The 252,762-nt window shown below is 40.0% G+C and overlaps 4 protein-coding genes, 1 long non-coding RNA gene and 2 pseudogenes across 46 annotated transcripts; 3 read left to right on the top strand and 4 right to left on the bottom strand.

The window, feature by feature from the left end:
* Positions 1–10,265: 10,265 nt before the first annotated feature.
* LOC100728470 (small ribosomal subunit protein eS6-like) lies at positions 10,266–12,887 on the bottom strand (annotated as a pseudogene).
* Positions 12,888–12,910: 23 nt separating this feature from the next.
* On the top strand, positions 12,911–30,344 carry Tuba8 (tubulin alpha 8). 2 transcript variants are annotated; one of them, XM_013156461.3, is made up of 6 exons: positions 12,965–13,071; positions 15,904–15,969; positions 23,613–23,835; positions 25,393–25,541; positions 26,838–27,518; positions 30,032–30,344. In XM_013156461.3, exons 1-6 carry the CDS (start codon positions 13,069–13,071, stop codon positions 30,323–30,325), a joined length of 1,416 nt encoding a protein of 471 aa, XP_013011915.1. In that variant the 5' UTR covers positions 12,965–13,068; the 3' UTR covers positions 30,326–30,344. The 2 variants fall into 2 exon arrangements, with proteins under 2 accessions (XP_003461817.2, XP_013011915.1); XM_003461769.5 differs by lacking the exon at positions 15,904–15,969 and having other exon boundaries at positions 12,911–13,071.
* Positions 30,345–56,147: 25,803 nt separating this feature from the next.
* On the bottom strand, positions 56,148–57,176 carry LOC100729024 (pleckstrin homology domain-containing family A member 3-like; annotated as a pseudogene).
* A 2,601-nt stretch (positions 57,177–59,777) lies between these two features.
* Positions 59,778–83,199, top strand: Usp18 (ubiquitin specific peptidase 18). The gene is made up of 11 exons (XM_063258623.1): positions 59,778–59,970; positions 70,255–70,494; positions 71,728–71,824; positions 72,632–72,774; positions 76,079–76,158; positions 76,420–76,566; positions 77,297–77,392; positions 77,915–78,082; positions 81,012–81,143; positions 81,599–81,648; positions 82,792–83,199. Exons 1-11 carry the CDS (start codon positions 59,793–59,795, stop codon positions 82,835–82,837), a joined length of 1,377 nt encoding a protein of 458 aa, XP_063114693.1. The 5' UTR covers positions 59,778–59,792; the 3' UTR covers positions 82,838–83,199.
* LOC106028464 (uncharacterized) lies at positions 68,902–89,717 on the bottom strand. 4 transcript variants are annotated; one of them, XR_010050656.1, is made up of 4 exons: positions 89,530–89,717; positions 72,510–89,437; positions 70,848–71,008; positions 68,902–70,576 (listed from the first exon to the last, which is right to left on the bottom strand). It is a non-coding gene; the product is annotated as an uncharacterized LOC106028464 (long non-coding RNA). The 4 variants fall into 4 exon arrangements; XR_010050655.1 differs by lacking the exon at positions 70,848–71,008 and having other exon boundaries at positions 71,417–89,437; XR_010050657.1 differs by lacking the exon at positions 70,848–71,008.
* A 50-nt stretch (positions 89,718–89,767) lies between these two features.
* Positions 89,768–112,579, top strand: Rad52 (RAD52 homolog, DNA repair protein). Of its 14 annotated transcripts, none has more exons than XM_063258614.1 (14): positions 89,771–89,908; positions 92,311–92,346; positions 96,182–96,289; positions 97,365–97,473; positions 98,388–98,489; positions 99,152–99,245; positions 99,384–99,451; positions 101,580–101,698; positions 102,777–102,852; positions 109,338–109,531; positions 109,705–109,853; positions 110,939–111,022; positions 111,579–111,782; positions 112,214–112,579. In XM_063258614.1, exons 4-14 carry the CDS (start codon positions 97,390–97,392, stop codon positions 112,273–112,275), a joined length of 1,236 nt encoding a protein of 411 aa, XP_063114684.1. In that variant the 5' UTR covers positions 89,771–89,908; positions 92,311–92,346; positions 96,182–96,289; positions 97,365–97,389; the 3' UTR covers positions 112,276–112,579. The 14 variants fall into 14 exon arrangements, with proteins under 14 accessions (XP_004999900.2, XP_063114684.1, XP_003461819.3 ...); XM_063258621.1 differs by having other exon boundaries at positions 89,777–89,908; positions 97,365–97,447; XM_063258619.1 differs by having other exon boundaries at positions 89,890–89,908; positions 92,314–92,346.
* Wnk1 (WNK lysine deficient protein kinase 1) lies at positions 105,917–241,505 on the bottom strand. Of its 25 annotated transcripts, none has more exons than XM_063258600.1 (31): positions 240,113–241,504; positions 191,187–191,359; positions 184,553–184,773; positions 182,528–182,685; positions 162,029–162,117; positions 159,915–160,134; positions 158,368–158,701; positions 157,357–157,544; positions 151,389–152,630; positions 149,036–149,119; positions 144,233–144,382; positions 142,440–142,898; positions 140,996–141,274; positions 140,181–140,278; positions 139,911–140,073; positions 138,962–139,078; positions 138,447–138,620; positions 138,195–138,252; positions 137,938–138,060; positions 136,027–137,456; positions 132,231–132,314; positions 131,465–131,522; positions 128,537–128,598; positions 126,899–127,560; positions 125,733–125,935; positions 123,983–124,177; positions 123,019–123,111; positions 120,567–120,608; positions 118,471–118,497; positions 117,396–117,583; positions 105,917–111,015 (listed from the first exon to the last, which is right to left on the bottom strand). In XM_063258600.1, the coding sequence occupies exons 1-31, from the start codon at positions 240,878–240,880 to the stop codon at positions 110,989–110,991; spliced, it is 8,169 nt and encodes a 2,722-aa protein (XP_063114670.1). In that variant the 5' UTR covers positions 240,881–241,504; the 3' UTR covers positions 105,917–110,988. The 25 variants fall into 25 exon arrangements, with proteins under 25 accessions (XP_063114670.1, XP_063114656.1, XP_063114657.1 ...); XM_063258586.1 differs by lacking the exon at positions 105,917–111,015 and adding an exon at positions 114,013–116,918; XM_063258587.1 differs by lacking the exon at positions 105,917–111,015 and adding an exon at positions 114,013–116,903.
* Positions 241,506–252,762: the final 11,257 nt, after the last annotated feature.

Here is a 252,762-nt window from a genome sequence, read left to right as displayed (position 1 = left end):
TACTCCCAGAGCCTGTGTAAGACATGGGCCTCTGGTCTCTGAGGTCTTGTGCTCTTTTGCTCCCAAGATCCTCACTGTCACTCTGGGGTGACATTCACTGCAGAAGGCACAACAGGGGAACCATGGCACAGAACACCCATTTTTTTAATCCTGTTTGTTACCAGCCCCCCATCCCTGCCCAGAGGCAACCATTGCTGTGAATCTGTTTCCCCTTCAAGATGTTCTCTGAAATTTTTTCTTTCCCTTACACAAATGATAGAATGCCATACTTTTGTTTAATAATGATCAGTTTGAGGTCTTTGCTTCCTATGACACATGGAGAACTCCTTAGGTCTTCATTGCTGTGCATGATTCCATTGTGTGATAAAATCACAAAGTGTATACTTTTTTCTAAAAGATTTTTGAGACAAGGTCTTGTCATATAGTTCAGGCTGGCCATGAACTCACCATGTAGCCCAGGCTGGCCTTGAACTTGTGGCAATCTTCCTGCCTCAGCCTCTCAAGTGCTAAGATTACAGGCATGTGCCACCATGCCCAGCTGCACGGTGCATACTTTTTATACCTTTTTTTTGAAGTTTTGAGATAGGGTCTTGCTAGGTGGGTCATGCTGATCTTGAACTCCTGGGGTCCTGATCCTCCCACCTCAGCCTCCTGAGTAGCTGGGGCTAACGGCTAATACCATGCCCTCTCTAAGCCTGTACCGTGACATTTCTCCACCCTTCCCCTGGGCACCTTAGGCAACAGTCATCTCATCTTTATTGTCACTTCCCCGCAAACACAGAGCAGCTACTCAGCCTGCCCAGTAACTACCCCAGCCACATGGCGGGGTCCTCATGTTCTGGACTGCAGGTTTCCCCTGAGTCTGCGTGTTAGTGGTTCCTGCCATCTGAGTGAAACAGCCAGAAAACACGGCAGAAAGGAAGGCACCGCTGTGGGCCTGCCTGTGGAGTGAGAAAGCGGCTGGTTAATGGATTTTGACCTCTGCCTCACGGGCGGGTGGTGGTGTTGTTATTGCGCGTTTACCTCTGCCTCAGTTAGGCAAGCTGGCTGCCTCCCGGCCAAGGTCTGCCTCTGCCTCTGCCCTGGCACCTGCCTGGAGCATCATACATGGAGTGTTTACCAGAAAAACACAGAGCCCTTTTCTTCTTTTCCTCTGGAAACCATGGCGTGCTGGAGTGGAAAAGAAGCCAGGTCAGAGGGAGTGGGCACGGAGCCTGTAGGGGCTCGTCAAACCCCTTGTTTCTCCAGTGATGAACTAGGAAGAAGACAGAGACCCAGATGTTATTTGCCAGCCTCAGGCCTCTTTTTTTTTTTTCCTTGTCCTTTTGAGACGGTCTCTCTATGCGGTTCAGTTGGCCTCGGACTCACTTTGTAGCCTAGGCTGGTCTTGAATCTGCAATGATCCTCCTGCCTCAGCCTCCGGAGTGCTGGGATTACAGGCGTGAGCCACCATGCCCAGCACACAGGCCTCTTGATAAAACAACTATTTTCTTTTTTCTTTTCTTCTCTTTTTTTTTTGTAGTGCTCAAATGGAAGCCAAGTCCTCACACATGTTAGATAAGTACTCTACTCAAGAGCTACAGCCCCAGCCCTGCTTTTTTTAAAAAAAAAAAAAAAAATCTTTTTATTTATTTATTTGCTTTTTAATTTTCTTGAGACAGGGTCTTGGTGTATAGTCCAGGTTGGCCTTGAACTCACTACGTGGCCCAGGCTGGCCTCAAACTCACAGTGATCCTCCTGCCTCAACCTCCTGAGTGCTGGGATTATAGGCGTTTTCTATTTGTGTATTTTAGAAAATATTTAATGTTGTGTAGAAGAAACACAGACTCAAATGTAATCGCCATCAATTGTGGTAGATTTTCTATCCATTTAAAAAAAAATGTGGGGCCAGGGATTCAGCTAAGCACCCTGCCTGACTAACACAAGGTCCTGAGTTCAATCCCTGGTACCAAAAAAAATTTTTAAAAAATAAGAATTTTTAAAAAATGGGAGCTGGGGATTTAGCTCAGCGGCATAAGTGCCTGCCTTACAAGCACGCAGTCGTGAGTTTGATTCCTGGTACCAAAAAAAAAAAAAAAAAAAAAAAAAAAAAAAAAAAAAAAATTAAAATAAATAAACAATAAAAATTTTAAAAATGGAAACACCTAACCTCTTGGCAGCCCTTGAGAATCTGTGGAGGTAATGGTAGTTTGTAGACAGAATAGTTTGTGCCTGAGAGGGGCCAACAGGGAACTGGTGTCCTCTGCTCTGCCCAGGCAACATGATCTGTGAAAGGCAGGTAGGGGACAAGTGGCCATGCAAGCTGAATAGCTGGGGATGCACATGGGATTGTGGTGTGCCTGAGTGTGCCCGCTCTCACTGCGGGACCAGGCTCCCACACACAGCCAAGCCCTTGCGGCCCACTTCTAATTGTGATGCTGTTGACCCAGGCTCATATTTAGCTGTTTCCCAGCTCCTATTTGGCAGTAGTGTCTTTGAAATTTCTAACATCCAGCCATGTGTGGTGGCTCACACCTGTAATCCCAGCACTCAGGAGGCTGAGGCAGGAGGATTGTTGCGAGTTCGAGAGCAGCCTGGGCTACAAAGTGAGCTGAAGGTCAGCCTGAGCTGCATAGAGACCCTGTCTCCAAAACACACACACACACACACACACACACACACACACACACACACACACACAAACAAAAAAAAAAAAAAAGAGAGAGAAAGAGAAATTTCTAACATCGCTTATCACTTTTGTATCATCTGAGGTGGGAGCATTAGATCAGATGAAAACTGACAAAATATTTGAAGAGTTGGTTGAAAATCAAAAGAATTTTTGCTGAAGTGTGTCAGTTTGGTTTAAAAAAAGCCACACCACTTTATGGAGATATGTCTTAGGCAGAAAACCGACTTGTATGGTTCATAGACTCTTGCCAATAGACTCTTGCCCTCAGAGACTTTCAGTTCTGAAAGAAATTCATGCTTTGTCTTTCTCTGCCTCTGCCTCTCTGTTGTAGTCAGGGTTTGGAAGGGAAAGAATTAATATAGGTCTGTCTTACTTTTCTCTCATTGCTGGGACAAAATACCTGGCACCCAAAATTAAGGGAGGAAAGGTTCATTTAGCTCACAGCTTATGGAGGTTTGAGTCCATGATGAGCTAGCTGGCTCCAAGGCAGGGTGCACGATGAGGGGTAACAGTGCAAAGTGGCAGCAGAGAACGAAGGGCTGGCGGGGAGCAGGCCTCTTCTGTTGTATGCAGGCTGCCCACCCCAGGGTGGGTCCCCTGTACCCACACCTTCTCCCTGCCCTCCTCTTGCACAGGCTCAGGATGTTTACAAAGTGAGGATCTGGGCCCCTGTTGAGTCACTTAGTTAAGCTTCTAACCTTCTCAGCTTGGTACAATGTACCAACCATGACAAGGAGACGTCATTTATAGAATTATTTCATAATATTCACTAGAAGAGTAAAATGTAAAAGAGTGCAGGAAATCTGTCCACACACTAGAGACCCAAGAATCCAGCTGCGGGCCTGGATCCCATGGCAACGTCTCACACAAGTCAGTATCAGGGTCTGCACTGGGAAGGCCGACATGTCAGTGGTGGCAGCTGGAAAGTCTGTGCCAGCGGGGTGAAGGATCTGAGCCAGCAGCTGAGGGATCTGCACTGGAGCCAGGAAGGGATGCCTAAGGTAAGAGCCAGAGGTCTCTGAAGAGGACTGCAGCCATGCTCAGTGACAGTGAGGGCCTGAGCTCCTCCAACAATGAGAACAGCTGAGTTTATACCGGAAGAGCCAGAGTGATAAGCTTCTTTGCGAGAATCAACAGCACACCATCTTCCCCTCCAGTTCCCCTTTTATGCTATTGGCAACCATCCTTCTCTGCTGATTCGGACTGGCCGGGTGTTACACACTGACTATGAGTTAATCCACCTCTCCTGCTCTCCTCCCTCCTCTTCCACCTCCCATCTCACTTTGGGCCTTCAAGCCTGCAGTCAGTGCATCTGCAAGCTCTGCCTGGAGCACTTTCCTCTCTATTCCTCCTCTGCCTTAGGAAGTTGCTGTATTTCCGTGGATTGAATATCACCTGCATCCCAGTGTCTTCCAGTCTCAGCTCCACCCCTTACCACTCAGGATTTGTGTAATTTCATATCTAACCACAGAGTAACAATATCTTGGGTCAGCAGTCTCCCTGCCATGTCCCCCAGCCAGACTCTTGGCCTCTGTTCTGATTGGCTGTCAGTGTTACCCCAAACTCACCGGGAGCCCAGTACTCTTCCCTGTACTTCATCTCCCCAGAGTCTACTTAACCTCATTACTCAGCTGGGTTTCTCCTGGGAGGCCTTTGCTGGCCACCCTCACTATTATAATGTTTACCTTTTAGCCATTCTCTTGTACTTCATGGTCAAACCACTCATTTCACTAGGTCGGCGGGCATTTGCTTTGTTCTTTCATGGTCTTAAGGCCTTTGTCTTGCTTCTCCAACTGGCAGAAAGGCTTTGTGTGGGGTGGGACCTTGTCTTTCCTAATGTTAATAGCAATAGGTAATGTTTGCAAGGTGTTCTCCACGTGGCAGGCACCTTTCTAAGCACGTGTGTAAACAAATTGACTCTTACAGCAAACCAGTCGGGTGGGTATTACTAGCTCCATTTTAGAGGTGACAGAACAGACAGAGAGGCTCAGGAACGGACCTGGTGTCCCAACACTGGTAAGTGGGAGAGCTGGTGTTTGCAGCCAAGGTGACCAGCGCCACAGACCACATTGTGGTCTCCCTTTCTCCCCAGAGCACCTAGGCTGAGGCCATGTGTGGAAGAGCCCGTACAGAAAAGATGTGCTGGGATTATAGAAGTGTGCCACCTTGCCCCGCTCAAAACAATCTTTTCTAATATTAAAAAATCTTGTATTCTTGAATAAATTCAGCTGCAATTTAATCCACTAATTATATACATAGCCGTGGGGTTTTCTTCCTATTACTATGTTGTCTATTTCAGCTCTTCCCAACTTCTTGCTAATGTGAAGAACCTAACTCTAAAGAGATGGCATAAAGGGGGCTGGGGATTTAGCTCAGTGGCATAAGCGCCTGCTTTGCAAGTGCTTGGTCGTGAGTTCGATCCCTGATACCAATAAAAAAAAAAAAAGATCGCATATGAAAATACTTTAAATCATTTAGGGCTGAGTACCCAGTTGAGAAGGTATTTTCTTGGGATAAAAACCATCCAAAGGTGAACTTACAACATTAGCTAGGAGAGCAGTTTTTCACCTCCTGTGACACTGCTTGGATGTGGTTGAGAAAGAGAGGATCATTCTGTGATGCTACTTTATAATGGCAATAAGTGAAATACCTGATGAAAGGCTGGGGATTTAGCTCAGTGGCATAAGCACCTGCTTGGCAAGTGTGAGGTCGTAGATTCGATCCCTGGTACAAAAAAAAAAGAAAGAAATATCTGAAGAAAAGCGAGACAATTGGACCAATCATTTCAATGTCTGATAGGAAGGGAATACTAAGAAAGGCAAAAAATGACATACACACATACACCACGGCCTCAGAGAGGAGGCAACGATGGCCTGCCTTCCTCATCTCTCTGGTGGTGTCGCTTTGTCCCACACAGACCTCCTGGTGCTGCTTTCAGGGCCGGCAGCTGGCAGAGGCGGTCACCTGAGCTGTCATGGAACTTTAGCTGCAGTGATGTGAGGGCTTAGGCACTGGCTTCTAGTCTGCTTGAACAGTTTCTGAGGGAGACAAGTTTTTTCTCAGCCCCTCAGTTTTTGGGGCTTCCATTCTTACTTGTCTGCTCTGGACTCTCAGCTCCACGTGCTCACACTCATGTTCTCTGCTGAGATCCGTATCCTTTTATAGCTCTTCCCCCTTCAAGGCAGGTGGGTTGAATCTGGAGTAAAAGTTAAAGCTAGAGCCAGAGCCAGAGCCAGAGCCAGAGCCAGAGCCAGAGCGACAGGGCGCACAGAGTTGCTGTTTCTGATGTGACCCTGGTGGGCGGAGTGCAAGCAGGAAAGATCGGGGCCTTCCCCAACCTTCAGCAAAACAATGCAGGACTCCAAGTTGATTTTGGAACAAGAATTGCCTGGGAGAAGGCCAGCCAGACTGTGGGGTCCCAAAGTTGTCCTGAGAGAGACCTCTTGCTCACAGCTGCTGAACTGTGTAGACTTTGGGGAGCCACTTGGAGATACTGTGTCCAGACAGAATACTCTGCCACACATGAAACCGTGAGATGCAAGACTGGAATACTTGTTTTTTTTTTTTTTTTAAGTGGGGTCTTAAAAATAGTTTCTTTCTGGGATATTTCATTTAATATTTTCAGACCTGTGATTGAAACCAGGGGAAGCAAAGCTACAGAGAAGGGGAAACCACTGTACATGATGCTAAGAGTGAAATACACCACATGGCACTGCGAAGCCAAAGTTCAGGGTAGTTACAGTGATTGTTTCTCAGTCCTCGCCGGGCTTGACCTCTTTGTAGCATTTGACCTCGCTGACCAAATCAGCAAGACTGGAATATTAACATTCAAATTTGAATTTGCACAAGGGGCGGGGGATAATCATAGTTAATTATGTGTGGGAAGTACTTCAGGCTGGACACTCTGCTGACAACATAGGGCTCCTCTGTGGATTCACAGGCTCATCAGGCAGCGCGGGTGCCAGGAAACTGACGGACCGTCCTGGGTCTCTTCCTCTGGGGTCCCAGCTCCCTGTCCAGGGCGAACCCCATCTTTGCCGCCCTGCAGCACCATCCTAGGTGTTTGAACATCAAGGTCTAAGCTAAAGGAACAAGAATGAGCCCACTAAGTCTGCCCTCCTAGTTTCTGGATTAAATGTTCGGGTTCAGACTCTTGTGTCAGACTTCTGGGGTGCACATTCTGGCTCTGCTTCTTGCCACTTGTGTTATGAGAAGAATTCGCATTTCTAAGTCTCAGATGCTTTGTCTTTCAAAGGCAGACAATAAAAATTTAATTTTGAAAGCTTGTTGAGAGGAGCAAAGGAGGTAATACACAGAGAGGCTGACAGATAGAAGTGCTCACTGTCAGGAGATATGTAAGTAAAAAATATATAAGTGTATTAGTCAGTTTTCCCCAAATGCCCACAATTTAAAGGAGAAGTTATTTGACTCAGTGTTTTAGAGGGTTCAGCCCTGGTCAGCTGGGAATGAAACCCGAGAGGAAGGGGTGAGAGACCAGGTGTAGTTCCCAAGGTGACACGTCTACTACCCACCCCCACACACAGTCTCCTGTACTAACACCCTGCCTAGCTTCCAAACCAAGCCAGTTGACAGTTAGCTTACCTGTCATAATAGATGTCACAAAGACTAAGTCTTTTCTTGGTTGATTCGTAGTATCTTATCTCCTCTTCAGATGAATATGGCTCAACTTTTTAGATCACCAGTGGATTGGATGATATAACCCCACTGCACAAAAATTCGTATGTGAAGAAATATTGATCTGTACTAACTGGAACTTGGAAGAGGTGGGGTAATTGCTTCCTTCCATTGGTACTGGAAATTGAACTCGTGACCTCATACTTGCCAGGCAATGCTTGTGCCACTGAGCTAAATCCCCAGCCCAGTGGTGGGGTAATGTCTTTAAAGGTCTTTATTCTGTAATCTGAGCACTCAGGAGGTTGAAGTAGGCAGATTGTTGCAAGTTTGAGACCAGCCTGGTCTATAAAGTGAGCCCAAGGCCAGCCTGAACCCCATAGTGAGACCCTGTATCAAAAAGACAAAACAAAACCACCAAAACAAAACCCAGGTCTTTTAAAATCTATCTATCTTTCTTTCTTTCTTTCTTTCTTTCTTTCTTTCTTTCTTTCTTTCTTTCTTTCTTTCTTCTTTTTTTAGAGACAGAGTCTCTCTATACAATTCAGGCTGGCCTTGAACTCACTGGGTAGCCCAGGCTGGCCTTGAATTTGTGGATATCTGCTTACCTCAGTCTTCCAAGTGCTAGAATTATAGGCATGTGTCACAATGTCTGGCAAAGACCTTCAAAACAGTACAGGTGGCTGCTTTTTCATAAACTGCCTGAATCTGACTTCAGTTTTCCATCTGCAAAAAGCGTTTTCCAGGGGCTGGGGGTTTAGCTCAGTGGCATAAGCGCCTGCCTTGAAAGCAGGCAATCATGAATTCGATCCCCGGTACCGATAAAAAGGAAAAGGACAAAAAAAAAAAAAAAAAAAAAAAAAAGCGTTTTCCAGAGAAGCATAGCTAATAGGAGATATCTTTCTCTTATCTATTTATTATTTTGCCCAAAAATAAGACCTAGCCAGAAAACAAGACCTAGCATGATTTTTTTTTTTAGATGCTCATAATATAAGCCCTACAAAATAAGCCTCAGTTAAGATGGTCGGCCAGATGGACATAGTTAGTACGTCTGTTGCTATATACAACAGATGTGGGGACCACCTGGACAAGACTCCTTGAACACCGAGCAGTTATCTCCATTTTGACTAAACCTGGTCCCATATCCACGTACTGGTATGTACAGAGCTGGATAAGCCATTTCCTGTTTGTTCCCTTCAGCTGGCTCTAAGCAATGTAAACAGAGCTGGCCGAGGTGCAGATGCATAATCTTTGAAGCCAGGTGACAGCTGCTGTTTCCCTGCCCTGCCCCATGTGACTCCCATCAAACCAGGGCTGTGGGGTGGAGGTGGGGGTACGTAGAGCCACTGCTCAGGGCTGTCAGCTGGGTTCTAGCCTCAAGATAAAAGGCTATAACTTCCCAGGGCAGAAAAGTTTGCACATGAGAGCTGAAGCACCACCCCTAAACAGTAGGCGCCACCTCAGCTGTGTTATGCAGCTTGGTCTTTCTGCTCAGCCTTCTCTCTGCATGTTGCACAGGTGCCTTCAGGCTCACAGTGCGCACCTGTCTCCGGCCATCCTCACAGTCACTCATTCTTAGCCACTCCCTTCTTCACAAATTAATAAAATCCGGCTGTGTTCTGGGTCCAGGCCTTTGTTCTGATGAATCTTCATCCTGGCCAAACGTAGGACTCCTGGTCCCCTCATAGTCACAGATATGCCTTAGTGTCTTTATTCTCACCGTGGGTTGCTCTGGAAATGGTAGACTGTAATGAACTTGCTAGGATTCTAATTACTTTTCCACGGGATGGCAAATGTAAACTTCCTGAACTACAAAGAGGATGGGAAGGGGCTCTCTATAGACAGACATATTGAATTGTAAAATAATATTAATTATAATTAAATATAAATAATACTATTGGCATTAAAACTTAAATGACAATATGTTAAAGTCAAGTATTGCTGGGGATTTAGCTCAGTGGCATAAGCACCTGCCTGGCAAGTGTGAGATCGTCAGTTCAATCCCCGGTACCAAAAAAAATAAATAAAAATAAAATCAAGTATTTATAAATACCCAAGCCTTTGGATGTGAGGTAAACACCTATGTAAACAGGTGAACTTGTATGAATCTTTGTAATTCCTTATACTGTGTGTTGTAAGGACATACTTAATGCACTTGAGGGAAATAAACATCATCTGAATTTTGGTGCCTGTGAGTTTCCCTCACTTTTCTGTGGACTATCATTTTTTTTTTGCCTTTGAGACAGGGTGTCTCTATGCAGTCCAGGTTGACCTTGAGCTCACTTTGTGGCCCAGGCTGGTCTTGAACTCACAACGATCCTCCTGCCTCAGCCTCCTGAGTGCTGGGATGACATGCATGAGCCACCATATCCAGCAGGGCCATCATTATTAACAGGATCATTTTTGTTGCCCTCCTGTCTTGTAAGTCTTCAATGAACACTTGATTTAATGGGCACTTTTTGAAGCACACCCTGCGAGAGGTGGTGACTTGGGTGAAGAACTCATGATATGAAACCACCAAGGCTGTGTCGCCAACACACTACCAGTGGGCCAGACAAGAAGTGCCCATTCAAGAACAGCTCTGCTGCTTGACATGAGAGATTGGGGCCAGTGGCAGGAAGTGGAATCAAAAGAAATTTAGACTGGAATTCAGTGTTTGGAGAGTTACAGTGACGTTGTAGAAGAAGATGAGCCAGGTGTGGTGGTACACACCTGTAACCCAGCACTTGGGAGACTGAGACAGGAGGATCACCACAAGACTGAGACCAACCTTGGCTACATAGTGAGTTCAAGGCCAGCCTGAACTATATAGCAAGACCCTGTCTCAAAACAAAACAAAACAAAAAGGCTGGGGAGTTAGCTCAGCAGAGTAAGCACTTTTTGGCAAGTGTGAGGTCATGAGTTCGATCCCCGGCGCAAAGAAGAAAAGGAGATGACTATCTTTGAATAAGTGTGGATTTTTATATGTGAATAGATGTAGACTGCTATCCATAAAAGAATAAGACAGCCCTTGAAAATAAGGCTTAGCCTCTTTTGGAGCAAAAATTAACATAAAACCCAGTCTTTTTTGGGGGGGAAGTACACGTAGATCAAAATAAATTTATTTTTATTTTTACAGTTTTGAAGATTGAACCCAGGGCCTTGCACATGCTAGGGAAGTGCAGTAGCACTGAGCTACACTGCCAGCCATAAAAAGATTTATTATGAGGAATTGGCTCATGTAATTATGGGAACTGAGAAGTCCAAAGATTTGCAGCTGGAAGAAAGGAGATTCAGGAGAGCTGATGGTGTAAATTCCCACCCAAATGCAGGAGACAGGAGTCCTGGCTTAGACAGCCAGGCAGGCAGAGGTCCCTAATTTTTTTTTAGGTCAGATCTAATTTATTTCTCACGTAAGCACTTCATTTTTGACTGGACTCAGACTTGGAAGAGGCAGCTCTCAGAGAGGAAAGCCTGCATCTCCAGGCAATTTGTTCCTGGTGTTTTTCTTTGGCTTCCTTCGTTCTCTCAGCCAGAAGTGCAGCGTATTCTGTAGCTTCTTCCTTGTTTTACGTGTGTGCTTTTTCAGCGCAGTAAGACCGCGGTATTTGTGTTGAAGGACGCGTCGAGTAGCGAGGCACTGAGTCTTGAGGCTTTAGTCCTGCGTTTGTTACCTTCCTTGTTTAAGGGCTTTCTACAAACTCACTGGCAGACACCATAAAAGTGTATGGATTCTGTTTTTTGGGCCCCAGGCGCCGAGGCACAGTAGTATCAGTCAACCCAGGAATATCTCTTTTTCCTTTTTTCATAATAAAGTTGAGAACGCTCAGATTGGCAGTGCAACTTCAGACAGATTTACGCTTTCTCTCTGAGGTTCTCCTTGGTCTGTAACAGGAATGCCCCTTGCTGAGCAGCAAGCAAACTTAGCCATGAGTCAAGGAAGCCCTGCTTCATAGGGAAACCTTGTTTGTAGTTCTCACCACGGAATCAGACCCACACCAGCCTTCCCTTCTTCACCCAGAGAGTCAGCAGCAATTTATGTGGCTATACGCTTCGCAGAACGCGAATGAAACTTCCGTTCATCCTGCTCTCAGTGAGTTTCTCACAGCCAGCACCTGAGGAGACCCTGAGCTTCGTCTTGGAACTACTGATCGCGCTCTATTAATCAAACTTTTTGTTTTGTTCGGTTCTTCACTTGATTGGATGAGACTCGTTCACATTGAGGGCAGTGATCTATGAATGCTGTTTCCTGATTCAAATGTTAGTCCCATTCAGCAACTCCTTTGCAGACACACCCACAAAAAATGTTTGACCAATGTACAGACACCCTGTTGCCCACATCATAGGGAATAAAATAATCCTTTTGTCTTTCTAAAGTTCTACTCAGGAGGAAAGCGTAGGGTGGTGGGTGGGGGAAGTATCAATAGATCTGCAGTATCCCAAGTCAAGTAATTTCAAGATATATGCTATAACTAAAAAGAACTGCACAGTTTTTCTAAGGTCACTGTCTTAGTCTGCTATGCTTTCCATAGCTAAATACCATGGACTGGGCAATGTAAACAACACACATTTATTTTCTCATGGTTCTGGAGGTTAAAAGTCTAAGACCGAGCTTCAGGCAGGGCTTTGCTCAATGGGATCACACTCCTGGTGTCTACAAGTTCACTAGTTCTGTTGGATCGAGGCCCCACCCTTATGACCTCATTTAACCCCAATGTCTTTCTTAATACCAGTCCACGATCCTTTATGGAGTCACCACATCTGGTTTGAGCAGCTGGTGGTTGATGATCAGTAGCCTGAGAAAAATGAGAGAGGAGAGGAGCTGGGTTACACCCTTTATCATGGTGGAGAAATTGGAGGCCTGATAATATGACCAGCATCTAAAAGTGTGTAAAGTGTTCTTACAGATGCCTCGCCTACTTCTCCCCACTCCTCTCAAACCAGAGGCCCATTAAAGGATTTCCTGGCCTTTCACCACCGTCTGTAAAAAAGGAGGTCCAGCTACTGTGCACAGAGGCCGCTGGAACTGTGCAAAGGGGAGATGACATGGGCACCTTTGAGACTTAACAGAGAAAGGTGTCCAGTAGGGATGCAGCTAAGAGAGAGATCTGGAAGTAGTGGAGGGGGAGGTACTGTGGTAGAGTAGTAAAAACAGGAACAGATACACATTTAGCACCTGCTGGGTACCTGCTTTCTGTATGTCCCTCACTGGAATCTCCAGCAACAGTGGGCACTGGGAGGAGTGAGGCCGGCTTCCAGCAGAAGTGCAGGGATCTCTCCCAGCACACACTCAATAGGAGCAGCCTCCCACTGAGCCCTCTGAGCCCGTGTCCTGCAGGAAAGGAAGAGAGTGACCGTTCAGAGTGTGTGTGTGTGTGGGGGGGGAGTGCTTCCTAGAATGTTTGCCCCGTGGAAGTTTTTAGCTGGTCTTAGCAGAAAGCACGCTTTGCATCTTGTTAATAGGACTGGTTTCCCCTCAGGGCGCCAGGGAACCGCAACTGTGCAATTCTCAGCTTGCATGGGACTCGGGGAGCAGGTCCAGTCCGCGGAGCCGGGCAGGCGGCAGCTGGCCCCCAGTGCCAGCGCTGGTGGGCGGGGGAAGTGCCATTGTGACTCGGCCAGGTCCCTCCCCTCCTGGGCACTGTGATGCAGCCGGGCAGCCGCTGGCCAGGCGTGTGTGTCCCCAGCCCCCTCCCGCCCCGGCGAGTCACAGTAGCGCAAGAGGCGGTGTCTGGAGCAGTCGGGGAGACAGGCCCAGGAGCGGGCAGCGGGCGAGGGCAGCGGCAGGGATGGTGAGCCTTGGGGGCCGCGCGGTGGGGCCGGTCAATGCTTTAGACTGCAGCGCTGGAAGCTCGCGGGGTGTCGGGGCAGGGGCAGGGGTGCGCCTGGGTGGAGACGCTGGGTACCAAGTACGCTTTATCGCATGGGAAAAGTGGAGTCCAAGAGCAAGTCGCCCCTTAAAGGGACCTAAGGGAGAAATAAACGCACAGATGAGGGGAGGAGAGACGCGGGAACCCGGTGCAGGAGTAACATTCTGGGGAACCTCCAGATGGGCAGCTTGGGGACCAGAGTGGGGCGGGAGAGGGAACACAGGGATTCCGGACAGGTGGTCTGGGCTGGGGCTCCTGGGGGGCTGAGGCTTCTGGGGGGCTGGGTGTAGTCAAGTCCCCAAACGCAATCAGTGTAACAAGGGATTTAGGGTCTCACGGTCGCCCCCACGTTGGGGTTGCTCTCTGTTCGGTCCGAGTCCATCGTTTGGATTCTCTGCACCCTCAACTCCAGCTTGGCTGTGCTCTCCGGGTGCCCTCACTTCCAGACGCCTGCACCCGACCAGCTTCCCGCTTTGTCAGTGGTCAAAGCCAGGCGGTCAGGAGGTCTCTGGCACTCAGAAGCGTCCCTGTCCCTCCCGCAGGCCGGGGACCTCCGCTCCCGGTGGCCCCTCCGCGTGCGTCTGCGCTGGCAGCCGCGCTGCTTGCTCGGGGCCCCTCAAAGCGGTTTCTTCTGCGAAACTCCTCCTCCCGCGGAGCCCAGGGTGGCTCAAATTCAGCTCCATCCCCTTCCCTGGATACCCCGAAACCGAGGACCCTCTCCCGAGTGGGCCGGAAAGGTGAAGGGTGGAGAGGGGTCGGGATAAGCGCGTCCGTGGACCGAGCTCGGCTTCTCCCAGAGCCCGGGCTCCGAGTGTCAGGGACAGGGCGCGCCGGTGAGCGCCTCCCCCCCCCCCCCCCGGGCTTTGGGAACCCGCCCAGGCCCTCCTGGCTCTGTCCCCAGCTCCCCCACTTCAGCGTCCGGTCTGTTCAACGCCCTCCCCCCCTGCAGCGCTCCCCAGCTCCCGGGAAACTTGAAGATTTGGGGAATGTGGGGAGCAGTGGAGGGGGTTGAGAGGTGGGGGGTGGGAGAGACTCGTTCCCACCGAGGCCCTGCTCTGGGGCATGGAAGGTGCCCAGAGATAAGAGTGCAGAGTTTTGGCTCCTAGCTCTGTCTGTAGCTAGTTGTTTGACTTTAAGAACTCTCTGGACTGGTTCTGTTCTGCAAAGTGAAGAGAGATTACACTTCACAGTCCAAGGCTTCACATAGACTTTATTATTTTTGACTTATTATATAGAAATTTCAAACGTGTACAAGAACAAATGGGATTTAGCTCAGCAGCATAAGCACCTGCCTGGCAAGCATGAGGTCATGAGTTCGATACTCTGTACAAAAAAAAAAGAACAAATGGTACAAATATTATATACACCTCATCCAATTTCAAGAACTACCAAAAGAAACCAGCCTCGCTCCATTTATCCTCCTTCCATTATTTTGAGACAAATCCTAAACTATTTGCACTAAAATTTAGTATTTATACTATCAGGTACCATGGCACACACTTGTAATTCCGGTTGCTTGGGAGGCCGAAGCAAGAGAACTGAAAATTTGAGACCAAGTCTTGGGAGGAGGAGGACGGTAGAGGCATGGAAGAGGCCCTAAAACATTAATATATGTTATGTACAAGTACCAACTTCCCACGATGAGTGCAATCACTATGGAGTGCAAACACGTGCTAGTGAAAATTTTTTTTTTAAAAAATGGAAAGCTCAAGAATAGCTCAGGCAACTTAGGAAGATCCTGTTTCAAAATAAAAATGTCTTAATGTGCAACTCAGTGCTCCTCGGGCCCAGTCTCAGGGAGCTCTCCATAAATAAATTAATGTACACATATATGTTTATAGCTATTAGCTAATAATTTATAATTGTTATAAGTCATAGTTTTCAAAAGGCTTCCCTTTGCATGTTTCAACTTTGATCCAAACATCACAGTGATTCTCAGGGTGAAGCCTAAGGAAACTAACAGTTTGGAGGCAGACAGGATCTGTCACTTTCACAAACGTCAGTGTGTGTTCAGGTGGCTAGTTGTTGAAAATACCTGATAAGTCGAAAACCTAAACAGTGATACCTTACCCTAAGCATGCTTAAGAACTTTGAAATGGGGACTGGGGATTTAGCTCAGCGGCATAAGCACCTGCCTTGCAAGCAGGTAGTCATGAGTTTGATCCCTGGTACCGATGAAAAGAACTTTGAAGTGTACTTAAGAATTTTGAAAACTCAATGGTTGAATATTTTGAAAATGAAATATCTTTATTTTAAACACTGACTTTTGTACAGTAGACTTTATTGAGAAAATTTTCTTATGGGCACAGAACTGTTTTAATTAGTAAATACTTCCCACTCATAGAAAACAAAATTTAAAACTCCTTTGTTTCATTTCTTATCGTTTGATGCTAGAGATAGAACTTAGGGCCTCAGGAATGCTAGGCAAGTGCCCTACCACTGAACTACCATGCCAGCCCCAACCTGGTTCCTAAAAGGCTAAAAGTGCATCTGTAAAGGTTGAACCCAAGAATCCCACCCCGCGTCCCAGAAAGTCATTACTTCCTCCATGGTTAGAGTTCAAGCAGCTGTCCCCAGACTCCCCTTTCCCTGTGGGAATGGGAAGCCTCCTTGATGGTAAGGAGAATTAGATTTGGCATTTCTGTAGGCTTTGGGTAAGGAATATATCTCTAATCCCCATGCACATTTGAAATGCAGTCCTCTGGTTCCTGAGCAGCTAGTGATTGCCTGTGTGAATTGTCTTTCACCTCCCAGGTGACTTGTTACATGCCACCAGCACCCTTCAGCGTGTCCAGACTGGAGCCTCAAGTTACACGGCTTGTAAGAAGGTTTACTTAAACTCCCTCATTCCAAGCCCTCTTCTCAGTGATCAGATCAGCTGGCTATTTCTGTAACTAGCATCCCATCTACTTCCCTGTGTCCCTCTAGTAAGCAGCTCTCCTGGGAAGCATGGCACCTTTTTGGGAAAATATCCTGGAGAATCCAGGCCAGGTCAATGATGCTTGGGCACAGAGGGAGTTTCTGTGGTCTGTAGGAGGTAGGAGCGTCTACAACTCAGCTTGCTTAATTCCATTGCTTTGTGCCAGGGAGTACCAGGTGAGTTCTTATGGAGACTGGCACCAAATGGCAATACAGATTCTGTCTTCCAGCAAAAATGGGTGGTTGGAGGGCAGGGGTGCTGGGGGGTGGAGTAGGCACTGCCCTGTGGTCCTCTACCACAGGTGCCCTGTGGGTAGGCCTGACTGGACACAGCATAGTCTGACCTCAGACTCCTGTATCCTTCCTTCACATCATCCAGAGGTCTCCCCCGAGGTCCTTGGATCCTACTTCTGAGTACAGGAGCCCTGATTAACAGGCACTGGCTCTGGGCAAAGCTTCGGGGTAGCTGAGAAGCAACTGGGGATGTTTGATAGGAAGTTTCTAGGCTGGGGTCAATTCTCTGCCAGGCTGGAGGGTGGGCGTTTGAGTGCCACATCTGTGTCTCTTCTGAGGGTGCTCTTGAGTGACCTTGGGAAAAGGCGAAGAGTTAAAAATTAAATTGGAGGAGAAATTAGCTGGTGCCTGGAAGGCCAAGGACAGGCGGTAGGCGGGAGGAAGTGGCATCTCAGTGGGATGAAGTGGACTGACTGCTCCTCCTCCCTTGGGTCACCAAGGGCCGGACAGCAGTATCTGTGGCTTTTGCCCTGTTGTGATTGTCGTTTCCCATGTCAGTGTCTCCCTTTTAACACTACTCCCAGACAGTGAGGCATGGAAAGGAATGGGAAAATGTAGCGGGCAGAGTGTGCATCATTATAAAACTGGACTGTTGCCTGCACTAGTCCCCAAGGTCAAAGAAAGCGCAGGAGCCTTTTGACATCATCAGGTCAATTGTGCTGTCAGACACCCACCCTGTCACTCCTAAAGCCATTGCAAGTCAGCCCTATGCTGTCCTGACTGCGGTGCTGCCTCCCCCAGCCACCAAGGATGTTAATTTAGGTCGCTTCTGCTTTGCTCTCTATTCTTTGTTCTGAGCGCTTCCAAATACACTGTCGTTGGGGAGGTTGTGAGCAGAGATAATTCAGTCCTTCATGAATCACATTTGTCCTTACTTTAATTAGCCTCCGGAACATTGTGGGTCTGCTTTTCGCTTGCCATCCCTGACCTACATCCTAAAATATATGTGATGTATTATTCCAGCTTGACATCTAGAAATGATTCAGTGTAATAATGGGCTTCCGGAGAGCAGCTGTATGGAGGTTGAGCACACACGTGCTCAGGCCTGTGAGCTGGGCTCGGGCTTTCACATACTGCCAGCCTGTGTCTGTTCCTTTCCTAGATAACCTGCCAGTCTTGCTGTCTTGTGATACTTTGAAATGATTTTTAAAGCCTCAAAGCCTCCATCTACTGAGGATAGTGATTAGTTCAGTTTAGCCCTCTAAGAATAAAGCGAAAGGAAATAAAACATTAAAGCAGAAAGAAATATTTTAAGTAGGGTTGGCATAAGGCGTTCTTGAAGTAGAATTCTAAAAGTCTTGCAATTCGACGGTTTTCTTTTTAGCTTAGGCTCCAGAATATCTGGTCTCCCCTCCATCGGGTTAGTCCTAGGGAGCACAGGTGTCCCATCCACTCTGTCCTGCGTGGGACCATTTTCCAGACAAGCTTAGGACCTGCCCTCAAGTCTCCTGCCTCTGTTCCATGGCTCCTTTTCCTGCCTACAGTGCCCCTGCCCCCGGTCATCCTGGCATGTCCAAATTCTTCAGGGTCCCTGTGAATATTCCTTTTTGAGGAAACCAGGCCAGGAGTTACCTTTTCCATCTTTGCACTCACTTACACTTGGTCTGTGCATTGCCCAGGCACTGGCTGCTCTCCTGGCTAACGGGCTGTGAGGCAGGCAAGAGCTTTATTCTAACTTCTCATGCTACTGAGCCCTGGCAGCATCCACACAGTGCTGGGTGCTGAGGACTCAGCTACTCTTCCACGGACGATTCCAACTACAATATGGTATGGGGAACACGGTGGTGGTGAGGAAGAGCACAGAGCAGGGAACTTATGCTGGTCTGCAAATGTCCAGACTTCCTGCCTAGAGAAGTGAAATTTAACTCAGGACTTGGAGGAGTAGGGGTCAGCCCTCCCCCCTCTTTTTTTTTTTTTGTCTTTTTTATGGGTACCAAGGGACTCACGACCACACACTTGCAAGGCAGGTGCTCATGCCGCTGAGCTAAATCCCCAGTCCCCGCCCCCACCCTCCCCCTTTCAATGCCTTCTTCCATGTAGTGCCACAGGAAACTCGTTGCTAGGACGTTGCTGTTGCTAGGACGAAGAGAGCAAGTGGTGTCCCAGCACCAGGTACGTTGAGGGGTTGCCGCACTTTTCTGGAAGAGGACTCCTAGGTCTCTCCATCTCACTGCCTCTACTCCTTGGATTGTTGAGCAGAGATACTGCCCAACTGCTTAGGAACCCAAGAGAACAGGAGACTCAAGGGTATCTCTGTAAGCCCAGATTCAAAATAGAACTGCATATGCAAGTGAGAGAGAAATAGTTTGGAAGATAAAGCAAGTGCTCTGATTGGCTAAAGAGGGGAACCTGAAATCCGAGTTCAGAGCAAACATATGACTTAAATATCCTCTGCTGGGTCAGTTTACCCTGCTCCCCCCACACTGGTTCTGAGAAATAGATGCCTGGTTCTACCAGAGAAGGATGACCCATTTTCAAAGAGGCTGCCCTGATCTGTTCTTTTTCTCTCCAACCTGGAACTCTTGTCTGTAATCTTGGTCTTGCTGCCGGTTCTCAGGCTTGATGTGGACGTGGGCAACCCCAGGGCCTGGGAATTCAGAGTGCAGGTGAGGCAGGAGTCAAGGAAGGCAAAGGAAAGAATTCAGAATGGGTTTGAAGCCAGGCCGGATCCAGGCTCTTCTGCTGCAGAGCTGTAAACTCTGGCAAGTTTCCTTTACCTCCCTGAGCCTTAGGCATTTTCATTTATAAAACAATGAAGAGCCCTGTGGAAACAGTCCTTCATCCCAAATATTCTGAGCTAACATATCTCAATGACAATAGATGGGTGAACTCTCTTGGGCCTGAGGATTGGTCTCCCAGTGGCACCAGTCTGCTCACAGTTATCTTGTAGACCTTGCAGGCAGGAGGAGCAGACCACAGCTGGAGCAGGTTGCCCAGTGCCTGAGCCAGAGGAGCTCCGTGGAGGAGCTTTGGGCTGCTTGTGTACTGGTCAGCTTTCTGTTATTGGAACAAAACCTGAGATAGTCTGCTAGTCAAGTGGAAAGATTTATTGGGCCTCATGGGTTTGGAGATTTCCGTCTCTGTTCAGTGGACCCTGTTGCTTTTGGGCCTGGGCTTCACCACTGGGCAGTAAGGAAGCACATCATGGTGGGACTGTGTAGCAGTGCAGAGCCCCTCTCATCCAGGGAGCAGGGGAGAGGAGGAGGAGGAGGAGGAGGAGGAGGAGGAGGAGGAGGAGGAGGAGGAGGAGGAGGAGGAGGAGACCTGCACCCCACAGCCTCTGGGCTGGGGGAGTGCGCATGCTTATGAGAGACCTCCTGCCAGATCCCACATTTTGAAAGTCCCACCACTTTCCAATTGTGCCACCTTTAAAAGGACCAAGCCTTTAGCACATGGGCCTTTGGGGAACGTTCCAGAGCTGAGCTATGGCACCCTACCAGGAGGTGTATTTTGCTTTTTAGTATTAAAACTTTCAAGTCTCCAGGAAAACAAATATAATTCCACATCTAGCTGTAATACATTTTTGTGGGCCATATTTACTTACCTATTGTATTTGTTATTTTAAGTAGGGTAGGGGATATATTTAATGGTAGAGCATTTGCCTATGTGTGCAAGGCCCTGGATTCTATCCTTATCCATGCAAAAAAGCATAAGCAAAGTATAGATATTGTATTTTGACTCCTAAATATTTTAGATACAAATCTAAAATACAAGTACATTCTCATACTTTATCATGCTTAACAAAATTAATCCATTTCTGTATATGTCCTTCAAATTATTCAAACTAGAATTCAAAGCCCACATAATATATACAGTTGTTATCCATTTTAAGTTTTCATTATGGGGCAATCCCTCCTATTTTATTTTTCATGGATTAAAAGATTGGATCAGTTGTCCTGTAGAATGTCTCATTTGGTTTATTGTGCTTTTTCATGTCACATAATTTGTACCCACCCCATCCCTGCCCCTGTGTTTTCTGTGAAACAGAAGTAAAAATCTGAAGCATTTAGTGGATTAAGGTTTTGTAGGTAGCATTCTGTGTGTCACACTGCAGCACATCAGGAGCGCTTTAATGACTGATTGTGTCACTCTTAGTGGTATTAAGTTCTCCTCTTCCTTCTCCTCTTTCTTCTCCTCCTCCTTCCCCCTCCTCCTCCTGGTCCCTGATGGGACCCAGGGCCTTGCACATGTAGGGAAGTAATTTACCATCTCGCTGCCTCCTAGGCTGCTCCTCCCCCTCCTCCTTCTCCTGCCTTTGTATTGCTGGGATTGAACCCAAGCCTTTGCCTAGAGCTGTATCGCTAACCCTTTTTAATTTCTGTGACAGAGACTGCTAAATTGGTAAGTTGGCCAGGCTGGGAGCGAACTTAAGATCCTCCTGCCTCAGCCCCCCAGAGCACTGGGGTTACAGTTACTGTTTCTTATTGATCTTCATGTTTGGCAGTGAAAGCCTCTTGAAATTGACTTACTCGTTGTCTGACACTGTGCCATGTTCTAGGCTTATCTGTAAGTTCCTTGTACCACATCTGGAGACCTACATATCTCCAAAGAGAACAGAGTGGGAATGTTACTGAGAGACCATCCTTTTCTCCTGATTGGCTAATGGGAGAACCTATGAACCAATCAGTCATTTCTGAGTTTTAAATTTAAATATCTCCAAATACTCTTATGAATTAGTTTAACAGGAAAGACAGTTCTTCCTTAAATGTGTGTATGTATGTGAGAGAGACAGAGACAGAAATTTTGAAGGCACATGATTGTGAAGATGGGTATTTTTTAGTATGAGATTAAAGGAGGCATAAAAAGGGCTGAAAAACATTGCTATCATTTGTTGGTGGTTTCAGTTCGTGATATTCTTTACTTTTTTGCTTACGATCTTTGATCTTCCTGAAGTAACTCTGAATCATCTCTGGAAAGACCCCGGGTGTCCAACAGGGAGGTCAGACCGGGGACCAGCAGTGCCCTAGATGGGGCTGGAGGGTGGTGAGGAGCCCAGGGCTCAGCAGATGGAGGGTCCGGGCCACAAAGGACATTGTCACTGAGGAAGAGGACACATGGGATCAAGCTTCCAGGCCCGCCTAGTGTCCCCCGAATTTTAGATGTCTCTCTGGGAAGCCTCACCTGCTTGCTGGCTAGGGGATGTGGTCTCAACAGACACCCTCTTCTTTGTGGTTGGCTACTGGATGTAGAATGCACTTTTCTTAGTTCTGAGTTGAGTCCTTAGATGGGGTAGAAAACCAGCCCCGCAACAACACAGTAAGTGCATGGCATGGGAACCTTTTACCCGTGCTTGTTACAGGTGGAAAAAGGAGCTGCAAGGTAGTATCAAAATGACAATGATGACAAATTAGGATGACAAATTATGGTCAACTGGTTGTTCTCAGATGAGGGGAGGGGAGGTAACTCAGTCAGGTTCACACAGCACAGGAAGTGAGAGAGTGGAGAAGGCAGATTGGCCCTGGGGCAGGGGCTGCCTTGTGAGCACAGCTTTCCCTGGGTCCAGGCAGCTCAACAAGCGGAGAGAAGACTAACCTGGCAAACTGAACAGTTAAGCGGTGGGTCCCGATGTCTCGGATCCCTGGAGATGTGTGCTCAGCATGCTTGCTGTGCTCCCTATGCCCAAAGACTCGGACTCGGGCTCTGTGTGGGCTTCATGCCCAGCCCTGCTCTCTGGAGGCTCTGTTGCTGGCTTGGAGAACCCAGAGCTGGAAGATGCCAAGTCAGGTCATGGGTAAGAATAGAAACCCACAGGCTGGGCACATGCTTCCCTGCCGGGCTCTGGCAGGCATAGGGCACCTTATGTGGGCTGCTGTTTCCCCACAGTCAAGGTGTGGGTGTGGGGCGTGTCCAGCAGAACTTCACGGTAGGTTTCTATTCACACAGCACACGTGCACACACACACATGTGCACGCATGCGCATGCACACACATGCATGCACATCTAAAGGTATTAGTACTGGGACCAATCAGGTAATGTTGCTTCCCATGAGAGTAACACAGAGATAAGGACACTCTAAAGGTTAACTTTATTTAACATTTGGCTGACAAAGGCAGGAAGCAGAGAGCAGCAGCTCTGGAAAGAATCTTCCAGTTTCTCTGCACTGGGGAAGGGCATAACTTATACCCCAGCCTTTCCTTAACCCTGGTGTGGTGGTTCCTTCTTACAGCGGTAATGACACCTGTGATACCTGCCTCCACAGCATATTCTCCCCTGAATGTTGTTCTGCTCAGTGATGTTCTGAGTACGTGTGTGTGTGTGTGGTGTCTCAGTCACCGAATGGGTGTGAATGAGAGTGTTGTCCCTGTGTGTGTGTCTGTAGTGGATTTTTGTTTGTTTTTCGAGACAGGGGTCTTACTGTATAGTTTAAGCTACCACTGAACTCACTACGTCACCAGGCTGGTCTCAAACTTTCAGCAATTCTCTTGCCTCAACCTCCTGAGTACTAGCATGACAGCCGTATACACCCCGCCCAGCACTGTAGATTTAAGGATAGTTTCTTTTCTTTTCTTTTACCTCTTGTATTGTTAAGGATAGTTTCTGATGTTATCTTTTTTAAATTTTAAAATGGAATTTATTTTTACAACAGTGCTAAATATATAGAAAATTTCTAAAAATAATGAAGAGGATTTCCATATAGCCAACAACTGTTATTCTTATTACTGTCTTCCAATATTTTTTTCATTTGTTACAGTTAATGAGTTGAGGTTAATACATTATGATTAACTAAAGCCCTTTATTTACTCATGCATTCTATTTTTGGTAGGAGGGTACCGGAGATCAAACTCACAACCTCATGCTTGCCAGGCAGGCACTTGTGCCGTTTACTTGAACATTCGTAGTTGTTATCTGATGGCCTCTCTTTTTTGATGTCATCTTTGACTCTTCCTTGTATACTCTTCATTGTATAAAGGTCCAGTGGTGCAGTAAGAGCCCCTCCTTGGTCTCTGTAGTTGCCCTTTCCTTTCTTTTGTGGTGCAAAGAATTAGTCCTGGAAAGCAACCTTTAGAGCAAGCCACAGGACAGCTGTGCAATTTGGAGCCAAGTCTTGGTCCATTTGCAGTGTGAAACCTCAAATGCCTCTGGTGTGGGACGCCAGGGCTGGAGGGGTGGTATCCTGCAAGTGTGGGTGTGGGGTGAGTCCAACTTCCCAACAGAACTTCCCAACAGAACAGGAAGAGACAAGTCCTCCAATGGGAGCTCCTAGTGTTGGGGCCAAGGGCTCTGATCTTGACTCTGCACTCTCCCCACAGCGGGAATGTATTTCAGTGCATGTGGGTCAAGCTGGAGTCCAGATTGGCAATGCCTGCTGGGAGCTCTTCTGCCTGGAGCATGGCATCCAGGCGGATGGCACCTTTGGCCCTCAGGCGGGCAAGATCAAGGACGATGACTCCTTCACCACCTTCTTCAGTGAGACAAGCAATGGGAAGCATGTGCCCCGAGCTGTCATGGTAGACCTGGAACCTTCAGTTGTAGGTGAGTATGTGCTAAGAGCCACTCCTCAGAAAACGATAGAACACTGCAGAAGCTTTGGCTGTGGAACCTAAAGAAACTGACCATGGCATGTGACTTTGGTGTCAGTTCTTTCTGGTCTCCAGAGCAGTTTTTGTTTTCTTCATACAGAGTATTAATGCTGGAAAGCAAACATAACCTTGGGGAAAGCCTGTAATTTGCTGCTAATCCAAGCAGCAAATAGGCTGCTGAGATAGACCGATGCTGCCAAGTTTGTTACTAAATACAAAGGATTTCAAAACCCACGTAATAGAAATTACAAGAAGCCCTGATATCACCAGTTCACAAAGTAGAGGTTTCCGATTCTATAGCTGCAGTCTGTCCTCATGGATCTGGTCTAACTTGAAGTAAATTACCCTGGAAATGGTGAGATGGCAGGAACAGTCACAGCCAGGGTCGCTGCAGTTAGCTCCAGATTGAACCTCTTTTGGAACAAGGAAAAAACAGGAATTCTGACTTGTCTTAGGGAAGGTACAGGGGCAACAGATGACAGGCACCCCATCCTTTGGTTGCTTTATACAAATGTAAACAGTGCAGGTCACCCTCCCATGCTGGATGGCCTCCTGGAGGGGAGGAGAACCATGAAGGGAAGAGGTGATGTGGTTGGGGGCTGATGGTTCTTGGTCTGCCCTATGCAGGTCTCCAGAGGAGGGTGGACCCTGCACCTCCACTGAAACCCTCTCTAAGGCTTGCACTCCTCTAAGACTAGAGTGTAGCTTTGCTTAAAGTAATTCTAAAATAGGCCTAAAGGCTGAGGGTGGAACTCAGTGGTAGAGTATGTGCTTAGCTCGTATAGATCCTGGGTTCTATCCCCAGCCCCACACACATGTACACATGTACACCGGTGTGTGTGTGTGTGTGTGTGTGTGTGTGTGTGTGTGTGTCTAATGCCTGACACACGCTATTGCTGCCTTGAGATGGGGGTGGGGGATGAGACAGTTCCTGGGAGGGCCTGAGATCTGGGCAAATCGCTCTGAATCTTTTGCTGTGTTCTTAGGTCACTTGACAGAAAATTAAATTGGGTTAAATCATTTGTATTAAGCTAAACTTACACACGAAAGAAAAAACAAAACAACCCTTGAGTGGTCAAGATGGAAGGAAAGAGAGATAGTGGACCTTTTTTTTGACCAGTGGGGTTTAAACTAGGATTTTGCCCTGAGCCACAGTTCTGTTCCTTTTTATTTTGAGATAGGATCTTGTTAAATTGGGCTCAAACTCGGACTCTTCCTTCCACCTCAGCCTCTCACAGAATGCTGGGATTACAGATTTGTGCCACCACGTCTGGCTAATCTAAGACTTTTAAAACTAAACCAGCATCTGGTTTTTCACTGTTTACCTAAGACCCAGGGTCTGGCTTGGTTAGTTGTACCTATGTTACTGAATTCTAGGGTTGTGTGCGTCACTTCTGTGGAGTTTCACAAGCATGGAGAAACAGAAGTTTATCACACAGTAACCTAATGGGGAGTGAGGCTTCTCTCCAGAAACCAGGTGTTAGGATCTAATGGCCTCTTCTCTTGCTAGACGAGGTTCGAGCAGGCACCTACCGCCAGCTCTTCCACCCAGAGCAACTGATCACAGGAAAGGAGGATGCAGCTAACAACTATGCCCGGGGTCACTACACGGTGGGCAAGGAGAGCATTGATCTGGTGCTGGACCGCATACGGAAGCTGGTGAGCATCAACAAGGGCAGGGGAACAGTGAGTCAGGCTAGCAAGCCGCCTGGGAAGAGTCACGTGACCCCGGCTATAGAACATAGTTCTTAAGGATTAAACCCAGGGCCTTGTTCCTGTTAGGCACGTGCTTCACCACTAAGCTACCCACACCCAGCTCTTGGACCCTGTTTTATAAAAAACATTCAAGGAAAATGCCCTTTCCCTTGCCTGGGCACCACGGACTATCCTAGATATAAATACCTATTGATAGTCTATGTAGTATCAGCGAAAGACCCCAGGTATAAGGAAGGCTAAGGTCTTTGCTTTTTGGAAGTATGGATAACAAAGCATTTAACTTGAAAAAGGAGAGGAAGAGATTGCTCATATGTTTGAGCACTCACAAATACCATTGCAAATGTCAAATGCGTACATGCTTTCATCTAATCCTTAAAGTCACACAAAGGAGGCCTCTTCTCTGTACTTTACAGATAAAGAAATTGAGGGCCGTTGTGGCTCAGTAACTTAATCACACAGTGGGTCACACAGCTACGGAGTGGCAAAGTTAAGATTTGAATGAACCAGGTTGCTTTGCTGTGAGCGACGTCACTTTGCTTAAATTCCCAATTCCTCACTCATAGGAAGAAAAAGTGGGCTTGACCAGGAGTTCTTTACTTGAGAGCTAAGGATGCCAAAATTTTGCATAAGTTTCCTTTTTCTGTTTAGAGGGGGGTCACAGGGGCCATTAGTCTCAAAGCAATCTTGTAGTGCCCCAAAAGTTCAGAACCATGATAAATCATACCCAATGGGAAAATTTTGTAATTCTATGGATCTCTTGGTTATGATGGGTGCTTTTGGGTTGTGATGGGTGATTTTATTGTAAAATAAAAAAAAAAAACATCAACCCTCAGATTCCCTGAGTTTGCTTACATTTCTGAAATTGGTACCCATAGGCACCTTCCAAGGTTAGACTGAGATGTGTAGCTGACAAAGACGGGGATACCGGGCAAGGTTGGGACTCCCAAGGACAAAGTGATGGGCCACTGTGGCTCTGAAGCTGCTGGTTTAACCAAGCTCCTGGGCTGAAAGCTTCACGTGCCTTGGACCTTCTGCAGTTGGCCATCCCATATTTTAGGTTCCCAAGAGTAAAACAACTACTTTGTTGTTTCCTTCTTCCTTTGGGGCTGCTTGATTTCACTCTCATAAAAATGTTGAGGGTTGGGCCAGGGCAGACTGAGTGGGCTGGCTGGTTTGTCCCATTGCGGGACTCTGGGAAACTTGTCTTCCTCACTTCTTCTCATGTCCTGCTCTTCCCAGACGGATGCTTGCTCTGGCTTGCAAGGCTTCCTGATCTTCCACAGTTTCGGCGGTGGCACTGGCTCAGGCTTTACGTCTCTGCTGATGGAGCGCCTCTCCCTCGATTATGGCAAGAAGTCCAAGCTGGAGTTTGCTATCTACCCAGCACCCCAGGTCTCCACTGCAGTGGTGGAGCCCTACAACTCCATCCTGACCACCCACACCACCCTCGAACACTCAGATTGTGCTTTTATGGTGGACAACGAGGCCATCTATGACATCTGCCGCCGGAACCTGGACATCGAGCGCCCCACCTACACCAACCTCAACCGCCTCATCAGCCAGATCGTGTCCTCCATCACCGCCTCGCTCCGCTTTGATGGCGCCCTCAATGTGGACCTCACTGAGTTCCAGACCAACCTGGTGCCCTACCCCCGCATCCACTTCCCACTGGTCACCTACGCACCCATCATCTCTTCGGAGAAGGCTTACCACGAGCAGCTCTCCGTGGCAGAGATCACTAGCTCCTGCTTTGAGCCCAACAGCCAGATGGTGAAGTGTGACCCAAGACATGGCAAATACATGGCCTGCTGCATGCTCTACCGGGGGGACGTGGTGCCCAAGGATGTCAACGTTGCTATTGCTGCCATCAAGACCAAGAGGACCATCCAGTTTGTTGACTGGTGTCCCACAGGCTTCAAGGTGAGAGTTGAGGACAGAAGGTTGCACAAGTAGAGAGAATCTGGGTGTAGATGCTGGCCTACAACCCCAGCACTCTGGGAGGCTGAGGCCAGAACTCATATGGCCAGCCCGGGGAACTCAGCAATTTAGTGAGTCTCAAAAACACAAAAATTAAAAGGGCTGGGGATGTAGTTCAGTGGGAAGATCCTGTGAAAATGGGGGGCAAGGGATTTAAACCACGTATAACATCGACTTCATTCAGCTGTGGTTGAGACACAACTGCTGAAGTCTGTTTAAGCCATTTTAGGAAATGAATGAACTTGGTGCTATTTTAAATTGGTTAACATCTTGAATTAAAAAGTAATTGTTGTATTGAAGGGACCTGACTTACAATGTTTGGGGGTGGGTAGGTTGTTTATGATTCAGTTCAATTTGCTGAAGGTAGTTTTAGTGGATGTTTTCTACTTCCACGTGTATTTTACTTTTAACGTTAACCAGGCTATTAAAGTTACTGGAGAGGTATGATTCCTTCCTCTAACAGAAGATGTATTCTTTCAATTTATTGTGAATAAATAACTATGTTTTAATCAATTTGGGGTTAACAATAAAATTTTTGTGGCAGTTATAGGATTGTAAATCACGGGGGTCATGAAGCCCTGACATTTTCCATTCCCATTACCCAGAATGCAGCTGTTCTCTGAGGAAAAAGAACGCAGCTTTCTCATGTCACCTCTCCACCCAGCAACTAACACAACTTCTCTCTCTCTTCCACCACACCGATTTTACATGACAGTTCTAGTAATTTTTATAAAAACAGTCAGGAGCTGTTTCCAAACAATGAAGTTCTTTTTTTCTTTTCCAAATAGAAGTTTTAAAAAGCTAGTAGGAAAATAAATGAGAAAAAAAAGAAAACAGAGAGATGTGGGGAAGGTGGAGAAACTGACATACAGGGATTCTCCCTCATCCTGTGGCCCCCATTGTAAGCTGATGGTCTGAAGTCACATCCAGAAGGATCAACAATGTGGTATTGCCCTCTTGGCTTGCGTTTCAGAAAAGCACACACGGGGGAGTGCATGCTGTTAAACTCCCTCCTCTGCCATGCTCCCCGGGGCAGTTGGTCTTAACTTGACTCAGATCAAGGGACATTAAATGTTGAGAAAAGTGGAGCACTGGCTCTGAACTCAAGCCTTACGGTGGCCAGGCCACACGTAGCAAATACAAGACGTGGCAAACTTTCTACTCATCGCATTTTCCCCTCTCCCTTGCCCATCTCAGTTTCATCTCCACCATCAGGATGCCCTTTGTTTCTGAGAGGAGATAGTATGTCACAAACCCAGGGTCATTATGCTGAACAGCTTGTGACCACGCCCACTTCCAATGCATGGCCACACCCACTCCCTCAGCAGGAAAGCGTGTGCAAACCATGAGTTCAAGAAGATAGGAATTGTCTTGCAAGAGCGTGGTTGTGAGTTCGATCCCTGATACCGGTAAAAAAAAGAAAAAGGAATTAAGATGTGATGGTCTGGGATGGAGTGATAGTTTGGGACAGCACTGTAGTTCCTCAGGGTCTATAAATTGTGAGTTTGTCATCTTAGACTTCTTTTACTTACCTGATTCTCGGGATTGTCTTTGATTTGTGCTGTGTCAGGAGAGAATCGGAGTTCTAGGACAGCAGCCTCATGGTGAGTTTGGTGGTGGACGGAGCAGGTCCCTGGCCTGCTGTCAGAACTTGGGAGGTTGGCTTGTCCAGGCAAGGCCTTTAACTGACTGTCCTTGAAAGACTCTTGCTTTTCTTCTGAGAAAGTTTCTGATTAACAGTAACACCATCCCCGAGAGTCTTCTTTTTATTTATTGCTCTGGAATATCCCTGTGACCTTTTAAATTTTCCCTACATTTATTTGCAATGTAACTATGAGGAACCTCAGATGACAACCTGGGAATGAATAAACTTCACGATAACTTCAGTTATAGAAACTGATTTGTCTCCAAATGAGAAGGTATTTCCCTTTTAGAGATAAACACGTACTGGAAAGCTCTCATGTACCAAGCCCATTTTCATGGGTGCTTTTGCTACTTTCCGCTGACATTTCTGTTACAGGCCCTGCTCTCCTTTTCCTCTCCAGCTTTTAGATGCCCCACCCCTTGCCCTTGAATCTGTATGCTAACCTCATTCACTTTTCTCTCCAGCACTCCCCTACCCTCCCTCACACTTTCCCAATCTCCTAATTCCTCCGGTTCACGTGGTACCTTGGTGTCCCTCCTCCACATCCATGGCTGTATCTTGCTGCCACACCTTTGTTAGCAAGCCACACTGGCCTGGCATAGTGGCACATACTTATGATCTACTCAGGAGGCTGAGACAGGAGGGTTACCATGAGTTTGAGGCCAACCGAGGCTACAGAGTGAGTTCAAAGCCAACCTGAACTTCATAGCAAGACCCTGTCTAAAAACCAAAACCAAAACATGCCGTCTTCAGTTCTCCTTTGGCTGACTTGCATATTCTTCTGTTGTTCTTCCTCCTTCCTGTTCCCCAGGTGGGTATCAATTACCAGCCACCCACTGTGGTGCCAGGAGGGGATCTGGCCAAAGTCCAGAGGGCCGTCTGCATGCTGAGCAACACCACTGCGATCGCGGAGGCCTGGGCCCGCCTCGACCATAAGTTTGACCTGATGTATGCCAAGCGAGCCTTCGTGCACTGGTACGTTGGAGAAGGCATGGAAGAAGGAGAATTTTCCGAGGCCAGGGAGGACCTGGCTGCCCTGGAGAAGGATTACGAAGAAGTGGGGACTGATACATTTGAAGAGGAAAATGAGGGGGAGGAATTTTAAATACACACATTCTCCTCGATAGGTTCTCTTTATTTATGCTGCTCCACTTAAAGCACGTTGAACTTAGATTTCACAAAACTCTGCCTCAAAAAAAAAAAAGAACAGTTTGGGGGTGCAGCACAGAGCAAAGGCCTTGAGTTCAGTCCCCACTATCAAGAGAGAAAGAACAAGGAGTCAGACCGTTCTCCCAACCTCAGCCTATTCCTGTCTTGTGCAGGTGGAGGGTACCTGCCTCTAGTACCCACAGGTGACAGGAATGGGCACAAATGGATGCCTCCCTTAAGTAAATACTTTGTCACTAAAGAAAATGAAGGTCACTGTCTCTGGGTGAGGGAGAAAGCGGGGTGCATGGGAGAAGGCCTAATCAAGAGCTTTAAGTTCTCATGGGCTGCAGCCTAAGGAATGAACAGACACAACCTGGGAGTCTAGAAGATTCTCGGGGGGGGGGAGCAGAATCACAGCAGTGAGTCTATAGCACGGCCTGGGTCTGGACTGACACGATCACTCACCTGTCAGATATTTGGGGACAGTTGTCTCCTCCTCTTCACGGGAGCACATTCCAAGACACCCCGCACCAGAGGCCTGAAGCCACGGAGAGCACCAAACCCTATAACATTATGTGTGCATACCGATGCTGAGGGTTAGTTTTTAAGCAAAGAGACGAACAACCATAACTGTTAACGAAACAGGAAAATTATAACAAAATACTGTAAAAGTTACGCTGGGATGTAGCTCATTGGTAGCTTAGCAGGTGTGAGGGCCTGGGTTTGTTCCCCAGCACCACACACACAGAGTTACGCGGTTATGGTCTCTCTCTCTTTCCCTCCCCACCTCATATACTGTACTCACCCTTCCCTGCATGGGAAACCAAATCCACAGGACTGGAAACAACAGAGAAGAGGGGCAGCTACACAGAAGGTCCTAGGCACCCAGCCTAGGAGCTGGAGGGCACTGACAAGACAAACGCATTTCCTGCCTTCCTAACCTTTAAGTGACTGAGCTCACAGCAGATGGGGTGAGGTGATGTGCAGTCAGACGGCCAAGGAGAGATGGTGTCTGGGGAGCGCCCTGTGCGTGGTTCTAGGAAAGGTCCGGAGGATTATAAGGAAAATTAAGTGTGAAAACAAAGATCCAGGAACAATTTTGGAGGTCACAGGTTCTCGGGAGATGCTGGAACGTGAAGAGGTGAAAAGGTAGGGCCCGAGAGCCAGATGCTAGCACAAGCCCCGCCTTAGCATGGTGAAGAGTTTGGAATTTTTCTAAGTGAAACACAGACATCTAGAAGGTTTTTGTGTTTTTGAATTAAAAAAATATTTTCTGGAAGGTTTTTAACAGCATTTACTATGGCTTATCTTTATAGGCCTTATCTCCTCTAGCTGTGTGGCAATCTCAGACACCCTGCTGATTGGCAGAGGAAGCAAGCCAGACAGAGATGTTGCAGGAGGCGGCAGGGAGCAGGTCCATCCTGTGTCAGCCTCACAGTCTCTGTCCCTGGTGTCTCTTCCAGATTACAGATGCTGCTCCTAAAGCGAGGAGTGGACAGAAACAAGTCCTGGTCCCTTCCAAAGGAGAGGATGAGTAGATGGGTCTCTTCCCTGAAGTCGGTGGCTCCAATGGGATTTTAGGAACAGATAAAAGGCCGCTCTCAGGAAGGCACTAAGTGCTGACTTTCCTGAAAGGTTTCTACTCCCCGTTCCTTGGCAGGACCAAGACTATGCATAGCATCTAATGTCCAAGCAGGGAAGACTAGGTAAGAAGCAGTGCCAGTCTCTCCCCAGGACTGTGTGCAGGGGGTGCACGTCCTCTGTGGGAGGTCACGGTGTTGAAAAAGCAAATCTAGGCCCCCTGTCTACTGGGAGCATCCCTGCCTGCAGTCCGCCTCCACCCTGCTCCCCAGGTGTCTGCATGGGGTCTGTGGTAGAAAATTAGGATCAGCACCTGTCGGGCCCTGTCAGCGTGTTATGCTCTTTCCAAATGGAGGTGAGATCTTGTGTAGTTTCAGAGAAGCCTCCAGGGGCTTCCCAGGTGCCACCAGGACCTGGTTAGGGAGACTGTAACATCCCCAGGCCAGGGTCCTGGATGCAGGCAGGTTACATATGTGTGTTCCTTTCCTCTCGAGTCATGGAAATAAAAAGTAAACATGGATGAAACAGAAGTGATGTCTGAGAAGTACGCAGAAAGGAAGCAAGGTGCAGGACGTTTGGGGAATGGTGTGGGCATCTTGGGGGTGTTCCCACTGCCTGCCCATTTTCTTCCATTTCCCCTCCCGAGGCTGTCATTGCTCAGTCGAGGCTTGGGTGCCTCCAGCCCTGTTCAGCTGTCATGGTTCCGTTCAGGAATTAGGAGGACTGAATTTCAGAAGGGATAAGGGTCCTGGCAAGAGGGTATAGGGGAAGTGGCTGACTCTGCCAGTCCCCTACCATCTGTCCCTTGCATGGGATTGCCTTGCGGCTTCTCAAGACAGCAGAGTAAGTTTGGCAAAACCTACATAAAAAACCACTTTGAAAAGAGAATTGGGCAACCACTTTTGGTAGGCTGCTTGTTTAGTTTACTGGGCTAATCAACTAGATAAGTAAATCTCTTGAATCCACCTCTGTTTGGCATGCTGACAGTCGTAATATCAAGAAAAAGTTGTTTTTAAAAATACTTCTCTTAAGCTGGGCATGGTGGCCCATACCTATAATCCTAGTATTTGGGAGGCTGAGGCAGGAGAATTCCTGTGAGTGTGAGGTCAGCTTGGGCTACAAAATGAGTTCAAGACTATTCTGAACTACATAGTAAAATCTTGTCCCAAAAAGAAAAAAGGGGCCTGGGGATTTAGCTCAGTGGCATAAGCGCTTGCCTTGCAAGTGTGTGGTCGTGAGTTCGATCCCTGGTACCGATGAAAAAGAAAAAGATTAAAAAAAAAAAAAAAAAGAAAGAAAGAAAGAAAAAAATCTTGTCCTAGTGAGATAGCTCAGACCCTGGAATAAAATCCAAGGAAGCAAGAAATTAAGAAATTTGGAGCAAAGGCTTTATTCCCAGGCCTGGTGATGCAGCCTCCAGTAGCCAATATGGAAGACTGTGTGCCTAACAGATTAAGGGCGGGTTTTTAAAGCTAAAAAACTGCAAAGCTGTTGACCTATTAACATCTGGGATTCTTGGTACATTCCATTGCTCTCTGCAGTTAAACATTTTCCCAGAAACAGCACACCTTGCAGAAACATATGGAAGTGGGGTTGGGGGGGGATTTACAAAAGCTGAAACTTAAGTCTTTTCTGGAAATGGAAACTTAATCCTATTGAAAACGGCGCATACAGAAAAGGATGGAGGTGCACTGGTTAGAGCTAGCCCATAACATTCTCCTCTGAAGTTGTGACTGAGGCCAAACCTTTGGCCTAATGTTATGGATCTTGGGAAATAAGCTCATAGGCTTGTGGATGGATCATCATCAGTTTTATGCTCTGCATTTGCTGTCTAATATAAGCAGTCAGCTTATTGATTACACAGGGGCCTAGGGTGACTAGTGGTAGGATCATGACAAGGGGGCCAGCTAGGGTCACTACTAAACTAGTTACCCATGGCGAGGAGAACATTTGTTCCATCCATCCTGAAGTTCCCTGTCTTAGCTTTTCCCTTTCTTCAAGGCCCCTCTGGAGTTTGGCTAAGTTTTGTCTTACTATTCCAGACTTGTTAGCATATAGGCAGCATTGTTCCCCCAAAGCTAAGAATAATCCTCCTTTTTCAGCTAATAGGAAGTCTAGCCCTCGGATGTTTTGAAGGGCCACTTCTGCTAGGGGAGTCAATTGGGCTTTCTAAAGCTTTGATAGCATCATGAATTTGTTTCATCCCCTTGCCTACCTGCTTGGATAACAAGTTGTACTGATACGTACCGACTCCCAGGGAGGTGGCCCCCAGCCCAAGGGCCACAAATATACTAATTCCAGCTACAATAGGAAGGACTGGGCTTCTCTTGCTTACCCGTTGGTTGGTAGAAATGAGGATCCTATTTCCTTCTTCCTCTGGATGCCAATAAATTCTAGGTAAAATTTGGGTCAATACACAAACTTCATCTTGGTCAATAACGAACTTTTTTGAGGTGACGCAGGGTGACCATCCTGAAGTACAGGCCCACCAATGGCTTGTTGGGGCTACTATGAGGATATGAATACCAGGCCCAGTGATGCCATGAGAACTTGTGGGATCACAGTATTCAGGGGCCGTGTTGCTGGAATGATATATGCAAGTACCACTTACTCCTTCTAATTTGGTGTTTCTCTATAAGATCTGAGGGAGTGCCATGTCGCACCTAGCCTTGTTAGGTGATGACTCATTAGTGACTTTAATGAATCCCTCAAAAAGGGGCGGGGGGTCATAGGACAAACACAGCCAGCATGGGGTTGACAGACTACTCTCAAAGGAGGTGTTGAGTAGTTTGGTCACTATTTCCAAAGGTTGAAATACATCGATCATAGAGGATATAGAAGACATTGGGGAGGGTGTCAAGGAGAGGTTGGGGACAGTTGTAAATACCATAACCCCTGTTGAAGCTTTAAGTGGAGGCACAGGGGTCTGATCTGGTCTTTGAAGCGTGACTGTAGGGGCTTTTCTAGGGGGTTTATATAGGATGTTAATATTGTTTCCTGGATCATATCCAACTTTGTAAACCTTAATGGTATAAGTGAGTCCATCTCCTTGCCACTTTGGCTCTAATGGATTTAGGAAAGTTAACAGAACAGGATTACAGGTATGAGTGGTCTGATAATTAATAATAAAATATTTTTCAGAGTGGTAATATCCATCGAGGCCTCCAGTAACACACGACTACACATGACAGTATTGTTCATTCAGGTCTGAGGCACAGTAAGCATTATAACTAGGGTCTGGTTGGCTTTTAAGACATACATATATATACCATTGATGCCATTTCTAAAATGGTCCCAGAGAATGCGGGCTTGTCGGAGGTCATCACAGTAATTGAATTTGGTCGATAGCCATTTCTCTCAAGTAGTTTACCATTAAAGAGTGTACATGGGTCAAGAGTAATTTGGTTTAAGTCATTCTTAGTCCTTTCCAACTCCTTTTTTGTCTTTTCATCTGAAATAACCCAATCCCTATTTCCGGGGAGTACAACCATAAATAAGCAACAAACTATAGACCACAAAAAAGGCATGATTAGCATAATCAAGAGTCCTTAAAAAACTTCAACTTTAGTGTGTTACCAGTTCAGTGCACTTTCCATTGGGTGAGGTCCTCATCAGCCGCAGTTTCTAGTGGCCTCATGTGAGTATGGTGAATCCGCAGTCTTTCCAGCAACCTTGACTGCAATGGGGGTACTGAGCACCATGGTGAAAGGTCCTTCCCAGTGGGGTTCAAGGGAGTCTCGATGATGGCATCGCACCAAGACTGAAGTTCCCGGCTTGATGGGTGTCTTTAATGGTGTCTCTGAAGGGGGGTCCAGTCTAAACTAACTGGTGGGTGTTTTTGTCTAAACAGCTGGTGGATGGAGGTCAGCACAGGCTGGAGCGCCTGCAGGGACTTAATGAGATCTTGGTTAGTTATTTCAATTAATTTGTCCTCAGAGAGCCTCAAGACCAGTGGAGGGTCTCCCAAACATAGCTTCAAATGGGGAAACTCCAGAAACATATGGGGTACATCTAGCTCGCAGCAGAGCAAAGGGAAGAAGGCTCACCCAATTATCGTTAGTTTCCAAAGACAGCTTAGCTAAAGTGTCCTTGAGAGTTTGGTTCATGTGTTTTACTTGCCCTGAGCTTTGTGGCCAATGGGCACAGTGAGTTTCCAATTAATTTTTAATGCCTGGGCTATCTTTTGGGTGATTGGGGCTATGAAAGCCAGGCCATTATCGGACCCCATTGATAATGGAAGGCCAAATCAAGGTATGATCTCATGCAATAGCTTTCTGGCTACCACTAAGGCTGACTTGGACTTGGTAGGAAAAGCCTCTACCCAGCCAGTAAAGGTGTCTATTAATATCAAGAGATAGTGGTGTCCCTGTAAACCAGGCTTTACCATGTCTGTAAAGTCTATTTCCCAGTGTTCTCCTGGGACAGTTCCTTGATGCTGGGTGGTCTCCAGTGGAGAGCCTTTGGTCGGGTTTACTAACAAACACTGCAGGCATCTGGAGCTCAAAGAGGCGGTCAGTTTGGAGAGTCTTGGAATGAAAAACCGAGTTCTGAACAATTCAGCAAGTTTAGTTGCCCCTAAATGGTTTGGTGAGCCTGGTGTAGCAGCTTACGTCCTAGTGTCTCTTGCTTGTCTGGTAATTGGTACCAACCTCCTGGGGTGAGGGGCTCTACCTCAAGTTGAAATGCTAATTGTAAGTCTTTCTTTGTGTAAACTGGTTCTGATAAGATGGGAGGAATCAACATCAGAGCAGTTACTTCCTCGGTTGGCCTCTCTGATGTGGTTGCTATTTTTCCGAGAGGTCTGGTCTGCTAAATTGTTTTCCTAGGGTGATAAGGTCATCTCCTGTCTGATGAGCCTTGCAATGAACAATAGCAACCCCCTGAGGTAGCCAGACAGTTGCCAGTAAGTCTAGAATCTGTGGAGCATTTTTTATCTTAGTCCCGGCTGAGGTTAAGAGACCTCACTCTTGATAGATAGCTCCATGCACATGTACAGTAGCAAAAGCATATCTACTGTCAGTATAGATATTTACCCTCTTCCTGGTGGCTAACTTTAATGCTTTGGTCAAAGCAATGAGCTCAGCCTTTTGGGCTGAGGTGCCAGACTCTAACCGCTTAACCCAGAGTACCTCTTTTTCAGTGGTCACTGTCACTCCGGCCACTCATTTGCCATCCTGGATGAAACTGCTCCCGTTGGTGAAGTAGTTATCAGCATTCCCCAAAGGCTGGTCAGTAAGATCAGCCCGTAGATTCTGTTGCATTTTGAGGAGATCAGCACACTCATGAAGAGGCACACTCTGAACTTCAGGGTTGTCATCAGGCATAAGGGTGGCCGGGTTTAAGGCTGAAGAGGTCTTGAAAACCATTGACTCTGGGTCTAGGAGCAGAGCCTGACAGTGTAGAATTCTAGTGTTCGAGAGCCACTTTTCAGGAGGGGTTTTGATAAGAGTCTCTAAACTATGGGAGGTCATCACAGAAATCTTCTGTCCAAAAGTGAGTTTCTTAGCCTCTTTAACATTGCCACAGCAGCTAGCATTCTCAGGCAGGGAGCCATCATTCTGCCACCGGATCAACTCTTTTGGAGAGGTGGGCTACAGGCCTCTTCCAAGGGCCAATGTCCTGAGTTAGGACTCCTTTGGCAATGCCCCTGAGTTCATCTATGAACAAGGTGAACAGCTTGGTAACGTCAGGGAGTCCCAGGGCTGGGGCCTCTGTCAAGGCCTGCTTGAGCTGCTGGAAGACCTGTTCACATTCATCAGTCCAGTTCAGTGAATTTTGAGTTTCTCCCTTAAGGGAGTCATACAGGGGGCGAGCTATCTCAGTAAAATTTAGAATCCATAGCCTACAGTATCCAACCCCAGAAATTCCTGTACTTGTATTTTTTTAGTTTCTCTCTCACAGAGCAATTCTAACACCTTGGTCATCTTCTTGTAAATTCTCTCTCTTCTCAAAGACCTTTTGTGTTATCTCTATTAACTGGCTGAGGGGCATTCCCTCAAATTCTTCAAGCTTCTGTAATTTTCTCCTAACATGGGGGGGGGCAACTGGGTCACAAAAGCAATATTAATTGCTCATTTGTTTCAGGTGCCATTGGATTAATTGGTTTATGCAATCTATATGCCTCTAGGAGGCAATCTAAGAACATAGCAGGAGATTCATCAGCTAATTGTCTTACCTCAGTCACTCGAGATAAATTGGTGGGCTTCTTGGTGGCAGCACGGAGCCCATCTAGAAGCCCTAGGCGATAATCATGGAGAGCCCTCTTACCTCCGTCTGTATTGGGATCCCAGTCAGGCTGAGAGAAAGGGAACAGGCATTGGATTCTCTGCCGATAGGTGGATGTAGATCCATCTGGGTCTCAGATTCCTTTTTGCCCAAGAGTGCAAACGCGCAGTCTCTCTTCAGCCTGAAGAGAATGTGCAGGATCTGTTGGCAGTCGTCCCAAGTGGGGCGATTCGGGGAGAATACAGAGTCTAAAAGGTTAATCAGAGTTTTAGGATCCTTAGAAAATGGAGGGTTTGGGGCTTTCCAATTATAGAGGTGTGGAAACGAGAAAGGGGTATACACAAACACTGAGCTCCCGTCCAGCCGAGGGACCTCCTGTAACGGACAAAGTGGAGCTGCCTCAGAGCTTTGCTCTGAAGACACCTTGGCCTTGGGTGTCAGCAGGTGCGAACGGGACACAGCAGGGACGGAGCAGTGGAATCAGGTTGGGGTCAGAGGTGGGATACGGGGGAGGCAGCGAGAGTGCCTCCAGCAGGTCGAGCGGGTCTTCTTCAGAGGGCAGGACCGGAGGCGCGGTAGGTTCAGAAGGTGGCTTTTCAGGTTTACTTTCCATTTGAGGGCCGCAATGACTCTTGTGAGAAGGCCAGCGGATGGCTTGTGCTGTCTCCATATTAAAAGGCCCAAAGAGGGGCCAGACCCCCTGGGTCCCTAAGGGCCATTCCTGTGTGACAAAACTTGTTAATCTGGTTTTATAAACCTTTTTTTCCATATCCCTCAGCTTGCCGCTTGAATTATTTGAAGTGATCAAGCACAAGGCTAAAGGGTGTGCTGGATTTAGATTCAATTTCCCCATGGCTGGCAAAGATGTCAGTTCTCCTCTCCTGTGGGAGAATCTAAGAGACAGAGATAAGATTAGGAGGAAGAGACAAAACAACAATAAGATGAAAATAATGGTCAAAATCCCTTTGTCCGTTTTGGGCTTGTAGAAGGAGTTCCTAGGAGAAAATGTTGTGTTAGAGTTGGGTAACCAATGTAAAACTGTTTAAGAGAATGACAGTATTACAGGGTATTTAGAATCAACTAACAGACATACAAGACAAGACAAGCTGCAGCAAAAATGGCCTTTGCTCAAGAAATTGGTCAAATTTTTGAGATCTGGCGGAATTAACAAATTAACCAACAGAGTGGTTCCCCACCTGGGGCAGAGTCATAAATGGATAAAATTCATCCCAAAGAACACAAATGGATGAAATTCATCCTGAAAAACACAAATGGATAAAATTCATCCCAAAAAACACAAATGGATAAAATTCATCCCAAAAAACACAAATGGATGAAATTCATCCCAAAAAACACAAATGGATGAAATTCATCCCAAAAAACACAAATGGATGAAATTCATCCCCAAAACCAATCGACTCTGTCCTCGGGAGGTCCTCGCTCTCCAAACTGAGGGCGTCCCCTCCAAAAGTATGAACTGACCACGGTCCAAAAAAACCCTCCAGAGTACTTACTTTTAGGTGTTCAGAATTGCGTCAAGGGTCTTGCTTCCATCCCAGATGAGCCCCCAAATCTTTGTTTTTATTGTTTTTTTTTTTTTAATTTTATTTAAGGAGAAAAAAAGAAAAAAAAAACAGAAAAAGTTATACAGAATTTCAGAAAAAATAAACAGTAGGAAATCACTAGTTAATTACATATTGTCATCTTAGAAATAGTTGTTCAAGTTACAAAATTAAAGCATATAGAGGGGGCTTCCAAACAGTTTTGCAAACAGTTTTGTTCAATGATCCAACACAACTCAGTAATATGGTTATCTATCTTATATACTTAAATATATATGCAGTTATATTCTTTAGAGCACTTTCTTTTCTTTTGTACAATGACAATTACACATTTTGGGTTTTATTACCCCCACAGTTCTTATTACTTTTTATTTTGAAGAAAGTAAAACCAAATGTGACATAACAGGACAGAGTCAGTCAAATCAAAAGGATGGACATAATACATAATGTAAAAACAAAATACAAGGAGCAACAATGCCTCTTGTTATCTTAAAAAGAATTGCCTATATCATCAGTTATAATAAAATTGAACAAAACAGTAAAGAATAAGACCAATAAAACCAAAACATTAGAGACATTAGAGGACTTCAAAAGAAGATAATAGTCAAACCAGAATGGGCATCACAAAGAATCTTATTGTCTTCACAGTTGTTGCCTATACTTTCAAACTTGGTACTATCTAGCATAACAGAATAGAGGAAAATCAGTCAAAAAATGATGGTGAGAGCAATACAGGGTTTCAAATCAAGTTAATAGGAAATCAAAGTGGGTTACTATAATATATCCTGCTATTTTTTATTTATTTTCCCCTTAATTAAAAGGATAAAAATGAAAAAGTAGATAATAAAAAGGAGATTGAGATTTAAAAAAGAGGTCATAACAACAAAACAGCGCAGGTCAAAACATAGTCGTTTAAGCAAAGTGGTGTTTCACCACAAGATAATCTCGACATAATAGTAGTTACCATAGTGTCTCTTCCCTTAAAATCTTTGGGTATAACTTCGTATACTGTAGCATCAAACATATCAAGACAATGTAAAACTGTTCAAGAGAATGACAGTATTACAGGGTATTTAGAATCAACTAATAGAAAATGAACAATGGTTTCTGTATAATATCTTTGTCTATAAAAGTTTTTGTTTATATTATCACATATAATAAAATCCAATAAGATACAACCTGTTAAGACTGATGGAGACAGAAGAATAAAAGCTTGATGGGACTTCAAAACAAGAGGATATTAAATCAGCACTACCTATTATGATGTCTTGTTTTCTCCAAAATGGCTGTTCCTACCATCCAACCTTCTCTGCCTCATTTCTGTTGAGCTCTTTTTCTGTCGTTAGTTGTCAGTTTGTCTTCTGTATTTCGCTTTCTGCTCCGTTTATTGTGGCCGCTCTGCCACTGTTTCTGGTATCTTGGTATTTTTCATTTTTAGAATATCCTGCAGTAATCTCTGTAGAGTTGAATTGGTGGTTGCAAATTCCCCTAGTCCCTCTTTATCCTGGAAGCACCTTGTTTTTCCATCAATTTCTAGGGACAGTTGTGCAGGATATATCAATCTTGGCTGGAGGTTATTATCTTGCAAAGCTTGAATTATTTCCCCTCACGCTCTTCGTGATTTGATGGTTTGTGCTGAGAAGTCTGCTGTAATTCTGATGGGTGTTCCCTTGTAAGTGATCTGTTTCTTGTCTCTGATGGCTTTTAATATTCTGTTCTTATATTGGATTTCTGGAATTTTGATTATTATATGCCTGGGTGTAGCTCTGTTTGGGTTGTAGGTGGCTGGGGTCCTGTATGCCTCATACATCTGAATATCTTTACCTTTTGCTAAATTAGGGAAATTCTCCTGGATTATTTCTGTGAATAGCTTTTGTAGTTCATTTGTTTGTGTCCCTACTTCTTCTTTTATGTTCTTGATTCTTAAGTTATAGATCCTCTTATCATCTTCTAGCCTTTGTATTATTGCTGTTTGTTTTCTTGTTATTTTTAAGAAGTTTTTCATTTCATGCTCCCACCTTACAAATCTGCCCTCCAGTTCTGATAATCTATCCTTAGTTTCTTTCAAGCTGCTATGCCAGCTTTCAATAGAGTTTTTAGTTTCCTGGTAATCTCTTTGAACATGCTTCACGTATTCTATATTTTCTCTATTTTCTCCATCAAACAATTCTCCCCTTTTTTTCTGTTCTTCCATTCCACCATCTGTTTTTTCTTGGGCGGTGCTTAGCATTTCTCTAACTATTCTACTTATTTCTTGCTTTATTTCATTAAATACTCCATTTTTGAACTCATCTATGAGGCTCCGGACATACCGCTTTATGTCATTGGTGCCGTGTCTGATATTGCATGTTTTCTGTCCTCATTCTCTTTGCATTTACCTTTCCTGGATCAGTGTTCTCAGGATTGGGGACTGAGGACCCTTTCTTGTTGCCCCCTTTTCCCATACTTTTTGTTCCTTCCATACAAGCATATGTAGGAGGCCCAGTTTTTGTTTTTTTTTTTTTTTCTGTTGGTTACAGTTTGTTTGAATCTGCCGGCTAGGTATTCCTGCCCACTGCAGTGTACTAGGGAGACACAGACTTGGACAGCCTCTGCTGTGAGACCCCAAATCTTGTAATCCACAAAAGAGCCCCCAAGCTCGAGTTCAAAAAATGAGGCAAAAACATATTTTAATAAGCAGTGCTGATTTATTTTATCCTGGGCCCAGTGACACAGTGCAGTTTGAGACTGCAAAAGGTGTGTGTGTCATTCCTCTATACTTGCCGCCCTTCAGTACATATCACAGCTCACAAAGTAAAGGTCATGGGCGTGGATCAGGAAATGTGAAAATCCTTGATCTGCCAAGGAATGAGGAAGACCTTTGTTTCCCTTAGGAGAGGACAGAGAAGTCTCACAGGAATTTACAATTCTTTACAGAGGAGAGCATTGATTAACATATCAATTAGGTCACCCACAGGAAAAGAAACATGCATATAGAACAGTAGGCCACATTACAGGTATTTTGGTATAATACAAATATAATGAAGCTTTTTGCTAGTGTACAACATTCCCCACTGATTTTTAGTTAGTGAGTGAAATCATTGACTCATAGGTATCTGTTTATAACCTTGCATGCATCTTTAAAATCATAAGCTTTTAAGATCTTTGACATAGTTTATCCACTTGTTTACAATACAAGGCCCAATAGGAGGAGTAACAAAGGTCTTGCAGCTGTCATTATTAAAGCTGTTAACCAAAAGGAGAAAGAAAACCAACATTTAAATTTACTCTGTTCCATCATACAAGTAACAATTCTTTTTCCTAAGGTCAGACAGAGGCCTCCTTGTGGTCTCTACAAGGGAGAACACAAGATTATCAGTTACATTTGGCAATCTTAAGCTTTAAAGAGTCCTTGGAGGGAATGACAGACTACTTATCTGTAGATTGATCACCTTCGGAAGCTGGGATCTGCTTGGAAACACAAACACAAAATTCATCCCAAAAACCAATTGACTGTGTCCTTGGGAGGTCCTCGCTCCCCAAATTGAGGGCATCCCCTCCAAAAGTACGAACTGACCACAGTCCAAACAAACCCTCCAGAGTACTTACATTTAGGTGTTCAGAATTGAGTCAGAGGTCTTGTTTCCATCCCGGATGAGCCCCCCAAATGTGATAGCTCGGACCCCAGAATAAAATCCAAGGAAGCAAGAAATCAAGAAATTTGGAGCAAAGGCTTTATTCCCAGGCCTGGCGACGCAGCCTCCAGTAGCCAATATGGAAGACTGCATGCCTAACAGATTAAGGGCGGGGTTTTTAAAGCTAAAAAAACCCCGCAAAGCTGTTGACCTATTAACATCTGGGATTCTTGGTACATTCCATTGCTCTCTGCAGTTAAACATTTTCCCAGAAACAGCACACCTTGCAGAAACATACGGAAGAGGAGTTGGGGGGGATTTACAAGGAGCTGAAACTGAAGTCTTTTCTAAAAGTGGAAATTTAATCCTATTGAAAATGTCGCATACAGAACAGGACAGAGGCGCATTGGTTAGAGCTAGCCCATAACACTAGGAGTTAAAAGAATCCATAATTAATGTAAAGTCCATTTTCTATCCGAGCAAGTGTATTTCTAGCTCCTCTCTGACTTGGGAATACAGCCATTACATGTTTCTCCACTTGATATTTGCAGTCCTGAATTGCAACAAGAGACACAGCTCTTGTGGAACAGCTCCTTTGTACAGAAATTGGACTAGGTTCAAAAATGAACCAACTAAGGATGGTGGCAGCATGGTTGTTTTTTCTGGATGCCAATAGTTCTTTTTTTGTTTTTGAGACAGGGTCTCACCGTATAGTGCAGGCTGGCCTTGAACTCATGGCGATCCTTCTGCTCAGCCTCCTGAGTGCTGGGATTACAGGCTCATGCCACCATATCTACCTGGCTGCCATTAGTTTTATCAGCAACTTGATCTAGTCCTGCCATTCTGAGTTGACACCAATGGAGCTGCCTTTCCTACTACATCACATAGCTGTGAGTGGGATCAAAATCTTCCCTTTTTTGTGTTTTTCCAGGACAAATAGTTCATATTTCATAACAATACAATAGTGCCATAATTGGCTGTTTTTTTGAAAGATCTTTTGGAAAATTTATGTTGGCCAGGTTAGGGTTGAAGCAAGTGAGAGCAGAGTAGTTGAAAGGAGTGGACATCAATCCTGGTACTAGCTAAATTTTGTAGCACTTAGGAAATCTTTTTGCCTTTTGAAGCATTCTTCTAGGGTAAAAGGCAGTCTTCACTGCCCACTTCTTTTCCCCATGAATTTGCAGTGTGGAATCTCTGAGGGACCTCTGTGAATACGGTGCTTGGCGTGGACACAAAGATGTGAAACTGCTTGTTAGGCTCTTGGCTGGCAGAACGTGGCCCCTTTAAGCAACTCCATTATCTCCCAGTGGGAGGAAATAAAAATATACAAAATGTTCTTCCTTATACAAGTCAGACAAAAGTCATCCATAAAACATTAGCAAAAAAAGCCCTACCACACTGAAAAAAGCACAGCATGGTCAAGAAGGGTTTGTCCCAGGAGTTACAGGCCTTGTTTAGCTCACTGGGCTAATCATATATGAACCAGCTGTGGTTCAGTATGAGAAATTCACCTGCTTTAAAGTTAGCATGGCACAGAAACACTGGAGACACTCAGAAAGGCCGGGGAAAAGGTGCTGATGCTGGGTGCCTTGAACCTCTACTACTATTTAGAAAGGAATGGTCAGAAGAAGAGCAGTGATAAGTGAAGATGAAAAACTGTCTTTCTATGGATGATATTATGGCTTGTGTTTAGATGGTTCCCCAAACCTCACGGGGTCATAGGTGGGGCTTTTCAGAGGTTAGGGTTAGGGATCTAGAGTGTGTGTGGTGTCAGCTTGGCACAGTTCCGGGCAGGATCAAAGGTACCCCAGCCTAGGGGTGGGTACCCTGAGTGGAATATAAGGGTCAGAAAGAGGCTGCTGTGGTTGCTTTGCTGCCTTCTGCCCACCATGGACTGTTTCTCCTCTGCAATGCATCCCTGCCTTGGAGCCAGCAGACTATGAACTTAACTCTCTAGATTGCGAGCTGTCATAAATCTTTCCTCCTTTAACTCTGAGTATTGGGTGTTTTGCCTCAACAACAAGAAAAGTAACAAAAACAAGACTGTTTTGAAAGTTGTATTGAAACAGTGATAAAACTAACTCAAAATCTAGCCTTTATTTTGTAAAGAATTATCCAGGGAAGATAGTGCAAGAGAAAAGCTCCAATAACAACAGCACACCACATACAAATTTCCTTGGGGACAATGACTTAGGAAAAGTTAGAAATCCTTATCTGAAAAACTTCAGATTTGAAGATAAAAAAGTAGATAAAAAAATTTAAACACTGGGGGCTGGGGATTTAGCTCAGTGGCATAAATACCTGCCTTGCAAGCAGGTGTTGTGAGTTCGATCCCCGGTACCGATAAAAATGAAAAACACACACACACAAAATTTAAACACCGTATTTATTATTAGATGGTTTATTTATTTATTTATTTATTTGTCTTTTTCATTTTTATCGGTACCAGGGATCGAACTCATGACTGCCTGCTTGCAAGGCAGGCGCTTATGCCGCTGAGCTAAATCCCCAGCCCCTAGATGGTATATTTTAACAAAATAAATGTTATTCTCCACAAGTTACTTAATAAATGTGATACAACAAAGCAAAAATGTCCATGGCTTTTTAAAAGAGAAAAATCCTTCTACTGTAAATAATTATAATGCATAGGAAGCTACAAAAATAGTAGGAAGAGAGTCAGGTGTGGTGGCACTTGCTATAATCACACCACTCATGAGGCTGAGACAGGAGGATCATTGCAAGTTCGAGACCAGCCTGGGCTACAAAGTGAGCTCAAGGACAGCCTGAACTGCATAGCGAGACCCCGTCTCAAAGAGATAAAAAAAAAAACAAAACCACAAATCCACAAGGGTAATAAAATGTCATAAATACAATATGCCAAACATTGTATCAGTTTTCCTTTCTTGATTTTGATATTATGTAAAAGTATAAACACTTAAATTTTTTTCTTTTCTTTTCTCTCTCTCTCTTTCTTTTTTAAAACCAGGAATCAGACTCAAGAGCTCGAGCTTGCCAGGCAGGTGCTGTGCTGCTGAGCTATACCCCCAACCCAAGAGTTGAATTTCTTCTTAGTTATACTGTTATTCAAATTATTATTTTACATTGGTAAACTGTGGTAGTTTGTGCTTTTTAAAGAACTGATACAATTAAAATGAGTTAACACATTTAGAGTTGTCAGTAGTATCCATCCTGTAGGGAGACACTGAAGCTGGAAACTGAACACTGTGCAGGGCTGTGGCATGGCTGGAGCATGGCCAACCCGAGAGCAAAGAGACGCCTCAAAGGGCCACAGCTGAAGACACCTGGCTCCAAATCCATTTACCAAGATGGGGATTGTAGCTGCAGGCATTTCACTGCTGTAGTGAAAATCAGCCTGGAGACTTCCTCCTAAAATACTTAATTAACATAAAATAATTCTGCTGAATTAACATAGTCTGTTACTTGGAAAAGTCCCTGCACCACTCCCAAGGGCCTGCTCAGTTTCCTGCATTTTCCACTCTAACACCTTCCTTGTTTGAAAACCGAATAAATATGGGCCACCCTGAGAAACCCTTGTTTCAGCTCCCAGAGTCTCGAACTCTGCAGAGGGTTTTGATCCTCCTGGAGCCCTAAAATCATACCACTTATTTCATTTATTTATTTTTTTAAAAATCAGTATCAGGGATCAAACTCATGACTGTGCGCTTGCAAGGCAGGCGCTTATGCTGCTGAGCTAAATCCCTAGCCCCTGTTTGTCTCATTTATTAAGATCTTCACCTTTGGGAGATTGGGGATCCTGGTCGGGTCCCCTATACCATTCCTTGATTGTGTTTTGTGTCTGCAGGGTCTGGGATAGGATCTTAATTCAATCCTGATACTGGTAATTTGTATCTTTTCTTTCCTTGCTAGTCTTGCTGTGTAGAGATTTGTCAGTTCTTTTGGTCTCTTTAAAGAATAAACTTTTCTTTCATTAATTTTTCACTGTGTATCTGTTGTCAATTTCATTGCAATGCTCATAGATTCAATAATTCCTTCCTTCCACTTGCTTGTAGTTTTCTAGTTTCTTATGGTGGGAGCTTAAATAATTCAGATATTTGCTTTTAATATACACATTTAGTGCTATGAATTTATGCATTGCTTTAGATTTGCTCAAAAATTTTGTTATGTTGGATCTGTGATCCAATAATGTCACCCTGGTCATTGCTCCATGCATGGTTGAAAAGAAGCATTGTATTAGCATTGGATAAAGAGTTCTGTAACTATGGATTAGTTGGAGTTGTTGAATTATTCCATCATCCTCGCAGATTTTGTGTTCAGCTAGTCTATCAATTATTGATACTCTCTAGGTATACCTCTCTTATTCTAAGGCTTTTTGCTTCACATACTTGGATTCTGCTTTTTTGTGTGACAGGGTCTCACTGTGCAGTTCAGGCTGATCTTGAACTCACTGTGTAGTCTGGATTGGCCTCAAATTCGCAGTAAACCTCTTACCTGAGCCTCCCAACTGCTGGGATTACAGGTGTTTGCCACCACACCTGGCAGAACTTGCTATTATAAACATTTATGATATCATGAACAGTTATGGTATCATGACATTTATGATGCATTTAAGATTTCTATGTCTCTGTGGTGGATTGGCCCCTTTATTGCTGTATTGTGTCCCTTTTATGCTTGCAGTTTCCTTTGCTGTGAATTCTACTCTGCTCTACTACAGACCCTGCTTGCTTTGCCCGATTCGCTGTTATTATGGTGTTGGGATTGTGCACGCTAGGCGAGCACCTTGCTGAGTACACACTCAGCCCGCTGCCTGCTTCCTGTTTGGAAGGGTGTGTGCTTGTCCCTGCTCTCTCTGGCTCACACCTGTCTGTATGTCTCTCTGTCTTTGTCTCTCTCATTCTGTCATCACTCGTGTCCTGGCTGCCGTGGGCCGAGCAGTGTCCCTCTGCCAGCTTCTTTCCACTACGACCTTTTCACCTTGGAGCCAAATCGCCACAGACCAAGTCCTCCGAGAACTGAGAGCCAAACCTCCCCTCTTTTTCGGCAGTAGGTATTGGGTATTGGATGTTGGGTATTTTGCCTCAGTGACAGGAAATTGACTAATGCATCTTTGTTCCCTGTTTTCCATTTCTGTTTTCATTTTTCTTGGCTTTCTGTGGATTACTGATATCTTCTTTAATATTGTGTTATAGCTTACGGTGATATAAAGTTATCTCTATAAACTCTTTAGTGGTTGCTCTACTACACTACTTATTACATTATGCTGAACTGGGTGTGGTGGTGCATGTCTGGAATCCCAGCGCTCGGGAGGCTGAGGCAGGAGGATTGTTGTAAGTTTAAGGCCAGCCTGGGCTACCAAGTGAGTTCAAAACCAGTCTGAACTGCATAATGAAACCTTGTCTCAAAAAGACAAAAAGACAATAATAAATATAAATAAGCAAATAAATAAAAAAAATATATATATATTTTGAGACAGAGTCTTGCTATATAGCTCAGCATGGCCTTGATGGCAATCCTCCTGCCTCAGCTTCTTGAATGCTGAAATTACAAGATGCACCACCATATCTAGCTAGTGTAGACATTTTATGAGCTTGAAAGAAGTGTAGAAACTTTACTGTTTAGGTATTTTTACTCTTCCTCACTTACAACTTTCCTTTTTTTCTCCTGGTACTGGGGATCGAACTCATGACCTTGCTCTTGCCAGGCAGACGCTGTGCCACTGAGCTACATCCCTGGCCCCTAACTATTTCTTATACATACTTTGAGAACCACATTAGATGTTATAGGTTTTGGTTCAACATTAAAGAGACTCTAGAAAACTCAAGAAAAGGAAAGCCTTTGTGTTTACCTACATCGTCACACTTTCTGTCCCTCTGTGTTCCTCTTATGTTCTAAGATCATTTCTTTAATCACATTCATCCTATTTAAAGGTCTTCTTTTACTCATTCTTTTGGTGCATATCTTAGTTTTCATTCATCTGAAATTGTCTTGATACTCTTCTTTCTTCTTTTCTTTTCTTTCTCCAGAGTCTCACTATGTAGCCCAGGCTGGCCTTGAACTTGCAGTGATCCTCCTGCCTCAGTCTCCTGAGTGCTGGGGTCAGGTGTGCACCACCATGCCTGGCAGCCACTGTTATCTTTGAAAACTCTTCAATTTTGAGCCGGGCACGGTAGCCTGTAATCCCAGCATTTGGGAGGCTGAGGTGGGAGGGAGGATCGTTGTGAGTTCGAGACCAGCCTGGGCTACAAAGTGAGCTCAAGGCCAGCCTGGACTGCATAGCGAGACCCCATCTCAAAAAAAAAAAAAAAAAAAAAAGAAAAGAAAAGAAAAAAAAGAAAAAAAAAGAAAAAGAAAAAGAAAAAGAAAACTCTTCAGCCTTATGCATTTTTCCTCTTTATGGGGGGACTCTGACGATATGATACTAGATCTTTTATTATAGTGCCACAGACCACTGGCACTCTGATATTTTTCAGTCTATTTAGCTCTGATGCCAATATTGAGTAATTTGTATTGTTCAGTTTTCAAGTTCAGTGATTCTTCTGTTATCTCCCATCCAGGGAGCCTACCCAGTGATATTTTTTTCTCCTTGAAATTCTGGCTTGACCTAACACTTTTATTCCCCTTTCAAATCCACTTTATTTTAAGGAGAAAAAGAAAAAAATTTCAAAATATGTCAATCAGGGAGCCACTTTTTTAAAATAAGATTTTTTGTGCTGATTTTTAAAGTATAACTCTTATCTAATGCATTGCCAATAAAGGATGATACTGTCTTCCTTCCTTGTGCACATATTGTATATCAGGTAATGCAAATGTCCAGTGTAGTACTAGCTCACTTTCAGACTGCCACTGATTTTAAATTAGGGCCCTTGAACTTTTTACTGTGGAGCAGTGCTAAGGTGCCTATGCTCAGGCTGGCTTAGCCTCTTTTATGATGAGTCAGGGAAGGGAGAAGCTCTGTTACCAACACTGCTTAGTAATCATGGGTTACCGATTGTCGCTAGCTCTCTGCTGATGTTCAACCCTTCCCTCTCAGCAGTCTGGTTCTTAGAGGGACGCTTGGTGGTCTCATCACATTTGTCAAGAATATTCCATTAATTAAAAAAATAAAGAAGCTGGGGGTGTAGCTCACTGGTACTATACGTGGAATCTATAGACACTGATTTCACTGGGGATTTAGCTCGGTGGCACAGGCACCTGCTTGGCAAGCACGAGGTGTTAAGTTCGATTCCAGGTACAAAAAAAAATAAAAATAGAAGAAGTAGAAGCACAAGAAGTTGACTTCATGTAAATAGAGAGTAGGATGGTAGTTACAAGGGCCTGAGTTGTCGGGGAAGGGGAACTGGGAAGATGTGGATCCAGTTGGACAGGGGTAAGACAAAATAGTGCCTGTGGTTAACAACATGTTCCATCCTCAGAAAGAGCCGTGAGAGTGGGCCATGAATGGTAACACCGAGGTAATCAGTACACCAGTGCCTAGAGTAGCATTTCACAGTGCAGGTGTGCTTCAGACCAATACAGTGCGTGTAGTCAATACACACGGTTGTATCTGTAAGGCTTTAAAGATTGCCTGCTCTGCCTCACTGCTGCCCTTGCCGGGCACCTCCTCCCCTTCAGTTCTTGCCTTCCTGTGGAATGGATGTGACGGAAGCAATCCTGTTCCTCGCCCCTCATCTCCAGCGCTGAGACCCCCGGCTTCCCCGAGTGCCCACCCTGTCTCTGGCTCTCGTTTCCTCTCTGCACGGTCATCACCTTCTCCCTTCCTGTACTCTTGTCCACAGCAGAGGTGTGATGGGTGCCGCTGGCATCCCCGTCAAAGGTGGCATCTGTCAGAGGTGCGGAAGGTGCCACAGAGTTCACACTCGCCCAGCCATTTGTGACCCTGCAGCGCCTTCACAGAGCTAGGCGAGCGTGCAAAGCCTCCTGTGGGAAGAAGCCTTGAAGGTCTAGGTCTGCCTGAAGAAGGCGGGAAAGAAAGAGTAGAGACCTCAGTGACAATGGACCAGCACTGGGTCATTAATTGTGACAGATGCAGTAACATAATAGGGAAGCTGGGGAGTTGCTCAGCATAAGCACCTGCTTGGCAAGAGTGAGGTTGTGAGTTCGATTCCTGGTATTAAAAAAGAGGATAGGAAAATCCCAGAGTGAGGAGTATGAACACTCTTGTCTATATTCATGATAATTTTGTAAATTGAATGTATTCTAGATGTTTTTTTTAGAGAGGGTCTCACTATAGTTCAGGCTGGCCTTGAAGTCACTGTAGAGCCCAGGATGGCCTTGAACTCACAGCAATTTTCATGCCTCAGCTGCCTGAGTGCGGGGATTACAGACCTGCACCACCACATCTGGCTAAATCTGAATCTACTGAGATGGAAAATATTGTTTTGTCCTTTTGACCATCCTTTTATCCTTCTGCTAGCTGAGCCTGCCTTCTACTAAGCAGCCGTGTCTAAGCCGTGTCTATCAGCTGCACTGATCACAGGGCTTCTTATTCTCACATGAGTCCTCCACTGCGTGGAGGAGGAGCAATAATTACCACGGTGACCAGTTACGTCCCCTTTGCTGGTAATGAATGACTGGTTGGTGACATTTCCAGGAATCAAGTTGCTATGAACTCCTCAGCAGTTTTTTTTTTTAAACACCCATTTGTTTTATTTTGTTTTGTTTGGTACCAGAGATCAAATTGATGACCTCATGCTTGCCAGGCAGGTGCTTACACTGTTGAGCTAAATCTCTGGCCCCAGCGTTTTTATTTTTATCTTTTTAAAATGTGTTCTCTCAGCGACCCTACTGCCTCAGCCTCCTGAGTGCTGTGGATTAGAAGTGTGCACCACCATGCCCAGCTCGCCATAGTGTCTGACTCGGCTGAACGTCTAAACTGGACATAGATTAGAGGCTGTTCTTCTCTCGTGGGGGCAGTGATAGCGCTGTGCCCTGTGGGCACTCATATCTGAAAGGCACCAAAAAAGAGTTACTGCTTCCTTCAGTAAGTGCTGTAGGAAAGAGAGGTCAGGGCCTGCCTCAGGAGTTGGTTGGATGCACATATATTCTTTTGCAACCCTGAATTTTCCAGGCGGGTTCTCAGAAAGGGCCTTGGTTGTCCCGCAGTTGCATCCTTAGGCTGCTGGAAGCTACGTTAAAAGCAGATTGTCTCTTAGTCAGTGGTTCGAATGGACTGTTTCTCTTTTTTGCAGTTCTTAAGGGTTGAAAAATATTTACTCAGTCTCACAGTATAGGATCTCCCTTCAGATTACTTATTAATCTGTTAAAAATGTACTTTCATAATGGAGAAGCCTGGCCAGCACCACCTTAGCCAAACAATGAAAGCTACCATCACCAGTCAGACAAACGGAAATAAAGTGGTTCTGGATGTGACAGGGAGAGGCCCCAACATCACATCTCAAAAGTGCACCCCGGAAGCAAACCACAGGGAAACAAGCTAAACCCAAGTTAAGGATAATTGGGAAATGCCAGCGTGCAGGGGGGAAGCTGAGGAATTGTCCCAGGGGAGGGAGACAATACAGCTCAACGAATAACCAAAACAACGTATCATTGTGCACATAGAATGGTTAAAACAAGCAAGGGTCACCCAATCTGGGAAGGGTATGGACAACTGGGTCAGTATTCAGTGCTAGCAAACACATAAAACTGTTCTATCATTCCAAAGAAGAATCTGGAACTTTTAAAAAGAATTAAACATGCTACCACCTACCATCCAGCAACTTTATCCCATTAAAATAAAAGCATATCTACATAGAGAAGCTACACCATTTCAAAGAACAGTTTTATTTGTCATGAACAAAAAATGGAAATAGCTCATATAACTCTTCAATGGTTGAATCGTTAAACTATGGTACATTTGCCCTGTGGAATATTACCTAGCAATAAAAAGGAACAACCTATTGATATACAGCAGTACCCTGGTTCACAAACTTAATTCTTTCTGTGATTCTGGTCACAAACCAAATTGGTCACAAATGAAATCAAATTTAATGATTAGGTTCAAGGTTGACCATATGGGGAAATTTGATTCAGTTCACAACCAATTTAAGTTTGTAACCAGAATTGTGGAAAGAATCAGTTCATGGACTGAGGCACCACTGTTCAACAATCTTGATAAATTTCCAGGGAGTTATGGTAAGTGGAAGCAAAAACAAACAAACCCAAAGATTAATACTGTGGGCTTTATTTATGTAACACTGTTTGAAGTGACGAAATTACAGAAATAGAGATCAAGTGAGTGTCTGTCAGGGGTTAAGGAAGAGGCAGGAGCACAGAGGAGACAGGTACGGCTATCAAAGGCACTAAGAGGGCGTCTTGTAGTAGAGGAAAAAAATTTGGCTGCAATAACATCAGTATCTTGGTTGTGGCATGTACCGTAGGTCATCTTACTATTGAGCAAACAGTCCCCAGTTGTATTTCTTACAACTGCCTGTATAACTCTGCAGTGATCTTAAAATATATTAAAACCCTGATGGAATAGATTATGGAGTGGATCCTACATGGAGGGAAAAAGCTGCTGTGAAACAGTGCTGGGGACAAATGGTAACATTTCTTTTATGTTTTGGGTATCGAGGATTGAACTCACTCACAACCTTGCGCTTGCCAGGCAGGCGCTTGTGCCGCTGAGCTACACCCCCAGCTGGTGGCAACATTTAAACGTCGATTTTATAGTCTAGAACACTGTATTGTGTCAACCTCAAATTTCCTGAGTTTGGTGATAACTACCCTCGAGTTATGTAAGAAACTATATTTGATTCTAGGAGATATGCACCCTGATTTGCTTAGGGCTGAAGAATCTTGACCTCTCCAATTTACTCTGAAGTAGTCCAGCAAAATGAAACAAGAAAAGGGATGTATAGTAGTGTGTGTGTGTGTGTGTGTGTGTGTGTACGGAGATGTGTGTACGAGACGTGTGTGTGTGCCAAAATGTTAATACTGAGTGAAATATACATGGGGTCATCATAGTGTTTTTTAAACAATTTTCCATGTGTCAAGTTTATTTTTTAAGATAAACTACTTAATAATAATTTAAAGAATTCCTCCAATCAGACAGCAAAGTGCCAGAGAACAGGGAATGGCTGGAAAAGGTGAGAGAGCACAGCTTGGTCTGTTTTTTGTCCCCTGAAACCTGCACTGGGAAAGTGAAACTTAAGCCTGCTTGGGCTGGACTCCACCTCTCCCTCCCTCGTGGGGCACTGATGCATTTCCCTGCATGAACGCTCTAATAAACTTATTATTTATTCTTAGAACCATGCACAGTATGCTAAAATTTAAACAACAAAATTTAAACTAAGGCAAAACGAAGAAAAGAAAAGAAAACCGTGCGGAGGGAATGAGCAAGTTCCAGGAGGCCACGTGTGTTGGTAAGAAACAGGTTTTGTAAGAAAACCCTAAAATTATCAAGCACTAATTGTTTCATTTCTGTTTTTTAACCCATGAAGCACTCCTGTGCTATGCAACAAGCCGCACCCTTCTCACTTTTTCTGCCTCGGGCACACAGTTTTTCTGGAAGCAGCTTTCCACCTTAATGAGAAAGTAGATTTATTTAGCCAGCATTTTCCTCTGTGGGCTAGTTTTTGGGAATTCTCAAGTGAAGGGGTTGGGCTTGGCCTTTTTTCTCCTACCTCAAATTTCAAAAAAAGGAGTAAGAACTGCAGCTGATGAGAATTTCAGTGACACTAAAAAATATCTAAAATAGACAAAAACGTGTTACAAGGTGCAGAAAATGCTTCTCAGGGCTCAAATTTTCCTTTAAAATAAGCATTATGCACTCTCAAGTTAAAATCTTGCCTAGTATTGAGAAATCTTTTAATCAGTGTTTTCTAAAACCATTTTTATTTTTATTTTTTTGGTACCAGGGATCAAACTCATGACCTAGCACTTCCAGGCAGGCGCTTGTGCTGCTGAACTAAATCAACTTATGATATTTATTTTTTACATTTTAAACTTTGGAATATTATTAAGCCTGCAGGAAAACTGCAAGTATAGCTGGAGAACTTCTTTCTTGAACTGTCTAAGGAGAAGTTTGCCGTGAGACGTCTCATTTTGCCTGTTGTTTCAGTGTGAAAGTACTGAGTCCTAATGGTCACACCAGTTATCTCAATATTATCTTTCACAGCAGAGGATCCAGGTGGGGATCTCCTGTCACTATAGTGATTTCTGTGGTCTCTGCCAGCGAGCAATAGTTCTTGAAATTTTTGTTCGATTTTCATGACTCTGCCACTTTTTAAATTTTATTTTATTTTTTTGTCTTTTTGAGACAGGGTCTCTCTATGCGGTTCAGGCTGGCCTTGGGTTCACTTTGTAGCCCGGTTGGTCTTGAACTTGCCATGATCTGCCTGCCTCAGCCTCCCAAGTGCTGGGATTGCAGGAATGTGCCACCACACTTGGCTCAACTCTGCCACTTTTGAAGATTGCTGGCTGGCTGTTTTGCAGAATGTCTCTCGGTTTGGAGTCACTCTACTGCCTCCTCATGAAAAGGTGCAGGTGAGCATGTATGACGGAAATATCACTGAAGAGAGGCTGTGTCCCTTTCCTTTCACCCCATCAGATGGCTTACAATGGCAATTGTCCCATCATAGATGACAGTTCCTACTGCTTCCCACAGCTACTGCGTAGATATTTCTTTCCTCCTTTGCCACTGGTATTTACATTAATTACATTATTGAGGTATAATGTAATATTATATACGTAGAAAAATACTCTTGCAAATAAGCTACATAAAGGTAAAATACACTTCAAAAGTATGTGAGTTGTTTTGTTTGCCTGTAAAGAGGAAGAAGTTCTAAGTAAAAGGAAAAACTGACTCCCTAGGATAAGTTTAACTACAGCAGCGTTTGCATAGCAAAACACACAGGAAGTCGGACACTTCAGTTTCCTCGGGGAGAGGATCTTTGGGTTCAGGTTTCTTTCTGGCCATAAATCTGCCTTCTGCTGATGCTGAATCTCCATGAAGGGTATTTCTGGAACAGTGAGCGGGTCTGTCTGGGTCTTGGAGGGGAAAGCCGTCACAACAGTCTGTATCTGAGTGGGTTCTTTGGCATTGCTGGGACCGTGCGGGGTGCACATGCTGGGTTTTTTTATAGAGCAGCTGCTCCTCGCAGAACCTCAAGACCCAGGGTGACTGACAGAATGCGTCATCCTTGAACAGGAGGAGGTGACACAGAAGAAACCAGATGGGGCCACTGAAACATCTGAGGCTTAAACTCAGCACGGGCTGTCTTTGCACAACTCTTGAGTGTCGCCTTGAATGTATCACGCGTGGCATTAAGTAGGGAGGGGCTCTGTTCATGTCCTCTATCCCGGGCAATGAATGTTTCTCACCACGGTGGGCAAATTTTTGGGTTCTATGAACCTGCTGCATTAGCAGGTCACTGTACAGGCGAAGTACAGCCATTTGGCTTTCAGAGATTCACTGGTTTCACTTACTTCTTCTCCTTTTTTAATCCTAGGATCAGTCAAACACGCTTTGGTGCTGCCCAGGGCAAACAGCCCTGCTGTCTTTCAGCCATATTACTGCCTTCATGTAGAAGTGCTGCTCTCCTGGAATGATTAATTCCGTTCTTGTGTGGTCTGCTGGGTGAACTTCAGTCTCACAGATGGCCACCTCTGCTCCCTTTGCAAACCTCACCCTTCTTGCCCCAGGCTCCCTGCTTATCTTTTTAACTCTGAGGTTCCTTTCTCTTCCTGGATAAAAGAGGCTGCAGCAATATTACATATCTAATATTTAGTAATATTTTCTGTTTTGTTGGAAAGCCTTTTGAAATGATATAAATATACTATTCCTCACCAGACCTCCAGGCTGTTCAGCTTTTTCCTTAATGAGTTGCAATGTTGTTACCCCGTTCATTTTTGATGCTCAGAGCATTTTTGCACGGCCCGCGGGAGCTCCTTCACACAGGCTTCTCGCCCTCTGATGGCACCCTCATTGCTGCTGGAGCATCTCCTTGCTTTCGGGCAGGCTAGACTCACTTTGTGCTTCCTTTGCTCTCACGCTGGAAACGGTCACTTCTCCCAGCAACTCTAGTTCCTTTCATTGGAGAATCGCAATGGGAAATGAAGGTCTGAGGCCGGACCTGCTTGTGGGTGTCACTGATCCCAAAGCCTCCTTGCTGGATAGAGTCAGGGGACACATGCAGGGCATGAAAGCCTGTATCTCTACAGTGCACGCCCTCATTATCGTCATGAAGATCAAGGTCCGCATGACCTCTCTCCTTCCAATTTCATACTTCAGTGCTCACCCATTGTTCATTTGCCACTCTTTTTTCTGACAATGTTAAAGCTGGTGTCAGGTTTAAACCTTCATATTTTACTCATTTTATCACACCCTGCGTATAACCAGCCTCTCGTCTCTACCAGCATCCTTGAAGGTGGACATGCTCCGAGGTCTATGCTCAGACATCCCTCACCATGCCACCGATCACCACTTCACACGGTCACCTGGGCTCTACTCCCAGGCCGGCTATGCCTGCTCCATGTGAGTTCTGACACCAGTGCCAGGCAGCCCTTTCATGTGGACACCTCTGTCATCCTGCTTGGGGTCCAGCACTCAGCCCTGAGTCACTGAGTCATTGGGAAATTGTGCCCACCTGTGTGGTTTGGCACTGACTTGTTCAGGAGGGCAAGAGAAGGAAGGGGAAGGGGCAGAGAAGGAGGTGGCGAGACAATTGTCATGGACCATTTTATTACGTAGCTCAGTCCCTGTTCCCACGGTTGATCTTTGTAATGCCACTTACCTCATTCCACTGAACTACAGAGCTTCAAATGGAATTAATCAAGTTGTCCTTTAATAATCACTGGGAGAAGGTAAAATTTGTTTCCTAGAAATATTTAGCAAACTGTATCAAATTTGGCAACATCCTCTCTTTGTTCCTTGAATCCCAGAACTTTTGAGCTTCTTTTTTCATGGACAAGCACTAGATGAAGTTAGTTATGTGGTTGACTGGTCAGCAGCTGTACTGAGGGGTCTCCCTGTGCTCACCATCACAGGCCATGTGAACAGCATGTATACCCTCAACCAGAGTTTCAGAGACAAAATGCTGTGTGTGCACGACTGCCCTCAATTTCCACAGAAGGAAAGTAGACTCTTAAGTCACGGGCATCCATGTTCATGCTGCCTACTGTTACAGGGAGCTGAGTTAGTTAGAAATATTATAGGCAGTCAGACAGGGCTGGACCCTCAAAAGGGCCAGAGCAGAACTTTAGATACCTCACAGCCTTGGAAGAGACCATCACCTCCTGCTGTGGGCCAGATCTCAAGACAAAAGGCAAAGCAAACACAACCACATCCTAAGGATCCACAGTCCAAATACTTCTCTGTTACCCTGAGGAAGTCTGGAGTCAGTCTCCCACCCCTACAGGAAGAGTCGCTGCTGTGAAGCACACCTGCTTACTACGTGACTCTCCCCATTTGCTCCTATTTAATCAATTTTACCTGAGCAATTAATCTTGTTGATCACAGTTCTGTCCCCCCTCATGCTCACCTTGAAAATTCCCATTTCCCCCCACTTTTAACCCATTTAACCTCATGATTCCCTGGAAAAGACAAGAGTCCCAGGTAATCCTCTTGGGACCCCTTCTTTCTCTCTGACAGAAGCTTTCTTTCTCTCAATAAATATATTCTGCTCTTAACCTCTGTTGTTCCTAAAATTCATTCTTTGATTTTAGAGAACACGAACTCATACCGGACATAGTAGGTTGGGAGTTTCATTCCCCTGTGTCACTACCTGCACACTGTGAGCATAATCTGTGGACACACAGGTGTATCTCTACTTTGCGATGTTCTGAACAGAATACACACCTTGACAGCAGACCTTACTGGCACTTGGAAAAGTCCTGGTCACTGACTCTGGAGGTGTCTCAGTCTCACACTTATATGCAGGGCTGAGCCCATGGCTGCCAGAAATTGTGTAATATGCAGTTGGGAAGAGACTGCATTTGGATTTCCTGCACAAACTTACAGCAGCTGGCATCTGAGGACCCTGGCAAACTCCCATTCCCCTCCATGAAATGCATGTACATGGACTCGGCAAGAGTTCCGTGTGTGCAGGTTGGGGGTTCTTTAACCTTACCTATACCTTCATGCCCACGGAGGGGGACTCTTAATAACAATGATGTAGGGGCTGGGGATTTAGCTCAGCGGCATGAGTGCCTGCCTTGCAAGCAGGCAGTCGTGAGTTCGATCCCTGGTACCAATAAAAACGAAAAAAGACCAAAAAAAATTTTTTTAAAAAAAATAACAATGATGTATTGTTTTACACGAAGGAATGAAACTGAAGTCAGGGTTGGTGGCAGGAGGGTTAAAATGAGATCCTCTCTAGAATTTTGTATTTCTCACTTACAATCTTGTCACGTTGGGCTGGTCATTTAACCTGTTCGAAATCTAATATTTTTTCCTACAAATCTGGAACTAAAGACAGAGCCTTAAGAGGCTGTCCTATGGGTTAGAAATGCAGGTGGCCGGCCAATGGCAGGGACGCGTTTAATGCTGGACCTGAGCGGCAGATCTCACCGGGATAAAACACACAGGAGCGCCCTGGGTTCACTTTCCTTTTCCTGCAGCGGCTCCCACGTGGCCCGCTTACTCACTGTGTCCCACGGGTGTTCACACACACGACTTAAGAAATTACAGAGGAAGGAGGAAGGTAAGACAGACGAGACGAAAGAGAGGAGAGGGAGGAAAAGTCAGTGGGGGAGGAAAGAAAAGCGCCACCCGCGTAACTCGAAAGGTCAAACGACTGTGATTTCTTTGCAGAGCGCTTCAAATGCCCAACAGAAAGCAGTGTGCTCCCGCGATCACGGAGCAAGGGCACAGGCGGAGAGCGCGGCGCGGCCTCCTAAACAGACACGCGCGCCGCAGACTGCGCAGCCCCGCGCCCGCATCCGGGGTACCAGGCCCCGGCCCGCCCCGCCCCCCGAGCCGCAGCGCTGGGTTTCACTTTCCTTTCCGAGGGAAACGAAAGCTCCGCGCAGCCCGGGCGGGAAGGGGGCGGGCCAGGGGCGGGGCCAGTGCGGGGCGGGGCGGGGCCGGGGCGGGGCCGGGCGGGGCCTGAGGACCTAGGCGGAACAGGCAGGCTGTGCGGGCTCACACTTTCTGCCCCGGGTTGCGCTCTCCGCACGAGCTGGTCTGGAACCCCATTTAGCGGTGGAAGCTTGGCGCCTGCGAGGCTCATGAGGCGAGTTTGGTGCTAATTCTGGAAATTTTCTTTCCAGGACAGACCGCCAGCGGAGCTCTGCTCAGGTGTCCCCTGGATAATTGAGGAATTTATTTGGACTCTGCAAATGACGTGGTGATCTGTGTTCATTGCATGCATTTGTTGGGCTAGTGAGAGTTTTTCTCCAACCAGATATACTTATTTGGGCTTTTTGGCTTGACTTTATATAAAAGAAAAGGCTGAAGTGTTGCAAGCTCATAAAAAATTTAAAGCAGTGCACACTAGTTAGTAAAGTAGAAGCAGGCTTTCTCTTAAGCTTCAACTGTATAATTTTTATGTATACTTTATCAATCATTTTTCTGCATGAAAATCTTTAACATCGTTTGTAACTTGCTTTTCCTACTTAGCTGATTATGAATATCTTCACGATGGGTCATAGATACGTGAATGACATTTTGAAGAAAAACCTGATGTTTAATATTGGAAGCCCTTGATTTAAACAGAGCATGAATATGTAGGTTGTTTCCCAAGTTTTTGCTGGTAGAGATGACCTAACAATGAATATTAGTTTATGTACATATTCGTGCAAATATATGAATATATTCGTGGAAAATTCTTAGAAGTGGAATTGCGATCAGTGGGCATATGTATTGAGAAATTGAAATATGAGTTGAAAATTTTGTCAAACGTGCACATTTGTATATATATATATATATTTTGTATTTTAGTCTTTAATCTTCTCTTTCCCCTCCCCCTTTTATTTTCCTGGAAGAAAGCTAAATTTAGACCTTTAAACATAAAAACTTGAGAAAGTCTGAGTTCCAAGTGTTTGGGAATTAAGGCTTTAACTTTGTACCTAGGGGCTGGGGATTTAGCTCAGCGGCATAAGTGCGTGCCTTGCAAGCAGGCAGTCGTGAGTTTGATCCCCGGTACCGATAAAAAGGAAAAAGACAAAAAAAAAAAAAAAAAAGGAAAAAGACAAAAAAAAATAACTTTGTACTTAACAGCACTAAAGTAGTTACACCTGCGAATCATTGTAGACAAGGCAAGTATTTTAAAACACTTGAAAGTATTTCATAAGAAGTTGTCTTGTGGGTGTTAGATGGTGCACAGTTAGGTGGAGGGTTGGCTCTAGATAACATAATGTGTCCAGAGACATGGGGTGGGGGGTACCAAAGGTGTTCACTCCATGTTGACTTAAAGAAGTAAAAAAAAACCCACTTTTTTTCGGGTTTTCTTTTTTACTATTAATAAATATGTTGCACAGTTTTGGCACTTTTACATAATGTCGAGCTTAATGAAGGAAGCAGGTAAGTCCTAATCATCCCACACGGACTGTTTCTCTTGGGAAGAATAGTTTCAAGCTTCTCTATTATTTTTGGTCTTATATGGAGTGCTCTAATCTGTGTGTCCAGCATGTTACAATAACTCCTGAAAAGCAAACATATGAACAAGCCTTTGAGAGTGAGGTCTGTCCTGGGCAGGATGGGGATTCTTTCCTCCTGGAGTTACTCAGGAGCTTAAGGCAGGAGAATCATTTTGAGTCCAGAAGTCAGCCTGGGCTGTATCAAAAAAGTAAAAACAAAACAACAAACAAAAGAAAGAGAGAAGGAAAGAAAGAGAGAACGGGGGAGGAGAGAGAGGGAACAGGCTTGGGTGGGGTGGGGAGGAGCAGCAGGAGGAGGAGGAGGAGGAGGAGAAAAGTGGTATCTTGGGGCATCCGCACCCTAAGTCTGTGGTCATTGCGCGAGGAGCTAGTTGAGTGAGCTAGAGAAACCCAGCTCTCTTGCATCAGTCTCCTTCCAGTGCTTTCGGTACTTGTCTAAAGACCCTGTTGCCATCCTTCTGATCTTCCTCTCATTTTAAGGATGAACATTTGGTTAGGTAGTTTGGAGGCAAGTTTTTCGAATACGGGGTTCGGTTTGGACATTGAACTTCCTAGAAATATGTTCAACCCGTTTTCTCTCGTGGATGTTCCTTGCCCCTGCTGGTTCAGCAGCACCCTCTCTGCCATACCCCCCACCCTTCCCCACCCATCTCAGGTCTTTAAGTTTCAGTTTCGTTTGTTGCCCTTGACACCTGCCTCCCTGTTGCCTTGTGACCAGCCCTGGAATGTTTCACACTTTTCTCTGGCTTCCGCCTGTCCGCCTCACATGTCCGTTGCAGGACATTGTCCCTGGAGTATGCAGGCTGGTCCTTTTCTAGTTTTTTTGAGAGTGCCCTCAACGGTGACCTCAAACACCCACTTCCAGCTAATGGAGTCTTCTGGTGTCATGGCTTTTTCTTCAGCTTGGCTCCTCTAGGCTGAACTCATGAGAGGAGCAACTGTTTTTAACCATCTGTCTAAATGTTTAAAAATTTTAATTGGCATAATTTATATGTATTTATGGAGCACAGAGTGATATTTCAATTCTTAGATACAATGCATGATGATCAGATCAGGGTAATTGGGACATCTACCACCTTGAGCAATTATTTCATTGTATTGGGAAAGTTCAAAATCCTCTGTACTCTTTTGAAATGTACAATTAATTAATTAATTAATTATTTTTTGGGTACCGGTGATCGAACTCAGGACCTCGGGCTTGCCAGGCAGGTGCTTACACCACTAAGCTAAATCCCTGGCCCCACAATTTATTTAAACTGTAGGTCTGCAGAACAGTCAAAGGTATTCCTTTTTATCTAACTGCACCATGTATCCACTAATTGTTTTTTTTTTCCCCCTGCTTGGTCCTTCCAGGCTCAGGTAACCATTAGTCTACTCTTTTCTTCTATGAGATCAACTTTTGAAGCTTCCACATACAAGAGACAATATTTGTCATTCTGTGCCTAACATATTTCACTGAATATTCTTCAGGCTATCTTATTGTGGTTGTGATTTGTATACCCTAATGATTAGTGATATGGAACATTTTTACATATACTTGCTGGTCATTTGTACATCTTCTTTGGAGAAATGCAATTTTGGTCATCTGTCCATTTTTAAATTGGATTATTATTATTATTTGCTGTTGAATTAAGTTTGTTATATTCTGGATAGTGAATCCTTTCTCTTTATTTTTTAAGGCAAGTACCATATAGCTTTTTGCTTTTGGGCTATCATGAGGTTTATATAAAACATTGTAAAGTTAAAATAGACTATTTTTTTTTTTTTTGTCTTTTTCGTTTTTATCGGTACCAGGGATCGAACTCACGACTGCCTGCTTGCAAGGCAGGCGCTTATGCCGCTGAGCTAAATCCCCAGCCCCCTAAATCCCCAGCCCCCTATTTTTTTTTGTCTTTTTCATTTTTATCGGTACCAGGGATTGAACTCACGACCGCCCGCTTGCAAGGCAGGTGCTTATGCCGCTGAGCTAAATCCCCAGCTCCAAAATAGACTTTTAAGCTTAAAGCAAGCTTAATTGCAGAAAAGATTTACATTGCATAGCCCATAAAAATTTGTAGCTATATTTTATTTGTAAATAGTTATTTTTAGTCTCACAGTAGTGATAAAATTGCCCTGCCTACCACCACTATGGGAGAATACTCTGAATACGGCTATGTATTACTTATACTGTTATTTTTGAAATTTTTCTTGTGCTTTTATTTTCTTAACCAGTGATGATCTGTTTTAATTTAAAAAGAACTTCCTGTAGGGTGGGACCTAGTGGTGGTGGTATTTTTCAGGAAAATTTTTCATTTTTAAATATCACTTCATTTTTATAGACAGGGTCTTGCTATGTACTATAGACTGGCTTTGAACTACGTAGCCCAGGCTGATTTCAAACTCAGCAATTCAACTGCCTCAGCCTCCGAGGTGCTGGTATTACAGGCCTGTGCCTCCACACCCTGCTGGAGGTGGTGTATTTCCCTGATGTTTCATGTCCTGTGTTCTTGCTTGCACGTTTCCAAATTCCAATGTGTTCTTCACTATTTTGTCTGGGTTGGAAGTTGCCAAGGCAGTTGGTGGCAGCTGTGGGCAGGGAGACCTGGCTCTCCTGTTCTCTCCTTGCTCTGGGCTATTTGTTGACTGCTCTGGAGCCACGTGAAACCACCAGTTGTGCTCCAGTCACATGAGACCACCAGCTGGATTCTGCAGTCGGGCAGAGCCATGCTGAGGCTGTAGTCATCTCTGATAGGAGAGGTGAGGGCATTTTTCCTGGCTGGCCAGTACTACAATTTAGGATCTGCAGCTGGCCAGGATTGTATGCTGGGCTCTGAGGCTGATCAAGATCTCTTAGATCAGTACCCAGCGGTTGGAACTGGGTGGGGCCATCTGCTGTGCTGCTGCACAGCTTTGGGTGGACACAGCTTTGCCTCTCGTCTAGGGGAGCCTTAAGCGAGTCGGTGTACACTCAGCCCAGGAACTGGTTGGGGCCAAATGATCCCGCTGCAGATAATCACTGACCTGCCCACTGTCTTCCAGCCTGGGAAAGTTGAAAGGGAGCACTGAGCTAGCCGTGGAAGCCCATCAGGGATTTGAGCCTGGAAGTCCAGCTGACTATTTGTGTTCTTTTTGCAGAGTGTAGCTGTCAACTGTCGTCTGTGGTCTGGGGCTCCATTAGCCAAAGCAGCCACCAAGATCCCTATCCTAGCTGCCACACTTGGCAGCTCTCTGTGCAAACCATGAGATCAGGAAATGCCATGTGTGGCCCTGCAAGGGGAGGGGGCACAGTCAGAGTGCTGCTGCTCTGCTCACCCTTCATGTGCAACAGGTCTCAGTTCTAGGGTCTGCTTCTGCAGTGTCCACAAGGTGTTCCCATCTGTGAATAGCTGGATTTCTGTAGAGGACAACACAGCTAGAGCATTCTAGCACCACCACCTCACTGTCAGTCTTTTCTCCAGAGACCCTTAACTGGAGGAACACAAAGATCTTTAAGAACATTTTTATGTATTTTATATATACTGGAATGATTTCACCACAACCTCTTAGTTGCTGCCTTTTTAAAAATTATTATGCCATTTACTTTATTTGTAAAACATAATAAAGGAAGTTGGACATAAAACATATTTTGGTAAAGAATCTCTTATAGATCTCTGTGTGTATCTTTCATCATTTCCTGACAGTGGAGTCCTTTCATTAGGATCAGTATTTGTCAGTATTCTTCCAGCTACAAATGATAGGAGTTTGTTTCAAACTCTTGTTTTTGTTTATTTGTTTTTGTTTTTCCCTGTAGTGGTAATTGAACTCAGGACCTTGCACTTGCCAGGCAGGCATTAATGCCACTGAGCTGTACCTCTAGCCCATTGTGTCAAAATTTGAATGGAGAGGTTTGGTGGGCAGGCAACTTGAGGCCAGGCCTGACCTGGGCTTTAAGCTGGTGGCCTGCAAATCCTCCTTTTCTTGATCTGCCTGTCTTCCTTAACTTCTGTGGTTTCAATCTTGCCATCCTTTTCAAAGAACCTTCTTTAGTGTGTTGTGGGGATCCAGGAACCCTGTCTAGTGTTGCGTCCACCAGCAAGTCACAGTGGTGTCTAATGTTTCTAACATGTGCCCAGGAAATGCTAATTTGCCTCCCTAGTTAGCAAGATATTAGATTAGTGGTTCCTAATCTTTTTTTAAATTTAAATTTTGGGGGGAGATTGGAAATCAAACTCAGGAGCCCATAGTTCCTAATCTTCAAGCATGATGAAACATTGCCTTCAGATCACCATCCAAACAAAAAGCAGCGTCTCTCAGGTTGGGAAGCCCCTGGTGTCTCCGTGACCCCCAGGAATTTCCCTAGCGGGAAGCCTATATTTCTGTTACCAGAAACTTCATTTTCAGCGAGTGCTGGCTGCAGGCGTGTCATTGTCATCCAAGCTCACATCTGGGAGATGTTTAAAACAAAACGAACAGCTGGGCATGGCGGTACACATCTGTAATCTTAGCACTCAGTAAGCTACACTCAGTAAGCTAAAAACAGGAGGATGGCAGGATTGTCTGAGGCCAACCTGGGCTACAGAATTCAAAACCAGCCTGTGCTGGGTGTGGTGGCACACACCTGTAATCACAGCACTCAGGAGACTGAGGCAGGCAGATTGTTGCAAATTTGAGACCTTGAGCTGCAAAGTGAGCTCAAGGCCAGCCTGAACTGCATAGTGAGACCCTATCTCAAAAAGATAAAAAAGAGACCAAAAAAACAGACCAACCTGAACTACTAGTGAAATCCCATCTCAAAAAAAAAAAAAAAAAAAAAAAAAACAAACCCAACAAACAAACAAAAACACCCCTATATTCCCAGGAATAATATCCCTAGTATTTGCAGTATGGGCAACTCTCAAAAACTGGGAGTTTAAGCACCAACCATTAGAAAACAGATTAAAGCAGTCACTTGAGTATCAGTTTTTTAGTCTCTGTATGGCTGCGTATAACAGAGCAGTATGCTTGGTTCATTCTGTACTCTGATGTTTGAAGTTCGATCAGTGAGAACAGATGGTTAAGTATTTGTATTTCTTTAAAATCTGTTTTTTGAGGCTGGAGATTTAGCTCAGCAGCTCAAGCACTGGCCTGGTAAATGTAAGGTTGTGAGTTCGATCCCCGTACTAAAAAAAAAAAAAAAAAGAATTAAAATCTGTTTTTTTTTTTTTTTTTTGGGCAGTCTTAGTATTATTTGTTCTGTCTGGACTGAATGATGATTTATTGTTAAGCTTGTACCATGTAGATTTGGAGTTTCTTCTCCTCATGACAATTTCAGGTGGAAAAGCTGACATTGTGCTTTTAATTCATCTTAAGATGTAAAGAATTTTAAAAATGAGGTTTTTCCTTACAGATTCATGACTTATTTGGAACTAAGTAGTTAAAACTTCAATATAGTTCTTAAAGCCTTAGTTTAATATTTGAATGCTGATGTACCAATTTTTATACAACATAGAAGTGATAGAGGTCCTGCAAACATGTACTAGTAAAATTTTTAAAATGTTTTAAATTTTAAGAAACGAATCTTACTTTTTCCTTGAATTATTTTTGATTGAATAGTTGTTAATTCCAAAAGGATATAACATTCTTCATAAAATACTTAGCAAATTTAAACTGTCTGATGTATTAATATTCAACTTTTAAGATTTTAAAATAGTATCTATTATTAGAATTATTAGAATAAAATTATTACAAACCACTGACTTCAGTATTTTTTTTCGAGACAGGGTCTCACTATGCAATTCAGGCTGGCCTTGGGCTCACTGGTCTTGAACTCGTAATGATCCTCCTGCCTCAGCCTCCCAAGTGCTGCAATTACAGGAGTGTCCATCACACCCGGCTCACCATATTATTTTTGCAGTAAAATTTATGCTTTTGTACCATAAAATGTAACATATATGAGACTTGCAACTCCAAGTTATGTGTGGAATATTTGCAGCTGGCTATTCGGCTATTAACTGTCCCAATGACACCCCTTTTCTTTACACTGCATGGCTATGATGGTAATTAAAGGGACTGTCCGCTCTTGCATGAGTGGTGCCCACCAGATGCATGGATGTGGCATGAGCTGTTTGTCCTCTTAAGGGTTGAGGCCAGCACCGATGCCAACGAGCAGATCTTGACTGAATAACAATGCTGAAACCACACACTTAGGTCTTCAGGCAATGTGTAAAATGAATTTGAATACAGTTCCACTTCAGCACACACCCTGGCCACATACGGGGCCAGCTGAGCTACCCGTATCACTGTGGCTTCACATTCTATCTTATTATTTATTGTTTAACTTTTGGTACCTTACTAGGCAAGCTTTCTGCTGACTGCCACCTGGGTATTCCTCACCTCTTTCGCTAGGGGGCGGTGTTCAAAAATCCCTGCCTGTTTTGGTTTCTGCTTTCCTCCACCAGCTTGGTGAAGGGATGTGTGATTCCGACTTAGGTCGTCTGCTGTGTGGGTGCTGCCTGCCCTGTAGAGCGGCTGTGTGCTCTGCGCACTGAAAAGAGCTCCTCAGGCCTGTGCCAAACCTTGTCCATGTTCCTGGATCGTGAGCCTTAACCCCGAAGCTCCAGCTCATTAACTACTTACAATAAAATAAATATTTAAGAAACTCCTTCCTACTACACTAGAAAGTGACGGGCAGCGGTACTGTGTGATCGCCCTGCCCTGCCTTATTGCCTGGACTTTGTGATTTTCCTGATATACTTAATAAGTTTTATCACACACATTTATTGATCCAAACCCATGTAACACCCTCTTGACTTTGAATTTGAACTGTTACTATGTATTTTTATTCTGAGGCAATGTTGTGTTTCTGAGATGCTGTGATACCTGCTATAGCTCATATTCATTAATGAATGAAGAGTAGCAGTTTTCTCATTATGAAAACAGTGATGCTATGAATATTGTCAAATATCTCAAAGGACATGTGTGAAAATTTGTCTTGGGGGCTGGCAGAGTAGTTCAGTGGCAGAGCACTTACCTGGCATGAGGGAGGCCCGGAGTTTAACCCCCAGTACTTAAAAAAAAGAAAAGAATTTCTCTTGGGGTTTAACAGGTGAAGTTAAGTGTTTATTTAATTTTACACAATGAACCAAATTATTTGCCCAAGTGCTTAGACCATATTATACCCATCACCTAGTGGAATATAAAAATCCTGTCTATCCACATTCCCCGAACACTTGATTTAATCGGAATTCTTTTATACGTACAGTATGATTTAAATTGACATATAAAAGTTATGCACAGTTATAGGTTACAGTGTGGCACTTCAGTAGGTGTATGAGGTGTAATGAACAGATTCTACTAGAATTCCTGGTTGTTCTCAGATGAGTAGTGTACAATGGTACCTCATTATGGTCTTAATTTGAGCTTCCAGGACTATTTGTTAACCAGTTTATTTTTTATAAAGTTAAAATTCTGAAACATTTATACAGTCATTGGTTTTTAGTTCAGCTTTTCTTATTCAAATCTGCTTAGTCTTTTGCATGTACTTTCTCCACATCCTCTTTCCCCAACATGGGATCTGCCGAGCATCAGCTGCTGTGTCTCAGGACACCCCCTATTTCAATTTGTGCCCTTTCCTCTTTAGCAAACTCAGTTTCCCACTGTCTTGTCCATGGGACACCCCTTCCTTGGTTTGCAAAATATGTCGGGAGGATTTACGGGTGGCAAAGGTCTGCATCGTCAGGAGGGAGTGAGAAACAGGGGACTCGAGCACTGGGTTTTTCTGCATCCTCCTTTATAGCTAAGATTTTGTTATGCGTGTGGACCTCTGGTTGTGTAAGAGGCTGGAATGCTGTCAGCCAACCTTGCTGCTCTCAGCCTGGGTCCTAGGTGTCTGAATGAGTGGAGAACTGGCACATCCATGGCAGACAGATGCTCCTTGAAGTAGGCACAGGGAGCCATTACTCAAACAAGCTGTGTGTACCAGGTGCGTGGCAGGATGGGAAACACCCCGGCCCCTGGAGGGCAGAGAACGGGCTCCCAGGGAGCAGGAGTGATTTGTTGGGGCTGGGATGTCTGTAGGTATAAAACTGAAGTCACGGGTGTGGGTAGCCAGGAACTTGCTTATGAATGGCCCTTAAGCAGAGGAATCGATAGTCATGGCGTCTGAAGGAGCAGTGAAGAGCTGACACTCAGCTCTGTGGTCTGGGCCCCTTGGTGGATGCCACGCCATTTACCAGAGGGGAGAATCTGGGGGGAGGAAGGTGGCTTTGGCTACTCTGAAGAAGAGCAGTGCAATTTCGGTGTGATTTCCAGCCATAAAGCGTTTTATGATCCAGTCTCCCCAGACCGTCACCACCTGGAGGCCTTGGCTCTTTGAACTCAGAGCCGCCACCATAAATACACTTTGTCCCTGTCATATCCTTATCGACCTGCCCTGCCATGTGTCTTCAAAGGGTTCCATCGCATCCGGACCCGTGAGCTCCTCCTGGACAGGCCAGGCAGCCTTGCCCTGGGAGCTTTGGAGCAATTCCAGATGGGCATGACGTTTGGGTTCCTGGGAGACACCTGCCAGTCAACCTTGGCTGAGTCCCAGCAGTGTTCAGGAGAATCCTTGGAGAAGAAGGGCGAGGACAGCGACATGAAGAGGAAGAGAGAGCAGCCGGGACCACTCAGTACCTGGGACCACCATCATGGTCAGTAGCGCCTGTCGGTCTCCTTCCCATCTCACAGCTTTCCGGTTAATGGACCCTGACCACTGCGCCTCCATTTCTGCACCTGTGAAATAGTGATAGTAACAGAGCTAAGCATAGGGGTGCTGGCAAGGCAGACGAGCTAATCCTTGGAAGCTGCTTGGTGCATGGTGGCAGTCAGGGTTGCCTGGTGTCTGTCAAGTCCGATCGGAAGCAAGGTGCTGCTGCTGATTGGGGAACAGATGTCTGCAATAGGCTGTTACCCTTGCTTTATATTCTTACTGCCCTCTCGTACAGCAAAGCCTTTTCCCTGGGAACTCTGAGATTGGCAGGGGTCCTTCCTTTTGGGGACTCACCTTTGTGGAGTCAGCTAGGAGAAGGGAGGCTGCCTGCTGGTGGGCCAGGGAAATCCTGTCTTTGAGTTTCCCATGTCCTTGAAAGTTCTTTCTGGGGGCTGGGGATTTAGCTCAGTGGCAGAAGCGCCTGCCTTGCAAGCAGGCAGTCGTGAGTTCGATCCCTGGTACCGATAAAAACGAAAAAGACAAAAAAAAAAAAAAAAAAAAAAAAAAATATATATATATATATATATATATATATATATATAAAAGTAAGTTCTTTCTTGGCCTTCAGCCCATTTTGAATTGAGAGTCAGTGCATCTCCTCCAAAGCTCTCTTCCGGTTTCCTCCACTCTCTGTTTGCATCTGGCAGAGATCAGCACACCCCGAGCCCCATAGACACCCGCTCTGACTCAGCTGCAGAGGCGTTTGAGGGGAGGGAACCCGGGATTCCCCCAGCTACATTTACACAAGTTGTTTTTTCCTTCTGCTCTTCCAGCAACTGCTTGTCCTGTGCATTTGTCAGTGAACAATACACCTTTTGTGACACTTCTTTTTCCTAGTGGATTGTTACACTTATCTTGTTTACCTTTGCACAGGTTTTTGCTTGATATTTCCTCCCCAGTTTGTTTGCAAGTTCCCTTTGTAGGATTTCATGGCTTTAGTAGACTCTAGAAAAGCATCCGATTTTTGTCAAGTTCTTTAGCCCTTGCCCTCAGAATTTTTTTTTTTAAACCAAGGTTTCACTATGCAGTTTAGGCTAGTTTTAAGCTCACTATGTATCCCAGGCTGGCCTTGAACTCTCAGCAATCCTCCTGCCTCGGCCTCCCAAGTGCAGGGATTACAGGTATGTGTCACCATGCCTGGCCTAGCCCTCAGGACATTTCTCTCCTGTTATAGGCCTGGTTGGTTTACACAACATTGGACAGACCTGTTGCCTTAACTCCTTGATCCAGGTGTTCATAATGAACACGGACTTTACCAAGATACTGAAGAGGTAAGCCTGCTATTGGGACTGAGAAGCATGTGTACTATTTCATGTTTTTAAATATTCAGGTTTTCACTGTGACTTTAGAAGTCTTCTTTCTCAAGTTGCCAGAGAAAAGATCCTTTTCTGCACATTCTGGACTACTCCTTAGATTCATGCAAGTTTTAAAATAACCTCCAGTTGTTTGGTGTCAGTTGGTCTGGGTGGGTAATCAGGCCTTGATACTTTGTAAAAGGCTCCTCCCCGAGTGACTTTAAAGTACAGGAGAAATAGAGGGCCACTGGTTTTGTTAAAAAGGATTTGGGATTAGATGAAAGTCAGGAGCAAAAACACTGGGATTGAAAGCGTGTACACACACTGTCTCTCTCTTCTTGACCTGTGCTTCCTTCTTTCCCCCATCATTGGCAGGAGTGATCAAGAGATTCCTACAATTAAATGAATCATTGCTAAAACACTCCTCATCCCCGCACTACCATTCGTAACTCATTTTTTGCTGTTCAGTGCTCCCGGTGAGACCTTTATCCACCCGCCCGCATGCAGATCCGGAGCCTGGGGCATCTGCCCGGGTTGCAGTGTGGCTGGGCATGTAGGGCACAGGGCAGCAGTTGTTTCAAATCCCCCTCTTGAGAGAGTACTTTGCACAGCTGTTTCATTGACTTAGTGGTTCTGAGCTGTGGTTCCCCATTTAAGTCACCTGGTTTCATCCCCAGAATTCAGATTTTCTTCCTGAGTGGCCAGGACATGGAGGTTTTTAAGGTTTTCCAGGTGACCCAGTGTGTCTCTGATCAGGATGTCCCTGCTGTTCTTGCTTGGCAGGATAACAGTGCCGAAGGTCTCAGAAGAGCAGAGAAGTGTCCCCTTCCAGATGCTGCTGCTGCTGGAGAAGATGCAGGACAGCCGGCAGAAGGCGGTACGGCCCACGGAGCTGGCCTACTGCCTGCAGAAGAACAACGTGCCACGTGAGACCTGGCTGCCGCCTGCTGAGCTAAGGGGTGGGGGGGCGGGCAAGCTCATGGGCGAACAGGAAGGAAACAAGTGGACGCTAGACTACTTGGGGTGGGCGTAGTGGGTGGGGTCTGAGGTAGTTTTTATTTTTATTTTTACTTTTAAAAGAAAGAGGCTTAGTCAGGTGTGGTGGCTCATACATGTAACCTCAGCATTGGAGAGGCTGAGGCAGGAGGATCACAGTGAGTTTGGGGCCAGCCTGGTCTACATAGCGAGTTCAAAGCCAGTCTGAACAACATAGACTCAAAAAAAAAAAAATGCAAAAGAAGAGGAAAGAAAAAAGCCTATTTTAATAGGCATTTTTGTGAATATTTTGAATATTACTAGTTTTTTTAATATTACTAGTTTTTAAAGTAGTTTTCTTTTTTTCATTTTTATTTATTTATTTATTATCGGTACCGGGGATTGAACTCACGACCGCCTGCTTGGTGCTTGCAAGGCAGGTGCTTATGCCGCTGAGCTAAATCCTCAGCAAAGTAGTTTTCTTTTAAAAGAAGCATAACTGCACATATTTAAAGGGTTTAGGGTGACCATGTGATATATTTACCCAGCATGTAATGGTCAAATCACAATAATCAGTGTTTTCCTTTGTTAGGTGCTTTCTTTGTGTTAGGAAACTTTGAATTCATTTGTATTTATTATATAAAATATATACAGTAATGGTTATGACCTGTGGTTTCCTTACTGCGCTGAGCCCATTAGACCTTTTTCTTTCTACCTAATTGATAGGTAGAATACCTATAATACCATCTCCCTCCGTTCCCCTTCATTCTTCCTTTCCTGTTCTCCATTGACCACTATTCTATTTTCTCATGTTATGAAGTCAACTGTGTAGTTTCTTCATATAATTGATTACATGTGGTACTTGTCTTCCGATGCCTGATTTATGTCACCTAATGTTCTCCAGTTCCATCCATGTTGCTGCATATGGCAGTATTTCATCTTTTTCATTGTTGGATAATTTCCTGTTGTATATGTACACATTTTAAAAATTCATTCATCCTTACATGGACATTTAGATTGTTTACATTTTTAGCTATTATAAAGAGTGTTGCAAGCCGGGCATGGTGGCTCATGCCTTTAATCCCAGCACTTGGGAGGCTGAGGCAGGAGGATCACTGCGAGTTCGAGACCAGCCTAAGCTACAAAGTGAGCCCAAGGCCAGCCTGCACCACATAGAAAGACCCTGTCTCAAAAAGACAGTTTTATGAAGACTGTCACTTCTACTTCAGTTGTATCCCCACCTTCCTTTAGCTCCCTACAGTAAGTTTTCTTCTCTTTGTTTGACTCACAATTATTTCAATGCTGTCCCCCATTAGAATACCATACAGGACACTCGGGGACAGGAGCTGTCTTCGCCTTGTGTGATGCCGGGCGTGGGACACAGTGGGATAGGTGCGGGTCCTTGTCTTCCTTAGGTGACTGGGGCTCTTGGTTCTGGGAGGGCCAGGGAGGACACACTGTCTCTATGGCAACATGATCTGATCCCCTGCATTGAGCGGCAGCTCTGCGGCAGGAACCCTCTGTACCAGGCGGCATCAGCGGAATCCTGTTAGACTGTCTTTGAGCTTCAGGTTCACTGTGTTGGAGAGCAGATTGATTAATCTTCTCAGCTGCTAGACGGTGGTCCTCTGTTGAGTGCCAGGCATTGTGGTGTTGCAGGGCAAAAGGAAACAAGGTGGGCAGAGTCTGCCTCCCCGGAGCTGTCAGTTAGAGGCAATGAGGCCAAAAGCAAAAGTGAAACAAAGTCAGCTAAAAAATGTCAGGGAGAAGAGCTGGTATTATTAAGGAAGGAAAATGGGGTGGAGATGCCAGATATAGCACATTTTTAGTGACCACCTTTTCTTGCAGTGTCTTTGCGTTTTGACACTTATCTATCCCTTTGGAAAATAGTCTTCAGTGTGTCTTTCATGTCCTGAAACTTCTTAGTCCTCCTTATAACAATACTGGTAAATTCACATCAGTTGCAACCTGACATTTACCTGTGACAGGCGCGGAATTCACGGCCAGGTTCTGGCTCCCTCTAAGCCTGCGTCGTATGAGACCAAGACGGGCCCTCCCTCCTTGTCTTCTTGTGCCCATTTGGGGAAACCGGAGTCAGATGCAAGAACTGGGCAACTGCTCAGGTTTTAATGCAGTGGGTAGAAAGTACATCAAGGGCCAGAGAAATGCTTGGTCACAGTGGTAACATAGGAGGGCGTTCCTGGTGCTGTCAGGCTGGGCCCTTGTAGGGGCCAGGAGAGCTGGCTGGAGAATGACAGAGTGGGAAACTGTCACATAATGGGACTGTGGCTTCAGTTTTTTTTTTTTTGTCTTTTTCCTTTTTATCGGTACCGGGAATCGAACTCAAGACTGCCTGCTTGCAAAGGCAGGCGCTTATGCTGCTGAGCTAAATCCCCAGCCTGTGGCTTCAGTTTTAAGATGCGCTCTCACAAATCCACACCATCAGTTCAGCGAAATTTACCTATGAAATCATTCTGCCTCAGAGATTTTTTTTTTGTATTTGTTTTTTATATGAACATTTGTCTCCTTTGCTGTTCTGTTTTTAGTGGGTAATTTTTGGTAAATTGTTGCTTAGAAAAATCATTGATCTTATCTAGACTTTCAATTTTATCACATAAAATGCTGTATTTTTTTTTTTGTCTTTTTCCTTTTTATTGGTACCAGGGATCGAACTCACGACTGCCTGCTTGCAAAGGCAGGCGCTTATGCCGCTGAGCCCAGCCCCAAAATGCTGTATTTTTGTTTCAGATTTCCTCTTTCATGAAATAGTGATGAGAAGAACAGTTTTTATATACTTGATTATAGATTTATGTGGTGTGGAGCCCTTCGGATTGAAGACTCAGAGACCTATGGTGAATTGTCCATCATTATGCTTAAATTGTTGACGCATGGAGAGCTACGTAGATGTAACTGGACATGAAGGTCCTCTGATACAGACAGCAGGAGTAGGCATCTCTGTTTCCCTTTTTGGCTTCTGTGCTTGAATATTCTGTAATTTTTCTTTATACAGATACTTGCTGTGCTCTTTGGTACATTTGTTTAACAGTTACATCTGCGGTAAAATTTGTGATTTTGGCACTATAAAAAAATCCGTACCAAACTTACTTTTCATTTATCGGGCACCTCACATTTGGTGAAAAAACTTACCCTTTTCTGGAGCAGAGGGAGGCTAGGCATGGCAGGTTAGTGTCACGGTAAGTCAGGCACGAGAAGCTCTGGTGACCTCACTGACTGCTGTTGCTTCTCTCTGGCCAGTGTTTGTCCAGCACGATGCTGCTCAACTCTATCTCACAGTCTGGAACCTAATCAAGGACCAAATCACTGATGCAGATTTGGTAAGGACCTGGAATTAAAAACTCAGAAATTTAGGATGCTGCTTATGGAAGTCACTCAGCTAATTGTTTATGAAATGTGTACAGAGGTATAAAGGACTTAATCTACAGAGGCTCAAGTGAATAGCATAATTCCTGTTACTCTTCTGTACCTTTATGTGTAGTGGTTTTTACTTCTAGAGCTTCTAGACAGAATTCTGGAAGCTGGCCTGAGCTGGTCTGCAACTTCATGTCTGTCTTCCCTGTCTGTTCCTCTCTCTACAGGTAGAGAGGCTGCAGGACTTGTACACCATCCGGGTGAAGGAGATCTTGGTGTGCTTAGACTGTGCCACGGAGAGCAGCAGAGACAGCAGCTTGCTGACCCTCCCTCTTTCTCTTTTTGATATGAACTCAGAACCCCTTAGAACACTGGTGAGAAACGTCTTGGTGAATTTGTACAACCTTGCCTGCCATGGCCCCTGCTTGTTTTGAAAGTTTCTTGACATTAAAAAAAATAAATTTCATTTGCATGGCTATGGTCCATTTCTCCTTTTCCCCTCTTAGTTACTTTTTCATTGCTGAGACAAAATACCCACCACCCAAAGTTAGGGAGGAAAGAATTATCCATCTCACAGTTTCTGGAGGTTTCAGTCCATAGTAGCTGGCTCCAAGACAGGGTGGCATCTCAGAGGAGAAACAGGACAGAAGTTACGAGGCATGACCACAGCCCTTTCTGTCCCTTTGATCTTATCCAGGCTGCTCAGGGCGGGCAGCACTCACACTCGTAATTCCAGGGCCCTTGATCCTAGCACTGCGCCATGAATCAATTCCAGCGTCACACACTCTAGGTCCAGCCTCCTCTGAAAAAGCCCCCCTATGACGGCATGAGGGTTGATGGGATTGGGGGACGTCTAGATACAAGCCACGACACCCTCCTACTGCCACTTTCCTTGCACTGTCCCCTTAACAAGTGTCTCCCCAGCTTTCGTTTTGTTCTTTCAGTCTGTGGGTTCTCTAGGAAATCCTGCCAAATGGGCCACACCAGGCCAAACATTTGGGGCATATGACAAAAATCAGATGCAAAGCTTGAGTCCCCACTAGCAGGATGTGTGAGGATGGGAAACACCAACCTTACCCATTTTTTGTTCTTCTGGTGGGACAGGAGGATGCCCTGAGTTATTTCTTCCAGTCCAAGGAGCTATGCAACAAAAGCACATGCTTCTGTCAGAACTGTGGGAGGAAGACACACAGGAAACAGGTACTCATCCCCGAAATGCAAATGTTTCACTGGTCTGGGTTTGCCCCTAGAGGATTTTGCCATAGAGTCTTCCAAAGCCCTGAGGGCCCCTTGTCATAGTTGAGGGAGGGAATCTAGGTCAGGCACTAGTCTGGATCCTGGGGCTTCTGGTTTCCAGAGCTTTGTATGTAGCTTCTCAGATCACATCACCGAGAGGATCAGAGGCTCGTAGGAGAGGAGAAGGTCCAAGAGTGATGGGTAGGATTTTTCTCTCATGGTTAGACCAACTCCCTACTATAGACTGCATAGTTTCCTTGTGTTGGGCACTTGTGCAGAACCTGGGAGTCACCTGTGCCTTTGTGGGGGGCTTGCAGTGGTGAGATAGTCAGGTGTCGCGTGGTCTCAGAGGATGAGGTGCAAAGGACGAGCCTCTAACTTTGGATCATATCTCCTTGCACTGGTGACAAGAACGTGCCACCCAGCCCTGTGTTCCTTTCAAGATCGAGTCTGAGGACTCGATCTCAGTGACTTTGTGTTTTTAAGGCCTTGAAGGTGACCCGGTTGCCCCAAACCCTGACCATCCACCTCAGGCGATTCTCCATCAAGAACTCAAGGACAGAAAAGGTCTGCCATTCGCTGTGTTTCCCTGAGAGCTTGGATTTCGGTCAGGTTCTTCCTAGTGAGCAGCCCATTACTGAAGCAGAGGAACAGGTAAGAGGTCCCCTTCTGTCCTCATCAATCCTAACCCACACCACACCCTGGAGATTCAGCCTCCTCCTGCCCGCCAACTTGCAGAGCCCTAGGTTCTTTAGCTCCAGGTTCTCACCAAGGCCATGCTGTGGTAGTAGGTTCCAGACTATGAGGCAGAGTTGAGTGTCCTGATGCTGGACAAACACTGGCCTAATCGGTGAGGCTGGTGTCCTCTGTGTCACCTCTCACCCAGGACCTCCTGTCCCCTGCACGTTTGGGAACCAGCCACACCTTGGTGTGACTCACAGAACACATATTCAGGACACTCTTGTTCTTTAAGCTGCTTTAACAGTGGAAACCTATCTGCTCGTGGCTAATGGTGGTAATTTGTTGTCACTGTACTGTCATCCTCTAGCCTTTGTTGGTTATAGTGGCTTTTCTTTTCTTTTAAAGTGCAAAAACCTTCCTAGTTTTAGCTAGGGGGTGTGTGGATAAATGCCTCACAGAACGAAGGGAGGGAACTTAAATTCAATACTTGCCTTCTGAAATAGCATGTAAAATACATAAGTAAATAGGCTATTTGGGGTTCTAAGTATAGTATCAACTAAACTTTCTCATTAAAACAACCATAACTTACCCTGAGGATAATAAGAAATTAGCCAGTTGACTGGACCAAATTTATTTATTTGTTTTTATTGTCCAACCCATGGGTTGGGCCAAATTTAATCACATGAAAGTTTAGATCAGGCTGGGGATTTAGCTCAGCAGCATAAGCACCTGCCTGCTAAGCACAAAGTCGTGAGTTCAACCCCTGGTACCAAAAAAAAAAAAAAAAGGTTTAGATCAATTGTTTGACATAATCACTTATTGAAAGACTGAGGAAAAACGTGTCATAAATATCTCTTCTCCATAAGTATGAAATGCTACATTTCATAGAATCTGTTTTAATTTTTATTTATTTATTTTGAGACAGGATCTCACTATGTAGGTCAGGCTGGCGTTGAACTCACTTTGCAGTCCAAACTGGCCTTGAACTTGAAGTGATCCTCCTGCCTCAGCCTCCCAAGTGCTGGGATTACAAGTGTGCCTGACTGAACCTGTTTTTACATTTATTTATTTATTTATTTATGGGTACTGGGAATCAAACTCAGGCTCTCAAACTTGCCAGGCTGTGCTGTGCCACTGAGCTATATCCCCTGCCTGAATCTATTTTTAGAATGTTGGTTGTTCCATTGGTCTGTTTGTTTGTTCATGCTGCATGGTATTTAAAAACTTAAGATCTGATAATGTAAATGGGTCCTGTTGTGACACAGGTCGCTCCAGTCCTTGGTGATCACCATTCCATGCTCTGCTTCTGTGGGTTTGACTTTTTGGGGTGAAAAAAGCAATTCTTGGTTATCGTCTTCTTTACGTGTTCTCTGATGGCTCCCTGTCAGCCATGAGACCCTGTCATGATCAACTGAGAATTTCTCTCAGCGCCGCTGCCTTTTTGCAGAGTTACCTTTTATTTTGCTTTTCCAAGGCTTTGAAGAATAAGAAGGGTTCCCTGCCATATGCACTAGATACTTCTGGGTCTTGTCCTGAGATTTCTCTGTGATGTGCCATGTTACGGACTCTCCTTAAAGATCTCTCTCCTAGGTTTCTCTCCAAGGGTTTCTTTCTCCCCTGCTGGACCCTTTTCTGCCCATCATTTCATGGATATTTAATTTTCAGCTCTATTCTTTTTCTTTCTTTTCAAATACCATTTCACTAATTCTCAGGATTTCAATATTTGCTTCAAACTGAAGATTTCCAAGTCTGTATCTTCTTGAGCTCCACGCCAGTATTTTTACCTCCTTACTATTTTCATGTAGAAGTCAGTCTTCAATTCATGATCTTCATTCCAAACACCTCTGTTCTGTATTTGGCTGTATAGTTTCAATGTGACCCTAACACCTAAGCAGAAATCTAAGATTCATTTTTATTATTCTTCCAACTTCTGTCCTCAACCTAGTTAGTTACCAGATATGTTTAGTTATTTCTACCTAATTTGTACAAATCCATCCCTGCATCTCCATCTTCAGTGTGGGTTCTGAGCAGTCAGGCTCAGCTGGAATCCTGCTTCTTCTGTTTAGAGCTTTTGGCCTTGGGAAATTTACTTTACCTCTCAGAGTTCAGATTCTGCCTCTGTAGAGTAAGACTTAGACTAGCACCCAGCTCAAAGGGATGCTATGAGTGTTAAGTGAAATGTCATTTGCTAATAGCAATCATTATCATTTTAATGACTACCAGTGACAGTGTCTACCACCCTTCCTCCATGTGCAGTGTCCTGACTTATCTGCTTGGTTTCTGTTACATTTGAATTTTTTATTCATTTTTCAAATTACATTGTTTCAGTATGATTCTCAAAAATCAATCTGATGTTGCTTCTCTTCCTAAGATGTTCTGACGATTCCCAGCCATGCATGGAACAAACTCCTCCTCCTCCTCTTCCTCGGCCTTCTCCTCTCTCCCACTCCCCGCCTGTGATATGAGATCTCATTTTATTGTCCAGACTGGGCTCAAACTCAAGATTCTCTTGCCTCAGCCTCCCGAGTGTTTGGGATTAGGGGTGCACCATCATGCCTGGCTTGTTAACTTGGTCTGTGCAGCCTCACTCCTGGGGACCTCAGCCCCCTTCCTGAGCTCCACATCCTCTGGACTCTCTACTTTTGTTTGTTGCTGAGTCTTTGCAATGCCTGAGTCTGCATTAAAAAAATACTCCCTTCCCACCATTTATCTGCCAGTTATCAAGATCAGCTCAATCAGGCCTTCCCTGGGGCAGCTTCCCTTTATTCTAGTACCAGTGAAGGACCACCACCTGGCATGGTCGATCAATAAATGTGTGGTGAGATAACCTTTCTTTATTCCAAACTAGGACTGCCGAAGGAGAGGTAAGGGGTGAATCGCTGTGTGCCTCATCTTCTTGCAGGATGAAGCACAGTATGAACTCTTTGCTGTGATCGCCCACATGGGGATGGCAGACTTTGGTCACTACTGCGCCTACATCCGGAATCCAATGGATGGAAAATGGTTCTGCTTCAATGACTCCCATGTTTGTTGGGTGAGAAACATTATCCCAAAGTGCCTCTTGTCCTGCTTTAGCTGCCTCTAGTAAATTCTGAGCCCCAAACACTGTTTCTGTTTTCTCTCTGTGGGGGGACTTCTTAAGAGGGTGGTGGCTCCTTCCTGCATGCCATCCTGATGGAGTTTTCAGCGCTGTGAGAGTCTACTCACTCCGCTGTCTTGGATCTGGTGCTGTAGGCTCAGTGGCCTGCAGGTTCATGTTCTGTGGAAGAGTTCTGTAAAGCAAGAAGACTTAGAAATGTGTAGTGACCGCTCTGGGACAAGCATAGCCACATGTAAACCGAAGAGCAAGGATATGAAATAGGCTTCATTATACATGGCATCCTGTCGCGGGGTGCCCCAGATTCTTTGCCCAGAGCAGTGAATGAGGGTACCTTGAGAGGTGAGAGCAGGGCCAGGCGGTTGCTGACTTCCTCTGTTCCACGCTTTCAGGTGTCCTGGAAGGACATCCAGTGCACCTATGGAAATCACGGCTGCCGCTGGTAAGAGACGTGCGTCAGTGACGCAGATGAGTGGACCCATGCTGGCTCTCGGCGCTGGGCCACACTCGCGGGGGGTCAGATGCCGCTTACACGCGGGTGGCTTTCTGGGACTAACTCTTCACTTCAGCTTGCAACACACTGCACCGGAACACGGTTTTCTCACAATTGAGGCCACAGCAACAATCAGCAGTATAAAGTGACCTTATGCAGATGCCACCTTCACCGTCTCCTCCGAGTCTCTGCATGCGCAGTTTCTGGCCTGCAGTGCCCTCTGCCGGTTTACCATCGAAGCACATTTCCCTCCTGTTCAGGACTCATGGGCTCTGCCAGCTCTGCAGCCCCTTCCTTTACTGATTGACCGAGTAGGTTTGTAGCGTAGGGGTTTGTTGCATCTTGAGTAACCCTCCTTTATAGTAAGTTTATACTGTTTGCTTGCCTATCTTTCTCTTCTGCTAGACCACGTATCTTTGGGGAGAAATGACCCCTGCTTTAATGTTTCTTTGTGTGACAAATTGGCTTGAATTTAATACTATCAATATTTTTTAAACTCAGTAACTATAAGGGAAGCTGAAGAGTACAAAGTTAGATAAAATCAAGGCAGAGAGCCAGTAAGTTTTTTTTTTTAACTGAGTTTCTAGGTTAAGAGTAACAGTGTATATCAAAGATGATACTAGAGACGATTTTCAGTTGTAGAGGCAGGTGTGAACATGGGAAAACTACAAATTAGGTACAATTTGTGTTTGAAATTCTCCTTTTACTTTCTGTTTTTCATCTTTTGCTCGTTTTTTTCTAAGCTTTTTCTGTTTTTTCTGTCTTAGATGCCCAGTCTTTGTGAGGTTTCTGTCACTGGCTCTGTGGAGGGCCGGAGGAAACAGATTTTATTTTGTGGATCATGGTCCCCCATGCATTACTGCCTTGCAGCACAGAGAAGCTACAGACGTGTGTGAATCAGTGAATATGACGGGGCTCGGTTCTACTCATTTGCAGAAATGGGGTTGATCTAACTTACGTCCGATTTGTCACCTCCTAATTTAGACGTTAACTAGAGTTTACACATGCTTGCCCCATCTCGGCTTCACAATGTATCATTTCGCTGTGACTGTTTCCTTTAGCTATGCTTATGCATTTTTCTCTTCTTTCCAGGCAGGAAACCGCATATCTTCTGGTTTATATGAAGACTGAGTCCTGATGGATACACTCCAAACCTTTGGAAACTGACAAACTATTATTTTCCTTTTCTGTTTCCTGGATCTGGCAGACTCGTCTAAGAGATTTTGCAATGAGACAAAGCATCACTTTCAAACGTATCATTAACTTATGCACAGCCATGAGTGATTGTTGCTGTGGTACAAGCACTGAGAGGCAAAGCCTGCTGGGAAGTGATGAGGTCCATGGCTCTTCCCATACTGCACACTGATGGTGTCCTTTCCAATTCTGAGTCACAGTTCAATGCAGTGGGAAGGGGTCTTGCCAAAATGCCAGTGCCATGCTGGTTGGAGCCTCCAGCCGCCAGAATTGCAAATCAAATAAACTTCTATACTTTAAAAACTACTCAGTTCAGGTGTGTTGTTACAGCAACAGAAAATAACTTGTACAATTATCAAAATATTTAACAATGACACCTAGGCACAGGCCTAGGTCTATCACAATGAAAACCTTTACCAGTGGGCTCTGGCTAGATAAGAGTCTCCGGTGCACACCTGATAAATGGCAGACTTGAAGCTTCCAGCATAGAATGTGGATTGAGTTTTGATCTTAATTTATTGCCTAAAAAAGATTATCTATGCAAGCACAAAATCTTCCTTGGATAACTCTCACCAAATTCCCTCCTTAGAATGAATCATTGTTAAAAAAATAAAAGAATGAATCATTGTTAATCAGTGTGCATTGAATTCATAGGGCTGATGTGCTATAATAAATTACTACAAACTGGGTTTCTTAAGACAATAAAAATATATTGTCTTATAGTTGAGGAGACCAGAAGTCCGAACTCAGGGTCTCCACAGAGTTGATCCTGGAGGCTCTGAAGGAGCCGGTGCCGTAGCCCCTCTTAGCTTCTGGTGGTTTCACCAGTTCTCGTCCCATGTTTGCTTATCGCTGTGTCTCTCCAGCTGCTGCCCTCCCCTCCACATGGATTTCATATGAAGAAGCCACGCACTGAATTTAGGACCCACACAAATCTACTGAAACCTCAATTTTATTTAATTATGCTTGCAAAGACTTGTTTCCCAATAAGTTCACATTCAGAAGACCTAGGGGGCATGAATTTTGGGGACACTATTCAATAAAGTACAAGATATGGATCTTTCTGGGCCTTTTCCTCTGCATTCACATATCACTATGTATTTTTTTTTTCCTCTTGTGTAACAGGAATTGAACTCAGGACCTTGCGCTGGCCAGGCAGGCGCTGTGCCACTGAGCTACATTCCCGGTCCATCACTATGTATTTATAACAAACAAACTATACTGTTTTTTTTTTTTTTTTCATCTAGCCATGTCTTAGAAAACTTTCTAAGCCTCTGTGTAGGTACAGAGGAGTCTTTTTAAAAATGTATTTGACACTGTAATCATTATATACTGCAAACGTACTAATAGAAGTACAAATTGAAGACAATGTATTTGATTCATAGATTACTATCATTCATTTTAATCTGTTCCCATGTTGGTAAATAATGTTTCTATTTTATATGCCATTAAAAATGTAGGGGGAGCCGGGCATGGTGGCTCACGCCTGTAATCCCAGCACTTGGGAGGCTGAGGCAGAAGGATCTCTGCGAGTTTGAGACCAGCCTGGGCTACAAAGTAAGCTCAAGGCCAGCGTGAACTGTGTAGTGAGACCCTGTCTCAAAAAGACCAAAAGAAAATATAGGGTGAACACACACACACATATATCTTTGCGCACATCTGTATTATAGATATTGAAACGTGACATGATGGTTCAAAGAGCATAAATATCAAAAATTATGGTTAACGCTAAGTTGACCCCAAATTAACACTAAATGATTAAATTTTGTCAAATGCTTTTGTCTATTGAGATAATTATATAATTTTTTAAAAAAATTTTATTTAAAAGGAAAAAAAAATCAAAACGAAACAGTGTAAGGGTATAAGTAATACAGAACTACAAAAAAACAAAACAAACAAACAAACAAAAACAAATCACCAGTTAATAGATTACACATTGTCATCTTAGAAATAGTTGCTCAAGTCACAGGATCAAAGCATACAAAGTGGACATTCAAACAGTGAGACTGCAAACAGTTGTGTTCAATGCTACAACAAAAACTCAATAATATGGTCATCTATCGTAACACACCTAAACACACTTGCAGTTGTAACCTTTAAAGCACTTTTTTTCCTCTCTTTTTTACAACAAAATTTATGCATTTTAGGTTTTATTACTCCCATAGTTCTTATTACTTTTTTTTTTGAAAGAGAATAAAACCAAATATGACAAAACAAAGCAGTCAGTCAAAACAAAGGATAGACATAGCACATGATGTAAAAACAGTACAAGGTTATCAACAATGGTTAACATAATGCCTCTTGCTTCCTTAAAAAGAATTGCCTATATCATTAGGTGTTATAAAGTTGAACAAAACAGTACAGAACAAGACCAATAAAACCTAAACATTGTAAACATTACAGGACTTCAAAAGAAGATAATAGTCAAATCAGAATGGGCATCATAGTGAATCTTATTGCCTTCAAAGTAGTTGACTATATCCTCAAACTTGATACTATCAAACAGAACGGAACAGAGTCTAATCAGTCAAAACAAGATAGTGGGAGTAATTCAGGACTTCAAATCAAGTTAATAGGAAATCAAAAAAGTTACTACAATATATCCTGCTAATTTTTTTTATTTTTCCCCTTAATTAAAAAAATAATAAAAAATAAAAGAATAAATAGTTTTTCTAATAAATAAGGGAGAGATTGAGATAAAAGAGGACATAACAACATAACAATACAGGTCAAAGCATGACAGTTTCAGCAACTCAGTGCTTCACCACCAAATAACCTGACTTAATAGTGGTTACCTTAGTATCTTTTTCCTTGAAACATTTGAATATAACTTCATATACTATAGCTTCAAACATATCAAGACAGTGTGAAACCATTCAAGTGGATTAAAGTATAATTATATAATTTTCAACTCACATGTATTGATTATATGTTGAAATATCCTTGACTCCTAAAGATAAATCCTATTTGGTCATGGTGGATGATTCTTCTAATGTTTTCTTGGACTTGGTTTGCTTACATTTTGAGGATTTTTGCATCTGCATTCATTGGAGTAGTGGTCTGTAATTTACATTTCTTTTAGTATCTTTATCTTCAGTATCAGGGTAATGTTGCTCTCATAAAATGGGGCTGAAAGTATTTTCTCTACTTCAACTTTTTGAAGCATTTGAAAAGACTGAGAATTGCTAACATTTTGTCATAATTTTTAAGAGTTGTAATTTGTGATCACTTTTTTTTCTTTTCTTTTTTTGAGACAGGGTCTCACTGTATAGTTCAGGCTGCTCCTGAACTATGTAGCCCAGCCCAGCCTTGCACTTGAGGCAATCCTCCTGCCTCAGCCCCCCAAGTGCTGCAATTACAGGCATGTGCCACCGTGAGTGGCTTTTTTTTTTTTTTTTTTTTTTTTTTAAAGTTCAGTCTGGTCTTGAACTCACTGTGTAGTTGAGGCTACACTTGAACTCTCGTTGATCCTCCTGCCTCAGCCTCCCAAGAGCTGGGATTACAGGTGTGTGCTACCGTGCCTAGCGATCATTTGTATTTCTGGGGTGTCACTTTTTGCTGTATGTTTGCAGTCTGTAATGAATACATCCCTTCTGGGGAGCTGGTTAGTATATGTATCACATCTTAGTTCATGTTTGCTTTCCTTCCTCTTCCTCCCCAGAGCCTCATCCCTTCTTCAAGGGATCTATCTCCTATCATCTAGCTTTATTTTACTTTATATTTATATTCTTTTTTAAAAATTAAGTTTACCGGTCCATTTTAAATATACACATTGATCACTTTTATCCTAGGGACTCTGTACCTTACACGACTTATCTCAGTTGGTTTTTTCCTGTCCCGTTGTCCTCCCTTCGGCCCCTCTTCCCCTCCTCCTGTACAAAAGTTTTGTTTCCAGGCCGGGTAAGTACCTGCCTGGCAAGTGCAGGTTTGTGAGTTCAATCCCAGGTACCAAGAGAGGAAAAAAAGTTTGGTTTCCATTTTGCCCTCTTTTTCCCTTTGCTTCCTTGACCTCTCCCCATCCCTCTTCCCACCTGAGCATTTTCTTACTATTTTAAAATATCTGGTATACATTCTGGTGCTTATTTACACTCAGTTTCTCACACCAGAGATACAATGTGATATTTACACATGTGCTTCACTTATGTTACTTAATAGTGTGGTCTCAAGGTGCATCCGTACCTATAATGTCTCAAGCTCACCCTTTATGGCTGTGGTACTCCATTGTATAAAAAAACCACATCTTTATCTGTTGGTTGATTGATGGACATTTGGGCTATTTCCTGGCAAGTATGAAACTGGGTTTAATCCTGAGTATAAAAAAAAAAAAGACTGTAAGTTTTCCAAATTTACAGAAACTTTATGATGGGATTCATTCTAAGCAAATTTTTAAAAATTTTTATTTTTAAAGTTTTAATTCTGGCATGGTGCACCTAATGTACAACTGATCATCTTAAGTCTTTATGTGCAGAGTTCAGTAGTGTCAAGAATATTGTCACTGGGAACTCTAGAAATCTTTTCTGTCGGAGGCTGCAGAAATCTTTTCTGTCGGAGGCTGACCAGGCTCCCAGTCTCCTAAAACAAGTTGTGATAAAATACATAAATAAAAAGAGACAAGTGATCTGGTTTTTCAGGAGTCCAGGAAGGTCAGAACTCTCTGGAGTAAAGACTGGGGGAGGAAAAGGCTCTTCCTGATCACTGGCATCGATACAATCTTACAGAAGTTTGAAAAGGTTTTATGTAGTTACATTTATTGATTTTTATTTTATGGCTTAATTCTCAAGTTTGCTGTTTGAGGTTTTTTTGTTTTTGAGCCTGGGTCTCACTATGTAGTCCAGGCTGGCCTAAATTCAAGCAATCTTCCTGCCTCAGCCTCCTAGGTCCTGGAATTAGAGATGTAGGCTACCACTCTTGGCTTATACTATACTAAATTTATACTTAGAAAAGCCCTTCTCCATTTTGAGGTTGGATATGCATGTATTCTTTTAAATATCTTGCTTCATATGTACTTGTGTGTTTAACACTTTACGCTTGAATTCTAATGTAATTCATTTGGGTGTGGACTTTGATAAAAGACTAAAGCTGGGGTGTGACCCAGGTACATTACTCAGAGGCTGAGGCTACAGGGTTTCTGGGTAAGGTAGTGAGGCCTTGTCTCCAAAACAGGATCTAACCTTTCCTCCCAAATCCCAGCACCATTTAAAAAAATAAACATGCCTTTTTCAGTTGATTTGAAACACTATCTTTATCAAACAATAAAAATACATAGGCATTGGGTCTGAATTCAGACTCCAAATTCTGTGGTGTTGCTGGGAAGAGCAGCCATTCACAAGACAGGCCCTGGAATATCACTGCTCAGACCATTAACTTTCTGGTTAAATGACAGTTATTGTAACAATATGGAAGATTAAGAGAGAACTTTTTTTTTGGAGACAGGGTCTTGCTATGTAGTCCAGGCTGGCCTTGAACTCTCAGTGATCCTCTTGCCTCAGCCTCTTGGGTCCTGGGATTACAGGCATGTGACATCAGGCCCAGCAGAATTTTTTTTTTGTCTTTTTGAGACAGGGTCTCAACTATACAGTTTAGGCTAGCCTTGAGCCCACTTTGTAGCTCAGGCTGGCGTCAAACTCATGGTGATCCTCCTGCCTCAGCTTCCTGAGAGCTGGGATTGCAGGCATGTGCCACCACGCTGGGAGCTATGATTTTGTTGAGGTTCTTAGTATAGTTGCTCTTTCATTTATGACAGGGACTTAACCCCACTTTAAGTAGAAAATACCATAAATAGGGACCATCTGTACTTATTTTGGGCTCATTATTGTTGTAGCTTGGCATAACTGACACTATCTTGACCCCTAGTCAACTAATGCCCTGTATTTGACTCAGGAAAATTACTTAGGGTATAAGTCCTATGAGAAAAGCAGAATAAGCTGTATCTACAGGAGAAAAATTAACCTGCTTAACAAAAGAAGCAGGATACAGGTGTCACTCAAAAACTAATGAAAGATTCGAGCTAAATTGTTTCCAACAGGATGTCTTTTGTGATTCTTTTTTAAAATCTCTTGTAACTTTAGTTTGGTGCCACTTGTTTGGACCCTGAACCGGTGTGTGTGTGCGTGCGTGCGTGTGTGTGTGTGTGTGTGTGTGTGTGTGTGTGTCTGTATGAATGATCCTTAGCTCAGTTAATTAAATTCCAAATTTATCAATTTGGCTGCTTGGATTCCTATATTTGTTGTTCACAAACCCACCTCAATTATGACTAAAAATTTAAACCTGCTTTTAAAAACATTTTATTGTAAGGAAAAAAAATCAATAAAAACAACGGTACAAAAGTTCATAACAAGACGGTAGGAACATAACAATGTCAACCTGCTCTTTGCGCACTGCACTGCAGTCTGCTTTGGAGTATTAGCACGCACACACCGCTAACAGGACGTGTAATCGACACCCAGTTCCCAGTGGCAGATCCTGCACATTTTACGGAAGACTCCCCAAGTCGCCACTGTCATTTGTCTGGTCCTCGCTAACTTAAGCCGACATCAGGACAGGACTGGGTATGGCAAAAGGAAAGGATCGTCAGAAAGACCTGAGAGCACCGCTTTCTTTTCCTGCAACACCCCAGGGTGCCGGACAACTACTCACCGGCTGGCCCTCCCGCCCACTTCCGAATCCTAGGCGGGCGCCGAGTAAGGCAGCGCGGGGCGGCGGGAAAGCGCCGGCTCCAAAAGGCTGCATCCCGGGGGAGGAGGTCACACCAGGAAGAGGTCGCTGGGGAGCGGCGAGAAAGAGGGAGGACAGAGCGATACTTCCTTTGCGGCTGCGTTCTTCCGTCTTGATTTACGGCTCCTCTCGAACACCCGCCCTCACAGCATTGCAGAGCGCCCTCGCTTCTTGACCTTCTTCCCAGAGTCCCTTGCGTTTCCCTCCTTGTCTCCCCTGGGCCGCGTCTATCTAAGCGCCCTTCCGCTGGGCTACCGCCTGCCCCGAGCTCCCTGCGTGCACCGCGCGCCGCTCGGTGCGGGTAAGTGCGGGAGGGGCTGGTCCTGTTGGGGTGGCACCGGCGGGAGTGTTGGGGGGCGGGTGTGCAGCGTGGCGTCGGTCGGATTAGGATTCGAGCGACTGGGTGAAGGGTGGAGCTCGTCAGGTGTGGCTCAGCCTAGGGCTGGGTCCAGTGGCCGGTACTGGATCACTCATGCAGTGTCGCAGGTACCAGGCTCCGGGCTCGGCCACAGTTTGGTAAGGAAGGGACGGGGACACGCGTAGCGCGTGGACCAGGCCCCTGCCTGGCCGAGGACGTCGGCGGGTGCACACTAGTGCGGCTCCCGGGCTCAGCGTGAGTCAGTGCTGTTTGTTGACAGGAAATGGCAGTAAATGGATGCGGTTGGAAGGGGTGGGTGGAGATGAATCTATTGGTTTACAAGGAATTTCTTATGTTTAATTTAGTCGTGTAAAAAGCCTTTGAAAAATGAGATAACTCACCTTCTTAAAGTGTACACTTTTAAAGTGTTTTAGTATATTCACAAGGTTGTTACAAACATCACAATTTGCACCACCCTAAAAAAGAAACCCTGATGCCTGTTAACAGCTAGCACTCATACCGGTTGCACCCAGCACATGCTGCTACTTATTATCTATGAATTTACCTTCTCTCCATATGTGATATAAGTGGAATCATATTTCTCTGTTTCGTTTATGTAGAATAGTATTGTAGTATGTATCAGGGTTCCGTTCTCTTTTAAGACGAAATAATAGTCTGTATTACGTGGATACATACCACGTTTTGATTGTTAGTCGATGGACAGTGATGACTCTGTAGAACTTTTAAAGATATATTCGCCCACAATTTGCAGTCTGAGGCAGAACCGTTTTAAAACTGAGTTCTTAGAAACCTTCATTTAACTCTGGGATTGAGTCAGGTATCTCAGTGGCCACAGGTCTGTATCTTTTAGGGCTGTTTGTCTGTTAAAGTCTTCTATTCTCAGTTCACCCATCATACCATTCATAGCAGGGATGTTGGTGAGCAGATCTCAGGAAGGGAGACACTGCCATATTGGATGCACCTTCTTTTCCACGAAGGGCAGCATGCATTAGCAGCCCAGTGGTTTTAGCAGCCGGTTTTCTGGCAGCAGCCTAAGTGTGCTGAAACCTGTTACCCTGTTACAGCAACTGGGTGTTGTCAGAGAGGAGTGCCTGTAATTATCCGTGGGAGAGAGGTTTTACCTAAAAATACTACAGTCCATTCTCCTTACTCAGGTTCTGTATTTGTAAATTTAGATATTCACTGACATTTATTTATAACCTCCAAACCAGTACTCTTGGCCCCTTTTAGGGTTTCAGTGTACAAGGCTGTATTTGAGTTCTCAATGTGCATGCTCTCAGCTGATGTCAAACATGGGTGTGGCTTGCCGTCTTTGTGGCCAAACTTCCTGAGCCTCTTGCAGTATTTACTATAGTATTATCGTTTTGTGCTTTTTCTGGTTCACTGTTTAAAATGTTCTTCTAGAACAGTGCTGAAATTCTGTCTCCTTGTGGAGTGCAGGAAGGCTTTGATGTGCTTTACAGGGAAAAGATGAGGGTTTCACCCCCGCCCCCTTTGGCTTTTTGAGACAGGGTCTCACTATAGAGTTTAGGCTGGACTTGAACTGTCTTTGTAGCCCAGGCTGGTCTTGAACTGGCCACGAGCCTCCTGCCTCAGCCTCCGAAATGCTGGGGTTACAGGTGTATACCACCATACCTGGCTAAAATGATTCTTTTTGATGAGCATTCTTTGGGCATGAGTTAGAGTGCTGTTGGTTATGTGTTCATAGGAACACACATAAAACATTCTATCCAGCAACCCTGTGTTTCCCTGGAGGAGTGGTTTAATATTCACTATTTCAGTGTGTTCACAGTGGCACTTAGACCGTAACGACTGTGAATAATGAGAACTGACATGATAATCAATAGAATTATTCAGGGCAGGCTTAGTATGAATATTTTTCAGTGTATGCAGTGTTTAATTTTTTTCACTGCAGGTGTTCATTTAATTCCACAATGACAGTTCTAGGGAGGAGTTCAGAGAAGACCAAAATGCTCTTCAGCAGATACAGGGCTGTGCTAAGTGCTTGGGGATTTATGGGAGTGCCTGGCTCTTCCTTCTCGAACGGTGGAGGCTGATAGTACAGCAGAAAGTACAGTGTCATGCACGCTTCGGAGTGTGTCTCAGATGCTGGAGGGACATTGAGAGCAGTGATGGTGAACCTCTAGAGCTTTCAGCGATACAGGCAGCTCACTGAGGCATGTGTGCCTTGGGTTCGCCGCTTCTGATTTAGAGTGTGGCGAGGTACAGAAGGATTTAAACAAATGCTATTTTGAGATTTATGTTTTGCTTTTAATTTAACAATTTTTTTCTACCGTTGCTAATTTTTTTTTCTTTTCCCCTAGTAGCGGGGATTGCTTTCAGGACCTCATGCATACTAGGTAAGCACTGTGGTACTGAGCTATACCCTGGCCCTTTACTTTTTATTTTTTTTTTTAATCTTTTTTTGAGATAGGGTCTCTCTCTGCATTTTAGGCTGGCCTTGGGCTCACTTTGTAGCCCAGGCTGGTCTCAGACTTGCAAGAAGCCTCCTGCCTCAGCCTCTTTGAGTGCTGGGATTACAGGTGTGCACCACCATGCCCAGCTGTACTTTTTATTTTGAACAGGTTTTTTTTTTTTTGGTACCGGGGATTGGACTCATGACCTCATACTTGCCAGGCAGGCGCTTATGCCACTGAGCTAAATCCCCAGCCCTACTTTTTATTTTGAAACAAGTTCTCTAGATGTTGCCTAGGCTGGCTATGACTTGTGATTCTCCTGTCACATTCTTCTGAGTACCTGGGATTACAGGTGTGTGCCACCATGCATGGATGTTGCTAATTTTATTTTATTTTTAAAGAAATATTACAGCAGTATGTACATAAATGAAAATGAAAGAACCTTGATACCTCGTCCTACCCCTCAGGCTGCTCCTGGTCTTCATAGTAGAATCCCACCCATTTCGGAGTCTTGTCAGTGCTGCCTCCCGTAAGACCTGTCCAGAGCTGTCCTCTCTCAGCACTCCTGTTGTACAGTTGAGCCTTTATTGTTTTTTCTCTGGGCTACTGCAGTAGAGACTCCTAGCTGATCTCTTCCTCAGTTATTCACTGTCAATAGTGAACTTCCTGACTGTAATCTTTACATTCTCAGTTTAAAACTTCCCATCATGGGAACAGTGGCTCACACCTGTAATCCAGCTACTCAGGGGGCTGAGGCAGGAGGATCACGAGTTCAGGGCCAGTCTGGGCAACTTAGCAAAACCCTGTCTCAAAATAAAAAGGGCTATGGCTATAGCTCAGTGGTAGAGTGCTCCTGGTTTTGGTTGCCAGGATTGGAAAAAAAATTTTTTTTCATTGTTCTCTCATGGCTTACAAAATAGAGTTTCAAGCTTTTTAAGGAGGTGGCTTATATTACCTTTTGTGATTATGCCCTGTTTTTTTTTTTTTTTTTTTGATACGGGGCTTGAACTTGTGACGTTGCCCTTACCAGTCAGGTGCTTACACCATCAGTTAAATCCCCATCCCCTGTTTTGTTTTTAATAAAGATGAGAAGAGCCTGATGGTGGCCCATGCCTACAGTCTCAGCACTTGAGAGGCTGAGGCAGAAGGATTGCTGCAAGTTTGAGGCCAGCCAGGGGTACATAGCGAGTTCAAGGCCAACCTGGAGTACATAGCCAGACCCTGTCTTAAAAAACTAAAAATAAATAATAAAGACGAGGAGAGTAACAGGGAAATTTCCTCACATAATATACTCATTCCTTGTACTCCACCCTTCCTCCTTTTTCCACAATAACTAGATTTGCTTTTAGGTGATGAGGAAATGGGCAAGGATAAAGACATTTTTGCAATCTTGTTTACCTTCTTAGTGTCTGGAATTCATCCATGTCTTGTTCAGCCTCACCAGCCTCATTTAGGCTGTTTATCCAGCATCCCCAAAAGTCGTCTCGGTCACATTTTGTGTATCCGAGGGAAATATCAGAAGAATTCTTGGTTCTATGGTAGATGCATGAACAGAAGAACATGGTGATGTCATAGGGGCCTGGTGGCACCAAAGGTGTCTCTGCACTCAAAGCAAAAACACTACTAGAAAGGGGGGAAAAAATGAATTTGAATATATCAGAATGTGGAACTTCTCATCAGGGACAGTGCTGAGAAGGTGAGCAGATAAACACAGATGTTCACGGACAAAGAACTGGTATCCAAGATGCCTGAAGAACTGGCAGAGCTCAAGCCCTGGAACTGGTCCCCTGCCGCCTCAGCCTCTGGCCCGCGCGTGTGGCGGCGTCACCCCCTTTTCCAGGAGTGGCTGCCGCAGCGTGTCTCCTGCCGAGCGTGTGTGAGTGTGAGGTTGCTTCCCATCCTTGTCAGTCTCGGTGACATCTTTAGTTTTAGTTATTCTGATAGATGTACAGTGGTCAGTCAGTATGATTTTAGTTTTAGTCCTTAATTACTAATACCAAGCATTTTTTCCTGTGTGTCTTGATATTCCTGAGTTTTCCTTTGTGAAATATCTTATCAAACCCTATGCTTACTTTAAGATGGATTGTCTTTTTTTCTTATTGAGTGGTTGGCATTTAAAGAATGCATTAAAGAATCTTTTTTTGTTGTGAGTGGGCAGAGAGGCCATTCTTGGGACCAAAAGGCATTCTGAGTTAGGCCACTCTGAGGTCTGCAGTGGCCAGAGGGAGTTGGTCATCTGACAAATGAAGATCCCAAGAGCCGAGCCATCTTCCAAGTGTGGGGTTTTGTTGAGCATTCATCACACTCCCATCAGGACAAGGGGGAGCACGCTCTCAGCATAAGCCGGAGGTGGAGACCCACAGTGCAGGGTCTTTCTCCCACCTGGCCAGTGCCAGGAGAGCGTGGGAGGGGGCGCCCAGTGGTCAGCGATCATGGGACAGCACTGGAGCTCGCAGTCTGGAGACCTATACGGCCGGGAGCTAATGGCAGCCACCGATGGTCATGGCAGTCTCAGAGCTCCAGTGTCAGCTCTGCAAAGAGCGGTGCCCAGGCAGAGTCACCAGCAAGGACCCAGGAGACCGAGCCAAAGCACCTGACAGCTTCATCTTTTAAGGAATGGGCAGTTTGATACAAATGATGTGCTAATCCTGCAATGGTGTACAAATAACACATGCTAATCCCACGGTGCAGAATACATCTTTCTCTATGGTAAAAATAGATTTTTTAAGAAAACATTTTTATCCGTTTTCTAAGAGGGTTCACGAGATAAAAGCTTTTTGGCACACAGGTCGCATGGCTGTCACACTAATGGTCACCACCCAAGTTATCATGCAGGCCCACAGGGCTCGTGTGGGAGGGAGGAATGGGGTTTGTGGCTGTGGTGTGGAGAGGCCTGCTTACACTGCCCAGCCTTCTCTCCAGTTCACTGGGGCTGGGTGTGTGGCAGGTCCTTTCCGGGGCACATGAGTAGAAGTGATCCTACCACTGTGGGGCTCAGGCAGGGTGGCCCAGCATGACTCCCTCAGCTCCCCCAGCCCTGCCCTGATGATCTCGGAGGCCGCCTGTGCTGGCCCCTGTAGCTGTAAGAGAGAAGGCCACTGCACTGCAATTGGCCTGACCTGACCGAGACACTCTTGTCACTGAGCTAAGCTGTTCTGTCTTTCCTCCTTTTGCAAAAGGGGATCAGCTACTTGTGGGAGATTTTTCTGAGGAGAATTCTGTTTTCTTGGACTCCATGAACTTGCATAGTCAAGTGGTTTGGCTCTCAGACGTGACCATGTAGTGGAATCACTTGGTGGGTTCATGAAATGCAGGTTACTGGGCCCTACTCCCGGGTTTCTGATTCAGCAGGTGTGGGCTGGGCCTGGGAATTTGCATTTCTAGTAGATTCTTGAGCGACGCTGCTGCTGCTTACTCAGGGTCCAGACAGGCTTTGTGCCATTCTGTTTTTCCTGAATGTTTGCGGTCTTCTGTGTTGTCATTCTTTGCTCTTTAGTTGCTTGCTTTCTATTAGTCTTTTCCCTCCAGCTACCTTGTTAGCTCCTAGAAAATGGTTCAGTTCCCGTAGCTTACATTTAGGTGTGAGCCCCTGTGGTCCATCACATTACTCACATCACATTACAATAGGTAGGTTTTAAAGATATAACTCATTACTCATTTATACCCTGATGTTTATTGACATGATTGATAAAAATTATGTATATTTAAGGTGTACAGTATGGTTGATCTGATGTATGTTCACTATGGTTTTTTTTTTTTTTTTTTTTTTTTGAGACAGAGTCTTACTATGCAGTTCAGGCTGACCTTGAACTCACTGTGTATCCCAGGCTGGTCTCGAACTCACGGCAGTCCTCCTGCTTCAGCCTCCTGATTGCTGGAATTACAGGTGTGCGCCACCATGTCTGGCTTGTATGTTCGTTATGAAATGGTTACCACAATCAAGGTGCTTGCCACAACCTGCACCTAACGTAGTTACTCTATTAGGTAGTAGTAACTTGTTTGCTTTTCTTTAGAGTGCATTTGTGTCACTTTAATTTTTTAAAATTGTGTTGCAGTTCACAACTGTGGCACAGCACAAAGGATGAAAGATTATTCAGAGTCAGTGTCCAATTCAGACTCCTAAGAAGGGCTGGAAGGGGCGTCCTTAAATGACACCCTGAAACGTGAGAGTCTCATAAGGACCATCCTGAACTGGAACCTCTGTGGCTTTTACTGCTAGAACAAGGAAGCAAGGGTAAAGGACAAAGGAAGGATGTCAGTGCAGAAATTCAGGGAAGGCAAATGGGGAGGACAGGAGGAGGACAGGCTAAGCTCAGGGTGGTCTGTTACATGGCTGACCTTAGGCTCAGTCCAGTAAATCGGAGTATGAGGGCCAGAGCATTCATTCCTAAAGTTTTGATACTGCTGTGACTTATGGCCCTGTAGGCTATCTTTTATTGTTATCATTATTTTTGGAGACAGGGTCTCTCTGTATTTCAGGCCAGCTCTGAACTCACTATATCTTCTAGGCTGGCCTTGAAACCAATGCAATCCTCATGCCTCAGCCTCCCAAGTACTGGGATTATAGCCATGTGCTACCACACTTACTTAGCTCTCAGCTATTTTTTAATTGCTAGCAAATTTAAGTGCATTCTGGGAACTTTTGGGCATTTGACCCTAATGTCCCTTTCCTCTCAATATTCATTTCATACATACCTCTGGCCAATGCCTCCACACAATTATAAATATAAACCATTCTCACTGTGAAAATCACTTTTAAGAAGCACCATCACTGAGGCACATATCACCAGAAGGCAAGAGCAGATGCTGTAGGGTTTTCAGTGACTTCAGATGGTAGCTTACCCCTGACTTTGAAGGACAGAAAGTACCTTAGAGGCTCTTGCACATGAGCCTTCTGGATTTTCAGTAGAGGCGCTTGTCTTTTGCCTTTAGCAGTCTCTGAGGTCTTTTTAACCTTTTAGTTATACAGAGGTCAACCAGAACACCATGTCTGGGACTGAGGAAGCTATTCTTAGAGGCGGAGATGGCTACCGTCCTGCTGGAGGTAACTCTGTGCTGTGCTTCGGGCAGGTAACTGAGTTCTGCATCTCTGCAAAGAACGGGGTTACAGTGAGTGGTCTGCGGACAGGTACCTCTCACGTGGAAGCTATTTATTGTACTTTTCCTTGTTTGCATCATTTGGGTGGTCTTTGATGAACGCTGAGTAAAATTTGAAATTTTTAGGGGATTACCTTTCCGTGTAAGTTTATTAATAGCACAAAACTTTATCGTTTATATGATACAGAATTCAAAACAAAGCAGGCTATGAGTGACAGGTTTTCCAGTTTCCCTATCATTCCCATCAGGGTGCCATCCAGTTCTGTCTCTGGGACCCCACATTCCTGGGGTCTTGTTCTTTGAGAGGTGTCCTGTTTGTTGAAGTAAGGATGGTACAGCCGTTAATTCAGTGGCCCTCAAAACGTGGTTCTAGGGCCCCTGGGGGTTCACAAGATCTTTTCAGTGTCCATGAACGTGAAATATCCCTAATATCACTAAGATCGTTTGCCTTTCCACACTGATTCTGTCCCTGATACCCAGTGGAGTTTTACGGGGGCTACATACCCATGATGGTGTCACTCTTCTGGTGGCCGATGAAAGGGGGCCTTAAGTTCTATGTGCTTGTTCCTAACATGGGTTGGGCTAATCTGGATTTACAAGCTCTGGGATTCTTGCTACTTCTTAAAAACATTTTTAACTACTATATAAAAGTCCAGTTAAGGTGGACCATGCGGTTTATTTTTTTGGTGTGTTTTTTAGGCGTTAGGGAGGAGCCCAGGGCCTTGCACATGCTAGGCAGGTTCCCGACTGAGCAGGGAGCTGCCAGCTCCTGTGCGGTGTTTTGATCCGCATGGACGTCATGTACTTCACACTTGTTAAGAGTAGAAAGGGGAGCTGCTGGAGGCCCTGGTGGAAATGCTAGTGTGATTCTCCCTGCTGGATTACAGTGCCAGTATACTGCAGAAGAGTACCAGGCCATCCAGAGCGCCCTGCGGCAGAGGCTGGGCCCGGAGTACATCAGCAGCCGCATGGCCGGAGGAGGCCAGAAGGTATGCGGGTCCCAACTTGGCTGTCACCAGCCACCTGTGAGTCCTTAGGACTCAGGAGGGTCTTGTTCTCAGCTACTGGCTGTTTCCTTGTGCCTGGGGGCGGGCTCTGGACTTCTTTGTCCTCTGAAGTGGCCCAGGCTTCATCTTGAGGCTCCCATAATGGTCCTGTTAGAATCCTCCCGCCACTTTTTGAAAATGTGCCCTTTGCCATTTGCTTCTAATTTTACCAGCTACCTTCTCCTTCTCCTTTTCCTCTTCCTCTTTCTTCCCCATTTCTCTTCTTTCTTTTCGTGGTGCTGAGGCTGGAATCTAGGCCCGCTTTCATGCTGTGAGCAGGCCCTGTACCCCTGAGCTGCAGCTCTGGCCCCTGCCTTAGATTTCCGTATGTTGTTGATTTTTCATAGAATATGTTAAGTAGAGATTTTTTAGAAATTCTTGGTTTTGGAAATGGGAGTAGATAGCTTTCTCCTGAGGCCACTTCTTCCCCTCAGACAGGCCATTACTCTGGCTAGTTGTGTCCAGAAGATCTTTGAAATATATTTATTGGGAATTTCCTTGGAATTGAACAGTTTCGTCAGAACATAGAAAGAATGAAAGGAGTGAATTGTAGTGGTATTTAAATCTGCCAAGGAATTTTAACATAGCTTTAGAACTTTTCCTAGGTGTGTTACATTGAGGGCCATCGGGTCATTAATCTGGCCAACGAGATGTTTGGGTACAATGGCTGGGCTCACTCCATCACACAGCAGAACGTGGGTGAGTATGTGGCTGCGTTGTGGCTGCCCCACGGCCTGCTTCGGTGGTTGGCTGAGTGCGTGAGTGCGTGGACTGTGTGGGTAGGGACGGGAAGGCAGGGATCACCGCCTTCAACCTGAAACTTCTCTACACTTCCAGACTTCATTGACCTCAACAACGGCAAGTTCTACGTGGGAGTCTGTGCATTTGTGAAGGTGCAGCTGAAGGTGAGGGTGACGGAGCAGAGCTGCCACCAGGGAGGCGTGGTGGCGACAGGGAGGGATGACTCTGGCCCCTGGCCTAGCCTGAGTGGAGAGCAGAGTCTCAGCTAGGGTCCCAAGAATGGTGGCATCATGTGCTCCCTTGAAAGAATTTTGAAAAGTTCTGTCCTCTGCATGTTTTTAAGTTAACATCTTTGTAGTCACAAAAGGTCTGTTTTTTGGTACCGAAAATCGAACTCACGACCTCATGCCTGGCAATCAGGTGCTGTGCTGCTGAGCCGTCTCCCTAGGCCAAAGGGTATATTCTTTAATATCGTGTAAAATTTGACATTTTGAAATGAAAGCATTCCTTTTTTTAAAAGAAAAACCTGAGCACTCACTTTGGTCTCAAATTCACAAACCTCTGCATCCGAGTAGCTGGGATTAGCGGTGTGTGCTGTGCACCCAGCTTACGTTTGTTTTTAATGTTTTGAGATGAGGTCTTGCTGTATAGTCCGCCTGGCCTGGAACTCACTGTGTAGCCCAGGCTGGTCTCCAGTTTGCAAGTCTGGGATCAACCTGGGCAACATAGCAAAATAAAATTCTGAAAAGGGGCTGGGCCAGGTGTGGTGGCACATGTGTGCAATTCCAGCACCCAGGAGGCTGAGACAGGAGACAGGAGAGTTTGAGGCCAGCCTGAGACCCTTTCTCAAAAAAACCCCAGACCCCTCTGGAAAAGTGGGGGTTGGGATATAGCTTACTGTTCCCTGAATTCAATCCCAGTACCCCCAAAACAAAAAAAAATTTTGGAGGAAAAAACTTCCAGTGACTGTTTTTCCTCCACTTCATGATTGGGGTGAAACCAGGGTTTCCTGCATGTTAGGCAAGCACTTTACCACTGAGCTACATCCACAACCATTCCAGTGACTTTATATATGTATATATACTTTAGACTGAGTATAGATTATATATATATATATATATATATATATATATATATATTTTTTTTTTTTTTTTTTTTTTTTTTTTTTTGTCTTTTTCCTTTTTATCGGTACCAGGGATCGAACTCACGACTGCCCGCTTGCAAGGCAGGCGTTTATGCCGCTGAGCTAAATCCCCAGCCCCTATATTTTGTTTTTTTGAGACAGGGTTTCACTATGCAGTTCAGGCTGGCTTTGAATTAGCCAGGACTGGCCTTGAACTTGTAGTGATCCTTTTGCAAGTTCCTGAGTCCTGGGATTACAGACCTGTGCCATCACACCTGGCTAAGACTTTAAAGATGAAAGATATCTTCTGGGTTGTGTGATGATAGTTATTGTTAACACAAGTGTCAAATAACTGTGTTTATGTTGAGGAGGTATCATAAATACATTAAAAAATAATTTTATTTTTGGTACTAGAAATTGAACTCAGGACTTTGAGCTTGCCAGGCAGACGCTGTGCCTGAGTGAGATCCCCAGGTCCAATCTGCTGAGATTTTAATACAAGTAAAATATATGAAAGATGCACATTTTAATGCAATAGATGGTGCTGGTTTTTCTTTTCCAGTTAATGTGTGTTCAGTTGACTATTATTTCTTAAGTCAGCATTTGTTAATTCTATTTGATATCTTAGTTGTATAAGTAGTACTGAAAGCTTTGATCATGTAAGTAGCTATGTTTTAACTTGATTCTTTTCTCGGAATGTCTTTTCTCAGAAGTCAACAGTGCTATCATTAAACATTGTATTTCATTCTGTTAGCTGACAGTTGAAGCCAAGAAATGGTACTGGCTTATTACAAAGGGAAAGGATTTGCTATCCAGTGAGAAGCCAGTAGATGCACACTTCCAGTTGTGTTTCCTTGGTCTTCTAGCGCTATTTATCCCGTTGGGTAACACACCGCAGAGAGACGTGGGGTGGGTCAGAGGGTGCCTTTCCTGTGTCGTGGGGATGGGGAAGGGAGACAGTCTGCCATTTAGAGCCCAGGCACATTCCAAGCAGATCAGGTCTTGGAAACAGCTCAGGACACTGATGTCTCACAGGTGTGTGAGCCACGTCCCCGTCAGCGTGGCTCCGAGTCCTTTGGGCCCACGGTGAGCACTGCTTGAGGAAAGGCAGGGCAGCCAGGACAGGACGGCAGCTTTTCATGTTAGCTCCGGCTCCTTCCCCACCCCAGGACGGCTCCTACCATGAAGACGTAGGCTATGGAGTTAGCGAGGGCCTCAAGTCAAAGGCTCTGTCCCTGGAGAAGGCCCGGAAGGAGGCGGTGACAGACGGCCTGAAGCGGGCGCTCAGGTAAGCTGGGGCTGGGGCTGCGCCAGCCTCTGTCCAGCTCCCGGTTCACGGCGCTGTTTGGAAGAGGTCGTCATTCGTGTGGATCAGAGATCGGAATAGCACAGGCAGGTGCCCCTCGCCCTCCCCTTGAGCCTGTGCGCTGTTAAGATCTCTAAGAGTTCAAGGCCAGCCTGAACTGAACTGCACAGTGACGACCTGTCTCAAGAAGACAAGAGAAAAAGAAAAAAAGAAATTACACTGTTTTAGATTATATAACCTTAGAGAAGGAACAAAATACACCTCGATGTAATGAATGACTGAGTGCTGTTGTGTTTCATGTTTCCCAGTGTTTATGGTGAGGACTGTTTTCAGGAATAAATGGTAGAACACTGAACAAACGTTCAAGCTGCGAACTTTGGCAGGTGTACTGCCTAACGGTCACTTCTGATATGAATGAGTCTGGCCCAGTCCGTGCCAGTTCTCCTGGCGTGGACTCCTGTGTAAGTTGGGGACTTAATGTGTTCTCTATGCTGTGTTGATTTCCCTACGCCTCAGAGATATGTCCTGTAGACCTTTCCAGGATATGGTGATGATTGTCTTTCTCTTACTGTAACATATCTAGGATAAAGCAGCCCCTGGAGAGAAAAGTTTATTTTAGCTCACAATTGGGAGGTTTTAGTTCAGGGGTCATGGTGAGCCCGTCAGGGTGGTGTGCGTGTGGCACAGGGCCCTGCTCATCTCCTGCCCTGGTGTAGGCAGGAGAGAGGGCCCAGCGCCTTCTGTTTTCTTCCAGAGCACGCAGCCAGCGACAGACCTCTTAGGAGGTCCAGACACTGCCCCTGAGGGCCAGGCCTTTCTGTCAGGGTTTGGCTGGTGGGCTGTGTCCCTGAGGGCTTTGTGGGTCGTGATCTTTGCTTCATACTTAGAATGCAGCCCAGTGCAGGAACATAGCAAATGCCTGGTCATCAGAGAATGCATATCATGGCCCATGTCCTCTGCTGCCATTGAGAAATAACCTAAACCAGGTTGTAGTTCTGTTCTCTGATGTTCAAGCCTGGCAGTTCTTAAGCCTGCTTTGCTTTTTCTCCCTTACCTCTAGAAGTTTTGGGAATGCACTTGGAAACTGCATTCTGGACAAAGACTATCTGAGGTCGCTGAATAAGCTTCCACGCCAGGTATGTTAGAAATGGGTGAACAGGGTGATGATACTGCAAACTCTCGTTTCACAGATTATTTGAGGGATGGAGGAGAAGGGACCCTCGCTCTTGACAGGGTTTGGGATGTTTATTTCAGACTGTGAATGTTAGTGCCGGCAGGCATCATCATTCCGTTTTAAGAGTAGAAACCAAGCCTGTCTCGTGTGGAGAACTGGGGCTGGGAGTGGTCTACGAATCCTCAGACCAAGGACACGGGCCTCCCCTCGGCCCCAGTGCCACCTCCACCATACTTGGAATCTTCCAAGGAAGCCTCAGGTTGCTCTTTGCTCTGCCCTCCACCTGCAGTGCAGATCCCCCTTGTGGCACTGAGGGGCGGCACCCCCAGAGCACACTTGGCCTGCTCCATTTGCCTAGTGGAGCGCCAGTGTTTCTTCTCCGGCTCCTCTGAGGCCCTCACCATGCTGCCACCCAGGCAACATCGCCTGTCTTTTTCCCTTGGCAGCGGTGTGTGCATCTGTCAAAATTCCGTATGTGTTTTTAGAATCATTATTGGAGTCCTTTTGCTATTCTTAATGTTTTTTGCATCTGTGTTTCCAAAGGATATTATCTACAGGTGTCTTTTTTTTTTCATTTTTTTTGTGGTAAAAAACAAAATTTATTGTTTTTAGTGTATGGTTGAACAGTGTTGAGTATATTCATCATTGTAAAACTCACCTCCACAACTTCTACATCTTGAAAAAACAAACTTCTTTCCCCCCTCCTTCCCCCCCTCCTTCCCCCAGTCTTTTGGTTTTTTTTTTTTTTTTTTTTTGTCTTTTTCATTTTTATCGGTACCGGGGATCGAACTCACAACCGCCTGCTTGTAAGGCAGGTGCTTATGCCGCTGAGCTAAACCCCCAGCCCCCCTCCCCCCAGTTTTAATAACTGCTATTTATTGTCTGTCTGTGTGAGCTGGACAGTTTGAGTGCCTACCTCATAAACTACATACTGTTTTTGCACTTGGGTTATTTCACTTAGCATTAATGCTTCACGATTCAAGCCAGGCATAGTGGTGCAGGCCTGGAATCCCAGCACTTGGGAGATCGAGGCCAGCCTGGGCTACAAAGTGAGTTTAAGGTCACCCTGAACTGCAAAGCAAAACCAAGTCTCAAAAAGACAAAAAACAAACAAACAAACAAACAAACAAACCCCAAAACAACAGCCACCAACCAACCAAACAAAAAAGCTTGGAGATTCAAATGTGGAAGTGTAAGTTGGAATTTCCTTCTTTGTTAGAGCCGAATGTTATTTTATGTGTATATCTTGTTTCTTAAATCCACCCATCTCTTTTTTTTTTTGTACCGGGCATCTAACTCACGACCTTGCACTTGCCAGGCAGGTGTTTATGCCACAGATCTTATCCCCAGCCCTATCCACCGATCTTAATACCTTTGGCTATGGGAAAAATGCTGCTATGAACATAGACATGTAAATACCTCAGGAGGCCTGACGTTTAGTCCTGGATAGAACTTAGGAGTGCGATTGCCGCATCATATGGTAATTGTTTTATTTGTGGATGGTACTGGGAGTTGAACCCATGGCCTCATGCAAGCTAGGTAAGCACACTGCCACTGAGCTACATCCCTACCACTTTATTCATTTTGAGAAAAGGTCTTGCCAGGCTGGCCTTGAACTTACGATCTAAGTACTTTGGATTTCAGGCATGTGCCACTGCACCCCACTTTTTATTTTTATTTTTTTTAATTTTAGTTAAGGAGAAAAAAAGAAAAGCAGAGAAAGGGTACAAGTTATACAGATTTACAGAAAAAAATAAACAGTAGGAAATCACTAGTTAATGGATTACATATTGTCATCTTAGAAATAATTGTTCAAGTTACAAAATTAAAGCTTATAAAGTGGACATTCCAACAGTGAGACTGCAAACAGTTCTGTTCAATGATCCAACAAAACTCAGTAATATCATTATCTATCTTATACACTTAAATATACATGCAGTTATATCATTTAGAGCACTTTCTTTTCCTCTCTTTTGTACAATGACAATTACACATTTTGGGTTTTGTTGCTCCCACAGTTCTTATTACTTTTTTGGAAGAGAGTAGAACCAAATGTGACATAACAGAACAGAGTCAGTCAAATCAAAGGGTGGACATAATAGATAATGTAAAAGCATAATACAAGGTGATCAACAATGGTTACCATAATGCCTCCCGCTATCTCTAATAGAGTTGCATGTATCATTGGTTATAATAAAATTGAACAAAACAGTAAAGAACAAAACCAGTAAAGAACATTGGAGACATTATAGGTCTTCAAAAATAGATAATAGTCAACCAGAATGGGCGTCATAATGAATCCCACTATCTTCACAGCTGTTGCCTAAACTTTCGAACCTGGTACTATCAAGCAAAACAGAATAGAGGAACATCAGTCAAAACAAGATGGTGAGAGCAATACATGGCTTTAAATCAAGATAATGGAGAGTCAAAGTGGGTTACTATAATATATCCTGCTATTTTTAAATTTATTTTTCCCTTAATTAAAAGGATGAAAATAAAAAAGTAAATAATAAAATGGAGATTGAGATAAAAGAGGGCATAACAGCAAAACAGCGCAGATCAAACCTAGCCATTTAAGCAAAATAGTGTTTCACCACAAGATAATCCCGACATAAAAGTAGTTACCATATTGTCTCTTTCCTTGAAATCTTTGAGTATAACTTCATATACTGTAGCATCAAATATATCAAAACAATGTAAAACCACTTAAGAGAATGACAGTATTACAGGGTATTTAGAATCAACCAACAGAAAATGAACAATGGTTTCTGTATAATCTCCTTGTCTATAAAAGTTTTTGCTTATACTAGTATATATAATAAAATCCAATAAGATACAACCTATTTAGACCATTGGAGACAGAAGAACAAAAGCTTGATGAGACTTCAAAACAAGATGATACTAACAGTATTACCTATGAAGACGTCATTTTCTCCAAAATAGCTGTTCCTGTCATCCAATCTTCTCTGCCTCATTTCTGTTGAGCTCTTTTTCTGTCATTAGTTGTCAGTTTGTCTTCTTCATTTTGTTTTCTGCTCCGTTCATTGTGGCCTCTCTGCCACTATTTCTGGATTCTTTGTATTTTTCTTTTTTAGAATATCCTGCAGTATTCTCTGTAGAGTTGAATTGGTGGTTGTATTCTCCTAGTTCCTCTTTATCCTGGAAGCACCTTGTTTTTCCATCAATTTCCAGGGATAGTTGTGCAGGATATCTCAATCTTGGCTGGAGATTATTATCTTTCAAAGCTTGAATTATTCCCCCCCCCTTCGTGATTTGATGGTTTGTGCTGAGAAGTCTGCTGTAATTCTGATGGGTGTTCCCTTGTAAGTGATCTGTTTCTTGTCTCTGACGGCTTTTAATATTCTGTTCTTGTATTGGATTTCTGGAATTTTGATTATTATATGCCTGGGTGTAGCTCTGTTAGGGTTGTAGGTAGCTGGGGTCCTGTATGCCTCATACATCTGAGTATCTTTACCTTTTGCTAAATTAGGAAAATTCTCCTGGATTATTTCTGTGAGTAGCTTTTGTAGTTCATTTGTTTGTGTCCCTACTTCTTCTTTTATGTTCTTAATTCTTAAGTTATAGATCCTCTTATCATCTTCTAGTCTTTGTATTATTGCTGTTTGTTTCTTTGTTATTTTTAAGAAGTTTTTCATTTCATGCTCCCATATTACAAATCTGCCCTCCAGTTCAGATAATCTGTCCTTAGTTTCTTTCAAGCTGTTATGCCAGCTTTCAATAGAGTTTTTAGTTTCCTGGTAATCTCTTTGAACCTGCTTCACGTATTCTATGCTTTCTCTATTTTCTCCATCAAACAATTCTCCCCTCTTTTTCTGTTCTTCCATTCCACCATCTGTTTTTTCTTGGGTGGTGCTTAGCATTTCTCTAACTATTCTGCTTCTGTCTAGCTTCAGGTCATTAATAACTTCATTCCTGAACTTGTCTATGAGGCTCTGGACATAGCACTTTATATCTATTGGTACTGTGTCTGCTGTTGCCTCTTTCTCAGGATTGGGGGCCGAGGACCCTTTCTTGTTGCTCCCTCTTACCATATTCCTTGTTCCTTATATATGCAAGTGTATATAGGAGGCCTAGCCTCCTTCCTTGTTGGCCGCAGTCTGATTGAATTGCGCCGGCTAGGTGTTCCCGCCCACCGCAGCGCACCAGGGAGTTGCAGACCAGGCAGCCTATGCGGGGCCCGCCCCTCCAAGTCACCTTCAGGCGCTGGGATCTGGGTTGTGCTAGCCTACTGGGTCTCAGCCAGCAGCGTCATGTAGGCTAGGCACTGCTCACCAATCCCACTTGAGAGGGGGATACATGACTGAAGTCACTGCAGCGCCCTGTTCACGCAAGTCTGCCCGGTCCCAGAATGTCCTCTGTTGGAGTCTCCTAGACCGTGGAAGAGTCCCAGTTTCTCTCACTCACCGCAGGTCAATGCACAGCTCCCTGCCCGTCCTGCTTACAACTCCGTTCACCGATTCCCGTTCTCAGAGCTTTTGTGCGTCTCTCTCCCTGCCGAGCCGATGTAGACGCAGCAGCGGGAAACCCAAATCGCGGCTTCCAATGGTGTGGGCTCCAGCTTCCACACTGAGGCTTTTCTGTTCCTGTTATAGCACCAGGATTGCATTCCCAGTTGGTTTCTCTCAGCCCAGTTCGTTCTTGGGTCATCAGGGCATATCTCCACTTGCTTATGATTCCTTACTTCGCACCATTCCTGAATTCTAAGCTAGGTCTTTCAGCGAGCCTCCGTAGCTGCTGCTATCTGTCCGCCATGTTCTCTGAAGTCCCCACTTTTTAATTTTTTAAAAATAACAGCCATCCAGAGCCACGGATTTAGCTCAGCAACATAAGCGCCTGCCTTGCGAGCATGCAGTTATGAGTTTGATTCCCGGTATCAGAAAACAAAACAAAACTAAATAACAGCCATCCTAATAGGTGTGACTTTATTATGGTTAGGGTACATCCTTATGATTAGTGCATAATTTCAGATTTCGGAGATTTTTCAAGCCCTCTGCCATTTTTACTGGGGTTATTTGATGTTTGTTGTTGGTTTCCAATAGTTCTTTAAATATTCTAGCTTTTAACCCCTTATCAGGTAACTCGATTTATAAATTTTTTTTTAACCCCTGGCGCCCCCCTATAAATATTTTTTTACATTCTGTAGATTGTCTTAGGTTTTTAAGTTTGATGTAGGTCATTCCCAGTACTTGGGAGGCTAGGGCAAGAGGATTGTCAACAAGTTCAAGACCAGTCTAGAGTACATAGCAAGACCCTGTGTCAGGAGACAGAAAGAAAAAGTGGGGAGGATGGGGAGGGGACAGAAAGAAAAAGATGGAAAGGGGAGAGGGAGGAGGAGACAGACAGGGAGAGAGGGGCAAACAGTCAAAAAGATGGAAGAAAGAAAAGTAGGAGAAAAATTTCCAAGTAAAATGTTGATAATGTCTTTTGGAGTTAAGAGAGAGGAGAGAGAAAGTTGTAAGAAAAGAGCAAAGTAGCTGTCCTCATCCCCTGGGAGGACGGATCCATAGCAGATAGCACAGTAGTGTGGGACACTGACGATGCAATGGGCTTGGCCCGGTTTTCTCAGGGCAGACTCTGATGCAGTGCTGGGAAGAACGGGTGAACATCAGAAGTTGAAAACCCAAGCTGCTTAACGATGCGCACATCAGGGATGTTTTGAAATTAAACTCGCTTGTTTTGTTTCTACTACTAAGGAAAATCATGTATTTGTTTGGACTATTAAATGCGTTCTTTGGAATCAAGGAATCTAAACTTTTTGTACTTTCATTCAGCATGTTTGTGAGTCATTCATGGTGCAACATTTTCACTATTATATAATTTTCTATCGGGGCTGGGAGTTTAGCTCAGCAGCACAAGTGCTTGCCTGGCAAGCATGAGGTCGTGAGTCTGCTGCTTAGTACCCCACCCCCCAAATTCTTCTTTTCTATTACAAGAGTATATAACTGTTTTTCCCTCCTGTCTTTAGCAGATACTTGGGTTTTTGGCTGCTGTTAGCATACTACTGGATCCCATATGCACTCATTTTTCGTAGGACTTAATGGATCAGAAGGTATATGTTTAGTTGTAGTAGACTCTTCCCGTTTCCTAGCGGGACTGTACTAGTTCACATTCCTCATAGCACTGTTAAGCCCCAGCCATGCCATGTTCTTGACAGCAACGATGGTGTCTTTTTCATTTTTTCTCAAAGCTCATTCCTACTTGTTTCAATGTAGACAAGCAATCCAACTATAATTTCCATTTTCAGATTATTGTTATAAAAATGTATTCCTCTCAGTCTCATATCCTGATAATTTCTCATGAGCATCAGTTTTCAGTGTCTTATGATGTTGGAGCAATGATTGTCACATTTGTTTTTTCAGGAATCTAAGTCTGTGGGGCGGGGAACAGAAAAGAATGGGAAAAGAAGCTTTTCTTTCTTCTTAGCTGCCTCTTGAAGTGGACTTAACTAAAGCAAAGAGACAGGACTTTGAACCATCTGTGGAGCAGGCAAGATACAACAGCTGTCGGCTGAATGTAGCTCTGGGACCCTCAAAACCGCAGGAGACCTCCCCTTGCAGAGCAAGCCACACGGGTGACCCCCACATGATGCTACAAGGAGATAAGGCCAGCAGCTCCCGGTACGGGGCCCAAGGTCCTTCCCTTCCTCCTCCTGCCCCTGCTATGCGGTTTAGGGTGCTGCCACTCCTGCCTTCAGAGCCAGCAAGTTGGTTTGTGTGCTTCCTCAGGACCTGTGTCTGTCATCATTAACCTGGTTCACTCAGGAACTCACCTTTTTGCTCTTGGGATGCAGAAGCCTGACCTTGTCCACTGTGGAGAGTGATGCCACTCACCAGCGGAAGCTTCGGCAAAAGCAGCTGCAGCAGCAGTTCCGGGAGCAGATGGAGAAGCAGCCGCAGGTCCAGACACTTGCTCCAGCTCCAGTTGAAAAGCAGAGTGAGGGTGAGAGGGGTGGCGCAGAGGCCTGGGAGGTGTGCTCTGCAGGAGCTCGGGAACAGGGTGGCCTAGTAGTCCTCTGCCAGTTACAGAGTGACTGGCTCCAGATGAGACTCAGCCAGTTACATGTGAATGGCTGAGTCCCAGAAGGTAGGAGGGGAGACCTGCCGTACAGTTTCCCGTCACGGAAGACAGTGGTCTTTTTTCAGGGAGGTCCATAGGCCTTGGCATAACCTTCTGTTCGTCTCTACGTTAGTAAGCCTTTGTTTCTGAGATGGCTTTGAACATAAGGACAAGTCGGTTTTGAGGAGAATAGGATCTTTTGGGATTAGCTACAAACTGTATAGTTTTTTTCAGGGTACATATTTAGTGGGAGTAGTAGATTGATCAGCAGTTGGGAGGAGATGTGAGTTACCCATAGAGGAAACAAAGCACTTGTCCCAGACCAAGGAGCTTTTGCCCATTTCTGTACAAATGATGGAGGGTTGAGAGGACATGCTTCGGGTTTGGATCGTTAGTATCCTCTCAGCACTGACAGGCTGAGACTCATGTTTAAACAAGAAGCAAACTTGCCGTCCTGGGCCTGCTGAGTTACGAGTGTTCAGCTTACGTCTGTTTCAGCAGTGCACAGGGGGCAGGTAGACTCCAGGGGACTCCCTCCGCCCTTATGAGACCATCATGGCTAAGCCTAGGCCACTGGGCTGGGTGGCTTGGCTTCTTTTTTTTTTTTTGTCTTTTTCATTTTTATTGGTACCAGGGATCGAACTCACGACTGCCTGCTTGCAAAGCAGGCGCTTATGCCGCTGAGCTAAATCCCCAGCCCCTTTTTTTTTTTGGGTGGCTTGGCTTCTAAGAAGCCTTCTGTTTTTGCTGGGAAAGAAGAAATGAACCCTTGCTTTTCCTGCTTGGGTGGGAAGGAACAGACACAGGTCTGATGGCAGCACTGGCATCCAGTTCCTTTACTGGCTCAAGCCCTGACCCCCTAGGCCTCTCTGCACTTCCGAGGCTGCTAAGAGAGGCAGACCAGTTTCTTTGGTTCCCTTTAGTTATTTAACTGATGACTTGTCTTTTCTCTCTTGTGTAAAACACAGCATCCCTTCCGGTCCCTCCTTTGACACACAGTTCTCCCATCAGTGCTGTCTCAGAACCACTCAAGGAGAAAGCCAGCCTTAAAGGTAAACGACAAAAAAAAAAAAAAAAAATCAGTAAACAGGGAACCCTTGGAAGTTACCATGTTGCATACTTTTGGTGCTCACAAAGGACATCTTAAAAATCATAAAAATGTTCATTTTTTGCTGAGCTCTGTGGTACCTGTCTGTAATCCCAAGTACTCAGGAGGGTGATGCAGGAGGGTCTCAAGTTTGAGACCAGCCCAGGCCTTTTAGTATGACCTCATCTCAAAAAATATAAAGGTCTGGGGATGATTATTAGAGTGCTTGGCTAGCGTATGTGAAGCCCTGGGTTCAATCCCTAGTAATGGGGGAGAAAAATTTAAGTTCTTAGCCCCATAAAGATTTAGACTGGGAAAAGACCCTAACATTGATTGATGGGGGTTGACCAACAGATGCACATCTTTAGCTCCTCTGTTGTCTCAGTGAAACATTTAGTTTATTTTTAAGAGGTGGAACAGAAATTGTAAGATGTTTTAAGACATGGAGTTTCTTAGACTCACTTTCCCAGTGCTGTGAGGACACTGTTGGCTAATGACACACTTCTCTGTGCTTTCTGCAGAGAATCCTGAAGACAGTTTTGAAATGTGGGACCTGACGCCAGACTTAGAGGACATCGTGAAGCCCTTGTCTAAACCAGAACCACCCCAGACCTCTGCCACCCCAACCCTGAACCACCAGATCCCACACAGCCTTCACTGCCAGAAGCCACAAGAAAAAGCTGGATCCTGGCATCAAGGTCACAGCACTAACCCGAATGTTTCAGGTAGCAGATGTGTGTTTAGGAACAAAAACTAAAGGAAGACCCTGGGCTTAATTCTGTGAATTTTAAAGGAAGGAGGACATCTCATTTTAAGAAATTGGACAGAATCGTTGCAATGCAGTAAGTAGGTTGAGGGCCAGAACATTTCCTTCAGGCTCCTGACTTGAGCTTCTACCCTCTTAAGCCTTAGGTAGTTGTAGGAAGCTGAGGAATGGCTGTGATGAGAGTTTTTCCTGCCAAAAGTAAGTCTGTCAGGACTGTGATGCTGCTTGGTCAGGGTTTAGCAGAGGGAGCTGTCCTCCTCCTGAGAATAGTTTTCATTCTTGGGTTCTTATCTCAAATAGGACCTACCAGTTCAGTGTAAAAATGATTAGCTGTTTACTCCATGCTTTAAAACCATGGCGGCTCTGCTTGAGCCATTTTATCTTCCACAGGAAACTATGAATCTCACAGGAAGAACCAGGACATGAAGAAAAGGAAACTGGATCCACCTTAACCCAAGGCTGTGGAGAGCATTGGACTCTGACAAATGGACTTTGGAAAACTTTTTTAGTCATGAAATTGTTCATCATTCTTGGAGAATGGATTTTATTTCCGAAGATATACCTTATTTCTGAACTTCATCAGAGGAACTATGACCTGTTGTAGACGAAGCTGAGCACTTCATATATAGCTTGTCATACACTGTAGGTGGGAGGCTACAGTCAGATGAAAGAGCTTTCCTTTGGCTCTTGAGGGCTTTCACTGTTTACTTCTAAGCTATTACATTAATAAAGATAGACACTTATAGGAACTGCCAATGGCTGCCTGCCCTCCCTCAGGCAATGTAAGTATCCTTCACCCTAAGCACCAGCTTCAATAGTTGCCCAAGTTAAACTCTTGAGCAGTCTCCCTTTGGGTGCCATAGTTTTAATGCTGCCCAGGGAATGAACAAGGGTACAGGGTGCTTATTACTACTTTGCAACTTTTTACAATAACCAAGGGTATAACCTCCATGTACTACCATAGTTTCCCACCCCTCCCCTAGGCACTTCTAAAGGGGAGTATCACTGTTATGAGTGTGCTTTGGGGCCACTGAGTAAAATAAGGCTTACCTGAACACAAGCACCACAGTACTGCAAAACCCAATCTGGTAACCGGAAAGGCTGCTAACAGCTAGCTGAGGGACAGACAGTGCATGCAGTATGGATGCACTAACGCTAATGACTTGGGTAGGACAGTATAAATTTCAATGGTATGCAACCGAAGGATGAGTTGTTTATTTCTGGTAAAAACTGGAACGCTAAACATGGATTGGAGGGGTACTTTATATCTCATTTTGGGTTCATGACATTACAATCTTGTATTCTTTCAAGACCACCGTTTTTTTCCAAACCAAAGAAACAATAGTCTAAGCTGAATGAAAAGGAGTTTTAAAAAAACAAATCCTTCTTAGCAAAATACAAAATAGCCACTTTTATTTCAGATGTCAAATGTGACATACTCTACCACAGACTGATCTTTCATGGTGTTTATGTTTTGTAATTCTCCCCACATAAATTTGTAAGTTTTCTCTTTCAAGTGCATTTTGAGCTGTGTAGTCTAATGCTGAAGCAATGACGTAACTTTTTGGATCTCAGACACACTTGTTGGAAGCTGTGAACCTGAGATGAGTGACTCTTAAAAGTACTAGAAAGCAGTCAGCCTTTTGTTCCCTTGGGAGATGAAGCAGCAGCAGCTTGCCCTGATTTCTCTTACTTCTAAAAGCCTGTATTTTGCCTAATGTCATGTAATTTGGTTTTCTTTGCTTGCTTCTTTCTTTCTTTGTCTGTCTGTCTTTTTGAGACAGGGTTTTACTACGCAGTTCAAGCTGGCCTTGAACTCACTTTGTAGCCCCGGCTGGCCTTGAATTTGCAGCAATCCTCCCGCCTCAGCCCTCCAACTGCTGGGATAACAGGCAGGGACCACCACCAGGCCTTACATTTTCATTTTGATACCCTTACCATTTTTCTCTGCAAAGCTAGTGAGCAGTAAAATCTTCCATTTAAGGCAAAACTGCTACTAAAAAAGTTCCTAGAGAAGAGGTGGGTGTGTAACTGTGTGGTACAGATCTTGTCTGGCCCTGGTTTGATTCCCAGCACAATTAAAAAAAAAGTTCTTAGGGAATTAGGAGTCCAGCTATAAATGGTGTACATCTTAAAACGAGCCAATGAGTACATGAAAAAGGTATTTGCTGGAAATGAAACTCAACAGCTCAACAAAAGCAAGTTTGGTTTATTTGAACGTTTCATTAAATAAGTCTACAAAGGTAAGAAACTGAAGCACAAAGCGCAGTCTTACAAGAAGCGCAACACCCAGAGTTAGTGCAAAATGTACAATTAACGGCTGCTGGGATACCCCAAGGTTTGACTTATTTTTTAAAACAGTGTACATTGTTAAATAATGTAAGGAAAACATTTATAATTCAGAAAGTTCTTGGTAATGTGGAAAAAGATACTGAAAATGTACTATTAACACAGAAATAACTTAAACAGTTCAGTAGCACTAGTTCGTTCCTCTAGGCTTCAGTTGTTTCATCCACAGGAGAGGATAAATCAACAGTAAACAAAACCAGTTCTTTGTGTGCGATTGAGAAGACCTCAAAATTATTAAACCAAAATAACAAAACAGTAACATGGTACATTTTGCTCCCTCATTCTTCTGGTAGAAAGTACTGTTTTGTTCACTGCAGGTGATCTTTTCTCATTTAGGTGGCACCTTCTTGGTTCTATCTGTCCCCTTCCCTTGCCATAAGAATGAATGGTAAGCAGAGAATAAATCAGTCAATACTTTTGAAGCAGGGCTTAAACCCCTGTCCTTTTCATTTCTACCTCCCAAAAATCTCCAGCATTCATTTTTATCTCTAGGGGCCTGGGCCAACCTAATAGTACAGGGCACATAAAGGAATGAACAGGATTCAGGTAGCCACCAGTTCTTTCTACCATGGTGACACCTGCAGTGTGCCATTGAGGTGGGTAAAGGCTGGAAAAATAGCAGTTTCCCAACTAAGAGTCAAGAGAAGCACTCAAGAATTTAAAGAGTTGTAGCTTCTTCCAAGAATAATGAGATCCCAAACTTAGCCAATTAGGATAGTATATTTGGAAAGCTCTTTAGAACTGCCTGTAACACTAGGCATAGCACTAAATAATACTGGTTGGTTGCAGTTATTATTTAAGGGGGGGGATGCATATGAAACTATTAGAACATTACTTACAAATCTGGAAATAGAGTGGCACAATGGATTATGAACCTGCAACCATTTGGATATGGAGGAAGTGGATAGGAATAAACCTTTCCTATAGTGCTTACTATTCAGAAGACGGTCCATTTCACACAGAATATAGCACCCCAAGCTGAGAAATGCATGGTGCACGTGCAACAAGAGGAAAGTAATCCAAACAGGTTCTCAGAGCAACTTTCTCCACCTGTGACACTTCACGATCGCGTTGCCCAACTTACAAAGCTAGCCTCCACCCTTTTCTCTCTGTTTCATTTCTTCTTGGTCTCATCTGTTCAAGCCCTGCTCAGATCAGTTATGACAGTCACTGGCCAGGCATCATGTATCTTCCAAACAAATCTGTTCCCCCACTCTTTAGACCTTCACTCAGCTAACACCTCCATCTTTTGAATTGTCCAATTTTGTTAACACCCCACCTCACTAGTCCTGAAATGGAACTTTCTGCTTTCAACCACGGATGCCAACTCAACTTCTCACCTTACTCATTTTACACCTGCTCTAGACGAAATTGTTGAATGTCTTAAAAAAAAAAATACTCTCAATTTCCCTTTGGCATATCCACTGTGGGGTCACATGGACCTAAGATTTCTTCCCATGTGCCTATGCTGATCTGGAGTCTGATAAATCAATGCTAATGGCAGAAGCAATATAAGTCCAAGGCACTAAAATATCCAGCAAGCAATACTGGGAGAACAGAAGTATTCAAGTACAGTAATTATACAATTTTACATTCACATTTATTTATCTAATACAATGGAAGTACAAAGAAAAAAGTTAAAGTGTCTCAATAGTAAAGGAGAGAGCTAGCTTTTTTGTGTGTGAACTTTTTAAACCTTTCATATTTTACTCTTAAAACTACTGTTGTCCAACAACATTATATATCACAGTGTTTCCACATCAAAACTGATGGCAAAAGTTACATGTCCGCAGGGAACGTAATTTTTCCCCCCTAATTGCTAATGCTGCAGTCAAAGCTGCTAATATCTTTTGCTTAAAGCACTATTGACCTATCATAAGAAAGGGTTGCAACCCCAGTCCCCTGGTATTTTCCACTGGGTTTTTAAAAGGGGGAGGGAATGGGGGTGATGGAGGACAGAGTAAAAGAGAACCCCGTTTTTTCATCTTACAGTCTTGAGTTTTTGAGGGAGTGAGGGATTTGGGTCATGTACCACCATTAAGAACTCTTGTAAATGTAATAGATGTGTTTTGGCTTTATACTGAGCTCTCCTATAACTTACTGATAACAAGATATTCTTTTATTCCTAGGCCGCAGTGATGGGTAAAGATAAACAGGAAAGCATAGTCTGAAGCTGCCCCTCCACAGGAAAGTTGCTCTCTCCTTGTCTCACTGCATTAAGTGGGGAGGGGGACAGGCAGATTCTCTATTCTGAGGGCTCAAAGTGGTATTAAAAACATTCCCTTCTGGCAAGAAATAACCAGTTAAATGCAGCACTAGTAGTTAGTATATAGGCTACTTCTCCATCCCCCACCCCCCAGTCCTCAGCATCCCATCTCTGGCTCCCAGATCTACTCAGTTAATGTCTCTAGGTCTAAGTGGTCCGCAGGTTGGAACCCGGCGGGTTGCTGATGGATTTCTGCAAATTGCTGATGTTGAAATTCTGCAAGGAAGCAGTTCCTACAGGCTGGAACTGACCAAGTGGCTGTGGTGCTGGGCCACCGGTCCCGCTCCACTGAGTGCCAAATGTGGTAGCTGGAAAACCGTACTGCTGTGGGGGGCACATAGATTTGGTGAAGTGACCTAGAGAGGTAGCTGATGCTGCAGAGATGGGGGCAGAGCCACCCAGGTTCGAGGTCATGGAGATGCACAGCTGCCCAGGTGCAGAAAACTTCCTTGCCATTCCAGGGCCCTGAGAACAAAACAACTATATTTAAAGTTTGGTGAAGGGTATAAGACCCATGGATGTGAAGTGCATGGTACTCAACACAATTCTAGAACTGAGACTGTGCTAATCTTATAGAGTATAGCAAAATACAACAATGTCTTTCATAATATTTACTAGTTCTATAATTAACATGTGGCAGTGAAAATAACTGCTCTGACTGGAAGGAGAAAGGTGCCATGTACATTTGTGTATACATGCAGTTCAGGACACTGAAGGAAATGAGAAGACAAACTCATCTGACCAATAAGGTGCTAAGGATTGAGGGAAGAAAAAGTAAAAGGGCACTTGGGTGATTTTTGTCTTGTTTTTCTAAGTGTTAAAATTCATGAACTACTAAAGGAGGTCATGGCATAAAATGGTGCTGCAGTGTAGCAGCCTACGTAGTTTGTACTGTACTGTCTGTGATTTGGTTGTGTCGATGCTGATAGAGTAGAAAAATGGCACAAAGGGAATTACCTCATAGTTCATGTGTCCTTTGCTTCCTCTCCTGCCTGAAAGATTCATGGCATCTCGGGCCCAGTTGTCCACCAGCTTATGCAGGTCATCTGTGAACGTGCCCTTCCTGCTGGATGTTATGGCAGGAGGCTGAGCTTGGGCAGCTTGGCTGTTCACTGTTCCCCCAACAGTATTTGTGCTGCTGGTCCCTGGAGGTATAAACAGCAACAATACTAGCATTAAAAGGAGGCTGGGTTATAATTTCAAAAGAGGGAATTTTTCATGGATGATGAATGGCAAGCCACAGAATGGGAGGAGGGGGGGATTGGGAAGCCATGCAAGAAAGATTTCAAAGTTTTATTTGGTCATTTAAAAAAATAAAAAGAATGACAAAAAATATTTTCTCTTCAGTAGATGCATGTAAGGCCGAACAATTTAGGATGATGGCAGGCATGACAGGCAGGGGCCTCTTTCAAAGCACCTCAGGATCTGGGGGTTTTCTGCCAGTATGCTATTTTGAGCATCAGGCTCATGATGAGGGAGTGTGATATGGTTAAAAAGGCTAGCTGCAGTGAAAGTTTGCAGAGTGCAAGGCTGAAGAATGGATTTCTTGTACACTGGGTAGATTGAAGTAGAAATGCAGATAACTGCTTAGCAATGGAGAAGATGGAGCTCCCAAACCATGTGCCATATTCTTAGCCATTCTTTAATAGCATAACAAATAACATGCTCTGTTCAAAATTTTTCTTAGACCCATAGACATAAATTTATAAATATAAACTTGGAAGGAGCTAAGCCTTCAATTCCTCTCAATCTCCCATAAGTAAATAATCAAGAATAGGCAGGAGGAAGAGAAGTGGCTAAGTGAATCTTTCAACTCCAGGAAAACATGGTTTTTCTGAAGATGATCTTGGTTTCAACTGATTGAAGGATTCTCACCCCTTCTGATTTTCTAGAACAGCAAGCACTGCTACATAGAGAAGCAACAGGACAATTCAGCTAAGGCAGGGGTGCAGAGGGGAGAGGATGCTTGAGGTTATGATGAAGGTATTTTATTTCTATGAAATGAAGAAGAAGGAAGGAGTCTGTGTCCTGCCTGATTTCGGCTCTGCTGGAGGGCACACTGAAGGTTATTCGAAGAGGCAAGTTTTAGAAAAGAGGGAAAGAAGAGTCATGGTCTTATTTTTTATTCTTGAACATCCACCTCCCCCTTACCAGATCTCACATTCACTAAAGAATAAGTAAGAGCTAGTCAAGTAAGCTGTGAACTAGGAGCCGTTACAATACCCAAGTAATGCTGGATCTGAATAAGTGCATGCATTTTCCTGGTTTCAAGATCAAAGCAGCACACCAGAGCACAGCAGCACAGCTAAAGCAGCCCTTCCACTTAAAGCCCTTTGTAATCAGTGCTGGTGTCAGGTATTTTCCTATTTTACTCCCAGGGAGTGGCACACACAGGCATGTCTGTGCTGCAGTGACAGCGAACTCTGAGGTGAAGCTGCAGAGTGAGGAAGGTCACATGCTTCTTGCCACCAAGATAAGACATGAAATTGCAGTGTGTCTCAGCTTATGTTGTTACTGCACGCGTGGTGCAAAAGGAAGAGTGAATTCCCCTCCAGTCCAGAAAACCCAAGTGGAAAAGAATAAAAGCACAGGAAACAGTCTTCCTCAAACAGCAATTGGGAGACAGAGGTAGAGCAGAAAGCATAGGCAGTGAGAATGGGCAGCCACGATTCTGAAGAGACCCAGAAAGTGAGGGCAGGCATGCAGGAGAGCAGAACCCTGTGTGGAGAGGAGGGGCAACAATCAAAACAGAGAGATGACCACAAGTGAATGGTTACTCAATGGGTTAGGGTTAGGATTAGGTGCTGGCGTGGTAGACACACCAATTGACAAAGCTCATGCAAGGTGGGGGATGTCACACCTCTCTAGTCAGATGTGACTTCCTCTTTGTGCTGTAAGGCCCTGTTAGAGCCAAATTCACTTTTCATTCTAATTGACATTACTCAGCACTGGATTCTGAAAGTACGGTTTATCCCCTAAGGGACAGCCAACCGCACAGTTAACTTTTTGATTCTGGATTCTGTAAATAGGTTTCCAGTTAATAAAAGGAAACAAATATCCCTTTCTGTTCAGAAAATAACCCTTAGGTAAAGAAAGCTGGATTATAAAATAGACCTGGAGAACATTCTAATCTCTAAGTCTTTCAGTTCTCTGGAAAGACCTAAAATGTACTACACACTTACCTTTCCTCAACTCCAAAATTCAGGTTTTTTTCTGCCATAATACATTTCTCCAACCCCCATACTGCTGGATTCTAGTAATCATAAGCTATTATGGCTCACAATGTATTGTCCAATAAATATTCCAAGTATGTAGAGTTTTCTTATTACAGTAATACCTTGGTTCACAAACTTTATTCTTTCTAAAGTTCTGCTTGTAAACCAAATTAGATGAGAACCAAATAAAACTTCCCCATAAGGTCAACAGTAAACCTAATCACTAAATTTGATTCTGTTCTCCTCCAATTTGGTATGTGACCAGAATTATGGAAAGAATTAAGTTTGTGAACTGAGGCACCACTGTAACTCTCTCCAGAAACTTTCCTGGTAGCCTGCTGGTTCGCTGAGCTACTGTATCTGTACTTTAACGGGAAACCTTCATCTAAGAAGTCAAACTCTATGAAGTAGTATTTCTCTCCTCATCAGTCTTAAAGCCATTTTCCTTTGATGCATATAATGTTAGGGCAGAGACCTTTATATACTTTTCACTGCTGATAACCCAGAGGGCATGGAACATTTTATTTTCTTTCCTTTCCTGTGGTGGGGTTTGAGACAGGATCATGCTATGTATGTAGTTAGTTCAGGCTTTAGTGCATTACTGTTGATCGAAGAACTCTCTTTTCCTACAAGTTAGGCATCCCCAATCTCCTCATGCACAACCATGGGTACAACTAATCCATGACTTACAGAGATAGGCTCACATGGGGAGAGCATTGACTATGAGGTGATCTCTCAATTTGGAATTATAACCAGCAGTTAGCAAATAAGCATATTCAAGTATATTAAAAAAGGGTGCAGAAATAGATGCGAGTTAGGAATCAGGGAGTTATGAGGCTTCAGAGTTTGAAGAAGTCATGGATAACAGGCTTTGCAATCAAGGATCAAAGTAACAGAAAGAAAGGATAATTACTACAGAGCTGGTTGCAAGGACAGACTTTTTTCACCATCTTCCCTGAAGCACAAAGAGAGAGCAGTGTGTTAAAGAAACATCAGTGTAAAATCTTTAGACTCTTCAAACAGCACATAAAGGCCCAGCAAGAGAGAGCAGGAGGGGAGACAGATATGTTAGACCTAGTTATGGTTCCATAGGATATTTATCTAACTGGTTGTTAGTTGCAACAGGGTATCTCAAGGCTGTGTTGCCTGGATGATAAAGATTGAGTTTCCATATTCAGTCCTTCTAAAAAAGTAGTGTTTCGCATTATACTTCTGGGATGGGGAAGAAACAGCTTCTCAAGTCTTTCTGCTTGAATTGCAAATACACAAGCAGAGTTTTCATTGATCCTGTCTCACTTCCTGTTTCTCCTGCTGGGATGTTACAAAGCCTAGTAAAATTAGCACCACTGTTACAATTTGAAATTAATTTAAATTGGCAATTACATTTTTACATCCTAGACACATATGATAACCCCTTCCCGTCCACAAAACTCTAAATAAAAAGTACATGGAAGCCAAGCAACCTTTGAACATAAATTAAGCATTAAGCCAAGCCGTGCTTCCAAATCATTAACTAGTAAGTTTCCAATCTTTCTAAATACCTGTTTTAAAATTTGTCTCTTAAGATGTGTTCAGCAAGATATGCCTTCAACAGACAGATGTATGGTCTTGCATCTAGACTGAAATGGAGATTTACTATTTCTAACCACCTTCACCTGAACAAGAATAATACTACCTATCTTTAAGAGTATGATGAAAATTGACAGAATTAAATAAAGTGGCACTCTCATTTTTATATTTTACAATATGAGGTCTGAGTGATCTTCCTTCCTTGACATTTTAGGTTTTTCTGCATAGGCCTGACAAGGTACATTAAAACACTTACCTCCTCCTACCTCCTACTGTCTTTTCATCTAAGACAGCAGATGTATATGCAAATTAAATGCTTACTCAAGTATCAAGGTTCAGGCACAGTCCAGGCCAATTTAACCAGAAAAATTATGGATGAGTGTTCACAAATTATGTATGCTTAGAAAACTACTTAACTGACAATGTCTTCTACCTCCTATGTTAAATAGTTCTGAACTAGTGATATGTAGGAGAAGATATGTAGGAGAAGATGATAAAAGACCACCTTAGGAGCTAATCCATGAACAAAACTAAGGTGAAAAATAGGGGTACTAGAAGGGTTACAAATATATCAGTGAGGGAAATGAAGTTACATGTACCTTGAAATCTGGTCACTTCAAAGAACAAAGGAAATTCTTCCCACCAGGAAGAGGCCCAAAGAGCCCTCTGACCCAAATACTCAGAAACACTAATGGTCTCAGCACATGCATTTGAAAAGCACTTGAAAAACCACAACAGAAGTTTGAGGCCTTAATAGATTGTTACCCAAATTTTAACAAACATTTTTTTTATTAACTGAGGATTGTTTTCATTTATTTAAAAAATTTTTTTTATATCAACATACATTTATTAACCATCTAGTAAGTGCCAGGTAGGTGGCTGGGTAACTATGGGGAAACCATTAATGCTTCAGAGTGCCAGCTGTTTTTGTGTACAGATGCTTGCTGGATTTGTACAATGGCCTTAGGAGATAGGCGGCACTGTTTGTATCAAGCATGGGGAGGACTGGGTGACTTGCTATTGTGCTTTGTTTTTAAATAGAGGCTGGGAAATCCCAGCAATCAGATTAAAGTTAGATTTTACATGTAAATACTGGGCTTTGCAATCAAGCCTAGTACTTTGGTTTTTGGTCTTTAACAGGAAAAAAAAGCTTTATCTTGAATAGCTATAGTAAAATTCCTTATTCAACTACTAATTTCATGGCAAATAGTGGTAGAAAGGTCCAATAGAGAAACAAATTTCTAGCATCTTTTCAACTGGTAGATGCTAAAGCAAAACTGAAAAGAAAAAAGATTTTGACACTCTCTAAAAGAATAGAAAAAGATAATAAACTTTTACCTGCTGCCAGGATCTAAGTATTAGTAATCAAGATGTTCTCTGTCCCTTCCAACTGGAGGGCAGAGAGACAGCACTGCACACTCAATCATTGCTCTCAATGGGCCACAGTCTACAGCAGTGGTAGAAAACTTGTGGCATGCGTGCTGCAACAGGCTGTTCATTGAAAGTTCTAAAGGGTCTAAGCTCACCATGACTGATTTAGTGCTCTGATGTTTACCCTGGCACAGATCTTGGAGGAAGTGAATCTATTAGAGAGTTATTTTGAAATCTAGAGAGCTACTGTTATTTCTAAGTCTTTTACAGTAATTAACACAGGGACTCAAACTTCTGAGGGTTACAGCATTCAGTCAAGCCACTGAGTAGATGATATACAAGAGACAAATGAAAATGGACTGCATGACATATCAGATCCAAGCAGCAGAAAATGAGGACAAGGAAGGAGTAAAGGTGTTACACACAAAGAGCCAAGCAGGGCGTACTCAGAAATCGGGTCCTCCTGCCACCAGGCTTGAATGTCACCTGTTCAGATGCACAGTTAAACTTCGCACAGCCTGTGAGAGGGAAACAGGGAAGAACAGAGAAAGGAGAAGAGACAGAACACAGCTACAAGGTGTTAGAAACTTGAGGCTGGAGTGGTGAAACGCACTAAGATGGCACACAAAAGACTAGCTTCTGTGGGAGGTCAGATGGTTAAAAAAAGAAATAATCAGGCCTCAATTCCCTCTATCTGCACAATGCTGAAACTTTTCTGATAGGAATAATGCTATCTATTTTATGTTCCTTACTAGTAAAATATATTCAAGTTGTGAAGAGACAATTTAATTTATATGAAGCTATGCCAGAGGCACCTTAAATATCTGTACTTTTAAAAATTCTTTTCCATCTGCATATGTAACTCCTTTTCATTCTTATTCTAATGTTATTGGAAACTTTTGTCTGCAGGCATGTTTTGAGCAGTAATTAATAAAACTGTACTTGAAAAGTAGATTATGGGTTAAAAATTAAATTGTAGGGCAAGTCATCTTAGGTTGCCTATCCCATACTTAGAAGTTAAAAAGTCTACAATGGCTAAGAAAACATTAGTTTTCAGAAACTTTTACCATTTGGTTCAGGAAATCTCAGTCTAGTATTGAAGCAGGTGTTGCAAATCCCAAATGAGTCACTCCTAGGTTGCAGATGTAACTTTCCACTGTAATACCTTAGAAAAAAAGCTCTTTCTCCTAATAGGAGCAACGAGCCCAATTATTCTAGTCATCACTCAACTTCCCTGCTCAGCCCAAGGATGTATCAGTTTACTACAAGCAGGCTGTGTTTTGGTTAGCTGGTAACAACAGATAGGTTACAGATCAGGTGTTTGTCCCAGGCACAGCAGCACCTCTGTTTTTATGTTTTTGGAAAGTGATGGTTATTTTGATTTCTTACCTTGACCTGGAGCCGAAAGACTTGGTACTGAAATGGCACCATCACTGGTGAAGGCTGAGTAGAGGTTGTCACTGGAGGGAGATGGCTTAAGAGGCTGTAATAGCTGATTCTGCCCAGTGTCTGGAACGTTGCCAGGTGGATGGAGGGTCTGCTGGGGGTGCAAGACTGAAGCTGTACTCTGACCAGACAGGTTACCTGCCAAAAGAAACACATGGCACAAGGAAACATGTAAAGCTTCTTTCAGTGTACACATAGAACTTTCTGTTTTCCCTACCAGAACAAGGGCTTGAATCTAAAGCCTTGCAGATGTTAAACATGGGCTTTACCACTGAGCCACTTCCCCAGTCTTTGAAAAAAGTTGTTTTGGAGACATGATCTTCCTAAGTTGGCCTGGCTGCCTCCAACTTAAGATCCTCCTGCCTCTTGAATAGCTGGGATAACAGGTGTGTGCCATCGTGCCTGGTCTGGGCACTAGTCTTATTCCTTTAATTTGTCTCACTGAATGGTTAGTGATGGGTCAAAAAATTACACTGATGAAGGGAAAAATTCTCATTAACACAAAGGGAAGTGAGGAATGACATTAAGAATCCACTGGAACTCTTACATAAAGTCTAAGCAGAGGGTGCCTGACAATGTATTTGTGTAACAATCTAGTATCTTTTCTAATAGAAAAATTATGGAAATGCAAAAATAGATATAGGTTCACCTTCTTTATAATCACAGCTTTATTAATGGGTACATGAGTTGGTCCTACTGTGCTAGGAAAACGTCTAGGCATCTATGAATGTTTCTAGAGAACAGAGAGCTGCTAAGAAGTGTGTAACTGCTCTCTAATATACTTAAAGTAGACCCACAAAGCAACCATAAAATACTCTAGCCCTCTTACTTTATAACCAATTATTTATTAACACTACAGAATTTTATCAAGAACTAAACTCTTGCTGAATGTGGTAGCACATGTCTGTAATCCCAGCACATGGGAGGCTGAGGCATGAAGATTACTATGAGTTCAAGGCCAGCCTGAACTATATGCTGAAACCCTGGCACAACAAAACTAAGCCAAGCCCAAACCAAAACCAAACAGAACAGAATAAAACAACTGTATCCCAATTCAAATGGTCCATTACAAGAGATTAGAATTTAAATGCCTTGTTTATAACCACTAGCTAGTTTTTTACCTTGAAATAAATGAAATAAAAAGCTTCATCAAGTGTGCTACAATTTAGGCTTTCCCAAGTATTTATTTATTTATTTATTTTTGTCTTTTTCATTTTTATCGGTACCGGGAATCGAACTCACGACCGCCTGCTAGCAAGGAAGGTGCTTATGCCACTGAACTAAATCCCCAGCCCCCCAAGTATTTATTTGATGCTTACATTGATGCCATGTGCAATTATGACTAAGTCATTCATTAAAAGGAAGAATCTATCTGAAGTTTACTAAATAGAGGATTAAAATACTTGCTTCTGAATGTCAAAGAGTTTGGTTATGTGTGGGTTGTATGAGTTAATAGGCAAAGCTAAATGTTCAGGTTTATGAATAATTATACATAAAGATGCACTGCAGTGGAAGAAGTCTACTGCATAATCACCACTCTGCTTCTATATACTCAAGAAGAGGTTTAACAAATGTGAAGAATAGAGAAGTCATGGAAGCAAGAATCTGAGGAAAGTCAGGCTCTCACAGAACATCCACATAAACAGCTGGAGATAGAAACAGAAGATGGCTGACTTGGTTTGGTATTTTTTACCTGAAAGCTGTGGGCTTTTGTTCCCCAATGAACTGCTACGACTAGATTTGCTGCCTTTGCTCTTAGCAGGTCGCCGCCTTCTCCCTGAAAGGGGAGCAGCTGGGGGAATAATGACAGCAGGGGGAACCTTGCCCAGTTTTGTATACAAAGATTCAATTTCATGCTTCTGGCGACTCTGAAGATCCTGAATCTCTTTAAGATGTCTACAAAAGATAAACAAACAATTCAAAATATTATAGCTATCTTTGTTCAAATACACATTAAAGCAAACTCTCTGGCTGGGAATGTAGCTTAGTGGTACGATGTATAGAATGCACGAGGTCCTCAGTTCAATCTTCAGCACTGCAATGAGCAAACAAACTAACAGTGTACTCCTTTTTTGAGACATGATCTCACTGTGTAATTCAGGCTGACCCTGAGTTCACTTTATAGCCCAAACTGGTCTTGAACTTGCAACAATCCCCCTGCCTCAGCCTCCCAAGTGATGGGATTACAGGCATGTACTACCATACTCAGCATTTAAACAGTACATTCTAAAATATCAAATATTTACTTAGTTACAATCCTGTCCCCAAGTGTACTGCTAATACATTTTCTACTTTGTCATCTCATTTTGCTGTCTTCATTATTCAACAAACTTCTGGCTAATCAAAAGTGAATGATGGCTGGATGTGGTGGCTCATCCCCCAGGTTGGTTTCACATCCCCGTTCATGTGAAATGGGGAATCACTGAATTCCAGGCCAGCCTGGGCTAAAAACTGAGTTCAGAGCCAGTTTGTATTACTTTGTCTCAAAAAAAAAAAAAAAAAAAAAAATCCCCAAACAAACAAACGTTGATAATTTGTGAGGGGAAAAAGATTTCCTGACTGTTAAGCACAGATGTACATCGCTACTCTTTTCCAATTTGACAAATTAACGAAACCTGCTAAAATAATCATACATCCCAGTGCCATTACAAGAATCACTTGATAGATTAAATGCAGGGCCTTTTAAACTTTTTTAAAATCTTGAGACTGGATCTTACTAAGTCTCTAAACTGCCCAAGCTGGGCTTGAACTTGGGTCTCAGCCCTAACAAATGCTAGAATCATAGGCATGGCACAAAAATGCCTGCAAGACTGGGTCATAATAAATGTCATTTTGCTTTCACAGAAGAAAACAACATACTTTTCTCGTAGTCGTCGCAGCTCTAACTTTAAGTCTTCATCTTCAATGTCTGACTCATTATCACTGCTCATGTATGAGGAGTTGAATGAATTACTAAGGCTCTGACTCAGAGTCTGGAGGGGAAGGCTCTTTGAGCACAGCTGATGGGGAGAGTGTGGACTGCCTGAACCATCATCCACATCCCTCTCTAGAAAGGCAGCCTCCAGATCAGAAGACGGTCCATTTAGATGAGCAGGCTCTGATAGTTCAGGCTTTTCTTTCTTTGGCATCACGGCAGGAGGAACAGCTTGTTCTAAATCCCTAAAAGGGGAAGATGTCTCTGGTCCTTCTTTCTTTGTCTCAGTGATCTTTTCTTCAGTTCTTGATACAGAGAAACGTCCCACTTTGTTTGCTGTAGTAGTCACCTGAAAACGTCCCACTGTGGTTGGCTGCCCAGTTTCTGACTTGGCTTCTGAGGCAGGAGTTAGGTGGGTACTATCTGGCACATCTGAAGAAATACCAGGGATTGTTATCCCATTAGGCTCTGGCTTCACCAGGGTACTCTCTGGACTACTACTTGATAGTACCGAGGACTCTGACGAGCTAGACTCAAAATGAACAGACTTTGTATCTTCTGACTTATTTTTACTCTCTTTCTGGGTATCATCCTTTGCAATGGAAACCTGGTGGGGAAAAAAAAAAACAAAGTAAGATTAAAAACTAGAGTCTGCAATATTTAATTTCCAGCATACACCGTTAACAAAAAAAGAGAGTCACTTTATTTTACAGTCCATGAAAGGCTGAATCTCTACATAGTCACTTCATATTTGAATGTGAAAATAAATTGAGTATCATTACAGAGAATAACCTCTTTGTATTAAGTTGCAGATTCTGAGTGGCTGGTTAAGCTAAGTATTTTCATTTCTCATGTTACATACAGAATTCATATCTCAGTCAAAATATAACAGGTTCTAAAATCTTGAAGGTTGCCTGCAAATATATAAGAAATAAAAAACACCATGTAAGTTTTAAGAATCACTACAACTAATGGCCACTAAAAGAACAATCCAGATCTTTGTTCTTGTTTGTGCACAAATGCATAGATACAGCTATAAACTTCAGAACCTCAGTTTATAAATGAGAAAAATATCATCTACTACCCTCAGTTCCAACAGCTAAAATAAAAACAATTGAAAGTAGTTGGAAAGCAGGCTAAAAAAGATTTTCAAAGCTTTTTGAACTCTAGAAATTGCTCCCTTGTTTGATCAGGTGGGAGATTAAAATGATATGGTATCACTTGGTGCTGATTCAGTATTACCACTTAAGGAGCTAATTCTAAGAAAACTATCCTACACAGAGAATGTACTTTTTATATATCAAGATAACAAGTATCATACAGAGGTGAAACGGTGGACAGTTTTAGGGGGAACAAGTATTTCTGGGGGATGAACAGGAAGGAAGTATGTGTATCTACTGCTCTAAGTATTCTATATTTTCTTTAATTAGTGTATCTTCTAAGTGGGGAAAATGAGTTATCAAGTGCTGCATAAAAGAAATGTAACATTGGATTGGCAGTTATGTCCCACATGGGTACTAATTTTACTATAAATACAACTTCTCTCAAAGAGGAAATTAAGGCCAAGAAAATTATCATCTTACTTGAAATCGTCCCATTTTTAAAACTCCAGCCCCTGAAGTAGTAACTGCTGTGCCTTGAGAAACTGAAACAAATCCAAAGAGTAAAACAAATTAGCATTCCTTTTCAGTTAGCTTCCTTTTCCTCTGGCCAGAAATGCATGATTATTAAGATTCATTTTTAAGAGAAAACTAGTAAATTTACTTTGCAGTGGAATACTTAGGACAGTTGTTTTCAGAATCACTGGTAAGTAGTTTTGAGCAACTTTATATTTATTTATTTTTTTGAGACAGGGTCAGGATGGCCTTGAGCTCAATATGTAGCCCAGGCTGGCCTCAAACTTGCCAAGATCTGCCTGCCTCAACCTTCTGAGTGCTGGGATTACAGGTGTGTCCACTGTAGCTGGCTGAGCAACTTTAAACAACTGCAGCATTATATTTTCTCTATATACCAAATATATTTTTTTCAATGAACTATATTTTAACCAAAGCTTTCATTGATGGACATTTAAACTATTCAGAATTTCCTAATATTTTAAAAGTGCCATAATAAGTAGTCTCATAGATCTATAAATTAAAGATGGAAGTGTAAATTATTTCCACTTAAAACAGATAAAATAAGGAAGAGTGAAGTGATTAAAATGACTAGAATATGACTAGAAGTGACTAGAATTGAGATACAGATTGGCAGCCTATATAAATAAGTTCAAGTTATATTACCAAGCTACAGTGATTAAAAAAATAATAATAAACCATAATTCTGCCACAAAACCACACATGTGAATCAATGGAACAGAATAAAGGGCACAGCAACAACTCCAGATATATTCAGCCACCTGATTTGACAAAAGGGCCAAAACATACTCTGGAGGAAAAGCATACAGGAAACACCATATACTTCTTTAGTATACAGTGCTGAGAAAATTGGCTACACCTATGGAGAAGATGAACGTTATACCCTATCTCTCACCATGTATTAAACTAAAATCAAAATGGATTAAAGATCTAAACACTATATTAACACAAAAAGATAAAGTAGGTAAAATTCTTGAAGACATAGGTGTAGGAAAGGCCTTTCTGAACAGAATGCCATTGCACAAGAAATAACATCAAGTCTATACATGGGATTATATCAAGTTAAAAAGCTTCTACAAAGCAAAGGAAACAACCAATGGTGGAGAGACAACCTACAGAATGGGAAAAATTTCTGCCAGCTATACCTCAGAGGACTAATATCTGAAATATATAAAAAAAACCCTTAGGGCCAGGGATTTAGCTCAGTGGCATAAGCCTGCTTAGCAAGTGTGAGACAGCGAGTTCGATTCCCGGCACCAACCAAATCAAGCCAAACAAACAAAAAAAAAAAACTTAAAACAAGACTTAATCAAAAAATGGGAAACCGAAATAATACACTTTTCAGAAGAAATACAAATGGCTCTTAAATATATTGAAAAAATGTTCAACATCATTAGTCATTAGAGAAACGCAAATTAAAACAATGCTGGGATTTGTTTTTACTCTAGAAAGAATAGCAATTGTCAAGAAATCAAACAACAAATACTGGAAAGGCTGTAAGGAAAAAGGAATCTTCCCATACTTCCCTTATATTTTGTTGGTGAAAACGTAAACTAGAACAACTACTATGTAACCAATGCAAATTTTAAATCTAGTATTGCTTGCTCTGAGTATTAAACTTTATGCTTTCTTCTATATCAGGAATTAGAAAAGGGTGATCAGTGGGCCAAATTCAGCTGTCTATTTTCATAAACAATTTTTACTGGATTACACCAAACTTGTTTTTGCATATGTTGCCTACTGTTGTTCGTAGGATATAATAGGAGCTCTAAATAAAATACAGGTTTAAAATAAGACACAGGTCTAAAATAGATACAGTATGACTTGAAAAACTTGAAATACTTATATTCCTATTGTCTTAGAATTTTTTTTTGTATGGGGGATCGAACTCATGATCTTGTGCTTTCTAAGCAGGCCCTATGCCACTGGGCTAAATCTCCAGCTCCTCCTATTTTCTTATAGTACCATTTTTATAAATTTTTATCTTTGAACCATTTGGAATTTACTTTGGTCTAAGATACTGAACCAACTTTGCCTTTATTCAGTTGTACACTATTCACTGAAATAGCCTCCCATTGATTTAAAGGGTTATCTTTTTCGTAAGTTTACATTCCTTTTTACTTGGTGGTAAAATTTATCAATTTTACTGTATATATTTAGGATCTATAATATAAAGCTTTCATAATCCACATTTTCCTGAATTTTGTCCTTTTCTGGATGTCCTAGTATATTCCTCTGATTTGGAAGGTATTTTAAAATGAGAGAGCCAATTCAGAATAATTGTTTTGAAAATAAAAATATTCACATTGATTAAAATCTCACATTTGAGTGGTTGTTTTTTTTTTTTTTTTTTTTGGTACCGGGGATCGAACTCATGACCTTATGCTTGCCAGGCAGGCACTTATGCCATTGAGCTAAATCCCCAGCCAAATCTCACATTTGGATCTCTGTACAAATATAATGTTCAGGCTCTCTGTACAAATATAATGTCCAGGCTTTCCAACTTGATCTTTATCGCTGTGTATCTATCCAGTGTCACAAAAGTGTTCCAGTAGACTAAGCTTTATAAATATGCCAGAACATCCTAATCTCTTATAGAAAATATCTTGCCTAGGTAATAACAGAAGGTCTTGCACTAAGAAACTATCATTAACACATGTATAATATTTCTCTCAATCCAATAAAACTCATTAACTTTCTGATAGTTCATGCTTTAGATATTAGTATCAATGGTCCTCAGTCATAAGACACATACAAATGTTCCTTGTAAGTTTCAAATGTACCAACACTTTCAAGACTGCCTTTGAAACAGTTAACTTTATTATCAACTCCATGTAGACCTGGGGATAGTAATATCAAAAGAAGGGCGCTTCTTACCACCCTGTAGCTGTGTTCCTGCTTCTGTAGCTGCTGCTGGAGCCACTGTGGACACAGGCTGTAAAACACACACACAGCACGAAATCTTTAGTTTTAATCATTTTGCCCTGTTCTTTTCCCTCCGGTCTTTCTGTAAAGTGGCAGAAAGCTGGTATATGTAAAGGAATATTTATGCCTAAGGGGGCTTCCTCTTATGACCTAAAAATAAGTCCAACGTAAAGAAAGGCACCTTATTTTAAGAAGAATTTTGAGTCTTAAATTTTATTGCTTTTTCTCATAGGATACTTAAGAACACAAAAGATATTCACATGACACAGTTTTATCAAAACTGTCATTGTCTTGTTGGGTTTGGTGGCACATGCCTATAATCCCAGCTTTCAGGAGGCTGAAGCAGAAGGATCACCATGAGTTCGAGGCCAGCCTAAATGATATAGCAAGATCCTGTCTAAACCAAACCAAACTTCAAAACCAAAACAAACCATTTCTGTCTCATAGTTTAGCCTCTTCCAAAGCATAAATAAAAAATTCATAGTATTTACCTGTGATAAAATCTAATTACAAAAAGAATACCTTTCAAATCTTTCCTATAATTACACTATGGAGTCAGTGTTAATTTTTCATCAACCCCGTCTCATTTCTGTTAACTGGAACTAGCAGGGATCGTAAACTAGGCATTACAGTACTAACAATGTCTTAGGTTATACTTTGTATTCCAGAAATCCAATAGATTTGCATTAGATTCTATCAAGATTTTTAAAACACTTACATCACTTGCACAGGTCACTGTAATAGTCTCTGGACTAAGTGTTCGTTTCAATTGAGCATCAAGATCTTCTAGAGGTTGCTGAGACTAAGTAAAAAAAGTTACAGGAGATGTAAATTTTTTGGCCTTTTCAGAACTACTACATACAGTCAATTTATATAGGACATGTTTTATGCTTTAGATTACTTACAATGTTACACTTGTTTTCACAAGTTATAAAACAGTATTTTAAAATTTAGAACAATGCTTTGATAATCTATAAATTTCTCAAGATTATATGCCAGTTTGAACAAGCCTTAGAGTACTTTAGCCATGTTTTTATGTGTGTGTGTGTGTGTGTTTTTGGTACAAGAAAATGAACTCAGGATCTTGCACTTGCCTGGTAGGCGCTGTGCCACTGAGCTAAATCCCTGGTCCCATATTTTGTATTTTGAAGTTTCATAGTCTTATATATGCTTGATGTTATTCAAAGTGACCAAAGATTTATCTTGTTTTAAAATATATTCTGAAAAATGCATCAAGATCTATTGGTAGATTAACTACATCCCATATTCCCTATATTATTTCTCAGTTTTATATACCTTTCTGGGAACCTAGCCCTATGTATGATAAGAGACAGCAGTAATAGGTTCTGTCACAATCAAAGGATATTACTCTCTGAAGAGAATTTTATGATGTATATTTTTGTCCTACAGATGAAGCAAAGAAGTCTGGGTGGTCCATGCTGGTAACCACATCTTTCTGCCATACAATCCTGTGTCATGCTTTTTTTTTTTTTTTTAAAACCTTTGTCAGTCTCTATTCTACCTTGGTTTCTATCAACCCATCCTCACATACCTATTCTTATACAACTACTTATGCTTTTTCTCTGATACAAAGGCATAATCCACTTAACCTTATTCTTCATATTTTTCATTATACTTTAAACTCTTAGGTATCTAAATGCTTTTTTTAATTTTGTTTTGTTTTGAAAAGAAGATTTACTATGCTGCCCAGGGTGCTCTTACATTCTTGGGCTCAAGTGATCCTCCTGCCTCAGCCTTCAAGTGCTAGGAGTAGAGATGAACACCACTTGGCCCAGCTTTTGAATGTTCAAACTCTGAATTTAGACTTTCACATTGGACTTTAAATTCATGGTTGGTGGAATGGGTTTTTTGTTAAGGTTTACTGTAGCAAGTTCTTTACACTACAGTCTAGTGAAAATCGGATCAAAGGAGGCATTAAGTCTATACTAGGTTTCTTTCTTTTTTTTTTTATTTTCTGGTACCAGGAATGGAACCCAGGACCTTGTGCTTGCTAGGCAGGAGCTTGTGCTGCTGAGCTATATCCCTGGCCCTGTACTAGGTTTCTTGAGTAGGTAATCTGCTATCTTTTTCTTATATATAATAGTAAAATGAATTTCTAAGTTTATTAGCTTGTCCCAAGTCAAAACTTTTACATGGTTACCATGGATTTACAAAAAATATTTTTCTATAGGACTTCAATTAAATATGTTGGTAACAGGATAGGGTAAGAAAGGGATTATAATTTAAACAGGTAGTTCTGACCATCAGTGTACTCTATGAGTTCTCGCTGCAAGTCATAGTTCCTCTGATTAACCCTAGTATCAAATGTTTTCTAGATGACCTTAAGCAATATTCTGAACAAAACTATGAAGCTTCTTATCTAAGTAGTATCTGTGTCATTAGGAATACTGTTTTTTAAAAGAAAGGTGTTACTAAATCTATGTCAAAAAAGATCCAAAAGCCAAGATAATGTAACGGAGAATTTAAACAATTATTATGAAAGAAAGTAAGGGCACAGAAAGAAATCTGCCTCATCTTGGGGCATCTGAATAAGTGAAGGTCCAAGAAAAAGTGGTAGGGACTGCACAGACAATGAAAGCACTACAGTACTAAAGAGTGTATCAACTAATTTGAATGGAGAAGCTTAAGAATAAAATGTTACGTAGTTAAAGTGCAGTATTCACACAGGTATGCTGGTATGTCCTCAATAACGAACATCATAACCAATGATATTATTAAATGGGCCATTATGAAACATCCATGAAACAAATACTAAAATAGAGTAAAAGCTTCACTAGGGAAAAGAAAAAGGACAAATTCCTTTGCACGTCAGCGGCAGAATCTAGACTTCTGGGGATGGGGACAGTATTGTGAATCATACTTAGGGCCTTCCTACTGAGCTACATCCACCATCCTTTTTATTTTGAGAGAGTACTGCTAGTCTACTAAGTTACTCTTGCCTGAGCCTCCCAAGAGCACTGGGATTACAAGTATGTGCCACTATACCTGACCAGCCCAAATATTTTTGAGCTATTTATTTGATATAGCATCAGGCTTTTGATAAGAAAAATAAGACATTTCTAAAAAAACAGAGGTAGGTTTAGAAATAACCAAAGAGTAGATCTGATAAAGTATCAAAAATCTGATGCTACAAATTAATTTCCATTTTGTTAACAATTCTATTCAGATGGCCCCTGACTTACAGCTCAACTTAAAAATTGATTTATGATGTTGCAAAAGAGATATGCATTTAGTAGAAATTGTCCATCAAATTAAGAAAAAAAAGGGGGGGTGGAGGAGGCTGTTTTGGAGAGGGGGCTTGTTCAAATTCCTGGGCTCAAGGGACTCTCCCACCTTAGATTTTTTGAGCCTTTGGTTTTTTTATTTTTTTGGTACCAGGGATTGAACTCACAACCTCATGCTTGCCAGGCAGGTGCTTAAACCACTAAGCTAAATCCCCAGCCCCTTTTTGGGCCTTTGTATGGTGCTACATTTCCAGGCCCTTTACATCTTTTTAAAAGACCATCTCACTAAGTTGCTAAGTTGCCTGGGCAGGGCTCAGACTTGTGAACGTCCTGCCTTAAGTCTCCCAGAGGGCTGCCTGACTCCAGCTTCTTAAGGAGTTGGGATTAGAGGGCATGTACCACTATAAAATTGCAAATTTTTATCTACCTTCAAGCTAACAGAATGTGATATGAAATGTCTTTTATGATGCTGGGCAGTAGCAGTAAGCCACAACTTTGTCAGTCATAACATCATGAAGATAAACAACTGATACCCCACAGTGTTCAATGCTGCTAAGCCACAATGTTCAGTTAGGTTAAGTGTCACAAATGCATTTTTGACTTCTGCAATTTTAAATTTCAGGATGGGTTCATAGACACTTAACCCTAGTTAAAGCTGAGAAACATCTATATTATCCCACTGGAAAAAGAATCTCGTATCAATAACAATGCAGAAGGGTGGTTAAAGCCTTAGTAGACATACTAAGGATTTATTATTTTTGAGGATTAGAAAGGCTGATGGCAGAATCAGAAACATTCTAGTTATTTTATCCTAGAATTCCTTCTTCTACATCACTTTCACCAAGTTTTAATTTTTAAAAAATGGCAAATTGTGTATGTGTGCAATCTATCAAAAGCAGAAAATCTGCTTTATTTTCAGTTAAAATAAGTGGTGAGCTACTGTTACTATGGATATTATGCTAACAGAGGCTTTTAGCTTTTTTTTGGGGTAAAGATTTCTTTGGTTTATCCCGATTTTAGGGAAATGTCTGTATTTTACCAGAAAATCACATATTCTTAGGAAATTGTGCAATATTAATTATTCCCAAAATTCTGCCATATCTTAAAAAAAAGAGAGAATCTTGTGTTCATGGTACACACATTTGAAGTTGACATAAATTTAAGACTGAATATATTTACTATTACTTCCAAGGTTTGAGTTGAGGGATGTAACTGGGGACAAAAAGGAGCGATCATATTTACCTAATTATTTTGAATTAAGAATCTTACCGAAGACTTAGTTAAAGGTGGCTTTGAGGGAGCAGTTCCAGGTTTTACTCCTGATGCTGCGGTGACTGGAGCTGAAACATAGCTCCCTGGGGTAGAAACTTGCCCAGGTGTGACCACTGGTATAGCTGACAAACCAGTTGTTCCTAATGGCAAACTGGTTGGTGGTAAGCAAGTACTTGTAGTAGAAGTCATCAGTTTGCTTGGTGCAACAGCAGTGGTTGGGATGCCTGGTGTTACAGGGGTCTCTACTACTAGAGATGTTTCTAGTGAGACAGAAGCATGCTGAGTTCCAGATGAGCTGTGCTCACTAAAGAGAGACCGAAGCTTTTCCTCTAGAGTTTTTATGTCATCAATCCCAGGAGCTTTGGGTTGAGTATCAGTATCTACTTCTGGACAGTGGGTATGGGGCTGGTTGAGTAGCAAGGCTGGCTGGGGCTGACTATGAATGAGCGTCTGCTGTACAGCAGGCACAGTGGAAACAGGCTGTATCAAGGGTGGGACACTAGGTACTTGGGGTAATAAAGGTGTACAAGTAGGTACTGTTGCCTGGGGAAGGACAAGAGTAGAAGCCACAACTGATGGATGCAGTCCAGGCTGAGAAATAGAACTAGCCACTCCTGTTCCAGGGGAGGAAGAAGATGTTGCAGAGAAGGACAAAGCCAACCCAGTTGTACCGCTATCAGGTGTTTTGTCTAGTGCGTGTGCACTAACCACTGCTGTTTCAGCTGCAGTAGTAGAAGAGGTGCTACTGCTTAGCTGAAGAGATGGTTGTGAAACTATGCTTGTGAGTGGAGTGGTAGCAGAAACTGATGTTACCAAGGCTACCCCAGTAGTACTGCCTGCTGCCTGTTGAGGTAACACAGATGGAGGTTTGGGACCTGAGGCAACTGCATTGCCCAAGGTGGAGGCTGAAGTTGTTGAAACTGTTATAGAAGGAAAAGTGCCTGTGCTAGGAACAATGCTCCCAGATGTAGAGGCCTGGACTGGCTGGCCTGTTGGAGGCACTGCAACAACTGCGGGTATAATGATGCTTGATACCACACTAGAGAGTATTGGTGACTCACACACAGGTGGTTCAGGAAGACCACTTGAAGTTACTACATTTGTGCTGGTGACAACTCCAGCAATTCCCTTTTCAGTGGGCGCTGTAAGTTCAGGCTGTATTACTGATGTGGAAATGTCATTAAGAGGGCTGTTTGTTATAGGGGCTGATACTGAAGGTGTGGGTGCTGCAGTGACTGGAGGTCCTCCAGCAGCACTACCAAAAAAAGGAGGAAATGTTGGTCCTGTTTGGCTAAAGTTTGGAGGTGCTGTACTGGGTCCTTCAGTCATTTGAGCACGTCTAAGTTCAGAAAATGCCTGCTGAAGACTGAGGGATGAGGCAGAGTGAGATAAGTTCATTCCAGGGCCCTGAGATGTGGAGGCAGCAACTGCAAAGGAAAAAAAATATATATGAATCAATCCATTAAAAAAAAAAAAAAAAAGATGCAGAAGAGGGTTGTAATAATCTATTTTTGGACTGCTAACAATGCCATTAACAAGGTTTAAAATTTTTTCCAAGGAAATGATTGACTCTAAAATAGCAAAGTAGTGTGATCAGACAAGTCAGTTTATATGAATATCTATTTTTGAAAAACACACAAATAGGCTGGGGACGTAGCTCAGAGGCACAGGTGTCTGCCTGGCAAGTGTGAGGTCCTGAGTTCAATTCCCAGTACAAAAACAAACAAACAAACATGGAATCACCTGAAAACATGTATGGTAGTTCTAAGTTCAGAAACAAATACATACTGTAGTATCTCCTTTAATGGTTTTATCTAGTATGGCTCACTTTTCCTTTAACCTCCTCCATGTCTGTTGTTCAGAGATGCTATAGAATTTACATAAGTATGTGGCAGAATCAGTCTTTACCTGTATCTGATATTTCACTGGTAAAAACTTTTGACTCTCGTAATCGACTTTCTGGCACAGGGCTTACTATAAACCTCCTTCCAGCAGAATGAACGACTTGAGTTAAAGAACTAGTAGGAACACCTTGACAAAAAGAAATAAATAATTTAATTGTATCATTATCACTTGTACTGTTACCAACACAATGTTGCAAGCTTGTATTACTGGTGCACAAAACTTAAGTTAAAGGTTAAAAGCAAGGAAAGAAAGAAACTCACCTATTTGCTGTGGCATGGAAGATGCAGGAATTGGTTGTTTGAACTCTCCTTCCAATTTCTGCAAAAAACAAAAGTAATTAAATTCATTCTGAAATGCAATTTCTATGATTAAGCAAATCATCACATCACATATGAATGTTTGTTCTGTCATATACAGAATGTGTGATGAGTAGACATTTTGCATGGTAAATTTTGCACTATAGAAATACTTCAAAAAAACAGAAGGCTTCACTATGGGAATCATGAACCTACCGGAGAATCTGAAAAGCCATAGTCATCCTTTCCCTGTAGACTCTCCAGTCCCTGGTCACCCTCTGGTTCCACACTGACATCTTCACTAAGCATTTCATCAGCTTTTTCAATAATTTCTCGTACTTGATCCACAAACGACTCTCTCTCTACTGCTAGAATAAAGTCATTGTTTACCTGTAAAAGAAACGATATCTGTCTGATTAGCATTGTATGTTAAGCTTTAAGTCATTCATCTACCACTTTCATAACTTCTACTCTATTTGCACATTTACTGTACTATGCTTTAATTGGTGTTTAAGTCAGCTGTTACTTTTTAAGAACTTCAATAGGTAGACACACTCTAGACAAAAACTCCCCTGGACAATAGGCTGTTATCAGTATGTCATACTGGAATAAATATATACCCATCTAGATAAACGGATAAATGAGGATCACAAAACACTGATAGCTACCTAGATAAATAGATATTCAGATCAAGTACTAGTGAAAAATCTGAAACCCCAAACACAACCTACCATAATTGTTGCTATCTCCTCAGGGTTGTCACCATCTAGGTCAAATTTGAATGTGACCATTTTCCGATTATGAGTCTCTAATTGACATTCTACTACCCGGTCTCCTTTATTTGAAACCTAAAAAGAGAAAGAGAAAGTATTTCACTTCAAAAGACTATCTTTAGCATTATCACTGAATTTCCGAAAAGTTATTCAGATTAACAATCAAATTTAAGTCTGAAGAAGCAGTGTCATCACTGTTTCCCTGAGCACTAATACTTTGCCTTTCAAACTGTAGCACCAAAAACAAAACAAAAACAACAACAACAACAAAAACCCTGTGAGAAGAAATCAGCTTTTCAGCCACTTACTCATCTTCCACTAGACTGTGGAAGGAATGCAATCTTTTTTCTATAAACTGAAGCTACTCTTTTTCTAAAAGGTAAGTACCAGCGGATATGGCAGAACATGCCTGTAGAGATGCTGAGGCAGGAGAAGCACCATGAGTCTGACGCTAGCCTGAGCTACACAGCAAGACCTTACCTTCAACAAAAACAAAAAACAAAACAAGAATTCCCCCCTGCAAAAAAAAAAAACCCAAAACAAACAACAACAAGGTAATGATGCCTTACCAGAGAAATATGGTATGTAAGAATATTTTTTGGGTAATCAGAGGATCTAATACTTTGATCTATTTATCTAAGACTTGAGAATTATTTAAATGATATTAACTGCTGGCCTATTACAACTTGATGGAACTGTATTTTCACTTTTTTTCTACCTGAAAAAACATGATACACAACTAGCTGGGCTTATGCAGATTAAAAGGGAAGAGTGCCACATAAATTATGCACCACACAAAGATATCTTTCTCTAATCAAATGAGTGGTTTGGATTTTACAGTCTTTAAAATTCTTCTGAGTGCCAAATTTCTTCAACATTTCAAAGGCCACAAATCAATACTACTTACATTTAAAATTCTTAATTTTGGACGTGAAGTCTTTTCATGACGAGAGCGACTTCTTACAGATTTTCGATAATGCCGTTTTGCTGTTCTGCCTTCATGCCTTCCACTGGATGATGGGGCATTCTCATTGCCATCACTCATACCTGAAGCAACATCTGAATGTGCACTTTGGGAAAAAAGGTTCAGTTACAATATGAAGTTTAATGGTCTAGTATTTTGCAAGTTTCATACCACACTACAGAATAGTCAGAGGAGAATTTGAATTTCACATACCTGTCTATGGAAGAAACCAAAGTGACAGGTTGGGTAGGTTGTGGCTGTGCTACTGGAATTGGCTCAGGTGGAGCAACCTGAGAGACTCCTGGAGTACTCTGTGAACAGAAAGAATAATTCAAATCTTGGGGATAATACATTGTACTCATCATGTGTCATCCCTGATAAGCTCCCTTTACCATTTTTCTCCCTTGCATCACCACCCGTAAGACCCAGAAGCAGTAATTTACTCACTAGTAAATCTTAATACTAAGCTTCTATAAACAGTGATCCTAAATTTCCAAAGGAAGTTTTTAAAGCTAGTTTCTGATGTAGACTGCATGGTGTGAGGTCAGCCAACCTATTTGCTAGGCAGTGTGAAACTAACAACTTGCCATGCAGCCAGCATCTTACCAGAAGTGTGCAACAGGATATAGAGAGAGTAAAGTGAAAAGATGAACTCAGATATTTCTCCTAGTATGGCAACAATCACTGCTGAGAGCACAGCAGGCTGATATTTGTATGACTGCCAACGGTAAGAGTTTGTGGAAGGATAAGAATAATGACTAAGTACTAGCTAGAGAAGTGAAGTGCTAATAGGATTAATCTCCAAGGCACACTCACTTCCCAACAGAACAGCCAGTGGCAACAAGGCCCCCACATTGGCATTTCATTCTGCTGGAAGAAAAAGTCATTCAGAAGTTAGTTTGACATAGTCTCCAAATGAGTTCTAAACCAGGGGAGCCTATGTTTTTCCTGTCATTATACATTTTAAAATATATATGTATGCATATATATATTTTTTCCACACAGAAACATGCAATAATTTAATTTACCTCCAGAACTGCTTGCTGGGAAGATGTGGTGGGGGGTTGTGCTAAACTCACTGCTGGTTGGGACACTTGAACCTGTCCTCCTACACCGCCCATAGGAACCAAAAGATTTGATTCCACATAGGGCTGCACCACCGTAGGAAAGTAACCTGGTGCAGCCAATGCCTCTGTCGGCATAGGAGGGGACAAAACTGTAGAATGGATGCAAACAGAAGCCATGTTGGAAGAGGGAGCAATATTTGAATCTCCTGGGTATTGTGGTGGCAGTCGAGATGGGTAGCCCTGTGACAGAAATGAGGAAGGCAAGTTAGTACAGGTTGGGACATCAAATTAGCAAATCAGCAAGACATGCCAAAAGGCAGGGGTGCACACAGTAAAGAATATTTTCTTACTAATAATCTAAAGAACACTTAAGGATCATTCTTAAGAGCATGGTGGCTCACGCCTGTAATCCCAGCATTTGGGGCTAAGGCAGGAGGACTGCTGCAAGTTCAAGATCAGCCTGGGTTACAAAGTGAGCTCAAGGGAGCCTGAACCGCATTGTGAGACCTTGTCTCAAAAAGAAAAAAAAAGATCCTTCTTGAAATTGTAGGTTAGCTCCAATCTGGGGACAGCATTCAATAGTCACACCTTAAATTGCTAACTTTTGCTCCCTTCTCCCCTTGGAGATAATTCTTTTCGGGGGACCAAAGGACTTGAGATGGTATTATTATGTAGTGCAGGCTGGCCTTAAACTTGAAAGCTTTCTGCTTCAACTTTCTGAGTGCTCAGATTACAAATACATACCACTATGCCAGGCTCTGGAGATTCATGGGATACACTTAATTCCTTCCAATTTGGGGGGTGATGGTGGAGGTATCAGGAATTGAACTCATGAACTTGCACTTGCCAGGCAGCTGCTGTGCTGGTGAGCTATATCCCTAGCCTCTTTCTAGAAAAGTATCTACTTTCTAGGTAATCTTACATGAAGAATGCAGGTGTCAGTCATTCCAGTCTTTTTTTTTTTTTAATCTTTTTCTTTTTTATTGGTACCAGGGGATCAAACTCACGACTGCCTGCTTGCAAGGCAGGCGCTTATGCCGCTGAGCTAAATCCCCAGCCCCAGTCATTCCAGTCTTATCATGGAATGCTCATCTTCTAAACCCATTCCCTGCAATTCTGGTGATACCATACTGCCTACTGTATTCACATACAAATACAAATGCAGCCTGATGTACTGTATTAAACTATATCTAGTATTCTGTTACTTTATTAGTGAATATAGAGTATCATTTTTCTCCCAAGTTGCATCTTGTGAAAAAAGGATGAGTCATCATACATCGTCACACTATCCTTTCTCAGAATTTTACGATGTTAGCTTCTCTTACCAACTTTTGTTGTTATTCTGATACTGAACTGTTACACTTTCAATTCTTAATAGTCTGACCCTCTAATACCCTCATTTTACCTGGTATAGAACATCTCCAGAGGGAAGTGGAACCTCAGCAGCTTGTCCAAGGTTAGCTGGTATTCCCATGGACTGAACTGCTGATTGTAGAAGCTGTGGGTGAACCTGACTTGGCAGCTGAGTCACAGGCTGCAGAAGAGTTGGAAGCTGACTGGGACCCACAGTTGATGCCCCTGGGATTGCAGTTGATGTAGCAGATGAAGGCAAGGTGAGCAGAGGCTGATTAATGCCAGCTGCCATTGTAATGGGAAGGGATGAAAAACCTGTTTGAACTGTAGACATATGAGGAGTTGATATGGGAATCTGAGAGGCAGAGTACTGTGGGAGTAAAGAAGTGGGAAGTGGCTGTCCCATAGGGAGAAAATGAGCACCAGAGTGGACTGGAACAACTGAGGGCTGTGTCGCAATTGAGATCTGAGGTTCGCCTTGGACAGTTGGTACTGGCTGGGAAACTGGAAGCTGGGAAAGCAAAGAAGAACAAAACAGACTTTTTGTTTTTAAAGCAAGGCTGACAAAAGCAAGAATTAAGTTTGAGCTAAAAAGAAGGAAACAAACAAAACTCTGCATATATTAGTGTAAGTTAATATGCCACATAAGAATAAGGAAAGGATAGCAGAAGAGAAAGAGACTGGTAATCTGACTTGTTCTAAACCTTGCACTGTAAAAAACTTTGCTAATGTTTCATTGCTGACAATAAAAATATGTCTTTTTCCACACACAAGCATTTGTTGTTATTTTTAATAGCTTTCTTGGTATGTAATATATCATAATCCACTGCATATTTGTTGTTACTAAATCTATGACTATTATTCCATTAGTTAAGGAAATTCAAATGAATTTTTTCCCCCAGTGGAATTCACCCTTTTACTTCTATAATTTTTAGGTTTAACACAACTCTATAAAAAGCGGGTATAAAATGTTTGTCATGAATTCTAGGACAAAGTCATCCCTGTCATTTGAACATTTAAGGAAGTGGAGTATCTTTTACAATTGATGATGCGTTAGTGTATAGTCATTGGTTCATAAAACAATGGTGCATTTTACAGGCAACAGTATTTTAGATACGATGAAATACAATAGTAACACACTGTACTTATCATGTAAGTATAATGATATCCATAGATAAAACTGAAAAAAGGTCATTAAGGAAATCGTATTTCCTGGGCAGAGAATAAAGCTCAATGGTACAAGCACTTGCTTGGCAAGCACATGGTCTTGAGTTCCATTCTGAATACAAAAAACCAAAACCAAAACCCCACACAACACAACACAACAAAACACCAAAACCACTCCCCTGAAAAGAAACAAAACAGTACTTCCTACAGAACACTTTTCAAGAGATTAGACCTACCTAAAAAAAAAAAAAAAATTTAAAAAACACAACCCTACTCCTAGTAAGGAAGTTTGACAGTATGACTATCAGTATACAATGAGAGGAAACAGCAGAAATCTACATGAGAATGAAACACAACTACAAACCTATATCATACAATTAACTATTTCTAGAGAATGTCAGAAGTCTATTACTTAATCCATTAGTTTTAAATACCTGTAACTCTATTTTATACTGATAATCCTGAAAGTGAAATATTTATAGGTTGTCACTGAAATCATTACGTACTCATTTACATTAAATAATACATATGTACAAATGGAGCAATTCACATGTCATTTCAATGAGATTAACCAGGTTCAATAAATGTTTCACTATTAGAAGAGTAGAAGTTTATCTACAAGCAAGGGCAAATTACATGGAGATCCTTTTAGTATCTTTTCAGGAATTAAGAGTTTACCTGTTTTCCTGCTGACACTTGAGGCAAGACCTGTGGAGCCTGAGGCTGACTCACTGGCTGTGCAGTAGTGGCCTCACTGGAGGTTGCTGTCTGTGTAAGTGAATACTGTGCTGTCTGCTGAGGAAGGGCCGTCTGCTGTATTCCTTGTTGCTAAGAATAAAAATATAAGGATTCAACTATTTTTGTTGTTCTTTTGTTTTTGAGTGGGTTCTCCCTCTGTCACCCAAGCTAGCTCCAACCTTCTGGGCTCCATCTATTCTCCTGCCTCAGCCTCCTCAATAGCTGGCCTAGGGGCATGTACCCCACAGGATGTGTGGTTCATGATTCAGTTTTATTTCAAGTTAATGGCATGTTTCTAAGGAATACAGTTAATTTAGAAATGCAAATTTATCAATTTCTCTTACATATGTTCTCTTTGCTGACATCATGCAAAAACCCAAGTTCCCCTTTATGTTTTTTCTCTAACATTCTTTGTGATGCTCATGTAACAATTAACCAATGTTCCAAAACTTGAGTCCCCACTAGTTCTTCACCCAGTGTCACCCTCACCCAACAGCAAACCTATCAGAGACATTTAGATACTGTGTCCAAACAACTTTCTCACCCTAGTTTGTCCACTGTGTAATTACTTTAATTGCAGCCACAGAATAGTGAGAAAAGCATTGAGTTTTTAACCAGGAAATAATTTCAATTTTTAATTTCACTGCTTACTAGCTGTAGTATCACTGCATATTATTACAGAATAAAACTGCTCATTGTATTAGAAAATAAAATTTCCTTTTTGAAAACAAGAACAAGACCATTCTACTCAAAGTGAGGCAAAAGGAGTGACATCTGGGAATTAACCATGTAACAGGTACTGACATGCAATTACACCCAAATACTAAACTTTGTAATAATTCAAGCAAGCAAAACAGGAGCATCACTAACATTAAAATCTCTTTTACCTAAAAAAAAAAAAAAAATTGACCTTTATAGCTGATTTTCAAGACTCTAGTAATTATAACTAATTTAATTTTTTCTTATCAACACCTATTTATAAATATCTTAACCAGTAATTCTAATTATAAAGTTAAATGAAAATACCCTAATCCTGTTCATGGTTTGGTATATCATCTTTATGACTTTTCTCCTAGATATCAGTTGGCATTTACACACAGTTGTGTTGCTGAAACAAATAAAACAAAAACAAACCCATCTCATAGTAAAGAGTAATCTGCCAATAATGAAAATGTTTGCATTTTTTGCTACTTAATGCTCCAACCAACACATTTTATTTGTGTCCTGGTACATACACAGGACAAACTGGTTAAGACTTATATAAAGACAAGCTATTTATTTTGTCTTTATTACATATATAGTTACTTGGATTTGTCATATATAGTTTGACTTGGATTTGTTAAGTGGTAATCTTAAAAATAAGTGATAATCAAAAAAAATAAGTGATAATCTTTTTGTTCTTGTATTTATTCCTTCTTTAAATATATAAAGTAAGATTATCGAAAAAATCTGCACTATAATAGTGATAGCAGTCATATTTGTTTTGTTCCTATTTAATTATTCCTAGTAGTGTATTTTGGGGGGGGACTGGGGATCAAACTCATGACCTTGCACTTGCCAGGCAGAAGCTTATGCCACTGAGCTAAATCCCCAGCCTTCTAATAGTGTATTCTTACTTTATCATGGTTAGTTGAACTATATAAAAACTTTCCCCAGAAACTAAGGTATCACATGTAAACAACGCTAAGATAACTCTAAATATCAGACTCTTATTTTCCTATTGAAAAAAGAAACTAAAAACCAAACAATATTTTTGCCAACATGCTTAAATATTAAAGAACGTGTATTATTACACACATTAAAGAAATACGTATAATTATCTAATTCATTTTTACTTAACTAGATAAGTTACATAAAATGTATTAATTCAAAAACACTGTTCTCTTTTCTTAAATTCTTCAAACGAAAGACATCAACATTTTTATTTTCACTTCATGGGTGCTATGGCAGGTTTCCAGCATAACAAAGTACTTTCCCTTTAAGTGGTCTCAAAGTAGAATTTGAAATGATAAGTATCTGTTCGGACATTATTAGTTTAGGTAGGTTTTTTTTTTTTTTTTTTTCATTTGTCTCACAAGTTTATATTTATGTAAACTTTGTATAACTTCTTTAAACAAATTATTTGTAAAGATATACACAGCCAAGCATGGCAGCATACACCTATAATCCTAGTACTCAGGGGGCTGAGGCAGGAAGACTGCTGCAAGTTCAAGGCCAGCTTGAACGAGACAATAAGACCTTGTCCAAAAAGGGGAGAAAAAAATTTACATACACACACACACACACACACAAATCGATTAGTGAAGCTATATCTCCAAGAGTAGGGACTTTATTTTGATTTTATTAACATTTTGGGGGCTGTTCAAAATAAAGAACAATGAGAATTCTGTAATATGATAGTATAAAGATTTGAATACACCATAATTCTCTTCTAAGGAATAAATATGATGGGAAAAAGAAATTCCACCTTATACTGTATTTGATGATTCAGTAACCATCAAATCCCTATTCTTTCCCAGTTATACCAGTTTATAATCATACAACAAAATTTGAATTATCAACTCTTTAACTTACATCTTTATATATCTTTATATTCTAAGCCAAAATAAATGCATATTTGTTTCTGTCTCTTACTTTTTTATCTTTGCATCTTCTACCTTTACTCATAATGCTCCTCTTCCCCTTTTAGGTCTGGAAAAATTCTTTATTCTTCCATCTGAATCTAACTTATAATCAGAGTCTAACATACTTATATATATATAATACACACACACACACACACACACACACACACACACACACAGTCTTTCAATAACTCCGTTCTACTCAACAGACATGTTAATTTCTTTCCCTTTGGGGATACAATTGGGTAGTAGTTAAATGGTGAGCAGTGAAGTCAGACTATTTAAGCTATTTTTACTTCTTATAAGTTACAGTATAGGTTTAGATAAATTGCTCAAACTTCCCATTAATAAAATGGAAATGATGATACTAACTACACTTACAGGATTTTTACAGGAACAAAATAAAACTACAGGTAAAATGCCTTGTATATTGTATGAATTAGCTACTATTCTTATTTCTTTTGTAGAAGTATACATATGTTTACACATTATTTTCATTCCTTGACCGCAATCATTACTCAATCCATCTTGATTAACCTATAGTATCTGAACTTAGTAACAAAACAAAACAAAACAAAAAAAAACTTGCTTAGTTCGGGATGGAGGAGTTAACATTGAAGGACTGTAGAATTTATTCCCTCACACTTCGCTTAAGACAAATGATAGGTACCTATCTCAGTAAAGTATTTTAGAAGTGACATCTCTGGGTAGCACAAAAAGCACAGTGATCTGTTTGTGTAATTAGCAACATTACAGCCAAGAAGGTAATGGCTTAACCACAGCAGCCTTGCCTCAGGATTTGCAGAAACTTACTTTATGAGACCAGTTTGAACTATTTTCACTGTGTATCATCTGTTGGACATGGCTGCTTCAAGCAAAACATACGTGCTCCCCAGCTGAATAGAAAAGGAATACCTGAAGACTGTAGAGTGATGGCAAACCTTTAGGCTTTCAGTGATACAAACAGCCTGCTGTGGCACACATGCTGTAGGTTTGTCACTGCTGCTTTACAGGTACTCTTATAGTAAAGAACTATTTACTAGGATATTCCACAACTTGGCTTATGATCACAAAATTTCTTAGTTGAAGACAGTTACTTTTGGCTCAACATAGATACACTATTAACTTTTTTGGGGAAGTGCTGAGGCCAAGGAGTGCTAGGTTATATCCCTATCTCTTTTTAAAATTTTTATTTTTGAGATACCGTCTTGCTAATAAGTTGCTCAGCCTGGCCTTGAATGTGTGATCCTTCTGCTTCTTCCATCTGAGCAGCCTGGATGATAGAAGCACACCACTGTAACTCTTGAGGTTTGTATTTCACAGGTAGTGGTATAAATTTTGTTTGAAGCAGTTCCTAAATATCACTTACTGCAAAATATATTACTTCTTTGAAAATTATTCCTGTTAACTAATATCAGTGAAGAACTATATTTAATTTTAAAATGATCACTTTGGCCACATATATAAGCATTACATAATCTCTTGAGCTTCTTGGATCTTCTGGAACAAACCATGCAAAATTACAAGTTTAATGAAAAATTTTCCTCCAATCTTTCTGCAGTAGCTGTTCTTAAGGCCTTCATTCAATGCCTTGGAGCATGAAATCTAATACTATATCCCAAATAGTAGCAATAATTTAAAAAGAATTTAGGATTATGACAATAAGGCACAATGAAAAAATATGACAGAGTGCTCATATGTGGACAAGTCATAAAGATATAAGTAGAGTGGCTGGGGATTTCGCTCAGTGGCTTAGTTGCCTGCCTGGCAAGTGCAAGGTCATGAGTTCAATCCCTGGTACCAAAACACAAATAAACAAAATACATATACATAAGTAGAAACAAACTGGTAAGTCTTTGTACTGTTTATATGTATAATCAGTTAAGAAAGTGGATAAATTATATCAGTAAGATACTTTTTTCAAATATCAACTATATATATTATTCAAAAGTATAATAAATGATATTCTCTAAAATGAATAAGACAATGTTATGCTTCCTAATTTCCTTTTCAAAAACTTAGGAAGCCATTTTTATTAGGAATCTAATTTATAAAAGATATAAAACAGTATTTTGGCTATAACTGCTAATCATAAAATACAGCATTGTATTGTTCTTACCTGCTGAGGATGTTGGATGGGTTGGGAAGATGGGACCCCTGCTAAGCTACTTGAAGATGGCTGGCCCTGGCTCTGACCCTGTGCCTGAATGAAAGAAGTGAACACAACAAATTAGAGAAGGCTAAAGGTATGTGTACACAGGTCAGACTTTTGCAATAAAAACTCCTGAGAAGTTTGCTTGATCAAAATGAAACATTAGCTTGATAAGTATATATGGGAGAGACTTCTGGGGTATCTTTTGTAAAAAAAAATTTAGAGCAGAATCATACCTTAGAAAATTTCTGATTCCATCCTACAACAAAACCACTGATAATTCAAATCTAACTTACCACTGATGTTCAGGGTATAATTTTAGCTGGCTAGAATACTCAGATTTGTAATAAAATTATTATTGGAAGTTTAATAATCAGGAAAAAAGTATTAAAAGACTAAAATGTAAAAGATTTTTTAAACTGAACAATTCAAGAAAAAAAAGATTCTGATAGTATCATCTGATACTGTTAGATTCTTTTTGCTACTTCTTGTAGTGTCATAGTAATGTTTAATGACAATGTCAAAAATCTATTATTACCAACTGCTTACTTAGTACCCACTGTAATAGCTGTTACCCAGGGAACATGTGTCAGTATTCAAAATCATTTCTGGATGTTAGAAAACTGGGAACTATGGCTGTTGCTAGCATCCAGCAGTCAGAGACCAGGAATGCTGCTAAATATCCTGCAATACGTAGAAGAGCCTCCCTCATGACAAAGAATTATTCAGTCCTGAATGTCACTCTCCTGTTGTGTTTGGAAAACTCTGACTAAAGCGTTCCAATTATGAAAAGATCTAATTTAAAATAAAGTGATAAAGTGAGAAACAAATACAGGATTACATATCTAGGTAGGTTAAGGAAAGAAAAGGGTATTACCTTTACTGTTCCATTTTAATTTAGAGGAGGCTGTTTGAAACTTACATGGATATATCCCATCCCATGTGGCTTAAGTATTTATTCTTCCCTTGTAATATATTTGTAAATTAGCTATTTTACATTTGAAATTTTACCTTGGAAAATTAAAAATAAAAAGAATGGTTGCTAATACATTAATATTTCCATTAGAAACCACCAACATGAATCTGAGGTGAGTATACAGAATGCCCATGCAGTATAGTTTAAGTTTCTGAATCTTTCTGCTTCTTAGTGCTACTTAAGTAACTGATACTTTCTCTACACTTTTGGAGTTATTTATGCCTTTGATAGGGGAAGAACATAGGAAGAAAGTAAGAAGAATACATAGTCCTTTATAAGACTGTAATATTTAGAAGATTGGAAGGATGTCTTGAATATAATTACAGTCTTCAATGAAGATTTATAAGATGTATGTACATCTGATAATATGTCAAAAGTATACCTAAAGCAGTCAACACTGTTTAATTTATGACATTTAATTACTTGCATAACTATATGCAAGTAATTTACATAAATAACTAAATTAAACTTGTTGAGGAAAAAAAGCAAGACCTGAGATAGAAAACATTCTTGACCTCGCAATATACATCATAAATTCTTCAAACAAAAAATAATACACCTACCACCCAAAAGATCTAACTCAGTTACTAAAATTAGAAATAGTTCTTAACTTATAGATTGCTATTTTATTTGGACATGATACATAGAGGCTTGATTAACTGATGTTATTTCATAAAGGCATCTTCATTTGTTAAGCCATACTCCTAAGGTGTTTTCTTTTGCTACCTTTTTAGGGTCCTTGCACAAGTACCAATCCTACGCATGAATTCTTAAGACTACTCCAAAAAAGTTCTTACTATCTTTCATTCATTTCACTTTACGGAAGTTATTATTCTTTTATACTACTTTTCAAAAAACTTGTTCACAGGAAGAAACTTACACTTCAGCTTAGTATACACCTCATCAACCTTACAGTATAGATAAGTACATTTCACTACTACTTGAAAGTATTACATTTAAGGACAAAAGACCTTGATTTTTCTTTTTCTTTTTCTTTTGTACTGGGAATTGAACTCATGACCTCGCGCTTGCCAGGCAGGCACTTGTGCCACTGAACTAAATCCCCGGCCCAAGGGACCTTGATTTTGATGAGTGATTAAAATTTTAGCTCTGGTATTCTTTTTTTCCCAAGAGTTGATAAGCATTACAGGCAAATCAGGTAGCTTCTGTTTCATATTTCGTTCTTAAACACAAGGAGTTTATGACCACCAAAAGATGAGGAAACTACTGAAAAAATTAAACAACATTCCTCATAATTTCATGATTCAGGAAAATAAGGGATAAAAAAATTTAAATATAATTGTGTGTAACAGTTTAAAAGAACTGTGGAAGTTTTCCTATAACCTGTGGATGGAGTGCAGATCCTCCTGAAGAAAATGAGGCAGATAAAACCTGCTGAGATGTGGTTCCTTGGGGGAAACAGAAGAAAAGTGGGGATTCTTGTAATACTGTCTGAGGCAGATGGATAAAGGGTATTGAGAAGTCAGAGCCAAAAGGTGCAGCTGTTCCCCCTGTAGGGGGAGGTGACTGAAAATCACTGGGATCTGACGAAGTGATTTGTGAGGAATCACTGGAATATTCTGGGCTTCCTATTGGCCAGTTCTGTCCGACAGGCTCTACCACAGAAACAGTCAGTTCTGGGGCATGGTAATTACGCTGTTCTTCAGTCACAGGGTGCAGGTGGCCATGTAATCCAACTGACTGAGGAGGCATTTCATCCTGATTTGCGTCCACTGCAACTTGCTGATTTCGGTAAGCACGTTGAGGTAAAATTCCACCTCCTTCTCCTGAAGAGGAGCTTGGCGTCTGAGAGTGAAATTCAAATACACAGTTGCTTCTGCTCTCATTGCTATGAGTTAACACTGCAGGTGCAGAATGAGGAACAAAGACGGGGTGAAATTTCAAATATGCAGCATCTGTACTGAGAGGTGCAGAAATACTAGAGAGGGAAGATCCTGGACTCAATCCAGAATCTAATCTTAAACTCTGAAGGTGTCCTACCAGGAAAGCCTGTCCAGATGGAAGTTCAAAGACAGAACTTGAAGTAGGGCCCCCTTGTACTGGCTTCTGCTCAGGAATCTGTTTCATATGACTTGACAGTACTGGTGAGTTGTATGAAATGCCCTCATACTGTTCTGCCACCTGGGCCTGGTAACGTACCCCAGCTAGATACACTGCTTCCTGAGGAATAAGACAGTGAGCTTCTTCTGGAAGTACTAGTCCAGGTCTATAGTCATTGTAAACTTGAGTTGGCTCAGACATAGTAGGATGGACCTGTATCTCACATAGCTCTCCAGTTACTCTACTGGCTGTAGTACCCAACATAACTATAGCCTCTGGTGTCCAGTTAGTTGGGCTGCCACCAGGTGGAAGAAGATTTTGACCAAGAGTCCTCAGCAGGGGTTGAAAGTGGCGAGTTTGGGCTTCCAGGAAGGAGGTGCTCTTACGCCGCTGGGAAATGGCTACTTTCGGTGGACAGGTGGGAGGTGGTGAAAAAGAAACTGGACGCTCATGAATAGTTGGGAAAAATATCTGTGATTCTGGGTATGTTGGGGTCCCCCCACACGGATGCGCCACGGACTGAGGCTGTATCAACATGAATAAGACAAGTAATTCATACATTCATATGTTAAATTACATCAGACATGCACAACTAGATAGTTTGTGTAACCCTATAAAATAGTTACACTAAATTTATCATATAGAAATAGCAATGCTTTGGAAATTATGTGCAGAATAAAAATCCATTAAATACATCCAGGGACAATAAAGTTAATCTATGGGACTCTGCATTAGATAAAGAATTGCTTTCCCACAATCTTCCTGTCTTAAAAGGATGAATTAAACTTACCAAAATGATGGTTCTATTATATTCAATTAATATGCTTGTTCTTAAACTTCAAGATTTTTATCAATGAAAAAGTTAAAGAATAAGCATTAAAGTATAGTAAACCCAAACATTTTTATGATGCTAAGAAGTATGCTACAACTTAAGCTGTAATATTAGTCTTCTCATTTTCTGTGTTCTTATTAGTCTATGTGTTAAAATAGGCTTCAGGGTTGTTTTTCATTAACTAGTGGTATGTCTTTTAACTAAAAATTAGAAGAAATGTTAGAGAGTATAAGACAAACTGCTTGACTATGAGAGTAATGTCTTTCCTTTTATCCCAAACTAGACACAGTTAATAGTTTCACTGTATAAAATACATTATGGAGTCAAATTACCAAGTATTTACTTTTCTGAACATTGGTAAAGGTTGAACACCATGAATTTTTTGAGTCTCATAGCTAGTGTCCAAATCAGGCAAAACGGATAACGTACAATAGCCAACTTGATTTAATGGCACTTTTTATTACAGCAATTTTAAAGTTCTCATTGCCAAATGCAAATGAGATCGGCAGTTTACTATATTTATTACTATGGACTCTTTTTCAAGAGATCAGTTTTATTCTACCAATACAGAAGTCCTCTATTATGTTAGCAAAGTGGCTCAACTATCTATAGTATCTAAAAGGGGATTGCTATTTAAAACTAGAATGCTCATTTTACTGCTATTTATTCAAAGTGTGTCCCAAAACCATAAAACATTATACAATTAGTTGTCTTCCTTACTAAAAATCTTAACACTCTATAGAGTTGCTAACCCAGAGTGTTAACTATATTGTTGGACTGGAAAAGCAGCAGCAAGGTTCCACAGCATGTTAGAACCAAAGAAAGCCAAACACACCACATGTGTCAAGCTTATTCAACCTTAAGGCCAAAATAATTCCCACAAGAGAACATTTAGTAGACTTTGTTTGCTGCCATTATTCTATGCATAATTATATCAAAACCAACTTTCTACTCAAATATTAATCAATGACTGGTAAAAATAAATTCATCCACTTTCTTAGAATCTCTTAACAATAGGGTAAGGATAAAACATGTTTGGGTAATGTTTGACAGACTTTGCTTTTAATTTAGCCAACAGTTGGTTATAAAATAGATAATACACATTTTGCTATGATATGAAAATGCCAAAACTTTATGCCAGTGGATGATAGGAAAACATAATAAAAGCTCAATTTTATTAGACATTTACTGTTATGTGTCAATGACATTACAAGTATTCTCTTTACCTCCTTGCTTTTATTTCCCCTTAAATCTGTATTTCAAAAATTTTTCCTATAGGAATAATTGGTATCCTAGAAAGCACATTATATAACCAAGTTTACAGTTCAGCTCTGTTCTCTATTTAATTTTCACTAAAACTGTTGTTGCCTGGATGTATTCACTGGTAATAATTTGTCATTTGTCAGGAAGTTTACAATTACATACAGTACTGACAAAGACGGAAGGCAGGCTGGAGCGTCGATGCTTGCGCTGAGAGGCAGAGTGTATAGGCAGGACACTCTCCAATGCTTTAGAAAGCTTTTCGGCAAAAGTTTCCTCAGGGGCAGTCCGAAGGAGGGAAGGAGAAAGAGGTGCAGACAGCACTGGTGGTGGGGTGGAAGAAGCACTGGGAGAGATGCAGGACAGAAAGGGAACGGGAGAAAGATGGGGAACACAAACCGACATGCTACGGCCACGACGAGGCTAAACAGAAAACAAAACACATGAAAAACACAGTCTGAAAACAAAATAACCAAATGTACAGTGATAACAAACAAGGCATAGTTAACATAAAGAAATGCTCCATCCTTCCCAATTCTGCAAAGTCTAATTTTTAAAGGAGATTTAATTTCCCAAGGCACAACTAGTATTCTCTCTACCCTGTTGGTCAAGTGTAGGTTTTTTGGTGATCATAAGGATCTAAATATTCTGAAGAAAATACCAATTGTTATGACTATGAATAGGAAAAAAATAACTGACTAAGGGTAATGAGCAGGAAAAACAATATTAGTTTACAGTTTCTGCAAATAGTAAGATTAAACAAGAAAGCTTAAAGCATATTATAAGATTGGAAGGTTTTAAGACTGGATTATTTTGCAGAGCTGTGGAAACTTGAGAACATGATTCTTACTTCTATTTTAGAAAGCATCAGAAAAAGTTGCTGGCTCACAGTATTTTATTTGTTACACTTCCTAATCTTCTCTACAACATAAAAAAGTCATTTATCTAGTAGGAACAGTTTTCTGGAAGAAATTCAAAACTGGATATAGGAAACATTCTGTACTTTTACTAGGTCAAGAGGAAAATATCTTTAATTTCAATTTCTAAAAAAACAAAAAGTTTCAGTAATACCAGATTCAACTTAGATTTGCAAAGTCTGAGGCACCTTAGCAGAAATGGTTTAGCATACGTACATAGCAATAAGTCTAATACTGTAAGGATGCCTGGATCAAGTTTATTAACTTCCCTTGAGATATTATGAACTATGTAATTACATTTTTTTTTCCAAAACTGGCTCTGAGACTAATGCTTTGAGCTGAATTTGTTGCCTACAGGTATGTATTATGATTTACTTTTATTCCAAAATTTCACATAATTTATACTGCATATTATTGCAAGCTATCATTAGGTTGTTTCTGGAATGAGACATGAATAGAATTATAAACTTCCTTAATTGTCATTAAAAGACAATGCTTTTGGAATAAATAAATATAGCTATGCTAGTGGCTAAAATATTTAATGTCTTTTAAAATGATGACCCCATTTCCTTTTCTAAAAGAGATAAATGCTCATAAACATGAAATAAAGGACGTCAAGAAATTAAAAATACTTTTTAAAAAATCTACTTACAAACATTTGAAAGCAGTCTGAACAAAGACAGAAACTGATAAAAATATATGTAAGAACACAGAATTACATTTGCATGCAGTTTTTATAAAATTTTTCTACCCTACCTAATTATGGCAAAGGTTAGAAAGTTGACTTATAACAATCCTCCTGCCTCAGTTTCCGAACTGCTGAAGCAAGAGAATCACTGCAAGTTTGTGGGCAGCCTGGGCTGCACAGTGAAAGACCCTTTCTTTTAAAAAAAACCTTTTTTTTGCAAATTAGCAGTTTACCTTCTGTTATTGTTGCCATTAATCTTGAGATTCTAGTCAAAGAAGATTGATCAATGGACATTAAAGTAAAATCTTTTATTTCACGTTGTAGCATAAAAGACCAGAGCAAACAAGTGTTTGCAGAGAAAGATTTTCATTTAATATAGAGAAAAGAATTCCACAAAGTTGTCTGAGAAGGAAAAATTAGTTTGCTTAAAGTCCTCAATAAACAAGTGCTATAAAGTGATCAGTTGTAAGTCCTAAAACAGAGAAGATATTTTATGTTCTTCTGAAGATGTCAGTCAGTAAAAGATATGGGTTATTATCTGGTGATCTATCTTTGTATTCTCTACATGAGAAGCAAGAGTGGATATTAATGTGTGTGTACATATAAAATGATCTCCATAAACTGATTCTGAAAATCAGTAATAAAATATACTTCAAATAAAGGGAAAAGCAAATGAACATATACTGGGAAAGGGACTTGTATCCAACACAGACTTTAAAGGCAAGAACACGCATAGCAACTGATGATTAAATACAAGCGTGCTAAATTAAAGGATCATACAAATAAAGGATTTCTTCACTCTAGAGCACTCACATGCAGCATTCTATAATGGTTTGAAGGTCTTACCTGTGTTTTATACAGTAAGAAATCTTACAGAAAATACTTAGTAATTATTTTAATAGATAATCTTTTAAAGAACTCTCTTTACAACATCCCCCAACCACCTGTATGTCTAGCTTATGGTGCTTTAAATAATTTAGACCTTAAGAGCTAAAGAGATTACTTCTAATCAAATACAAACTAGCCTAAATCTTATACATAATACCTTCATGTAGGTCTATCAGCTAATTCTTACATCAATGAGTCTAATTTATTGTGCTTAATATACTCCAATTATACTCTTCTGTTTCCCTTAGAAATATAGTCATCCTTTAGTATCAGGGTGAGGTTGATTCCAAGACCTACTTAACATATCCAAATCTGTGGGTGCCCAAGTATATAAAATGGCATACTATTTGCATATAATCCTACATATTTTAATCATCTGTAAATTACTGATAATAACCTAATACAATATAAATGCTAGGCAAATAGTTGTTATATTGTTTATAGAGAATAATGACCAAAAAGTCGGGCACATGTACAGGGTAGATGCATATTTTAAGAATTTAACATCTATATCCCACCTGTGGAACCCACAGACTTAGAAGATTATGTACTATCTATTGTTTCTACTTTAAACTTACATTGCTTCTTGGATAGTAGAAAACATTTCAATCTAGCAAATAATCCATTGGCTCTTATAGTATTATACTGTCTTCTCTATTTACTTACCATACATGAAGGTGGATATATGCCATGGGGCTGAGATTGTGCTTGGACAGTAGCAGCTGTGTGCCCTGGGACTGTACCAGTAGAATGTGCCTGTTCATGCTGGGAACCATATGAGACTGTCTGTTGGCTGCTCACTCTGGATTCTGTGAACACAGATGACCCCTGACCACTGTCAACAGTCCCATCAGCTGAAATGAATCACCAAAACAAAACAAAAACAAAAAATAGATGCGTTATAAAATGAGGCTCATATTTTAACATTTTAGACATTACATTAAGATTAACTGATTGTTTGCACAAACCTGAACTAAAGAAAAAAATAAACAGCAATCATGTGAAGTAAATTTCTATAATACATGAGAGATGCATTTGAAAAAAATTCCAGAATGTTATTTTTTAAAAAAATCCCCTGGTTATCAAGAATCTTAGCATTTGAAAATCTAGGGAAATAAAATGGAATATTATAAGTAAGCCTTAGGTTTTATCCTGTTTTTACAGTCTTACATGTGGGCTTTCAATATTAGGCAGTTAATTCAATCAATAACTACCAGTTACATTAGTTTTTACTCTCTATGCTATTTGGCTTTGATGAAACAGTTGAACCAGATCAACAGGTTTAACTTAAAGCAGCTAAATTTATTCATTAACAGTAAAGTACTATGAAAAGTAGCAATCTATAAATTGGAATCTCCCAAGACACTGGTCATTTTGAAATTATCTTATATTCTGATCATATTTCCTTAATGTCTTTCGCTTCTATTCTATTAGTCACTATCATAAGAATCAAAAGAAGCCACACAGCAATCACTTTAAATTCCTTATTACATGTTGAATTTGTCATTCTACTCCAAAACAAACAAGATAAAAAGTCAATTCAGGGGTTGGGGTACAAGTCAGTGGTAGAGTACTTGCTGAGCATGTATAAGGCCTTGAGTTTGATGCACAGCATTGAGGGGGAAAAAGTCAATGAGAAACATCATCAGTGTATTTGTTACATCTCCAAATACTTACATAACACAGATATACTTGGTTGCTGGAACTGTAGTTGTTGATGCTGATCTGCCTCAGGTTCTTCTGGTTCTACTTGTGTAGAAACTGAAGCTGATGTTGTGGGAGCAGTAGGTATGCCAGTGCTAGCAGAAGGGAGCTGTTTGATTCCTGTCTGGGAAGCACTTGATTGTTGTTCAACCTGCTGTCTAAGACTGCTCTCTTCCTGTTTTCTTTTTTCTTGCTCCTCTCGTACCAATTGGCGCTGTTCTCGTTTTCTCTTAATTAATGACACTCTGTCTTTGATAGCTTTAGCCATAGTCTTATGATCACCTTCACAAACATACCCAGATTCTACCTACAGAATAAAAGGATATAGTAGAAAAAACAGGATATCAGAAGAAAAAAATAAAACAAAAATCACTTTGTAGAAAAGTAGAGAAGGTGAAGGAACTACTCTCAGGACTATTTCTAAGCAAACTATGAAATTATTGGTCTGCATTACACAGATCTCCACCATTGTGGTAAGTGTGTGGGCACCTCCATCTTGGTAGAAACTTCAATGTGGGTGTGCCTGTTTGCTTAAGACAAACAAAACAATGGGGCACCTAAAACCACAGTGTTTAAAAAGTAAGTAAAATATTTTATTCTATTCACTCTATTTCTGACTCATAGACATTGACATTAATGTGTTGGTTTTACTTCTTTTCACTAGGCAAACACTTATCTAGATAAAACAACTGTTGCAAATACATGAAAAAAATCCTACAAAACCCCCCAAAACTTCAAACAATACAAAATCTCTCACACCTGATCCATTCTCAGGGACAATTATTATTGAATGATTCTTATAAATGCTAGTAGAAATGTTTGATGAGTAGCTTTGCAATAATAATTAATTATTCTAGACATCTTGTCAAGTCTAAACATGACAGTTTTCTTCTGGCAAAGTGATCTTAAGACATATTTGAAATAAGGATACACCAAAGGGTGCCTACTAACAACTGATCTTAAGCACCCTTCAAAGTAAAGATAATTTATAATTGTATCTGTTTATAGGACTTATCTGACTCATTGAATATTTAAAAATATTTAAATATTTAAAAATATAACTTTCATTCTAAGTTATACAAATTTACAAGTCACTCAAATACTTACAGACTTTCAAATAACTTAGAATACATTCTAGTTCGTTCTTTATCTTATCCTTCTTTGTATAATTTTTTTCCAAAAAAAAAATAAAAACTGCTTTCTTTTTTTTTTTTTCTTTGAGACAGGGTTTCACTATGCAGTTCAGGCTGGCCTTGAACTCCTTTTGTAGCCCAGGCTGGCCTTGAACTTGCAGTGATCCTCCTGTCTGGGATTACCAGTGTGTGCGCCCAGCCAGAAAATAGCTTTTAAGAAGGATCCCACACCCATTACACAACCAGTGCAAAAAATATCAAGAAGAGACTTTTTAATGTTAATCAGATATGCCACACTCATCACTTCATAAACTACTTTGTTGCTGAACAGTATCTATGTATATAAATCACAAAAGACTTTTAAATGGTTGATTAGTACCAATTTACCATTTCCTGAGCCACATCTTCTGGCACATCTCTCTCCAAGTCAAAGGAAAATTCAATTGCTTCATTGTCTTTGTATTTTCCCTTTAATTTCTTAATATCTTCAATGCGCAGCCATAACTTAATAGCTATCTTTTCTCCATCATCTTCTTCTGCTAATTCTACCCGTACTCCTGTTTCTTCCTGGAAGAAGGCATGGTTCAAAAGGTCTTTGATGGAATATCTTCCAAAGAGAAGGAAAAGAAAAAGAAACAAAAACAAGATGTCATTGACTTTAAGATAGTTTTCCTTTTGAGATGGGATCTCAGTATGTTGCCCAGGCTGATCTTGAATTCCTCCACTCAAGCAATTTTCCAGCCTCAGTTTCCTGAATACTGTGACTGCAGGCACTCACCATTGCACAAAGCTTGAAAAGATAAACTTGTAAATATGGTGATTACTGTTACTTACACACAAAAAAAAAGATTATTCCATTTGAATACTTTGTGAATTGTACTTAAGTTACCAATATCATAATGATTTGATTTATGAGTAAGAACTGATAATGATTTTTTTAAAAACTTTTTTTAATATATTCTCAGGTCTGGAACTTTTAATCTTTTTGCCTCAGCTTCCAGAATGCTGGGATCACTGGTATACACCAACACATTCTGACAATTTTTAAACCATAGCCTATCAAAGATTAAAAATGCATAATTGTTTGTATAGTATTTTAACTATAAGTAACAAAATTCTTATAAATGACCTTATCTAATTCTTGAGTAACATTCAATGAGTTATTACCTCCTGACAGTTCTCTCATAGTTCTAAAATTTGTACAATGATAGAATCAAACCAAGATCATAAATGCTTTGATTTCTATTTTGGTGCTTTCTACTATAGCAACTTTTATTTACTCTATTAAAACTGTCTCAATTCCTTGTTCAATAATTTGTGGATTACTCAAGGAGAAGGCTAATTGTAAAAAAATCTTCCTTAGATATAATGGTTGAAAAATACTAGTGAACCATTCCATCAAGAAAAGAAACAGTAAAATGTTTTAAGACTCAAAACAAATATTCTTTTGTTTACAAGAAAAAAGTTTTAAGCAGATTTAAAGACCCAGGATACATAAAAATAGAAACCCAAACTAAATTATCTCCTAAAATGTCTTAAAAAACATGTTAAGTGTCCCAAATAACGAAGTTATGAGAAAGAATTTGAGACTAGAGAAGTGAAGAAATGGAATTCTTCAGTGTGGTTGATATACCTGATAGCTCCCATTTTTCAGCAGGTAGGTTATGCTCAATTTACAATTTATATTTGTACTAGGTAGGTGTACTTTTTCCTTTCTGGCAGGTATGAGGGGATGGTAGAAGTAGATTACTTTTTTGAAAATAGATATGGACTCCTGTCAAGTGTAAAAAGCAATGAATCAGCTATATAGTTGATCAGATACTCGCCACTCTTCTGAGAAAAGTCTTCTGTTAGTATTAATGACTAAACCAGATCTCCTAAGACTCAGACAAAGTCCTCTCTTAATTGGAGGAATTTTGATGTTTTGCTCTTCGGTGTTTCTTGCATAACAACAGGAAATCAAGACTTGTGTGGTTGAACTAATTTTAAAGAAAAAAAATTTTGGCACCTCATACCTCTAAGGGTGCAGTCCTTTTTGAGTGTGTACTTCTTTGCTTCTGCTAAATAAATCTGCTTATATCCCTGATTAAAAACAAACAAAAACCAAAAAACCAAAACAAAACAAAAGAAGAAACCAGCACCAAGATTTTATTTTACTTTTTAAATTCAATGGGTAAAAATTTAAGGTATAAGTTTGCTGTAGTAGGGAATGAACTCTATTTATAAATCATATTAATGCAATTAAGTAGCTTTCACTGAATGTTAAAGCAATGTTTAAAGTAGTTCTGGTTCACTTAACCTCAACTAAACCACATTTACACACTGTTCCAGTAAAAATCTGAATAACTTCAATCAAGACAGCTCTACTTTTAAAATATTACGTGGCATAAACAGAAAAACTAATCACAAGTATTAAATATCCATCAGATAGTGTTATATTTAGAGGACATTGTGTTTTGGGGTTTTTTTCAAGCAACACGAAGTCAAAAGAGGCAACTTACCGTTCATCTTTGTTTTGTCTTATGCACCCTTCTATAATTTCCTTTACTTCAGGAATTGCTACTTTGTCAAAACTGGCTGGCTTCACTCCCTAAAAACAAAAACAAAAAAATCAGCCACAAAAACACACTGGTGAAAGCAGGGTCTCTGAACTTTGACTTCTAATTAAGTTGTACTGGTTCCTTTTTTTTCCCCGATTAGGCTGCAGAAGTGAATCCATGCAGGATCAGGGGATTGACAGTGGCAATTTAGCTTCTCATCAAAAAACAAGAAATAGTGTGACAACAGGGTCACTTAATGTGGCAATGATAACAACTTTTTCCTTCAAGTAAAGGAAGTTCTTGGATAAAACCAAGCCTAAGCCTTGCAACTGGTTAGATCTTTTGTCCAACTCTGTATGTTAATATATCAATACAACAATTACTATTTTGAACATTTAATACACATGTGGGTATGAATTCACATATAGAGTTAAGGGCTTATATTGGTTTGGCACAATAAAGAGTTATTGTGCATAAACAAAACAATTAGCAGTGATATATCAGACATACATGAAATATAAGCACTGTGATTAATTTCAGAAGAAAATTCATCACCATTCAATGCAATACTAACTGCATTACTATACTAACTATAGCTCACTGCTATAGTTTAGAATCTTCATAAAGTGGTAAGTTCTTTGAAAAAAACCTTTCATCAATGTATAGAAAATAGACAAAACATATGAAAACAAATTACCACTATTAAAAAGAGTAAAGAAAAAATTTGGTGTTTATTTCCATTCTCATCTAAGTGATTATGTGAATTAAGAGGTAAAGTTGTTACACCAATACATTATCCAAGTGGTGCAGTACATCTACTAACACATAGGTGCAGAAGTATGTTCAGAAAAGTTTAATGAATATATAAATTCTAATTACTGATATGTAGGTCTCAGTACAGCTATAGTAAATTGCACTAAAAATGAGTAACAATTTAATAAATCAAAGAAATGTACATAATCTTTCATAGATCCAAATGAAATAAAATAGTTCTGAACCAGTGAAATCTTTATTGATAGTTTTGGTATAGGCAGGTGAGCTAGTTAGAAATATTACAGGCAGTCAGACAAGGGTAGGCCCTCCAGTGAGCCAGCACAGAGAACCAGATGTCTTGTGACCTGGGAGGAAATAGCTACCTTCCATTGTGGGTCAGATCTCAAGATAAAAGGCAAGACTAATGCAACCATACTTTAAGTATAAACATTGAGGACTGATTCTCCAAATAGTTATGGATCACCTTGATGAAGCCAGGAACCACAATCCCAACTACCTACAGGAAGAGTCACTCTCATAAGAATGTCTGCTTCCTACCTGACTTGCTTCCCCATTTGTCCCTGATTTGGTCAATTTTACCTGAACAATTAATCTTATTGGTTGACCATAGTTCTGTGCCTTGTAAGTTCAGTTTTCCCCATCTTGGACCAGTCTCACCTCCAAAGTCCCCCCAAAAAGACAGACTTTGGCAACCCACTCAGGACCCCTTTTGGCTCTCTCAGAAGCTTGCTTCTCTCAATAAATATATTCTGCTCTTAACCTCCATTGTTCCTAAAATTCATTCTTCGATTTTACAGAACATGAACTTGTACCAGACATATACTGGTTGGGAGTTTCATTACCCTGTATCAGTTTCACTTTTCATGGTTTGAGTGATTTGCAATCAACTTCTGTCTCAAAATGTTAATATATTCATCATGAGTTTCTCCATGAAAGAGACCACAGTTATACAAATTTTATTTTAGTACGTTGTTATAATTGTTCTATTTTATTAGTTACTGCTAATTTCTTACTATCACCAATTTATAAATGAACTATCATAAATACATATGTCTAGGAAAAACCTATTAGTTCAGTATTTCCAACAGATTTAAATATTCACTGGAAGTATACACCAAATGCTTAGGGCTAAAATCTTAACAGACCAAGTTGTACCCAATGTTGGATAATTTTCAGTTACCCACTGAGTAACTTAATTTGGATAATTCTACACTTAGGACAAATTTTTCACAATAAAAAACCATAGTAGAGCTGACTCTAAGATTAAGTCCATGTATTTAAAAATTTTGGTTCCAAAATGATTGCAAAGATTACTATCTGTGTTTTTCTTAATCTTCTCATTTTTCCAAATCCAGCTACATTTTCCCAACTTGGTATGTCACCACATAATTCTAATAAAATAAGAAAATAGTAATACTAAAGTAAAAAGATGCTTTAATATAGCAAGCTTGCATTTCAAATAGAAATTCCTTCACAAAATTAATGGAGAATCTCATTTTCTGAACACTTACACTCTGCTTGAGTGTGTCCTGTATGTACCTCTAATAAATCCTTCACAAGTCTGTTATTGACATATCCTGAAAAAATTTCTTTCCACATTAGAAGTCAGTGAGCTTACAAACTCATTTTAAAAGGGGTGGGTTAAGTTCCTTATTTCAGCCTCAGGGATCATTAGACTCAGGCTGGTGACAAGTATATTGGTGACAATAAGGGACCTAATTAAAAAAAGACACGGAGACTGTGGAGATCTTGACTTTGGTTTGACTACTAAAAGACAATAGTTCTTTCGGAACCCAATATTCCTATGTCTCCTTTAGATCAGTCAGGACGAGACTTTTAGTTCCTAGCTAAGCAGAGTCAATGTCCCTTCTTTGAAGCTGTTAGATGAAGAAGAGCCCTTGGATCTTCTGAGCCTTTTTATTAATGAGACTAAAGTCCTGGAGAGGGGAAATGAGGTATGATAGAAGAACTGAATGAAAACTAGGCAGAAAACAGACAAGAAAAAAATCAAGATTTAAAAAAAAAAAAAAAAAAAAAAAAACGTACTTTGAAGAAAAACTACAGCTTTAAGACACAAGACTAGTTTTTTTTCTTTCTTTCTTTTTTTTTTCTTCCTTTTCCTTTCCCAAACCAGCAAACCCAGGCACGTTCCATTCAGCTAGTTTCCCTTTCCTTTTTACTTGCAAATAGTTGTGTTTTTTAACCCATGAATGGACCACTCTTTTGGGATTTCCCATATATAGACTTATTTCACTATGGGTGGGTGGGCCATCCCCTACTACCCACAAGATAAGACTAAGACTTTATGATTGAATTGCACAGACTCCCTCCCATTATTATAGACAGTTAAGTTAAGTAGAAATATAGGCTAGGGCCTTGAAAGGAGTCAGTGTAAAAGATATATTACAACAGTGGGTGGAGGCACATTCCCTAAGGGTCAGACTTTAAAACAAAGGCTATACCTACATATTTCTTCTGAGGATGAACAGAGGCAAATGATATTATAAAAAGGTAGGAGACAAACTTCCCTTTCAGAAGAGTCCCTGCATTTCATGTACACTTGATTTGTGACTTACTTCCCCATTTAATCAGTATTACCTAAGTGATTATATTCATAATCTTATTGGTTCACCATAGTTTTGCCTTACCTAACACCCACCTTGTGATTTCCCATTGGACCACTCAGTGGTCCTCAATGACTGCACTTGTAATCTTATTAGTTAATTATAGTTCTGCCCCACCACTCTATAAAACTCCATTGAGAAGTAGGGTTGGTGGGAACTCTGGTCCCCTTTTGTCTGTTTTAGAACAATATAGCTTTCTTTTCCCCCAGTACTTTCTGCTGTTAACCTCCACTGTTCTTAGAACTTATTCTTTGACTTCAGAGACCATGAACTTGTATTGGACATCTGGCAGGTTAGCAGGTTGGGAGTTGTCATCTTTCCTTTATATTATTTGAATTATTTGGAGATTCTAGATCATCTCCACCCAACACACTAAAGATCCTCAGTTTGCAACTGTATCATACCTCTCTGAGCACCCACATTTCTACTCTTGAGAATAGAACCTCTCATAAATCCTCATGTCTCTTAAAAAATTAATGGATGCCTCACACTAAAGTTCTTTGGTAGCAGAAACGCTGAATATTCCGTTTCATATTAGTTTTATTTTTACAATAAATAAGTAAGTACATTAAATGAGAGATGCAGTGATGGGTGCCTGTAATTCTGGCGCTTTGGGAAGCTGAGGCAAGAGTGCTTCAAATTCAATTCTTGCCTAGGCGACTTGTCAAGACCTAGTCTTATAAATTAAAATGGAGACGGGGGATGTAAATCTGTGGTAAATCATCCCTGGGTTCAATCCCTAGTGCTGCTACACAAAATAACTACAAAAATCAATACAAAACAAAACAAAAAACCCACAAGAACAACTTCTTAGACTTTTAAAATGTTATTTATAAGAATAATAATGGCAATAACTACTTAAAATGCTGTGTATTAAGACTGTAGAACATTTATTAATGGCAAAAAATTATGACAGTTTGGTAGACAAGTTGGACTGTCCTATATAATTGGACTTATCATATAAAGATTTTTTTTCTTGTCTTTTTGAGACAGAGTCTCACTTTAAAGTTCAGGCTGGCCTTTGTAGCCCAGGCCAGTCTCAAATTTAAAATGACCCTTCTGCCTCAGCCTCCTGAGTGCTGGGATTACAGGTGTGTGCCACCATGCCTTGCCTGCATGTAAAGATAGTTCTAATGTTAATAGAAAAGTAGCTATAGAGAAAACAGAATTTGATGAGGAAAAAAATGCTCCTTTTTCCATAAGTACATGTGTTTCAGGGGAATGCATATTGTTGAGAAAATTCCACCTATTAATGCAGCAAATGTGCACTGATTCTTCTGTTTCAATGTAGCATAGGTACATTGGAAAAACAGATTTAACAACAGAAGGCTTGAATTCAGTACCAACTGGAAAACATAGCAGTCTGGTCTTCAGATTCCCTATCTCACATACAAGAATAATATATTTATCAATTTATCTATTAAAATCCACAAAAGTGGGAATGAAATGTCTTTCTAGTTTGAAAGCTCTTTGAATTATTAAATTTGCTGATCCAAGGCTGGTCAAAGGCAACTGGTAGTTATAATAAAGCTTAGGATTAAAAAGGAAATAAAAATATTCTTTTTTTTCCCCAGGTCTCTTACTTTATAAAAAAAAAAATTCTTTTTAACTTGCTTTTATTATTGACTTTCCTAAAGAAATAATCCTTTTGTTCATCCTATTCATACAAACACACACGCATTCATCTTTACAAATAGTAATTTCTATTTGCAAGTAGGAATACAAATTGAACAAAATACATAGACCATAACACAAAACCAAAATTGTGCATAATGTAACTCAAATCTATTAGGTTATACTTCTACTTTCTTAACCTATAGCTATGATAGTGGCTATCTTTTAAGTATAGATAGTTCCACACATCAATAGAAACATTCAGATGCAACTACTGCCTTATATGACAAAAAAATTTCACCAGTCAGCTCTCATCAAGAAATCAGTATGATCAAACATAGTACTCAGGAATGATTCTTTGAATAAATTGGGGAGAAGCAAGAATTCATAATTGTACACTAAAAGACCATCAAAAAAGTATATGGAGTAAGAATGACACTGACCCTGAAGTAACCTATGAAAAAATCAACTAGGAAGCTGAAAATGATAACACACAACTATAATCCCTGTATTTGGGAAGGCCAAGAAGGAGGATTACAAATTCAAGTCTTGCCTGAGCAATCTAACAAGATCTCTCAAAGTAAAAAACAGAAAAGGACTAGGGATGTGGCTCAGTGGTAGAGGACATCTTGGTTTGATCTCCTAGTTGGGGCAGGACGGGAGTGGGGGTTTACTGAAACATAAAAGAGAAACTTGTTGAAAATAAACAATTACAAAACTTTTAAGCACTTATACTCACTCATAAGTTTCTTGTTCTTAAGATATGAAAAGTCTGTATTTTTGTAATTGATAATTTTGAAGTTGGCCTACATTATTCTAAACTATAATTTTTAGCATCAGAAAGAACAAAATAATAACAAAATATTTTTATAACAAAAAGTATTTTATTTCCTTTTAGTTTATGTACTTTAGAGATGGCTTTAAATTAAAGTCAGACAATCTTCCAAATGCCATCTTTTTCTTTTCCCTGTTACAGCCCTCACTCAGTCCTATTCTAAAAAGCAAAGTATTGCCTACATATCATGAAGAAGGATGGAAAAAACAAAACCCAAAGAGTACTAAGGTAAATAAATTGAGCTAATCTTACATAGAATAAAATTAAAATTTATTAAGGAGACACAGTTCTCACTCTATTCTCCCACAGCTAGCAACTAACTGGTTCTTACAAGTATTTGGTGATTCACAAAATTTCTCTGAGCTGCAGTGTCTTTTTTTTTTTTTTCTTTAAAGGACTTTATTTCTCTTCATAAAATGTTAAGTATACCTTGAATATTTAATGTATGCTTACTTGAGATATCGTCAAGGTGACATAATATTATGCATTATCTTTTTTAAAAAGGTTTTTGTACCACACTGATTGGAATACAAGAAAACCAAAGAATTCTAAGTCCACAAGGGTACAGAGTTGATAACAGACATGTTTATCAAATAAGTTGATTTATTTGAACTTTAAAAAAACTATAATTTTTTATAGACTGACTTTTTCTTTGAATTGTATTATACTTGTTTGTTAACTAATTTTCTAGAAAAAGAAAAGTGAGTCTCCAGTTCAATCTTCTTGTGCTGAACAATTGTTAGTACTTGATTCTTTTTTTTTGTCTTTTTCATTTTTATCGGTACCGGGGATCGAACTCACGACCGCCTGCACACAAGGCAGGTGCTTATGCCACTGAGCTAAATCCCCAGCCCCTAGTACTTGATTCTTAAAGTTTAAATTAAAGCCAGGTATAATGGCACATGCCTGCGATTCCAGCACTCTGGAAACTTAAGAAGGAAGATTATTGCCTCAACTTTTAGGCCAGCCTGGGCTACACAGAGTTCAAAGTCAGCCTGAACTAGTGAGATATTACCTAAAAAAAAAAAGCAAGCAGGCTTAAATTTAGAGTAACATTTAACTCTCTTCATAAAAGAAAAATTTTCCCTAAACATTAAGAAAAGGTACCTCCTACTCTTAAAAAATACAATACAGAATATTAAATATTTTAAAAAGCACTCTGCAATTAACAATCTCAGTACTCAAACTGAAACTTTCTACACAATGCCAACAAAAAGGCCACAATTTGTCCTTTAAATAAATCGGAAATTCTTACCCACCTCACTTGCACAATCCTTTTGAGGGCAGCAGCAGCAATGAGAATTTATGATGACAAATACTGAGCAAAAATCTTTCTTTGTAAAATCCATTCGAAAAAGAAAAAGACTTGTTATAGTTAGAAAAAAATGAGGGAAAAGTGGATATGATGTAAATTAACAGGGTATCTTAGCCCACAGCATAAGGAAGACAAACGTTAAGGTCAGACAGAGATGTACATTCTCGTTTAGCAACAGCCATGCTGCCCCAACTCTTAAAACGTTAAGTTTGCTGTCTGCCAACAATCTATTTACTTAGATTAGCTGTGTGGAGAAAACTACCTGCTGAACACCAAGGAAACTACTATTCTGCCAGCCTTCTACTCTTCCAACAGCAATAGATCCCTGGATAAGCAAAACGAGTTTTTTTATTTGCTCAGAGCTCCACCTACTTCATTTATAGGTTCTGCCTTCTTGACATCAAAACCTATCTTGGAGGCTTACTTGTATGTACTTGAAACTCATTTATTGTAACTCATCCTTCACCTTTATTATGCTGAAACTATGCTTTAAAAGGTGTGGTGGTGGACTGAACTCAGTGAATAAAGCATAAATTCAAAATATGTAGCCAAAAAGCATGGGACAAGGAATCACAAGTTCTCCATTCGGGGCTGGGGGTTTAGCTCAGCGGCATAAGCGCCTGCTTTGCAAGCAGGCAGTCGTGAGTTCGATCCCCGGTACCGATAAAAAGACAAAAAAAAAAAAAAACAAGTTCTCCATTCAACCTCGCACATATTGTTTGTGTGATCTAAACCACAGGCAGTAATATGAAAACTAACAGTCTCACCACTCTTTCTGAGTACCAACAGCTGTGGATTAACGTACAAAAATGACAAGAAATTTTCCTATTTCCTTTCATTTCTGTTAAAAGCTTCAATAAGCATAAAGACAGTTCTACTTGCTGGGGAGAGCTCATGGACCTAAATAAAAAATAGTTTGAGTTTAATGACTCAGGTATGTTTTTTCTTTGTGGCATTGACAAAGATGGTAGAAAAAGCAATGCTTGAGCTGGGTATGGTGGCTCAGATCTGTAATCCCAGCACTCGGGAGGCTGAGGTGGGAGGATCGTTGCAAGTTCGAGACTAGCCTGGGCTACAAGGGAGCTCAAAGCCAGCCTGAACTGCATAGTGAGACCCCATCTCCACACACACACACACACACACACACACACACACACACACACACAAGGAAAGAAAGAAGAAAAAAAGAAAGAAAGAAAGAAAGAAAGAAAGCAAGCAAGCAAGCAATGCTCATTGCATTATTATAATGCATAACAAAAGAAAAGTCCTGTTCATTGTAATTGTCTAAGTGTGAGTCCCAATCAAAACAGTGGATACTAAGGCTTCAATCAACAACAATTGCACAGAAAGTGCTTACAAGCTACTTACTTGGTAGAAATATGTTTACTCTAAATGTTAGAAATACACAAATCCTGATAGGTTATCTCACAACAGCTGCTATTCATCTCTGGTTCAACACAACTACTAAGTAAGAAGTCTAAGATATCAGCTGTGTGATATATGCTAAAGAAATGCAGCATTGTCTTCTCGGAAAATGGTGGCGCAATGAGCAGCAGAGGAAGAACCTCTCTAAGTTTCAGGGTCCAGACCCTGGAATATAGCAACATGAGCAAGAAAAGGAGAGAGGTGGGTCTCATGGACACAGGAAGGATCTGAACTGAGTCTTGAAGCCCATAAAGAGAGATAATTTAGGAATTCAGCAAAATAAGAAAACCAGGGGCAGTGGACCTGCCAGACGGGAAGAAACAGTAAAGAAGCAATGTGGCCTCCACTTCCCACTTGTCAACAAGTGGCCCCCAAACCGCAGTACCCTTACTGGCAGGGAGAAGGAATCTGTGCAGCCTCACTGTGTGCTGGCACGGCCCTACTGGCTGGGGAAAAGCAGTGAGGAAGACGAGTGAACTCCCTGTATGCCAGTGGAGGCCCTATTGGCCAGGGAGAAACAGCAAAGAAGCCACCATCTCTACCTCTTGTCTCGCCCCTCCCCCACCTGTAAGCAACTGGATGAGACACAGGCAGAGATGATAATAACTGAAGTAACTGAAATAGGGAAGCAACCTGACATTTATGTTGTTTGATTGACTTTGCAAGCCTGGGGCCAGAGGTCTGGGTAACTATTTAGAGGATAACATTAGGCAATACAGTAATGATTGTGGATTTCCTACTGTCCTAATACTGTTTTGTTTTGTTTCATTTTACCACTCTATTTTATTCCCTTTAAAATAAAAATAAAGAAATGCACTATTATGTTTAAGTATATGAAGAAAACTGCTAAGGACTAAGTTTGAGTAAATCAAAGAGCTAAAAAACAGATACCATGTTACTGGCTTAATAATGTACTAAAGATGTGGGTAGGTTAAAATTCTACCAGGTGAGAAATAACTAAAACCAAATGGGCATTTTTGGATGGGGCGGGGAAGAGACACAAAGGTATGATGTTGAGACAAAAAACTAGTTTCTGTTTTATTACAACCCTTTTTATGAATTTAGTGTTTAATATGTAAAATAAAAATATCATTCACATGCAGATAACTTTGTATGACTACAGTATTCATTCAAAGTCAGTGCCTTTGTCTGAATTTCTCCCATTTCTTTCAATGACAACATTAACTTCTACTATTAAGAATTAGCATTGTCTATAAATTCTTGAAACAAAGATAAATGTTTAAAACAGATAATGCACTGTTCTGACATCAGCATTCCTACTTTTCCTCCACTTGTCAAAGTTCTTTTACTGGCTTATGATCTCTCAAAATTACTGTTTTGTTGGGGTTTTTTTTGACATTATACTTGTGGTCACCAAAGTCCTAATTGCTAACATCTCATCTTACTCTTTTTAAGTTTTTTTTTTTTTTTTGTCTTTTTCATTTTTTTTATCGGTACCAGGGATCGAACTCACGACTACCTGCTTGCAAAATCCCCAGCCCCTTAAGTTTTTTTTTCCATTAGTTTATGTTTGCAAATATATAATAAATACATTCATTTGAGGGAACTGATACCTATACGCATCATATCTTCATCATTTTTACTTCCCTTTCCCCCCACTCTTCTATCTATCTCCTTCTCCAGGTCCCTTTTCCATCTCCAAAAAGCTTTTTTTTTTCATATCATTTCTTCTTTATTTTACTCTTTATTTATATTTTGGATTTCTCACATAAGAGAAATCATGTAATATTTAACATGCTGTGTCTGTTCATTTCATTTAGTACTATGGTAACAAGACCTATCCACTTTCCTACAAGTGACTCAAATTTATCTTTCTTTATGGCCGAATAGTACTCCATAGTGTATTTATCCCACATTTTCTTGGCCCATTCATTTGTTGACAGGCATAAAGGCCACTTTCACAATTTAGCTAGTATAAACTGTGCTGCTATAAACATGGGTTATATATGCATTACTAATATGATGACTTTAACTCTTTGGAGAAGACAACCAGGAGAGGTATAGCTGGATCAAATGAAATTTCTATTTTCAGTTTTTTGAATCATCTCCATATTGATTTCTACAGTGAATATACTAGTTTATATTCTTACCAAAAATGTAGGGGGTACTCCTTTTTCCCCACAATGTCCCCAGAATTTGTTTTTCTTTGAGACTTTTATGATAGCCATTCTCCCTGGACTAAGATGGACTCTGTGTTTTGATTTTCATTTCTCTAATGGCCAAAGATGCTGAACATCTTTTCATGTTCTTATTGGTAGCTCTTCCTTTGAGATGTGTCTAATGAAACCCATAATACATACTCTGAAAAAAGGGAAGCAAAGAGGACATCAGAAAATGGAAAAAGAGGGGCTGGGGGTTTAGCTCAGCGGCATAAGCGCCTGCCTTGAAAGCAGGCAGTCGTGAGTTGAATCCCTGGTACCGATAAAAAGGAAAAAGACAAAAAAAAAAAAAAAAAAAAAGAAAATGGAAAAAGATTCCCTGTTTCTGGGAAGGCTGCATTTCATACTTACTGTACATTTCTACCAACAAAAAATTCTTTCAATTTCAATTCCCTCCCTTTTTTTGAATCCGAGATCTGTACTTCAGGGTATACCTCTCTACTCTAGAATGCAGCAATTATAAACTGTCTATATAGCTCTTAGCATTCGGTATGTGAGTTATTTCTAAGATACAAGAAAACTCAGTACTGTTGAAATGTATTTAAGTATGGAAACCATCCTTCTATAGTGTTTCAGTTTTTATTCTACAGTCTACTATCTTGTGAATTAAAGATCAGGACAGATGAACAAAATCAGCTTCCTGGGGAATTCTGAAATAAGAATTTCACAATTATTCTTTAGCATCTTAAACTTTGGAATTGATATCCTAATTGTCACCTTTAATCTTAAATCACAGTAAAGTAATGGAATGCTTCTGCATTTCATGCAAACTGTTTCAAAAGTTTTCCTTTATATTTATAATCCAAATTTATTGGATAGCTACAGCAACAAAAATTTTTAAAAACACTGATAATTTCGGGAAAATTTTATTCTAAGATATAAGGAGAAAAAGAAACTAGATGCCAAAAGAAAATAGCTTTTCTCCACTTTCAAACCCTATCTAACCAGGCATCAGTTGAATTTCTTACTAGTTTCTTACAACCCTCACCTAAAAACCCCAAAATCAAAGCCAAAGCCAAAAACAAACCAAAAAACCAAAACCAAAAAAAAAAAAAAATTACAATCTGTTATATAAAAACTAAAAGGAATTTTACCTTAATGGCTTTCATCCTGTTTTTCCCAGACAGAACATTCAAACCTTGCAATCCAAAAGCTAATGGGATCAGTGATAAAGTCAAATTTACACAAACAAAGTAATTAAAAATTCCCATTATTTCTAACTTAGCTGTTATAGGGCTGGATTCAGCCAGATTCTTACTGGTATGAGCCATTAGTTTACAGGAATTTGAACATACCTTATGATCACATTGGAAAAAAAAGGCTGTTCAATTGCCCTACCAAATTGAGCTGGCTCTATCAGAGGAAACAAGTTTGCCTCATGACTTCTCAAGGCTCATTACTCTCTGGATATATAAAGTCCCGTATATTGCTCCAACCTAAAATGGACTAACCTTCATATCAAAAGTTGATGCCATTATGTGCTATAGTTTTAACTCTTTCAGTAGTTGACACGTGTGCTATATATACTCTTGTTCTTACTTGGATGTTTTTACTATCAATGGCATAGATTTTCAAGACAACAAGGTCAGATCACAAGTAATGCATGCGACTAGGACATTTTTCTATGTTAAGCAAAAGCCACAAATGTGTTTTTCTTTTCTTTTATTGGTACCAGGGATCAAACTCATGACCTTGCGCTTGCCAGGCAGGCACTTAACACCACTGAGCTAAATCCCCAGCCCCTAAAGCCACAAATTTTTACATAGTGCCCCAAACTACAGTATCATTCTTAACACTTACAATATGTTACTTATATACCATGACCTTTTTTTTTTTTTTTTGGTCTTTTTCCTTTTTATCGGTACCAGGGATCGAACTCAAGACTGCCTGCTTGCAAGGCAGGCGCTTATGCCACTGAGCTAAATCCCCAGCCCCATACCATGACCTTTTTCCTTGTTTTATCCCTTAAGGTTTAGAAAAAAAAATGTTTAAAAAGAACAAGTCGAAGGTAAACATTTTAAGGTTTGTATTAATGGAATGTCAAAGTTTCTTGATTTCTGATTCTACTATTTCTTGTATGTGCATACCAAATGGTTAGAGTCTGTTTCATCTGTATCTATAATATAAAAGACAAAGTAAGATAGTTCCTGTAAAGCACTTTGCAAGGGGATTGGTAAGATTATAAATATTAGCTCATTTCTCTCCCATTTAAAGATTGACTTTATATGAAATTCATTGAACACATTTAATTTGATGCAATCTGCTAAATGCTACTAGTTAAGAGACTACAGAACAAGAGACAACTTAATTTCATTACTGAACATGGCACAACGATGTTAATGATAACAATACCTAACAAGTACTGATTCATAAATACTGTACATGCCTGGCATTTTGCTGTGTTTTATATTAAACCTTTCTTACTTCATTCTAGAAGAGGAAGAGGAGAAAGAAGAAGAAACAGGAGGGAGAGGAAGAAGGAATAAGAGGAAGAGAAGAAAGAAAAATTAACTAGGAAACAATACTGCTAGGATCTGAACTCAGGCAGGCTCAACTTAAGAGCCTCACAGACAACACAAAATTGTGTTTCATTCTCTACAATTCTTCATTTATTTTACAAACACTGGCTGAATGCCTATGACTTGCAGTCCCTTTCAAAATATGGCACCAGTCCCACTTGGAATAAAGCAAAAAACAAGAAAAATAAAACCCCCAACTGACAGAACTTATATTCAAATTGGGATATTACAATTAAAAAAAATTGTAATATGTCATGTAATAAAATCCATGGGAAAAGGATCATAAGCACACAGAAGTATGTATACACTTAGGAAAACTGTCTTATACATGGTAGGCAGGGAAGGTTTCTCTAAGGATGTTAACACTAAAAACAGAGACCTGAATGATACACAACCATTTTTTATCAGTGCACTACAGAATACAGCTATTAAACTTCTTTGATGAATGTAGTTTAAATGCTTGCCTATGCAATATGATTTGCATATAATCATATAAATAACAGTGATGAGTCTATTAAAGTAAATCTCAAAAATATTGAATGTAGTGTAGTTTATCTGTAAATGGAGTACTACTCAACTATCAGAAGGAATGAAGTACTGATACAAGATACCACATGGGTGAATCTTGAAAACATTATGCTAAGTGAAACAAGACAGAAACAAAAGTCTCATATTATATATTAGGCAAATCAAATCTACATAGACACAAAGTTAATTACTTGTTTGGGTGTGGAAGCAGAACAACTACTGATGGCTACAGAGTGTCTTCTGAGGGGTGATGAACAAATTCTCAAATTAGTGGTGATGAATACATGACATTGTAAATACGGTAAAAATCATTGAAATATACATTTCAGAAAGGTTAATTTTGTGATGTATGAGTATTACCTTAGTTTTTAAAAAGCAACTTAACTGAAAACATTAAATATTATACTAGTATCTTAGTTACTTTTTACTCCTTGATGAGACAAAATATCTGAAGCCCAAGTTGGGAAAGGAAAGGTTTATTTTTTACAGTTTTTGGAGGTTTTAGTCTATACTCAGGTGGCTCCAAGGCAGATGGGCATGGCTGGGCTGCAGTTCATGGTGGTTGCAAACAGCAAACAGGAATCAGCAAAAGAACAAGACACAACCTTTTCCTGCCATTACATTACATCCTGGCTCCACCCTTTTGTGGGTGTAGCACTAACACCATCAATTTAAGCACCAGACCATGAACCATCGCAAATGCACAATGCAAACTCATGAGGCCTGGGGGCCACAGACATAAACCATGACATTCCACCCCTGGCCCCAGGACTCATGTACATCCTTTAAATAAAAGACATTTAGTCCACCTCCAAGAGTTGCCAAAGTCCAAACAGTTTTAGCATTGCTGAATAGTCCAAGTCTCAAGTCTCCTCCAAGATCTATGGTACACTCTTAACTGTAACCCCCTGTACAAATGAAACAAAGTTAAACATTTCTGAAATGCAAAGGCACAAGATAAACATTACCATTCCAAAAGTTACAAACATGGGAATAGAAAGCATTGGAAACAAAGCAAGTCCAACATCCAGCAGGACAAACATTAAGTCCTAGAGTTTTATGCTCAGCATCTAAAGCAATCTGGTTGCAAGCTCCAAAAGGCTTGGGTGATTCCACCCCCATGGCACTTCTGTCGATTTTAACTCCCGCAGCTTTTTAAAAAAAATCCTCTTTGCTCGCTTTTTGCAGCTTTCCTTGGATCACATTTCTGGCTTTTTTAAACTTTTGGGGTCTCCACTGCACCTTTGGATTTACCTTTATATCTTTACAAATTGCCCTCTCAGGGGCACACAGCTTGGCCAGCCAGGCCCTTTGCAGTTGAAGCCGTCTTATCCTCAGAATTTGTGCATTTTTCTTTCTTTAAGCCAGGCTCAGTGGTGCATGCTGAGACAATTCAGCTGAGGCAGGGGGATCACCCAGAGTTTGAAGTCAACCTCAGTTACATAATGATTTAGGTCAAGGCCAACCTGAACTATACATAGTGACATCTTGTATCCAAAAAAAAAAAAACCAGAACGAATTTTATAGTTTGAAAGTTTTAAGTTACATATTTAACCTCACAATTAGGCTGGATATTTTTATATTATCGTAAGTAACATATGTAAAATGGGCATTTAATTCATAAATGTTAAAAAGAACCTAATTATAATACCTATTTAAAAAAAAACCCTTCTCTAATCCATCCATTTCAGCTATCTCTCACACATATCAGTCCATCTTCCCAGGTTACTGTGATAGCCTTTTAACTGGAGTTTCTGCTTTTAATTTTCTTAAATTTATTCTCTATTATACAGCTAGAATAAGCTTTCTAAATTTTAAATCTGATTTGTGACACCTAGTTTTAAGGCATTACAATTATTCTGCCAATGTACTATAGTGTAGTATAATGAAGTTTAAACTTCTTTCCTTCCTTTCTTTATTTCTTTTTGAGATAGGGTTTCACTATTCATTTCAGGCTGGCTCAAATTCGTGGCAATCTTTCTGCCTCAGCCTCCTCAGTGCTGGGACTATAGGCGCGCGCCACCATGCCTAGGTAAACTTTCCTTTTCTCTCTAACCTTTTACTTCTTCCTTTTTCTACTTCCAAATTCAGTAGATACACAAAATTATAAATCTCACACATGTAACACTTAGCCGCCCTGTTCTTTTATTTCATTTTTTTAACCTATCTAAACCCAATAATGTACCACTTTAGTGTACTTTTGTTAAGTAGTTACCCCTAGAACAACTTTTTAAAGGTATATGGTAACTATCTTCTTACCTGTGCCTCTTCCCTTAATAAGCTTTTTAGATACAGACTGTGTATTCCACAATAATAATATTCAATACCAAGGATCTAAAAAAACAGTATGGAATATAGAAAAAATTTGAATAGTAGATGAAAAGTCACAGAATTCAACTATGTTCCCCAAAAGAGTTTATGTTGTGGTTTTAATCCCTAGTATCCTAATGTGACCTTATGTGGAAATAGGCTACAGCAGAGGTTAAATTAGTTAAGATGAGGTCACTGGGGAGTATGTAAGACCTTAATCCAATGACTGGTGAACTTATAAGAATAGAACAGACACAGACACAGACACTTGAGGGAGAATAAGATGACAGATACTGAAGCTGAAGCACTATGACTACGAGCCACAGAACGCCCACTGAAGATTGATAGCAAAATAGTAGAGGCCAGGAAGATGTTTTACAGGATACATGACCACTGCCATGTTTTAGAGAGTACATGACCATATTGAACTTTGGTTTTGGACTTCTGGCCTCTAGAACCATAAGACAACAAATTTCTGTTTTGTTTAAAGCCACTCAATTTGTGGTACTTTGTTATGGTAGTTCTAGGAAACTAACATAACATCTGTGTTAAAATATTTGGTAAACAAATTTAAATTTCAAAGGTACCTAATTTCCTTGTCCCTCCATATCTCTAATTCCCAATCTTTCCCCAAAAGATAGGTAAAAATCAGCCAACGTACATAGAGTTAGTGAGGTAAATTTGAATATCACAATATTAAATGATAAATTATTTAATTCACACATTTGACAATCAAGACTCGCAGATCTGTGAAACAACTGAAATTTCAGAATAAACCCATGTCTGTATGGGCAACTGATTTTTAGCAGGGGTGCCAACGACATTCAACAAAGAAAACTTGTCCTTTCAACAATGGTGCTAGGACAACTGGATATCCATAAGTTGGAACCTTATTTCATAAACAAAAATTAACTCAAAATGAAACAGAAATCTAATTTTAGGAATTAAAACTCTTAGAAGAAAACACAGAAATAAATCTTCCTGAAAACAAATTTGGCAGTGGATTCTTAGACGTGACACCAAAAGCACACATAAACATCAAATGAAATAGGTAAAGTGGCTTTCACTACAATAGAAAATTTAGTGTTTCAAAGACACTATTAAAAAAAGAAAATCTATGGGAGAATAGGAGAAAATAATAAAAAATCTTTTATCTGACAAGGAACCTGTATTTAGAATATACAAAGAACTAGATAAGAAAAAGATAAATCTAATCCAAAATGAGCAAAGGAAATGGTCTTAACTACAAATGAGCAAAATGAATACATATTTTCCAACTAAAAAGATATACAGTAAATAAGTATATGAAGAAGATATTCAAATCATTAATGAACAGAGAAATGGAAATCATATTAAGGCTGGACATGATGACACACACCTGTAACCCTAGCACTCAGATCACTGAGAGTTCGAGGCCAGCCTGGGCTACATAGTGAACTGAAGGCCAGCCTGAACTACACAGTGAGGCCTAGTCTCAAACAAACAAACAAACAAACTCCCCTAAAACCCCCAAACATATTAAGATACCAATTCAAACCTACTAGGATAGCTAGAATCAAACTAGGTAATAACCAGCGCTGTCAAGAATAATGAGATACCAGAATCATTTGACTGGTGGTAGGAATGTTAAATGGTACAGTTACTTGGAAAACAAGCCCTGAAAAGGTTAGACACAATGAACACATCATCTAATAATTCCATTCCCACAGACATACCAGAAAGAACAAAAAGTAAATGTTTAAAATGTATACATGAATATGTCTAGCAAGTCTATTCACAACAGCCGAAACATGGAAACAGTCCATGTTCAATAATGGGTAATGGCTAAATAAACTATGATGTGTACCCACAATGAAGTATTACTCAGCCCTTAAAAAGGAATGAAAATTCCTAAGATTATAAGCTCAATCAATGGTGATGTACTTGCCTACCATGAAGAAAGTCCTAAGTTTGATCTCCAGTATGGCAAGGGGAAGAAGAAAAAGAAAAAAAAAGAATGAAAATGAACACTTGTGACACCAAGAAAGAACCTTAAAAATATGCTCAGCCAAAAAAGTCACAAAAGGCTACATAGTATATGATTCCAATTATATAAAATATCTAGAATAGGACATCTATAAAGATAGAAATAGATTAGTGGTTGCTTTCAGCTAGTGGGATTCAGGTATGGATAACAGCTTAACAGTACAGGATTTTTCAGGTGATGAAATTATTCTTAAACTGTGGTAATGGCTGCATACAGTCTATGAGTAGATTAAAAACTCTAGTATACATTTGAAAATGGGTGAGTTAGATAGCATATAACAGCTTAACAAAGCTGCTAAAACATAAATATTTTATTATGCATAGACAATAAAAAGTATTCTTCAGATTCTGATCTGGCACATTATGCCATATAAGATTTAATAAAAATAATAAATACAAAACATCAGATTAGTGGGGTGTGGTGGCATATGCCTTAATCCTCATATTCAGAAGGCTGAGGCAGGAGGATCATCGAGAGTTTGAGGCCAGCCTGGGCTACAAAAGAAAGTTCAAGACCAGCCTGAACTATATAGTGAAATCTTGCTCCCCAAAAAGCAAAAACAAAAAACTGCACATCATATTAGTGTATATGACAAGATCCTGTTTCAAAAAACTTAAATAAGCAATGATTATAACATAATTAAATTTTGATTATAAAGATTTCATCTAAGCCTTTGTAAAGATATTGAACTAATTTACCTAAAACAAAATATTTTTCATCAGGTTTTAAAAAATAGCAAATTTCCACTCTGATCAACTCTCAAAATCTAAGTAATTTATCAGCACATCTTCTAATATGTCAAAGTTCAATGAAACTGTTTTACTAAGAATGCGTTAAAGAGATACTATGTACCTGCTGAAGTAGGATATATACCACTACATATTCCTAGTGCTGAGTTTTTCCTAAATTTTGTCTAAGCCTTCTGTAATAGTGGTTCTCTGACTTTTGTTCTGACCCCTTGTGCTCAAAATTATTAAGGATCAGTGGGCCTTTTTTTATGTGTTACATCTGTTGAGATTACTATTTTAGAAGTAAAACTGAGTATGTCTAAAAGTATTTACTAATTCATTAATTTTAACAAATCCACTATGTTAATACTATATAACACTTAAAAATTTTAAATTCCCAATTTTTGCTGCCATGTTTTAAAAATATATATGGTTTAATAAAAGATTCTATCTTCTGCTCTTCCTGTGATACTGTATATCATACAGATGCTGGAAATCTCACTGTATACATCTTGCATGAACGCAAATAAAATAATTATTCTTACACTGTTGACAAATTGGAAGATAAATGTTTTAAAACAAATATGGAAGAATAGTAAGTAAAATGACACTACAGGAAACAAACAGATGAATTCTAAATGTGTGATACTTTTCAAAATAATTTCTTCAATGACTCAATGGCACGCAGATAAAGTGGAAGCACTAAGAAATAAAACAAATTATCTTTTTTTTTTGGTGCTGGGGATTGAATTCATGACCTAGCACTTGCTAGGCAGGCACTTATGCCACTAAGCTAAATCCCTAGCAACAATATCTTGAATGGACCTTGACAGAGCCTATTTTGAAGATGGACTATAAGCAGACATCTCTGAAACAATGGGGTACATAATTTGAAAAGGTTCAGTGTACAAAGTGATTTAGAAGTCTCTGTTACTTTTCTATGGTATAGATGGTTATGTACCAAAAGATCTGCTCTGGGGTTAAAGGGGAACATAATGAAACACACAGTAAAACGAAATGATAAATTCTAAAAACTACATTTTAGGTTGCAATTGGATGGCTCTAGACAATAATCTCTGTTACTACACATGAACTACTAGAGGTAATTTAAACTACAGCAAGGTATTAATTTGTATCTTTAATATTATGGACACTCACAATTTAGTAAATTAATACATTGCCAGGTGTGGTGGTGCATGCCTGTAATCCCAGCACTGGGGAAGCTGAGGCAGGTGACACAAGTTTAAGGCCAGCATGGGCTACATAATGAGTTCAATGCCAGTTTGAACTACATGGGGGAGTCTTCCCCATGTAGAAAGAAGCAAACAAAAGAAAGAAGCAAACAAAATCCTCCCCTCCCCCAAATCCCACACCTTATTTTTAAAAAGTGTAAGTGAATGCAAGTCAGGCCCAAGATAAACTAGTATTTATTTATCTTTCATTATTTCATGAACCTTGCTTATACTTCAATACCCCTCCTGTTAATACCTTACTCAGTATACATTCTATATTGTCCTCTATGCATGGCAAAATACTATCCAGCTTGTTGTTCCATTAGAAGTAACCATATGGAAAGACTTACACTGGTCACTCGACGGTAGATCTGCGCAGCATTTTGGCACTCCGAGTATGGATATTCAGATGTAGCCATCTCAAGCATGCACATTCCAAAAGCATAAACATCAACAGATTCATCATATTTCTCTTCATACATCTCAGGGGCCATGAACTCTGGGGTACCTGAAATTAAAAGAATAATTCAGACTCAATGTAAGCTGCAGATGTTACTTACCAGGGGAAAGAAGCAGAGGGATTGGGGGGAGACACTGAAGGGGGAAAAAAAAATGGGAGGAGGAGAAAAACACCTTTTTAGTCAATTTGCTCTACCAAATACTCCACACACAAAAATCATCTACTGCAAGGCCTTTATTGAGAAACTGGACAGGGTCAAGTATCTGATTATATACCATTTAAAATAGAATCCTGTTCCACAGCATGTCAGAGCCCTGACTAAGAGGTAAACTAACATGATTCATGCCAACAATAAATGAAAGCAAATAGTAAGAAACTAGCAGGGAACAAAGCAAATATAATGTCAACAGCCTATAAAAATGATAGGTTTTAAACATTCAATACTTGTCTGCCCTCTACTGTATGGTAGCTGCAAAGTCAACACTTACAATTAGTCTCTTGCATTAACAACACTCCATCTGATCAGCTTCAGTTTTTAAGGAGGGCTTGCAGTGAAATATCTTGTATTTATTACACTTTCAAAGATAATAAAATGTAAGTAAATTGTCTATAAAGGCCACTTACCAGACCCCTGTTTTCAAGTACTCACTTGCAATACATAAAAAAATCTATTGCAGGTGCAGAAAATAATAGTGAAGGGCATCCTACAGGCAAAATAACCCTAAATACATACACACCAAAATAGAACTCAAACACAAACTGATTATGAGCATAGGATCTGTGATCCTACAAGACTAGATTATACAATGTTTCAAAATAACTCTTTATACTTCAAATTATAGGGCACTTCCAAGAACAAGCTTGTATTCTACGACTTAATAAACAAAGACTTAATCTCTTGGGCTAGAGATTTTTAAAATGTCAAAGACAAGGAAAGAAATGCTTCCTTGAAGAAAGAAAAATGAATTCAGCTTCAAATAACTTTTTTCCATTCTTCTTATTAAAACTTATAAAACAATATAAATAAAATCAGCTTTCCAAAATCCTAGTTATACAGGACACTTCTATTTTGTAACAGTGTACAAAGTATTCTAAGCTTTTCATATTAATACTGAGGGTTCTTCCCCATTTAATCTCTTCAGAGACCGAAAGCTTATCAAAATAGACATTATTTTTGTTGGCTGTGATTCTTAACATATGCTTTAACTCTGAAAGGACATTATCATCCTTTATATCACTGATTCTCATGAGAAGGTGACTTTGCCCTCCCCATAGAGTACTTCTGTTGTAATAATCATGGGTGGGTGGCCAAATGATATGCTACTGGTATTTAGTGGGTAGAGGCCAGAGATGATACACTAAATAATCCTACAATGCATAAGACAGTTTCTTGCAAAAAATGTCCATTCATAAACATTCATAGTTCTAAGGTTGAGAAATCTGTTTTAGACACATCATAACTTCTGAAGAGTGAGAAAAGAAAAAAGTAAAATCAACTTTTCAAAAAATGCCACATTTTCAAATAGAATTTTAACAAGTAAATATTTCATATATTTCAGAAACCAAACTATATACATATAAATTCCATTTAGTTCATGAAGAAAGGGACACACTGTTATCTACTATATAAATAATACACAATATTAAGTATCAGACTGACTCAATAAGACTGTTACATGAAGTTTTGTCAAAAAATATTCACCTTAAACTTTATAAAACATTAAAAGCCTTCAAGATGATTCCAAAAACAAGTATAGAGAATTCCACACTTCACAAGTAGAACTCATTACCTTTTAGGTTCAAGTTATCAATTCTAAAGGTATATTCATGTCAGCAAAGCTTGGACAGAGTCAAGTTTCTAAATAAAAGTAACATGAAAAGGCCACCCAGGCTCCAAGGTACATTTGAAGCATACCTATCACACTCTTGGCAAAAGAAGCCCTCTTCAAGGTTGCCAGACCAAGGTCTCCAATCTTGACTGAGCCTGTAGGGCCAGTAATAAAGATGTTGTCACATTTAAGATCCCGGTGAATAATAGGTGGAGTTCGAGTGTGAAGAAACTGAAGTCCTTTAAGGATCTGCCGGCACCAGCTTCTTAGAACTTTGATCTTCATCACTTTAAACCTTTTCAGGTACCTAGAAAAAGCAAAGTACACCAAATGGGTTATCAGTGATATGTGTTTGTTGCTTTGAAGAATTTCATTAAATTCTAGCATGCCAAAGATGGGAATATCAAATTTAGAATATTAAGATTCAGTAACTTTAAAAGTTAAATACTTTCAGTGAAGTTAAAAAGGGGCTCCAATAGCTCAAAATAGAAAATTCTATAAAGAAAAATAAATCTTCTAAGTACGTCCATTTAAATTGGCTACCGAATTATGGTAGTTTTTTTCTTAAGGGACACGTCAGGTTGACTGGGTCAGTTTTAGCAGCATCTAATTCACAGATGAAAATTTTAAGTTAGCAGTAGGTAAGAAAATTCTAACGAAAAAATGAATTACTTCAATCGGTTCATATTAAAATGACTACGAGGTAGGCAGAGTTAGGTAAATGGGATGGAGTAGCTCCTATTAGTGGTAGATGATTTATGAATTCTAGTAAAATCATACAAAACCATTCATTTGACAGTAATCAAAACCAGTCATAAACTGGAAGTGAGGTCACTTCCAGATGAAGGAAAAGCAGTATTGGGGCTTCCTGTTTTCTATACCTTTTAAACTAAAAGAGGGCCCCAGCCAAACTAGATAGGCCAGTTAAAACCCAGACACAATAGGCATCTACTTTGAAGACAATAAGATTCACTATGATACCCATTCTGGTTTGACTATTATCTTCTTTTGAAGTCCTGTAATGTCTCCAATGTTTCTTTTTTATTGCTTTGTTCTGTACTGTTTTGTTCAATTTTATTATACCTGATGATATGGGCAATTTTTTTGAAGATAGCAAGAGGCATCGTTGCTCACCTTGTATTTTGTTTTTACGTCATGTACTATGTCCATTCTTTTGTTCTGACTGACTCTATTTTGTTTTGTCATACTTGGTTTTATTCTCTTCAAGAAAAAAGTAATAAGAACTGTAGGAGTAATAAAACCCAAAATGCGTAATTGTTATTGTAAAAAAGAGAGGAAAGAAAGTGCTCTAAAGGATATAACTGCATGAATGTTTAAGTGTGTAAGATAGCAACCATATTACTAAGTTCTTGTTGGATGGTTGAACAGAACTGTTTGCAGTATCACTGTTTGAATGTCCACTTTGTATGCTTTGATTTTGTAATTTGAACAACTATTTCTAGGATGACAATATGTGAACTATAAACTAGTGATTTTTTATTGTTTTTTTTTTGAAATTCTGTATTACTTCTACCATTTTTTCTGTTTTCCTTTTTTCCTTTTAAATAAAATTAAAAAACAAAAACAAAAAAACCCCAGACACAAGAATAGTGCTTGGAATGATTATAATATTGAGGAGTGTTATCTAATAGAAATGTTTACAATGATAGCTTGTCTAGTAAAGTACTCACTAGCCAAAAGTGAATAAATTTATAAAACTGTATTTCTAAGGTGCAAGAACCATAAACATTAAATGATCTCACTAATGCATAATAAACATTTACCTCATAGAAACTCATGGTAATTGAGTGGTTATTAGAGGTTACAGAAAACTGGAAGGGAGGGATGAGGAAATGGTGAGTAGTCACATAGTACTCTAGTGCACAGAGGGATAACTATATAATGAATATGTACTGTACATCTGAAACAGCTAGAAGAAAGGATTTTGAATGTTTTTATCATAAAGAAATGATAAATGTTTAATATGCTAACCATGATAGGAATATTATACAACATATATACATGTATTGAAGCATCACTGGCACCTTTTTTATCTTTAAAAAATACATCAGGTTGGAGCATGCCTGTAATCCCAGCACTTGGGAGACTGAGGCAGGAGGACTGCTGCAAGTTGGAGGTCAGTGTGGGCTACAAAGAGAGTTCAAGGCTAGCCTAAACTACAAAGCAAAAAGACAAAAACCAACCAACCAACCAATCATCAAAAGTTACTTTTGGAGAGTAGAATCTGGTCCTGTGAAGGGCATAAGCATTTTGATATTACGGAAATGTTCTGTATATCAAAGAGTTTTGATAACACAAGTGAATGCCTTTGTCACAAAGTAGGTACATATAGGAGGATTACAAATTTGATTACTTATTAAGACCCTGCTTCAAGGCAAAAAGAAAAAAAAAATTAAAGATTGGGGGTATAGCTTATTGATAAAAAGGACATGGGTTCATTCCTTAGTACTACAAACAAAAAAGTAAAAACCTCAGTGGACCATACAATTGTGATTTATACTCTTTACGTAAGTTTCACTGCGAGGGTGAAAAGTTAAATACTGGAACTTCAGTTTATGAAATGCATATTGAAGAGTTTATAGGTGAAGTATACTGATTATCTACTACTGATTTTGGAATAAACAACAGATTGCTGATGGATGAATAGGTGGATACAATGCAAAAAGGCAAACGCAGCAAAAAATTAATAATGACAGAATCTAAAGGGTGAATATGTAGCTGTTCATAATTCTTTCAGTGTCTTTGTATAACTGAAAAATCTTTTAATGCTGGGAAACTTATGTCATTATGCCTCCCCATAAATTTTCTATTTTTAACCAAAAAGCTCAGAAAGTTAACTTTATCGTCTCTATTTTATTTTCCCAAAGCACTTCTCCATTTATAGAAAATCTGTATGTTCTTTATATCCTAGTTTAAATCTTACCATTTTGGTAAAAACCTTCAAAACTATCTAGTCTAAAAGGTCTGTGGGGGGGGGCAACTATACCCTCTTCACAATTGCTATTGAAAAGAAAATCGTATTTATACTTTGATTCACATTTCACAGAGACCCAATCTACAGGACACAGGTACAAGCAAGGTTATAGGACTGTTTGCAAAGACAGAACATACAAGAAAGAATCATATTCCTAGTATAATGACAAATGGAATTTTTCCAAATTCAGAGAAGCTAAATATGCTAAGACTAAGAAGTTATACACATACTTTTAGTTGAAACCACCACAATCATCTAGAGAAAGTAAAGCGGCAACCAGGCACAGCATGTACTACCAGTATGTATAATACTAAAAAAGAAAATTTCAGAAATAGGGTCATTCATTATGACTCATTTTTATTGACTCACTTTGAGAAAAGTCCCATACTCATAACCAGAGATCCAGCTACCAGCCTTCTGGTGCTGAAATATTCAAATCAATTCATAGTTAAATAGAGATAAATACTATTCCAAAAACTAAAGTTGAGGATAATGGTTGCCAAGTATTAAAGGTCTAAAAAAAAAAAAATATCAACAAAGAAATTTTAAAAGGAAACAAACAGAAATTTGGGAGCTGGAAAACACAGTAACTACAGATTCAATAATACCTGAGCACACAGAAGTAGCAGCATTCTTAGCTAGGTATAGTAGCAAACACTCACAATTCTGGCACTGGGAGGAGAGTGAGAACTTACCTTAAAAAAGAAAAAAAGTAGGCAAAACTTGAAGATTGTTCAATTGACTATATTCAGTTTGAGAAGCAGAAAGAAAAAAGAATGAAGAAAAATATACAAGTGCCTAAAAGATAAGCAGTATCCCATCCATCAAGCTGAAAAACATATATACAGATAGAGTCCCAGAAGACGAGGAGCTAAAGAAACAGGAATAATTAAGAATGGCCACAAATTTCTCAAATTTGATAAATAACACAAATCTAACAGTGGAAAAGCTCATCAAACCCCAAGAGAGATAAATGTATAAACACCCATGATACACATTATATTTAAACACATTATATTTAAAAGACAAAGACTATAGGAAAACTTTAAAAGCAGCAAGAAAAGTTATCATAAAGTAACCTCAACAAGAATATAAGGGAATTCTCAGCAGAAACCATGGAAATTGGGCAACAGCAGGAAACACAAAGTATTGAAGGAAAACACAAATCCTGCCAACTAAGAATTCTATAACCAGCAAAAATTGTACTTTGCAAATGGAGGAAAGAATGAGGCATGTGTGTATAAAGAAAAGTAGAGTTTCATAGTAGTACAGCAGTTCTACAAGAACTGCTAGAGAGAAGCCTCCAGAATAGACTAAAACCTAGATAATAACTTGAAATCATAGAAATAAAATCTCTGGTAAAGGTAACTACTTAGCTAAATATTAAAATCAATATTAACGTATTTTTATTTATAATTTTATTTCCTACATAATTTAAGAAGGCAAATGCATAAAACAATAATTGTAGGTACATTAGTGGGCACACAGGTACAAAGATATAACGTGTCAGAATAATATAAAAGGAGAGTAAACTATATAGGTGCAGACTTTGTATATACTTTTGTATATACTAGTGAGGCTAAAGTCAGTTATCAGTTACAGTTGATTTTCTGACTACACCAGTAGTTAGAAATTTTTCAGTAGTATGAGAAATTTTATGTTAATCGTGATCCTCAAGGTACTATAAAAATGTCTAAAAATTGTACACAAAAAAGGAAATGAAAAAGGAGTCAAAATGATACACTAGCCCCCAAAGGGTCAGTTCATCACAAAATTACTATTAACTGCAAATATACACAAACAACAGAGTTCACAACACACGAAACAAATATTGACAACTGAAAAATGCCATCACAGGTTCTGCAGCAGTACCTGAAGACTACAATATTCCATTTTCGATTATAGATAGAATATCTAGACAGAATATGAGTAAGGAAATAGAAGACTTGGGTACAATAAACCACTTAAAGGTAATGGGCAGATATAAAATAATTGCCCACTAATGGCTAAACATACTTTCAAGTATGCACAAAACATCACTAAAGACGAATTAATAATACAAATCCTTTTCCAACTGTATCAAAAAGTAGAAGAGGTGGAAATATTTCCTAAGTCATTCCATGAGGCTGGTATTACCCTGACATCAAAGATACCACAAGAAAACTATAGCAGTATTCCTTATAAATATAGATGCAAAAATCCTCAACAAAATATTAGCAAATCAAATCTAATTGCAATGTAAAAATTATACACCATAACCAAATGGGATTTAGTCATGAAATGCTGGGGATGACTCAAAACAAGAACATCAATTAGCATAACATTCCACAACAGACCAAAAGGGGAAATATCACGACCATTTCTATAAAAAGCATTTGAGAAAACTTTTAACACTTTTCTATGACAAAAATATTCAAAGAATTATGAATAAGAAAACTTTCTCAAAACAACAATGGAAAACGCATACCTAACATCATATTCATTTTTCAAACACTGAAAGCTCTCATCCTTATTTCCATCTTAAAACCAGAAATAAGAGCGTAACAACTGTTACTTAACATTGTACTGAAAGTTCTACCCAGAACAATTAGGCAAGGAAAAGAGAGGTATCCAAGCAGAAAAAGAAAAAATAAAGTATTTCTATTCACAGATAACACAGTTGTACATATAAATACCAGACAGAAGGCAACATATGCATAAGCCTAAACTAATAAAAAGAATGTGACAATGCTGTATGAGTACAAGATCAACATAAAAGTCTATTGTAGTCATGTATGTATCAGCTATTAACAATCTGAAAAAAATTATGAAAACAACTCCATACGTAATAACACTCCATGAAATAAGACACCTACATACTTTTTCCTTAATTCATTTAGATAATGCTAGGAAGTAAAGTCTAGTGGGAAAAAGCAAGTATGTAAATAACAAGAAGCCTCGATGAGCAGGAAAATGGCAATGTTATAGAGATGAAGTTTTTTAGAGAAATTAAGCGTTTATGGGATAAAAATGAGATGTTAGATTTTTCACATGTTACTATGGAGGTTTCAAAGCTTCCAGCAAGTGATTAAATGCAAGACTAAAAGATTTGAGATTAACCAATTCAGTACTATTAACTTTAAAAAGCCTAAAACAAATTTATACCACGTAATTTGCATAGACTCCCCTCTGAATACAGATACTCCATGAAACATGAGTTTCCAAAGGCAGAGTCTAACTCTTCCCTAAAGCTCTTTAAAATAGGTAACGGAATTTCTGCATGTTACCCGTTTCCCTTGAAGGAATGACAGGTATGGCTATTTAGGCTTTAGTTTATGATGCTATGGGAAATAGGAATAGAAATAATGCTTAGTGAAAACTTACACCACAAACCATAGTTGATACAACAGATGCAGAGATGCAGCAAAAACCTAAACAATGTGATAAAACACCACTAGAGGGCAACCTTGACATTTGATTTGTTAGTCATTCGATTTTAGAAATGCCAGTATGACTTAACTAGGTTTATTCTGCAATAATGTCTCAATTCAATGTTATCAATAAATAATTATCAAATCACTTTATACAGCAGAAGATTTTATGGGCAAGGAAACACGTTAGTATAGTAACAGTTGTAAGGATTATTGCCTCCTTAGGTTGGGCCAATAAAGTAGATTTGGTAGAGCTGAAACATGAAAAATAGTCTTGTACTTCTTGGTTAGTTTTTATAATGTCAACAAACTTACGTTTTAAGTGTTCCAGATGTCATAAGTTCAGTCACCAAAACAATGCATTTCTTTCCTTTGACTGTGGATTCCCAGGAATCATAAAATCTGACAATATTGGGATGTTGAAGACCCTTTAACATTTCAGCCTCTTCTTTAAATCTCTGCCTTTCAGACTTCGTTAATTTTCGGTCCTAAAATCAAAAACCAAAATAGGATGTAGATTAAAATAATAAAAAAGCCATACAATTGAATTAAAATTTTAAGCAATATCATTAAAATAGGAACACCAAAGTTAACTTATAAAACTCATCAGACTATCTTAAGAACATAAGAACAGACTAAAGTATGCTTAATAAAGTTTTGGATTTAATACCCCTGCTGCTAACATGTCTTAGATACATAGTCTCATTTTGTAACGTGAGTTAATTCACTGCTTCCAAAATTGATGATTTATAGAGAATAGGTACTGAATTCAGAAGCAAAAAGATCTAAATCAAATTAAGAGCTCTATCTTGGTACTAATTACTAAACTTTTGGTAAGAAAACTTTTTTATAAATTTATAAATACCACGTCATTGGATTTTTGTGTTAAATATTTAGTAAGTATGTTTTAATCATGTTTAAACTACCTGATCCTTTGCTGGCCTCTTGAGATCCAGTATGGACTGCGTGAAATTTGTTATTTACCCTTTGACAATACCCTACATATTACCCTACAAATTTTTCACTGCTTTGTGAATTAAATTTGAAACTCTAAGCACGAAATATTTCAGGTATAAAATAGGTCTATTACTCTGTTAAAAGATTTAAACATTACAGATTTAAATTAAAAACCCCCTTATGTAGCTAGTTTACCTTCCTCATTCCTATTCCTTACACTTGAAAAGTCACTATTCTGGATTTACACATACAATGTTTTATATATTTTAATGGAATATCTGAATATATCACAATTCACATAATCACTAATCACTTTGGGGGGGGGTCTTTCTGAAAGAAGGTTTCACTACACAGTTCAGACTGGCCTCAAACTCACAGCGATCCTCCTGCCTCAGTCTCCAGAGTGCTGGGATTACAACCATGCACCACCATGCCTGGCCTTTAAGGGAGTCTTTAAACTCTTTCTCATTAGTTGCTACTACAATACTTCAATAATATGCGATTGTTTTTTTCTTTTCCAGCAGCAGAATCCAAGGTGTTCAAACTGAACTACATCCCCAGTCCTTTTTCCTATTTGTGTGAAACAAGGTCTTGCTGAATCACTAAATTGCCCACACTGGGCTAGAACTTGCAACTCTCCTGCCTCAGTTTCCCAGAGTACTGGGATTACAGGTGTGTGCCACCCATACCTAATGTCACAATGATCTTTTTTGTGCTTGCACTGCCACCTTGTTTATGAAGTCTTTTGATTTATAGATATTTTATTTCAATATATTTTAATCTACCTTTTACTCTGTAGGATATACTGTATCCCCTCAGTCTTTCAAGATATAAAGGCCATGAATTTTTTTTTTTCCTTTTTAAAATACAAACATTTTGTTTGCTATGTCTGGGGAATTTATTTGGCGAGGAATTTATTTGGTTAGCTAATATTATTTTTTCTTCCATGTCAATCAATATTCCCAGGACCATTCATGAACAATTATTTCTAGCCTTGCCTATACCATATGTCAATTTTCCTTGAGTGTAATTTTATTTTTGGATTCTACATGCTATTTCAATGGTCTCTTCCTGTACTAATGTCACACTTTGTTAATTTATTGTAGCTTTAAAACAATGGATACTTGGTAGGGCAACTTCCTCTTATATCATCTCCAATATAATACTTGAAATCATCTTGGCCTTTTTTCCCATGAGAAGATTCTTTTATAATAGATAAAATACAGCATAAACCAACTAAAACTCAGAATATACCCATACCCTTTGCCCTAGCTACTGCAGAGGCTGAGACTAGATCACTTGAGCCCAGGAGTTAGAGCTTAGCCTAGACAGCATAGTGAGACCTTGCCTCAATAAAACAAAAATGAATAAAACAAAACCCCTATCAGATTAAGTTTAATTAAAGGTAATTACTTGGATTGGACTGAGAAAGTATACTGTTAGTCAATAACTCTCTACAAGTAGCATACATTATTTTTTAAATGAAGTACAAGACGCATACCTTAAAACCCACTATTTCAACCTGTAAGCCAGAGGCAGCCATGCAGGCCAGAAGGAGAACCAAGACAACCCCTGCACTCCCAAGAGCTGGCAGTAGTCAGCAGCAGTTGTGGGCCAGCAGGAGAACCAAGAAGCCAATCTGTGCCCTTCTGCAAGCCAGTGGTAGCCATACAGGCCAAAAGAACCAAGAAGACAACCTGCACTTTCCTATGAGCCAGCAGCAGTTGGGGGCTGGGAGGAGAATCAAGAAGACAACCTGTGCCCTCCTGTGAGCCAGCCAGTGCGCAGTCCAGGAGACAAGAGAGCCAGCATTTTCCGCTCAGCCCTGCCCCTGTAAGTAGCAGGCTAATTCAGATGAACATAGGGGAGATGATACCTGCTGAAGTAAAAAAAACAACTTAGAAGCTGGGCATGGTGGTGCACTCCTGAAATCCCAGCACTTGGGAGGCTGAAGCAGGAGAATCATTTGCAAATTTGAGACCAGCCTGGGCTACAAAGTGAGCCCAAGACCAGGCTGAACTGCATAGCCAGACCCTGTCTCAACAAGACAAAAACAAAACAAAACACCTCACAACTTAATGCTTGTATTGTCTGGTTGACTATACGCCTAAAGCATCTATTTAAAGGATAACAATATGTAATACAGCAACTACGGGGGATTTCCTCCTGTCTTTTTTTTTTTTTTTTTTTTAAATCCAATATTGTTTTCATTGTTTTGCTTTATTCCCTTTAAAATAAAATTTTAAAAAACCTTACCTCATTTTATACATTGTATCACCTAATATTTTTATTGGACCTTACTATCCAACCAGTTACTTTTTACATTATTACTTTTTTGCCTTTTACTCCTTTTTTCTAGGCTCAGCTTTCTTCTTTAAAATGAAATATATTTTTCAAAATTGAGTGAATATCCATTAGTGAAAGAACCCTAGGTTATATGAAAGGTATCTTCATTCTTGAATAACAGGTTAGAAGGATTTAGAATTCTAGATTGGTTTATTTTTCTTTCAGCATTTCCAAGACATTGTTTTATGCTGTTCTGGCTTGTACAGTAGCTGTCAGTATAAATGCCCTCCTTTTTACGTTTATCTGTGTTTTCTTCCCTGCTTGCTCTGAAGATCTCTTTTTCTTATTACACTCTGTATCTTTGCTATCATGCATCTAGTTCTATAATGGGAGTGAACTGCGCTTTTAAAGCACAAAGTTCCAAGTATGTGTCTTCAAATCAGGCAAATGCTTAACTATTATCTCTTGGGACATTCTCTTATCCCATCCTTCAGCTAACTCTCACTCTCACGTGCGCGCCTTACTAAATTGCATCAGCTGACCTCAAACTAGTAATTATCCTACCACAGCCTCCACAACTGCTGGAATGAGTAGGTGTGTGCCAAACACCAAGATATTCTTATTGCCTTAGATTTCAAATGTGTGTGACCTTATTTGAGCCTTATTATCACTGAATTTCTCTCTCATTTTCTATTTCTTTTTCTCTGCCTCTTTCTGCAACATTCTTCTTGCTCAATAATTCTTTGCTCAGTTACTACATCTAATCAGTCTATTGGCTCTTTTTACTATTATTATTTGTTGAATCACAAGGTTTAACAAAGGGGAAGGGCCTCAGCCCCTGCTCCAGACACAAAGGAGTCATGAACATAAACTATGTATTTTCAACTGACAATGCAAGTCAGTGAGTGCAAGTCTAAGACATAGACAAGGCAATGTGCAAAGTTTAAAAAAAAAAAAAAAAGAAAGAAAGAAAGAAAGAAAAAATAAAAAAAAGAAAAGCTGAGGACTGCTGGGGATGTAGCTCAGCAGCCTAAGCACCTGCCTGGCAAGTGCAAAGTTGTAAGTTCGATCCCCAGCACAAAAAAAAAAAAAAATTTAATTTTAAAAGTTTATTACAATAATATAGTATGTTTAGCTAATTCAGGTAGAAATATTGGAGGCAGTGAGACAGGGTTAAGCCCTCAAGGGAGTCAATACAAAAGATTAGAACACATTATAACTGTGGCTGGAGACACATCTGTTGCAGGCCAGGCTATTGGCATTAACTAGTCCAATAAAATCTAGCTAGACATCAGTCCTGATACCCTCTTTTACAAAAGATCTTTATTCTTTCATGTACACTTGCTATGTGACTTGCTTTCTCACTGAATCACAATTATTTAAGCAGCTACTTGTAATCTTATTGATCACAGTTTTGATCCATGTTGTACATCTCATGATTTTGTACTTTTGTGATTCTGGCTCTATAAAACTTCTTTTGAAGAGGTAGGCTTGTTAACGATCCATTTTCAGGTCCCTTCCTCTCTCTCAAGAATTATCTCTCTCAACAAATTTTTCCTACCCTTAATGTTCATTATTCCTTAGAATTCATGCTTTGATTTTGAGGAACATGAATTCGGTATATCTGACATGCAGCAAATTGAGAATTACGCATTATTTCCCCTATATCAGTTGGACACACATTGCCACTGATTTCTCTCAAATTACTTCCTAACTGAATATACTTGTCCCATCATTCTTGCCACTTTCTGAAGCAGTCTGGAAGTCTTCTTTTGTGTCTTTAGTTGCATTGTTGTTGCTGCCTCACTGTCCTGAATCAATTTGAAACATTGACTTTTCATGGTCCTTTGGATATTGGGGAAGAGCCAGAAGTAGCGTGGTGCCAGATGTGGTGAACAAAGTAGATTAGGATATACTGTAATGCTCTTGTAAGTCTTCCTTTTGTTGGATGGCAAGTGGCACTGGCATTCGTTGTACTATTTTTTTTTAATCACCCAGGCATGTGCATGCACACATACATATACACACACACACTTCACAAAGTGATAAGAACTAGAATAATTGTGTTTGAGGCAAAGGCTAGTATTTTTAGGAGGATTAATGGCACTGTGTTTTACTGTAATAATTTTTTTATTTAAACAATCACCGTGTATTTTGATTACTCCTTGTATGTTTGGATAGTCATGAAGAAAATATGCCACAGGGTTAAGCACTCAATCACGAAAAGTGCCCACTGAAAAAGTTCTATTAAGAAACTCCAGTCATCATGCCAGCTCTTCCTTTTCCTCACTAGGTAGCAGGAGGAGGAAGGAGAATGGCAGACTAAAGGCTGCAGTGGGGTGATTTTCCACGTCTCTCACTAGACCCAAAAGAGGATAGATGGATTTGCCCTCCTTTACTCAGCACTAACTCTACAGGTAAAATTTGAATGAAGCCTAATAGTTTAATTAACAATTGTATTCATTCGCTCCAATCTCCACTCCATTCCTTCTTCGGGGGAGGCAGGTTTTCTCAGCACACTTCTAAGAGCACCCTCCCACCCAGGCTCTTGTTCCATCTACAAATTATCACTACAAAATTGGCCTATCTCAAAGTTTCACAAAAACCTCCTTTTACAACCTTTATCATTTTTATTCTAACCCTCAAATAGAAGCTATACACTGCCCCTAAAATTATAATCCTGTCCATCAAGATGCAGGTTCATAGTAGCAGCAGAGTTACCTTATCCTTAGTTGTCTCAAAACATGTACTTCCCAGAGAATACTACAGATAGCAAAAGAAAAGTCAAACTACAGAGGCCAGATGGCTTCAGGTAGTACTTTTCATTTAGTAATTAACTTCAGAGTATTTTAGTTTCATTATTGAATCAATTGTTCTCTGGACTACAACTCCAAATAGTATCTGAGTATTTTGTTCTAAGTCCTTTCTAAGTCTTTTAAAGATATTTGGGCTGGGCATGGTGGTGCACAGGTGTAACCCCTGCACTTGGAGGCTGAGACAGAAAGTTCACCACAAATTTGAAGCCAGCTTGAACACACACAGTGAGTTCTAGGCTAACCTGAACTACACAGTGAGACTTTGTCTCAAAAAAAATTTGCATGTGTGGGGTAAGGGCACCTCACAATGTGCCCAGACTGGCCCCCAAGTTCCTAGGCTCAAGGGAGCCTCTTGGCTCAGCCTTCAAAGTAGTTGGGCCTACAGGTATAAACAGTGGCCATCTTAAACTATACATACTTTAGATGTTCAATTCAGTATCACTTTACTCTAGGTACCAGGAATCTAATTTTATCAAAGATTTTGGCTGCTGACATTTATTCATAGTTGTTTCTACTTCCTGTAACTGTGATTTGTCTGTTTAAGAATCCCATCTATTCTCAGTACTGGGTTATGTATATCCCTGTACACTGGCTCTGGATTTATTTAGGACTAGTGCTCAAAGATATTTTTGTCTTGGCTAGGACTCCTTGCAAAGGGTTTAAATCTGAATCTCATACACATGTGACTATATGTCCTTGATTATGAATTCTCCGGGTAAGCTTTTCTTCAGCTGACTTTGAAACGCTGCCTTCTCATTCCTGGTTTCAAAGAAACTAATTTTTTCTCTAGTGTGTCCTTCCATTAAAGTTGTATCTCTTTAGGAAGTTGACTTCATTAGATCTCAGTTCCAATTCCTACTTGGGCTTAAGAGCTCATTAATCATGAAATAGATTAAAAAAAAAAAAAACCCATGCATATTAGTAAGATTAGCAACTGTCACAGAAAAGCCCTCGTGTTCACTCACACTTCACCCCCACTGAGAAAAAGAAGTTTCTTCTTAGATTTTAGACCCTGAAGATTACCCTTATATATTGCAAACTGAACTATGCATATGAAAGGATAGTATTCTATGTAGGGTTTTTTTTTTTTTGGTACCAGAGACTGAACTTGTGACCTTGCAGCCTAAGGCAGGCACTTTGTGCCAGTGAACTAAATCCCCAACCCTTGTAGTTTTAATAAGTATCATAATATCTGATGTTTTATCAGTTTATCTGGCTTTCCATTTACAAACAATAGGAATTCTCCAAGTATACTTTTTTAAAAATCTTGTTTACTATAATAAACTTTTGTTATTATTTTTTAAAAGATAGGGTCTTAGTATGTAGTTCAGGCTGGCCTTATATGCACTAAGGATCCCAGATTAGTCTTGAACTCCAGGCGGACTCTTACCTTAGCCTCTCACATATTACTGTACCTTCACACATTACTAAGCCTTCTCAACCTTAGGTATTGATCTTTTAATCTTTGATAATGTGAAAGTTAAAAATAACTAGTGCTGCTTTTTAAAATCTTTTTCCCCCATTAAGAGCTGATTACAGCTAATCCACTCTATTCATCTCTTTCCACCTACATTCAATTGTTTCGACAGCCTAAATGAACAAACCAAAGATCACTGTCACATGACCTCCCATAATATGTACATTTCCAGACTGTTGGGGGTGGGGAGTCAGGCAACAAATAGAACAATTGTTTATCTCAGTACCATCCAAACAATAGTATGCAGTATATTATTTGCTGATGTAATTTCTTCTTGAATGTGAAACACAATGCTAATGTTTGGTACAATTTGCACATCTTTAGAAAGGTTTTTTTTTGCTTTTAACAAATTATTTCATTTTAGGCATTCTCTAATAGACTTTCCTTTTCTCTTTATCTTCATATTTTAGTGTTAGTATCAATCCTACCCTTTTCCATTGTTCATTTTGCTTCAGAGGTGAACTTTTCAGATCAATTTTGAGACTAAAGTAATGAAATTGGTTTTCATTAATTAAACTTAAAATTTTCACTTTAAGATGACTATATTCCAAAAGGATCCGGTCCTCAAGTCTTTTTAACCTTTGTAGTATTTTATTTTTAGCAATGTTCCAAGTTTTACTGCTAAAATAAGACTGCACCTAAGTCTAGATACAAAAATATAGGTGGAGCATGTCTGGAATTTCTTGATTAAAATATTTTAGGTCAGTATTAGAGTCCTCCTTTCTTATCACTTTCTACACCACACTGACTTAGCAAAGACTTGAGCATCTATTGCATCGTTTTTTTTAACAGTAATACTAACTGATGCTCTTATTAGGATATAGAAATAAAAAAGTCTTTAGGCAAAGAATACAGAGGTCTGAAACAATGTTTTCCAACACAGTATAGATTTCAGTTACCATTTAAGAAAATAAAACTTTTAAAAAAGAATCCTTCATATCTTAAAAGAAATGAATCATATAAATAACAGTGTGGCATATTTCTCATAGGCCTATATAGTATAATAGCAATTCAAAGATGATCAAGATATTAGATATAGGTAATTTATTCTTGAAAACTCCTGAACTAAGGATTAAAGGCCAAGGAAGTCAGAAAAATTACTAGAAGCAAAATAATCTTCATGCAAAAACTCTTAACTGCTACCAGGTATGGTGGTGCACACACTGAAGGTTGAGGCAGGGGAATTACAATGGGTTTGAGGCCAGCCTGAGCTACACAGTTAAGTTCAAGGCCAGACTGAACTATTATAGTCTCAAAAAACAACAAATTCTTAACTGCTAAGTAAAGATTAGCTTGCCTTTAAAGGTGATTTCAAATACAATATGAAAATTATTTCTTTTTTGAGTAACCGCATCTATAAATTAAAACTTCTAAAGAGATTTCTTTTATGATTTTCTAATCTGGTACCCACAGAGATGAAGCTATCCTATCTGATAGAGAAAGAGTCTACATTACACAAATTTTTCTTGACAGGTAAAAATACGGTAATTATAGAGGGTGTAGGGAAAAGGTATGATGTCCCTTGCTTTTCATAGTTTCTTAAAAATTATTCTGAAAGAGATCACTGGAGGTGGAGTTGGGAGTTCAAAATAAGAACCTTTTTTTATTTTTTTAGCTCCTCCATTGGTTCCTTCTTCCTGTATGGCTCATCTTTATTTTACTTCACTTACATAAAGCTTCTGTTTAAAGCCATATGAAGGCCTGGCATGGTGACACATGTATATGATCCCAACACTTGGAAAGCTGAGGCAGGAGGATTGCTGAGTTCGAGGCCATGCAGGGCTATATAGTGAGTTTAATGCCAGCCTATACTACTTAAGATCCTGTGTCAAAAAATAAAAAATAAAAAAAAGCAACATAAAGAAAAACCTATTTACAACAAAGACTAAAAATGTTTTCTCAAATCAGATGTGTACTAATTTGCAGATTCTACTGACTAACTATTCTCCATTTAATCTCCAAATCTGGGCTGCAAATACATAAATTTGGGGCTTAAGGAATTCTCTTCTCACCTGTCTTTTGGAATGGGGCACAAAAACCACATAGAAGATGTACAACTTGGCATATATAGGTAAGGCTAAAAGTGTAGCACACATATGTAACAGATAAACCACAATAAGGAAAACTATTAGAAAATGGCAAATTATTTTTACTAAATGACTTACAGTGTCTACTGCATAGCAAAATTCAAAACAATACTTAGCCTATCACATAAATTTGAAGCTTTTTTCCCCCTAAAACATACGAGATCCATTTGAATGTGAAAGCAACTAACTTCAGCTATTTTAGGTACAGCCTTATACTGTACTGAAACATCCTAAGAAAGCAAACAGATGGGAGATGAAGAAAAGGTGAATGTAGATGAGGATAAAGATGGAAAAAATTTTTGCTCATTATATGAAAGAAATGTTATTATTTCAGAGACTGCTTTGCAATAGACAAAGGGAAAATACTTCCCAAAGTTCTTCTGAATGGTCACCAAAGGAGAAACTAATGAAATACAAATGAAAAACTCAAAACGGGATTATTAGCATTGAACGTATGGTGGTGGGCATCTTATAAGAAATTGCCACCAAAAGTAAATGTGCATATCGTAAAGACAACAAGAATCTCAAAGAATTCACTGTGCCCATTATCCAAAATTTGTTTTATTTTTTGTTCAGGGAAAAAAATCAAGAATGTGAGCAAGGCCAACCCCTCCCTATGAGCCAGTACTGACCATGCATCCCGGGAAGAGAACCAAGAAGCTAAACCCTTCCTGTGAGTTGATGGGCAGTCATGTGTACTGGGAAGACTATCAAGAGGAAGCCAACACTTTCCGGTGAGCCACTGGTGGCCATGCATCTTGGAAAGAGAACCAAAAAGAAGCCAACCCTTTCCTGTGAGCCAGCTGGTGCACAGCCTGGGAGATAAGTGCTGAGGTCCTCCATTGCCATAAATGACCAGTTGATTCGGAGAAACACAGGTGAGATGACAGCCACTGAAGTAAAAAAACAACCTAATGCCTGTATTGTTTGATTGACTTTTGTAGGCCTATAGCTGGTAGTCTGAACATCTATTTAGAGGATAGCAACATGCAATATAGCAACTATGGGGGATTTCCTTCTGAAGCTGACAACCATTATAAATTTCTTATTATTATTTTAAAGTCCTGTATCATTTTCATGGTTTTGTTTTGTTTTACTGTATCTGATGGCATGGGCAACTATTTCAAAGATAACAACTATTTCAAAGGTAACCACTGTTGATCTCCTATTATCTTGTTTTGAAGACCTGTTTCACTTGCATTGTTTTGTTTTGATTGGTTTTATTATGTTGTTTTGTTTGATTTTAGTATGTTTGATGGTATGTGCAGCTATTTTGAAGATAACAAGAGGCAATATGGTAGCCAATGATGATTTCCTATTACCTTGTTTTGAAGCCCTATATTACTTTCACTGTTTCGTTTTGATTGGCTTTATTCTGTTTTATTCTCTTTAAAATAAAATTAAAAAACAAAATAATCAAGAAAATAAGCTTTTTATATAAAAACACAATATTAAGTTTGACCATGTACTCCCCATTCATATTTTATTTTATTTTGAGACAGGGTCTCACTGTATAGTTCAAGTTGGTCTTGAGTTCATTATGTAGCCTAGGCTGGCCCTGAACTCACAATGACCTTCCTGAGTGCTGAGATTAATGGCATGCGCCTCCACACCTAACCTTATTAACTTACTGTATGTATGTATGTATATATGCGTCTTTCTGAGTCAGGGCTTGCTGTACAGTTCAGATTGGCCTTGAATTCACTGTGTAGCCCAAGCAGGCCTCAAACTCACAGCAATCCTGCTGCCTCAGTTTCCCAGGTGCTACCATAGTAACTTTATGCAGAACTTTTATGTATTACTTTTTTTTCTGGATCTTTATCAATTTAATCATCATCTCTTTCCTTCTTACCCATACTGCTCACTTAGGAAGTAAGAATAAATATTTCGAATTTATAAGGAGACTTAACCCAGAAAAGAATAAGGTTTGAAGGTTCAAGAACAAGAAAAACAGCCCAACTGCAACAAAAAACCAAAACCTGTCTTAACAGAGTTGAGACTAAACTCTTAATTCCTGGCAAAACTGGACCATTTAATATAATGCTTTTTTAATTATGGTATTCAAATTAATATTTCCAAATGTTTACTAAACATTTTATAACAAAAGACTCAATATTATCTCAATTCTATAAAATTTCTTCCAAAAATAATCTTACCTACTTTAACTTTCTTAATTTCTCTTTGTCTTCCCGAGGAATCTCTGTAATTCCATTAGTCTCAGTAATCTCTCATCTCTTCCACTGCTGGGGAATGGTAAAAGTCACAACTCTCTATATCAAAATAACCACTGTCTGGTTACTCTTTTCAACCTACTTTAGCCTACTTATAGGCAGCAGACATTCCCAAGAAATTATTTTATCACACCAACACTCTTGCTCAAAAATAATGGGACATTGGGGCTGGGGATTTAGCTCAGCGGCATAAGCACCTGCCTTGCAAGCAGGCGGTCGTGAGTTCGATCCCTGGTACTGATAAAAATGAAAAAGACAAAAAAAAAAAAAAAAAAAAAAATAATGGGACATAGAATTAACCAATTTTGCTAAGTAAAATAATCTTTAAAGGAATTTGGTAATAAAGCTTCTAGGATGACACCTCCATGAATTAATCTTCAGAGAGACTTCTTAGGACCAGCAAGTTTGGAAAATACTATTATATTAAATCCAAATTTCAAACCTACTTGGATCCACCTTCTTTCTCAACACTCTCAACCCACCAGACAAGAACAACTCCTACATTCATTTGCCATGCTCATTGCTTCTCTTGAACTCTCTTTCTAAACTAACTGCTGTCTTAATTTCCTTCTCAGTAAAATGGAAACATCATCTTTCTTGATTACCTAAGGAATACTTTATCTGCCATACAAAGTATAAATACAGTGAAATACTTAAATCTAAAAAAATGTATTACAGTAAAAGACACATTGCCTGGGCTGCAGATTTAGCTCAGCGGCATATGTGCCTGCCTTGCAAGCACGCGGTCATGAGTTCGATCCCCAGTACCGATTAAAAAAAAAAAAAAAAAACACACTGCCATTAATTTTATTCTAAAGATCCCCCCTTATTTCAAACACATTTATTCCATAGTTCCTGACACCCTGTGAGACTGTTCTGAAAGTCTTTGTTCATCTTTAGTGGCACTGCTGTGGCTGCCTTGATGTCCTGAATCAATTCAAAACATTTACCTTGCATTATCATTTCAACTTTGAGAAAACAGCCAAAAGTCTCATGATGCCCAATTAGATGAATAAAATGGATGCAGACCTACCATATCTTTTACCAGCCTTGACTTTCCATCGGATGTCACTCAGCAGCAGCTTCCCCTATTTTTTTTTTTTTATCACATCTCATAAAGACAGTCAAGGAAGAGGTCTTTTGGAACTGCTTCAAAAAATGTTAAAAACAATGGGATACGTGTATGTGAAATGAGGGTGAATATTTCGAGGGAGATTAATAGCAATGTGTTTTCCTATAAGTTTTAAAAATTTAAACATTCACCAAATATCTGATCATACCTCTTATTGCAAGTATGCTTTGCAAACTGCAAAAAAAAAAAAAAAATTTATAGGAATTAAGAACATTATTTTTATGGTGGCTATTCCACTGACAGTGATTTCTTCTGCCATAACATTTCCTGAATACATTTTGCATTTGGCCATTTTCATATTGGCCAAACAAGTCATTAAGAATTTAGCATTCTCTTAATTTGGGACTACAGATGACAAAGCAAGAAAGGTTAAAAAGAACCTTGCTTTCTAATTTAGCCAATTAAAAGTTTATATTTTTAAAAGGGCCAGGCATATAGTACTGCATGAAGGCCCTGGGTTTGATTGTTTCATCCAGAGGTGTACTCTATCAATCCTTTGGGCAGCTCCCAAGCCAAAGTGTATGTTTTGGTTTATCCAGTTGATTAAAAGAATTCACTAGACAGAATTTGGTGTCTGAATTACTTTAGCAAAATGGTAACCTGGGAGGCAATTCAGTATATTATTAATTTTGTTAATAAATTAATTTTGACTGGAAAAGATTGGTATGTTCTTAACAACAGTATCACATTTTCCTGGTCAACTATTTGCTCTGAATTCTTTTGGTGGCTAAAAATTTCTGAAGATTCAATCTGTAACTAAAAAATATATTCTTGTAAAACTGCTACTTATAAAGTAAGACTGCAATAATTTGGGTTAAACCATCAAAAACATTAATTTGAAAATGTACATTGTATTAGCTTTCTCATCTCTGGGATACAATACCTGACAGCTATAACTTATAGGAGGAAAAATTTAATTTGGCTAAGAATTTCAGAGGATTCAGTCCATAGTCAGCTAGTTCTAAGGTAGAACTGTCATGGCAGAAGAATGCAGGGTGGTGCCGAGAGGCTAAATTCATGGTAAAGCAAAGCAGAGGAATAGTGCTAGAGAAGAAAGGCCCAACTCAAGATCATGACTCTGTATTCCATTCAAAAGTGTACTTTATCAATTCTTGGGCAGCTTCCAAGTCAATCAAATTGATACAGCAAGTTTTAACCATCACAGGTTTTGATGTTATAGTCATTAAAAAATATTCCTAAGAATGCAGATAAGTTCGTATCCTTGTGCACTCCTGGGATTGTAAAATATGGAAAAGAATGCAATTTTTTTTAAAACTTAAGCGTGGATGCCAGGCATTATGCCACATGCCTGTAATCCTAGCACTTGAGAGGCTGAGGCAGGAGGATTATGGCAAGTTCAAGGTCAGCTTGAACTGCATACAGAAACCTTGTCTCAAAAATACCAAAAAGGAGGAGGAAAGAAGAAAGAAGAAAGAAAGAAGAAAAAGAAGTTAAAATACCAATGTTGAAGGCCGTATTATTCAACATGAATGGTGGAAACAAGTGTCCGTGGACAGATGGACAGCAAACAAAGTATTTATGCACAACAAAATGTTTATTTAGCATTAAAAAGAAACAAAATTCTGACATACTTGCTAAAACACAGATGAAGCTTGAGAACATTCTGCCAAGTAAAATAAGCTAGACACAAAAAGACAAATATTGCACAATTCTACCTATGTAAAACACCTACATTAGACAAATTCATAAATACAGAAAGCAGAAAAGAGGTCACAAGGAGTAGTATAAGAGGGCAATGAGATGTCAGTGCTTGTCTTAGTTACTTTTCTCTCACTAATATACAATACCCAATACTCAGAACTCTTAGGAGCGAAGATTTGTTTTGGCCCACAGTTTATAGCAGTTTCAGTCCATGTCTCAGCTGGCTCCAAGGCAGAGGAGGAACAGCTCAGGATGTATCAGCAGGAAGCAGAGAACAAGCAAGCAAGAAGGAAAGGAGAAACACTCCTCCTCCTCTGACCAAGCTCCACCTTCCCAACATTGTATTTGGCTATAAGCTCATCAGTGCAATAATCCACTGATTGAGTAAAACCACTGATGAGTATCACACACCCATGATCCAATCACCTCTGAAAAGCCCCACCTATGAGCATAAGACAAAAATCAGGACAAATTGAAACATGAAAACCAGAAGTTGGCACAAAAGGAACTACATCCATCATAGTTGACTTAGACAATATGTAGAGCTATAACACTTGATATTCACACTTTTTTAAAACCCAGAAGTCACTATGTTTAATATTAATCATCCTGATAATCTAAAATATAGATAATAGAGATTAGACAGTAGAGCCAAAGGAATGAGGACAGAATTAATTTTTTTTGTTGTTGTTGTCTTTTTCCTTTTTATCAGTACCAGGGATCGAACTCACAACTGCCTGTTTGCAAGGCAGGCGCTTATGCCGCTGAGCTAAATCCCCAGCCCTAAATTCTTAATTTGTAAGAATTAATCTTACAAAACACATAAATTACTGGTATTTGGTGGAATGAATAAGGTTGAAACCAACTAAATTCTGATAACTTATATAATACCATTAGGATACTATTATTATCCTGTCTTTATGGCAATATTTTAAAATTCAATTTTCTCTCAAAACAAATTTTTAAAAAATGTTAGTATCAAAGGATGTTTTATATTACTACTCTGAAAACCATTGACTTGATGATACGTGCATGATATAGAAGGTAATCATAAAAAATGGAAAAATGAGGGGCTGGGGATTTAGCTCAGCGGCATAAGCACCTGCCTTGCAAGCAGGCAGTCGTGAGTTCGATCCCTGGTACCGATAAAAACGAGAAAGGCAAAAAAAAAAAAAAAAAAAAGGAAAAATGATACTGAGGATTAATCTAAAGATGCAAGTAATAGCTTAAAAAGTCAACTGTGGGGGTGCACAAGGAGATGTATACCTATAATCCCAGCATTCAGGAGTCAAAGGCAGGAGGGTCTCAAGTTCAAGGCCAGCCTGGACTATAGAGTGAGACTCTGTCTTAAAAAAAAAAAAGAGAGAGAGAGAGAGAGAGAAAAGAGAGGTGTGAAAAAAGTCAAATGTATAGTGGAAGCAAAATGAAACAGTCACACTAAGTTTGACACAACCAGTACTAGAAGAACATGTAAGTGTAACAAAAAAGAAAAAGAGGCTTTAAACAAAATATTTTCAAATGTCTGAGTTAGACACACAAAAAGAACAACATGAACATGGAAATGAAAAACAGCTTGTGTACAGATAACTTCACAATAAAAAGGTTGGGAAAGTTTAAACATAATTTGAAGAAAGGATATGACAGGAGAGAAGAATGAACACACATTATTGGTATCTTGGGAAAACTTCACACCATAATAAAGAGATTAAAATTTACATTATAAAAATACAGGGCAACACTGAAAATTTAAAAAGCGATTAGTTTTACATTCTCCTAACAACAAACTGGAACTGATGAAAAGTACACATTTGAGCAGCATAATTAGACTCAAGGAAAGCAATTTTGGCTGACTACTATACAGAAGAAGCAGACTTAAGACAAGGTAAGTGATTAGAAATAAAAAATGGAAGACAGAAAAGAAGCAGCAACATCTAAGATGAGTCTTAGAATTTTTTTTATTGTTGCATTTTGTTTTTTAGAAGCAGAAAAAATGGCTAGTCGAGATTCCTTGAAATAGATCAATTTGCAATCATAAAGGAATTTATCTCAAATTGATAATCTGACTTTAATTTCAGATTTCAAATTTTATTAGGAAGCCTGATTACATTCTTTCATAATCTCTGCTATTTTCTTTCCAATTATCAAGGAGGAGTCTGTTGCATAAACAAGAGTATATATATCCTACTTTCTCTAGTTTCTAGAATTCAGAAAAATGTATGACAAAATAGCACAAAGGAACACTTTTATGCATGTAAGTGTGGGTCTTGAGATCCAGTTTTCAAACAATTCTTTTAGATATATAACCAAAAGTGGAGTTGCTAGATAAACTAAATTAAAACTAGTTCTAGTTTTAATTTTTTAAGGAACCACACTTCTTTTTTTTTCACACTGACTATGCCATTTAAAAATTCCTCCAACAAGGGGTCTAACTTTTCTATGTCCTTACCATTTGCTATTTTATGTAGTACTTGCTATTTTTATACTACCCATCCTAATTGAAGATACCACATTGTGATTTTGATTTCAATTTTCCTGGTTAGTTATGTTGAACATCTCTTCACAGGGTTTATTGTCCATCTGTATACAATCTCTGGAGAAATTTCTTTTGTAAAGATCTTTGCCCATTTTTTATATTACTATGAAATCTCGTTGTGCCTCACCCCTCACTGTGGGAAAGAAAAGACAAAGACAGAAAAACTTTTAAAAAGTTGAACAAAGTTAGCCAGTCATGGTGGCACAAGTTTGTAATACCTGTTACCAGGAAGACTGAGACATGAGGATGGCAAGTTAAAAGATAGGCAACTTAGTGAGACACTGTCTCAAAACAAACAAAAAATCGTTTAAAGGGCTGGGCATGTAGCTTAGTGGTAGAATGCTTGCCTAACATGCTTTTGAGGTCTTGAGTTCAATTGCCAGTACCACTGATAGCGACAGTTTTAGTAATGTTATTCGCATATAAGAGAATACTATGAAAGAGTGTATGACAACAGATTAAGGAATCAAAATCAAACTGAAAACATTTCCTAAACACACAAATGAAAGAAACTGACTCGAGATTAAACAGGAATGTGGATAAACTTATAACAACTAAAAATACAGGGCTGGGGATTTAGCCCAGTATAAATGCCTGCCTGACAAGTGCAAGGTGCTGAGTTCTATTCCTGGTACCGAAAGACAAAAACAAAAACAAAACAAAAAAACAAGTAAAAATACTGAATTAGTAATTCTTAAAAACTTCCCATAATGAAAAGCTCCCATGGGTCCAGATGGTTTCACTGATGAAGTCTATCAATTAACATCATTCTTCACAAATTCTTCTAAAATTAAGAGAATATTGTGAGGTCAAGTATAATCTAATACTAAAACCAGATTGCAAAATCTCAGGAAAACTAAAAACTGCTGGATGTGGGAGTATACACCTATAATTTCAGTACCCAGGAGGCTTAGGCAGGAGGATCGCTGCAAGTTTAAACCAGGTTGGGCTACATAGTGAGAGTCTGTCTCAAAGAAAAGAGAGCAAAGTGGGTCAGGGATTTAGCTCAGTGGCCTAAGTGCCTGCCTGGCAAGCATGAGGTTGTAAGTTTGATCCTCAGTACAAAAAAAAAAAAAAAAAAGAGGGGAGAATAAAAGTAGAGGGGAAGAGAGGGGAAGAGAATGGGAGGGGGAAAATAACTAAAAAACATTCCTCATGAACACAAACAGAAAAATCCTTATCAAAATATAAGCAATCCAACCTTGCAACAAATTAAAAGAATTATTTCCATGGCCACGTGAATTTTTTTCTTAGGAATGCAAAATTGGTTTAACAACTGCAAAACAATGTAATTTAACACATGCAGTGAGAATATAATTTAGTGGCACAGGACATGGCTTGCGTGCATGAGGTCCTGAGTCAAGTCCCAAGCACTGTAGGAGGAAAGGAGGGGGAGAATGGCTAAATTCAATAACCTAGTCGGGCATGCCTGTAATCCCAGCACTCCAGAGGCCAAGCAGTGAACAATAATTTCTTCAAAAATCATACCTAAAAAATGCTGGGGGAAAAAGGAATCACTATCACTAGAAAAAATGAGACAAAAAAGTGCTGAGTTAGAGAAACTGAAATTTTCATTCACTGCTGGCCAGATATAAACTGGTATACATACTGCAGACCTGGTGGTAGATTATCTGTAACAACCCTCACAAACAGTTCCTCAAAAGCTTCAAAAGACTTACTACAGCAATACAACTCAACAATTTCACTCTTCAGTATGGAAGAAATTAAAACATATATTCATTTTTAAAGTTTACAATGTGTTTATAGCACCTTTACTCATAATGACCAAAAAACTAGAAACAATACAACTATCAATCTAATGGATAAATACAATGTGATACCTCTACAATAAAATATTATTCAACCATAAAAATAATGAAGTTCTGATACTGCTGCAACATGAGTGAAACTTAAAAACATACTAAGTGAAAGAAGCTAGTCACAAAGGACATTTAAAAGACCTTTATATGAAACAGGGCAAATCTAAAGACAAAGTAGGCTGGTAGTTACCCATAGATGGAGGGACAAAGGGGATCTTGAGTAGGGTGCTGAGGTTTATATTTAGATACCCCACAAAAGTCCCATGTACTTCTTCCGTGGCATTTAGGGAAGGGACTGAATCATGGAGCTATGATATTTATCAGAAAATTAATGCACTGAAGAGTTTATAACTAAATGCAATGATGCAAGGTGAAGTCTAGTTAGAGGAGGTGGGTCATAGGGGCATGGTCTGGAAGGGTGTATCCTCCCTCTCCACTTTGATTTATCTCTACTTCCTGCTACCATGCCTAAAGCTGTTGTTTCTGTTCTGTGGCTTTCTGCCATGCTGTCCTGTCTTGGAGCCAGCCAACTATGGACTGAAACCTCTACAAACTATCTGACAAAATAAACCTCTCCTCCTCAGAGTTGGAAGGGTTCGGTATTGGGTCCTAACAATAAGAAAAATGGGGCTGGGGATATAGCTCAGTGGCACAAGTGCCTGCCTGGCAAGCTTAAGGTCCCAAGTTCTATTCCTGGTGTGTGTGTGTGTGAGACAGAGACAGAGAGAGACATAGAGAAAAGTAACTAAGGATGTGTGTGTGTGAAAATTTATTATTGTGATGACGTACAAAACTAAGTATATTTTTAAAACCACTGAATTGTATAAACAGATAAACTATGTAATGTAAGAATGATCTCATTATAGGCATTTCCAAATACAAATGGAAATTTAACAAAATAATACAAATCATTGTAAGTCTGTCATATTTAGTCAAATCTATGATAGAGCAAGCCTGCAATCCTAGCACTTGGGAGGCTGACACAAGAGGATCACCTAGAATTAAGGTCAGTCTGAACTACATGAGACCCTGCCTCAAAAAAAGTATGGTCCTAATTTAATGCTCTATCTCAGTGCCAGTCAAAAACATACTGAGAAAAAAATGGCCCATTACTTAAGACTCAAAATACTTTGAAAACTACACTATCATCTGAAAAAATCTCTACTACCAAAATCATTTAAAAGAAAACAATCACTTTTCAGCCTCTTTTTTTATTTGATACAAGAAGATGATAAAGTCTTGGTATTGTTAGTAATAGTAGCTACTGTGTTTTAGTTTACTAAGGAGGCCGTGTGTAATCTCATTCAATCATTTCAATAGTCCTAAAATACAGGTGCTTCATTTTACAAATGAAGAAAAAGAGTCTTCCTCAACCTGCAGTATGACTGTACCCAAGAGCTCATGCTTGCCAGGCAAGCAACTCTATCAATGAGCAACATCTCTAGCTGGAAAACAGCCTTCTTAGTAGTTGAATTTAAATGTTGTCTTTCGTCCTCAGAATTCATAGACCTGATAAGAACTCCACAAATAAAGGTGACTAAAAAGTCATAAAACAGTTATTAAATTTTTAAAAATAATAGCACACGTTTGTGTAAATGCATGAAGATCTGGAAGCACACAAAAACATATAGTTTGCTCTGGGCAAAGGAGTAAAAGTGGGAAGTTAAGGAAGAACTTTCAGGTTCTGCTATAAATATATATGGTTTAAACTCAATATGTGCTCTTAATCTGTGCTGTTTTCCTTACAATAATAACAGTACTTCAAAAATGGAAAAATATATTAATTAGAAACAATACACACATTGTGGTTCTGTGCCAAGCTCCCTTTAGATGTTGAATCTTCCTCAGCTCTTGTATTACTTCTCTCTCTCCTTTCCTGTAGCTAATTTCTTCTTCCAGAAAACTCTTCCTGTGTGTGTGGCGGGGGACGGACAGCAGAAATAGGAGTGGTGGTTGAGTACTATCAAGATAATTAAGAATGTTCCTCTCTCTAGATATAAATGGGGAAGTAAAGGCAAGCAGATCAAAAGGTTGTGTACTAAGAAATCTTATTATTCCCTTCCTCTTTTACAGGTACTGTGGCTCTATTGATCATGAGAAAAATAAACCTGCTATTCACAGCTTGGAGGTATAAATGTGGGCTTACAATGTGTTTTAAACCTGGACTAACCTAATAAAATGACTCCTGTATCACTGTATATATGAAAACAAAAAGAAAAGGCAAACATCTTCCTTCAATTTAAGATTAGAAATGGAGAGAAAATTGTTAAGAAATGGCACAACAGGGGCTGGGGATTTAGCTCAGCGGCATAAGTGCCTGCCTTGCAAGCAGGCAGTCGTGAGTTCGATCCCTGGTACCGATAAAAAAAAGACAAAAAAAAAAGAAATGGCACAACAATCCTATTAATAATGTTAGATACCTGATGAAATAAAATGGCTTTCCAAGTGTAGTAATGCACATGAATAACCCTACCATGCAGGAGGACTCCAAGTATGAGGGAAATCTTATAGAGAAAATCAAGCCATGTATGGTATGGCGGCAAATGCCAGTAATCCCAACACTATGATAGACTGAAGCAGGATAGTCAAATTCAAGCCTAATTTAGCAACTTTGAAGTCTCTTTGAAGCCTTGTCTCAAAGAATGAAAAAGGGCTGGAGATATAGCTAATATAAAAGTCTTGGGGTTCAATTCCCAGTATTGCCAAAAAGAGATAAGGAAATTAAACCATAAATCTAGGAGAACCAACATACATGTAACAGGACTCCTAGAAGAAAAGAGAGGGACCAAAAAAAGTAGAAGAAAAATTTTCAAAATTCATAGTGAATTTCAGATACTAATAGCAACAATGAATATATAGATCTATACCCCAACATATCACTGTGAAATTTCAAAACACTGCCAGCAAGAAAAATCTAAAAACTTCCCAGAAGGGAGTAGGGGAGGAATAGGTTACAGGGTACAAAGAAATCTAGAAGTGCAGCCCAGGTGATGGCATATGCCTATAATCCCAGATATACAGGAGGTGAGAAAGGAGGATTCCAAGTTCCAAGCCAGCATGGACAACTTAGATTCTTTCTCAACATTTAAAAGAGGGTAGGGATGTATCTTAGTAAGACAAGGTTTGCTTAGAATATGGAGGCCCCAGGTTCAATCTCTAGTACAGACTTTAACAGCAGTACAGAAAGCTGAAAGAAAATAATCTTTAAAATTATGAAAGAACTATTTACAATCCTAAATTTCATATCCAAACTACTAACTAATGAAAGGAAAAAAGAAAGTTAAAGAAATTTCAGGCATTTAAGTTTTCAAAATGTATTTTTATCTCCAAAATGCCTTTTCAAAAAACTACCAACACATTCTTTCACAAATGAGGAAGTAGATCAAAAAAAGGAGGAAATAGTATTCGGGAACATCAGTCAGAAAACTGAAATCTCTAAAAAGAGAGTGAAGGGAGATCCCTAGCCTGTGCAATAACCTAAAAAGCAACAAGTACAAGTTAGTAAAGGTCAGAAATCTCTAAAAGACTTAACTACAAAACAGAAGAGCACCTGTAAAGTTTAATAAAGTGACAGGAGATGTAAGCAACTGGAGAAACAATTCAGGAAAATAGTAATCTTTGATTGTGGTGATGGTTTCATGAATGTATACATGTATGGTTTATTCTATGTAAATTTACCTCAATACAGCTATTTGTAAAACAAATATTCATTGTAACTCTTACATTATATGTTAAACAAAAAAGATGCTTGCAATCACATGAAGGGAAAGGTGCGGGAGACCAAGCATAGTGCAACACAAGTTTGACTCCAACCTAGGCAACTTAACAAGACTGTCTCAAAACATAATAAAAACAGCCACATACATAGCTTAGTGGTAGAGGACTTGTCTAGCAAGCACAAGATCCTAGGTTCAATCCTTAATAGCATATACACGTGCACAAAACCTAGGTATACACAATATACTAGATGAAAATTCATTAAAATGTTGCATTATCTTTTGGATCATGGAAACACAAGTAGTTTTTCTTTGCATTTCTGGATCTTCCAAAATGTGTCTAACAACTCAAACTCTAATCATGAAAACCTTTAAACTAGTCTCGGTGGTGCATATCTAAAATCCCAGCACTCTGGGAAGCTGAAACAGAGGACCACAAGTTCAAGTTCAGCCTGGGCAACCTAGCAGTCTCAAAATGTAAAAAAAAGGATATAGAGATTCAGCTCAGTGCAAAGGACCTGGGTTCAGTCCCTAGTGGTGGGGAGTGGGAGCAGTCTTTTACAACCTGAAAACTGAGGTAAGGAAAACACAGAATCAGACTTATCTACACCTGCAAGTATAACCTCACTAATGACGATGGTAAAATAAAACATTAACCTCTTGAGCAGGTATGAAAAGACTGCTCAAGAACAAATTTAATGAGAGGCATTCAGAAGTAAAAAACTGAAATACTCAAAAGACTTGAGTTATTTGGCTAATCGTAGTCATCAGTCAAACGTTATTACTGAGTAGTTCACTGAATATTTCTGGTAAACAGACATACAGTTAAGTGTAAAACATGAATTGATTTTTAAGATTTTATAGCAAAAATATATGTATTATTTTTACAATGATTTCATGTTGAACTGGTATTTAAATGAGATATAAAAAAATATACTATCAAAACTGTTTCACCTGTTTTTAAAAATGTAACTACCTGAATATTTAAACTATATATGTGAGTCATGTATGTTGCCCCTTAATCCCAACACTCTGAGAAGCTGAGGTAGGGGAATTCCAACTTCAAGACTGGGCAACTGAGAGACTGAGCAGATTATAAAAACTTAAAAATAAAGGTGGCTGTGAATGTAGCTCAGTGCATACACTTTGGATTCAAACACCAGTACTGCAAAAAATAAATACATGTATGGTACACATTATAATTCTATTAGACAGTGCTGACTCAGGGCATTTACTTAACCAATCTGAGATAGATACAATTAAAATAAAGCCTATTATTACAATCTGATTTTTATTACTTCCTCCTTGGATTTCAATTATATTTCTGAATTTTAATTAACTGCATAGACTTAGGGACCTAAGAGTGATATATTCAGTGATATACAACCAAATGCTCTCTCTACTTAAACGTGTCTTCAATCTTAAGAGACTATTCCACCACATATAGTTCCATTGGTTTTCTCATCAATAAAACAGATGACATATAAGAAGGCTACAAAGGGTTACTATATGAACTACATGAGATAACATACAACACAACAAAGTTATAGATTTGCTAGATTAAATAGCTATATAACTACTTTTTACACTACTTTCTTTCAAAACTCAAGATTCAAATTCAAGTTTCAATGAAATGATATAATCTATGAATTTTTATGTGAATTTAGATAAAAAAATGTCAAGTTACTTTTGGAAGTTAGCTCTATGATTGTACAATGTACTATGAAGGTAATATATTTTACGTAATTAAAAATAATCTAGTCAAGTACAAAAAATTATTTTCAGATGAGGATAAAGGCTCATACATTAAGTGAATAGTATACTCAGGGTCATACAAATATTAATATTGCCAAAAAACTTTATTTTACTCCTTAGATTTAAAAAGGCACAAATTCCACAAGAACTCAATCTCACTGGGGAGGAACATACTTGAAAGAACTAAATTAGACTGATAAGTTCTCAAAAGAATAAAAAGATCTTGATAGAACACAAAAGAAAGAAATCCACTTCTTTTAAAAAAAAGTATACATAAGTAAATCTTAAAATTAAATCACTAATCTTCACAAAATACCTTTATAAAACTCAAATTCAAAAAGGTACCCAATTATTAAGGCCACTGGTTTGTTAGCAAATAACAGTACTATGCCTGTCAACAAGGTTAAGTGAAAGCAAAAATAACACATTTCACTATCTATATGGAAAACTAGCAATATTTGAATTTTTCACATACCTTCAGCATTTTTTGGATTGTGCTAGTAACTGAACTCAGGGCCTTTACACAGTTATGTATCTGTAACCCTTTCTTCTTCTTCTCTCTCTCTTTTTTTTTTTTTTTGGCATGGGGATCAAACTTATGACCTTGTGCTTATCAGGCAGGCGCCTACCTTTTTTATTTATTTTAAAATAGGGTCTCATTAAGTTGCTATCGTGCCTAGGCTGGACTCAAACTTGAAATCTTCCAGTCCCAGGCAAGCATAGCTGTAGCTGTTTCACAAAACCATATAATCATCTGTTCTTTGCTAATAAACACTATTTACACAGAGCCTGTGTCAGACTTAATAAAGGCCAGAGCTAAATTTCACATAACCATGGTATTTTCATTTAGTGGCAAAGTTTTTATTAACTTATGTTTTATTCAATTAGTTTAAAAATTAGGTAAGAAAACTAGCTTTGGGTTTATATTCCATATGAAATGTTCTACAAAGAGTGGGCTGTAAACAGTTTTTTTGTTTAAATGAAAAACAGACCAAAAAATAAAGTTTTTTTACAAGTAAAGAAAATATTTGGTGAAATGTTTGGCTTTTTGTGTGTCTATGTATAGGGCCATATTATAAAATATATTTCTTATTTTTATTTTTTTGTGGTTTTTTGAGACAGGGTCTCACTATAAAATATATTTCTTAGAATGAGTCTCAGTGACAAAAGTTTAAAAGCCATTACAAAGTCATGAGGCTGAATCAAAATAAAACATTCCTTTTAATTATGAAACAGTAAGTATATTTAACACAAGGGCCTAAAGTTGACAGGATGGTTTAACTCTTCCACTAAATTCACTAATAAATAGACTTACCCAAGGTCCTTCTTGTAGTTTGCATTAGAACCAAGTTTCAAATTAACTCTTTTAAACTCAACAGGCTGCAGAAAGCCACTTTAGCATTTAAGTGCTAATTTAAATCTCCTATTTTGATTTCTAATAACCAAAGAAATTACACGTTAATGCAACCATTTCCTTAAGTACTATTCTACCAGATTAATGACCATGGCAGCTCTCCCATTAAATGCTTTTTCTAGCTAGTTACTTAGTACTTGGGTTTTTATGGCACTTTTCTTTCGCCATTATGCTCAGTAGTGCATGTAACTCACTACATTTAGTAATGCAGCATGCACTGCTTGGAAATGAATACCCATGGCCACAATATAAGTGAAACTTCTCAAATTTCTGTTTTGTCTGAATTTAGAAGCTAAGTAGCATAAAATCTAACTAAGACTATGTTTTTGTGATGATCTATGTACCTATTAAAACAACACAAATATCTTGAGGTTTCATTCAAAATGGTAAAATTTTACAGTCATTAAGAAGCTTTCTCCTTCCTTTCCAGTATGACCCACTGTGCTGCTGAGGTAGAAAGTTAGCAGCAATTCAAATTTAACCGGTCCAGCCCACAGGGTTATACCTTTTCAGATATGCAGATATACATACAATATATATAATGATAGTAAAAAACTGTATGCATTCTAAATGTTTACATATAGGGTAATGGTTATAAAAAGTGATAATAATACCTTAATTCTACAGAAACTTAAGTAGTTATTAAAAACAGAATATAATGCATCTATTATCTGTGTTGATGAAGAAAAGTGTCCGTATTAAATAAAGATTCCAGACATTAAAAAAAAAAACACTGCCCTCGATAGAAACAATAGAATCACAGTCTCCAAAAAGAGTAGATGGGCCACAATTAAACTCAATCTAAGCTGGTATAATCGAAACTATCACATCTGATTACCCAGTTTTGGCCACAGTGATGTTTACAGGCAAGGAAGATTTATGTTCCTTGCAAAGAACTAGGGAGTCACAGAGAACTTAAAGACTTAGCACTGCCTTTGCTATGAAGGCAAAGGCGATAGTAAAACCTTAAAGTATATGCAAAATATTTCATTCTTGATGTGGTGGCACACACCTGGTAATTCCAGCATTCAAGGGTTAGATAAAGGACTGCCAAATAAAAGAGTTCCAACCCAGCCCAGACTACATAATGAGTTTAAGGCCCTCCCAAACCCTGTCTAAACCAAACAACCCTCCCCCAAACCCTACATTCTCATCTCCTAGTAAATCTTCAGAAACACAAAAAGACTGAAGTTAAACTAGGTACAGTAATGCATGCCTATAATTCCACTCTGAGAGACCAAGGCAGGATGATCCCAAGTTTGTGTGCAGTCTGAACACAAACTAACAAATTAGTTAGGACCTTATCTCAAAATAAAAAATGGAAAAAGGCTGGGAGTGTAGCTCAGTCTAAATAGTTCTATCTTTAGTATAGTTAGAAAAAAAAGTCTTAAGTTAAAATTGAATTACACAAAGATGATATTTTACAAAGGAAAAGCATCTTGCAAATAGATCACCATAGCTTTATACAAACACGTATTATTATACCCACTTCCCTAATATGTGTAAGACTCATAATTTAGTTGCAAAGAACCAACCAAAAAATTTCTCCAATTATTCCAATAAAGAACATCAACTGTTCACCTTTACACAATTCTGTTAATGATTAATAAAATGCTAAGTTTTTAAAAACTACTTAATACTGAGTCAGATACTGAGCTTTATGATGACTAGTCAAACACTTCTGAATGAATGCCTACTATGTGAACAGGTCTCCAAATATTCAATCAACCATTTTAGTATAAAACGCCAGAATGAACACTGAAAAATTATAGACTTGGTCTCTGGTACACATACAAATGGAACTCAGTTTTAATGTGTTCTACAAGGTACTGTAATTATAAAGGTTAAGAGAAGCATGCTCAGCTTTCTCAGTAGAATGAAAAAGAGACAAGAATGGTACAGGCTCAACTCTCACTTTATCATTTGTCGGTTATCATATATATATTTGAGGGAGGGGAGGTGCTGGCAATCAAACCCAGGACCTTGTGCTTGCCAGGCAGGCACTTGTGCCGCTGAACTACATCACCAGCCCTGACTGTGACCTTTGCAAACTATCTAATTTCAGTCTCTTCATCTATGACAGGTATTGAGAGCTTACATAAAATACAGTATCTAATTCATAAATAATACCAAGTTTTTATGCTAGTTTCACCATTTTGAGAATGTAAATACTTCAAACATACATTTCAATGAACGTTTAATCAAATTGTACATCAGGCCCTACAATGAGCTACTGAAAATACAAATAATCACAAAAAACACAATTGAATACAAGGCAGAAATTTAATAACATGTAATTTAAGAACTTTTTTGTTACAGAAACAGTATTATTTCATGTGCCATTTACCTCACCATATTATGGTCCCCCTATGGTCTAACCAATATCAGGATTGAGTTACAGCCTCATTCTTGCTAGCACTCCACCACTGAGTTATATCCCCAGCCTTCTTTATGTTTTATTATGAGATGGTCTAGCAAATTGCCCAGGTTACATTTGAACTTGCAATTCTCCTGCTTCAGCCTCTCACATAGCTGGGAATAAACACAGGCCATGTACTGTCATGCCTGATTTTAGGTAATAATTTAATCTCTAAACACTAGGACATAACACCAAAATGAAGGAATAACCACTAATATAAGTAACTGAAGAAGTAAAATTTTAAACAGTACACAGGTAATAAATATTTAAAAGTATATATCTGTGTGTATAAAGATAAAGTTTGTATTTTAATACTATAACAAAAGCTAGGAATGGTGGCACATGCCTATAATTCCAGCACTTGGGAGGCTGAGGTAAGAGGATCTCCATGAGTTCAAGGTTAGCCTGGGTTTCAAAGTAAGTTCTAAAACCAGCCTAAACCACATAGGAAAAAGTGTCAAAGGTCAAAAAAAAAAAAAAAAAAAGTAACAAATATATCCACAGAGATAGATTTTTCTTAAATTATCAGAATTAGAAATTCACTTACCAACTTTAGAGGGAAGGTCACACTTACTATGCTTAAAAGTGATACAAGGGGGCTGGGGATTTAGCTCAGCGGCATAAGCGCCTGCCTTGCAAGCAGGCGGTCGTGAGGTCGATCCCCAGTACCGATAAAAATGAAAAAAACAAAAAAAAAAGTGATACAAAACTAAATAAATAAAACCAGAATTAAAATGACTAAACAATCTGAATATATAGAGTGCTGTACTGTTGGCATTAAATATTCAGCAATAAAAAATATTTTCAAAAACGGAAAAAACTAGGTGTGGTGGTACATGCTCTTTTCTCTTTTGAGATAGGGTCTCATTGTGTCCTGCTTCAGCCTCCTGAATAGGTATGATTACCAACATGAACTGCCACACAAGTAGCTTGATTTTTGTTCTCAAAGCAGTAAGTAAATTTCTTTCTCCACTCCAAAACCTATGGGTCCTAACCTTGAAATTTTTACATTACTTTAAAACAAGCAATTAGCAGACAGTTTTCTCAGCTGGCTTCCGTTTCAGAAAATTCAGGCCCAAAGAAAGACATGTTTGTGGATGGGTAGGTGGGGGGGAGTGTGTTAGGTACCGGATGTGAGGATTCATCCAGACCATGATCAATACCCATATTCTCCCTAAAAGGTTAGGGCAGAGGAGGATAATACTGAGGCAATAATGATAAGAACTTTCCTCTAGAAAATTCTGCACAAAAGTCTGTCAAAGAAAAGTGATGCTTTTTTCAACAGATGGGTGTTACCCTCATACAGGGGGATGTTGTGTATTGAAAAAACCCACTACACTGGAAGCTAATGGCTACCACTTTGAGCATCTCTTGTAATTGTAGAGGCCAAAGGTAACTTGTCTTAATTTCATGATGTCTAAATAAATTTAGTGTTGAAATATTTGTAAAAGTTTTTCGTTTACTAAAGTATGTAAGGATTTTTTGATGGACTCTGTATAAGAAAAAACAACTACTGTTAGGGGAGGAATGAGGTAAATTACCATATATCCACGTAAGAAATTATTATGTAGCAGTTAAAAATATTCATATTAGCCAGATACAATGGCACACATGTAATCTTGATGGTACTAGAGAATGAGGCAAGAGTAACACAAATTCAAGCCCAGTCTGGGCAACTAGTGGCTTGGAAAGACCCTGACTGAGAAAAGGGCTGGGACGTAACTCAGTGTGCAGGCCCTAGATTCAAACCTGTGTACTGCAGGGAGAGGAAGTGGGGTGACTAAATATAAAACCTACCATGAGGGGGAGGTGCATATATACGTATCACATTCCAAAGTAATATATATCAGTTTTGTCTTTCATGATGGAACTTTAGTGGGGTTATTTTGGTTTTTACTTTCCCCCATTTTCTAAAATGGTTCTGAATATATATTACTTCTAATGGAAGACTGATTAGGAAGTAGTTTCCTTTAAATGCATTATAAATTTTCAAAATATTTGGTATACTCTAGATTAGACTTCACTAAAAAATTAAATAAAGGAAGTAGCTAAGGTTATCTTGAGTGGGTAGGAAGTGGAAAAAGCACATTAAGCTTTTCTCCTTGGTAGCTTAGTCAATATATAAAACAACTTCCTCAAAGAATTTTCAATGTACTTTTAATTTTTTTTTTTTTTGTTACCAGGAATTGAACTCAGGACCTTGCACCTGCCAGGCAGGGGTTTATATCACTGAGCTATATCCCTGGCCCCCTGTATGTTCAATGTTATTAAAACTTCTAACAGTTGGCTTTTTGCAAACCTCTGAACCACACAGCAAAATCAAACTACTAATTTATAATATTCTAATAATGCCTCAAATTACCCTAGCAGCAATTAACTTTCTTGCAAATCTCTAGCAAAGGTTGAAGGACCAGGGGTATAGTTCTGTAGCACAGCGCCTGCCTGGCAAGCTCAATACTGTGAATTTGATTCCTGGTATAAAAAAAAAAAAAGAAAAGAAAAGAAAAAAAAACAGATTAAAAGTATAAAAAATTTTATTTTGTAATTTATTAACCATGACTTCAAAATTTTTTCTCAGGGATCGAATCCATCAATGATCAGTTTCCTCAATTTATTTTTAACTTAATGTTTGCATTTGTGAGCCATATACTCTAATTAATTTTCTCTTATTGAGACTTAAAAAACAATACATACTTAAAAATTCAAGTGTTATGTCTCAAACTCATAATCAAAACTTAAGTTACATAACTGCATGGGCACAGTAGCATAAAATATCGAAAACAATGGGGAAATACTAAGTTTTTAATCAAAAGTTTCAAGTTTTTAAGCATGGGAAATAAGTAAATTTGATATTATATTGCATAAGGCATCACAATGTCAGAGCACTATTTATAAACAGACTACAAATATTTTCATCTAAAAAATTTGAAGGCCGGGGATGTAGATCAGCAGCACCTCACCTGCCTGCAAGCACAAGCCCTGGGTTCCCAGTACCAAAAAAGAAAATAGTAAAAAAATTTGAAATGGGAAGATGTTTTTACTATGTGGCAAAATAGGCACACTATATAACACCATAGAGTAGCATGATCACAATTATATAAACAAAAATCAAACATACAGAATAGCACATAAGACAAATGGTAACAGTTTATTTTCAGAGGAAGGTACAGATTGCAAATGATTTTTCTTTTTTTTTTCCCTTTAACTTCCTAATCTTTATAATAAGAAGCAACACTTCCACAATTGTTTAAAAACTTTTTGAGTCAGGTGTAGTGGCACACACATGAAATCCCAGCAATTGGAAGGCTGAGGCAGGAAGATTACGAATTGAAAGCCAGCAGGGGCTATATAGTAAGTTTTTAGTAAAAATCAAATTTATATGTACCTTTTAATAAAGGCTCTTATACAAAAGGGAAATGGGCTACTGTAGTCATTAAACTACCACCTAGAGCACTGATGATGAACCTATGGCAGGCATGCAGCAGCCAGCTGTTATCATTGAAAGCTCTAAAAGGTTTGCCATCCCCATTCTTGTTTGGGGGGATAAAAATTATTATATCATATCCAGATACAAATTGTCTATGATGAATGCAATCATTATGTATACCTAAAATGTATCAACAAAAATCTAATATAAGAAAGAAAAGCTTTGTCACGGCATCTCAAATATTTATTTTATAACTTTATTAAAATAAAGCAGTTAACTATGCATATTTTCACTAATATATTTTCATCTTTATTCCCTATAGCAGCACAACAAATTTATTTCAAAAAAGTACAAATAGTTGAAGTATAGTTTCTCTTTTATAAGATAACAAAGTCAATTTAACTTATTTCTTAATACCATTAAGATATGAATATGTTTACCTGCGCATGGTAGGACATGCCTGTAATCCATTACTGGAGAGTCTGAAACAAAACTGCAAATTCGACGGGCTTGACAACTCAGCAAGACTCTTATCTCAAAATAAAATTTATACATATGATGAAAGGAATATAGCTCAGTGATAAACTGCTGAGCATGGGTTCAATCCCCAGTGTTGTCAAAAAATAAGTTATGAATATGAGCACTAAATTACTTAAAAGTTTAAAAGGCTGCAATGGCCAGAAATAATTAAAAAATTTATAGCGCCAAGTTTACATTTCAATATATGTCAAAACATGCACTAACAATTTATCTGAAAGATAAAATATTTCCTATTAAACAGTGACTTCTAAATCGGTTTTGGTAACCACCATATTCAAAGAAAAAGATCGTAAGTAACAGCACTGCTGACAAAGACATGCTGGTAAACGACAAAATTTTAAAGCACAGGAGCTTCAATTTTCTAATAATTAAGTTGTAAAAGCACCACAAACCAAAAAGACAATACTTTAAATACCCAAATTCCTGTTATTTGGCAACAGTAAAAGAACTATGGTTTGTAAAACATGCTAATGAAAGAAACCACAAAAAGGAAGGTACTAGGATATTTTTAAAAAGGAAGTCGTAAAGTTACTGTGGCATCAACTGTTTTACAACATTTTAACAGAATAGTCTTAAATCAGTGATGGTCAACAGAAATGTTACATAGAGCTAGGTGAAATTTTAAATATTTTAGTAGCCATGTTAAAAATGTAAAATAAAATTGATCAAATTAACTTTTAACCAATATTTCCAAACGTTATCATTTCAATTTGTAATCCATTTTATTAAAAATTGAAATGTTTCAACATTCTTTTCTGCTCTAAAATTTTCAAAATTCAGTATGTATTTTAGTTATAGCACAATCTGGATATTTTGCTTTCATCAGACTATTTTCCTTAAACTGGGTATGCTGCTATAATCCCAGCACTCTTGAGAGGTTAAGCTGAAAGATGATAAATTCAAACCCTGCCTTAGCTTAGGGAAACTATGTCTCAAAATTAAAAAATTTAAAAAGGGTTGGGAACCAGGCATGGTGGTGCATGCCTGTAAATGCAGCACTTTGGAGAGGCTGAGGAGTCACTCACTGCTTATTAGAGGCCAGCCCAAACATTGAGACCCTGTGTCAAAGTGCAAGCACACGTGCATGCACACATACAAATGGGCTGGAGATGTAGCTCACTATGATGGTCCTGGGTTCAAACCTTAGTAGTAAGGGGGGGAAAAAAAGCATTTGATCAATATTTGTATTTCACATAATGTACAGTTGATATTGTAGATTCAACAAACTTTAAAAGTTATGGATTGGTCAACCAAGTGTCAGTTTTTTAATGTTAACTTATTACAGTTATATTAAATTTCAAGTTCAGTCCTTAGTCAATTTTTGCCACATTTGATAATCCTTAAGCCCTTGACAACCATATGTGGTAGCAGAGATCTGAATGAACTGTACAACTCCAGATGCTATACTATACACTGTAAATTCACAAACTAATCAATGGTAACTCTAGAATAATTTGGTCCTACTATGGAAATTTGTCCTAAAGCTGGCACTAAGCGTAAGTATGGCATGGCATATACAACTGAGGAAGTAACAATAAATAAATATAGAAAAATATTGAAATGTGGTAGCAGTTACCTATGTTTATACAGAATGATTTTGTATGAGGTAAGGAAAAACTTTCCTTCACTAGTATAATCTTGTCCTGCAACCAAAAACTAATAAACTCAGGACACTTTTATTGTATGTTTTCCTCTGAGACTAAAAAGCTATTATTGTATCCCCAAAGGCAGCAGCAAAAATAATGTAAAAGAGGCTGGGCATGATGATGCAGATCTGTAATCTCAGCACTTAGAGGCTAAGGCAAAAGAATTTCTGAGAGTTTCTACCCTGGGCTACAAAGTGAGTTCAAGGACAGACCCTGCCTCAAAAAAAAAAAAAAAAAAAAAAAAAAAAAAAAGTAAAAGGGCAGAGAATTAATTAATTTTAAAACTACTGTGTCATACAAGATATCAGAGAAAGAGGTACAGCAATCCTGTAGTGTGTGTGTGTGTGTGTGTGTGTGTGTGTGTGTGTGTGTGTGTGTATTTAGAATAACAGGAACCAGGTTTCTTATTTCTGAAGATACAAATATGGAGGCCATTTGTAGACTGCTTGGGGGAGAGAACCAGGCCTTACAAGGAGGTGGTCCCCACATGGAAACCATATCATTTTCATTGTTTTCTTGTGTTGGGTTTTATGCTCTTTTGTTTTGTTTATGTTAAATCTGATGGTATGAGCAGCTATTTAAAAGATAGCAAGACATATTATGGTAGCCATTTTGAATTTACTGTTAGCTTATTTTGAAGTCCTTTACTGCATTTATTGTTTTGTTTTTATTGTTTCTATTCTATTCTGTTCTGTTCAATTATTACTATGTCCGAAGATATCTGCATCTATTTTAAAGACAAGAAGAGGCATTATAGTAACTATTGCTGATTTCATAAGGTTTTGAAGACCTGCATCACTTATACTGGCTTATCTTGATTGGTTTTATTGTTTTATTTTCCTCTGTTTTATCCTCTTTAAAATAAAAAAAAAAAGATATAAATACGGAAAAGGGGAAAGCTTGAATGAACTCTACATTGAAACCAAACTGCAGATATCAATGTGAACCCATGGCTTTCAATACAATAAATACATAAGACACAAGGAGGCACACATACACATGAATTCTTTCATTTTTTAACTGCTATGATCTAAATATGTTCCCTAAAATTCACGTGCTAGAAATCTGATCCCCAATGAAGAGCAGAGTGAGACAGAATTCCAGCCTTACAAATGAATTAATATTGCTGCAACAGGGCTTTGGAGGGTAGCTTTGTTCTCTTGCCCTCTTGCTTCCATCATAGAAGACACAGCAAGAAAACCCTCACTTCATCTCCATCCTGATCTTGAACTTCCCAGTCTCCAGAACTGTGAGGAAACAAATTATCTGTTCTATAATTACTTAATCTATAATATTCTGTTACAGCAGCACAAACAATAAGAAAACTAATTCTTCACTGAAAAGAACTTAGAAATAGCAAATACTCCCTATTATAGCCAGAAGTATACATGGCACTACCCAGATCTGGTTTTCTGAGTACAATGCTTCACTAAAAGAAACTAGGACTTCATAAGAAATGGCTAAAGCATGGCTGTGGTGATAATAAAATAAACCTAGAACACCCTGTGCAGAGAGTAAGGATGTCATCAAAAAAATATACACAGGTTAATACAAGGACATAAAAGGCAGCTTCTAGAAAATCTGGGACAACTATTATTTTTTTAAAGTATTTCAGGCTGTTTGATACTTGCAAGGTTCTAAGTTCAATTTCCAGTACAAAAAAAAAAAAAAAAAAAGCATTTCATGTAAAATTTTTTTAATTTGGTGGGGTTTTTTTGGAGGAGGGGTAGATATTACTATATTCATCACAAGATGATAAAGAAAATGTTACATTTTCTTTTGTGCTATTGTGTAACATTTGGCTAAGTGCTTAGGAAGTAAGTTTTACTCATGAAGAATAACCATTGTTTAAAACATTACATGTTCTCTTTTTAATAGTATATAGTTCATTGGTAAATACATGGTTTCAAATACAGTAATAAGTTCACTTCAACAGGATAACAGGATACAATAATTATTCAGAAGAACAAATGCTTGTTAGTCATCAGAAAAAAACCAGTGGCTATTTGGGCTGTCTCACAGAAATCCAAAGTCAGAGGCCAAATCTTAAAGAAGATGCATCTTCTTATTAGTCATGTAGAATAGGTTCATAGATCTGGAATCTCACCTTATAACTACATGATCCACTAGTACCTTTGAATATCATAAAAATGTCAGCTAAGATTTTCAGCAAAGACAGTGTCTTAATTTAATAATAGTAGGCTCCACTGATGGTCAAGAACACATCACAACATCACAAAAGTATTTAAAAACACAATGGACTATACAGCCATACCAACGGGTACAGCCAACCAGTCTACAGGTTTTTCCCAGATCACGAAGTATAGGTCTACGTAGACTCTGCCACCGTCAGCCATAGGTTTGTCCCACAACACAATTTCTAGGGCAGCTGCAGGGCTGGGGTGAGGGGGATCCAAAGCACTTTTCAAATCACCCATGGCTTCAGGACTCCTACATCCTGCAGAACTACTCTGTTCTTAACTGAATAAGGTATTCATACCAAATATATATTCAGTAAATATTTGTGAAAGATCATGTAACAATGAAATCAAACTGACTGAGCCACAGAATGTTCACCATATATGCTAAAAAAACTTCTAGGGACATAAAGAAATGGTTACAGAGTCAGTAATCATGGCTCAGGGCTGTAATCCGAGAACTCAGGAGGGTGAGGCAGGAGAATTTTCACAAGTTCTGGGCCAGCCTAAAATATACAGTGAGTTTAAGACCACCCTGGAATACACAGTGAGATTCTGTCTCATAAAGAAAAAAAACTGGTACAAGGCAGCACAAACAATTTGTCCACCAAAAGTAAAATCTGAGCTAGCATCTCAATATAGTAGTGTGCCTTGTTAAGCAGAAATTTTTTAGCAAAAAAATTTAATGAACAGTCTGCCATTTAAAAATTGCTGGTGGTTGTGCATGCCTGTAATTGCAAGACTCGGAGGCTGAAGCAGGAGGAGTGGCGAATCGTCAGTCAGTCTGGGCAACTTGGACCAATCAAAAAATAAAAAGAACTGGCATTCCCAAAAAATTGCTGGTCACTTTTCTGTCCAGTTACAAAACAAAACAAAATAAAAAAGATACCTGGGGGGCTGGGGATTTAGCTCAGCAGCATAAGCGCCTGCCTTGCAAGCAGACAGTCGTGAGTTCGATCCCCGGTACCGATAAAAAAAGAAAAAGACAAAAAAAAAAAAAAAAAAGATACCTGGAAGCACTTTCTTTGTTCCATGGAGAAATCACACATATGGCCCTTCTCAGTGACTTTAAACAAACAGACCCAGGCAAAAGTGCAGCAGGCTCTATTTTTGACTTGAATAAAAAGCCTTTCTCTACCAATAGTATAAAATAGTACGGAGCTAAAATTAGGTATGTAGAAGTATTCAACAAAACAAAAGGCCCAAAAGTTTTTAGATAAGCAAATAAAGCCTTCTTTTGAAGCTTAATGTTATTAGAAATTCTCTAATAAGATTTAAAGGCCCTGCAAGATACTCATGAAAGATAGGAGAATTAACATCTAAATCAAAGCTTGGGGATTAAAGACTGATTTGTATATATAGCAAAGCCAAAAAACCCCTACTGATCTACCTACTCTGCCACAAAAGGAATGTTTTGAGAAATCTACTGTATTTTAGTTGATATTTTTTATATCAAAGTACGAATTACCCCTGGCATTAAAGGGGATGGGACTGCCTAACTTCAAAGAATCACTATGGTATAAAGAATCCAAGAATCCAGACCTACTAGATGTTATAATCTGAAGTCTGAGCTTGTGCATAAACAAGCAAATAGTATCAACTGATACCATCAACTGGTGAAGTATAATGCAAGAAATACCTATATTATTCTCAAAATTGAAATCACAAATCCCAGAACAATAAATAAATAAATAATAGCTGGCCATGGTGACCTACACCTAAATCCCAGCCCTTGGGAGGCTGAGGCAGGAGGATGGCTGAGAGTCCAACCTCAGCTACATAGTAAGTTCAAGGCCAGCTTGAACTGTTATAGCTAGACCTGTTTCAAAAACAATTAGTTAAAACATGAATAACCTTTAAAAGAGTTATCTCAGGGAGGAAAAAACTTCAACCAACAGTCTAAAACCTTTCATTTCCAATGCTAGCTATCAACAAATAAGTAGTTATCTCTAACCTATTTAAAAAATTTTTGTTTAAATCAAAATAGGCCCCCAAAATCTCAGAATATCACATTAATATCTTATTCAGACATCACTTATTAGAAACAACCAAACACAGAATGATAAGAAAGACCTGAGCAGTACAATTACAACATGCTAAAGCTAATAAATTTTACTCATACATATTCCCTTTCAAAACATTAATACCAGCTAAGTGTGATGCAAATTTGTAATCTCAGCTACTTAAAGAGACTGAGGTATACTTAAGAGGCTGCAAGTCAGAGGCTGGCCTGGGAAACGGGAAAACTTGTCCCAAAATACAGTAAGAGTTGTAGATACAACTGGGTTCTAGAGTACTAGCCTACCCTGCAGAGGCCCTGGATTCAATTCTCAAGAGGGGCAGAAAAGGGGTAACCTAGATTCAAAACAATTATAACACTGGCAATTTAGTTGCCCAATACAGAGATCAGACAAGGAGACTGATACAAATGGACCAGTTGCGTCAGTAGTGACCAGGACATACAAGATGACTAGGCTGCAGGAAGTTGAACCAAGAACAATTTTTGGACGTTATCGTTCAAGAGTATACATAGGTAAGATGCCTATCACTTAAGCAGATCATAAGTATATTAGTATTTAATATAGCTGGTGCTGAATCATTCCCAAGAATCTCAAATCCATCTACAACAGCAAGGAATTGATACATTTTAAGAGTTTAAAAAATTGTTAATATAAAATATTGCTACTCTGAAGAACAACATTTTGGTTATATAGAAATCTTATTTCCAAGTACCAGAAGAAATCCTAACTAGCGATAAGGGAGTATTTTATTCCCATAACAATACTGAATGACCCACAGGATTTTAAAACGTACTGAAATAAAAACAAATCCTCTTGGAATTCACACAAACAGAACCTTCTCAACAGCATATATTACTTGTCAAAGTTAGCAGTATAGATGGGGGAAGAAAAAGTAATAAGGTTTCAAAAAAGAAAAGAAAAACAAGCTAGGTGGGTGCCTGCGACCCCAGCCACTCTGGAGGTTGAATGAAGGAGAATCACAAATTTGAACCCAGTCTGGACAACTTAACCAGTAAGTGAAAACTTGCCTCGAAGTGAAAAGTAAAAAGGTGCTATAGATCAAGGTCCTGTGTTCAATCCCCAATCCAAAACATAAATAGCTGGGCATAGTGGTACATACATACTTGTCAACCCAGCACTTGGGAGGCTGAGGCAGAAGGATCTCCGGGAGTTCCACATTAAGCTGGGCTACGTAGTGAGTTTAAGTCCAGCCTGAACAATAGTGAGACTCAGTCTCAAAGAATAAAAAGGGGAAAAAAAAGGAAAAATCTCACAGCAACAATAAACCAGAAGTTACATTCTCCGAGATAACCAGTATCATACATTCTCTAAGATAACCAGTATCATCTAGAATATAACATCTACCTTTTTGAGGGGGAAAAGGGGCGGTTACTGGGAATCAAACTCAGGACCTTGCACTTGCCAGACAAGCATTGTGCCACTGAACTATATCTCTAGCCCATTTGTTTTTTTGTTTTGTTTTGTTTTCAGAACATAACATCTAAAAAACTCTGCTAAGTTAGCAAACATTATTAGTTGAGTGCAGTGCCACATACCTATAAATCCCAGCACTTGGGAGGCTGAGGACAAAAGGATCACCAGGAGTTTGACATCAACTTGGACTACATTGGGAGTTCAGGGCTAGCCTAGATTATACAGTGAAAGCTTATCTCCAAAAAATTTTAAAACAAGAAAAAGATAAAGGAAAACAAAAAAGATCTCCCGCCTAATAGAATTTATACATGAACACTGCCTACAAGGACATTTAAGTGGAGATTTACGTTAAGAAAAAGCATGAAAGCTATAAAATTCTGTACCCTAACTTATAATTGCTGGCTGACCATGGTAGCATGTACCTGTAATCCAGCACTGAGAAGAGTGTGAATTCAAGGCCAGCCTGGGCTACAAACTGAATTCAAGGCCAGCCTGAACTGCACAGAGAAACCCTATTTCAAAAAAAAAAAAACTAAACAAAGAATTAAATAAATGTTAAATGGAATAAGAGAATTCCACTGGAACTTAAAACTCTGCTTTACCAAAACAGTACTGAATAGTGGAAAAACTCAAGATATACTCTATAACCTTAAACAATTATACTTGTTAGTTTCCTCAAATATAAAATTAAGAAAATACTGTATCTACTTTAGCTGGATGTGGTAGCACAAGTCTATAATCATAGTACTTGGGAGCTGAGGCAGAAGAATGTCAAGTCTGAGGCCTGTTTGGATTGTACAGTGAGTGAGACCCCAACTAAGAGAAGCTGCCTTGGACTGTTTACAAATATGTAATACAAGCAAACCAGGGTATTTGTCACAAAAAAAGGGCTAACAGGCAAGTAACTATTAATAATTATAAATGTCTTATCAGTTTATAATGGGACACTATGCAAACGCTACTTATATACTAGGTCTGAATAAGGAATTGTATATATAAGTAGTACTTAGGCTTTCTGCTTTTTTTTTTCTTTTTGAGACAAGGTTCTTACTATGCAGTTTAGGCTGGCCTTGAGTTCATTTTGTAGCCCAGGCTGATCTCAAACTTGCAACAATTCTCCTGCCTTATCCTCCCAAGTGCTGGGATTACAGGAGTGCACCAACATGCCTGGCTATGCTATTTTTTTTTTTAATTCATTTTGACTGTATCCTAGGAACAATTCAGAACTTTCCATAAAATGGAATTTTAGGTGAAATCAAGCTGCCTCAAATGAAGACAATTTATAAAGTATGTGTCACCATGCAATTATGCAAAATCAAATGAATGACAGATGATAGCAGAAAAACAAACTATTTAAGAATCAGTATTTGGTGCTGGGGACTTAGCATGGTGGCATAAATGCCTGCCTGGCTAGCACTAAGTTGTGCGAGTTCAATCTCTGGTGCCAATAAATAAATAAATAATCAGCCTTTGTTTCTGTTTTGTTTTGATACTGGGGAATTGAACTTGACCTCATGCTTGCCGGGCAGGTGCTGTGCTGCTGAGCTATATCTCTGGCCCTGTCTGTATGTTTTTTGAGACTGGGTCTCACTATGTAGTTCAGACTGGCCTTAAACTCACTATGTAGCCCAGGCTAGTTTCCAATTCATAGTGAACCTTCTCTCTCTGCCTCCCAAGTGCTGAGATTACCAGTGTATGCCACCATGTCCTAGAAGAATCAGCATTTTATAGCAAATATTTTAAGTGAAGATTCTGGAACCTAATGAGTAAATGTCATGAAACACGAAAATGCATCTGGAGTGCTTAACTGTCCAAGTAACCAAAGCTAAAATAATAATTGGTTTAGAACAGACTTTTATGGTAGATACTAAGAGAAAGCTGATAAATAGTTTACCTCAATCAACTTTTAGGCCTTTTCCTTGTTCATCAATATATATCACTGTTGACTATTCTTGAGACAATCTACTTCTCCAATTTTCCTTCTTATCATTCGATCTTACCAAATGAAATGAAGTACACTTACTAATTCCTGATCTTCCTCAGCTACTCCTTAATCCCACAGCAGATTTCTCATCCCCAATTCCTAACCGAAAATATGCATATCAATACAAAGTTGATTCACTGTTTGATTACATATTAGTCTTTGCTTCATTAACACAAGATCATCCACAAGTTCAAGGCCTTATACATAATGGCTCAAGGCCAATCTAGTCCACATAGCAACACCCTGACTCCAACTAAACAAACTAAATAAAAATTTAAAACCGCTAAAGATTATGAGGCATATTCATTTAGCATAGCTCACTTAACATGACAATTTTGGAAGGCCAAGATTTAAATCAGAACATTAAAAAGTAAACTCTTGGTGAAAGTCTTATCTGAAAAATCTAAATTAATACAAATTAAGGCAGAAAGATTATGTAATCAATTAAGTCAACTGTGAACTAAGAGTACAGTACTACTATTTCTCTTCTCATGTAGAAAGCATCGATAGCCAAACATTTTTAAACGACATAAAATTTAAGTCTGTCACTTGTCAAAAATACAGTATTCTTCCAAATGAATATGCTTTTAAGAGCTTCTGATAATTTCTTCAGTCTGAAAAGACGGACTTTTGTCCTAGACTTGGTAAGATTCCTAAACTGACAGAGTAGGTTCGGCATAGAGATACACACCTGTAATCTCAGCACTTGGGAGGGCTCAAGAGCAGGAGGCTGGTCTAGGGTTCAAGGCCAGCCTAACTACAAAGTGAGTTCAAGGCAGGCGTGAACTTCTGTCTCAAAAGAGACAAAGCAAAATGCCCCAATTTTAACTAAAAAGCCTAAAATATTAATAAAATAATTTTGTTTTTTGTTTTTTTTTTTTTAGGTAGGGTCTGACTATATAGTCCAGCATGGCCTTGAACTTGCTGTATAACTGAAGGTGCTCTTGAACTCAGAGATCTGCCTGTTTCAGCTTCCCAAGTACTGAGATTATAGACAGGCAGGCACCACCATGCATGGCATTATATAATAATTCCTAACAAGTAACAATTTCTATTCTTCAACTTGAATATTTAAAGTACTTTGTGTGGGTTAGGGGGTACAGCTCAATGGTAGTGTTTTTCTAGCTTCCATCTCCAGCATTGCAAAAAAATTTAACACTTAAAAAAACAAAGTACCTTTTGTTACATTTTGTACTTATATTTTTCAAAGTACTTTAACACAGTATTTTAGTTTATCTTCAATCAGTTAAGAAGTGTTGCTAACAAATCAGCACTATAGGTTAAGTCCCATGACCAGGGTAGGGGATACAGCTCAGCAGCATAAGCAACTGCTTGGCAAGCTCAAGGTCCTGAGTTCCATTCTTAACACCAAAAAAAAAAAAAAAAAAGTTCCTTGGCCAGTAAATACAAGAAAAAATGTTCAACGCCCCTGACCATTAGAGAAATGCAATTTTAGTGAAGCCTGCTGGCTCATGCTAAACTCAGCATTCAGGATGCTAAAGCAAGAGTTGCTCCACAAGTTCAAGGCCAGCCTGGGTTACACAGTGAGAATCTGTCTCAAAAAAAAAAAAAAAGAGAGAGAGAGAAATGTAAATTTAAAGGATATTGAGATTCTACCTTAATTCCAGAAAGTATAGCTAACATCAAAAAAAAAAAAAAATCAAATAATAGATGCTAGTGAGGTTAGGGGTGGGGGTACGATTCTTTGAATGTAAACTAGTGTAACGATTATGGTAACCAACATAGATTCCTTAAAAAAAAACTAAAAGAAATTCCATTAACCCAGCTATTCTCTTTTTTGGTACCTTCCTGCATGAATTAAAGACATATTATAAGATACATACACACTATGCTTATAGCAGCACAATTTGTAATAGCTAAATCTTGGAAACAGGGTGTACATGCACCGACAGATGAAAGGATAAAGAAAATGTGGTATTCATATACAATGGAGTACTACTCCGCCATAAACAGGAATAAATTTGAATCATTTGTAGGAAAATGCATGTACCATGAGACCACGTTAAGCGAACTAAACCAGACATACAAGCTTAAATATTGTGTGGTTGCTCTTACATAAGAAGCCCAAAGTATAAATAAAGGCAAAAATAAAAGGCAGACAGTAGTAAACAGACAGACTTTCTGAAAATGGGAAGAGTATCAAGAAATGATGGGGACAGGGGAAGGAGAAGGGAAGGGATCATAAAAAAGAATTAAAGATGTACTACATATGTGTATGTACCAACTTCCCACAATGAATGTAACCATTATGTACTGCAAGCGTGTACTAGTAAAAATTTTAAATGTTTAAATGAGTCAATAGAAGCAAGGATGTGAGAAAAAGAAAAGATGCTGTATCATCATAGTTAATACTGCTTACATGCCAGGCCTTGTCTTACATAGTTTACATATATTACATTCATGAAGGGCCATAATTTCTATGTCTTGGTGTCTGGCAGCTTGAATCTAGTGTTACATACATGATTGTTCCATTTGACAGCTTTGTATCAATTTTATTAGTAATAAGATTGACAAAACTGCCTGATGGGACAGCCCTGCACGTAGCATTAATGACTGTGCAAAAACATGAACACTTTACACCCACTTTACAGATAGGAGACTATAATACAGAGCTTGCCTCAAGCTGACACAATCACGTAGAATTTGTATCCAGGCAGTACAGTTTTGCTTTTTGTTTGTTGGGGGAATGGGGATGCTGGGGATTGGATACATGGACTTGCTCATCTCATGACTCTTATCACAGAGCCATATACCTAGCCTATACCTAATCCACTACGTTATACTGCAGAAAACTCAAACTTAAGATTTGTCCTATGTTAAAACAAACAGTAAGACCTCAAACAAAATGCAAAGTACTGAAAATGTCAATATAATTCAAAGTACTGGTATCGCAAAGACCTACTGATTGTAACAACTGAATTAGTTCATGTACACTAGTATTTTCAGAAATTATAATTTGAGCATAATTATTATTGCTGCTTTTATGGTTTTATTTTAAAAAATTAAAAGATACTAGAAAACTCAAGTAACAGGTGTAGGGTGATTTATAATAATAAGAACCCAGTTTTAGTCAACTGTTTCCACAGGGATAAACTATAATGAATTAAGTGACCAGGTTCCTGCACTTGAATTTTAATGTCACAAATTTAACCCAGTCACCAGAAAATATTATATTCCCAATTTGTTTTACACAAAACAATCTCTCATTCCAAGTTGTTAGACTAAGAACAACTACATTACTTTGAGTCAGGAAAATAGGTAAATAAGAAAAAAATGAAAATATTTAAACTCCTAAGATTAAGAAACTACATCATATTAAAACATTCAACCTAGGCTGGGCATAGTAGCACACAGCTATATTTCCAGCACTCTGGGAGGCTGAAACAAGGGGATCTCAAATTCAATCCCAGCCAGGACAGTTTAGAGACTCAGGAAGATTTTATCTCAAAATTTAAAGAGGGATGGGGATATAGCTTAGTGTGAAGGCCCTGGATTCAATCCCTAGTACTGCAGCACAAAAAGAAAAAGAACAGAAAACAAAATACAGTTTCCAATTCCTGTACAAGGTCTTTCCTACAGAAAAAAAATCTACATAAATTTTAAATACAATCTTACCTAAACAAAATCATCTTGTCTCCTATTGCATTCTATCCTGTTTAAAAGGGACAAAGCATTATTTTAAACAAACTACCATTCATTCCTTAATTTACAAAGCAGCCACTCTGACCTAAAAGGTAAAGATATGTTCTGTAGTTTGATTATATTCCTAATTGGGGACTCTTAAGAATTTCAAAACAAACTCTAAAGACTACTCCCTAAAATCTAGTTCCTGGGACTTAAAAGTCAATACAGAGTCTTATCCTAAAAAATAAGGAACATAACAGAAACAAAAAGGGTAAAGGGGGAAAATCTTTAACACTCAAATGGGGAGATTCAGTTCAATGAGTTATTTTAAGAACTACAGCAAAGAAATTATAGCTTCTGACTCACAGAACCACATCCCATTTCTGCAGCCCTGCTACGCTCTTTCTTTCAAATGACATAAACCTTAACTTAGTAAAAGCCAGAGACAAAAGCAAGAACTGAGTAGATGTGAGCAAAAATTAGGATTTGCCCTTTTCTTTCAGGTGCTTCTGCAACAATTTCATCAATATAAAGAGCATCTAATAATGAATTCTCACTTTTGAGGTAACCTGGAGGGGAAATATTTAAAGTAAATAAATCATTACTAAATCTGCATAATTTTTTTAAAGAAAATCATGCTGTTTCTTAAAAAACAAGATCCCTCTAAACTTATACCCCAGCAATAACATTTTCTGACCAAAGTGACTGGGTATTAGGCACACTACTTGCCTAACAAATCTTAATTAAGCATCTCAATTATTACTGAAGACCCTGGAATCAAAGTGTTACCTAGTATTCTTTATTAACAGATAATTATTCTACTAGATTACCATCTATACTGTGAATTAAAATAAACTTTACAAAAGGCAGTTTGAGTCAGGAACACGATAGCGAGCACAACACCTGGCAGGGTGAGGTAGGAGGATTGCTGCAAGTTTCAGGCCAACCTGGGCTACACAGTGAGTCCAAACTACAGAGATCCTGTCACAAAAACAAAAACAACGAGGAGGAAAAAAAGTAGTTTGCTTTGTCTACCACTCTCACTCATCCACCAGTCTATTTATAACTGCATCTGAGGTGATAAAATCAATACCCCAAATAGAGGCCTGAAATATGTCCTCAGTGACTGGAAGGTGCTATTACAGACTAGATTTCACCACAAATCTGACAGACACTTCCACATCAACATAGTACTGCTTCCTTTCAAATTATTAATTAAACATCTACTGAATTACAGATACATTCTCCAAGTTATTATTAGATCCTTACTAGTTTAATTTTTGGTCTTTTTATCAGTCTATAAACAAGTTACTTAAATACTCTGTAATTTCAGGTTCCTCAACAAGTAAGTAGGATAGCCTAGATTTTTTTTTTCAGTTTTAAAACACGTAGATTTTTAATTCAACAACTCAACACAGTATTTCTGCTGTCATGCTACAGTAAAACGTTTATTAAAAATATAAATTTATCCTGTGTGTGGTGGTGCACTCCTGTATTCCAGGCACTCGGGAAGCTGAAGCAGGAGGACTTGATGTGAATTCAAGGCCAGCCTGTACATAGTAAGTTCAGGGCCAGCCTGACCTGCATAGCAAGATCCCATCTCAAAAAAACAAATCAAAGTATACATTTAAAGTGAAAAGGTTTTCTTTTCTTCTTAATACTTTAGTGATCCCTTGGCTTGTCCTTTAACTTATATCAGAAGATAAAAATCCAAACATTGATCTACTGACACTTCAGAAGATATGTACTCGAAGGATCCTGGTCAAAAATCAAAAATACAGGGTAGGCATGGTGGCACATGCCTATAATCCCAGTACCTGGGAGCCTGAGGCAGGAGGATCTCTGTAAATTGAGGCCAGCCTGGGTTCCACAGCAAGTTCAAGGCCAGTCTGAACTGCATAATGAAATCGTGTTTCAAAAACACCCCCCCCCCAAAATAAAAACAAAAAACCCTAACCAATTCCTGGGGTAAGCTAATCACCCTTTTTAAAACCAAAATAAAAAGTTGTACAAGCATGGACAGACGGATGGCATGCAGGTTTCTAAGCGAGAGTACCACTCGGTGAGCTAGGATTCATTTGGTTCTACAGCCACATCTTGACCTGGCTTAAGAATAATAGGAGATGTAAGGTTTCCCTTATTTTGATCATGCCTATGTCTAAGAAAAACTGAGAAACAGACAAAGTTCTTATTGTGACAAACTGAGTTTTCTGCACTATATTATTATTGGTTTCATAATAAGCTATCAGAAAATTCCAGGCAATAAAGGGAAAACACAAATCGCATTCTGAGGATTCAAAGTGAAATAACTGAAACAAAATTAATCCATAAAATGCTCAACATTTAATTGGGTCTAGTGTTAAAAAATAAGAAAAAAATCATTAAAAAGCATTTATTCAAATATGAAACTTTAACAAACGAATTTTAATAGGCAAACTTGGTACTAAAAAAATGATTGTAAATTGTCATCAGTACACCAAGATATTTTGGTCTGAGTATAACTTTTTAAGTACAACTGACCAATAGAAACATAGTTTGACAGTATTTTTTCCAAAAAGATCTTCAGCTTTCAACTCTAAACCACTCTAAACTCTAAACTACTCCAAAATGAGTAATTTATACTTCATTTCCTTAGAAGTTCCATATGAAGTACAGAATTTAAGAAACTATGTTCCAAAGAACTTGTTGGTATTTAAGTTTACTTCCACATGCTGTGTTAGTTTTCTTTCACACCTCATATGCCCTGGTCATTGGAAGTTGCCATTCAAAGAGTTGTGTCTCATATATTGGTTCATGGATAAACCTGAGGTTTCAAGATCATTTACTTACTTTCCTATCCTATTAACTTGGTCCATTTTCTTATCAAGAAGAGTACTGATAATGGCATTTGCCACATACAATGTACCTGATATTTTTCCTTCAGTAAAATTCTGCTTCTAGCAACAAATGTTCACTTCCTAGTAAGGTTATAGTCAAGCAAGCTGCTAAAGTAAGTTCAGCAACAAATAGCCCAAACTTAGCTGTTTAAATGTAAATTATCTTTATCCATCAGAAAGACATAACATTATGTATAACATGAAAACCTCCATAATCCATCTAGATGAGACTTTTGGTAAAGTTTAAAAATCTTTTACAAGCCAGGCATGGCGGTGTACACCTGCTATCCCAGCTACTCAGAGGCTGAGGAAGGAAGATAGAAAGTTTTGAAGCCAGCCTGGGCATTTAACCAAATCTTACCTCAAAATTTTAAAAATGGTTTTAAAACCATTTCAAAGCTCAGTGGCAGAGCATCCCTGGTTCAATCCTCAGCACCACAAAAACAAAAGAACTTTTAAAACAAGATTAAAATGATGATAACATAGTAATTCTCCAAGCACTTAAATAATTTTGGATGGGCTCTCGTACTACTCACTGTAGACTGAATAGACTGCAGACATTTGTTTTAAAAAAGCAAGTCTGATGACAGCTAGCTAACATACGGGGTTTAAGCATCATTAAGCAGAACAGCAAAAACGTACTGTACCTTACTAGTCCCCAGGCATTTATCTAAGAGGCAGAGAACAGTCTTTTTAATATTTATTTTATACTAAATGTCCTTGCTGTCATCAAGTAGATGTATCCAGAACTGTTCTTATTTTAAAAGGACAGCTTGATTTCATGGATGGAAACAACTTCTAACACAAAGGGAGTTCCTCACTGCAGAGGCGCTGATGAGACTGAAACGCACAGGGCAAGAAGACTCTGTACTTTCCTAACTCAGAAACTTCCCCACTAATTCCTGCCAGACACTAAATCAGTAAAAGAGACCATATGTTCGTACTAAGATGATTTTCATCCCCTGCCTAGTAGCAGATCCCTCTAGATACCAATAATTTCTATCTTTTCCAAACACCCAAGTACACCCTCCACATTCTCCCAATTTCAACCTCTTCCAAAGTTGGCCACCTCTCCGACACACAGTTTGAAAATTACATGTAAAGGGTGAATTCGATAAACGGACCAAGCCAAATTAACAGAAGAGAAAGTAGGTGGGGCTTTTACCTGCAGCTCACACCAGGCAACTTCCACCGTGGTTTCGGTGTCCAGACCTTTGTAGACCGTCTTAAAGGAGCCTCTGCCGATCTCGATGTCAAACTTAAGAAAGCGGCCGTCGTTGGACATCCCCACGGCCTTGGTCTCCAGCTCTTCGATATCATCCTGTTGCTGGCCGCGTTCCTCCTGCGGCTCCTTGGCGCTGCCGCCGCCGCTGCCACTTCCAGTTCTCGCCGCTGGCGGCTCCTCTTTGCTTCCCACCAGGCTGGGCTGGGGAACCGGTCGATCTTTGCCGGTGCTACTGGGGACCGTCGGGGCGGCAGGGCCCGCAGCGGCTTGTTCCCCCGGGGCAGCGGCGGGCGGAGGCTGCCGGGCCACCTGGGAGGCGACAGCGGCAGTCAGGACCTCCTCCCGCGGGGGCTCTGCCGGAGCACTCTGCGGAACCGCCGCGGAGGCGCCCGGCTGGGAGGCTGAGAGCGGGAGGCCCGGCAGCTCCAGAGCGGTGGCGTTGGAATCGCAGATGACGCTCCGGCGGAAGAAGCGGTGCTCCGTGGTGGTGGTCGTGGCGGCGGCCGCCCCGCGGCTGTCCTTGTCCATGGTGTGGCGGCGGCGCCGGTACTCTTCAGTCCGGCCGGGGCCAGCATCGGTCGCCGCAGCCCCCAGCTTCCCACCCACGGAGGAGTCGGAACTGGAGCCATTCTTGGAGACCGGCGCTGGCGGGGAGAGGAACAGGGCGCTCGGGGTGCTGCTCTGCTTCTCAGCGGGGCCGCCAGACATGGTGGGTCCGCGGGGGAAGGTGAGCTAGCGAGCGCGCGCGGATCCGAGAGAGGAGGGGCTGGGACGACCGGACGCGGCCGAGATCAGCACTGACAAGGCGCCCCGAGGGCGGCGCGGGGCTGCGGCTGCGGCGCGCGGGGCGGGCGGGTCGGCGGGCGGCTCGGAAGCGTGGCCGCGGGGGTCAGCGCTGCGCGGTCCGCGTCCATCCTGCGGCGGGTGGCTGAGCTGGGCAGACGGTGCGGCCTCACCGGGCGCCCATCACCCGGACGAGGGGCCGAAGCTGCGGGGCCCGGCGCCTGAGGAGCGGCCCCCCCTTCCCCGCGGCTTCCCGCCCGCCCCGGGCCTGGCGAACCTCGTCCCTCCGGGCCGGCGCCGGGGCTGAGGGAGGGAGGAACGGTGGGGAGGGGAGGGCCGCTCTCCGCGGGCCCCGGCTCGGCGGCCTCTTCGGACCAAGGGAGAGAGACCCAGAGGACTCGGGGGGTGTGGTGGAAGGAGGAAAGAGCAGTCACCCCAGCAGGCGCCTTCTGTCACCGAAGATGCGGGTTCGAGTGGCACAAGAACAGCCGCGCCCGCCCGGGAAACTCTCCGCGCTAAATGGCGCCGGAGTCTGAAGCCTCCACACAGCCCGCTCGGACCCCGCCCCCCGCGCCCCGGGCGGCTCCTCCCCCGCCGCGCGCTGAGCTCCTGCGCAGGCGTGCCAGACTCAATGCACCCTGGGACTGGTAGTTCTCCAGAGGGAGGAGTGAAAGGAACTGTGGAGATAAGGGCCTAGGACTTCCGTGATGCTCTGCGGCCGCTTTATCCCGAAGCCTCTTGGGAACAGTGGTTTTCTTTGGAAACCGCCCCTTCTGGAAGCCTGAAGGGAGCGTCATCGTGGGTCCCTCAATCCCATCCCCAAGTCCGTGTTTGCTAGGAAAATCGTTACTTAGGGATTAATTGTAAAAGAAGAGATTGAAGCAAAGAAGAGAAAAGAGAGTGAGAGAAAGAGGAGAGATTCCCATCATGCTCTGCTAAGAGGATTGTCTTGCAATGAAAAATGATCTGTTACTGGTCTTTAATGGAGAGAGCTGCAGTGGTGTTGAGCGAGCGGGACTTGAGGGAGGAGGGGAGGCAAAGCAAGATTGCTGAGATTCGGAAGAGCCATCCATTCGTAGGAAACTTTATGGACATAACGCTTGAGATTAATATTGATTGAGGTTTAGGGTAGGAACATTAAGGCAGCATTATCTTCCATCCCCCAGACACGCACGCACACGCTCGCGCACCAATTAAGGCCACATTCTCAGCTCCAGACTCAAGACAGAAATTCTGAATGCAAAGATGCGTTCCCCTACTGAAATCGAGAATTGTCTTGCTTTGCCCTAAGAAACTAATGAACAGGGGTGGAGGAGGGGGTTTGAGGAAAGAGAAAGATACATGTTCGTATCTTTGACCATAAATTTGAGGGCTGAGTTGACTTCTGCCTTTGTAGTTGGTTAAAACTTAATTTCCATCTTTCTTTTGCTTAGTAGCTTAGAAAAAAACAAAACAACCCACACCCTTTCTCTGGAACTGCATGAATGTACGTATATAATTCATACCAAGGCTCTGAACTCAGGAAATTTGAATCCATACAATTCACAGTGCGGGAAATACTTCCCTTCAAACCGTCCTTGTGTCCCTGGACCCTTAGCAATTTGCAATCTACAGTACACAGGACTGCACAGGTGATGAGCAGCAGGGGGCACCAGACAGAGTAGGAAACAGGATTTAGAAACCAGACGGCAGTTAAAAGTCAGCTCAACCGGTAAGAGCGGGAAGCGCTTACGCATACGCAACCCTATCGGATCGCGGACCGCGCGGAGAGCAGCAGTAGTTTGGAAACCACTGCAGGGAAGATTCGTTAGTACAGTTTCTCTTGATGAGCGCCGCTTAGAGAAATCTTGCTATACAATTTGTATACGCTCATCGGATACGTCAAAAAATTAACGTTATTTCTGTTTGTTTTGTTTATCAAAAGCTACATTTTCAGGCTTATTCAGAACCTTTGTTTTAAACCAGTGATATTTAGATTTCGTGAAATTGGCAGGTTATGAATATTTTAAAGCACAAATTCAGCAGGGGTAACTAAAGTGCAGTACTAAAATACTTTCATTGTTTTAGAGAATAAATCTTTCATTTGCCATTCTAACGGTAAATCTGGTGGTGATTATAATAATGGATTTTCTTCAACGATAAACCTAATGTCAGCAAGGGAAAAAATAACTGTAGAGCATATTTTTGTTGTGCTTCTTGGTGCTTCTTAGAACTTAGTTGTTTTACTATAAAGAAGTTTGTTTATAAGACAACTAATTATATTATCCATTGGCAAGTTAAAAGAAGATCAGTAAATCACAGTGTTCACTTTTTTGCCTCCTTAAAAAAATTAGGATGTTTCTGTGTGAGTACTTATACAAGCATTTTATTATTGCCCATTCTTGCTTGCTGAGCCCTGAAACTTCCATCACACTGCATTGGACACAAGTCTTTAACAATCACATGTCATGTCAACAAGTCTTTTCAACCAGGAGCACCTAAATTCATTGTAAGTTATTCAGTTATCTGTTGACTTAAAGCACCCTTCCCCACACGGCAGTGTTTTGTACTTTGGTCAGATTAGTTTTATTATGAAAACGGACATAACTTCAAGTATAATATTATGCACAATGGTGAGATTTAAAACTTACACTCTGTACAGTGAATATGTACACAGAATAAACACTTCTTTGCTCAATTCTCTATTTTTATTTTATTTATTATGACTATTGTTATTGTTATTGTTATTATTTTGGTCTTTTTGAGACAAGATCTGGCTATGCAGTTTAGGCTGGCCCTGAGCTCACTTTGTAATCCAGGCTGGTCTCGAATTTGCAACAATCGGCCTGCCTGAGCCTTCCAAATGCTAGGATTTCAGAGGTGCACCACCACGCCCAGCTTCAATTCTCTTTTTAAAGTTTACCAACCTCCAAGTAATTTGATGTTTTTCTAAGATTTCATTGCTATAATCCCTGGTAGTACTTACGCTGTCATTTCAATTATCAAATAAGGAGTCAACTCCTCTATCATCCATATAAAACATCAAGTAACAAATAGAGGTAGCAGTAAAAAAAAAACCTCCAGATCACAGTACAGTGTTAGAGGTTTATCATCCTGACCTTTGGGTTCATAAGAATATAAGTTTTTCCCTTCTTTCACCGTGTTCTTTCTCTCTAGCTCTTGTTCATTTTCTTGTTGTTCAGTTTCACGTTGATTCATGCTTCTCCTTTCCTATCCATTCAAATTTGTCTGGCATGGTAGCACTTGCCTTTAATTCCAGCACTGGAAAGGCTAAGGCATGAAAACCTCACAAATTGAAGGCCAGCCTGCGCTATACAATGAGTTTAAGGCCAGCGTGGACTACAGAGTGATATTGTCTCAAATCAAACCAAGAAAAAAATTTTTTAATTGCAAAGAAGGCAGAGTTGGGCATGTGGCTCAGTGCTAAAGTGCTTGCCTACTACCAAGACCCTTGATCCCATCCTGTAGCACTGCAAAAAAACAAAGAACAAAAGAAAGCAAAATAAAATACATGAAACAGCTAGAAAAAAAGAACCAAGGAATAGTTAAACCACATTTACAATCATATTAAAAGTAAATGATTTAAATTCTTTTAAACTCTCCAGTACAAAGGAAGATATTGATAGATTAGATAACAAAGTAATACCTTACTATATGCTGCTTATTTTTTAAAAATAACCTTTTAAATCTTAAGACACATTACTGGTGTGGAGGCACAGGCCTGTAATGCCAGCACATGGGAGCTGAGGCAGAAGTGAGTTGTAGGTCAGCCAGAATTACATAGCAGGACCCTGCCTCAAAAAAAAAAAAAAAAAAAAAAAAAAAAAAAAGTTTTAAAACAAATTAAAAGGAAATAGAAGAAAACACTACAAAAAAAATTAGTAGTGATATTAATATAAAACAAAGTCTCGAAAAAAGAACAAAAACAAAATTTTAAAAAATTTCATTGAGTTCAATTCACCCAGAAAAAAATTTCAAAATTAATAATACCTAAAACTATAAAAATTATGGAGGAAAATCTATAGCCTAGGGCCAAGCAAAAACAAAGTAAAAAAAAAAGTTTAAAATGTAAAAAAAAAACAAAAACAAAAACAAAACACATTAAAATACTATTAAAATGGACTTTATGCAAATTAGAATTTTTTTGTTCTTTAAAAGATAATGTGGCTGGTCATGATGTGTACACTTGTATCCCAGCTACTTGGAAGGCTGATGCAAGAGGATTTCAAGTTCTATACCAGCCTGGGAAATTTAGCAAGATCCTATCTTACAATAAAAAGGACTAGAGATGTAACTTAGTAGAATGTTTGCCTAGTATGCATGAGGCCCTTATGTTGATCCTTGGCACAAAAGAAAGGAAGAAAGAAAAAGACAGAGAGAAAGAGAGGGAGAGGGAGAGAGAAAAAGAGAGGGGAGGGAAAGAAAAAGAAAAGACACAGCTAAAAATGAAAGAAAAAACTAAAAATACTGGAAACTAAATGTCTGAAAAAATCAAAACAGTATCTAGAGAATTCTTGAATTTAACATTAAGATTACAGTACAATAAAAACGTGTGCAGAAGACTTGAACAAGTTCTTCACCAAATAAGATAAAGGAATGGCAAATTAATACATGAAAAGATGAATAACATCATTAGTCATTAAGGAAATGAACAATAAAACCATAGTGAAATATCACTACATTCCCAAAAGGATGGCTGAAATTATAAATAAAATACTAAGTGGTTGATAAGGATATAGAACAAATACCATATTCTCCTGAAATTTGGAATGGATTTTATATTATTTTTTGCTACAAAAGTTACAATAGGACTTATTTTCAAGATGTCTTACTTTTTCATGTACAACAGTGTGCATTTATTCATGTATAATTATATTTACTCATGTACAAAAATTTACATTTTTTTCAAATACAATCACACTATCATCTACTGAAACACTGTTGTAACTATACAAATCCCATATTTTGACTGAATTTCTTTGTGTGTGTGTGTGTGTGTGTGTGTGTGTGTGTGTGTATCTTTTTGAGACAGGGTCTCGCTATGCGGTTCAGGCTGGCCTTGAGCTCACTTTGTAGCCCAGGTGGTCTTGAACTTGCAACGAGCTGCCTGCCTAAATACCCAAGTAGACACCTTTAGTTTTTAAAAATACTTTATTATTATTGTTGGGTTTTTTTGGAGACAGGATCTCATTATATAGTTCAGGCTGGTCTTGAACTCACTATGGGCCCATGCTGGCCTCGAACTCATGGCGATCTTCCTGCCTTAGTTCCCTGTGTGCTGGGACTACAGGTGTGCATCACCACATCAGGCCCAAGGAGCACCTTTGGACAACAGGAAACACTGTAAACAGATGAACCAAACTTGCCGAATGACCAATTGGAGTAGAGATAATGCACAAGTAATGTATACATTTGCTAATGAATAGAAATGAATGTATCTATCATCATATGAATCTACATAATTAAACACATAAATAAATGTTTTCTAAGTTTTGGTGCTTACAATTTTTGTCACTTTTGTGTAGACCATCTTTTTTATTTATTTATTTTTATTTTTTTTTGTGGTATCAGGGACCAAACTCACAACCCTGCACTTGTCAGGCAGGCACTTATGCCACTGAGCTAAATCCCTGGCCCTCATCATTCTTAACTCTTTTTGTTGCCTCTCCTGTCTTGTAGTCTTCAACTAACACTTGGTTGGGTGGAAACTTTGTGCCTAGCCTGCAAGATTTTGCGACTTGAGTGAAGAATTCATGGGATAAAGTCTCTGACAGCTGTGTCTCCAATGTACTATGAGTAGGCTACATGGACAAGAAACACTAATTATTGCTGGACATAAGAGATTGAGGCCAATGGTTATACAGGAAATAGAGTTGCAAGAAATTCAAATCAGATGTGGTGGCGCCCTCCTGTAATCTCAGCACTAGGGGAACTGAGGCAGGAAGATTGCCATGAGTTTGAGGCCAGTGTAGGCTACCTAGTGAGTTCAAGGCCAGCCTGAACTATATATTGAGATCCTGTCTCCAATAATAATAATAATAAATAATTTTTAAAAACTAAAGGTGTCAGGGGCTGGAGATTTAGCTCAGTGGCATAAACGCCTGCCTTGCAAGCAGGCAGTCATGAGTTCGATCTCTGGTACCAATAAAAAGGAAAAAGACAAAAAAAAAAAAAAAAAAACTAAAGGTGTCTGCGTATTTACAAATACTTAATTATAATTTATATTATGATTTATTTGAATAGTTGACTCAATATTTATTTACATTAAATTATATATTAATATAACTTTATTATGTAATATGTCTGTTGTGTGTTGCAACAGATGAACTAAACATATCCATCTGGCTGATGATCTTATCTGGTGTTTATTTTGGGAATCAGGCTTCTTTTGTGAGCATCCTGAAAACTCCTGCTATGGTTTATTTTCCATTTAGGACTTATTTTGGGGAAAGTACAGCAGTTCTCTCAAATTGCTGGTAAGAACACAATGGCATAGCCAATTTGAAAAATAGCTTGACTATTTAATAAGTTTGAACATACATTTAACTATATTATTTAGCCATTCCACTGCTATATATCTAAGAACTATGGAAGCATGTGTCTGCATAAAGACTTGTATGAAAAAAAGTCATAGCAGTTTTACTCATGATAGCCTTATATTGCAAAAAATCAAATACCTATCAGCCGGTCAATGGGTAAACTGTGATATTTCCATGTGATGGAATATTATTCCACAATTTAAAAAAATACTGATATGAAAATAATATAGGGGCTGGAGATTTCACTCAGCAGTGTAAGAGTCTGCTTGGTAAAGACAAGGTCATCATACTCATAAGCGAAATAATTCAAACTCACGTATATAAATACAGAATAGTTTTCCTAGTGTAAGAAATGGTAAGAATACATAAAAGTATGTGGTAATCGTGATTTCCCATTATATTGCTTTGATGCTTTATAATGTTTTCATTCATTAATTGGAATGGTTTTACTCTGGGTTGTTTGATTTTATTGTCTGTGATGGTATGAACAGCTATTTTGAAGAAAACAAGACATTATAATAGCTAGTGTTGATTTAACATCAGCTTGTTTTGAAGTCCCCCCAAGCTTTTGTCTTTCTGTCTCCATCGGTTTTATCATGTTGTATCTTATTGGATTTTATTATATGTGACAGTATAAATAAAAAAAATTTTTTTTTGTCTTTTTCTTTTTTATCAGTACCGGGGATCGAACTCAGGACTGCTTGCTTGCAAGGCAGGGGCTTATGCTGCTGAGCTAAATCCCCAGTCCCTAAACAAAATTTTTTATAGACAAGGAGATAATACAGAAACCATTGTTCTTTTTCTGTTAGTTGGTTCTGAATACCCTGTAATACTTTCATTCTCTTGAATGGTTTTATTTTGTCTTTTTATGTTTGATACTATAGTATATGAAGGTATACTCAAATATTTCAAGGAAAGAGACACTATGGTAGCTACTGTTATGTCAGGTTGTCTTGTGGTGAAACACTATGTTGCTTCAGTTGTTCTGTTCTGACCTGTGTTGTTATGTCCTCTTTTATCTTAATCTATTTTTTAAAATAAAAAAAAATTTTTTTAAAAAGACAAGGTCGTGAGTTCAATCCCTGGTACCAAAAAAAAAATTATATATATATATATATATATATATATATATCAAAAGCATTATGTTATGTAAAGAAACCACACACAAAAAGACTGCAGATTTCATTTACATATAAATCCAGAAGACACAAAAGTATAATGACCAAAATATCAGTTCCAAGGTCAGTCAGTGAAGGGAAGGAGCTGACTGCAAGGAAGCACAAAAGAACTTTCTAGTGCTGGAAATGTTTTCTGTCTTAGTTTTAGTGGTGGATACAGACTGTATTCATCCAAAACTCATTAAAGTCGGCAGGCTTGTTTTTACTGTTTGCCGTGCTAGAAATTGAATCTAGGGCCTCATGTATGCTAAAAGGAGAGCTCTGCCAGTGAGCTGTGTCCCTGCCCAAATGTGCAAGTTTTTATTGCATGGAAGTTATTCTTCAATAAGGCAGATTTTTAAAATGGTACATAATTCCACCAAAATAGAACATATTCTGCAGAGCATTATATTCTACTTACAATTGTTTGTCTTGATACCCAAGAGATAAAACATTATGTCCCTGTAAAACTATATAAACTATGTGGGTTAAAATGAAATTGCTAGTTTAGTTCAATAGGTTCTAAGTATTGATCATTTTCATCCATTTCAGTGGTCTGGAGGGATGAAGATAGCTATGAAGATAAATATTCAGAAGCATTCCAAGTAATGTGAATTTGCCAAATATCTTCTTTCCAATAAATGGAAAAACAATCTCCATCCTAAATATCGGATTTTCTTACAGTCTTGAGGGTGTATCTTAAGGATAGAGCACTATCTAATATGTGTGAAGCCCTGGGTTCTATCACCAGCATAGCAGGGAAATAAAAGTGTTTGCTTACATTGCTTAGCCAGTTATAAACATGGCAAATTCTATCTGCTATTTATATATTCATAATTTAATATTCAATAATACTTTTCTGAATTTTTTGGATGTGTTTGTTGTTTATTGAGACAGGGTCTCACTATGTAGTTTAGGTTGGCCTTGAACTCACTATGTAGCCCAGCCTGGCCTCAAACTCATGGTAATCCTCCTGCCTCAGCCTCCTGAGTCCTGGGATTACAGGTGTGTACCACTGCACCCAATATTGAATTGTTTTTGAGACAGGGTTTCACTAAGTAGTTCAGGCTGGTCTTGAACTCACTCATGTAGCCCAGACTGGCCTCAAACTCATAGTAATCCTCCTGCCTCAGCCTCTGAGTGATAATATTAGAGCATGTGCCACCACACCTAGTTTAACTTTTCTGAATCATAAAATGATGATTTTGCTAGATATATTTTGCTTGATTAACACAGTCAAGTTCACTCTAGAAGAATTATCAAACTTAATTATATCATCATAGCAGTAATAACATCTTCCAAATATCTATGTATTTGAGTCAATTGAAGATAGGATATATATGTTCTCCCTTAGAGTGGGAAAGAGGGCCTGGGGTATAGCTTGTTTGACCATGTGCCTCGCATACCCAAAGCCCTGGGTTTTATTTCCAGCACTGAAAAAATTTAAAATTAAAAAGAAAAGTTCGGACTCCCTAGAGAAAGGTAATGTGCTTTCACTGCTGGATGTATACTGAGAGCAGCTTCTCAAATTAGATCCTTTCAACTGCCAGGCTGGGTTTAGCTCTTTATCTATGTTTCTATACATTTCTTATCACTGAACTTTGATGGAGGTATTAAATTACGACAGAATAGGATTGGCCACTTGGATCACTGGCTCTCTCTGTAACAAGCCAAGACAGGTTGAAGCACTGGATTAGCTACCCAAAAGAAAGAATACAGGTGCTAGGGACTTGGTCAGAAAAATAAAATCTGTCAGACAGTCTTTGCTTAGTGTTATTCATTAAAGGAGGTTCAAAAGGCTGACTGGGCCAAAGAGAAATTTAAAAACTCCTATAAAGTCTAGTTCTTACTTTACTGTCAAATCTCTCTCTCTCTCTCTCTCTCTCTCTCTGTTTCTTCTCACAGGGTCTCACTATGTAGCCCAAACTGACTTCAAACTCACAGAAATCCTCCTGCCTCAGCCTCTGAAGTGACGGGACTCTACAGGCCTGCACCATTTTTTTCTTTGCAGTGCCAGAGATGGAACCTAAACCTTTGTGCATGCTAGGCAAGTTCTCTGCCAATGAGCTATGTCCTCAATTCTACTCAACTCTTTTTTTAAAATTTTAAAACAAAAAAAGAATAAAAGTGATAATACAGAATTTTTTTAAAATAGGAGATTAATAAGGGTTAATATACAGTGTATTGTTATCTTCACAGTTTTTTTTTTTGTTTGTTTTGTTTTGTTTGTCTTTTTTGAGACGGAGTCTCGCTATGCAGTTCAGGCTGGCCTTGAGCTCACTTTGTAGCCCATGCTGGTCTCGAACTTGCAACGATCCTCCTATCTCAGCCTCCTGAGCGTTGGGATTACAGGCGTGAACCACCACGCCCGGCTCACCGTAGTTGTTTTGATTACAAAATATAGGCATGGAATATGATCATACAATGAAAGCACAAGCTGTTCTTGTTCTTTTTGATGAACTAATAGATTAGTAATATAAGTTTGTGCCTTCACTGTTTGATCATTTATATGAACAATCTTACCCCTTCAACACTTTTTTTTTTTTTTTTTTTTTTTTTTGTCGGTACTGGGGATCAAACTCACGACTGCCTGCTTGCAAGGCAGGTGCTTATGCTGCTGAGCTAAATTCCCAGCCCCCTTTATTCAACTCTTAAAATGGGGGGAAATCTACCTCTTCAGATGCCTGTGATACATGGCCATCTCCTAAAGACAAATATCCCAAAGTAGATTCACTAAGACGTCTTTAAGTGTATGGATCCTCTCAGGAAACATCTGGTTTCCAAGTCACGTTAATGAACATCACACCAGAGTTTGCTGAAACCCCTGCTGGCCAGGAGGTTATGGTGGACATCCCCTCATTTCCACAGACAGGTAAATGACAGGTGACAATCCAGTCCATGCTCATGTTTACCCGTGTCCACCACAAAATCTAAGAGAAGACCTGGGCCAAGTAGATGTTGGTTAACTGCATGATTGACTTCAAATGCTAAATTGAACTTTGTTAAAATTTGCATTATTGTGTATCTTTAAGGGCCAGAAAATTACCACATTTTTGCTGTACTCTTTTTGCTTGTTTTTGTTTTTCAGACAGGGTCTGGCTGTGTAGTTCATTCAGGCTGTCCTTGAACTCATGGCTTTCCTTCTGCCTCAACCCCTCAAATACGAGGACTATAGATGTGTACCACCACGGCCACCTGTGTTACATTCTTTTTGAAAAAATTTATTGTTTTCTCATTTCAGCAGTCATATGTGCTCTTTTTAGAAAATAAGAGTAAGCCAAAAAATAAAACATCAAAACAACTCGCAATTCTACCACAGCAAGGTCGAGACCTAGGGTACTGGGGATGGCACCCCGGGCCTCCCGCGTGTTAGGCAGTGCTCACCCACCCTCGAGCAGCAGCCCTACTCCCCGGTTAACACGCTTTTTTGTTTGTTTGTTTGTTTGTCTGTTTTTGGTACCGGAAATTGGACTCAGGGTCTCAGGCTTGCTACCCACATTAAAGCTAAATGCGCAGGATTTCCTTCCAATGTTTTCTTCCTTTCTTTTTTTGAGACAGGGCCGTACCACTCTCAATACTCCTGTCTCAGCCTCCTGAGGACTAGAATTCCAGTAATGAGTTACCTGGCTTCTTTTTTCTTTTTTATTGGTACATGTTTGTAGAACATAATGATTGCATTCATTGTGGGAACTTGGGACCTGTGAGCTCTTTCTTTCTGTTTTTCATTCTTTTTTCTTTTGGTCTTTCTTTCTTTCTTTTTTTCTTTCATGAACATAGTTGTTTTATCATTTTTACTTACTCATAGAATAATTTCATGTTACTGGTCTTTATTTTATTTTTAATTTTTTTATTTTTTGGTACCAGGAATCAAACTCAGGACCTCGTGCTTGCCAGGCAGTCACTGAGCTATATTCTCTGCTATTTTTACTTTCTTTAGAAAACTTATTTAAGTACTACCACACTTAAGGGCTTTTAAGTTAGTACTGAAAAAGTTTCAGGAAATTAAAAAAATTAATTGGTACTGGTATTTCACTATTTTAAATGTGATGCATTTGAAAATATTTTTTCAAATTTTAATTTTTATTAATATATGTTTGCAGCATATAATGAT

This window comes from Cavia porcellus, unplaced genomic scaffold (genome assembly GCF_034190915.1).
Source record: "Cavia porcellus strain 051 isolate PalLab524CR breed Dunkin Hartley unplaced genomic scaffold, mCavPor4.1 scaffold_11, whole genome shotgun sequence".
NCBI lineage: Eukaryota > Metazoa > Chordata > Mammalia > Rodentia > Caviidae > Cavia > Cavia porcellus.
This window is presented reverse-complemented; position numbering and strand designations above follow the sequence as displayed.

Bases quoted from the DNA above. Each gene is read 5' to 3' on its own strand.
- Tuba8 (XM_013156461.3), top strand. The intron at 23,836-25,392 runs GTGAGTATGTGC...TTCTCTTGCTAG, and splicing joins CCTGGAACCTTCAGTTGTAG to ACGAGGTTCGAGCAGGCACC. The intron at 25,542-26,837 runs GTGAGCATCAAC...TGCTCTTCCCAG, and splicing joins TGGACCGCATACGGAAGCTG to ACGGATGCTTGCTCTGGCTT.
- Usp18 (XM_063258623.1), top strand. From the start codon at position 59,793: ATGGCAGGGACGCGTTTAATGCTGGACCTGAGCGGCAGATCTCACCGG. The intron at 76,567-77,296 runs GTGAGAAACGTC...CTGGTGGGACAG, and splicing joins CAGAACCCCTTAGAACACTG to GAGGATGCCCTGAGTTATTT. The intron at 78,083-81,011 runs GTAAGAGGTCCC...ATCTTCTTGCAG, and splicing joins TTACTGAAGCAGAGGAACAG to GATGAAGCACAGTATGAACT.
- Rad52 (XM_063258613.1), top strand. The intron at 99,246-99,383 runs GTGAGTATGTGG...CTACACTTCCAG, and splicing joins CATCACACAGCAGAACGTGG to ACTTCATTGACCTCAACAAC. The intron at 109,532-109,704 runs GTACGGGGCCCA...CTTGGGATGCAG, and splicing joins GATAAGGCCAGCAGCTCCCG to AAGCCTGACCTTGTCCACTG.
- Wnk1 (XM_063258586.1), bottom strand. From the start codon at position 240,880: ATGTCTGGCGGCCCCGCTGAGAAGCAGAGCAGCACCCCGAGCGCCCTG. The intron at 140,279-140,995 runs GTAAATTAAATT...TTCTGTTCACAG, and splicing joins CCCAGCAAGCAGTTCTGGAG to AGTACTCCAGGAGTCTCTCA. The intron at 128,599-131,464 runs GTAAGAAGCGCC...GATTTGTTTCAG, and splicing joins AGGAACACAGCTACAGGGTG to TTTCTCAAGGCACAGCAGTT.